Raw genomic sequence first — 285,766 nt, 5'->3', positions numbered from 1 at the left:
TGTCCTAGAGAAGGCTGGAGTTGAGAGGAGAATTCACCTCACGACTTGGCTGCGCTAAAAATCTTAATAGAGAGTTCAGCAATTTGAAGTTTTAGTAAAAAGGGAAGACAGAATTAACCAGTAAGAAGCTGTAAGTGTGAGCCTCCTAAAAGAAACAAAAGTCTACAGTACAAGAAAGGACTACTAGTGAAAAAGGACTACTTCCCTCTGCTATAGGGGAAGAAAGATGAAGCAAGCCTCGAATTCTCATAACTATGAGTGTGAATTGGAGCTGGTGCAGGTAATTAGGTTCTGCCTTGGTTGCCTGGTCAAGGCAGATCCCAGACTGGCAGCATTACTAGGCTCGCTCATTTTCCATACTATCACCTTATAAGTGAAGCTTCATGTTTGAGAGCAGGGAATCCTCTAGAGCCAAGGATCCCCCTGTGCCCACAAGCCCAGGATGAGTTAGGGCGTTGTGAGACTTGTTCATGGAAGGCCGGGGCGTAGCCATGTAGGTGAAAGGCAGATGTAGGGTAAAATGAGTAAAATGACTACTGCTGCTCTGAGGATACTCTTATTGTTGCTTTCTAAGCGCACCAAAAAGTTTTGGAACGACCTGTGGAATTAATGAAAACTGAGCCGAAAATCTCTCAAAACAACTTTGTAAGTCTTGGTCTTCCTCTCAGAGAAGCCGGTGGGAATTTGAATGTTTAGTTCCTCAGCCTCTGGGTATAAAAGGAAAAAGCCCCTAAAATATCTTCATAGGTAGTCCCTATAAAAGCACAAGATTCAAAAGCATTCCTTCAGGAGATCAAGGACGGTCCAGCCTTTGAAGCCTGGAGGATTGGGAAATTTAAAGATCTTTGTGGCAATCATATTGTGCCATTAGAAATCTACCATTTGGAATTGTAAAGTGTTTAAAAGGAATGATTCCAAATTCCACAGCTGTCTGGTGAGTGACAACTTGATGTGGCCTGGGGGGAAGGAAGAAGGTCATTGTTGAGAAAACAGTTAAAATGAACATTTTCTGAACAGATGCTTTAGATAATACTTTGATAAATGAGGTTAAAAACACATAAAATCATGTGGATGACTTCCAGAAAATAACAGATTAGCAAAATAAACAAGACTCAAAATCCAAAGCCAAGGGATAGGTGTAGGGCCAGTACTTAGCAAGTAATAGATGATCGCTCAAAGTAAAATGAACAATAAACAGAGTCTAAACCAACAAGATGAGACAATTCTGCTGGCTATGGAAAGTGATACATTTTTATTATACTGCAATTTTCCAAAGAAGAGAGCTTCCAGAACCTGGGCTATTAGTTTTGTTACACTAAAATATTTGCAAATCTTTTTTTTTTTTTTTAGTACTTTTAAATTCTTTTTTCTTAAACCATTTAAGCAGCTCAGCAGCTGATCAAAATACAAAACCACTGCATATGCCTAGTAAGTAGAGAACGAAAGCAATCCCCTTAATTTACTATCTTTCTCAGCTGAGTATAGCAAGAAGACTAAGCAAGCAGCATCACTGATGACATACTGATTTATGAAATCGTTTATTTTCAGAATATTTGGTGTAATTATGAATAAAGGTCCTGATCCTGTGACTGCTGAGAACCTTGTGGGAAGGGCTGCTGGCTGGATGCCCTCCGTTTTCATCAAAAACGCTTTGCAGATGTGGCCTGATGGCCCTTACTTTTAAGGGAATTTTTTTTTTGTCCTTCCACAGAACTCATACCAAATATCTTCTAATTCTGATTCCTTCTGGCACACCTTCTACGGGTAAAAAAAAAGGGGGGAGGGGGAATTTACCCCCAAATCAGCATAACCTTTCAATTTTATCCTCTTTAATCCTCTGATAATTTTTGTGCTTCTCCTGCAGAAAAGCAATTTTGCTAATCACCTTTGTGCCAATCCCTGCATTCCTGACAATAGTGCGAACAGCTTCCATCAAAGTCTTTGATGTGGGAAAGACACACACGCACGCACACACATAATCTGAAAACAATTCAGCTCCTTGGTTCTCAAGGGCGAGCACTCTGCTTTAATAGAGTGCAAGTTCCGTGGAGGTTTCTAATCCTTTCTGCCAAACAGAGGGGACACAGTCAGGTAGCACACCTTATTCAGAAGTTAAAATAACATGTTACTTGCTCTCAGAGAAAATCAAAACAACTCAAGATCAAAAACAGATTCCGCCAACCCTAACGGGATAGACTTTCTACTCAGATAACTCTTGATCTAAGTGTGTAACAAGTAACCTGCTTTAATCCCTCAAAGCGATGGTGTTACAGATAAGTACTGTAGTAGCAGAGGAGGTGTCTTAAGTTTCAGAAATACACAAAGGCATTGGTTGGAAGGAAAAACAAAACAAAGAGCTGTCCACATGCTTGTGTCTTTAGCTGAAAAGGTGTATTTGAGGGCAGTGTAAAGAATAAAATTCCTTGGAGACAGCAAAAAAAATGACAGGCAGGTATTCAAATGGTATTTCTTCCAAGCTGCATTTCACTAACTTATACTGCTAAAGTATATTAGGAGTGTAAGATCCCATTTTTTAGCTTACAAAAGCTGCAAACTATGATGCTAGAATGGCCTGTGAGTTCGGCACAGAACCCTGCTAGACAGCTTTGACAGCCTCATAGCAGTTGCAGTAGCTGGAACTATACCTAAGAATATATGTATGCAGTTGTGGGTCCATTAGTCTCAAAAATACAGAAAATAAGCAGTGGTGATATCCATGTTTTGGCAGAGATTAACAATTACTATCCCATTGTCAGGCAACTAGCTGCACTAGAAAACAAAGTTTGCATTTTAGAGCAATGGATCTCATTGTTTTCATTATACCACTGTTTGTCCTCCTGCCTGGATCACATCTGGCTCTTTCCACAGTTACTGTGTGCAAACAGATGTTTCATCTGACCAAATCTTTCATCATCCTGTATCATTAGTTCTTGCAATCTGGGACCCAAAGGGCCACTTCCACAGATGTACTTGTCCATGCTTTGGTCTTGGTGGCCCAGTGGGCGATGCTACACCTTACTTTATAGCCAGGCTCCTTTTAGAGTGTGTTAAGGAGTTTCCTTGACGGAGTGGCCCTGGAACAGACTGAAGGATATTGTTGCTGGGATCTTACCTTCAATCATACAGTCACATAAAGATACAGCTGGACTGTATCTCTGAGGAAAAAAAAAAAAAAAAAAAAAAAAAAAGCTGGTATTATTATTTTTTGAATCCAGTAATGGTGAACTTCCACAAACCTTGAAAAGCTGTTCGAACAGGCGATTTTCTTTACTACAAAAATATGCTTTATTCATGAATGTTTCCCATCACCTTCTGTCCAGAGCTCTTATCTCTTTTTTTTTTTTTCTGGTAGATTGAAGAGCCTGGAATTACCAGCTTTTTCTTCCCCTGCTTAAGTGCTCATAAGGTAAGATCAACTCACACCTTAACCTTTTAGAAAGCCAAACAGCCTGAGCGCTCTGGGTCTCGCTATAAAACACTTTTGACAGTCCTGTAATCATTCTTGCTACTACTCTTTGAAATCCCTCTAGTTTTTCAACATCCTTCTTGAAATGTTGGCAGGACAAATTATTTCCAAAGCAGCCACAACACGGTCAAAAACAGAGCTAAAAGAACCTCCCAGCTCTTGTTTGTTTCCTAAGACAGCACTAGCCCTTTGGTCACAGCACTGCAGAAGGAGCTCACGTTCAACTGATTATTCATCTTAATGAAGACTTTACGGAATTGCAGCTTTGCAGGATAGAGTTACATCCTTTCAGTGTGACCTACATTCTTTGTTCCTAGATGTGAGATTTTACATTTGGCTTGATTAAAATATATACAATCTGATTATGCCTAAACGTAACTTGGATTTCTGTGGCCATGAGCATCCTTTGCATGATTTGCTCTTCCCTCAGGCTTTATGTCTTCTCTAGAGCTTTGATAATTAATAATTTTATATTTTAAGTTACCAATAAAAATCTTAAATCATGTAGGGCCGATGAACTGTCTCTGTGGGATCCACTGGGAAAGACCAGCTTTGAACTAACACATTAAGACATACAGGTTAATTGGATTTTAATATATTTATTGTTTCAAACATTACCAGTTGATTACAAAAAAAATTATATTTACTTACATTTGATGTCAATAGAAAGGATACTAAGTTAATTTGCTACAAAACTGCACTCATACCTATTTTCCATAAACTCAGGTTAAGTGATGTTCACTATATTACCTCACTTTCAACTGGCTACTTAAGTCCTGCAGCAGATCTGCTGTTATTTCACCTGAGCAAAAACTTAGGCTGATAAACCTTTTAATTACTTGGGCCATCTGATTCACTTCTTATAAATGCTGATAAAATATTTGCCTTCTGGTCTTCTGGAACTTCCCTGAGCTTCAGGTTGTATTAAAACCCTGTAAATGGACCACTTTCTCAGGCAGCAGCTCTGAACTTCTACAAGACTTCCAGAGCTACTGATTTAGTCCTATGAATACCTGAATGCTTGAGATTATACAGACAAGATGACCTCATTGAGCAGGACTGTCTAAAGGCCTGTCTGCTATGGCAACCTCATTATATGCTGAAATTTATTCTCCTCCTCCACATGCAAGAGGAGATGCAGTCTGTGGCGTGGGATACCTGTAGTAAGCATTCTAGATAGAAGATGAACTTACAGTTTATTTATTTTTTATTTTGGAGGGAGAGATCTCCTCACACATTTCAGCCATCTGTAGATTGGAAAATACTATAGGAATGAATAACTTTCATTTTCTTGCTCTGCTCAGAGCAGCTTTGCCCCTTTGGATGAAGACAGTTGTGCACTGTCAGTTCTCCAGGCTCCTGTGGATGGCAACAAGGACTCAGTTATTATGAATCCTTCCTTCGTGGCAGTGCACGTGTGAAGCAAGGGATTCTCTGCCCTGGATGGGAGGCACTGGCTGCACTGAGAATCTGCATGGAAAGCCAGTTTGGAACATGCTCCAAGCAGGGACCAGTCTTACAGGGTGGGAGACCCTCACTTTCAGAGGGCCCAGGAATCTGGGCAAGCTGAAAACTTCTGTGCAACGTAGCCTGAGCCTTGGTGACTTTCCAGGGGTGAGAGCTGCACCTGTCCCTGCTCAGGGATAACAAATAAGCATTAATTACCTTGCTCTTATCCTAACTTTTTGAGGGGAGGGGGCTGCTCCGGGGGGTGCAGCAAATGCTGCAGCTACTTGGTAGAGTCTCTCTGCTGTCAATTATCTGCGTTATTAATAAATGCAGGCAGAAGGTACTTGTAAAGGGTTATTATCCCCAGCTGTGAAGAGCGGGGCTGGCTGGAGGGGAGGCACTTCCGCCCGGGCAGAGGCCGGGGCAGCCCCGGTGACTCCCGTTAACGCGCGAAGCGGCTCATGAGGGTGGGCTCGGCAGGGCCCGGGCACCCCCCGGCTGCCGCCGCCGCCTCCCCCGGAGGGGGGCAGTGACAGGCGGCGGCTCCTGCCCCATGTGACTGGGGAGCGGCTGCCCCCGTCCATGGCTTGGCCTCCCCCGGGCAGCAGCAGCTCCGGCTCCCGGGGAGGAGGGGCGGGAGCTGCTGCTCCATGGGGAGGAAGGGCAGCCCCCGGTCCCCCCAGGCGCAGGGGGGATCCCGGGCCGCCTCCCCTCCCCCTTCCTCCTCCTCCTCCTCCCCGCTCTGGGCCTTGCCCGAGGAACTGCTGCTCCTCATCTGCTCCTACCTGGACACGCAGGCCTTGGGCCGCCTGGGCCAGGTCTGCCGCCGCCTGCGCTCCTTCACTGGCCGCGATGTCCTCTGGAGGCGCATAGCCCGCGGCTGCCTCAACTCCGGATTCACCCAGCTCGGCACCGACCTGTAAGCGCCGCGGAAGGGCGGGCGGGAGGCGGCGGCGGCGCCTGGGAAAGGCCGCGGCTGCTGCGGCCTAGCTGGTTGCTAAGGGGCGTTCTGCGCAGCTGGCGTAGTCGCTAAGGGGGGCTCCCGCGGTCGGGGCGGAGGGAAGGGGGGGTGGGGAGGGGATTCTCGAAGCCCGGCTGCGCTGCCGTTGGCTTGCGCGGCAGGGGCGGCGAAGGCAGGGCAGGGGCGGCGGGGCCGCCCCCGCGAGGGAGGGACCGCGCGTGGCGGCCGGGGCCGCAGGCCCGGGGTGGCGGGTGGGCGCTCCGCGCCCTCCTCGAGGAGGAGGAGGCCATAGGGCCCATGGGAGCGTGGAGCCGCTCACCGCGGTGGGCGGCCATCAAGCGCTCGTGGCCCTGAGCGGCGCAGGCCGGTGTGGGCCCGCCGAAGCCCTGGAGGTGCCCTGCAAGCCTCCAGACGAGGAGGTGAAGGAGATAGAGCCGCGCCAACCTCTCTGAGGGAAGGGCTGGTGCACGGGCTTAGGTACATGTGATAATCCGTGCGAGAGTCTTCGTGGTGTGGGCCTCAGGGACTTGAGTTTCTTACCTTGATGTTACCGCTGCTACCACAGAGGCAGGGGCTCTAGAACCCCGTGTGACTTCTGGCAGCAAAACTCTCCTTTTCCTTTTTTCTTTAGTGTTTAGCGTGCAGCGCCTTGCTGGCCTTGGGCCTTGTCCCTGGCTGGCGAGAATCTGAACATCATGGTTCTTCTCCCAGACTCGCTAAGGTAGCACTCAGCAGTGGTTATGCCACATGGACTTCCCTTGCTGCTTTATGGAATTCCAAGAGGAAAACTACATTCTTGGGATCTATGGGGCCCTTCCTGCATTTCCTTTTTGCTGCTAGCTCGGAGCTGCCAGTGTCATTTGGTGCTTACGGCCTGCCCCGATGTTGATCGTAGAAGGGATGTCAGCTCTTAGGGCTGCTCTGCTGTCTCACCCCATTGTCTCAGCAATAGTGCACACGCTGGGGGTCCCCTTGCAGCTCCCATAAGCAGGAGGAGAGTTTGGGCCATGGTGAATATCTCTGCATTGGGGTTTCACCCAGCATTTCAGCCACCCTAGGCTGCCGACTAGGGGCATTGCAGCAGTGCCTTTTGAAGTCAGCGGGGGCAAGGGCCGTGCGTTGTGACTCCTGGACTCTGTCTGCTGTGATATATTATTTTGTCTACCGAGGAAATGAAGTTCTGTATTTTTTTCATTAAGGCTAAGGTGATACTGTGCTGCTTGGGTTGCGGGAGGGATCAGGTGTACAGCAGAGCAGGTGCAGCATGCGCAAGGACCATCATTTCCCCCCACAGAGGAATGCGGGTCTATAAACAGCTTCAGAAGAGGTTTGTTAGGTCAGAGGTTTTAAGTGAAAGGAAGGGTACTTGAGTGTCAAACTCAGGGTTTTTTTATGCTGTTAGGTTTGCTATGAACAATTTTTCTAGTAATTCTAGGATGTGCTTTTGTGCTGAGTCGTATTTCCAAGTTTTCCTTAAACATCTCTTGCAGAGTGCTGCTTTTAGAAGTGGTCATGCCTACCTTGGTCCTAGGGAGCTCAAGCATGTGCAGGAGCCTTGAGGAATAGTTGTGGGGGGTGAACCCTTTAGTTATTTTAGCATATTGGACTTGAAATAGATAGTGTGCCAAATCTTTTGGACAATACCTGAAAGTTAAGCACTTGTCTTTTGCTTTGTGCAAGTATCTCAGGACACTTGCTGGAGTTCTGCTCCAGTAGGTAGATGGTTTTAAGAAGAGATAAGTACATGCCCTAACCTCAGGAGGAGGGGACTGTATCTGTCCATCTCCAAAAGAATTGCCGTGGATTGCAATGTTACAGATTTTGTACTTGACTTAACAAGCATTAAATACTCCCTATGGCAGTTTGAGGGTTTACAATGGCCTTGTCTTTTCTGTACCACCAGCCCCTCTTGAATGTCATTCGTATGAGGGCTCTTACTGCAATCGAGGGAGTAAGGCTTGTGGAGAGAGGTTCTGTTTTGTTAGGCCAACATGGGGGGCAGAGAGAAGCTGCTGGTCACACAATCTTTCTTCTTAACTAGGAACCTGGCAAGCTGCTCCCCGAAGGTTAAACAGGAGCTGAGTAGATGTTCAAGCTAAAATATCCCTGGGTGATAACTCCTCTTGCCTAGTGATATAGGGCAATTTTTGAGTCTTTCTAGCTTAGCTTTGAATCAATTGAGAGCTGAGGATTCTGGTGCACATTCTGCAGAGTGTTGTGTTAGGTTAATGCTTTTTTTTTTTTTTTTTTTTTTTTTTAATGTGCAATACTGTCCGCAATTGAGAAAGTGAAAGCCGGAACCATTTATGGTAAATGTGCTTAATGAAGTAATATGCATGTCTCCAACGTTAGATCTTAAACTGATGGTCCCAGCGAGGCTGGCACAAGTTAAAAACTAGTCTAGGGAGTATTTACTGTTGAGAACAAATACCATCTCAGTACTAGTTAGATCATTTCTGCTGTTAAATGGCTTTTGATAAGCCATCTGTTAATGCTTTGTAAACAGTGATAATTTGAGCCTAATATGCACGATAGCTGTAAAACTTACTCTCCCCCACCCTTACCCAGTTTCTTAAAGGGTGATTAACTTGAAAATGACACCATTTCTTTAAAATGTTGTTTCTCTTGGGTATATCTGAAGATTATTGTAACAAGATGACAGAAACAGGCTTTAGTTTGCATGTAGGACAACTGTTTGCATGGTCAACTCGTCTATAACGATCTCTTCCCCTAAAATAGGGAAGAGAGAATTTCTCTAAGAAACTGTTTGGAAAGCCCTAGCTGTTTACTGTATAGAAAGGAAAAAATGCAGTACCTAGACATACATATATATATATATATATTAAAATAAACTGTAGGGTTTTACTTCTTATGGACTGTGCACCTTTAAAAATTGCCTGCCTTGTTTATCTCTGGACATGAATTTAGGCTTGCACAACCTTAAATTGATTTGCTAATGTCAGAAGAAGATACGGGCTTAATCCCAGATACTAGCTGTTATGCTGAAAGGCATATTCATAACACTGGCAGTCTTTTATATTTGCCCTTTCTGGTAAACTTAGCTAATCAGGGCCTGTGTGTGTAAGTAAAGGGTTTAAGGTGTTGATTCAATCATGCACTTAAGGAAGAGACAGAATCTCTTTGAGCAATGTTTCTGAATACTTCATCCTTAGGGAAAAAAAAAATCCTGGGTTACATCCATGTGAATTAACGTGTATTAGGGATTGTAGGGCCTGCTTCAGCGAGGCTCTCAATTCCTTTTTTAGTGTTAAAAATACTCTTCAATCTAGCAATAAGAAAATGCTTAATAAAATATTATTGTGATATTTCGGAAGTATCTAGTGGTTTTAGTTTTATGTGGCTCTTGAGAGGGGTCCTACAAGCCTTTCTGTGTCAGGCTGCCCCTTGTTCTGTACAGGCACATTAGTTTTATGTATAACCCTGTAGAGCAGCAAGACCTTGTAATGAGGATGGTTTAAAAAAAGAATGGGGGCCACACTGAAGAGTTTTGCTGTGCTCAGTGGTAAGAACTGCCTGACCAAGAGTCAGACCCTGTGCTTACGATGGAGCACTTCAGTTCATGGAGCATTTCTGCTCAAAAACTTGACAGGTTAAAAAAAAAAAAAAAACAAAAAAACATCATTGCAGAAAAAAATAGTGGCTTAGTAGCTCCCTCTCTGACTCGACTGGAGCTGAGCAGCAGCACGAAGCCTTTGGGATTTTTGGTGCAAGCAGCAATACAGCCGCGGTGTCTGGTGGCCTCAGTGTTTTGCCAGCTGTTGTGCAGGCCTGGGGAGAGTGATGCCCGCCCTGAAGAGCTGCCTAAATAGACAGGGCAAACAGGGCTGGGAGGGCAGGCAGAGACGTGCAATGAGCTGCCCTCGGTGCAGCAGGTCAGTGTCAGAGCCAGGAATAGAAGATGGTGCCCTCGTCCTAAGCCTTGCTTGCTGGACCACCTTGGTCTGGGGAAATCGGAGAGGCAGGCGGCTCGCTGCAAGGTGGCTCTTTATTTAAAGCATAGAAGAAGGGAATAAAGTTGCAGCTGGGCTAAACTTATTTCCTCTTTGCTACAGAGGAATTTGAGAGGGTAAGTTAGATCTGTGTAGCCTAAATAGCTTGACAGTGTGTTCTTTGTTGTGTATTAATAGTTGTTGTCAAAATATAGAAATGTTCCACAAAGTGTTTTCTCTCTGCCTATCTCCAGTCCTGCTTTGCCCGATAGGCATATGGTGTATTTTCCAGTTCAGAAAAATAGGTTCATTCATGGGTGAATTTATCATCTTTGAGTATTGAAGAGTTTGTCAGAGCATTTCTGGGAGTTAATAAAAGTAGCGTTTTCTCCAGTTCTTGGAGAGGAGAGAGGAAAAAAAAATATATATATATATATATACACACATATACACCTGCAGGAGCAGGAAATGGCCAATCTCTGCAAGTCAAGTCCAAATGCAAACGACAGCAATTACAGGAGACCTCTGCCTTCCCTCCTGGAGGGGGAGGGAGCACGGGTGCCTGGAAAGCTACTTCACTTTCCTTCGTCTTTTAAAGCTTGTTTTGCCAAAGTTTCATTACTTTAAGTCAAAAATGAAATAGGCAGTGAGGCCGTGCAGATGATGCAAAGGAGAATGCCCTGGGGAGGATATTGCAATAACGGCAAAATCCTGGAAGAGGGCACACAGCTCTCGCTTTGTGCTGGAGAAGGCTGCGGTTTTTATAGACTCCTGCTAGACTCCTGGTGCCTCTTCAGCTGTTAATTTGAGGCAGGATAGATCTGTCAGGATGGTTCTGAAAACTTACCAACTGCTGCATATGCTGGGAAAGTGAAATTGTTTGCAAGAGTTTTTACTGGCCTTTAAATTTTTGTGAGTGCAAAGTGAAAGAAAAATTTTATCTAGTTCAGCGCTTGGCAAATGCATACTGTGCCTGTTGCTATTAGTTCTGTAAGCTGCTGAAGTGAAGTAGCTGTATATGGTTTCACTCTATCAAATAGTACCCCAGCAGTCTACTTTTTCAAAACAGAACAGATAAAACTACTGTTTGGCAACTGAAGGTTTGCCCTGGTCTTCCCAGGGCTATTCATTTTTCTGAGGCAGCCCAGGTTTTGTGTCCAAAGAGTCTGTACAACTACCGAAGAGAGACAAAGCCCTGCCAGGAGTTTCTAGCAAATATGCCCATGGCAAGGAGGGGGACCATCCTGTGAAGGAGGGGATGGACTCCTGTGGCTTAGAATCCATGGTGATTTCTTTTGGGGAAACATACGCAGGGGTGCACATCTTTACTGGGTGTGCAGAAACTTGCCTGCAGCTCTTCTGATTTGTCTCTGGCTTCTTCATGCAGGTGGATCACTTCCACAATCTGCCAAGTGGAGCAGTAAACCTGCGCTGCCTGGTAATGTCTCTGAGATGGTGTAGATGCCCCAGAGGAGGTGAGGAGCAGCAAGAGAGAAGTCTGCAGAGCCCTTCTCCATCCCGGTTACTTGAAGCTGTATCAAATAGGAGAGCGGGGAGCGTAGCAGACACGGTGAACCTGGCAGAAGGCTAAATAAGGGGCATGTGCTGAAGGAATTCAGGGGGAATTTTTATACTCAAAGAGCTGTTTTGAAAGCAGGCTGACTTGAGGACAGCAACAGGAGCTTCTGACATAAATAGCTTTTCTCTCTCATCTGTCTGTTGGTGGCCTGCGCTGAGACCCTGCCCCTCAACAGGTGTGTCCTGATTACACAAATAAATGCAGTTGGTCCCTGTGTTGGCCATTGCCGCCACGGGGCCAAGGTTGAAAATGGGTCTTAGCCACTGTGACCTGCATATTCCTCTGGGTGACCCTTCTTGAGGCACGCTAGTGGCAGCACTGAGCAGACAGCAGGTTCTGTCCACGGAAGAGGTTGCATCTCAGCAGGTTTCCGCTGCCTTACATTTCCCCATGAGCTTTTTGGCACTTAAAATGTAGCAAAACGTGAAGGACTTCTGTGGGTTAGGATGATCCATGCAGCTGGGAAAATATACAGTATGACATGTTGGTGTTATCTTCTGTAACATGGTATGTGTTGTTGCAGGCACCACTGTTTTAGCACATGCTGAAATTGTAGACAGGCAGGAGGAATCTCCCTGGGATGCAGTAAAACACAGAAAGATCTTGCTCTAGCAGAAATACTGTTCGTGATGGCAAGGGCCTTTGACTGGGGAGGGGACAGACTACTGGAGGTGAAGCTTTAGGTGGAAATGTGCTTTTTTTTTTTTTGTGGCCGAATGATTCTTTCTTTGCTTTCTTTGGGGGCCCAGACGAGTAACTGCCGTGGTGGCTGAGGTCACCTGGGTCAGTGGCGCTAGTGGGGACGGTCCCAGTCACTCACTTCAGCAGCTGGGAAGTGTGCTCCAGGAGGAATATTGTGTTTCTTCTGGTAACTCTGCCAAGAAAGAGAGGAAATCCATAATTTGAGCAAAATACTTCAACTTTTTCTGTGGGGTGGGGGAGGAAGGGGGAAATGAAAAATCCTTATAGTGGGTTGGTTGAGATGGCTTTTATCCTGAAAAACACTCCCAGGCTATAGGAAATGTTTAGGTGCCCCTTGTTGTACCAAAATCTCTTTAAAGGGATCTTGTGACCTGGGCTAAAACATGCTTCCAGTTGCATGCTCACCTCGTACATGTTGCACAGCATGACTTGTGTTCCTGATAGAGTGCTGTTTTTTGGGTTATTTGGTTAATGAGACAGCCTTGTATCTTCTGACGTATGCAGCTTTATAAGCTGTTGGATTTGAGACTTTCTAGCACAGGTGGTAAAATGCTGGACTCTGATCTGCGTGGGGCCTTTAAAGACATTTTGGCTGAGTATTGATGAATTTTCATGTATCATGTTCACTAGTTCCATCACCCTTTGTTTCTTGCCATTTTTCTTGGATGCTGGGTGGTACAAGAGCGTGTTGCTCTGATTCCCTAGCCAGCGTTCTTCAGCGTTGCACTATTTGGGCCCTGGTGAAACCAGGGCTGTCTTTCCCCTTTGAGTCAACCTCCCGTGGTCGTGAATTGTTGCTGTTGGATGAGGTTTCTTAAAACTTGGGTGCCAAGGTCTTGATTCCACCAAGCTTCTTAAGCATATACTGAATTTTAAGAATGAGATTTAGTGTTTTGCTGGATTCTGTCTTAGAGGGGGTCAGGTTGTTGGCTGGCTGGAGGATCGTAGTCTCTGCTGCAGGTTACATAGCATCAGGCATTGTGAAGGAGGTTAGTCTCCTGGATTTTGGGGTATTCAATCCAGTTGCTGAAGTGGGAGGCATTTGGTTAAATCGGTCTCTTGCTGTGGGTGTGTGACCTCTGCAGTCTGTCTTGGATAACTGTGGAGCAATTTGTAAAGATCTGCACGTGCAGAAAGACTGAAGCAGAAGAGTCCTTGTAAGGGCATAAAAGGATTATTTTTATGAAATGATTGCAATTATACAGTGATGCTCTTTCTCTCATATTGAGACTTGCTGTAGAGCCTTGCTGACTTATCACCTTGATTGATTCCTTTTTGGGAGCTGTTCTGGGGAGGGCTGATGAAAACCAAATCAAATTATATCTCAGCCCTTGATTCCATCAGTAAGTTGGATTTAACTCTCTTGTTGGTCGGAGCTATTTGATCCCCGATAGCATTTGGAAATTGCCACAGTTCAGTCTGAGGGGAGGTGCATGTCAGTGCAGTTCTGCATCCTGTCTCATGCTCTCCTTATGTTCAGTTCCCTCTTGTCTGTGTTTTGTGTAAGTAGAAATGTCTGGAGGATAGAAGGCGGGCATTTCTAAGACACATTTAAATATCTCAGTCCAGAATTGTTGTATAGAGGAAGCAGAGTGGAAAAAAAATCCTATATCTGCTAATAGTGTTGGAGGGTGCGAAGCCAGAACTCCAGCAAACAGCCTCCTCCTCTGGTACCTGCACCAAGGTGACGTGTGACCCTCTCTTCTGAAACTTCTCTTCCAGCAGCAGCAGGGTCAAGGCCTGCCACCCCTCAAATAGGAGAACGACTGGCTATATGAGGTGGAGGCTGCTTTTTTTGCCCTTGAATTCACCTTTTTGAGAGCCTTGGAGATTATATTTAGTCTTAAGGTGTGCCTGTTGAGCTCAGGACATCTGCGTGGGCCTGTACGTGTTGGGGGGTTGGGGCATGAGTGCATTTTCCATCACTGAAAGCTGGTGGCTTAAGTTCTCCCCACATACAGATTTTAGCTGAGGGGTGAGAAGTGTCTTGGAATAATGAATGGAATCGAATGTAGGCGGAGAGCCTGAGCTCTGTCTGTGAGAGTAATAAGCAGTGAGGTGGCTGCTGGACCTGACCTGGCTTTTCAGTGCTGCACATTCCTCATCTCCAACAGTATCTGGCCCCACAGACTCCAGCAAGTGCTCTCTTAAAAGTGGAATTCCTCTTCTTGCAGCCTAGGTTAACTCTAGAGATATAGTTTTTTCTTAAGGGTTATGAGAAATAAACGTGAATTTATGAAGCTCCAAGCTTTGTCTGGCATGACTGTACTGATCATAAACTTATAGTTGCACAGGTTTCTAGGGGACAAAAAGCTTTTCTGTGTGTTCTTGCTGTTTTTGTTTAAAATGGGTCACATGCCCAGGAATGCAGTCAAATTATAATGGTGACTAAGTGCCGGAAAGCATAGAAAAGGGACGGGAAGGGTGAGCGGAGAAAAAGGAGCCTGAGGCTATGAAGGAAAGGCTGGGAAAATGAGAATCTGGCCAGGCCCTAGGGCTAGGTTAGAGATTCCTACACGCATTAACAGCCATAGGAGATGTTTATTTACAGGGAGCTAATCTTTGTTTTAAAAATGATAGAGCACCCAAAAAATGTCACTTTTGGGAAGTGTTTTGGGGGCATTATGGGAATGGGAGGAGGGAACTCATCCTGGTGTGGGCAGCGGTCCCTGATCTTCCTTTCATCCAATGTGGCTGGGAACTATTTGCCATTGAGAAATGCATAGAAAAGGAAAGATTTTGGTGGATTAAGATGTTTCAGAATCCCCAGTTGCAAAAGATAAGTTGAAAACTCCTTGTGTTTGTACTGCTCTGATCCTTTCTACCTGCGGCTCCACTAAGGTCCTGAATACTTAAGCTTAGCATATGAGAAGAGGAGAGGTTGAGGTGTCTTTTCTTTTTCCTCCTTTCTTTGCTCAATCTTGTATCATAGAAGGAAATTAGATATTGAACAGATGCTTGAATTGGGTGACTTAATAAAATAGCCATTTTGGCACTCGAGACATGGGCTGCAGGGGTGGTACCTGCCTGTAGTCGTCTTTGGAGCTGTGTTGATCTTGGCCTGTCTCGCTGCATAGGTCCCTTTGGCAAACCCTGCCTGGCTGCTTTGTGTGCTGTTGGTTTACTCAAGGAGGTAAATGGTGTTTTTGTGTGCTTGAACCAATGGGTCTCCAAATAACTTTTTGTATCTGAGCAGCTGGGTATGAACTGCAGTCAGTCCTTTAGTAACTTTGACTGTAAGTAGAGACATTTCCAGCAGTGCAGTGGAATTCTGTCCTTTGAGTTAAGGTAAGGGATGGTCTGCTCTACTTCTGTGTGAGAGTGTTTGTCTGTGTAGCCCTCCAATACATTTTATTTTTAGTCTGGGTCGATCTTGATTTCTAGTAACTGTATCTGGTTATGTCATTGTCAGGCCAGTGAGGGCCTGGAGAGGTTTCGTTGCTAGTGCTGGCTAGACATTTTCTTCTGACTTCCAGTTCAGCTCTAACTGGCCTTTCTTTAGCCTCTGTTTTAAGGGTCATGCTTTGTTTCTTTCTTTCTTTATTCATTTTTTAATATCTTCTTGCTTTGATTACATTTTGTTTGAACCTGTACTGCACTCAGCATACAAGATTAATTCTTGGTTGAATCTAAAGCTTTTACTACAGCAATCATTGGGGTGGGAATCTAAAGCTTTTACTACAGCAATCATTGGGGTGGGCTTGCTTTGTTGCTGAGTGTTCATCAAGTGTTGTTCATCATCAAGTGTTCATCAATTTAGTGCTCAGTGTTCCCATCTCATCAACTTTTCTAAGTGCCCTTGTGCCCAAGTGCCTCTCCAGAGTGAGAATATACCTGTGAGCAACTTGTTTGTTCTCCACATGATATCAGGCCCCGTTGCTCATCTCATTTCTGTTTCTTTGCAGAGCAGTTGGCGTTCCAGTGAAAGAAAGGGTGAAAGTCTCTCGGAACTGGAGGCACGGACGCTGCCGAAGGGAGATACTGCTGAAATGGAAACACAAGCAAGTGGCTCCTTTCTTTTCTACTTTGCTCTGTGTCAGCTGCTAAGGGACCTTGCGTTTGCATCTGTGTCCTGAAATGAGATGTTGGATTTAGAAATCTCTACTTCTTTCAGACAGAAAGGACAAATTTCTGTCCTGTTCTTGCAGTTAGCATGCCTTGACCCCATATGTTCTTTAGGACTTCTGTTCTTTGCATTTCTGCAAAATGCTTGTTTTCTCACATGCTTTCCTCTGTCACTAGATTCGGACATACAAATCTAACATGTTAGTTGCTATTCTACCTTATGCTCCCTTGCTCTACTCACAAAATGTATGTTTGACGCTAATTAAAGGAGATTGTTGCTGTCAAAATCTTGCTTGCAAAGGTGTACTCACTTTTCAAAGTAAAGGGGCTTAATGTCTGAGAAGTATATCTAAAGCTTCAGCCTCTCCATCATTAGACAGAGGGGAAAATGAGAAGGAATATAGTTTACTTTCTGAAGAACAGAGGCCTCCTACCAAGCTTTTGTGTCTTTTTGCCTTTTGGTGCTGTGTAGATTGAGGTGGTAGCTAATGTGCCGCTGCTTGTCTAAAGCAGAGCTGTTGTGAAGAGAGTGGTTCGTGGTGCAGGTTGTATACTTGCGTGTAGAGTGCTTGAGACCATCTGTGAAGAAGGGCTCAGTAGATGTGGAGGTCATTACTAAACCAGCTTTTCAAGTGAAAATGCAAGGTTGGATCCAAACTGCATGCCCTAATTTAATTTATCCTGCTTTCAAATTTATAACTTCTCCTTATGAAAAAGCTATAGGAGAAGAAAAAAAGATAAAAGCTAAATTGCAGCAGGATAATGTCAGAAACTGGCTATAGTCTAAGGAAGCTGGATATTCACTTGGTTTTAGAGCTCTGTGTGGGAGTGGAGGAAGGAAGAGGAAATCAAAGGCTGCCTTAAGTCAAAGCTGCTGCCGTAAAGATGTCTCTCATTTTTCCATGCATATGACCAAATCCCAAATGAACACTATAACCTGCACTCAACTGTTTAGTCCTTATGACTAAAAACCTGTTGTTAGAGATAGATACAAGCACATATCTAATGTCTAATAAGCTACTTTGTCCTCTTCCTTGCTCCTAGGCCCTTGTTGCGATGCTTTGCGGTATGGCTGTGTGACGGCTCTATTGACACAGAAAATCATGACTTCTGAGATTGAATGAGCTGCAAAAAATGAGAAGGCCCTGTTTTCAAAGCAGCTTGTTTCTTAATAGCCTGCAAGCTGAAAAGTTGTTCTACGGAAAAGCTTTGGTTTTGCTCAATGTTTGCATGGGAGTCAGTGCAGAGTGGAGACTGTTCTGTGCCTGTGTACCCTGTAAACAGGAGCCCAATGTCTCTTCGTGGCTTGTCTTGCCCTATCCAGAAGGTCTAGTTGTTGATTCTCTGGTGGCTACGCAAAGGCAGAGAGGAAGAGCTCACAGCCCAAATTCACATCGTAGTCAGGAGTTCTGTCTTCTATGTTTTGGGTTTATTTCAAGAATAATAATATATATTAAAAAAAGAAAAAGATATTGATGTTGTGCTTAATTATTGCTCAAGTGTTTTCTCTTTTTTTTCCTCCTCATTTTTCCAGGGAGTGTGTGTGTTTTTATTTGTTTATTTAAAAAACAAACAACAACAAAACAAACCTTTTTCACTTATAACTTGTATCTTCAAAGTACTTTGAAACTGCTCTTTAAGAGGGCCATGACGTTTGTGCCTGGCCCGTCCTAGGGAGATTGCTGCTCTCCCACACATAGCAAGGGACAGAAGGATGCACGATCTCCTCTGAAGGATGAGCGATGGAGATGAAGAGATACTGCTCTTCTGCCTCTTTGGGCTCAGAAGTGGAAGGGATGTGACTGTAAGAAAAACCTCATCTATAGGAGGATAACAAAGTTCTTGAAGGCCTTCCAGCCCCTGCTGCTTCTCACCCTACTGCCTCACACGTGAGGGTACAAAGTATGCAGGATTTCTTTCCTCCTGTCTGTAGGAAGATCTGTGCTTGATGTGACCTGCTCCTCTGCTCAGATGTGAAAGAGCAGCAGCTTTATGTTCTCTGCAGGACATCAGCAAATTAAGTGCAGATGAGGACTGTTAGTGTTCACACAAAGCCTCATGTTGAAGGCTCTGTTAGAAATGCTCGGCATAGCTCCCGAATGCCTGATAGTCTAGTTGCTTAAAAAGTGCAGGGCTCATCAAGAGGGGTCAGGGGCCTTAAGTATTTCCTATCTAAACACATTAGACTCTTGGCCATCTTCTCTTTCAGAGATTCCATGCTTGTCTTTTTCTTCAACTCTTAGAAAAATGCCAGCAATGCGATGTGCTCTGGAAAAACTTCATTTCTTAGCCCTGCTGCTATATTAAGCCCTGCTTCTGCATGTGAGCAGCAGTTCCAATTCCACTGCCTTTTTTGAGTAAATGTTTTTGTTGTTGTTGCTATGAATATGTATTTAATTTCTTTTTTTTATTATTCTTAATTTTGTTTTTCCTTTTTTATTTTTTTTCTCTCCCCTGTTTAACCTGCTGTGTGTCTGCAGCCTGATGCCCTGGATGGAGCTGGATGGCGAGTACTTGTACCTTTCTCAAGCTGAGAACATCGAGGCCTACCGGCTCTGTGCGGACACGGCGGGTTTGCAGCGTCACCCTCAGGCCATCTTCTCGGGCCACCAGGAGGACGTGTGTCGCTTTGTTCTTGTCAACTCCCACGTCGTCAGTGGAGGGGGGTAAGTTTGGTGTATGAGAGCCCTGGGAGCAGGGCGATGAAGTTGGGAAGGTTTTGTGCAATTTCAGACCAGATCAGAGGTCAGTCCTGCCGTAGAGCATCGTTGTGCATGATCTGGTTCTGTCTTGAAAAAAGCTTTGTTAAAGTGATGGGGGGGGGCTGACTCTCACGCTGTTGGCAGTATGAACTGCCCTTTTCTTTTTTAAAATTGTGTAGATGGATGCCACACAATCCTGACTGATCTGCAAGGCTCATTTCTTTCCCTCTTGTAGTCAGGGTAGCTAGGCTGTACTCTGATAGTCAGAACTGCTAGTTAACTGGGACTGCAGCTATGCATAAAGCTTTCTGGAGACAAGTGTATCTTTATTAGACCTATGGATATAATTGTGGAAAAGGGGAAAACTGCCAAGCTTTCGAGTGCACAAACACTTTTCCAATTAATTTTGCATTCAACCAGGCTTTTCAATTAAAGGATAAAACATAGCTGTTTATAAAGTTTTAGTTACTATACACAACACTTGAGCACAGAATTGGGAGAAGCATATTTGTCTGCACTGGATGTCTTGACTCTCCCCTGTTTTTTTAAAAAAAAATAAATAAAATAAACACCCAACCACCCTTCTCCGCTGCCAACCCACAGCTGAAATCCAGGTGGCAATGAAGATGTGCATTTAATATTTGCAGTAAATATAATGTACTGATTGAAGAGGAGTCTAAGTTTCTTTGTAATTACTTCAAAACACAATCCTCCACGCAGCTGCTCTAGAATGAATGAAAAGATGAGGTTTAGACATGGTGGGAGCTAGCTGCTTGCTTGTCCACTCACTCCAGCCAACCAGCATCTGGACAGATTCTAGATTTCAGGAATCAAAGCAATAGGAGGAGGAATGGCTGCTCTGCTGCTTTGTGTAGCTTAACCTAAACCCATCTTTCCTAGGTGAAATGGTGGCCAGCAAAAGCTGTTGTGTGTAGCAGATCAGGCTTCTAATGGCCAGAAGTCGGGTTTTAAGTGAACGTGGGGAGTGGAGGGTTAATAATGTTCCTTGAATTTCAGCTCTCCTGAGAGATTAGTCATGGCTTTTTAATGGCCACTATGGCATTCTCAAACGCGAATGGAAGGTGCTTGGCCAGCCAGGGGATTTGAAACAAGTTTCCCACCTCAAGATTTGTTTTTCAGGGATGGAAATATTGTCCTTCACAAGATTCATGGCTCCTACAGTGTCAAGTTTCCTGCGCACGAACAGGAGGTGAACTGTGTGGACTTTCAAGGCGGCCTCATTGTGAGCGGCTCCCGGGACAGAACAGCCAAGGTGAGCAGTGCTGATCCAGCTGCTGCAGGTGCTCCCAGAGGTGACCGTGGAGGTCTCATGCTGTGAATGTTTAAGCGTCAGCAGAACTCTTGGAATCCCCAGCTTGTGTATCTGCAGGAGGAGCACTGCCTATCTTGGTGTAAGCTCATGTCTCTGAAAAGATGGTTGCTGTGTCAGACTTTTAAGAAAGAGGTTTGGCAGTACTTTGAAGTATGAGCTGCTGGTTTGAGCTGGAAACATAGAAGAATGCTTTGCTGCTTTCACTATGCATTCATCTAACAAAAGAGTGGAGATTCATGCCAGTTAGTTAGAAAGTTGTCCTATGTATCTCAAACATGTCCTTGTTTCCAGGACTGAAGGTAGACTGTGGGCACCACCAGCTTCCATTTTTCTCCTTTCTAATTGGTATCACGGAGGTATGATTTTTGGTGGTTACCTTTTGAGGTGGAGCCTTGTTAATATTTTTATTATTACTATTATTCTTCTTCTTACTGTTATCCTTTGGATGTGGTTGACAGCACCATGTTCCTGTGGACCTGGAGAGTTGTTCTGAGCTGGTTCCCAGCTGTGTTTCAGTAGTTTGAGAAACTCTGTGCAGCTGCTCCATGCTCCTCCTGCTTGCATGATGCAGTACCTGTAGTATCTTTACAACTGTTAGTTTCACGCTCTATATTGAAAGCTTTGACTGTTGCTCAGGACAGATTCCTGGTGTACTTTCCATGTCCTGATAGGTGCCACAGAGTTAGTGGAGGCAAAAAGAGAAATTACTATTCCTGGTTACTAGTAAGGGAGGCCAGGGCAGAGAGACTTTAATGCCTCTTCTGAAGTTTTGTAGGAAGGGGGTGGGTAGCCACCTGACAGGCTGCTGAGCAGCAGTGCCCTGCTCCGTCTCTCTGGGTGGGTGTGCTCCTGCGGGAGATATTCCCAAGCAGAGCTATGTTCAGGTGGAAAGAGCACTGCTTGGGATGCTACTTGTCTTCTGGGAGCAAAGTCTGGATGCTGCTTTGGCTGGCACATAAACAAGGCTGCTCTTCTCTGCTCTGCACCGGCTCTTTGGGAGCTTGCCTTCTTGCTGCTTCCCCTGGACCTTTCCTGACCTTGAGAACAAATTCCTTAAGGCCAGAAAAGAATTAAGGCTGTTTTTGCTGCAACTGGTGTGAGATCTTGCCCACCCAATGCTCTGTGCAGCACAGCCTCTAGGGATGTTCACCTTTTATTTTTATCATTGCTTTGTGGGTTGCCTTGTTTGCATGAATGAGGCTCTTGAAGGTGGAAGGGAATCCCTACCAGCCTTTTAAAGGGGCTCTAAGTGTCTAAGCTATTGAGGGCTCTGCTGAGTGTTGATTAGGGCTAAGCCCTGAAGAGCTGCTAATGTACATTCCTGTGTGATAGGCACCAGATAGTGTGCTCTGAGCAATATTTTTAACCTGTAGGAGATAGGGATGCCTTAAAAGAGTTAAGCTTTTCTGCTGCTTTTGCTGACACTAGGTGCTAAATTCCCCGCTGACAAGAATAGCCTGCAATCCTGGGCATTATCAACAAACAAACAAATAGGGCACTCCCAGCTTTGAAGTCTTCAAGTGAAACACTGGGGACAGGTTGCAAAGGAATGGGGTGTCCAGCTCCTATGAGCTGGGGCAATGCTGGATAAGTGAGGGCCCTAAGCAGGGGCCCCAGGGAGAAGCTGGGGGGCTTTATAAAGACCAAGAGTCAAAGGTGATGGGGGGTGAAGCAGTGCAGGGGGATGTGTGCACTGAAGGGGGTTTCTAAGACTGTCAGTGGGCAAGAGGGGCTGCTCTGAAAATAGCCTGTGGCATGTTTAAGAAACCTGGTCTGAAAGGGATGCCTTCACACAAGCAGGACACCAGACAATTAATTTTCAATGTATTATGAGTAAAAATATTTTCAGGGTGGTGCTAAGCCTTCCAGACCTCTTTCAGAACAGCAGAGATTTGATCAAATCTTGCTGCTTGTTCCTTTAACTGCAGAACATGAGAAATCTGTGCTGAGTGTTGCCCCCAGAGACGTGTGGTGTATTGGGGTGCTCTCTCTGTTCCCTTGGTCAAGTGGGATGGAAGGTCATCATGATAAACTGACATGGGCACTTAAAGTTAGGTAAAGGCTTATTTCTGGCTGTAATCAACAGATGGTTCCACTTCTCAAAAATAAATAACGGGAATTTGGTTGGGGATCTCTGGGAGGGGGAGCGTGGCAGTTGTGGCAGCTTGTTAGCTGTGTGTGTCCTGCCTTCTGTGTGACCTGGCATAACATGCATCTCTCTCTCTCCAGGTTTGGTCCCTGTCCGCAGGCAGAGTTGGGCAGTGTCTACACACAGTGCAGACAGAGGATCGAGTGTGGTCCATTGCTATCAGCCCATTATTAAGGTAACTGAGATCTCTTTATTCCCAATTTCCGATAGAGAGAAATAAGAGTTGGATACAAAATAGATCTTCAGATCTCCTTGAGGCATTACTGTGATACCTCAAGCACCTGAGCTAGGTGGAGGCTGACCAAGTGCTTTGGACTACATCAGGAACTTGGGAAAACGGATGTGTTCTCCATTCACAGTAGAGTGAATGGAGTACAGTACAGTAGAGTAGTCCCTTCATAAAAAGGCTGTGCAAATGGCCTCAGCATTCCTGTTACTGCTTCAGGCGGCATCTGCTTGCTTTCCCTTGGATAGTCAATTCTACCCTACTGTATCTTGCTAGTTAGGAGCAGTGAGCCAGATGATCTTGAGGTTTTCTACACTGACAAGATGCCAGTTTATACTGAACTCTGGCAGTAGAGGTACCAAGCAGAAAGATCCGTACTTTTTGCCTGGACCTGTGAGCAATGATGAAAGGTCAGTTTTCTTTGAAGTTGAATAGGGAAGGTGGGAGTGTAGTTCAGGGATATGGTTTTCCAGGCTCTTCTGCCTGTAGCTCTGTGCTGCTGTTACAGTTGTAATGCTACAACTGCAGCTTCAGCATGGAATGCGTGGGTGATGCCTATACTGGTATCTTCCAAGCAGTTTACTAAAGTATCCCAGTTCTTGAGAAAGTGAAAACTTGAGGCATTTAAATTCTTTCTCTTGAAATCTTACACTGGCCAGCAAGATCTCTTTGGTGCAGTTTTTACCTGGTTCTCTGCAAGACAGATCCTCAACATCCTCAAGGGAAAGAAGAAGAAAAGCTGTTGCTGCTGCTCATGTCCTATCTGCAACTAATAAATTTTAGGCTTTTACCGTACCAAAACATTTCCCGTAATTTCATGCTTTTAAGATTTCTGAGCTTGTTTCGAAGTGGCAGAAACTTAGTGGTTTGGAGCTAAGGGCATTATCAGGGGAATGACGCACTGGCTGCTCCTGGTGTTTGAGGCAGATAGTGTTTCTGGAGTAGTGCCATGTGTGTTAATGCTGCTGCAGGAAGTTAGAAGGAAGTTCTTTGCTGCCTTCTATGCTGCAAGGGCCCTTTTCCCACTAGACTAGCCCTGGATCTCATGCCGTGACTGGAAGAGCCCAGCAGCGAGCTGCTTCCTGCTCCTAAGTGATGACCTACTGAGGTGGCCTCTTGTCAGGACAGCGTTCCTGTCCCCGCCGCGCACACGTGTGCACGCTCTCTGTCACAATATTTACCCACTGTCTCTCCCCACCCCTCTTTTCCTCCCTGCAGGGTGATGAATGGGAGGCTATGGACCAGCTACCCCATGAACAAGTGGGCTTAAATCGTGCACTCATTTTCTTTTGAGGCTGCAGACTGTACCAGCCTCTCCCACCAGCCCTACAGCCCCCCACCCTCAATGTTTTTTTGGGGGGTGGAGAATTAGAGCCAATTAGCCACGTCATTAATTCTTCAATTTGACGGCTGATATAGCAGGGCCTGAAACACGCTGCTGACCTCGTATAATGGGAACCCTGCTCCTTAACATATTGACGATGGGAGAAGTTAATTAAAATTCCACAGAGAGAAGGTGTCGGCTAACCTATAAACCTGTCGCTTCTCAGAACAAATCACAGCCATCCTAGAGGAGAGAGAGGATCAGAGCAGGAGGGCATGTGGTGGGGGAGGGCTGGGGCAAGGGGCAGGGGAGATGAATTTTTCACTAATAGGTTTTATTGCTTGCTGTCTAATGAGGGTGGGTATCAAAAAGCTAATATCTGGTTTCTAGCAGGGTCTGCTTTGAGGAGCTCCATGGCTTATGCTTTACTTGCAGGAGTCTGTATTTCACCAGTATATGTTCCCTGTGCACTTGTGCGTGAAGCTTTCCCTGTCTTGCAGCCTCCATCTTTCTAGCCAGAGTTTGGTACATCTGTTCCTCTGGGAGGCTGAATGTAGCCCGTAACCTCCCCTTCCTCCTAAACATTTGATGTGCCCTCCTGATTCTCCTTTCTCTTTTGCTGGTGTAGGGTGAGAGCCCTCCCCTAGGAATGGGTGGTGCTGCTGGTGTAGACTTGGTGCAGAATCAGGTCCCTTAACAAGGCCCTTCTGTAGTTGAAGAGATGCCGTACAGAAGTGCACTCAGAGCTTCATTGTCTTGGGGCTCCCTAGCAGTGTCCTGTCGGGCAGAGAGGATGACAAGGGCCCTGTGACCTTCCTGGGATTTCAGTAGATTTCCTGCATGCTTCTGCTGATCAATGATATCATTTGGGATAGTACAACTTGACATTTTGGGGACTAGAGAAGAGTCTTGAGAGTATCCTTAAAATGGGGTGCCTCTGCTTGCCTTGGCAACTTTTGCTGATCTCCAAAGTTATCCTTCTGCAAAGATTAGGAAAATGCTGTATTTGCAGGATGGCTGCGAACCCTAAACCATGTTTCTTAGCTGTTTGTAATCCCCTTCCCCCCAAGTTCACTTGCCTTTTGAACTCTGCGTCATACAGATGTTAAACTTTCATTTGCTGGTGCTTACTGCAGTGACTTATGTGTGCCCAGGGACCAGGGCAAGTCTGAGTGCAGTGGACCAATTCAAATGTGCAAAGTGAGGCAAACCCAGGCTTTTCTGGTGGAATAGTGGCACCTTCATGCTTTGTGATTCCCTGAGGTGGCAGTAGCCAGGGAAGAAAAGTGACCACTGTACATCGTTTAATTTGAGGGATAGGTTTATGGAGAAAATGGAGTCTAATTACTTGGCATTTATGACTGCAGAAATATAAGGGTTATGATATATGGCGTGCTACTGAAATGCCCCTTTATTTAGGAGAAACTTAGTTGCAATGCATTTATTTTTCTGATCATAGAAAAGCTGGTAAAGTTGAGGGAGGGCGAATAAAAGCAGACTTTGATGTTGAGTTTGTTATTTATCTTGGATTTAGAAATTCTGTGGTGCTGGATCAAAAATGTGTCCAAATTTAAGCTGTGGGTGTGAGCTTGGGAAATACCGGACAACCATAATGTGCCCTATTGTGGCAGAGATGCTTTTGGTGGGAAGGGACATCTTTGGGACTCACACAACTGTGTCACCTGGCTTGCTGGGGTGTGTGGCCTCTGTTCCTGCTTGCAAATGTCACTGAGCTGAAATTCAACTTTGTTCCATAGAGGAGGAAAGTTTGTACCAAGTACTAGTAGTGCTGTGGCAAATGTTTTAGTGGAAAATGAGCAGTGGAATTTCAAAAGCCAAGTTTGTTTCATCTCTTCCTTTTATGCCAGTGTGATGGTTGAGACCCAACTCCTGTCTCTTTAGCTGCTAGTCTGGAGCTCTGTGAACTTAGTTACCACTTCCATGGAAGATTATGGGAGGGTAATATCTGGGAGACCTCTATCTCTGTGCACAACTTCAGGCAAAATGTAAAATATAGGCAAAACATGCTGGGGAGAGGAAGGAAGGAGGAAAGTTATAGACATGTACTGTGACTGTATGGGCTTTTTTTCCCTTTCCTCCCACTGGGAATAATCAAAATGATTAATTTTGAAGATTGCTAGACTGTTTTTAGTGGCTGTTTGTTTCATTTTCACACAAAAAAAAAGGTCTGATGTTGTAGACTGCATTAAGGCAAAGCAACTCATTAGAGTTGGAGCAACTCTGCAGTAATTTTAACTGTACATTTTGGAACCATGACATGCAGCAGTTAAAGATCATGGTAATATTCCCTCCTTGCCCACTCTGCCGACTTGTTGCTGCCCTTTCACCAGCAGACATCCCCTCCTGCACATGAAAATGAGCTCTTGGCTGTGGCAGTGTTCTGTTCTGACCCAGCTTTGTACACTTAACCTCTCCGCGTCTGCTAGGACACGGGAGAAGGAACGGGGTTTTATTCTGGTTTGTGCATTGCCAGCACAATAGCAGGCAGCAATAGCTCTGCCGTCCTTTGGGACCTCTGCGGAGCCTGGTTGGTTTGAGTAATTGAGAGGCGATTCTGACCTGCAGCTGTTCCTGCAGTAGGGGCAGGAAGAGCCCTGCTCGCATGCGAGATCCCAGGGCGGATTTGCGGAGTTAGAGGTGGTGTTAACTGCCACCCCTCACTGCCTTCAGAGAGGCTCTGGATGCCGTTTTGTCCATGTGTGCAATAGTCACGTCCGACTCGCTGCTCTCTGGAGCTAAAATGACACCTGGGTCTTACCCATGTGCCCTGACTGCTCCCTTGATGCTGGGAGGAAAAAAAAAAAAAAAGTTTTGTTGCCTTAATTGCGTGGCAGTGATTCTCCTGTGTCATCTTCCCATGGGCAAACGTGTCTTCTCCCTAGGAACAAGCACACGTGCGAGTGCTGCTGTAGGTTCACAAACTGTGCAGCTCTCCAGTTTCTTCCCTTTGCCCGTCATACTTTGTGACTAATGGAGTGCTCCCTTCTTGTCACTTTGGGGCAAGACTCTAATGTTTATATCTTTTTATAGCTGCATGATATATATACATTCTCTATAGCCCTGTGAATTGGGTTGCTAGTGGTTGTGGGCAGGTGGGCTGAGGATTTGGTAGGCAGTAGCTAACTGAATGAGATCCCAGACATCTGTTTCTAATCTAGTGGAGCCTTGTTGCATATTGAGGGTTTTACTTATCCCCTGCAATTTTTCTCATCTTTCCCCTTGCTTGAGGGAAAGGCTGCCTTGGGAAGCTTGGGGAAAGCATCTTTCTTGTGCTGCTTGGTTTGCACGGAGAAGCTGCATTTGCTTAATCGATGTGGCAGAAGAAACTTAGTCGAGGAGGGGGCTGGCAGCCTCGTGCCTTGAGGTTTCTATTTCCAGTTCATGATCATTTTTTCTTTGCTTTTTAAACTTGCAGGGGGAGAAGGTAACTTCACCAGACCTTGGCTGCTGTTTACCTTTGCTCGGCTGTGCAGCATGCCTTTGTTTTTCCACCTTTGATCAGTGTTCTGCCGACAGATAATTTAGCAATTGCATCCCAGGGTGGAAGTGTGGAGTTAATGTTAAAGTTAGTGTTTTTTTTCTTTCTTTCTTTTTTTTCTCTCTCTAACTTTTCTGGCTGATGGAGCAGAGAAGGGGAGAGGGGAGGTGAAGGGGGTCATAAATTCTAGACCTGGTGATTCTGCTCCTAGCAGAGCAACTAAAGCCTCTGATGTCTCTTCAGCACTTTCATTAACATTTAAATTAAGGGTTTGTTTTTCAGAGTCGCTGCCCTTTCATAGCCTGACACATGGAGGCTGTTCGTGTTCCCTCTCGCTCTTTCTCCAGTTTGGAAGTCTGTGTAATCATCGCTCTATTTTTTTTCTCATCTTCTCTGGGGAGGGCAGCAACCTGACAAGCTGTGCCAGAGGTTCAAAGAGAATCATCTGTCTGCAGAGGTGCATGGACAGAACTATGCCAGGTTTCAACTCCTACAATTAGTGGTGGCTGTTCCCTCCCCTGCTTTTCAAAGGGCTCCTTTTGGAGGCGGGGAGGCACAGAGGGGAATAGACCTTCCTTGCAAGGTGAGAGCCCCAGGTGTGGATGCCTCTAACCAGCCTCCACTTCTGCTGTGAGTTCTCCAAGATGTGCCTGGGGGTGTCGTTCAGAGGATGGAGCTCCTGCCTTGGGGTAGGAAGTGGAGCTGCAGTGTCCTAAGTTAGCAGCCTAGCCTCTAGCCCTAGCCTAGCCCTAGGGAGTGTTGATTCACTCTTAGGACAGCTGGAGGCTCTTCCTTAGCCTGCATTGGCATTTGAAAGGAGGGAGATGATGGAGGATATTGCCTTGAAGGAAGAACGTCATCACCCTTTTCTGTGCTACAGCCCTGAAGTCCTGTCTGCTCAGAGCACTGGATCTTGTGAAGGAGACAGCTGACTGGCAGTGTCAGTTTTGATCTTGGTTTATGATAGCTATAGCAGTATATGGCCTGGTTTAGGCTAAGTAATTTATAGTATAGGAGCTAGTTAGTTTAATGTCTAGGAAAAGGCCTTTTCACCTACTTCAGCAAGGAGACAGGGAACAAGGAGGCTATTAGAGGAACCTTCTAGCTAACTTCTGGGTTAGAATTTATTGGTAATGAGTTATGTAAATACATGTGAAAACGCAGTCTGCCCCAAAGCTCTTCTGGAATCATCTCCTTCCTATTTGCCACAGCTTGTTTTCTGTAGGCCCTCTGGAAGGAGTTGGGGGGCTCTGAATGAAAGTGAATTGTTTTTTTTCCATGAGCTTAAAAACAAACAGAAGTTGGAGGAAAATTCAGGCATGTGAGCAAAGTGTTCAGCATAGTGACACCTGCAGTACTGTTGTCGTGACTTCCTTACTCCTCATGTCTTCCTTCTTCCACTGCCCCTAGCCAGCTTGCCTTTCCCTGATGGCTTGATCTGGATAGTCTTCAAAGGAATCCTGCTGTGTGAGAGCAGCAAGCTGGCACTGGGATTGGGGAGGGTATTTCCCGCATGCTGCTGGATATGCTGCATGAGGGAAGAGCAGCTTCTGCCTGCCTTTCGCTCAAGTGGTCCAGCATGGGTGGTGATGGTTCTGCTTTGCAGTATGTGGCCGTTCTGCAGGATCTCATTCAAAATAATGCACTGGTGGATGCTTCCTATACAGACTGAATGCTTTTTGTTACAGAGTGAGTTTTTGGCCTATTTGTGTGAACTCTTGGTCGGTGAGTGATACACTATGGCTTTTCAGGGGCAGGTGATTCTGTTGTCCATATTCCAAGTGCTCTGGAGCTTAGTAGTGGAACATACTTCTTGGATTTCCATCTGACCCACACTCTATGACTTTGTGGTAATCCGATTACTCTGGCCAGTATCACTGCAGGTGCATCCTAAATCCTCTCTTGAGAGGGCTTTCTTTAGCAAGAGCTGTTGCCATCATTGTCATCTTGGTATCTTCACCATCTATAATGCAAAGGGGTTCAAGATGTCTGTTGCACACCATTAGCATCCATCTTTCTTCCAGGTGCTTCAGCTTTTGGAAAATTGTAGGCTTATGACCAACAAGCTCCTCTTCAGAGCCCAGAGTCACATGGGGCTGAACACCATTTGCAAAACCCAGAGTATGGAAAAACTAAAACTGTGGGGAATGGAAAGAAGCTGCTTAGTGCTTGTCACCCGGGGCTCTTAACACTTCTGGTGTTGCTCAGTCCGTAACTTTTGAGGAAGACTTTTAATCTCAGCTCTGTGGAGCCTGGATGCCTGCATGGAGTCCAGGGCAGATGTGCCTTGGCACTAACTGGGCTAACGCCTCCTAAATTCCCTTTGGAAGCTCTGCTCTATTTATGGGTGGGGAGGCTGGGGGGCTGCCTGCCCTCCCACCTTCCCCCGTGTTGTCTCAAAAGGCCTTGGCGCATCTTTGATTAGGTGCAGGTCAAAAGAATTTCCACATCGTGACCTTAATAACTGGGGTTGATTGGCAGGCGGGCTGTGGAGAGGGAGCAGCCTGGCCCTTTCATCTCCCTTGGTGCCGTGCTGGGACAATGGGCCAGCATATTTTCCTTGTTGTTCCTCATTTGAAAAGGGTCTGGTATCTCTACTAGGTACCTGTGACATGGGGGTCTTGATTGGGGTCTCATAAAGGGCCCTGTCAGTGTGTCCAAAGGCCAGGAATACAAAGGCGAGCAGTGGGTGGGGGTCTCAGCTGACCACTGAAGAAGGGAGGGGAGGGTCTTGGAAGCAGTGGAGGGAGAAGCAACCCCTGATGGGAGACCTTAAAGGGGGGGCGGGGGGGGAGGAGGCGGCCCATTTTTGTCCCGAACTCATCAAGCACATCTGCAGAATTGTCCCAGCCGCTGCCTCCCAGTTTCAAAAGAAAATGATCGTTTGATAAACCGTCCTGATTCACCACTTTCTCACAAGGGAGGGAGACCCACCTTTGACCTCTATGATTTCACATTGGGCCTAGCTTCCCCCCCCAAATCCAATTGCTAGAGAAACTTTGAAATGCATCCCTTGCGCTCCGTCTCCTTCTCCCTCTTTCTCTTTACTCTCTCTTTCTCTCCCTCTTTTTCACCCCCTCCTCCTTCCCCGCCACCCCCACCTTCCTCGCTCTCCCCCTTTGTAGAAAACCACGCGCGCTGCTTTGGAGTTTAGGCAAGTAATTAGTAAAATCTTTTCTGCAGCACAATAAAACCACAGCGCTTGGCCTGCATATTCCCACAATTTACATACTCGCGGGCATTCGAGAAAACAGGTGGCATTCCCAGTGCGTCGTCGCTGCTGAAAATCATTGGGAAGGCAGCAAGGGGAGGGTGCTGGGCTCCTGCGAGCTATAGGAATGTGCATGAATATATTAAAATGTTTTCACACAATGCTTGCATTTTTCCAACGGGAACAGGCATCTTCTGGATGAAAGGCGACTGGCCCAGATGCAGGCCTTCTCTGGACGGTCTTTCTCACTCGGGGTTTGTTCACATGGACCAGAGAGAGAAGGGACCTGGAGGAGGAAAGGGCACGGGTGGCATCTCCAAAAGTAAATCTTTGTGTGCCTCCTACCCGCTCCCTGTCTGTGGTCCCAGAAAGTCCAGTTACAAGGCTGTGGAGGGGACATGAGGGGGAAATCATCAGAACTTGCTGCAGACGCCTTTGGAGGGATTGGAGATATACAGAGGAAATAGCTTGTAAGGGAACACATAGCTCTCTGAGCGAGGGGCTTCAGTGGCTGCTGCAGGAAATGGCTGAGGGAGCTGGCTGTCTTGGGCAGTATTAGCACAGTGCCTGTTAGTAATAGGAAATGTTCTTGGAGTGCTCTTGCAGTTCCATCTTATTGTCCAAGAAGTGACTGATCAGCCCTGAGCCCATGCAGTGTGCTCAGCTGCTCCTCTCCTTTGCCCAGGAGAACAGGTTGTTGCAAATGCTGGGAATGGAGGAGCTCCTCTTCCATCTCAGACTGGGTCTGTTTGACTGCGTTGCCTCTAAGAAGCTCTTTGGCCTGTTCTAGCTTGTAGGTTGTTGACAAGAGATGTGTGGTGAAACCTGTATGTAGAGACTGTAGATCAGGGGCTTCCTTTCCAGCTGCCATGAAGGAGAGATACCTCTGAAGGAGAGAATTGCTGCAGAAGGTGGCAGAGGCTGCACAAAAGCCACATGTGAGCAGCTTGTCCTAGGAGCAGTGTGTGTGTGCATGTGGGGAGACCCTGAGTTCAGCTCCAGAGATGCTATTTTACTCCAGAGTACAGCATCCCATTGCTTCCCAGTTACTGCTGGCTCTAAGTTTTGTTGCAGCTGTAGCCTAACCCTTGAGGCCAGTGAGCAAGGGAGGGGGATCAAGAGGCAGGATGCAAAGAGCCTGTGTTGGAGAAATTGGAGGCAGGATGACAGCTAGGGTTTTTATGTTTTGTTTTGTTTCTTTGTTTTGGTTGAAAATGCCCTTAAGTTGTGTAAGGGGATGTGGTGTGGTACCAGCATGGCGATCTGGATGTCTCAATGTGCTATGGCTATAGCCTTTGCAAAAAGCTCTTTTGCAGGCATGCACTCCAGATTGGTCCTCCCAGGAGGATTCACATGCCTGTCCCCAGCCAGAACCAGGACAGCCCAAAGTTACAGCTACTACAAAGAGCTACCACAGAGCTGGTCCACCCTGTCCAGCTTAAGCCCCTGCTCTCTCAAAGGAGCATACCAAAACACAGGGCATAACCCATCAGAGTGGCATGGAAAGTGCTGTTCTGGGGCTCTCTCCTGGCTGAGCTGGCTTGCTTCTCCTTTACACCAGGGTATCTCTCTAGTGCCTGAGAGAGGATGCAATTCCTTGACCCTGCAAGGAGCATAAACCCAACCAAATCTTAACCTTTTGCAAAAGAGTATTCTTGCATGGCAGCTGTTCCTAAAACAGATCTGCAGTAGCAGTAAAGCTTCCCCCTAGGCACTGCTTGTAACAGTGTTTGTCAAGGTGCAAAGGTCTTTAGCTTTTTGTTGGAAACCTAACCAACAACCCTACTGGCAAGGGGGCTTAGGTTTTGTTTTTAATTATTGTCTTCCCAGTTCCCTGCCCCTCCTCTTCATCTTTCTGCATCTCTTAAAGAGGCAGTGGAGGGAAAAAAAAGCTTCGTTTTTTGTTTGGGAAGGGGGTTAGGAAGGGCTATGTGGCCCCTGCAACCTCTCATAGGGGTGTCTTGTCAGGGCGCGGCATGAAGGGCACAAACAGATCATAACCTTTAAATGAAAATGCGATGGAGGGGAGAGATGAAAGCAGTGAAACAAATTAGATACATCTAGAGGGGGTGCTCAACTGGAGAAAATTAGCATTTCTTCCTAATTGGAGTGCAGGGCATTCCATTACAGGGTTTTATTACAAGGAGGGAAGCACTGGGCCTCTTCAGGGGATTCCCTCCTGCCCCCAGTACTTCTAAAAGTAAAAATTTGTTTAGCAGAGAACTGGAAAGGGACCGAAATTATCGGAGTGGAGGTTTCGGTCTGCTGCAGGGAGAAGAATGATAGCAGAACAGGAGGTGATGACTCTGTATGTAAAGTTGGGTGTTCATCCTGCCTTTTTTTTTTTTTCTGAAGAAAACTGAAAAATCTAGAGGAAACTGGAGCTGTTGACAACTTTTCGGGACTAGTCCTTGCTGAACCAATTTTACAGTCCGTATTCAGTATGCATGGTTTGTGTAAGGTGTAGTGTTAAATATTTTATAACAAAGATCAGTGGAATCAGTTCAAGCCTGCCTTAAGCTGCGTGTCAAGTATGTGATGTGCAGAGCACTTGTTCAAGACATGTCTGTCTGATCCTGCCTCTGATTAGAGCTGTTGTATCCAACAGGAACTTTGTGATGTCCCTGGGAGGGCAATAGCAAAGTCCCAGCAAGAAAAGGTCTTTTGGTTCCACTAGCTCCTTTGTGCTACAGGTAGCTTGTGGCAACTTAGGAAACAGGTGTAAGAAGGTTCTGTACATATGTATGTTTTTATGTGTGGATGGGCAGCAGAAATAACTCATCTGGGTTAGGAGTAAGAGTTAACAGTTTCTGTTCCAAATAGGAATTAAACTATTTTCGGTCAACACTGAAGGAGGGAAAGAAGGAGAAAAAAGGCAGATGTGCTTCAGGTACGGCTTGCGATGTATCCTGTTCCAGATCAGGAAAGCGTCTATGTGAGTAGAGGAATATGGGCCTTAAGAAGCTGCTGAGGGAAGGGAAAGGTCCTTCTGCACAGAAGGTGTTTTCCTGTGGACTGGGAGAAGTGTTTGTAGCAGCCATGATGCTCACCCTGGACAGAGTCTGTGATCTGCATTCACAGGATGAGGTATGAATTTATAGAATTGGTAAATGTAAATCTCTAACTTAACCTTGCCACTGAGTTTTTGGTATTTTCTTAGGTTCCTATTGAGCAATGAATTAATATTTGCCTAGGTGCAAAAGTTTGTAAACCTGTAGACTTTGAGAGATGAGGTCTTGCTTAAATCCATGTAAAACCCTAGCACAGGGTATACTCTGTACTTGTGGAGCAGCCTGTCATTGTAAATAAAAGCTTGTAAGGTTAGACCATTGGTGTTCTAGGGCTTGAAGTCCTGTGGATGTGCACTGTCTGCCCATAGCTCTGAGTACAGAAGTATTTGCTAATTCAGATGTACTGCTTATGACCTCTCAGCTGAAGAACCTGCAGGAGTTGAACCTGAAGCAGACAAGCTGGAAGCAGTTGCATTTGCAAACCAGTTTTCCTCATGTCCACTTTGTGTGCACTCCAGCCACTGGTTTAGCATCCCCTTTGGTGGAGGTATTTAAGCCTACACACGCAAATATGCTCAGGACCAAAACCAAAATGTGCTGGAGTCCAAGCATGAGGGACCTCTGTTCTCTCTGTGCGTGGCATGGAGCAGGGTGTTGTCCCCAGGAATATCTTCAAGCCTGAATCACGAACAGAAGACAAGCAGGCTTCAAGGGAGACTGTTTCCTCTGAAGAATGGGAAAGTCTCCTTTTCAGCATCTGTGAGTCTGCCTGGTGTTCTTTAAAATGTAGCATCCCAGAGAGCCTCCCATCCAAGCCTCAGCATTCCCAGGGTAAGTGGGGTCATGACTATCTGTTGGGAGTCAGGCACTGGAAGTGGATGCAGGTGTATGGCTTGGACCCTTTCTTGGTCCTGTTGCCTCTGGTCTCCTTGCAGAGCTGTGTGAGACTGTTCCAGACTGAAAGGCAGGTTGGGAAGTCCATCTTCTCCAGGCTTCGTTATTGCTGTGTCCTGCACCGTTCCTTATCTAGGATCTTCAAGGCCTCTTCTGCCTTTCCACCCTTACCTGCAGGGAGTGCAACAGTTGCAGGCCCCTGGATACGAAGAGGAGGTGTGGGTTTATGAGGCTGCGTTCACCATCTCTGCACGTGCATGCGTGTGGGATTAAACTGGTACTCATGCTTTGCAAGCATCCTGGCACTTCAGAGAGAGGGCTAATTTTGGGGCAGGTATTAAATCCAGCCTTTAATGTGCATTGCCCTGTCTAATTAGTAAATATTTGCCCTGTCTCCTTTGAGACTGAGGTACATGGTCCTCTCAATCTAGCCGTCCATCAAAGAGGACTTGAAATGAGGCCCTGCTATGGTTGGTAGACACAGGCAGCTAATGAAGAGAGAGAGCCCATTTCCTTTGAGGAGAGAGATCTGTACCGAGGTGATTGATAGTCCCAGAGATTTATGAATGTGGGGGCTGCATAGGGACTTGCAAACTGGAACCCAACAGCTTGTTTCCTTCAGGGAGAAAAAAGTCTAGTGGTCATCTGTGCTTCTCCCCCTTCCTTCCCCCTGCCTCCTACCCCCAAGAAAGAAAGAAAAAAGGAACAGAGATTCAGAAATTAGCTGGTCAGAGGAAGCAATTATAGACCGAGCTGAGCAGAAACTACTACTTTTGCTGTGCTTGGTCTTTCTTTCCTGGTGCAGCTGTCTTGTTTTGCACCTGCGCTTTGCATGGGGACCTGTTTGCACATCCAGGAAGACTGAACAAGGGCTAAGGATGCAGTGATGTAATGGGTTTGCCCTTGCTGTGAGACCCCGATGGTGCTCAGAACTGTGTTGTCTTTCTAGCCCCAGCGCTGAGGCCAGTGATATGGGTCCTGAAGGGACTGACAGCGCTTGCAGCCCCAAAACTTGGCAAGCAACCGATTTGGTGAAACTTGTCCTTGGACCAAAGGAGCGATGAATCAGCAAGGTCGTGTGTGCCTGAAGACAAGGGACAGCAGAGGAATGTGCTTCTGTACCTAACAAATGGCTCTGTAGTTACTTTGTATTTTTGTCATATTTGGTCCCAAATTGAGTATTTTGCAGATCTGATGTGCTGACATTTAATTGCCTCCATTAGGCCATTTGGGTAAAAGCGGCCAGGAAAGAAGTATGGCGAATGTGACAGTGGTGGACAAGCTTGAGTGTGGAGGTGCTATTAACCAAATTCTGCAATATCAGAAGTGAGATTGAGATGTCTGTCAGAAGGGCCTTCTTCCACTTACTTGCCAGTCTGATCCTTTATGTCTTCCATTTTCTGTACTTTTTTTTATAATATATTGGCATGAATCAAAATAATTGTTTCTTCCTGCCTCATCCTTTTCCTATGTCTTCTGCCTGTTTTCCCTAATCCTTTTCCTATCTTCATTTGGCTAATCTCAGTCACCACTTGAATTCCCCAGCTCTTGGGTTGCCTTGCTGCGCAGCCTGTGACTACAGATTTTGATACCGAAGATTATTGATACTTGTGTTGCAAATCTGTGTTTTATCATACAAGGATGGTTCAGGAGCTGTGTGGGAAGTGGTCTTCAATAAACATCATTGTGTCTTGTCCGATCAGCTGTTTAAGGAGATCTTGGCTGTCTTTCCCTGCATATGGGCATGGACCTGTCCTTTCTGGCCTGACAGGCAGGTTTTGTTTCTCACTCTGGTGCCTACTTGCAGCCAAACATGCCCTGCTTCTGCAGATGGAGGGCAGAGGCTTCATTCAGGATCTCGGTTGCTTAGGGACAAATGGCTGATGTGTTTCTAAAGCTCTTAGCTTGAAAACCCCAAAGCAGACCGCTTGGCAGAGAGCAGGGAGCTTGGGAGCAGGAAGCTGCCTTGAGCTTTAAGGGTAAGTGAGCCGAGGCCGTCGCAAGCGTGTCCGTGTCGGGGCTGCGATGATCAGAGCAGGAAGCTCCACAGTCATTTCATGGCTGGCTTGAGCGCAGATGAGGCCTCGCTCGCCTCCTCCACGAGAGCACCTGTGTCTCCGCGCCTCGCTGTGCCGCGGCTCCGCGTGTGGGGCCGGCACACACCGCCCCTTCCACCTCTCCTGCTCTTTGGCTTCCTAAGCCCTTCTGAGCATAACTTTCTCCTCACCCCACTGGATAAGAAAAACTCATTTAGGCTTCATTAGGAAGTTGTTTGAATATAGTAGAGGAGTGGAGGAAAGTTGAGCGCTGTTTTAAGTGATTTGTGTTTCCTCATGGTAAACCCAAACAAGTTAAGTGCCTGTTTTTCCTCCACTGGTTGTGAACTGAAGTTGTGCGTATTGGTTGAAGTTTTAAATTTGGTGTGAATGTATGCGTGAGGAAAAGAATAAGAAAAAGATAAGTCTTGTGGTACCAGAAAAACTGATTCCTACCCACCCTTACTTTTAAGCTGAAACATTCTTGGGTTTTAGCTGTTCTGGCAAACCTGAACGGATTTTCCCCTCCCCCTGACCTCACCGGCATGCAGGGGTTTGCTGTCTTATTGAAAAGTCATTTTCTGTCATATGTTCTAATGGAAAAGTTTAGATAAGATCTCATTATAGATGCGTGGTTTTTTTCATAAAACAATACTTATTACTGGAAACTCTGCCAATCACCATGTCTGAAAATATATTGCAATAATCAGCACTGGCGATCATGAAGCTTTAAGAAAAACAGTTTTAAAAAAATAAGAGAGGTTGTCTTTTATATTATGGTTCTTTATGCATTTGCTACATAGGCATGTGTTCAGACTTTTCTCCAAAATGATAAGAAGTCAAAACCTTACCTGATTTTACATCTCCCCTTGCTCCTACCTCAGGAGTTTTGAGAAGAAAAAAAAAAAAATCTCTTACTGTAGAGTTTGTGCTGTGGAATACAAATAGGCAACATGACTTCCTTTTTTGCACTAGTTTGAGGATAGTTTGCCATACTACTTTTCTTACCCTTGAAATTGGTCTGGTCAGTTAGAGCCTGCTTATATTTATTCTTGGTTTCTGGCTCTCAGATACTAGCATTGATTTCATGTCAAACATATGTTGTTCCAAACTATCAAAAGTTGTTTTTAAGGAAGAAGTCTTGTACAGATGAGCCAAGGGCACACAGTGTCCAGCTGGACTTATTCCTTAAAGCAGCTTGAGTGAGAGCACAAAATACTGGGTTGAAATTCGAAAGTGTTGCTCTCTGAGAATCTTCAGTAAAAGATGAAAGATTTACCTGATCTGACGAGAAATCAGAGGGATGGAATCATGTAACTTTCCCATTTTGCAAACAACCCACCATGACATTGGGTCACAGTTATATATCTTATAGGTAGACCAGAAATCCAGGCTAAAGGGGTTTCTGCTGCCAGTCTCTTGGCTGTGTGTGACCTATGAATCTCCTTTCCTTGCTGGCAGGCGTGTTGTGTCTGCATTATCTCCTGCAGCTTGCTTGGCAGTCTGATGTAACTGGTGCCCTGATGAAAGAAGGTCCTTTTTGGCTTGGAGGCTGCTTACCTTGTGTTCTTCATTGCAGAAAGACTTCACACTGGGACAAGCTTCCTTTTCAGTAGGATGCTTCAGTTATAAGGGACACAAGATGATCTTGAAGACTATTTATTGGGTTCGAGCTTCCTAGAAAAATGGAGATATCCAGTACATTGGAGCTGTGGCTGCCAAATCAGCTGAGCAGATTTAACTTGCCCACAGCCCTGAGCTCCCCAGCTAAAACAGAGCTTCTATCCCGAAAGGAGCTGTACTAATTTAAAGAAAACTTAAACTCTAACAATCCCTGAGTACCAGCAGAGATATTTGCTCACTCCAAGATGCCAGGTTCTGGTTAGTGAGACAAATGATGCTTCAGTCTGGCACAGGAGTGATGAACTGGGAGCCAAGTGGTTTGGCCAGCCCACATGGGGCAAGTGCTGTTCAGCAGGCTCTGCAGAACCTGAAGCTTGCTGTGAAAAGGAGGTGGCATAAGTGAGGCTCTGCTATGAAAAGCTATTTTGCTTTGCTAGCAAGAGATGGCTCAGCAAAGAGAGAACGTGGGGCCTTTGCTGTTCTCTGCCTATCTCTGGACAGATATTGGAGGATGTGAATGACTCTTCCCTGACCTTCTCTACAGTAAGAGTTGTCACTCGGTTCATAGCATGGTTCTTGCTCAGTCTTGGTATAAAGCTGTTGCAGGAGGAATCCTGCTCTGGGAGTGGAGGTTACATCAACCTTTCTGGAATCGGTGCTTGCAGCTCTCCTCTTCAGATGCTCCTACTGTGCGCTCCTGCATCTGTTTTCTCCTTTACCCTTTTCCTTGGCATCCTCCAGTGCCCTGTTCCAAGGCCTAGGGCAAAGACACATGTCATGAGCTGCCCTTCTCGGAGCGTGTCCCGCTGCCGAATGTGCCTGTCCCGCTCCAGCCCCTCTCGCTCGCCTCACATGGGAGCCCTCGAGCTGCCTTTGTCCGCCCGTTGAGAGCAGCCCCCGTCCCGCCGTTCCCACATGGCGCACCCTCCCGGGCAGCCCCCTCCCCATTCAGTGCTTTGGGCTGAAAGAACCTTGGCTAATTACGGCAGGCTGAAAATTACCACTTTGCTGCGTTCTCCTGCTGCTGGGCCCATTTGTGTGGGGCCTGTAGTTAGAGGGAACAAAGTCCCCCCCGTGGAGCCAGGCAGGCCCCAAGTGTGAAGCTACAGGTACAAGCAAGAGGGGAATGAAGGGAATAATTACCAGCTTCTCCAGGTGAAAGCCCTGTTAAAACTTCAATAAGCCAATTAGGGGCCAGGGTGTGTTGGGGGGGAGAATCTCCCCCACCTATAAGTGATTCCCACCAGGCAATTAACAGAAATCATTTTGCAGAGGGGAGGGGAAGGTAAGAAATGGCTCTTAGAAATTGTCTTGGGGTAGGGGGGCCTGAAAGAACACAACTGCTGCAGTGGTCCTCATGTACTCCAAGCTCCTGGCTCACTGTGTGGCCTGCAAGTGTTGGTGGGGACAGGGGGAGAGGGAGGAGGGAGGGAAAATGGCAAAGAAAAAGGAATCGCTGGAGCTTTACACCTGGGCAGGCTTTGAGAAAGCAAAGGCTGGAGTTCAGAGCTGCTTGTAAGGCTGTGTGTGGGCCCAGAGCGCTGAGCTTGAGGGCGCTGCTGCACCTGGGGAAGTAGTTGAGCGTGGGGCTCAGAGTGTCTTCCCCATCCAGGCTAGGGGTCATCATAAAGGTTTTGAGCCCAGCTGGGCAGGGATGGATGCTAGGTGTGAAGGCTAGAGGTGAGTGTGCACATGGGTGAGAGCTGGGTGCCTTTGGAGATCTGCCTGACCTACTTGAAGGCCTGTAGGTGCCCTGCCGTATCCCACAAGCAGCTGGTGTCTGCTGTCTAATACCTTTGTATACACCTCATGCAAGGGACCATGTTCTTGTGCTGCCTAGCCAGCCATTATACCCGATTTGCCTGTTCAGGTGGGAAGAAAGAGCTTGTACATTTGCTCAGGATGAAGATTTTTATGAAGTTGTCCTGCTCTGCACTTCTGCTGTACTGCTGATGGCATGCGCAGCAGCCTGGGGTAGAAGCTCTTGTTCCATGGGCACCCTACCAGGAGTCTCCACCAATCTATAAAGTTTGAATAGCTGCTCTGTAGTAGAGAGCAAGAGGAGGGTGTGTGATAAGTTACTGTAAAGGACTCAGATTGTCCTAAGGATGTTGGAGGGGAAAATGCATAGCAGTGAAAACAGTGCAGATATTGTCTGTGGTTATTTTCCCTGCCCTTTCAAAAGAAGAGGAAACAAAAATACTCAAGCTTATCAGAACACAAATCTTAGTAGCAGCTACTAAGTAGATCATCTTAGTAACCTTAGTAGCATCTTTCATCTTTTTTTTTTTTTTTTTTTTTTTTTTTTTTTTTTTTTTTTTTTTACTCCTTTATGTAGTCCTGTGTTTAGATTCACAAGTGGCTTCTCAGCTGTGTTACATTTCTCTACAATTCTTTCAAGGTGTAACCCCAATGAATGCCTGCAAAGGGAGCTCTATCCACAAAGTCTCTCTGTGGGTCTCTGGAGCAGGACCTGAAGCCAGAGGCCAAGTGGGAGGGTTGGAGAGGTGAAGCTGAACTTTCCTCTACCCTGACGCATGCAGTAAATGAGGTGGGAGACCATGACGTGAGCATTTCTGCTGTCAAGTGCATATGTTTTGCCTCAAATATGAGGTTTTTATTTCAACCCAGTGTCTCTACAGTGCTTTTCAGTTCAAAATGTAAATGCCTCCTTCCTGGGGACCTCTTTCCAGTTGACCACCTGACACTGGAAGCGGCATGTGAGTTATGAGCCTCTGTGCCCCTGTCTCCAGCGCTCCTTGCCAGAGCACGGCATTTCCTTTTGGAGCAGCAGTGGATGTAAATGGTGAGGTGTTCATGCAGTCGTCTTTGTGCATTTTGTGCTCTCTTCTGTGCTGAGTCTCTGATGGAGCGTCTGTGAGGGCTGGGCAGAATTTTTCTGTAGCTTTTCTGTGCGCAGTTTACGATGCATATCAGGAATACGATTGAACCCTGAGCTGACTGATGCTTGGGACATGCTGCAGCATATGCATGAGGCTGAAGAGAGCAACAACGAATGTGCCGATGCTCTGCAGTCTGTTTGTTTCCAGCCAGGTCATTTGTTTCCAGCTACAGGTTCTCTTTTGCAATGTTATTCACTGCTGAACAAAGATGAGGCTGTGCCGTGATCGGTCTCTGCTTGCTCAAATCAACTTAGTCCTGTTATCAAATCTAAATACACACTAATTGTACAGGCAAGCAAGCACTTGGGCCCAGATGTCAGCTTTGCTGCAGGACACTGTGGAAGGGAACCCAAATTCTTTCATGTTGACTCTGGATGAATAATACAGGGACCAGAGAACACCTCAGCACCAGCAAGCTCTTGAAATAAGGCATTAACAAAGTGCAAGTCCATATCCTTGAGCCTAGCTAGAAGAGCAGCAAATGTTGCAAATAGAAAATGCACAGATCAGTTTGATGCACCTTATTATCTCTTCCTTGCACTGAAGATGAAACTGAAGGTTCAGAGCTGAGATGTTGCCTGGCAGGATGTGGGAGAAGTGCATGGGACTGGAAGGACAGGAGAGCCCTGAGGACTCAAGAATATAGAAAAAGCTTAGTCTGGAGCCAAAAGCCAGAGGGTTATTGCAGGGCTGTGGTAATCTGCCCTTCTTGGATTATGGACAGTTACCTCACATGCCATCAGGCTCTGCAGCTTTTTCAATCCTATCTTTTAAACATCCCTCTGTTCAGCACACTCACTGTTCTACAAAATAGTGACTTTTGGGCCCAATAACAGTGTCCAGATTCCTGGTGCAACTGCCTTATGCCAGTGATACTCCTTCTGGCTGGCTTCCAGGTCCTCCTGACCAGAGAGCTGTTGGCTTGGTCTGGATTCTGATGGTACCGTGGAAGTAGGACAAAAAGGTTTTCGTTGGAGAGCTGTCGAAATCTGCTGGGACAAGGGACCTTGCTGGCCTTAGGCTCAGAGAGAGAGAGAGAGGCAAACTGAAGCTGATTTTGGTCACTTTGCTTACTCCATTCCTTTTGATGTGTTTGAGGCTGTGCTGTTGGAAGTGAGAAGAATAAAGGAGTGGTTCCCTAGTGGCAAATTCTTCCTAACTTCAGAGAAGACAAAATGAGACCTCCAGTAACTTCCTTCAGTAACAAAGGAGGAAATACTGTCTTTTCTTGGGGCCGTCACATCTGGCTGACTAATCTGGCAGTCTTCAGGGATTCCTCCTGACTTTGTGTGTTCGTCTCTCCTGCCTTCATTCTTTTAAATATATTTCAACCTGTTTCCTGCTCAAAAAGGAACCCTGAAGAACTAGAAAGTTCCAGTGCGACTGAACTGCCTCACTGCTGGCCCTGTGCAATATTTTAGCCTTTGAGATACTGTATGTTCTGCAGTGATCTAATTCTTTATTTTCTTGCAAATAGTTTCACTTTCCTGTTTAAAAAGAATGTTCACTTGATGAAATGTTGTCTAATCATTATTTTAGATCTTGTAGTTCTGTTTTCTGTCTCCCAACGTGTTTTAGTGTTTCCTATATTGCCTTGGCAATAGCTGTTTAAGAGAGGTCTCTATGGTGTTGGACAGTGGGGGGAAAAGATAGGGAGAAGCTTGGGCAGGTCTTAGCTGTAGAGGAGAAAGCATGATCAGCACCAGGGACTGTTCAGTTTCCGATGGATACTCTTCCCAGCTTGATCCCACAGACTTGCTTTGTCTTCCAGTTTTGTGCCCTGGTTCTGGGTGGTCTGCTGCTCGCTCATAGAGCTCCGTTCCCCTTCAGTTTGGCTGCTATCTGTTAGTGGCTTTGGAGAAGAGGACTGAAGCCTTAAAACAGTAGGGGTGACCTTTGAGGTTTTCAAACACAGATGTTGTCCTCTGAACACACGCCAAGCTGTAGGTGGGTTCTCTACCTGAATGGTGACCCTGCAAAAGCAGAGCTGCCTGAGGTTGCTGTTGCTTATAACAACCCATTAGTCCCCAGTTCATGTGGTTGGTCGCAGCCCTGGTTTTCCTGCAGGATCAAGATTAAATGCTTGCAGCTTGGTTTTCATATGCAGAAGCACATTTCTGTGGATCTGCGTGTAGAGCGTGTATTCCAGCTGCCTGTTCAGTTTGCAGTTAGTGAGTTGGCGCTGCATAGCCCAGCCGCCTTATTTTACCTTCGAGATGCTCAAGGTGCTTGATTTGGTGCTCATCTTAGTCCTCCCACAACCGGGGAGCAAAGTGGGGCTAGAGCTGGTCCAAGCAGCAGTTTTTTTAATGACAGTGATGCCCGCTCCTTTGTGGAGAAGGAAGCGCTGAAGTGATACTTTGTCTTTTTTTTTTTTTTCTCTGTGCCTGCACATTTTCTGCCCTTTCCTTCATGAGTGACTTGCTGCTGAGGAAGGAGCACCTGCTTCCACGCGCTCCCTCTGTCTCTGCCCCTTTGAGAGCATCGCGACCGCTGGAGAGGCTTCGTGCTGGAGGTGCCGAAACTCGCGGCGCTCGGCCCTCTCCCCCTGCTCCGCCGCCCTTCACAATGTTGTTACTGTTGCATCTGCTCCCCAGCCTCCCTTCAGCGGGGGCTCCACCAAGTTTGTGTGACCTTAGCACTGTATTCATGCCGGAGGAGTTGCCTTCCGTAATGATGTCAACTGAGGAGGTTAGCAGGACGGTGGCGGCCGCGATAAGACATGACATGTTCTAATGATTCGCCTTCGCGGGCTGCGTGCGTGTGTTGGGGGGGCACGGAGGGGCTTAGAGAGGGGAGGTGGGGGCCCCACAGGTGCCGACAAAGACTTTGACCTTTGCTGCTATAATATCAGTGTTTCACAGGCAGGGCGGTTCGGTAACCCACTTTCAGCCCATCAAAAATTGATTTAATTGCAATTTTTTCCCCCAATTAGGAGCAGTGGAGCTTAACTAATTGGAGTAATAGAGAGTAATAAGGCTCTGATAAAAAGCCTTCCTCTGCCTCCTTTGTATCTTGTGTCATTGCCTGTCAGAGGTCAGAGAGCTTGCATATTCTATTAGGCAGAGTTGCCTTCATTTGTACAAATTAGTTTACCCAACAGTAATTAAAATGCCAGTGCGGGTCGGGGAGAGCTGAATGCAATTGATGGGCACGTTGGTGAAGGGTTTGACAGCTGCAGTGGCCTGCCTTGCCAAAGCGTGTCAGTGCTGAATCAAAGGCTGCACAAACTCACAGAACCGTGCGCTTAACCCGCGGCACCGTCAGCATCAACTGCCTTCTCTGCTCTTCTCCAAGTTTCCTTTGGGACCTGCTGCTGCTGCTTCTTTTCTTAACAGTGCTTAAGACTTCTTTTTGAAACATACCAAAAAGTTTCCCCTCTTCCCACTATTCTTGCTGTCTGTTGCTCTCATGATGCTACTGCAGTTCCCCTGTCCTGTCTCCCTGGGTATCCCCCTTGTCCCCCCCCGCCTTCCACATTCCCAGCTGCAGGGCTCTGTCAAGTAATAACTTCTTTGTTTCCTGGTCCGATGCGTCTCCCTATATAATAGTCTCCAAAATGGAACAACGATGTCCAATTCCAAGGGGCGGGGGAGCATGCGAAGGAGGAAGGAACAGGCTCTTGCACGTGTCAAGCAGATTCTGGACTCAAAATCCCCGAAGAGCAGAGCAGGACTTGGGAAGCAATCTGTTTGCAGGGGAAGGGTGTGAGCCTGGGGCATGCAGAGAGTGTGGAGAGAAGGGGTTAGAAAGGGCCTGTTTCACCCAGGTCTCCTCAATGACTTTGCAGATCCAGAATCACCAGCTCAGCTCCAAAGCTGAGGTGATGGTGAGGAGAAGTGGTTTTGTGCAGCAGCATTTGCAGCTCTAGAGTTGAGGCCATTTCCAAGCCTCAGGACAAACTGTCCCTTGGGAATGACTGATGTGCAGCTTTCCCTTCCCGACAGCCGTATCTGGCAGTGCTCTGTCCGGGATGGTGTACAGAGGGAGGCTACGGCTGGGGTGAAACTGGAGGAGGGGGGGCTGGCATTTTGAGAGGAAGGGTGGGATCATCCTCCCTGGACTGTAGCCAGCACCCTGCTGCTGTTGCCAGAAATGCCATGGGATCTGTAAGGGCCTCAAGTCAGTCGGATGGAGAGAAGTTCTTGTGTGTGTTCCAGCGTCGCTGCCAAAATATGCACGCTTTCTCATATCCCCTGGCTCAGCTCCTGTTGAAGGGGATATTTCTAACGGGATGCTTTTTCTGTGGCATGGAGAAGGCTTTCCCTCCCCATACCCCAGAGTTTGAAAGGGGAAGAAGAATGTCAGGATCTTGGATGGAAAATTCCTCGCTTTGGGCAATAGAAGCAGGCTGAGCGTGAAGTATGTGCGTCCAAGTGCTCTGCAAAGTCCCAGTGTTCCTGGCACAGCAGAGGTAGAAATGCTGCGTTGGCTTCCTTGTTGCTTTTGCCTCGCAGGGAATCCCCATCGTGATGATATAACTGCCTGTGGTAGCCCTGCTGTGGTGCTTACCTTCCATGCAGAGGAGGCTCTTGAAAGGAGCTCGTAGTCACAGTGCCCAGCAGCTTTCACGGGGCAGGAGAAGGCCTAGTGGGGAAAGAAATGTTGCATCCCCCAGCCCATCCACAGCTTGTATTTAATATAGCAGTTTTTATGTACTGCTTGGATCCGTCCAGTCAGTGTCTGTGTATATTGGTAGTATCACACACAATTCAGAGGTAAGTCATGGCTACACTAACTTATGTGGGGCATCTTGTGCTTTTCTCTTCCCAAAGTAGCCCCTCCTCAGTCTCTTGGACTCTTAAAAATATCAGCAGGCAAAATAAGCAGCATTTGCTAAGCTAGTGAATAAGTGAGTTTTAGCACTGCCCTGCTTATATAGCTCTGGGTGATACTTTTGAAGCAGAACTGCACATGCTTAGGTCCAATGTATGTGTTGTCTCACACCTACCAAAGCTTGAAGTGCAAGGTACCCCATCGCAGCAGGCTTGAGAAGTGAAGCTGTCTGGCTGCAGACCAGACAGGAGGTGAGGGGCCCTGTCTCGTTCCCTGGGAATCCAGCCTCCAAGCTCTGTTCGTTCTCAGGCTTTGGCAGCCTCTCGCAGGCACCGCTTCCTTGTGCCTGCCTTGTGGGCCCTGCTATCTAATCCTCGCAGTGAAGGTGCCCTGCTCTTTGGGGAGAAGTCTTATCTCTGCTTGCTAATGGGCCCCGCCTGGTAAAGATAAGGCCGGCAAACCTGATCCTGCTAAAGTATGAGACAAAATTCCTGTTGTCTGAAGGGAGTCAGCTTTACCCAGAAGAGACTTGTTTGTGGCCCCAAGGCCTGTGCGTGATGCCAGAGAAAGATCTCTTCATTTAACGCTCTGGTTTTTTGGAGGGGTGGGGGATGAGGAGGCAAATCTGAAGTCCAGAACTGACAGCATGAGCAGAGATTAGGCCTTGCTGTTCCTCCCACCTTTCTGTCCCTGTTGGTGTGCCTCCATGCTAATTTAGACCTGTGGCAACCATCAAAGCCTTGCTGCATACCTTCTGCACAAAGGGGCCCGGCTCCCGTAAGGGGGCCTTTGCTGCTGGGACAGAGTCAGCTTGTCCCCCAAAAGAAAAATCCTAAGCACCCAATTGCCTGCTTGAGTGACTCCCTGGCTGCTATTATGTTTCTAACCACAGTAATTGGGTTTAGTAGTTATTAATGGATTATGTTTGGGGAGGGAGGGACAGAACTCAACACCTAGCTTTGTAGCTGAGGGATTCCCTGACCAAAGTGTTGCTTTCCAGGCATGAGGTTTGACCTGGAAAGCTGTTGGAGTGAGTCCCGTCTTCCCTGAGATGGGAGATACTGGCAAATAGGTAGCACTCCCTCTTGTCCTGCACTGTGGTGGAGGGAAGGCAGGGATTGAGCGGAAACCTTGTGTCTAAATGCAAAATGTTGCACACTTCCTATTAGCCTTTGTGGCTGTTGCTTCGGAATGGAAATTGCCTTTTAAAACAATTTTCCCTTGAATTCCCAGATTTTGGTCAGAGATTTCCATGGGGAAGGGTACATGTGTACACTCTGAGATCAGATGTGCAGGGAGCCCCAGATGTTGCACGTGCGCTCTCGGCGAACCCAGGAGTTTGCAGCCTGGCTGGAGGCTGTCTCAAACAGCTCCAGCTTTGTGCTGCAGGCCCAGTCCAGCTCTGCATGGCAGCTAAGGGTCACGGTGCCTGTGCAGTCACCTCCAGGAGTGTGTACTTAGGGAGGAGGGAAATGACCAGGAAAAGGAGCTTTTGATAGCTGTGGTGCTTCCTTGGTTCTCATACCTGTTTGGGATAGTGTGGAGATGGCTGCCTGTTCTGCGTAGTATGCTCGACAGTGCTACTTCAGCCTTAGGATCTGGGGAAAGCTTTTGCTGGGAGCTAGGACTAGAAAGAGTCTGGAGTTCTGCTCCTGCTTCCGCAAGGCTCTTCCATGGCTCTGATGGAGTTGAGTGTATGTTCCCACCTTTGCTGCTGGAGTACTCTGTGACACCAGCAGTCGTACTTGTCACAGGAGTTGAGAAGATTACAAGAACCCATTCCCATGCATTTAAGTCTTGGAGACACCTTCTGAACCTCCAAAGAAGAATGTGTTAAGAGGATCAAAGGCATATTTAAATATTGCTATTTTTGTGGACATTTTTATTTTGCTTTCCTCTCTCAGCTGCCATGCTCTATGCCATGCTGCAGAAGATGTTTAGGCAAAGCATAGAGCCAGCCTGTATTTAAAGTAGTGACCATTTCCTGCATTTGTGCTATCCTTGTTACAATGATTTAAACATAGTTTTGGCATTTTATTTTCAGTAACTGCAATAAATATTGCTTTGTGAGAGGTCATTTATAGCTTACTTAGAAATCTTTGTGTAAACTTGCTTCTCTTGTTTAGTCCAAGGATAGGAAGCTGGCACAAAGCAAGCAGTGTGGTGTGGAGAGCCGCAGCGCCCAATTGCTCCTGCTTAAGCCTGGACCTGCTTTGAGCAGGTTGACTGGAAGCATCTGGAGATTCCTTCTGATTTGCATCATTCTGCAGTTTGTTAGGCCTGAGGTGCTGCAGCCAGTTCAAGATTGTGCTGGGAATTTGCTAACACACAGAAGCACAACATGAAATAACGTTAACAGCAAGTTTTCTGTTGGGTCTAGCAGCAGCTTTTGGTTTCACTGGCAGTGTGTGAGATGTCCTGAGTATTGTGCTAGCTGTTCTCAAAGTGCCATTGGAAGTGCAGCTGTTCCTACCCTAGGCTTTCCCTCCACGCTCACAGATGTATCTTTATTTCCTGCTGAGTCTCAGCAGTCATGGCTTGATTAGAAGTTCAGTGACAGAGAGAGTTTGAAGATTTGTAAGTTGTTTGTCTTGTTTTGTTTACAGCTCCTTTGTGACGGGGACAGCCTGTTGTGGACACACCTCCCCTCTGAGAATCTGGGACTTTGAGAGGTAAGTGAACTTCCAGGTAATGGGGAGTGATTTGATTTGAGAGAAGTGAATAACCAGGGAAATGCAGTGCTGGAAACAAACTACAGGAATGATCCAATACCATGTAGGAAAAAGATGGTTAAGGATGGGAAGAACCCACTTGGTGTGGAAAGGTGTGTGTGTGAGGGGGGAAGATTTTGGTACTGCAGGGAACAGCTACCCTTGAAATGGGCCCTCCAGATTATAAAGCCCAAGAGAGGAAGCAGGAGGGTTGTGTAGAGCAGTAGAAAGGATGATGACGGCGATGACTGGAAGGTGAGGAAATGAGTCTGGGGGGGGAAAAAAATTGGATTTGAGCCTAAACCTAGCTTTCAGACTGGAGTATTTCTGTCTCAGGTAAGCCTGACTCAGCTTGGCACCTTTTGTTGTTACCCAGTGAAGGTGGAAGTGGCTGGTTCTTGTAAGTCAGTTCCTGGCTGGCTGTTACCATGGGTTTTGCTTAGGCTCGCTGAGAGGCATCCAGCTTGGGAATGACCATTCTTGTTTCTGGTTTCACAGCTGTACTCATCTCCATTTGTCAGGAAGCCTCCATGGATGTATACTCTCTTTCTTCAGTGCTGTTTCTTCCCAGTTTTCCTACTTAATGGCATACAACTATCCTTAATGCCTAAAGAAGATACTTGTGTTATATCTGTTTTTTCCTCCTTAGTTATGTTCAATCAGAAAATAACTCATCACACTCTTTTTCCTCTCTTTTACTCCATACTTTAACCAGGGCCTTGAGAGAGCAGAAGGTGACCTGCATCCTCCTATTCTCTCACTGGTCCGTAGTGAGGAGAAGCTGAAGATGAACACAGGCTGTGTAGTCATCTTGTCCTGGCTGGTGCTTCCAGTAGCTCAGAAGTGAGAGGTGGCAAGAGGTTATCTAATGAAATGACTTAGGCATGTTGTCTTCCTCCTGTCTTAATAAGCATCAGAGGTTAATTGTTGTGGCCTCTGATTTGAGGCTGCCAAGTAATTTGTGTTTGGTGAAGGTGGTGACCTTAGCAACTGGGGAAATGTTGGGCTCAAATCCTGACATGAGACTCAACTGCTGACAAATTTGAGACTCTCAGCCTGGGGCCGGTTTGTGTAGTGATGGACAGATAGCAAATACTTGATGGGATTATGGAAGAGCAGCTCAGCTTTCCAAGACTGGTAGGAGTGGCACGGTGCAGTTTATCAAGGGAGTGCTGTCAGGGCTGGGGTGAGCTGGTGAGGGCTGCGGGAATGTGGAGGGGGCAGTGGCAGAAGGGGCTTGAGGGGTATCAGCAGAGCAGTGTTTGAGGAAAGGAGGTAGAAGGACGTTGGAGGGGGTGCAGGGCTGATCTGAGGACATTGTCCTCTACCGTGTAGTTTAGATTGCTCATCTGAGCCCATTGCATCATATACAGTTATAAACTTTGTTTATGTTTCTTTTCTGATGTAATAAGATTTAAAACTTGGCAAAAGATGCATCCTGCAAAGGACGAACTAGAGAGGAAAAGGCAGCCCAGGTGTATTCTGCCATGGTGCATGTTTGCTGGTGACCTGATACTGCCTTTGGAGTATCCCGAAGGATGCAGGCTGTGTTGTGATACCCCTGCCCATCATTCCTCCTGCCCTTTCTTGAATAGAGGCATCCGACAGGAGTGAGGAAGATAGACTGGGGCGGGGGAGAAGAGGGTCACCTCTCTGACAGCCTTTCCCAAGGAAGCCTGAAGAGATAATAAAGCCGTGTAGAAAATAGGATTAAGGTAATGAACAGGCACAACGGAGTTTGATCTTTCAATAACGTCAAAGCCTGAGTGACAGGCAAATAAAAAAGCCAAGGCAATCTAGCCCACTGGGCCTCTGTTTGCAATGACTGGAGTGTCAAACTTATTTTTCCCCCCCTCACCTGTCACAGCTGGAATGCGCTGTGCCACCGGGGCTCTTCCTGTGCGGGACCCGTGCGTGGCCTGCGAGTCTCGTCAGCATGTGCCAGGCAGAAGTGGTGTGGGGAGCGTGCCAGGGACCCGGCACCTGGCCTCTTGGGAAGCTCGATGTGATGTTCATGGTGGGGGAACGCAGAGCTCTCCCTGCAGCTCTTGATTTTCCATAAACTGCTCTTATTCCTAGTCAAAAAGCAAAACTCTGGGCTTGTTTTTAGGACCTTCAGGAAATAGTGAGTTTTTGCTTTGGGATTTGTGCATGTTGTCTTCCTGTTGACACTCCAGAAGTGGGAGTGTGGCAGGGAAATAGAAAATGTTGGAGTTGCACAGAATTGAAAAGCTGCTCCTGTGCCAACTGTGTTCTGACAAAGTCTAGCAGACAGGCTCCACCCAAGCCCTCCAGGTTAGCTGATTTATCCTTTTCTTGTGGCCAAGAAGGACTAGAGTCTGATCTGCAGAGGCTGAACAAGGTAAAGATATGTCTCTAACAGCAGAAACTGAACAATTTCTCCCTCAAAAAATGAGGCAGGGGAGTCTGATGCTTAAGGTGTGTTCTTTACAGGATTCGTTAGTATTGCCTTAAATCTTCAGTGTTTTCCAAGACCTAAAAGTCAGTTTAGTTAGCTGGGTTTTGTGTACATGAGTTGTGGGTAAGTAATAGTGCAGCAGTGCCTGTGGCATTCTCTTCCCTTGGGGTAGGTGGTCTTTTCCCCACAGCTGAGAGCTGGAACATGCTACAAAAGGATTTAAAGCTTAAATAACCTTTTGTGTACTGATCTTCTTAGTTCCAGGCCTGATAAGTCTTTGGCTGATGCTTGTAGCTGTTGGTCATGGCGTGTTTTCGTATTTACAACCTTCGCTGTTCTCTGACCCTGGGGCAGCTGTTCTCATCCCTCAGAGAGGAAAGGGATAATGTCTTCACCTGGAAACATGTTCTGGGCTTTGAAAAAGGATGGTGGGGTTTTGAGGCGAGGAAATTTTTAGTGGGGAAAAGGAAACGCCTCTTGCTGCATCCCACCCCCACAACTGTCTTTCATTTCTGACACCGCTTGGATGATGGTGTCGGATCAAAGCCGAAACAGGCAGCGACAAGCAATTGTCAAAGGGAGTCTAAAGCAGGGGAATGACCGCGTAATGCCAAGACACTGTCTCTGGTGGCTGAAATTCCAGCTGCTGCCACACCTGGCCCTTTCTCCTGTAATGAAGGAGGATTTTTTTCTTTTTGCTTTTGAAGCTGGCTGGCTGCTGCTCTAGAGGACATATCTCACCTCCCAGATGCTACATTGTACCATCAGATTACTTTGCGATCTGAGGATAATGCTTTTTGCTGCTCAGTGCTGAGGATCAAGGTGAGGGCTGTATGAGTAACTCTTAGGTGGCTCTAGATGTGCACAGGAAAGGAGAATGGGTAGCAGTAAAGGCCACTGGATACCAACCTGTGTCCTTGCATCAAGTATCTGGTTTTGATGACTCCTTGGCCTCTTGCATCTCTGTGCCTGTCCTTTCCTGCTGTGCTCTCTGTGCAAATGCACCTGCCTTTGGCCTTTCTTGTCTCAGACCTTCCTGTCTCATTGGCCAGTGTTGGTGTGTGGTTCAGCAAACCAGCTAGAGAGGAAAAGCCTCCTCCCAATCTGCTTTTATTTCTTTTCCCACCTCTTATCTCTTTCAGGACACCAGGGTGACACACCACTGGGAACAGGTCCAAAACATTTGTGCTTTGCCTACAGAGAACTATTGCTGCCTAGTACATCATGGTGGTCTGTATGTCTTTAGGAGACAAACACCCCAAGGATGCTCCTGTTCAGGGTATGACACTGCAGAGGCATCTCTGCAGCAGTTCTCAGAGCTATTCTGCCAAGCTTGATGTTTGGAATGGAGCGATGATCGGTCGGATGTGGCAGTCCCCATGCTGTGAACACTTGGAACGCACAAATCCTGCTTTCTCCTTTCCTGTGACACAAGGCGACAGGCCCAGGGCTCGAGAACCGTGTGTAAATGGAGCCAAAGTTAGCTGTGCCCTGCAAACCACCCCAGCTCCTCTACCTTTTTAAACACCCAGTCTTTGTCCATCTCCTCCCCGCTTTTGAAAGCATTTTTGGCAGAGTGTGGGTTTTCTTTTTCTTTTTTTAAGAACCCTCTAATTTCTCTTTAGGTTTTTCTCCCTCTCCTGAGCCCTTTGAAAGTGGCTTTACGCCGTCACTGACACCAAACTGACACTTTGCGTTTCCCCACTTCTTATCCCTTTATGGCAACAGATGTTGAAATTTTGTATCCCTTTTATCTGTCCCTCTTTGCCCTCTTCCTGTAATTAGGTTTCCCTTGTTAGCAGTACAAAGTGGCCCGGTTTGCTGCCTGGCCTTTTGAGCCATTGTGTCTGAGCACATTTTTTTCTCTTCTTTCGGAAGAGTTCCTTCCCCCTTAAGTAATAGGCAGGGTGTGGGCCAAAGCTATGGCTTTTTCTTGCTGCTTTGTTCTCCATTTATCTCTGCCACCTTTTTCAAAGGGATGGAGAAGAGGGGAAAAAGTGTGAGCGTGGAAGGGGAAGATAGAGAGTTGTGTTTCTTGGCTGTCAGGGCTCTTCAGGTGTTCAAGGCAGGTGTCTTTGATGTCTGCACCTTTTGGGGAGGTGGGATGCAGAGGATGCATGAAAGTGGCCTGGGAGCAGAGAGACTCAGGTGTCCCTGGTGTGTGCAGTGGAGGGGTGGGGAGGAGGTTTGCAGGGTAGATGGGCAGCTGCTGAGCAGGTTCAGTGATCCATGTTTGCCACTAGTGCTGTCACGTTGTGGTCTGTCTTCCTGAGAGCAGCGCAAGTATCACCACCGCAAGCAGAAGGCTTAAATTTAACTTGCTGCTGCTTGATTTCTGCTAGCTGGTCCTATGGGAGCCTCCTAGGAGCTTGCTAGGTTGTGCCTGCCTGTGCAGCAGGGTGGGTAAGAATTAGTCACCAGCTTCCAAATTTCTATGTATCTTGATTTGCACCACCTTGGTGATTCCCTATTCCCGCTGAGCAATGGACATGAGCAATTGTCAGGAAAGAAGGAGGGTTTGGAAACTTCTGCTCCTTGTATCAGTCTTAATCAGCAAATGTAACTGGTCAACTGTGCAAGGTAGAGTTAAACATCCTGGTTGTGTGCTGTAGCATATAGTGCTAGGTTCTACCATGAGCCACTGTTAGAACCTCATCATCACTAATGATACTTTTCTGGTTTAATCCTTTATTTTTTTTGTAGAGGCTTGGAGTTAAATACATGAGCAGATTTCTTAGCCCTGTGCTCTAAAACAAGTTCTGTAGTTGGCCCTTCTCTCTCTAGCTTTGAACTGTAGCGTTTAAACTCATTTGCAACCCTCTTTGATACACTTATGGTAACGGTGTAAGCTGCATGAAGGGAAGCAAATGGGGTTCAGCACTGAAGTTGCTAAATCGAAAGAGAAGATAACCAACTCCAAGAAGGATGGGGAGTCTGTTTCACCTAGGCTTTTGAACACAGAGATGTCAGTGTAATGAGAGAGGAGCAATTGCAAGTATCCTGGCATTATTTTTCACAAAATTTTGTGAACAGAAGAATTGTAATATCATGCAGTAGATCTAGATTCCCCTCTCCTGCTCTGCTTTTCTATGGATTGGTTGTGCCAAATATATTTCTTGTTGGGAAAAAAAAAAACAGTTTTCTGTAGGCCTCATGGAAAAGAGGCCTCACACTCCTTTCAGGTTTGAGTTTCTGCCTCAGCATCTCTGCCTTGGCTGAACAGTCTTTAAATTACAACAACCTTTTCAAAGCTTTTCCAGGAGTGAGTTAAACAGTTTTCAGGGCCCTTCTTGCCTCAGGTCACTATGTAGGAAGCAACTATGTACCTTCTGCTGCCTCTGCTCACTGCAATGAGATGAGCCACTGATATTTCCTCTTTCTCAAATAGCTGCTCACTTTTTTCTCTAGAGGCTCTGCTCCTTGTCCTTTGCTGTGCTGTTTTCACCAGCCATCCCTACACAAATAACTTGGGTTACTGTCTTTGAAGCATCAGTTATGATCCAATTTGTATGACATGGAATATGAGTATCGTGCCATCTCCTCAAAAAAAGGGTAGTGAGGTAACACAGTAAGGTCTATTGGAGGATGAGTTCTACTCTTCAGGCAAAACCTTTCATTGAACTGTTTATATTAAATTGCTTTGACCAAATGACTGCTCTTTGGGTTTCTAATTTTGTATTTAAAATCACTTTATCTTCAGTGACATGGTTAGGATGGAGAGTTCAGGTGTCAATCTAGGCAAGCAGATATTCTTCATGGAGCTACCTATCCCACCTGTGACTTGAGAAGCAAGGCTGGATGTCAGCATGGCTCTAGCCTTCAGGCATGAGTTAATCACTTGACAAGGTAGGAAGGAAATTCCTGCCCCTGTTCTGCAGCTCTTAACTATAGGGTTTGATTGCTTTGATATGAGATCCTGGGCATTGTTGGAAGCAGGACCTGTCTCCTGGGGCCAGTGCTGGAGAATGCTTGTTGGGTCTTGAGCATCTGTCTCTTGGGTGACTGCTCGTCCTAGCAGTTTTGCTGTGTTCTGAGCTTTCCCCCTTTTAGATGCAGTGGATGATTTCAGTCTTAGGTGGACGCACTGTGTATGTCTCATGACCTGCATGCGTTCTCAAACAGTTTGGGGCCATGTGGTTCTTTGATTTTTATTTCTTTATCACCACCTTTCTGAATCCTAAGGGGGACATCTTCTGCCCTCCTTTAGTTGGAGGACTCTGGCGCATATTTCTTTTTTTTTTTTTTTCTTTTTTTTTTTTTTTTTTTTTATCTTTAAGAAAGTACATACAGGTGTTTATCCTAAATCCCTTCCTCCTTACTGCAGCCTTGGCCCTAGCTGGCCACAGATGGGCGCGAGGCCAGCTCCTGCCTTTTGGATGTGTGCGTGTCCAGGGCGCACTGTGGCCTTTGCACTCCTGTTCAGGCGTATTTATGACAACTTTACAAGGCCCTGAACAATTGGAGAGCGTGGGTGGGGGCTGGACACTCCAAGCGCATCAATCAGTTTCATCCCCCCGAGCCAAAGCAAAAGCAATCTTTATTTTTCCCTGGGTTGAGAGAGAATCAACAGAGGCGAGAGAGAAGAATGGGAAGGAGTGAATGAGGAACCCCCTCTGCCACTGGCTGGCGGTAGCTCATTTAAACAGATGGCTTTGTTTTGATTTGGACTCTCCATTTTTTTGTCTCCCCACTAAAGGAGACCTGCGGAGCCCTGTCCAGAAAGGGAGCAATGCAGACGCCTGTTCCCACACAAGTGGGGCGAAAGGCGAGAGGCTCTGAGAATTCCCTGCTTCTTTTCCTCGCCTCCCTCTTTCTCTCTTCCCCCAAGAAATCACAGTTTGAGAGAATTCCCCCCTACTCCTCCCGTTGGAAAGAAAGACAGAGAAGACATTCTTGACATTCTTTGCAGAGAAAAGGGGTTAAATGTCTGAATTTGGGGGTCACCATGTTATACAAATTGCAATCTAATCGTTTTTACAAGAACACACGTGTGCTAAGAAAAGGAGCTATGGGCGAGAAAGAAAAGGGGACAGACAACCTTTTTTGTCCTATTTTTTCCCCCCAAGGTTTTGGACTATTGTCATGTCCTGTCTCTCTCCCCTCCTCACCCCCGAGAGGGAGAACATTGGTGTTATAGTTAAATTGGTTCGTAAAGCAGAAGGGCTTGGTGCCATTTCTGTTTGTTTTCCCAAATAAAAGCCCCAGCAGGGTCTCTTTTGCACCGTTGTGGCTTTATTTGAAGAAACTGGCTTTTTCCCATAGCCCAGTGTGTCAGTTTATCCTCTGAACTTAACCTTACGGGAACCCAAACAACAAAAACTCACAGGGTCCCAGAGCTGGAAAGGTAAAGAAATTGTATCTTTTTATTGGACCATTTAAAGCGTGTGTGGGCCAATTCAGAAAAAGCAGAAGAAAAGAAGGCAAAACTCCTTCTGTCCATCCCCCTCTCCACACACACACAATCTCAAACCATCGTTGGTGTCATTCCCCCCTACTGTCTCGAATCCCTTCAGCTGCACTGGAGAAGCTGAAGGACATTTTTCCTGAAAGCCACTTAATAGAGCATCTTGGAGCCATTTCAGGCAGAGGGTCTTCCCCATACTTTCTAGGTAATTCCACCCTCCCTGCAGGAATTAGCAACTCTGGAGAGCAGAAACCTTGGGGTAGGATAATCCTGAGAAGAATTAATTTATTAAGGAGATATGCTTCTCCCTAAGCATATTTTGTGTTGTCTGACCAAGCCTTTCTTGACCAAGTTAAGAACCAATTGGTTCTTAGCATCCCTTGGACACCTCAGCCTGGGTGTGAAGCACCTCGGAGAGGCAGCAGCTTAGCTCTTCTCTTTGGTTTTGGTACCCTCTCCAAACAGGATGACAGGACTTGTGGATACACTGAACTCTGAATAATTGTCTTGAAGTGGGTTTTGTTTCCTTTCTCCCTTTGACTCTGTTCACTTCAACTGTTTTGAACTGTAAAACTCTCTTTTCAGTAGCTTTTTTGCTTACATGAATAATCTCTCTGCTTTTGAAAGTGGAGATGCTCTCAACTTTGAGAGCAGCGTCCTTGGATTATGTGGAAGCGATCCTTCTGGGCTACCCCATGAAAACTCTTGAAGTCTGCTCATAGTTTGACTTTATTTTGTTGGGGTGAAAAGCTTAAGCTTGTCTTGAGCTTGTTTATAAACAAAAAAGGAAAATCAAAGGAAGAAACCAGCTTGTCTTTGCTGTTTCTCAATAGTTCCTGACTAGTAAGCTTTTGTCTTGTGGAGATATTGGGATAGCAGTGCTGATGACTGGTTTTCTAGCAGGCAAGGAAAGAGTAAAATGTGGAAAATCCAACCAAATAGTTTATTTAAAAAGTAATGGAAAGTGTTTTGTGTTCTGAAGAATGTGGAAATTGACAGAGCGGCATCAAAGGATTCTTTAGAATGCCTGAACAAAATTCCTTTCATATTTGGACTCATCAATTTGATGCATTTCCCAGGCATAGCGACCTTGTTTAAATAACTTGTTCCATCAGCAAGGAGTTGAGAGTAGGGTTCCTGCCTTCCTGTGCCAGGAATGAAAAGAGTTCTGGGATCTTGTCTCTGTTCCCTGTAAGCTGGTGCACATGATTCCATTACAATTTCAGTCTGTTTAGAGAAAGCAGGAGACACCAGGAATACTCGATACACATAGATAGCCTGTGGCTTTCTTGTTTGGCACTTGATGTCTGCCTGTGTCTACAGAGCCTGCATTGGTCCAGATGGTTTGTGGTTTAGGTGCTAGAGCTTGAGAGCTTTGGGCCCTAGGCTGGTATTTCCTGGAAACCTGAACTACCGCATCTGTAGTTCTGCTCCACAGAGCGCTGCTGGCACGGAGTTGTTTCTGTGTGTGCCACCAAGCAGGTGGACTAAGTCCTGGCACGTTCATGGCCCAGGCTGCTCAGAATGGACAGTGCAGCAAAACTTCCCCTAACTGCAGAGCTAACTAGCTCCTGGCTGGAAGAGGGCCTGAAACAATGTGCATTTACTGATGCTGGAGTACAAGGACATAGTGAGTTTGCAAGGACCTTTCTTGCTTGGCCTCTCCAGTCACTTGCTGATGAACCTTCAAAGCACGTGAACAAGGACAGGGCACCCTGGCCTCTGATATGCTGTGGATCAGGCAGCTGGCTTTCAGGAGGAGTTGGGATGCAAAGGGTAAAAGGAAAGGAAAAGGTTGTTCCTTACTGGATTTGGCTGGCACTGGTGATCTCTGCACTGCAGAGAGAAAATTCTTGGTAGCTATCACTTGTCTTTCTGGTTTGTCATCCCTCTTTGAGCTGACCCAGAAAGTTGTTAGACAAAACATTGTTAATGTGCTAGTATATCTGCTGTTCCTTAATGGATTATCTCAGTCATGGATATTGCTCCCTGCAGCTGGGGAAGGGGCTTTAGGGGTCGGGATTAGAGTGGTAAGGACTGGAGAGTTTGGGGGCACTACCTTGAGAGCCTGAGGCTGTGAAACTTGTACCAGCAGTGAGTTTCCTTCGCTGGTAACTGGCCGGCCGTGCTGTGGGGAGCTAGCCTGGCATGTTATCTGCTTCCTGGACCTCCTGGCCCAGAGACACTTTAATTTGCTGAAAAACAGAGGACAAGTTAATCCATTGTGTTCACCGCCGTTACCAGTTTGGCTTCCCCATGCCAGAGCACTCCAGGCTCTTGGGTTGTGTGCCGAGCGTCCGGGTCTGTAGGGCTGTCTTCCCTGGCATCAGATTGGAAGTACTTCACTGTAACAAGTGATGTAATGAGTAGTTTCTGTAAGCTGCCGAGAAATTGTTTTTGTGTGCAGGGGTTGGACCTCCCAGCTGAAACTTTCTCACTTGGCCTATTCTTGGGGCTGGAGATCTTGATTGATTTAACAAACCAGTCAAGCCAGTCTTTGCTGCAGTGACTTCCATGTATTTTTGCTCCTTTGCTGCCTCCTCCAAAAAGTTAATCTTGTTTTTTGTTGTTGGGATTTTTGTTTACTTGCTTGTTTTCCTTCTGTCTTAGCTGCAAAGGGAAGTGGAGGGAGAACAGTTGTGATTCTGATCACTGAGATGCTTGGGTACCACTGCAGTGAAGTGTAAAGGCATAGAGAAATGCTAGGAGCAAGGGACTGGGTGGTGTTCACTGCTGTGTGGGAAATTCTGAAAGCAGGAGTTTAATCTCTGATTTCTTCTGTTCCTTGAGTTTTTGGGCTCTTGATGCTGAAATATTTCACTGTGAGACATCAGTGTGCTGCAAACACCTCCCCTTCCTTGGCAAGCACAAGCAGCAGCACAAGATGCTTGTGAAGGGGCAGCCTTCCAGGCAGGGGCAAAAACACTGAGGATGGTCAAGGGAACTGCCAGAGTATGATGAAAGCTGATGGTATGCACAAGTTGCTGTCCTCTCTTCCACACTGACTGTCCCACAGAGCTGAAAGAGTTTGCACTAGATGGCTTAGTTCAGATGTCCTTGGAGGAAACCAGTGCCTGTTGCCTGTTTCAGCTCAAGCCAAGTGCTGTGGCCGCTCTGGCTGTTGAAGACCCAGTGTGGGAGCTGGTTCTGTCCTGTTGGCTGCTTTTGGAGCTGCAGAGTCTGCCTGCCGGGTCTGTGCAATGGCAGAGTTGCTGGTGCTGTCTCTGCCCCGGCCCCCCTGGGACACCTTGTCTCCTGTGAGCCCTAGCAACTAGCAGAGGACTCTGCTCGCAAGCAGCCCGAGCTTGACTCCTCTGCCAGGTTGTTTTTCTTGTCTCCCGGCAGAAATGGGGAATGGGAATTGGAAAAGTGACCTTGCTGAGTCACCCAGGCAGTCAGTCCCATGCCCAAGTTCTTCCTAGCCCTTGCTTGGGAAAGTGGCCAACCCTCCTCATACTTCTGATGCATATGATACAACATTGGCCATATTTATCACTCATAGGGTCAGGAAGGCTGTGCAGAGGCCTTGAGAAGGGCTGAGTGCATGTCCATCTGTCCTGCTGGCTTTGCAGGATGGCAGATGGAGAGGATCAGCAGAGTGCCAGAGCGCTCTGGTCCTGCCACACTCCATGGTGGAGCTGAGGACCTCTGTGCCCCAGCCAAGTTCTTCAGTTCTCACTGTTGCTATTCAGCCTGCAAATGCTTCAACCTTCTGACCTGCCTACAGGTGCAGAGTTGCTGCTGGGCTGGTTTACAAGTAACCCTCCAAGGGTTAATGTATTGTGAGAAGGTTGCAAAGGGCTGAAGCCTGGAATCCCCTCGATTCCTTGCCTGGAGAAACACAAAGTCCAATAAGCCAGCACCCCTGGATTCGTGTTGGGGGGGATTAATTCATGCACTTGATGTTAAAGCTTGTCCGAGAGGTTTGCGCAGGGGGGGCATTGCTAGGGCTGGTTGGCCTCTCTAAATGGTTGCTAGGGCCCTGGCATCAAGGGCCAATGTAGCTGCCCACAGCCACGGTCACGGAGGGAATTACACAGCCACAAAGAAATTGTTATTCTACATAATCTGCTCTTTGGAGAGTGACTGTGGGGAAACAGGCTGGCCCCAGCATGCCGCCAGCTCTGTGATCATAGAAGCGTGCTGGCTGCAAAGATCGGCCAGGGCTCGCCTTCTGATCTGGGGACACCAGGGCTCGAGGCGCTAATCTGCTTTATCAGCGATTTCTCTCTCCTGACACAAAGGTGTTTACTTGTTTTAACATCTCCCGGGACTCTATTTCTCCTTTTGTGTGGTCTTTATCCCCCGACGAGGGCTTTAGCCCAGATTACAGACAGAATTAAGGCATTTGGCAATGTGCCTCAGAACTGTGTGATGCTGGATCAAGGAGCAGAAAGTAACAAAATAATGGGGGGGGCTGCAGGGAGCGACCCCACTGCGGGGTCCGTGCTGTCGGCTTTCAGGACCACTTCATTGTCCTGAGAACCAAGCGCCTGTCGGAGAGGGCGGCCGTGCGGCTGGGCTTGAAAAGCAGGTGCTTCGAGGGTTATTGTGCCTGGTGGTTTTGATTTAGGGGCGTGTGAGGAGGAAGAAAAGGCAGGATTGCAATAGGTGGTTGCCTCAAGCAGCTGGGCAGGACAGGTGAGATTGATGGGACAGGTGGAGTGAGGCTGGAGATGGGTTGTCCCCTCTGCTTGGTGTGCTTATGGCCTGGGGAAGGGACTGCAACCCCTTCTCCCTCCCAGCCTGCCTGGCCGAGGGGCCCTTTCACAGTGAGCTCAGGCTGGAGTTGTACATCTAGAGAGTATCTGGTTTAGAGCTTTGTGGAGATGATGCTTTTGCCCTTTCTCAGTAGGCCAGGAATGAGAGGAGGAAAAATATCATCTCCAGAGCAGCCCAGGCACGGCTGCTCCTGGCCTGCCATGAGCAGCTGCCAATAGGGTGTTTGCAGCATGCAGGTGAGTGGAGGAGATTGAGGAGAGCAGCCATGGCCTGCAGCAGAAGAGTTTCATCTATCTGTGGACCTAAGTGGCATGACCAAAATGCCAGGGATTGTTCCAGTGGGAGCTATGCTGATGAGCAGAGTCAGATAGGATGGGATTCATCAGATCAATGACTATTGCAGGTTATCTGAAGTATAGTAAGGTTGGGAATTATCTCCTGTGGAAGTGGAGCCCCATCATTCAGTACATCATTGAGGACAGTTCATTTCACCCAAGGAAGGTGATCTCATTCTGCTGGCGCTCACTTAGCCCTTGGCTTTTCTTCTCCTTCCTTTGATTCCTGTCTTGGTCAATCTTCGTGACCATTGGTGGTCTAACAGCAGCAGAGGTTGGGGAAGGGAGGCATACAGGCTTTTGCATTCTGTTAAATCACAGAAAGGAGATCTAGAGGCTCTTGTGACACCATCTCTGCTCTGGCCTGCTGCAGCAGAAGGGCTCTGTGATCTGCATGACTGTCCCTATTGTGTTTTATTGCAGTGGTCAGCTGTTGACCTGCCTAGGGACTGATTTCCACCGTGGAGCTGGTGTCCTTGATGTCTTCTATGAGACACCCTCACTTCTCCTTTCATGTGGGTACGACACCTACATCCGCTACTGGGACATACGGACCAGCACCAGGTGAGCCCGTCCTGCCAGCACAGAGGTTGCAGAGGCTCTGGGGCTGGAGCGATGCTCCTGGGTGCTCCTTGTGCCACAGCTGGCGTTTTGCCTGCTGCTGAGATAGCTCCTTTGGGCACACTGGGCCTCAGTTCCAGTCCAGGCTCTGGGTGGACTCGGTCATATGCTGGTTTGCATTGCTCTTGCAGGAAGTGCGTCCAGGAGTGGGAAGAGCCCCACGACAGCGCCCTGTACTGCATAAGGAGCGATGGGAACCACATGATTGCCAGCGGCTCTTCCTACTATGGCGTGGTGCGCCTCTGGGATAAGCGGCAGACTCGGTGCCTGCAGGTGAGGGCTGCCCGCAGGCTGGGCAGCTGCAGGTTTCTAGGTTGTGCTCTGGCAGCCAAGTGTCCACCTCTTTGGATGAAGAGGCATAAAGGCTGCTGGTGTATCTTTGGGGTGGTTTGCCATAGAGACCCTAATCTATGTGTAGGGAAAAAGCCTGCTTTGCATCTCAGTCTTTGGACTTGTGCAACTCCAAACAGGGTCTCATGGCTGAGTTCCTCCTAGGAGAGGTTAATTCTCTTGTTTTCTTGCAGAGCTTTCACCTGTCTTCACCCACCAGCAGCCCTGTGTACTGCCTCCGCTTCAGTACCACTCACCTGTACGCTGCGCTGGCATCAGCCCTGCACGTCCTCGACTTCACCACCCCATGAGGCACTGTGGCTATTTCTCGTCACCCCTACTCAGTGGAGTTGACACTTGGCTCAGGGAATTGCAGGGCAGGAGAGGTGAGAGGGGCCCCAAGGCGTCTCAAGAGATTCTTTGCCTGCCAGAAAGCTACTTTCAGGAGTGCACAAAGGGCCAGACTTTCTCCACCTCACCTGTCCTTTAGTGGAAATAAAGGCCGGTTGTCCTTTACCCTTTTTATTTTGTACAAGTCAGGGTCTTTTTTTCCCAAGCGTGTTGTTTTATTTTTCTTTCTTTTTTTCATTCTGTGGATAGAGTATTTGAGGAGCAGGTTGAGCTGGCTTTCTCCATCAGCTGTGTGTGCTGATCAGTTCAAGATCAGACAAGCTCTGAGCCATGTGAAGTAAACCTAGGTTGTGTGTGGGGTGCAGTATTTTGGCAGAAGGGGAGGTGCCTGGAGCAGGTTCTACCTTTCACCTGTGCTTGCTCTTCTGACAGCTGCTTGTGTTGTCCTCCAAACCCAAGAGCAAAAGCTGAGCTAAAAGGCAGAGCCAGCCCTGCTTTGAGCATATTCCTCCCCAGCTTGGCCATTGGGTCAGGCTATGCATTTGGCAGGGCTGAACAGTCCCGTTTTGCTAAATAAAACACTGAAGGGAAACAGAAAAGACTGTATGTGTTGTTTCGAATTCCAAAGGGGCTCTGGTGGTGCCAACTGATTGCAGAGGCTTGGATGGGCAGAGGAGGTTGGGGCTGTTTTCAGACACTGCATGTTTCTGCTGGACCTGCGGCTAGACTGTTGCTGTGTTGAAGACAGTTCTTGGGATCTTGGATTTTCACAGATGACCTGAGTGCTTGCTGCCTCAATACTGAAGCAACACACTGTCTATGGCAGATCCCAGGGAACCGATGCAGTTTATTGGGATCCTGTAGGCATATGTGAATGAGCTCTGCTCTGCTCCTTTCTGCATCAGCCTCCAGCATCCAACCAGAGCTGGGTTTCCCAAGGAGCATGGCTCCATGGATTAGTGCAGCAGTGTCTGGGGCCAGTCCTCCTTGGGGCAGGGATGTGTGATCTCTACTGGGCTGTGAGTTTGAGTTTTCTAAATATGGAAAAGAGTCTTTGTATCACAAACGGTGAGTATTTCCAGAGCAAAACTCCCACCATGGTGCTTTGCTAGGACTTTCTAGGCCAGCTGTACTATCAAGAGGTGCCTCTTGCCCTTGTGATCCACACAAATTGGAAGAATATTGGTTGTTTGGAGTTGTTAGCCAGGAGGGAGAAGAACCACCCTCCTGCACGAAGCTCCTCCTCCTGCACGAAGGCAACCCTCAATTCCCAGTGGATGTGAGATAGGGAAATAATTGAAAATTGTGGTTTTGCTGCAGGATCACATCCTTGCAAGGATCTCTTTCCAGCACAGCTCCCTGCCACAGTTCCTGATGTAGCTCTGGCACATCATTCCCCCTCGTCCCCAGCTCTCGTGTAGTTGCTGCAGTGCCACTTATTCTCCTGGAAGGTAAGTGATGGATGTGATGTCTAAGTGCCCAATGCATAGATATCTTGCTGCAAAAAAAGATGCCATTGAGATGATGGCAGAGAGAGAGATTATACAAGTCTGTGGGTAAACTGCTTTTTTTTTCTCCTAGTGTGTTCTAGATCCTCTAATGGAAGCAGGGGAAGAGAGCTGCAGAGACCAGATGTTTTGGGGAGAGTTCTCAGGGAGAGGCTGTGAAGGAAGTGGAATAGATGGTGGTGAGGGAGAAGTTCTTTACTGACAAGCCCCAGGCTAGAATGAGCTGCCATAGGTCAGCCAAGCAGGTGAACGGTGCCACTGGTGTGAGATACTCTTCCTGTGACAGCCCTGCTCGCCAGTCCCCATGGCTCCCATTCCACTCTACGGCCCATATCGGTGGGTCCTGCACTCCTGTAGCTGCTTTTACGTTATCTCTAGCTGAAACCTAGAGCTGAGTTGTAGCCACGTAGGGGTTTCAGCACTGGTGAGTAGAAGGCTGCACCTTCCAGCCTTTAGTGGCACTGGGGTTTGGGAAGCTGCCTGAGCAAGGGGGCTGGGGCACTGGCTGTGCTGAGCTCTGGTAGGGGATGGATGGTGCCCCCATCCTCATACGAGGACTTTACAGAGGGGAGCTGCAGTTACTCAGTCATTCTTCACTGCTGAGTGTAACAGAACATGCCACTCACCTGGTCCCTGAGGAGCTCTTGTTTTTGAAAGCAGACCTCATCAGGTGAGCTGCGCTGGGTACCCATGGCCTACTTGCTCTTAAGGGTGTTTAGGCAGGAGCTTTTCAGGTATGGACCAGGACGAGACAACATGCTTTAATCTGTAGGGATGGCTGGTGTGGGCTGGAGACAGTAGCAGGTTTGAGTGTGGATAAGGCAGTGCTGGGAGGGCATGTTCTCTCCATACTGACTTCACACCAGGTTTGCAATGGGCTGTGCTTGCGCCCAGCTTTGCAAAGGGTGCGTTGCTGCTACTCCTAGGCTGGCTGGAGAGCTCAGTTGCTACCTATTCCCTCTGACGTGCAAATGAGGGGAGCTGTGTTTCAGTTCCAGTACTCTGGGGAGCAGCTCTCTGCTTTGCATGTGGCATTGCAAAGAGCTGGTGGTTAAGGAAACAGCTGGGTGTCTTGTTCACCCTATTTCACAAGCTGTTCCCTGTTGAGGTCAAAGCCCTGATACTGTTTGCAGAGATAGCAGGCTCAACATGGCATCCCCCTAAGTGCACAAACGAGCACCCTGAGCAACAGCTCAGGACAGAGCTGCTTCTAGACACACCCCAAGCAGGTAATGGGTGTCAGGAGGGAGTTTCTCCACTTACTGCCTTCAGTAATGGCGGCAGAGGGAATTCTCATGGGGAACTACATAGCCTTCATGCTGCTTCTGCTCGCTGAGGATGGGAAAAGGGCTTCTGGATGAGACTGTTGTGCACTTCCTTTTCCTGTTGTAGCTTTCCACAACTCAAGGAAGGATCATAAAAGTCTGTGTAAATCAAAAGACCAAAATGAGATTGAGTGCCATTTCCTGTGGCCTGCAAAAACTCGAACTGGCTGTGTTGACAGGACAGGTAAATTTTATTACCAAAAGTAAAATAAATGCCATGAAGCTGTGCCAGAGAGCTGCCCCCCACCCCAGCCTCCTAACAGCCTACTGGGTCTTACACTCGTTGTCATCTTCATTTGCTGCCTTTATCTTCTTCAGCTCCTTCTGTAGCTCCTCTTCGGCAGCCAGGATCTCCTTTGGCTTCCGGTACTGTAGGACAGAGAGATTCCCTCAGCCTTCCTGTTAGTCTCTCATCTAAGCAGCTTAGTTCAGGCAAAGCTGCAATTGACACTATGGTTTTTAGCCTCTTTCACTTTTTTTTTTTTTTTTTTTTTTTAAAAAAAAAAAACACTTCTTTGAGGGCCAAGCTGAAGATCTGCCAGGGGAAGCTTTTCTGTTACCGGCCACCTCCAATGACTGCTTGGAGCAATGGTGCTGTCAAGCTAGGGATGTTTGCCAGGTTTTTACAGAGTTGGTTTTTTTTTTTTTTTTTTTTTTTTCAGAGCAGGCAAAATTTCCCAATTGAATATCAAGTTCTGGTCCCTACCAATGCCTCTGGAATGTCCTGGCAAGCTGTGTTTGCAGATCCCTGGTGTGTTTGATGGTTGTATGCAGACATTTTATGTAAAACATGTATTTTTTTTTTTTTTTAAAAAAAAGGCAGACAGAGAAGTGAGAGTTTCAGTTCCTCTTTTCTCCCCTCAGAGTCCCCTCACTCTGCTGCACCTTAGTGGTGGATGCAGGTGCCTTTTTGCAACGGTTTGTACAGGAGCTTAGAAGGGCTCAAGGTGCTGCTCTTGGCTGGTTTCCTCTACACTCTCAGGTCTTCCCTTGGAGGGATGCTCTCTTGGTAGCTAGCTCCTACATTTGAGAAGACAAGTTGCCACAAAAAGCATCTGCCTGCCTTTGGAATCTCTGTCCGACAGGTAAGTCTTTATTTTGCTGGCCTCTAACTTCTGCCTTGCGCATCCTTGCTGGCACAAAGCAGCAGGGATTTTAACGGTGAGAAGCCTCTCAGTGTAGCAGGCCTTTGGACTCTAACACTCACGCACAGAGCATGAGGGAGCTTTGAGAAAAGAGAGTCTTGCTGCTGCTGAGGGGGGCAGCTTGCACAGGTCTAGGGGCTGGGACACATGGAAACGTTACAGATGCTTTTCCACCTGCGAGTCACTTTGAGCAGCAAGCAGGCACCTCCTGGGGCCTGGGATGGCCTGTCCAGTGTCAGCATGCCCAGTGTAACCTCAACCTTTCAGGCTGTGTGATAGAGAAGGGGGCTCATCAATGACGCTCAGCAGATCTCCCTGCTCTATCTCACTTCTTTGTGTGTAAGAATTTTAAATTCTTTTTGGGTGTGAAGATATGAGCAAAATTCTATTCATCATAGCCAAAATCTCACCGTGATGATCAGGGTATTATTGGCATGGGTGAAGCTCAGCGCAGCTGCATCCAAGGGGAGTTGGTATCTGTCTAGGTCAGGAATGGGGAACCTTTTATAGTACCTGCATATAAGAGAAGAGACAAACAAGAAAGGTGGTGGGGTCCCTTTCTCCTACTAGCAGTCCCGAGCTGCTTTGCAAAATGTAGTCTTGCATTTCTTGCAAGTAGTGTACTAGGGTCCATTAGCTCCTGCCAAAACAGCTGTCAAAGCCCTTGTGCCCTGTGGCTGTTACTTTCCTGAGTGCTGCACGGTTTAGTGTTTCAGTCCTTCCTGAACCCATCCTTTGGCCCCTTGCTTGCTCCTGTTGTGCTTCCTGGATCACCCCTTGCTTTGGTGCCAGCGTGGTGCTTGAGGATGCCCCTGGGCTTTGAGCTCCAGATGTGACTGTCCCCAGTCACCTGAGTCACTGCTTCAGAGCTCTTCCATGCAGCACTCTTGCTGGTTGTCCTGCTGCTCTGTGCTCTCCAGCTAGCTCTCCTGGCTGCTCTTTCCCTGGTCTCTATCCCCATTTCTTGATTGCTTCTCATATCTAGGTAGCGGATAGGGAGATTCCTGCCAGCTGAACCTACCCAACCTGAGTTTCTCCACACTAAACCTTGGGCTTTACTCTCTGTGAAAGGAAGGGCTATGTTTCAGTTACAAGACACCTAGGCAGCTAAGAAGTTTCCTAAGATTTTTGCAACCAAAACCTCCTTCACCTGTTTCTGAGCTTGGCTATGACCCTTCTTTCTTACCATGACTTGACCTGTATCTACTGCCTCTCTCTGGGGCTTCATCAGCTAGACCAGCTGGTGGTCCTGCGCCCACCTAGACGCAAGGCTGGGTTTACAGCCTCTTCCTGCACTCCCAAGGGCAATCCCCTCCACAGAATTAGCCTGCAGTCAGTACTGAGGTGCCCAGAGCTGAACTGGAGCTGGCACTGGCTGCTGTCATGCCAGGAGAGTTTCCTGTCCGTTCAGCTGACTGTGTATGAAGCCCTTCTAGCTACATCTGCCCAAATTGTAGTTTATTTTCCAAGTCACAGTGAAAACAGCTACAAAGGGCAAATGGCTCTCCTGGTGCAGTGGGAGGAATGTACACAGCTTGTTACCGCAGGGCTCAAACCGTTCTGTGTTGTCACTGCTGTCGGTATTTGGAAAAGGTGGCAGACATGGATAATAAGGGAGATGTCAAAGGTTAAACAGCAGAGATTAGATGAACACAAAGACATGTTAAGGAAGTGTTAACTTCTTACCGATTAGACAAAAAAAAAAGGCAGTACACAGGAGAGGGGAGAAAAAAAAAAAAAACACTGTTTCAAAGGGCCTTGGGAGTCATCAATGAAACAGCAGCATTCTGCTGCCGCAGGACTAAGGAGAAGAGGAGAAGAATGGCTTTGGCTGGCCTCAAACTAAAATCTGTGACAAGATCAAAGGAAACCAGATCTGCCTGGCCACCCCCTCCTCCTCCTAACATTACCACTGCCTCTCACTACAATAATTGAATCAGGTTTGGCGTTTGGGGAGGAGGCTTTCTGGGTTTGTTTTTAGAGTTTAGTTTAATGGATTTATTTTACAGCAAGAGGTTTTAAGCAAATCCCACTTGAGCAGCCCTTGCCGTGGCCAGAAGGAATGGGAGTGACTGGTGGAAGTAGAGAGCTCCCGTTTCGGCTGGCGGACCGTTGATGGGTGGTTTTCCCTTCTGGAGACAGGCAGATTCTCTGCCCTCGCCTCTCACCCCATGGCCAAGAGCAGTACTGCACTCCGAGCCTGGCTCCTGGCCTAAGACCCACAGTACATATGTGAACTCACCTTTTTTTTTTTTTTTTCCCCTCCTAGTGGAAACCCACTTTTTATCCTGTAGGGAAAACTGCTACTGCTATGCTGAGAATTTACAACTGAGCTACTCATAATAGCTTAGCAAGCCAAGGCACTGCTTGCGCCTCCAGCTGGCGGGCAGCGCTGCTCCGTGGCTGCCATCCAAGGGCTGGAGAGGCTCTGGAGCTTCCTTTCTCTCCTGTAGTGATGTGCACTCTCTCTACTGCCTCCAAGCCTTTGTTGCTATCTTGGAATTAGCTGCCGAGTGGTGCCTTGCCCTGGCCAAGACCCAAGAGTAATGATCTAAGATACTGTGGAGCCTGCACCAAGTGTTCTGGTGCTGGAGTTTGTCCCTGCTCCTACTGTCAGCAAGATGGCTCTTGTCACACAGAGGGGACTTTACAGCTTTAATTTCAGAAACCCTTAGCCTTCATCTGCAGGCTGTGGGCAGCTCTCAGGTTTTTCACCTATCTCCCATACCAGTCTACAAGTGTGCAGGTTTGTACTGCTTGTTGGGGGTCTCTACTGTGGTCCAGAAAGTGGTACAAAAAGCTTTGCCAGGCAGGGCATGACCTCAGTGGGTAAGTTATACCCTTAGAGCACCTAATCAGGCAGGGCAGTTCTCACATACACCCTACAATGAATAGGACTGGAAGCAGATAAGCCTGTCTGATACAGAGTCGCTTCCTGTTATAGCTTTATGGTACCCATGTGTAGCAGATAAGATTCTCATTAACTCAGCCTGTTTATATAGGTCTCCCTACCAAATGGTCACCCTTCCTCTGTGAATCCTTTTGCACAGATTCAGGCCACCATCTTATTGGTGGAGAGCTGTAACTGCTTGCTGTTCTTGTGGGACAGATGCCTCTTCCTCAGTCTTAAACCTCCTTCTGCTTGTAAGCGTCCAGGTGTGCTCAGGTGCAGAGTTCAAGCATCCCTTTGTCCTTGCTTCTGCTGTGGTGAAACCCAAAGATTTGTGGTTTCTGCCATCTAAGGTGTTAAGTAGCCAAAGTGGAGTGAGTTCTTTGCCAATAGCACCATCTACAGCCAGCTTCGAGGAGTAGCTGAAAGGGCAGCATAAAGCTTGGAAAGTAACCAGTATGGTTTTTATCCATGATTCATTTTTCTGTATTTTACATCCACACTGGGAAAAGGAGGCAAGCAGAGAGCAGCTTGTCCATCTTTGCATATTGTTTTAATACCCCAATTTGTAAATGGCATTTACTTAGTTTCCAGTAAGCTCCCTTGTTCTCCTTCTAGTCCTTGTTCTTCCTTCCCATTACCACAGCTCATGTTTGCCCTATATTTGAGGCTATAAAATCTTTGGGGCACTGTCTCTCATTCCATGGGTAAACAGCTATGCAATGACATTGTAAAAGATGATGTTTAATAGCCATTTTTTGCTCTTATCTCAAATTCCTTCTGTAACATATTGTGGTGCTTTCTTTCAAGATTTTTTTTTTTTTAAATCGCATTTTTTGCCTTATACTACAGGATAGGTTTCTGGGGGGAGGTCTCCATGGCTGCCCACATTCCTGATACTCTACCTGTTGAATTCTGCAGCAATGTGCATTCTGAAAAATGATTACACTAGTGTCATCTGAATGCTCCATCTAGAGCAGGATGCTTCACCTTGACAAGGGTCAGCACAGAGCTGCAGGGCTTTACTAAAACCAAGTCTGGAGTGCCCAGAAGTGGAAGCTGGACAGGAGCAGACACTCAGCTGTACGCGCTGGCTAGGGTTGCTCAGTCCTTGCATACTAGAACCTGTGCAAGCACTAGCCTGGCCTCTGTGCCAGCCCACCCCAGGGGCTATGAGCAGGGGCAGTGCTCTCCTTACTGACTTCTTGTTGGTGGTCCGGACAACACAGCAGCGCTGCTCCTTCTCCACGGAGACACTGTAGACTTCCTTGGGGTAGGGCAGGTTACGGATGCGCCACTGGAAGCTGGTCAGGGTATCCTTCCTCATGAAGACAGGCTGCAGCAAATAAGTACCTTTAGTGAGGCCCCTCCAGCTGGGTCCTCTTTTCCCTAGCCCTTTTTTCTGTGCTATTTTGAGAGATTTCACACAGAGACTGAGCTTTTCATATTTCACATAGTCACCATGAAATGTTGACTGTTTCTCTACTTGAGGAAAATACAAACCTCTTAGAGAACTCCCTCTCTCTCCCCGCCTCCCCCAAAATCCAAAACAACAACACAAAAACACTACATGCCCTCTTTCTGCCCCACTCCCCCCATCAGGGATGGTTTGCAGCAGAGTGCTAGGCTGCCTCAGGCTGTCTCTTGGGACTGTGAGTGGCCTGCACTCTACCAGCTACAGCTGTAAGCACATGGCTGGGTGTTTGTAGGTGGAGTGGTGCCGGCAGCCCCCTTACATTGGAGCTGCTCTCCTTTATGAGCTCTGATTCCAGTGCTCCCATGGGAGGCGAGGTTGGATCTCCCACCTCAATCTGCCACGAGCCGAAGCCCCCCAAGGCATTCTTCTCACGCCATTTTCTACCTGTGGAAAGGAGAAAGGAGGCTTTTATTATTCTATTCTATAAAAAGTACTCCAGTGAGTTGCCCAATGCATTATGATATGCTTTTTCACTAAATTCCAGTCATTTCCCTTGGGTGTAAGTGGATTGGTTAACTGGCCCACTCCTAAAGTCAGGAACCTAGTACACATTGTTTCTCTTCTCTGCTAGTCAGTGCAGAACCCACAGGGAGTTTGCAGTAGGTGCCACATATCAGCTGATGTGGTTTTGGATAACACCCAAACAAACATTTTGCCCATCTGTGGTTGCAGAAGTTGCCAAAAAGCCTATTTCACCCCAGCACGTGCTACAACCTGAGAGGGCCATCCCACTCAGTGCCTTTGAGTCTGCTGCAAGAGAGGGGATAGCTGGGAAAGAGTGCAGCCCAAACAAGGACTTTGGGAGCACCTTAGGCCTGAGCTGGACCTCACCTACCTCCCTACAGCCTTCAGTGGAGCTTCAGCCAGAACTGTCTTCTGGGCCAGTTGGGAGCAGCTTGTCCCTAACCCACAGGTCCTTCTCAAGACCAACCAAGGCTCGCGAGCGCAGCCCCGCTGCCACGCATGCAGGGCAGCCCCCTGCTCCGGGCTCCACCACGGCAAGATGCCCCAGCCAGGGACGAGCAGAGAGCGCCACTTACTCACTAGCTGACCCGTCTTCATGTCGTACTCCTCGGCCATCTCTTTGCCATCCTCAAACAGGTAATGGACCTTCCTCTTCCCTGGAGGTGAGGCAGGCGGTGAGAGCAGGAGGCAGAGAGGGGCCCTGGCTTTATGCCCCAGTCCCTGGGTATGTGGCCCTGTCCCCTTGTCTGGGGCCCTGTCCCCAGTGCATCACTGTCTCCAGCTCTGGGGATCTGTTCCTGGGTGTATGGCCCCTCTCCCTGTGTATGTGGCTTTGTCCCCTGGTCAGGGATCTGGTCCCCCCTAGACTGGTGCCCTGTCCCCGGGTGTGGGGTCCTCTTCCCTCGTCGGGAGCCCTGTCCGGTACGTGCAGCCCTGCCTTCCTCCTACTCCCCTCCCCTACTGGGGCCGTGTCCCCTCACCAGGGGCTGGGTGCGTGGCCCTGTTCCCTTGCCAGGGACCCCGTCCCCCAGGACTGAGGCCCGATCCCGCCTGCGCGGCCCCAGCCCGGGCCCGTTCCGCGCGGGGCCGCCGGCGGGCCCGGCTCGCCGTTGTCGTTGCCGTTACCGTCCTGCACGAGCGCGGCCTTGCGCGCGGCCCGCAGCCTCTCCCGCCAGCCGGGCACCGCCATGGCGGCCGCGCCGTCACCGCGGCAACGCGCCGCCCGCCGCTTCCTCCCGCCGCCCGGAAGCGCCGCCATCGCCGCCCGCCGCTCCCGCCCTCGCTCCTTCCCCCTGGCACCTGCCCGGCGGTTTCGAGGGCCCCGCGGCGGCCGCCTCTGAAGTGGCTTCCTCGGCGGCTCGTGCCTCGGAGCCGCCGGCCTGTGCCCCCCTCCTAGGTGCTTCCCTCGGGAGGGTGACGCTGCCCCCACGGCCGGCCCGGCACTGCTTGGAGCGCCCTCGCTCTTAATATTTATTTATGTATCTCTCTGTTTGTAGCCGGCGTTGGGTGCCGGCAGTGTGAGCCTCCCCCGGGCTCCATGGAGCCGCGTGGGATTGTCAAGGCCTTCCCCAAGAGGAAGAAGGGGAGGGATGAGCCAGGCAAGAGCGTCCCGGCCAAGCTGGCGAAGGAGGAGGCCGCGGGGCTGCCCGAGGGTAAGTCTGCCTGGCCCGCGGGGTCTGCAGTGCTCCTGACCCGGGCGTTAATGCCCTTCTCCCAGGGGCTTTTTCTGGCCCAGGCGCTTTCCCTGCAGAGGCCACAGACGGAGGATTTTCTGTGTCTGGCCTTGGGCCCGTGGCTGCTGGTGTCCCCCCAGATTGCCTGCTCCTGTCGCTCCCAAGAAGTCCTGCATGAAACACGTAGCCCAGCTGGCCTGGGGCACTGTTTGTCCCGCACTGACCTCCTGCCCCCATTTCTTTCTCCAGCAGAGTGGCTGAAACCCGTCACTGCCTACGTGCTGCAAGCTGGCATCGGCCAAGCAAGGGCTGAGATCTTCCGCCAGCAGATCGTGCAGAACGGGGGCCGGGTCTGCAGCCAGCTCTGCTCGGAGGTGACGCACGTCGTGGTGGCCGAAGACATGGACTGTGATCGGGCCTTCCGGCTCCTTAAACAGCCCAAGCTGCCTCCTGGGTTGCAGCTAGTGAAGGCATCCTGGCTAAGCACGTGCATTAGAGACCAGAAGCTGCTGAGTACCAAGGGCTACAGCCTCCTTATCCCCCTCAGGTATGCAAATCCCAGGCCATCGTTCTTCCCTATGGAACCCCTGTTCCAAGCTGAGCTGCGCTGGTGTTTCACCCCTGCTCAAGATCCCTAGGCTGCAGCTTGTTACATATCCTTCGGGCATGGCTTGGAGGCTTTTCTCCCCATACAGTTCATGATTTTTGTGGCTGGTTGCTGGTCTGTTGGGTAGCAGAACTTGGGGTAGAGTCCAGAAGTGCTATCAGGAGTATTGCTGCTTGCTACAGATGCTAAAGGCACTTCTTCCCAATCTATCAGGGTAGGAAGGAAGGCTATTTTAGAAATACTGAGAATTAAATGCTGTTTCTTGATTATTGCAGATAAAAAGTAGAGAGAACTATTAGGCACCCGAGGAAACAAGGAATGGTGCAGCAGGCAGCTGTAGGTTAGGATCAAAATGTATTGGCAGAGCTTTGGAGGAAGAGTCTGAGAAGTGGAAGCTGCAGGTTAGCAAAGTGAATGGAAACTGGGTGTTTGAACCAAGACCACTGTAATGAGTTCTGTGGTCTGAGAAAGGGAAATTCATATTGGTTGTTTGTTCTATCCCAAATAATGCAGATGGATTTCCTAGGCAGACATGTGGGGGCTGAGGAATCTCTTGCTCCTATGCTAAGACATCTGATCTATGGCAGGTACCTGGAGGAGGGAGAGCTGCAGAAACAGCGACAGCAGAAGCTCCTGGCTGGCAAAGAGGTTCAGCCCCAGGCTGGGCAGGAAGCTGTGAAACCAAAGGCTGAAGCACCCGTGACGGATTCCTTACCTCAAACCCTGGACATCCTTGGGCAGCAGGAGCCAGCTGAGGTGAGGCTTCAGTACAGGCCATTCTTATGAATGGTCCTGCATGCTGCTTTCCTTGGCTAAGAGCACCCTGCAGTGCTGCAGCCAGAATACCTCAGCAAAAGCATGTGGATACCTCAGGGGATCAGTACTGGCAGGTTTGGGCTGTGAACGTGGTTACTGCTTCCCTTTGTCCCTTTTAGGTGTTCCTGACTCCATCAAAACGTTTCTAGCAGAAGCAGTCCTGGTGCTTTGCTCAGTCCAAGGCTCATTCTGGTGATCATGTTTTCTCTGCCTCTTTTGGGGAAATATTCCATATCTGAGAATATCTCCCTTTCAGGAAACTGATATTTCATCCTGCGTTCCTGCTTGAGCCTTGCTAACCTGTTCTCCACTCCCTGACAAGCACTCCCTCCAGACACATGTAGCGGATCAGGTTGCCACTCAGATGATTGTGTGTTGTGCTTTAAATATCCATGCTGGGGTATTAGTGGCCTCTGCTGTGAGTCACCCTCTCCAGACCTGATGTTAACTTTGTGTTCTCTTTCTGCATTTCACTTGATTTTGCTGATTTTTGACATTGTTTCATCTAGATCTATCTGTAGCAGAGTTACCTGAGATCTCTGAGGACTGCAGCCCTATCATAGTGCTCTAATGCTGGGTTTGCCAGCACCTTCCAAAATCACAGTTGCTGATAAATAAAACCCTGTTTCATAAACCCTTGCTGACAGTCCACTGAAAGCTCCTTTATTTTGGGCTTTCTTCTTGTCTTGAATTTGTGTGGAGGGGATTCCTTCTCACACTTACTATCCAGCATGTCATAGAATAGGCTGTTGCTTTCTAATCTCTTCATCACCTTTGCTGTTACCCCATCTTTGTCTCTGGTAACTCTGGTTAATTTAGTGGCAATCTGTAGCAAATCTTCCCCTTAAATGAAGGGTTTTTAAACTCCTGTGGGTCTCATGCCAGCTGCCTTGATTTCTGCTCACATTTACTTTAGTGGTTAGAAAGTAGCTAGAGTTTGTGTGAAACCCTATTGCTCTTTTGCTTCAAACATTGATATTTTTTGTGATTAGTCTATGCTTTGAACCATCTGTAGATACTGGAGCAGAACCTCTTGATCCAAGCCTAGGACTAAGTAAGTTTGGGGAGAAGGTAGAAAAACCACTGGATGTACTTTAAAGACATGCCAGCTACTTTTAACATTAAGCTAAAATGATAGTCAGCTGCTGTAGGATCCTGAAGCATCTTAGAAGCTTCACACATGATACAGAGCTAGTCACATTTCTGTAAGGAAATGCTTTGGCTAAGATTTGGGGAGTTTGTACGTTCCAACTTTGGAGACGTGTGTAGTGCTGGATCATATGCCCCGTAGCTGCTCTTAAGGCGCTACCTACTTTGTGGGCCAGAGTGGCCTAAGGGAGTCATGTACAAAGTTTCAAGGTGAATAAAGCTATTTTATCAAATCCTCATTCCAACTCAGCTTGCAGAGTTTATAAAGCAAGATTACAAAAAGTAAAGCAAACAAACATCCTCTCTCTTCTCCATAAAGCCTTAGTCAAGCTGACACGTTTCAGAAACTCGTAACAGGAATTAGTGCCACATGTAACTGCAGGGGTGACTTGAAGTTGCTTTCATACTACAGGAGCTCTTGGCTCTTCTTGAGCTCCGGTGCTTATACATAAGGAGAGAGGGGGACTCCAGTGAGCAAAGTAGTCTGCAAAACCTCTGTTCAGCTTCCCATTTCTATCCTCTCTTGTTTGTTACCTGAAGCCAACGCTGACTGCTTTGTAACTGCACAGAGGCATCCTAATGCTGTGAGGGTATCAGCACATGTGTACATTGGTTCTTCCTTTTGTCACTGAGGAATATGGAGTGAGTCCTTTGTCTCACTCCTTCCTCCCCCTTTTCTATTGCAGATAGCCATGGGAAAAAAATGGGCTGTGGTTATTTACTGTTAAAATTTTCAGTCAGTAACATGAAAACAGAGTAACATGAAAACTGTGATTTGTGTCATTGGGTGGAATATGTAGAGTCTGAACGTGAGAGAGGGATGTGCACGTAACAGAAGGTTTCCTGGTGGGAATAAGGGAGTCAGGAATCCCCAGCCAGAGATTTTGACTTTGTCACACCAGGCTGCTGGCAACTGCTGCTCGTTTAACCAGTGTCTTAACCTCAGTTAGGTCTCAGAGGCTTGGGCCACAGTCTCTGTCTCCTGCGTTTTGTGTGTCAGATGTACATATAGCTTTGAAGAATGCCAAGCCCTGGGGGTTGATTGGTGCCCAGGAGTACCCTGTGCCAAGGGGATGTATGTGAGGCATGCAGTTATTCTCATATGGCTACTTTTCTACTTTTCCTTAAAGAAAGTCTCTGGTGATGAAGACAGCGAAGGAGAAGATGCTGGTGTCACCCAGGGAGATCTAGAAGCACTGATTTCTGGCTGTTACCCTCTAAAATCATCAGAGGAGACCAGTGACAGCTCTTCCACAGTGGCCCAGCCTGTCAGCAAGTGGGTTTGTGCTCATTCTTCCAAGAACAAGAAGGAGAATCATAATCAGTGCATCACAGAGAAGCTGGAAGTGCTGGCAAAGGCCTATTCTGTCCAGGGCGACAAGTGGAGATCTCTGGGCTACTCCAAAGCCATCAATGCGCTCAAGAGCTACCACAAACCAGTCACCTCCTACCAGGTAAAATACCTTCCCAGGATGGTGGAGCAGGGAGGTGGACCTAGCATCCTAGCTCCGTTTTGAGCCAGACTCCTTTCTTTTGGGATAGCTTATTTTCAGGCCCTGGGAATTCCCTGCTGGGAGGGTTTTGATGGGAGCTGTGTAGCCAGTGTGAGTTGGATTCTCACTGACTGCACAGCAGTAGGATTCACACTGGCTACACAGGATTCACATGTGCAGTGTTTTCAGATCACCAAGATTTTTAAGGCCAGGTCTGAGTACCCGTGAAGTAAATGTCCCTGCACATTGGGGCTGGTGAAGATATTTTCCCCTTCCCCTCAAGCACGCATCAGAGACAGTACCTAAGACAAGATAGATCTGACTGCAGTGGTCCCGCCATTAGGTGTGTCGGTGTTTCAGTCCCCTTCTGCCTGCTTGTCTTTCTGCATTTGGCACTGAGTATGTAAGGCTGGTGCAGAGGGGACAGCAGCACACACAGCTAATCCTGCCACTTACCAGTTACTGTTTGGGGGGTAGCCCGTCCCTGAGTGGGTAACAACTGCCCAGCCTGTCTGTGGCCTTCACTTCGCAACTAACTCCTCTGGTTTCTTGTGTAGGAGGCCTGTAAAATTCCTGGGATTGGGAAGCGGATGGCAGAGAAGATTTTGGAGATCTTGGAGAGTGGACATCTGCGGAAGCTGGATCACATCAGCGAGAGCGTGCCTGTGCTGGAGTTGTTCTCCAACATTTGGGGAGCAGGGGCCAAGACAGCCCAGATGTGGTACCAGCAGGTAAGTTTAGTGCCTACACAAATGGTTTCCAGACTACAACTTATCAGACCCCTCCTGACAGCAGGAGAATTGTCGTTGCAAATAGTTTCTGGTCGCCAGTGTTCAGGAGTGGACTCTGTGTCTGGTTTTGCAGGTGAAGGCATAAGACTTGATTATGGTGTGGGGTATTCAGGGGAAAATGGAGCCCATGTAACTGGGGCTGAATTTGGATGAGTAGGGGGATAGAGAATGAAAATGTGCAGTTGAGGTGGTAGCAGCACTGCTTGGAGCTCATCTTGCACTGCTAAAATAGCGTAGCAGTGACACTGCTAAGAGCCAGCCTGGGACGAGGGCATCCTGGCTTTGAAAGCTCATGAGCCAGTTGCTGCTGGTGTGCTGGCCCAGTTGGCTGCTGTAGCTGCTGGTCACATGAGTGACTGGGTGGGCTCCTTTTCTAAAAACAGATTTTCCGAGCAGAGTTAATGAAACCTGGCTTTCTGTAGTGCTTGGTGTCATGCTTGAAATTTTTTGTCTAAAATATAGCTGTGTTCACACTGTCTGCTTTGCCTTACCTGCATTGCCTGTTTTTCATCAAGCTGTAGGAACACCATGCCTTAAGAACAGTACCCTTCTGTCAGGGCTAGCTGAGATTCAAAGCCTTTGTGAGGTGGAGATTAGAAGTGCCTGTGGGTAGTGGGATTGCTTAAATCCCCTCTCCTTAGGAACTAGATCATAAGTGATGGGATCTCTGAAGCTGTGACTAGCCTGGACTCGAGCAAGGTGGAATGTAATCCCCTCAAATCTCGGTTTAAAGCGTTTGAAGAGTAGAGTCTCAGCAGATGTCTGAATATAACGACACGGTCTGCACCAGGGTTTCCGGACGCTGGATGATATCCGCACCAAGGCATCCCTCAGCAGCCAGCAGGCCGTGGGGCTGAAGCACTACGAGGATTTCCTGGAGCGCATGTCTCGAGAGGAAGCCGCGGAAATAGAGCGGACCGTGAGTAGCTCGAGCGCAGCCCCGCGGAGCACAGCGATTGCTGGGCTCTGGTGGGAGGCTGCACGTGGTGGAAGGTGCTTTGCTGTTGGAGCTGAGCTCTCCAGCACCTCTTCTCAGTGGTACCAGGGCTCGGCACACCCTCTCTGGACATGGGCACACAAAGCACTGGCTTAGTAGGAAGGTTCAAGGAGGATGATACTTCCTGGGTGTCAGCTGCACCCCCTGCCCTGCTTTGGGAAGGCTGCTTTGGCATGGTGGGATGAGCAGCTTCCCAGCTCCCTACTCTATCCCTCGTCTCCTCTACAGTACCTGCTTGCAGCCAAGGCCCCTGAGCTGTCTCCGTGGTGCTTTTCCAAGGAAAGCTGTGAGCACCTTACGAGTACCTGTGCTCTGGCCGCCAAGCTTCATATTGGAGCAGTGGTACCCAATGACAAGCAAAGGAGATTTAGGCTACATGTGGGTGCTGCTTGCTCTGGTGGGCCACGATACTCCAGGGTCGTGGGGTGCTAAGACCACATGCCCTAATGTGAACTGCGAGCTAGGGGAGACTGTCATTGCTGCCCCCATGCTCGCTCATCACCATAGAAGCAGCAGCCAGCATGACACTGTCACTCGGCCACAGGCCCTGGCCACGAAGAATACCCTCCTGCCAGGCTCCTGCTGGGGTGTCACTCCTGTGTGCTGGATTAGCCCTTTCAGCGGCGAGCGGCCCTTTTCCCAGGCAGCCTGGGTTGAGAAGGTGGCTCTTGGGGATGGGTCTATTGTTAATTTGAAGGGATTACTGGGCTCTCCTCCATACACACGCACGCACCTCCGATCCAGGCCCAGGAGAGCGAAGAAGGGATTAGTCACTGTCTGTGCTGCCTGTCACAAGGAGATCTGAGGAGCTTTGGGGCTCTGGGCTGAGGCTGGGAGCTTTCTAGAAATCTTCATTTAAAGTCAGAAGGGGGCAAGAGCACCAGAGGAGGAGCTGCTCCGCATGAGAAAGGCCTGTGGCCTTCTTGGAGCACCTCTGGGGCAAAGGTTAATGGGTTTATCTCTTGCTAATGAAGGATGATCCCAAAGACTGACAAGGGGCTGTGGGCATGGACACAGGCTTTCTGAACCCCAGCCCCTGTGATGGGCTCATCAGTGGGCCCCTAATCATTTGTTGCCAGCAGAGTGATTGGCACAGTCATGTGGGGAATACTCTGCTGCTGCCCAAGGACCTTCTCAAGGATTTAATGAATGAAACCATCAGAACTAGCAGTTTGTGCAGAACAGGGGCTTCAGTCCAGCCTAAAAGTGGCTGCATTAAGGAAGGACCTGATTATATATAGCTGGTTGGCATCAGTTCAGTATAAAATGCTGGGTGGTTAGTGGTTTTCCTCAGGAAGCCTAGCTCTGCTTTAAAGGCAGAGACCCAGCAGGATGGGAATCCAGGTGACATTGCAGATTCTTGGGGCCTGCTGAGGAGATTTGCTCTGAACCGCTCTGTGCTTCAGGGATCTGTGACTATCTTGTGTTCAGCTCGTGCTCCTTGTGGCCAGCAGGAGCTCTGCTGTCCTGGCCCACAAGGAGCACTGAAAGCCCTCTGTCCTCCTCCTCTCCTTGAGGGTGAGGGCTCTGGCCCTACCTTGCCAACTCCGTGTTGCTTCGTCTCTCGTTGGTTGCTTCATTGGTCCGGATGACCAGTGGTCAAAGGAGAGGTCTGTTGTGTGGATTTGGGCTGGGTAGAACCTCACAGGAGCTACCCAACCACCTGTGGTTCCTGGTAGCAGGGTGGCCTCTTTCTCCACAGTTTGCTATGCTGTTTACATAGCTGCTCCATCCCCTAGAGACCCTAGAGCTGCAAGGTAGGGTAGAAGGGAGTACAAAAGTGCAAGATACTATTCAAGAGAGCGATACAGAGACCTGTCCTCAAGACTCCTCATCCTTCCCTTTCTATTCTTGAAGGTCAGACAAGCAGCCCTGGCGCTGAACCCCGGGCTGGTGTGCGTGGCCTGTGGCTCGTACCGTCGGGGCAAGCCCACGTGTGGAGACGTGGACGTGCTGGTGACGCACCCCGACGGGCAGTCTCACCGCGGCGTCTTCAACAAACTGCTCGACAGCCTCCACAGGAGCGGTAAGAGGGCCTGGGGACTGGCATGTGGTACCAAAGCAGGAGCTCAGGAGCAGTGAGGTCTGAGCTCCAAACGAGTGGCATGCCTAGAGGGACAGGCGATGGGTTGTAGGATATGTCATAAATCCTTAGAGTGCAGCAGCCTTGGCCACGTTCCAGCGGCAGCTCCCCAGCCGGCATTAAGGAGGGAGCGTTGCTGCAGCTCCACACAGCTCCTCCTGTATGGAGTTGCCAGAGCCGAGGCTGCTTTTGGGGACCCTGCAGCCCCATTTTGGGACATCTCAGTTGCTTTCTGGAAAGCTTTGGCAGGTCAGTCTTTTGTCTCTCAGCCCCTTCCCTGTGTCTGCTCCGTCTCCCCAGGCTTCCTCACGGACGACTTGGTGACCCAGGAGGACAACGGTGATCAGAAGAAGTACTTGGGCGTGTGTCGCCTCCCCGGGCCAGCCCAGCGTCACCGGCGCCTCGACATCATCGTGGTGCCTTACGGCGAGTTCGCCTGTGCCCTGCTCTACTTCACTGGCTCGGCTCACTTCAACCGTTCCATGCGGGCCCTGGCCAAGACCAAGGGCATGAGCCTGTCGGAGCACTCCCTGTGCTCGGCCGTGCCGCGGGGCCCCGGCGGCGTTAAGGTGGGCCCTGGCCATATCCTGCCTACCCCCACCGAAAGGGATGTTTTTATCCAGCTGGGGCTGCCTTACCGGGAGCCCTCCGAGCGGGACTGGTGACACTCCTGTCACCAGCACCCTCTGTCTGCTGCTTTGAAGGACACTGACTGCCCTGGGACTGTGCCGTGATGACCATGGGTTGTACCCCCGCTCCCCGTCCCCGAGAAGGGGCTGCGCAGCCGGGCGGGCAGCCGTGCAGCCGCGCTGCGGGCAGCCGTGCAGCCGGGCGGGCAGCCGTGCAGCCACGTGGGCAGCCGTGCAGCCGTGCTGCGGGCAGCCGTGCAGCCGTGCAGCCACGTGGGCAGCCGTGCAGCCGCGCTGCGGGCACAGCTTGGTGGCTTCACCCAGCAGAGGGTGCGGGCTGGGAGCGCTGCCGCCTCGTGCTGCGCTGCCGGGAGCCGTGAGGTCAGAGCCCTCTCCGTGCATAGCAGTGGAGAAGGCAGGGTGCATCTCTGTGCCTGAATGTAGCCGCCCCGAAATCCGTGTCCTGACCGTGTACAGAGGCAGCAGGGCTGCCCCTTCTCACGCTGCAGTGGGGATCGCAAGGCCCCCGCCTCGTGCCGCTGCCTCGTGCCACTGCCCTCCTCCCTCCGTCCGAGCCACTGGCACCCTTGGTGGGTCCCGCTGCGTGGCCTGGGGCTTGGGGCAGGCACAGGACCGCGCTCTGAGCTCACTGCCCCCCGGCCCCACGGGCGTCTCACTGCAGAAAGCACCCGGGGCCTTGGCTGTTGCCCCTTTCCTCTCCGTGCAGGAGGGGACGGGGGAACCTTGCGGCTCACGGAGCTGTTCTGGGGGGTGTGAATGTAACAGCACTGAATGTACCTGTCCAGACTGTGTGTTTTGTGGGTGCCAGGAAGAGATGAGAGGGTGGTTCTAATTTGGGCTAAATTTACCTTGTTTTGTACCTATGAAGGCTGGGGGTCACCTGTTCTCTGTTGATAGAGACGGGGGTTGAGTGTGTGTGTGTGTGTCTGTACTAACCCCTTTGGTTCCAGGGGAGTTACTTGGATTCCTCAGAAAGCCTCAACTAATTTTATATCCTGGAGATGAATTTCTGGAGACAAGGAGGTACTCTCAGTGCTCCATTTTGTTAGGGGTGTTGCAGGGGTTCCTGGGGGCAGAGGTGCCCTGAGGCATCTGCTGTTGGGGGGACTGCAGGGCTCCTGCTGGCCTTGCCCCCCCAGGGCCTGGTCTGGCCCCCTGCCCCACTGCTCTCCCTGATACCTGATGGAAATGAATGTCTTTGGGCTTGATGAATGTCTTGGTGCTTTGAAAATGGAAGTAAAATAAATTCTTTATTTATTTTATCGCTGTCCTTTGGTTCTCTGCCCCGCTGCTGTTGGGGTCACCACGTCTGTCTGTTCAGCTGGGCCGGCTCCCAGCCAGGGAGCCTCTATGCACAGAGAGAAGCCGCAGGAGCCGTGGGCTCAATAGGAGACAGAGAAGCAGGAGAGGGGCCAGGGGAGCCCCCAGCATGGGCAGAGACCAGGCCAGGAGGTGAGGGGACGAGGTAGGTCAGCCCCACAGCAGCCCAGGGCTCCCAGGTCACACACTGTGGCACTGAGCGGCTGCTGTGGCACCAGCACTCGCCTGGCCCTGCTGCTCCTACTGCTTTTCCTCGAGGGAAGGCGGCTGCGGGGAGCTTGAGCCTGGGCTGCCCTCTGCAAGGGCCATGGCATCACTGGGGATGTGTCCCCTCTGCTGCTGCCACATTGTCCCCAGGCCCCTTTAACAGAGCCATGGGGCTGGGTCGGGCCACATCACGGGGGCCATCACTTGTGCAGGAAGGGCCAAGGCTCCGTGCCCAGAGGGGTGGGAGGCCGGGATGCGCCGGAGGAGGCCGGGGCTGCGGTGGGCGAGGAGGCTGGAGCCGCCTCTCATGGGCTCCCACCCGGCTGCTGCTTCCCAGGAAGGGCTCCGGCTCTTCCCCCTCCCCAGCGCCCTCCTTCCTGCCCTCCCGCCTGTGCGTCTGATCATCCTGAAAATTAGAAATAAACCCAAATGCAGCTGCACCGCGAGAGCCGGGGGCGGGCGGGCAGCGGGGCCGGGCGCCCCAGCGCTGCCCCGTGCCCCTCCGCAGCAGGGGCACATGTGGGGCCTGCGGCAAGACCCCAAGGGCACCGGGGAAAACCACAGCAAAAGCCCAGGCGCGTCCCGGCAGCACTACCCTGTCCTGGTCCCTTGGTGTTGGGGGCATCCCTGCCCATCCCCTGTGCCAGCTCCAGGGTGGGAAAGGGCTTCGGGCTGGGGAAAAGGGCTGCCCAAGGGGCGTTTCGGCTCCCGCCGGTGGCACTTGATATTCATGAGTAAATATTTGCTAATGGCAGCACGGCCGGGCAAATGTAACAGAGCTGCTCCCCCCTGCCGGAGCAGGCAGGGAAATGAATATGAATTTATCATGATTAGGTGAACCCAGCAGGGAGAGCGGGAGAGAGAGGGCTAGGCAGGGAGGGGGCGGGTGAAGATGGATCTGTGCAATAAAATTAAATAAGGACACCAAATAGAGTCACTTCTCATGCGCCCGCCCGCCCTCCCGCCCGCCCTCCCTCGCTCCTCTGCCTTTGCTGATTTCTCTCTTTCCTCAAATTTATGAGGCCAATTATGAAGATGAGGTTGGAAGTTCTCGGAAGTTCACTAAATGCAAAGTGCGGTCCCTGCTGTTCCCATCAAATTAATTAAGGAAGCGCTATTGATGGCCGGGCGACGCTGGCACGGAGCGGAGCACGAGGTAGGGGCTGCTGGGGGGCTGCTGGGGGGTGACAGGCCCTGCAGGGTGTCCCTGGAGCTGGGGCGTGCGGAGCCGCAGGGATCCCTGTGCAGGCTGTGGAAGTGAGGGACGCAGCGTGGGATGCTCCAGTGCTGCTGCTCAGCATCCCGGTCTCCATTCCTGCCAACCGGGGGTCTCCACCTGGAGGCAATGGCAGGGCCACCATAATGTGATCCATAGTGTGGTGGCCCTCAAGCAATCCCTGGCATCAGCACAGCAGCATCTCCGTGGACTCAGCCCAGCTCCCTGTCCCCAGCAGTGCCACAGAGCCAGCTCCTATGGGGCAGTTCCTGGAGAAGCCATGACCAACACAGCCCCAGGGAACAGCTTTTTGGGGGAGACCTGATGTGGTCCTAGTGCCCACCACAGCCCCAAGGTGCTGCGAGAAGCCTCCTCTGCTGCCTTGGCAGCCCTGGCACTGAGCAACCCTACGGGTTTGACTCTGTGGTGCTGGTGTCATGGGAGTGCAGCATGGGACTGGGAAAGGAGCAAGTTCCCAGGCCTTTCAGATTGAGCCATATTCAAATGTCTCACTCTTTGCTTGCCTTTTGGGGGAGAATTCCCTCAAAGCGGCTCATCCATCTCTCACACAAGTGCCTCAGCACTGGCTGTGCCACAGCAGGTGCTTGAGGTTGTAAAAAAGCTGGTCTGGAGCTCCCCCAAAAGGGCCAAGCAACTGTGAGTGCCATGAGGCACCCACCTGGCACCAGAGCCCTGGCACGGGGACCTTTGTGACTGTGACGGGGAGCTCAGATGTGCCCCACGCTGCCCCCCGCGTGCCCTGCGCGGGAGCAGGTCTGGAGAAGACCCAAGCAGGGCCCGGGAGGACGTGCCAGTGCCGGCCGCGCGCGGTGGCCGTGCAGCTCAGCCTGTCCCTTTGCAGGATTTACTCCTGCCCCTGTGATCGATGGGCTCTCGTTGGGCCGGAAAACAGCACAAACAGGAGCATTTACAAACCCGCTGTCTCTCCAACAGGGCCATAACTCACGCTTGTCCGTCACCACGGGCAATGGGAGGCTGCAGCCGGAGCGCCGAGCCTTCCCTCCCGGGGCAAACGTGTTCCGTGGGGATAATTCACCTGCTTATGTCGAGTTTTAAAAAGAAATAGACTGGTGGAGCCTTAGCTCCCGAGAGCTGCAGCGAACGTGTGTGGACACAAGTCTGTGCTCAGAGAGAGGCAAAGAAAGAAATCACCTTATCTAAATGTTGTGGTTTACAAATGCCTATATTTTTTGGAGCTGGAGCCCTAGTGTGGAGTCTCCAGTGTCTAACACAAAGGCTGGGCTCACGCTTCAGAGCTGTGCTTGGAAGTCGTGGAGGAACAAGAGACAGATCCGAACCTGCCATCTCCGGACAAGGGCCTTGCTGGGGCCCCCTGGGTGGCCGCGAAGCCGCTCGGCAGCCCCAGCCCGGCCGTTTCGGCGCAGGCAGCCGCATCCTCGCCGGCGCGATGGCAGCAGAGGGAGCTGCAGGACTGCGGCGGCGGCTGCGAGCAGCGGGTGCCGCAGGGCCTGGGCAGCGCCGCGCAGCCAGGCTGGCCCCGCGCTGCCGCCGCCGGTGCCACCCGCTGGGGCGATGCTTTGTGCACGTGGGCGTCCCGGTGCTGCCAGCAGGATCCTTGCACCCATGCACACGTGCACCCATGCAGCACCCATGCAACCACGCACACGTGCACCCATGCAGCACCCAGGGCGTGTGGGTGGGCAGCCCTGGCCTCCCCGCTGCTGCGGGCTCAGACCTCGTCCCTGCTGCCCTGCAGGGCCCCGTGCGTGGGGAAGGCCCCACGCTGGGTGCGAGGAGGGCAGGGGGCCTCCGTCCCCGCACAGCAGCCGAGCACCGAGCGGGGCCGTCCGGCAGCACCTGGCGGCTCCGGCAGCTCCCGTCCCCCTGGCTCGTTGCCCATTGGGAGCTGATTGATGCCCAGGCCGCCGGCTCTGACCTCCTGCTCTCACTCCGGTGTTATAACTAATGGCAGGTCAGCAGAGCTACGGGGAAAGTGAAGTGCCTGCGGGGGCCTGGGGAGGGCCCTGGGTGCCCTGGCTGTAGTGACACAGCTGCCCGGAGCCGTGAGCACCTGGAGCAGCCCGGCCCCTATCCGGCTCCGCTACTCCAGCCTTTGCCTTCCCAGCGGGATGGGACCGCAGGAGCTGGGCCTCAAGTGCTTCCACTGCGGGGTCCCTGCTGGCAGCTACCTCTGCTCTCCCCAGCTCCATCCCTCCAGCCTTGTTATTCCCAGGGGAAGGACCTGGGGATCCTGCTGGGCGATAACAGCCACTGTGTGGGGGGCATTGGTGGCAGGCTCCGAAAGCCTTTGGGTTTGCCCTTGTTTCAGATCAGTGTTGCCTTTGTGTCCTGGCCGCCCTGGCACGTTGCTTTTCCTACCTGCTGGGGACAGGTGAGGATGCCATGGTCACAAGCCAGGACATCGCCACGGGAAGGGCACGGGAAGGACATTGTCACCTCTTCTTGGTAGTGACTGACCCAGCCCCAGGTGCACGAGCTCAGTGCGTAGCCTGGGGCTCTTGGTGATCTTTTTCCACATCATTTCCGTGGCCTCTGCACCTATTCTGAACACTGGCTTGGAGTTGCGGAGCATCCGTCAGAGGAAGCTACTAGGGACACTGCTTAGTGCCATGCTGGAAAAGCCTGAACATACCTGCAGGGTGTAGAATCTGGTAAGTAAACAGAGAGGTGAGGAGGTCCAGACCCAGAGCTGCAGCTTTTCCTGCAGAAGCAGGATACCCTGATGAGAAATGGTTGCCATTTAGGATCAGTTTTGCTCTAGCGATATTTCAGGTTTGTAAAAGCCCCATTTGAAGGTCCGTGCAGCAGGGAGGGGGACACAGAGAGCTGTGAATATCTGGGAGCTTGAAGAACTCCCTGAACTAGACAGTAAATCATCCCAGGACGCACTCATGGATCCATCCCGAGGAAAACCTCCTTGGCTGTGCGTGGAGAAGCCAAAGCAGCCGCACGCCCAGGAGCCGCGTCCCTGCTCAGCGGGGCAAGAGCAGCTGCTGTGGCCTTGGTGGCCAAACCCTGCAAGCTCCCGTGAACAACCCAGCCGAAACACCTCGACGAGCAGGAGCTCCGCAAAGGGGCCACCTCCTGCGCCTCGTCCCCTGCGGGCTGTTGCTATCGGGTGCGCTGGCCTGGGCAGCCAACGCAGCAGCTCCCTCGGGGAAACTGAGGCACGGGGGGGGTCACAGAGACCAGCAGAGCTCCCGGCTGTGACGGGGTGGGTTGGGGCTCTCCTGACGGGCTCTCCTCCCCGCCAGCCCTGGGCTCAGCCCCCCCGTTCCCGCGCACAGCAGCAGCAGATGGTCGAGGTGACATTGGCCTGCGAACCATGGGGGCCGCTCGTCCCGCGTCCCCCACACCTGGCAGCACCTCGGATGCCCCCAGCAGGGCCAGGCCAGCACGGACCCCCCATCCGCGTTCCCTGCCGGGGGACAGCGCAGGAGCAGGGCTGGGGGGGGTCAGGCCCCGGGACCGCCTGTTCACTCGCCGCTTTCTGCCTTAATTAGAACCCGGCGAGACCGGGCGAAATCGCATTAGCGCCAGGCCCCGGCGCGCGGGGCCATCCATCTTTTTTTATTACAGCGTAATGGGGCCGCTCGCGAGGCGCCGTGCGATTTGTCACAGGCCTCGTTCCCTGATAACGGGCATTTGTCATCACTTTCTGCCCGCGTTAATGTCATCGGCGGCGGGCTGACAGGCAGCGGCGTGCGGGGAGCGCTGGCGACACACCACATCCGTCAACCTAATATTTCCGTGGCTGTGGGGACCAGCCGGGCTGCGAGCGCGCATTAAAGCGCTTATGGAGGGGGGAGAAAAAAGAAAAGGGAAAAAATGCAAAAAAAAAGGGAAAAAAGGCGCCGTTGTCATTAATTAAGGCGTTAGAGGTAGTGTGCGCGTGTCCCCATGCGTGTGCGCGCGAGGCTGCTCCCGATGCCTGTTTTGAAGCTATTTGGAGGTGGGGACGTGTGGGAGAAGTCACCGCTAACAGGGAGGATGCGCCGCCCTGCCCGGCCTCCCTGCGCCAGCTCCACTTGTGTCACAACGTGCACGGCCTCAGCTCCCAGGGAGGCCGCAGCCTCACTGAGCCCCAGCATGGCCAGGGGGGCACTCAGGGCTGCACCCCATAAAAACTGGGCTATTTCCATGGAAACGGGGGTGATGGAGGTGGGGTGCTGCAAACCAGCGGTTCCCTGGGACAAGCCCCCATGTCCCTATGCTCCTGTGTCCCCTTGGAGATGCTGGGCTGGGTAAGGGGTTTTGGGGGGGTAAACAACTCCATCCCCTGGATGCTATCAGGGAAACTGAGGCACGGAGCAGGGCTGCCAAACTCTGTGCAGGCATCAAGGCAACAGGGCTGGGAAGTTTTCTCAGGACGGCCTGCAGGCTCCCAGCCCCGCCACGTGCCCCCCGCTGCACCAGTCCCCCCCCCAGACACCCCGCCACAAATCACTCCCCTCCATTGGCCGCGGACCTTTTTAAAGCGATTTATTAGCGGGGGTTTAAGCGCGGCCGCCGTCCACTTTCATAAATCGGAAGGCAACGGCGCTCATCGCCGCCGCGGAGGGCGGCCGGTGTGGGGACAGGGGGACATCCCTGCGCCCCCCGCTCTGCACTGCGACCCCCTCCGCCCCGCACCGCCGCTGCCGCCCCATCCGGGGAGACCGCGAGCGTGGAAAATCCCCAGACGGGGAGTGTAAATGCTTGTTCTTTGTAAATGAAGAACATAATTAACATTAAATTAAGGTAATACAAATGAAGACAACACAGAGCCTGACAGGATGAGTGTTTGGGGAGGCAGTAGAGAGAAGTGATTCATATTTTTAATTTACTGTACAAATAGACTAGCAGGGCTGGGGGGAAAAGGGCCATCCGAGTGGAGTGGGGATTTTTTTTTTTTCCCACTGTTGTTTTGCTGTGCTTTAAGCACACAATGACTATTAAAGTCAACTGCCCATATAATAGGACATCTCCTACATGACTGCTCTCCGAGAGGCAGCTTGCTGGAGCCATAAATTCTGGGAGTGCCATCTGCCGGCACGCCGCCTCGCCGGGCACCTTCGTCCCGCTGCCCAGACCGGCACCGGGCCGGGGCCGCGAGCGCCGCGGCCGCCCGGGCGCCCTCCTGCCTGCCAGGGCCAAGCAGAGCCTTCCCCCAGGGGGTGCGGAGTCAGGATATTCCTCTAAATTCATCCAGTGATTTTATTTTATTTTATTTTATTTTATTTTATTTTATTTTATTTTATTTTATTTTATTTTATTTTATTTTATTTTATTTTATTTTATTATTACTTTATTTTAATTTTGTTTTTACTTATTTATGTACTTATATTTACAACTATTATTTTTTTTTATATTGGGCTGTGTGGCAGGGGTGGGGGGCTAAGGGGGTGACCTGCTGGCTTGGTGGACATCCCTGGGGCTTCACACCAGGTCTCCTGCACAAACACCACCTGGATGAGCCCGGTAAAAAAGCCCGGGCACTTCGTTTTTTTTGCCCATAAAAGGGCGCTTTCCAAGGACGCACCCAAGGGGCAGGCTCAGGGGGCAGCTTGCTTGGCACGCGGAGGCGTGCGGGGCTGAGCCAGCTCTGCTCCGTGAGCAGGGCCCGGGGGGCTGCCAGCCCCCATGTGCTCCACGTGCTCCCCGGGGTTGGTGGCCAAGGTGGCTGAGTGGCTGTGGCCACCATTTAGTGGCAAGGGGCTTCAGGAGATGGTTTCTGCCGCTCCGTGTGGCTCCCCAGTGGGGCAAGGCTGCATGGGGTAGCGAAGGGGCTGCCGTGGGCAGAGCGGCTCTCCCCGAGGGGGAGCGTCTCTGCGCACACACATAGTTTGGATGGTGCCTTGTGCGAACAGGGTTTGAAGCTGGTGCAAAACATTTTCCACTGGCCGCTGTGGTGGGGCAGGACTCAGGGACCCACCCAACCGCTGGCCCTCTTGGGCAGGTGAGTGTCCCCAGCATCCGTCCCTGCTGGGGCTGCACACACTGGAGCAGGGAGACACCCCCTTGCCTTCCGGGCATGGCCCGGGGACACATCCAGACATCAAGTTACAGCTGGGAACCTTAAACCAGGTTTTCATGGTCTCTTTGAACATAGCCAGAGGACTTGGCCTCCTGAGACAACATGAGCACCTGAGCCACCTCCCGTCCTGCCTATTATGCCTAAGGGGTGGTCCAGGTGGGACTGACAGGCCCACACGGAGGGCCTGGTCCCATATCCTAAAGGGAAACCTGGTGAAAACTTGGTGCCCTGTCACCATGGGGTTTCCTCATGCCCTCTCTGGAGGACAGGGCTGCTCCTGGGGGCCCATTGCACCCCACACAGAGGGCAGGAGACCTCCTGGGCCGCCCTGCATGCTGGGCCAGAAAGATAAATAAATACCGGAATAAATAAATACCAGTGGCAAAGAGGCCTGAAATGATGCTGTCGTTTGCTGGGAATGAGAGACACAAGTGTAATTTAGGTTTTGATATTATGAAAGTCTCGCTGCTCTAAAACAGCAGGGCACTCAGTGCCTCATTAATAAAGGATAAACTTGGAGTCTATTTACAATGCACTTTTTGGGGTTATTTACACTCCATTATACATATGTAATGCTGCACATATTTACCGCTCTGTTCTGCTGCCGAGAGCAGCCGAGTCGGGAGGGAGGCAGAGGGGGAAGCGGCTGATGCTCAGGTCCCTTAAAGCACGTGTGAAGCTGCATGGAGAGATCCCAAACAGGCTGATGGTGATGGAGACACCAGGGCCGGGTCCGAGGGGGGCCAGTTTGGCTGAGCCCCCCGCATCGTCGTGGATGCTTTGCCCTGGCCTGGTCATGGCACCATGTGGGCCACCTTGGCACTCGCTGCAGGCCACATTCCTGCCTCCCATGGGGGCTTTGCGGAAAGGGCTGGCTCCTCGCTGGGGCTGGCGGGCAGCACCAGCCTCCACCACCTATTTCTGGGGACCTGCGAGCCAGCAGCTGGACACCAAACACACAAGTCACAGGCCTGCCACGGCCTCCGGATGGAATTAAAGAGGGCCGGAGCATATACAGAAACTCAGTGAGTCTGTGTCAGAGCAACACGTGGGGATTAGTCCAGGCGCAGAGGAAGGGTCCGTCCCCTGTCACCACTCACCAGGTCTCTCGCATCCCATGCCCGCATCACCAGACACCAGTGCTGGAGACAACGCTCTTTATTAAACACCTCGCACAGCTGATGTCCATGTGCCCAGGCTCCAGGAGATACCCCTGCCCCTTGGTTGTTCAGGAGGTGTCATCCCTGGAAAAGCAGCTTTTCCAGCATGGAGGTGATGCCCAAGGTGCCGGCTGCAGCGTCGTGGCAGGTTGCTTCACCCACGAGAGCTCCTTGCAGTGGCAGCTGCCATGTCCCGGCTGGGAGACCCGTGAGGGTCCAGGTCCACATTGCTCCATGGCCAGGAAGTCTTCCAGATTCTCCGGAAGTCCTCGAAAGGGTCAACCACAAATACAAGTGATATCCAGCTGCTCGGAGCCCATGAATAGCCAGCATAACAGACTGGCCCCTAGGCAGCGGGTTTCCCTGAACTGAACCACTTGGGGCATGAAATGGGAATCCCCTGATGCTAGAGGTCTTTCACAGCACGAGGGACGCTTCTGCAAGAAGCCATGCTGGGCACACAGGCAGAGCTGACCTCTGTTTGCCCTGGCGTGCAACTCGAGACGTTTCACGACGGCCCCCTACATTCACCAATCTGAATGATTAAACACTGATTTATCTGTTTAGCTGGACACGGGCTCTCTGAGCTGTGTTGAAAGGAATAGGCCTGAGGGTAAAGATGGGGAGTAGGACTGAGCGTAAACAGGGGGAGTAAGATCGCAGGTAAAGATGGGGAGTAGGACTGAGTAAAGAGGAGGAGTAGGCCTGAGAGTAAAGGGAGGTTAAAAGGCAGGTTAGGAGTGATAAAATCATCAGCCTCTCATAGATTACTGAAGTCTTAGAGGTTACAAAGAAATGCCCTTTATTTGCTTTACATTTCCCCAAAACTTTTTCATTTTTTTTTGTGAAGTATAATTGAAAGGAGGTAGAATTATTGTGAGTCATGCAGTCGATAGGTAAGCATGGTCCTTGTTCAGGACATCGCCTTTGGTATTTGAGAGCAGTTGCTGCCCCTACTTTGTAGCAATGTCATTTCTGTCCATACCATCCAGATGTCTGTCTTCAGGGTCTGTCTAAACATGGTTTTCCCTTTGTGGTGGTCATTGATGCAAGCGGGACCCCACCCTGGTGCCTTCACCTCCCTGTTTTTTCCCCTTTTCTTCTTCTCTCTCTGCTTTTCAGTGTATTATTTTTCTCAACTCTCTCATTCCATCAGTTTATGGAATGCCATCAGTTTACCTCAGAAAGAAAGCTAAGCGTGCAGGTCCTCTTCAAAGTACTGCTATTTGATTTTTATTGTTTTAATTACGTTTCAATTTTTTTAGGTATTCATGACATTTGTCTTAAGCACTATTTTGATACGTAGAAGGCACACAAAGTCAAACTGTAAGTGATCTTGCCATGTATTCCCCTGAATATCTACTGAGTGTGAGTGGGATGAGGGTAAAGAATGAGTTGGAGATCTTCAAAGCCTGACTGGACGTGACCCTGTGCCACATGTTCTAGGTGTCCCTGCTTGAGCAGGGGGACTTGGACTAGGTGATCGCTAGAGGTACCTTCCAACCTCAGCCATTCTGTGGGAAGGTCTGGAAGGAGCGAGGTGCTGGGATGGGGAGGTGAGGATGCCCTCAGCTGCCTGGAGACCTGTGAGCACATCCCCAGGCTGGAGGAGCAGGCGGTGGCAGCAGGAGGATGAGGCAGAGCCGTGTGACAAGTCCTGCAGACCTAGAGCAATTTGGCACCTGCAGTCCTGAGGTTCCTCCACCACCTCCTGCGCCTGGGCTGGGAGGGTGTGGAGAGACATCAGGACAGCGGGGGAATCCAGGCCTCCAGTCGAGCTGTTCTCCAGGGCTCCGTAGCCCCCGAGTTTCACCATCCCGACGGGGCGGATTGGCATGGAGGGGAAGGAGCAGCGGGTGGTGAAGGTCTGGCTGATCTCCATGAAGGTCTTGTTCTTGGTCTCGGGGACAACGATGTAGATGTAGAGGGCCACGAGTAGGCAGACGCCACAGAAGAAGAGGTAGCAGAAGGGGCCAGCTGACACCTGTGGGGGGCAAGAGCGGGCGCGGGGCGGACGTCCACGCACCCCAAGCCCAGCACAGGGCATCTGCCCTCCCCGTTGTCCCTGCTGGGGTCAGCTCCTGTCAGCATCCCCAGGCCTGGGTGCACCCAGAGCCAACCCTGTTCCAGGGGAGCAACAGGAGCCGCCGTCTCCTTCCCTCCTCCTCCCGCGGCCCTGCGGCGCTGGTACCTGCAGGAAGGGGAAGATGAAGCCCACGGCAAAGTTGGAGAGCCAGTTGAGGGACCCCCCGATGGTGTAGGCAGCCGGGCGGCGCGACTGCGTGAAGAGCTCGGCCGTCATGAGGAAGGGGACGCCGGCTGCGGGGAGGACGGGTTAGTGCCCCCCTCACACCACCCCAGGGCCCTCCCTTTGCAAGTGCCTCCAGTCTGAACGCTGAGGAGGAAACACAGTGCTGGGGTCGCGTTGTCCCCACTTCCCTGGTGCAGCTCGTGGCTGCTTCTCCTGCAAGGATGCAGCCCTTGCTGCCTTGTGCCCTGGACTCCTGGGCCCCAGGACCACGTCCCTTTGCTGGCGGGGGCCAGGGCACGTCCCCAGACACGCAGGGATCTGTGGTTTCAATGTGGGTCCCATTGCCTGGCATGGAGTGGGCAGGGACCTTGTTATAAAGGATGAGTCAACAAAATATGCCTTTTTTTTAAAAAAAAAAAAGGTAATAATTCAGGGAGAAGCAGAGCCCCTGATGGACTCTTACTCACAGCTCACCCAGAATAGAGATTATATATTTTTTGGTTTTAGAAGTCCTATTCATCATTGTTTGTGAACAATGAGCCATTAAAATCCTAATTAAAGATGTAATTACAGCGAAGAAAGTCTGGGCTGAGGATGAATTATAGATCTGCTCCCAGCTCCACTAATACATCAACTGGGTAAACCGGGCCAGGTCTCACTCCTGGCTCTCCGAGCGGCCCTCATGCCCACACTCGCTTAAGGGCACGGAGCCACTTGCACAGAGCCGGGGCTGGATGCCACCTCTGGTGGCACCTTAGGAATCCTGCTAGGGCTTTTCCTGGCTGGGAAAGTGAGGGATTGAGGGTGATTCCCCGCTGGTGCCCACCTGGTCCCAGGCAGAAGCCGGCGATGATGCCCACCACGCAGGTCGCGGCCACGTAGCGCATCCCGGGCAGCGCGGCCTGGGGAGGGACGAGTGGCCGCGAGCGTCGCAGTGCGCTGCGTGCCCCAGCTCCTGGGTACGCGCGGCGGCCACCGGCTCCTACCTGCAGGAGCTGCGAGACCGTGAGGCCGGCCGAGCAGACGCCCATGGAGCAGAAGCCGGCGAGGAGCAGGGGCCGCCGGCCCAGCCTCTCGATGGCGACGCACTGCCCGGGAGCGGAGGCTGGGAGAAGGGCTGGGGGGGTCTCCCCACTGCCCCCCTCTCCCGCCCTGGCTCCTGGCTCACCCCCATGAGCCCCGCCACGATCTCCATGGCTCCGGTGCCCACGGTGACGTAGGGGATCTGGGGCGCCGGGATGCCCGCGGCCTTGAAGATGGTGTTGGTGTAAAACCAGACCTGCCGGGGAAGGGGCAGGATGGAGCTGCCGGCTTTCAGCTCCGTCCTGGCTGAGGACCCTGCAGGGCTTACGGCGTCGATCCCCGAGAGCTGCATGCCGGCGTTCACCACCACCACGGAGAGCGTTTGCCAGCGCACGGAGCGGTCCCGCAGCAGCCGCCACACGGAGACCGCGTCCACGGAGGAGAGCGACCGCTGCTCCTCCCGCATCTTCTCCACCTCGTCCCGCACGTCGGAGGTGCCCAGGAACCAGCGCAGTGCTGCAGGCAGAGCAGGGGGTCACCCACGCGTGGCGGGTTCGGCTCCGTGCCTAGTGTGGCCTCCTTAGGGCACCTGCCCTGACACCACGGTGATGGGCCCCAGGCAGAGCAAGGCGGTGTAAGAGGCCCTGCCAGACCCAGTGTTGCTGCAGCAGCTTTTCCTAAGGGGCTAAAAGCAGTATGTCCAGGCAAGGGGAGTACACGGTGAGGTGCTGTGCTTTGCCCAAGGTTGAAGCTGCTCTCGGGAGACCTTGGCCAGCACTCAGCACCCCCTAGTCACCCTCACCCTCGGTGGCCCTGGGGATGTCGTTCCTCTCGATGAGCAGGTAGCGCGGGCTCTCTGGGAAGCAGCGCAGCAGCAGGAGCTGGAGGGAGGCAGGCACGACCACCATGGACAGGAGCAGGGGCCAGTACCGGTCCTGCGAGGAGTCAAAAGGGGCTGTGACACCATTGATGGGGCCAGCACGAGTAGCCTGGCGGTCATCGCGCTCACCTGGCCCAGCAGCTCCGGCAGCCCCAGGACCTGCGCCGAGAAAACGCCCAGGCAGATGAAGATGCTGGGCACGAGGCCCAGGAGCCCCCGCAGGCTCTTGGGGGCCACTTCTCCCAGGTAGAGGGGCACCACGCTGAGGCAGATGCCTGTGGGGACAGCACAGGGGACGCTGCGTGGAGCAGGAGACACCCAGGCCACCCTGTGGCGGGTGCTGTCAGCGTGGAGCTGGGGGTGTCCCGTGGCCATGGGGCACATGAAGTCTCCTCCAGCACAAAAGCTGTGGGCGACTGAGCCACAGGGCCGTGCACACCCCTGGAGCACCCACCTGAGTGGACGCCCATGATGGAGCGGCCGAAAATCACCATCTCGGGGGAGCCCAGGTGCCGGCTGAGGCCCATGGCGGCGGCGGCCAGGAGCACGAGGAACGCGCTGCGGCCCAGTGCGCCCTTCCTGGGGGGACAGGCAGCAGGGCAGCCCCTCCGCGCCGCCCTGTCCCCGCCGCGGTCCCCAGGCCCCCTCACCTGCCGTATCGCGACACCAGCAGCCCCACGAGCAGGGAGCCCAGCAGCCCGCCCAGGGCGAAGACGGCGACGGTCAGGGCGTATAGGAGGGTGAGGGGCCCAGGCGGCAGCCCCTGCCCGTGCCGCCGGCTCCACGTGGCGTTATAGAAGGCCTTGATGGGCTGTGGGGCACAGGAGGGCGCAGCGGGGCCAGGACAGCCCCGCGGGCAACATGATGGGGTTAGCAGCCCAGGCCTCCATCTCACAAAGTTGGGGCAGGGGTTTTCGAGGATGCCCTTGGGCAAGAGCAGCTTGGAAGGAGCTCCCCCCGCCAGCCTTTCCAGCAGCGACCAGTTTTGGGGGAACCTCAACCCAGGGCCCTCCCATGCCCGTCCTTCTCCATGAGCTGCTCTCCACGGGGGACTGGGCCTAATCCAGCATTTTGGCTTTGTTTTTTGGGTAGCGGAGCCTCCCCCTTCCCCCCAATGCCTCGTACCGCTGCGGGCGCGTTCACCACGGCCAGGCTGTAGCCGTAGAGCATGGAGGAGCCGAAGGACACCAGGAGCGTGACCGAGAGCAGCCGGAAGGTGAGGCGCTGCGAGAGGGGAGAGGGAGGGGACAGGCCCCTCTATCAGGGAGAGCAGGAGCCAAGGGCACACGCGAAACGAGCTGTGTCGGGTCACTGCTCCCTTTGTGGTTGAGGGGATGTCGTGGTCCCAGGGCAAATCCCCGCCTGGGTGCACCCGCATTGGCCATCCCTGGTCCAGGGATATCAGCCCTGGGGAAGAGCCGGGGCTCCCCCCGGCCAAACCAGTCTGTTGTGGCAGGGCGGAACGTGCAGCCCCTCTCCACGAGCACAGTAGCCGGATCCATAGCACCCGGCAGCTCCCGGCTCACGCATGCCAAATCCTCACTAATCCCAGCAGGAATCCCGAGCCGGGCAGGGGGTTAAACCCATGGGCTGCGGAGGGGGGGACGCCCCAAGAGGAACAAGGGGAGCAGGGACAGGGCAGCCCCCCCTCGCCGGGAGCCCCCTGCCCCGCGGTGCTCACCCCAGCGATGGCCCCGCTGGGCTGCCCGCTCCTGTGGCCGTCCGGAGGCGTGAGGCCGCCATCGGAGCAGGGTGGAGGAGGAAGAGGAGGCGGGGAGGAAGGCAGCGCCGCTCCAGCTGCCTGACTCATTTCTCCCAGTTTCACACGAGGAAAGCTTTGAAGGCGGGGGGATCATGGCAGCCTGGGTGCCCGTGGGGCTCATTGGAGGCGCCTGAGCGGCCGGAGCAGGAGGAGGAGTCTGGGGGCCTCGTGGAGGGCAGAGGCCCCGGGCAGCTCCCGGGACACTGGGAGCCCTGTCAGGACACTCGGCCCCTTCCGAGCCCCTTTGCAGCCGTGGGTCGGGGGCTGCTGACCCACATCCCCCGGCCTGGCCTGCACAGTCCCTCGCCCCCGGGCCGGCCCCCAGGGAGCTCAGCGGAATCCAATTCTGCTGCGGCCAGGAGCTGCTTCCCCCCGCTGCTAATGAAGTGCCTTTAATTAGCAGCCTAATGGCAGGCGCTTAATTTGCTGCACTGCCATCGGAAGGATGGGGACCCTGCAAAGCTGCGACTGGCAACATCTCCTAGGGCTTAAAAGTGGTGGGCTGGCCCCACTGTGATGCTCCCCCAGGGGTCCCGGTGGCCCTTGCTCCCAACTCCTTTAGGACAGTTCTTGGGCACCGCTGATCCTGGGTGCCTCTTCCCCTGCAGCCGGGATCCTGCGGGATGCTCCAGCCCCGCTGCCTGTGGCCAGGCAGAGGCAGGGTCCATCCTGCTCGTGGTGTTGGGGAGGAGAGAAGGACCGAGCTCTGCGAGGCTCTTGTACGCCCCGAGCCAGCGGTGAGTAAATCGCAGCCCAAGGATATGCAGGAGAGTCCGTGTCCTTTTCCGAGATGAGATGGAAACCCCTCAGTGAGGACCTGGCCTTCAATGCAGCCCCTTGGGGTTTGCTCAGCATGGGGCAGTGCAGGGCGGAAGCGGGGTCTGTGGGGAAGCGAGGGCCACCTCAGAGGGGCACTCAGAAAGCTGCACCGCGTAGCCCCCGTGGAGCCCATCGGCTGGCCAGGCCGCTCGCACTCTCCTGGAAAAGCAGGAACGTCCCCAGGCCGGGGGCAGCGTGACAGCCACCAGGACGCGGATGACCAGCAGCCTCCCCATCTCGCTGTCGCCTCCAAGGAGCCGTCGTTGCTCTGCCCGTCAGTGTCAGTGCCCGTCCTGGGACACATCGGCCGCATGATGTGAACCCGGGACTCGCGTTTCTGTGAGCAGCAGTAGTGCCCAGAAGAAACCCAGCACCTTCTCTCACAAAAATACGACTTATTGCCCGCTGGAGTCGGCTTGGCAGCGTCTTTGCAGAGCACCCACACATGGCTCTGTTCATACAGGCGGGGAAAACCCCTCCTGCTCTGCCTTCAGGCTGCGGGAGAGCTATTTACCTGGGTAGGTGAGGCCTTTCCAAAGCCAGGCCTCCCCACTCATATTCCTTATCCAGCTGCAGTGGTCCCTGGCAGATTGGGGGATTTACGGCTGCTCCTGCCAGCCAGGTTCAGGCTGCTAACGCGCTTAGGAGACGGGGCGTGGGATGGGACGATAACTCTGGTGAGAAGCTGGAGTATCCCTCGGGACAAGTCAGTCGTGTGTATTAGAGCTCCCTTCAAGCAGCCTCACTCACACACACGCTGCGCGGAGCCTCCTTCAGGGCTCATCCCATCCCTGTGCATCGCACGTCCGTCCCTGCCAGCAAGGACAGGGCAGGACCTCGGACCCCACGAGGGGCTGTGAAGCAACTCGAGCACTTGGAAAAGAGAAACACGAATATTTGCACAGGCCTCGTTTCTGGCTGCCTCCCCCAGGCTCACGATCCCTTCACTCTTCACACAACACGGCAGGCCCAGCACCAGCCGGCTGCTGGATGCACCCTAAGCGTTTCTGGCAGGAATTACATTAATTTGAGTAAGAGGTCTAAAATAGTTAACGTTTCCCTTTGCAAGAGCTTACTATTCTCTTGAAAACTTGTCTTTAAATTATACAAAAACAGAGGATCTTTCTTTTAAAGCTGCAGGCTGGTCGGATGCTGTTAATTTGAAGCTAAGGCAAACATTACTTTCCTCCTTCATTTGAAGTGGAAATAAGGCACACATTTTTAAACAGAAAGGGTAATTAAGCACCGAATCTATTTACGATGGGCTGCCGTGGTGTTTGCGCTTTTCCAGTGGAAATTTACACTGGAAATTGCTTTTCTTCCTCAAAGACACGAGCATGTCAACTCTTGAGGCTCTGGACCTGATGCCAGGGGTGCTGGGAGATGTTTTCCAACCTGTTTCTTGCCATAGAATACTGCTGTGGCCTGAGAAATTTGGAAAAAAATATATTCTGATCCTTTTCTTTAAATATCAGGGGCAAGAAGGAAAGGGAATAGCTAAGAAATGGTAAGAAATAACCCATGGGGAGAGCCTGTTTTGTACAGAACAGGGTGATACTTGTCTGTTTGGGTATATGTATAGGGGAAACCGAAACGGCGGCAGGAGCGCAGGGACTACGAGTGCTAAAGGTAAGTGGCTTCACTCGCGCGCACCGGCAGCCTCGTACTGAAGCTGCCCCCTGCGCTACAGAGCGATCCGACACGATGGATGAAGCCTGTCATTGCAATTCTTCTTCCATATCTATTATCATACGGGACGAAAGAACGGGAAGGGAGCTGCAAAGGTTCAAGTGGCGTAAATACAACCTCCACCTTGCCAAGACGCAAGGCTGCTGGGAGCCGCGTCACGAGGAGAGACGGGGATTGGAAGTGGCAGGAATTCTGCTCCCAGTGCTTGGGAAAAGCAGGAGGCTTCGCAATCTCCAGTCCCCTGCTGGCTCCCAAGAATGGAGCCAGCAGGGAGAGAGCCGGCAGGAGCGCGGCGCTTGTTTGTTTTCTGACCTCCCCAGGAGTCGAGGTTTTTAAAAACTGCGGCAGCTTTTGTTTTAACCGGGGCCGTGAAGGGGAACAGCGACGCTCCCGGGCTGCTATCAAAGGGAGCGTTTTAAGAGAGGTGTTTTGAGGGCAAGGGTGCTGGTGCTGAAACCCCCGGCCAGCAGCGCGCGCGGCAGCGTCTGCGCCGTCGCGGTGCACGTCGGCGCTGAGCTGTGTCAATTACTCACTCATTATTGAGCAGCAGGATTCTGATTAGCTTCTAAAACAGATTTGTGCTTCTCCAACCAGGAGCCCGCAACAGCCTCCAGAAGAGCACGGAGTCCTCACAGCCTCTCCCCCGACACCCGCTCCTAATGGGCAGGACGGTTTGAGCTCTTGCGTGTCAGCCACGTCCGCTCTCCGCCGTACGGGCCGGACTCATTTGCCCCAGCTAGAGGCCATGAGCCATGAATAGAGTTTCTTAATTAAAAAGAATGCTGCAGCTTTAGGAATAAGTGCTCCTCCTGCCTGCCAGCGCGGTGCTTTGTGCCGCATTCCCCAGCGAGGGCCACGCGGCAGCGCGAAGCGGAGCCGACCCGTGTTGTGCCCTGCATCCAGCTGCCCCTACCCAGCACTTGGGCCAAGGCTGCCCGGCTGCAGCGGGTCCAGGTGCTCAACGCTGCACACGCGAGACGACGCGGGGCCACGGGACGGGCAACGCTACAGGACACGCAGGACACACGGGTTTGTAGCTTGACAGGGCCCTTCGCCTCCAAAGGAAAACAGGAGAGATTCACAGCTTAATCTTTATATTTGTATTTAAGTTATTTTCTGAACAGTTAAAAAAAAACAAAACAAAAACAAAAACACACTGTTACCATGATTCTAGCTCAAGTGAACATTAGTACGTTAACTACACATCACCGTAACATAATCACAAAATTCAAAGCACTCATTACTTAAGAATCCAGATAACAAATAGAGCAGTAACAAACAGAAAACTCTGGAGAAACCATGTTCTTTCTCGCTTCCCCCACTTCCACATCCCTCTCAGTCTGAGCAGGTTGGAGTGATGCAGCACAGGCTGGCTTGGTAGGCACAGAGCTCTGAGAAAGGTAGTGGGGTAAAAAGCTTGGGAGAAACCAGATCAGTTCAATTGCAGTGTCCAAAATGCTTTTACGCCACCTCAGAACTGTGGCTAGGGAGGGCCCTGTTACACGAAGGACAAAGTAGCCAAAAGCTGAGTTATACCCCCAAACCAAGAATCCCACACCGGAGTGCCTGGATGTTTTCCCACTCCAAGGCCAATCGCCAGCTCTGCAAGCAGCTTGGGACAACCCTCCCCAGCAGTGGGACCTCGCTCTTACGTAAACCTGCGCTACGCAGACCGACAGATCACCACGTGCTGCTTGTAACGGCTGCGACTTGTGACAGAGGCCGGAGCTGGGCGACAAGGGCTGCTCCTGCACACTCACCTCTCTGGCTACAGCTGCATTTGTTTCCTGCCTGAGCAGAAATCACAGCAACTTCCTGGGCCACAGGCTGCTGAAACAGGGGACCTATTTTAGGAGTTGGTTACAGTATGTTAAGCGATCTTCGCTGGTTGTACATCTATGTACATCAGAATCCCCACAGTTTTGAGAGGATCAGCTTAGCATCACTGAGGATCGATCATGGGTGACAACTTCCATGGAATATCCACTGGGCAAAAGGAGAAAACCAATGGTCTTTGAAAACAAGCAGAAAGTCAAGGGAAACATTTTCTGACAAGACAAAGGATGATTTATTCTGGCACTATGTCAAGGCTTACTCTGGGAGAGAAGCTTTGGGAATTTGCCAGTAGCCAGAAGGCTACACCTCATTAAAAAAAAAAAAGAAAAAAAGACAGGGTGAGGGGCAAAGAAGGGGGAGTCGAGTGCTCAGCCTCGGCAGGCAGCCGTTCTTCTCAACCCGCTGCTGAGGCTGAGGAGAAGGAACGCGCCCGAGAGGCCGGTTGCTTCTGTGACAAGTGATTCTCTGTATTAACAGTGGGGACAGAGTGACTGTGGGCCCCTCATGCCAGTCAAGCCAGCAGGGATGTGCTGGCAGGAGGAAGGAGGGATTTCATATGAAGACCTCCTCTGGGGGACAGCTTGGTCACTTGCTGTTTCCCTCTCCTAGAGCTTATTGCTTCTGGGGGAACAACAGCAGGGCAAGGCTCAGCACGTCAGATGCATCATGCATGCCACTTGGAGACCCTGGCAAAGCTCATTTCTTCTCTTGGCTGCTGTAATTTAGACTGTCCCTGTCTCCTCATGCCCCAGTGCAACCTAAAAGGGGGCATCTGCTGACCACTGCAGCCCTTGGAGGCACAACTCCACTACCTCCTGATGACTTTCAATGTTTCCACAGAATATCCCGATTCTTCTGAGCCAAGTACACAAGCTAGGCTATTTTCAGTATTGTCTCCACTTCCGCAGAGATCTGTCTCCATCCCCACCCTCCTCTCTGAGCTTTCAACCATATGGGTCACCTCCGCCTTTTCAGTTAAGAGCCAGTCTGCAGTAGGAAGACTGGCAGCTCCATCTCATTGGCTTCCCTACCTAGGAAGGGCAGCCTGTACCATGGGGCAACCACAAATGCTGCCGCACAGGCTAGTTTAGGGATCATTAGCCACAAAAAGCAAGTATTAAATGGCATTAAGGGAAACTAACAGAGTTAGGGAAAGAGCTCGACCTGGAGATGAGCGGAATATCAACAACTCCCCGCTGGAGTTGGGATGCCGAGAACCTCAGACCCAAGCCTGGAGTTCTGCTCAGACTGAGAAAGGACCGAGTGGCCGCAGCAGGAAATCTATGCCTGGGAGCAGAGAAATGCCCATGTTACTCTCCAGCTTTTTCACTGTTAAAAAAAAAATAAAAAAAAAAATAAAAGGATCCTTTGGAGCAGGAGGTGGGTAGGCAGAGCACGGTGGTCCAAGCCAGCTTCCAGTTTAGAAACAAGTTTAAAGCATTTCAGCATTTCTGATGATCACAGGCTTTTAAACTTGTCACCCAAATCCTTCTGTTCCAACAGAGAATATGTCTGTCCCTGAAAGTTAAAGGGGAGCAGAGGGAGCTGCTCCGAAAGAGACAGCTGCAGAAATTCTCTCGTTGCAAATTCCTTCATGCCATTTTCTATTTGCATATTTTAAAGCAAGCTGTATTCCTCTGAGGATGAGAAATATTTGCAGCAAAACTGTGCCCCATTGCCAAAGGAGTCACAAGCAGGAGACGGAATGGCCATGATGGATTGTCCTGCTCTTGCAGTCCCACATCTCCAGTACTTTCGATCCCATAGTCCAAGGGGGAAGGCTAGTGTGAGCTTCCTACTTGTGGCAGAAGTGACGATCTCGATGCAGCACAGAGATTCATTCCATTTCATTTCTAAGTGATGTGCAACACTTAAAGCCCACTGACAATTTCACACCTTGTTTTTATCTCTTCCAGTTCTTTTCATCACAAACTCTACAATGACTCCAACCTGGCTGAGGGATTACGCATTCGGTTCGTGCTAACACCTCTCTCTCACATGCACTCTTGTACACTCACACACACGCACACACACACGAGCCACTTTCTTCTGACACTGGGAGATCTACTTACCCGATTACTCCTCCCTGGGTGCACAATGAACACCAACAAATGTCAAGCTGTGGCAGATTCAAGTTTAAGTTAGATCAGATAACTTCAGTTTCCTTCTTAGCTATAAGAAAATGTGTACAACTCAGAAATTGGGCAGAAATTCTCCCCACTTAGCAATTCTGTATTTAAGTACCCAGACACAGCCCTCTCTTGACAATGAGACACAGTTCTTGCCATTTGCCACACACAGATTTCAGTTGTGGCTCACAAACTGTACCTTATCAGCTCTACACAGCAGAGTTCAAACTGTGGTACCACTCAAGTACCCCACAGTGCTTAGAAGTTGCAGAACAGCAGCATGGAGCAGCAGGGCTATGAGAACCAATGACAAACTGCAGTGGTGGTGTCGTGTCTGTGTTTGGCCAACTAGTCTTTTGTTTTTCCCAAATTCTCCCAATTAGGAAAAAAAAAAAAGGCATTCTTTCGGCCCCAAAGATGCAGTTAAAATATTACACATCTTCAGAGGCTGGGAGAATAGATCACTGCTTTCTACAATAATCTAAGGGTAGAAGACAGAAGATGAGACAAACTAAAGATGGAAAATGACTATTAAATCAGCAGCCAGCAGCTAAGGTTGTACACACTGCTTACAGGTGACCAAACTACAGACCTTGCAAAAACGGAACTTAGGATCTAAGACTCGTAACTTGAGTTCAGGGAAGTTTGGGATGTAAACTTTCATTCTCTACACTCTCCAGCCAGTTTTGATTTGGGACTGCAGTATATGTGCTATCTTAACTGCCTGAAATCCCAAACAGCCTTCCTAGACCTGGAAGTAGGGCCATAATTAGCTGTGAAGACCTTGTGATTAAAATCCAGAACTTTAAGAACTCTGCAGCGACAGGTCATACTGTCAATGGTACGTTAAGAGATTTAACATGTTTGACTCTTTCTACAACAGTAGTTCAAAAAACCCTGAAAACTGGAGTGTCACCACATGCTGTGAGCTGCTCTTCAGCACTGATGCAGTTTCTTGCCTCAGTGAAAATACAGGGAGCTGGGTGCTTAACACTGCTGCTCATGCGCTTTTAGAGCTGTACTGGTTACCCTGCAAGCACTGGCCATCCCTTCCTCCCTAACTCCATTGCCTTTTGACCATCTTGGCTGTCACCAAAATGCTTTAAAGCCTCTGGACTGCTCTCTGGGGACGCTTGGCTCAGCTCCTTGCAAAATTTCACTGGTGGAAAAACTGCATCCCAAGCACGTAGAAACGATGCAACTGCTTCCGCAGCAAAGTGAAGTTGATGAGAATGGCTAAATAAAATTTCCCATCTGCCAAGTTCCAATTTAGAAGGTGTTACTAACTCTGTTTAAAACTTCTCTACCCCAGAGACAAAGGGCCCTGCTTTCTGACTGTGGGACTGGAGCAACACCCTACTAAAGCAGCGAGGGTTATTCAAGAGCTACAGTGAAAATGTGGGCTCAGCCCGGAATAATCAGGTCTGACTTAAACAATCGTTTCTGATCCAAATGCAGGCCTGCTGCAATTCTTTTTGGTTCTGTAGAAACAGCTGTTTTCCCCCAGACCTCTTTGTCTAGTTTGGAGACATGCAGAACTGTTCCCCATGTCCCTCCTTTTTGGGGCTACTTTCGCCTTCTCACCCGTGTCAGCTCACAAAAGCCTCAGCTGCAAAGCAAAGACCCAGCCCAGCTGTCAGGAGGGGACTAATTGCCTCATGCCCCTCATCTGCACTGCAGCATGCACGTAGGTTAGGGAACGCAGCAAGAGCTCTCCCTTCTAATGCTTTCTGGAAGGAGCAGCCACAGAAACACTGTAGAACTGTCCTGGAGCTACTGCTGAATTTACTGGCCACACTCATGGCCACATTCAGTTACCCAGTTGCCATCAGCCGGGGCTGGTGTCCCACCACTGGGCATACGAGCAAAATCTTGCTGTCGTGGCCAGAGTACTCGGGTAGTATCCCCACTCCTGATGGGGTGGCTCAGACTCAAGAGCTCCACAAGGTTCTTAGCAGCTCCCGCTTCCAGCACGGGGCTACTGCCTCTTTGAGGGAAAAGCGGGTGGGAAGAAGAGAGTAACGTCCAGCTCTCCTCATCCTAGCCTCAGGCTTCATCCCACCTACAGAACGACTCCTAAGCCACCAGCAACACACTGTCCCCAGGGTCAGTGTCAGGAGGAAGATTGTCCTTGGTACAGACCACCCCGTTCCTAGTGAAATACTGCCCTCAGCCAACGCTCACACTGCGATGGGGACGGGAGCTCAACCCCGGGCCATCATGCTTGGGACTTTGGCAAAAGGGGTTTTAAGCTTTTCATTTTCATTCCCCAGCCAAGCAGATGATAAGGGAGATTACAATACACATCCAGCTTCTAAAGGGTTAGCAGAGCAGGCAGGAGAGAAAAGAGATGGATTTGGCTCATAACAGTCAAATTTCAAGGGTCCTCTCTCCACAAAAAAATAGTTCTGTAGTCAGAACAGCCAAAAGCCGCAGGGAGGAGGACCCCTGGTCTGGCTGTTTTAAGTGTTTCTCTTGCTCTTCAGAGTTGAATGCTTTTATAAAGGCCCAGCAATGGATATTGATTTCAGTCTGAAAGTAGCAGCCTTCTCCCCACCCATCCTCCCACCCCTGAAGTGACTCTCTCAGCAGGGTGCACTGTGGCTATAAGTCTTCTGCTTAACAGCAAAGCAAGACATTCTGGCAACATCTTAAATATATTCATAGGACATCTGTGACTGGGTCTGGAAGGGAACCAAAGAGGGCACAGGGAAGAGGAGTGAAAAGGAAAATGGGGAAGAGGGGGAAAAAGGGAGGGTTTAAAAATGTTAATCGTTCATGTCAGATAAAAGTCATCTTCTGATATAGCAGCACTTTAGCAGTCAGCCGCGCTGAGTAGACCCTGTCTGAGATCAACCGCATGCCAACTTTGTTCCAGAAACAAGTCTGAGAGCACTCTCTTCAGCAAGTATTGGTTACGTGGATAGTTCTTTTGTCCTGGCATTGGCAGATAATTTAAATACTGCAGCTTAAATGAGTCCTGGAAACAAAACAAAACAAAAACAGAACAAAACAAACAAACCCTGTTCGTACTAAACCTTTTACAGATTTAAAAGAACACCTCATTGACCAGAGCGCTTAGGGAAACAAAGACTGCTGGGCTGACAGCTCCAGAGCGTGACCTACACTTATCCATCAAACAGACGGAATACAGGATGGGCCCCATAAGAGCATTTGCATGGCCACTGTCACCTCTTGCAGAATTCAGTCAGCCCTTCTGCCATTTTTCTCAAGCTGGTAACAGGGGTAGTGCCTAACCCACTCTGACCTCATATATCGAATCCACTCTGCATCCGAATCAAGCAAGAAATACTATCTCTTCCCCACACTGTGTTGGCCAATACATAAGGGTAAGGTGATGGACAGACCAGCCAAGCTCTGGCATTAGTAATTTAACACACATGCGGTAGCAGGTAGAGAGAAGGAGGGCCAGGTCTTATAAGTAAATGATTTTGCACATTGACACATCTTGATTTAATCTACCTGGGCTTGTACCTCAGTTCTAGCCAAACTGTTCTCTTGAATTAGCTTGCTGCAGAGCGAGAGGAATGGTCACCACTTCAGGGGGAGGGAAGAAAGCTGACGCTTCTTGGCAAAGTCCTCCTACCTGGTGACAACTGCCCAGGGTCAGGCCATCTGCATCCCCTTGTTAGGCAGCAGCTGCTCTATTCACTCTGCAGAAACCCTCCTTCTTTCTAGACATCAGTGACAGCTGATTTAATTGTTGATGGTGATGGAACAGAGGAAGAGAGGTTCTTCAGGAAAACACAGGCAGCACATGCCACAAATCCTAGGATAAAGCCTCTATTCTAAGGCATCAAAACCATCTCTATCCTCTTACAGGACACTGTAATTACTGCTTATCCAAGATGAGAAATACTGACTGGTCCTGGTAACCATTCAAGCAGCATGCTTGGCATGACATCCAGTGTCACCCTTTGAGTCTCTTTTTATTGATGTATTTATTTTTACCTGTGCAAGTGTGAGGTACAGTGTAGTGTTATTTATCTTGAGATGTAGGTGTATGTTCTGGACGGGGAGCGAGTGGATTCTGCTTGGGCAGCTGGGTCGTTCAGAAAATCCCAGATGAGGATGGTATCATCATGCGAGCTGCTGACGATCTGAAACTCATCAAACTGAAGTCGAAAGACTCTTCCAGAATGCTCCTAAATGCAAGCAGGAGATACAGTATGTTACTTCACACACCTGCTGGCTGCTGGGACAGAACAGGGAAAACAAACCTGGGAATTGGTTTTAGGGTTGAATTAATTTCTCAGCCAATAAACCCCACATGACTCACTGTGCATCACCACCTACGTAGCATAAACTAAGCCCTCTTTCAGCATGCTGAAGAGAGTTTGCCATTTCTGAGTTCTTGGCACGAAGTTATCCCATTACCCCTTCAGTCCCCATACACCCACAGTGAAGAACAAACCAAGTTCCCTGCACAACAGATTCAGGCTGGTGTTTTGTCTTCCTTGCTCTACTGCGTAATTCTTCCCTGAAATCACATCGTTACCATATGCGGCAGGTTAAAGGCGAAGAGAGGAGAATTTTGCATTCAAGACTTGGCACCATCACTACTACTGAAGAGGAAAGAGTTTAATAGCGGAGGACACTAAGGAGACTGTTGTAAAGTCCAGTGACACAGTAATAATTCCTCTTAAGCAGTTCTAAAAATATGAACTAGAAAGGGCATTCTTTATAGGCAGTTTGCATTCTGCTCTGAGGCTGCCTGGAAATGGCATGATGATTTGGCAAGAGTTCAGACTGTAATTAACAGGAGGCAATTGCAAGATCCTGGATATCACAGAGTAAATCTGCTCTGGTTCCCTTTTCTGATGGCCGTGTTTTTCTCAGTGCCTGCTGCTGCAAGAGGAGCAGTGGCCTCCTCCTCAGTCGGAAGGGAACAGAAGCCATGCAAGTTTGGCAAGCCCCATCTCTTCCATTAACAAGTATTTCTCCGCAGTGCCCACATGGTGCAAGTGGTCAGGCACAGAAATGTGGTTAAATACTGAAAATATGTACTTTTGAAATATTCAGATATAACAGAATAGTTAACTAATAGTTAAATGGAATGCCTGTACTTTATGGCATAGGATTCTCAAAACAAAGCTTAGGTTGCAAAGCAAGGAGAGAAAGCAAGAGCTGATTTAATGGGAATCCTTAAGTCCTCAAATTAACTGAAAACACACACACTAAAGGCAGATTCTACTTCCAAGATAAATTTTAAAAACAATCCAATCACTGGAACCTTCCTTATCTTCTAACCAAACAATCCAAATTTATCTTAAAAATACTTTATAGGTTTCTAACACCCCACCTATTCCAAAGGGATCTCTGGTTCCAGTTTCTATGATTTATCAGTGGTGTAAAGAAGGCCTCGCTAAAAAATATCACTACAGCAGCCAGATCCTCTGAGGGCCTGTTCACAGCACTAAGAGAGACGGCATGTCTAAAAACTGTTTTGAAAACCCTTCTTTTTCCCCAGCCACTGCAGGCTAATGAAAGCTGCCCACATCGCACCTGCCCTTTGCTGCCGCCGTGGCGGGGGCAATAAGAAGGCTGCACATCACAAGCGCAGGCTGCAAGGACCTGGGCCCTCTAGCTGATAGGGAAAGCTGTGCTGTGTGCTTATTCTGAGCCTGGAAAGCTGCTGTCAGACTCATGTAGCTGCTCTTTCATCTAACGGAAGACAAAACCAGAAAGGACCTGGCATGCAGGGAGCATTCGTTATCTGCGCGCTTTCCTCCTACTGTTTGAAAATTGAACACGAGCAGCAGGAGACTCACGATGTTCATTGTGCAGCCAGGTTTAATTTTGGAGACCAAGAGTAGAGAGGAAAAAAAAAAAAAAGAAAAAAAATACATGGGCATGCGGGTATAAGGACACCCTGTTGTCACAAACATGAAAAGCCCTAAAAGCACCACAACAGCCTCCTCTGCCCCTCCTCTTTTGTCCCCCTCCACTGTTATCAAACAGGGATTTATGAGTATCCATGTGTTGAGATTCCTATAGTGTTTCCATCCCACTGCTTCTGATTTATAATATAATTAGTTGGGGCACTTGGGCTGTCCACTGCTGGAAAATGCAGAGGAAATCACAGTAGTTAAATTAAGTCTACAGGTTACTAAGCACACATTTGTCTCAGAGCAGAGCACGAACTAATAGCATGCTGAAGTCCTAGACTCTCGTATTCATGGGCACAGAGTTGTGCCACAGTTTGCAAATGAGTGGCCAATGACAAAAGGTTTTCTTGGATTTCAGCCACAAAACTATTTGCAGTTCTATTTGGCTAACAGGAATGTTTTTCAGCATAGTACCTGCAGGCATCCAAGGCACTCACGGACTCTTATTCTGCAGCTTATGGTCCAAATACAGGATTGAAAAAGAGTCAGTCTGGCCTAATGAGCTACTGCCTGTCAGCTGAGTCACTCTAAACCTTCACAGCCTGCACCAAATGGGAAGCAAAATCCATGAGTGTGATGCATAGCAACAGTGGCAATTTGGGTGGCTGATGAGTGCGCAGGTCACCTAGAGAGGCTCAACTGATGAGAGGTAACCACATGTTTAGAGAATCTGGCAGCCTCAGCACACTGTTGGTTTACAGCAAAGGTATCAGTCACACACCATAGCAGGAACAGGTTTAATGCATGCTGACCCCACCACAGCCCAAATATTTATTTTCTAAAAACAAGAACTTCAGTACGTTCTTTCCCATGTGAATTTGATACTGGTCATTTATCCCCAGGGCAAGTATTGTCAGGACAGTAGCAATCCAAATTTAGGCATGAATGGGATACAGAGACACTTATAAGAACTGTCCCATAGCCTTGGTTGCATTGGAGATTTTCTCACAACCTGCCCAGTTCATTCTAAAACCATCGAGAAGCCACTGCTAAGCACGGCTGTGAATGATGTTATCACTCACACACTGACATTTTTGTCACCTTCAGCAGACTTGCACTAAAGAACAACAGACAGCATGAGAGCAATGCCAGTGTAGTCACTGTGTAAGGAGAAGGTAGTTTCACTGTTTGTTTCTTCCAGCCATTAGCCTCTCTTTTCCTTTAGCATCAAAAGACACTAAAAGGCAATTTCAAGGTTGCTTTTGCTCTTGTTCCTCCAAAATTTGGCAGGTACTAGCTTTCTTCAGGAAACTTCACGTTAACAACTCGGAGAACATGGATTACATCATTAGATGCACACATGGGCAAGGGAAAACCTGTTGGCACATGGATTCCAAGAAGGACAAGTCTCATAATGGATTTAGTTATGAACTTTAAAACCAGGCAACAAAACTTCAAAAGTGAAAGAAACCTCCACAGCTTCTAATTTTTAATTACCCTGCAAGTTTTTTTTTTTTAAGTTGGACTCTGAAAGAAGCAAAACCCCCTCTACCCAAAAGAGGAACAAAAAGATTTAACTACTCCCTTTACCCACAGGGAAGCATGTGTGTTATGCCTCATGGTACTAAAAACTAATATCTACTTGAAGATAGTCCTCACCGCTGCACTGATGCAAAGTACTGCAGTGGTGACACGACTGTGCAGAAGAGAATTGACCCTCTGAAGTGACAGTCTGTGACTGCCTATGGAATCTATATTGGACAGGTCTTTCAAGCTCCCTTGTTTTCTAGTAAACCTGCAGTTTTCTCCACCTTGTTTTCTAGATCTCGCAGTCCTGATCAAGAATGCTTTGCTACTCTCTCCACTATCCCTACCAAAAACTCTTACCACAAGGGTTCGCAGGCAGAGGGTCCCTGCTGGAGCTCGGGGGTCCAAAGCAGCCACCAGATCCCACACTTTAATTTTCCTAGTAGTGAAAAAATAGACAAACACCACAGCTCTGTTAAAGAGAGCAAGTGTTTACTGTGAAAAAAATTAACTGTTAGCACAGCTTAGCTAATGCACCAGTTCAGGGAAAACTGCAGAAATCTTTCTTCTCTTGAGACCTGATTCTAGTATTTCCCCTTCATAAAGCTCACAGAGCTTAATAGCAGAAAAAATGTGTAGTTAAAATAACGTAAAACATATAAAAACAGGTGACAATAACACAGAAACATGCAGGAGAGTTAGCACAGACACCTAGTCTGCAAAAAGACGAATGGCCCAAAAGACATAATCACAGTTGAGAAAGAATGTCAGGATTTGTGTAATGAAGGTGCTACATATATATATATATTTTTTTCAGAAAACAGTCCTATGTGTCAACCTCTGCACTTATCTGATTCTCCCAAGAGGAAATCACCTCCCTCTTTGCCATCTCTCTGGAAAAGAAAAAGGCTGATAATAGGTTAAGAACAACTTGTTTCCAGTAGCAATTGCAGGCAGTTTTTATGAAAAATTTCAGACACTTCCTACCCCGAATCAGTAAGTGCTGAACATTTCAGAAGGAAGAATGAGGAATATTCCCTTCTTCCACATATTGCTACCTGCACTGCAAACAAAGTCTCAGGGGTTTGGAATATAGCTAAGAAACTCAGCTACACAGAGCGCTGCTGAGGCCTGCACGGAGATGGACATCAGGCCTTCCTGGAAGTATATTAAGAAAGAAATCAAAGATGGGGGAACTGTAAAGGCAAAACACAAAAGGGCAAGAGAGAGCAAAAATTAGGAAACTGCTGTATGAGACTTGTTAGTAAACCACAAACAGCTTAACCATGACCTGATGTCCAGCTATGGGAAAAAAGCGACACAGGCAAACATGCTCACAGGGCAACTAAGCGCTGTTAAAAAGATGTACTGCATCTGTAAAAAAAGCAGTTTCATTTTTGCTTATGGACAGATTTCTGATCCATCACAAAAAAAAACCCAAAACCACACATTATCAGGGAGAGAACTACAGGTTGTTCTTACCAGTGCTTCAAATGTAAAACAATTCAGATGGAGTCTCAGATATTCTTATTAGCTAAAGAACTGGTCTACACGTATTAAACCATACGGAATTAATTTAAAGGAAGAAAAAAAGTGTACTTTACAGCATGTTTATTTACTGGCCATGAAAAGCTTTCTCAATATGACTGGCAAGGACTCTAATCTTTATAAGGAATGGCTGGCAAAGCAGGATGTGAGAGACAAAAGAGACAGGAGGATTCAAGGCATCCAGAGTGCACTGACAGCCTCACCCATCATAGGCCCCGCTGACTATCCTCTTGTTGTCAAAGCGTATGCATCTCACCAGCTCCTCGTGGCCTTCCAGCACTCGCAAACATGCCCCGCACTCGATATCCCACAGCCTGGAAGAGATCAGGAAGAAGTACTGAAAAGTTTTGAACATCTGATTATTGCAAGGAAAGTTTGGGGCCTTTCTTGTACTTAATGGAAACTTGGAAATAACGTTTATGATGAAGCAACAACAACAACAACAACAACAACAAAGACATTCATCACTCCTTTTCCTGCAGTTAAGCTGGATGCATGGATTTTCAACCTGACCCTTTTATGTTACAGCACCACATGGGAAATGATTCAGAGATCCAAGTATTTTAAAACCAAAGGGGTCTAGTATCTACTGATCTAGTAACACAAGCTACAGGATATCTCTCAGTTATCATTGTAGTGAGCCTCATAACTTTGTTTTACTGAAGTCCATTTTTCATAAAAATATCCTGCCTTGACTAGAAGATAGTAGGAGAGGGAGACTTACCAATCCTCTTGGCATCTTGCTGCAGTAGGTAAATTGCCTTCACAGGGTATACAACAATCTTTGTACCCCTACTCGCCTATTTGTGATTTGGAAGCTAATGTCAGACAAATTTAGACATCAATATCGTGGTGACAGGAACAAGAATTACAAGCCTTTTTTTTATTCACCATTTTTTTCCCACTGAAAGTCTGTTTACTCTGTAATCAAGATACCTTATGCGGAAGCAAAAATGAAGGCATTCTAAATTTACTATTTTGTAATGCATTCTCTTCCTGCTCTCAGATAATTTCTGTGTCTCTCTGATGAACTGTTTCTAATACTCCAACAGCCTTAAAAAATTCTGGCACCAAAAACTGGACATAGCATTCCAGGAAGAGTCCCAACTATGTGTTATTCTCTCAAATGTAAATAACTCAGTTTTGGACTTCATGAAGGATTTTTACCATGGAGAATAAATTAAAATACATCAATTTTTACACTTACACACTACATTGACAAATCTTTAAGAAATGCTTGAAACAGTTATGAAGTAAGTTGATTTGCTTTCCATACTTTTGTCAGTTTCTTGACGTAACTCCCAATTATCATGGATAAAGAGGGATTATTTGCCTCTAAGAACTGAAGGTCTTTGACATGTATCGTCAGTATGCATTTCACCTCTAGATGATATGCACTCTGTTCATGACAAACAGTAATCTTTTAATAGCAGTATCTACTATGACCCTATGACACACAGCTGAAAGAAGAGAGCAGTCACAAAAGCTCTTAAATGTTTATTAAATTAGAGTTCATACTGACACGAAGTTCACAGTAGTGAGGAAGACAAGAGGTTCATGGAATCTCTGGGTGACTCATCTAAAAGCAGCACAGCTGCTGAGGGATCGGGTCACTTTTCCTTGAGAGACAGAGGGAGAAACTGTCCCCATATATTTATCCCTGAGATCCCTCCAGGGAATAATCTGGATCCAATGAATGTGTGTTCAGGGTTAATGGATAATGACTTCTACAGTCCTGCCAAAACAAGCTGCTCTCCCTCTGGACCATGGAGGAATGAACAGGAATCTGTGAAGATCCCAATAGTTTTCACGTTAGTAACAGGACCCCAGTCAAGGTCAGAGCAAAGCAACTCTGTGGCAAAGGTCAGCCAAAGGCACTCCGGCTGGCCAGACAGCAGTAAGTGTCCCAAGGACTGTCAGCAGGATGGATAATGCCAGAAATGAACTGGTGCAGAAAGGTTCAAAGCACAATCATGTGCCAGGAACTTTCATGCCATGTGTTTCCATTTCTTGCCATCAATCCCAAGTGTGCCAGCAGCTTTGGAAGGCGGCGTTCAGGAAGGCTGAAACAGTTCAGGCCTGTATTACCACTTTTGAGTTTCTACCTGAATCCAACTAGGATTAGAAAAGATGATCACATCCCTAGACACGCAAGGAATGGGCCTTCTTGCACAAAAGGGATAATGAAAACTCAAGAGCAGCATATCCCAAATCTTCAGCTCCATGATGCCTAGCAGATTTGAATGCCAAAGGCATCTCCCAGATTTGATAACCTCCCCAATTACTACTTCTTTAAACAATCAAAGAACTAAATAATAAGAGAACTATTCTTGGGCTTAAGAACTATCTAACTATAAAAATCACCACAAAGCACATGCAGGCAAGGATAGTATAGATTCTTCCTTCCTATAGCTTTGGGAAACTACCTGGAAGTAGAGAGAGGTCTGCAATAATCCCACCCTTTCCTTCTCCTGAAGTCCCGTCCGAGTTGGAAGCCGCTCAGAACACGGGCAAGCCTGAACGAAACCACCCAGGGCGAAATCCGGAGCGCGGCATCGGATCCCCCAGACGTGCACACGCTTGAGGATCATTACCCACGCAAACCAACCTCTCATTTGTAAATGAACCCACGATGGATGACGAAGTCTAAGTCTCTTGATTTTCATGTTCTAAATTTCCTTTTTCTTTTTCTTTCTTATAGAGAGCTTGTCTTGTCCTTAGTAATTAAGAATTTTGTCCCTGGAGGCCGGATACTGAAGTGGTTGGATTTAAGTAACTTGATTGAACTACATGGGTCAGTTTTTACTTGATGGAAATCAGCAATATTACAGTGATGTCTATCTATAGATAAATATCCTTTTATGAAGCTTCTCTGAATAAAAATTATTTTAATTTCCTAGCTATGTCTAACACTCCTTGGATTTGCAGGTACAGGACAGGAAATCACATAGTCCCATTTCCTTTCGGAAAAATAATTTCCCTGCAACTGAAGAATCACAAACTTCGAATTCCATATCAGGCTGCAACCTCTATTAAGGCCAAAACACAGCACCTGGTATTTTACAGTAGATTAAAATCAAATATACAGAACACCAAGCCACCCAGGCAGAGGAATTACAATCTGCCCTGTTTTACACACCCTTCCACTGACATGTGCTCTCTGCTAATGGTTGAAAAAAGTAAGAGAGCAGGTAAGCCTTGTGCCTTGCCCACAAGGCTGTGAAATTTGATGTCCATTAAGATTCACTGCCAACATTCCTGAAATTCTAGCACAATTTATCTGTCAACTAGGGATTTTGTCCAGTGTAAGCATAAAAGTAATCACATTCCTCTTTAGTGTTATTACTATATTGACATTTATTTTTATTCATATTACAAGCTATATTTTAAAATCTTCCCAAGGTGCTGCAATATTTAACTATTTATTACTCTAATTCTGGGACCAAATTGCAGAGCAGTATTTTTAGTATTTGAAGTGCACGAGTTCTCATCATAACTTGTGTTATTCTTGTAAAATGCCTGTAACACTTATTCTCCCCATTTAAGAGAGGAAAGTCCCAGCTCTCTTGGACCATCTGTTTTTCTTCCTCAGCCATGATCTCAGACAGCCATACAGTAAAATCTGCTACAATAACCTAGCGATATCTAAAGGACTACAATTTTCTTAGAGAATCCAAAGCAGGGAGAGGCAGCTTGTTGGAAACAAAGAGCACAGGCAAACAGCAGGATGAATAATTTTCACCGAGTAGAAATGATTTTCAACATGGAAAGTAAAGCTTTTCTGCTTAGGCTGTCCAGCTTTCAAGCTTTATCGGAAGGCACAGAGCTCTAAATCAATGGCAAAGGCTAAAAGGGAGGCTGTTCCTCTTCCTACTTGCATGATTCAGCCATTTCCGTAGGTCACTCACATTATTATTTGAGTTTGCCTCTAGCAAAGGTGACAGTGCGACATCTCTGTCAGCAGCTGCAGGTTGTAGGGACAAATCCTGGCTCATATCAGAGGGAGTTAAATCTCAGATTGCAACCAGGGCAGCTGGAGAAGCGCAAAAGGGAGCAAACTGAACTTCATGCTCTAAACCAGCTGTTCCAAACTTTACCAGGTGCCAAGTACCACAAGGAGTTTGGCGAGAGCCCAGGAGGATTTCTGCAGAGGATTAAATGCCTCTTACTGCAAATCTGACCCCTTTAACTAGACACATAGCCCAATTAAAATATCACAAGAGGACATCACATAAAGTGGTACTTGCCAACTCTTTCATACACCAGAATTGTCAGAGCAATGCAGCTTGTTGATTAGTATGAGCCTCTTGAGATACAGAGGATAGAAGACAACACTGTAAAAAAGGCTTCTAATATCTCTACCCAGTAGCTCCCAATGTTCTACACCAAAAGAAGCATATTTCAAAGACGACAAGCGTACAAGCACTGCAGTTTCCCAACCTCGGCATGTCCCAGGGAAGCAGGCACAACGCGCTGGCACAGAACTCAGTGTGTCTCTCACCTGATGGTATTATCCGAAGAGCCGCTCACCACTAGCCTGTCTCTGTACTGCAGACACGCGATGCCCCGTTTGTGCCCATTTAGGGTGCGCACAAACTCGCAGGTACTCGTGTTCCATACCTGTGACAGGAGAGGGGTGGGGGAAAGCAGAGAGCCAAAATGATTAAGAGGAGACTAACAAAAGCTGTTATCTGGGAGATGTACAGGTGCACCCAGAATTTTTGTAATTGGAAATGCTATCATTAAGATTGGGAAAATTACTCTTTCAATAACTTGTGACTACAGCCTGCTGCTGTTGGCAGCCTGCGTCACTGTACATAGAAGGCTTTTGCCGTTCCTTATCATTTAGAGCTTCCAGAATTAGGTTCTAACACTCTCAGACTGTGATTTAATATACATAGGAATGAGATTTTTTTGAGTTTTAATGCTACAGATTAGGATTCCAGCAGTAACATCTAAGTGATTCCTATCTACTCACCTTTGCTTTTGCCCCTCATGCTTCTCTCTGACAACTGTTTGCATGACTGATGCTGAAATAAATTATAGAACTAGTCAGGTTGAAAAAGAACACAGAAAAAACACCAGTCCTTTTTCAACTGCATTGGTACCTGTATCACCGGATGTACCACACAGCTTTTTAAACAAGCTATGGGAGCTCAACAGAGGAGGAATGAGTGGAAATGAGCAGCAGGAAAGACACTACTTTTAAAGAAAGGTCTGCGTAATAACAGCCAAAATCTGTCTTCCCTATCTGGTCATTGTTCTTGGTTATTAAATTCCCAATGCTGTAAATAAAAAACCCTCTGAAACATCTCACCTTTATAGTTCTGTCGCCTGATGCTGATACAATGTACTTGTCATCAAAGTCCACTACGTTGACAGCAGCTCGGTGCCCTACCAGCACCCTCCTCAGAGTGATATCTGTGGGTGAAGCCATGTCCCACACGGCAATGGAGCGGTCCTTGGAACATGTCACCATCATGCCGTTGTTAAAGCGGAGGTGCAGCACCGCTTCGCAGTGGTGAATCAGCGTGTTCAGCATCTCGCCCGCGTTCACATCCCACACCCTGCAGTGTCACGTGTCAAAACCGAGGGGAAAGGGGTTAAAAACTGGACAGTAGACTTTCTGCAGAGAGAGGGGCTCAGGGGAGGTAATCAACGCTCTAGTAATATTAGAGAAGCAAAAAACACAAGTTATATCTAAATCAGCTAAATATTTCATTAGAAGATGTATTAATATAAACCTGTTGATTATGGGTATGTTGAGACAGTGCAGCAGCCAAAAACCCTGCAATGCAGTTAACATCATAAAAACAACTCAGCCAGGAAAAGCACACTTTAATTAAGAGAATTTAGTGCTGAGGAAAGGTATGAGATTGACAGACCTAGAGACTGATAACGAGGGAAGTTCCTCATTATCTAAGCCTAACACACACTCCATTTCCAGCCTCGGAGCACTTAAACATGACCTGGTAAGAGGCAAGTTCAGGAACAGATTTAGACTTTTGACCTCTCTCACAGGTCTATCAACACGGAGGATAATTTATGCAGGGGCAGAAGATAATACTTCTCTGACAAATGTAAGCAACTGTCCGAAGTGAATTCACTCAGCAACACTCCAGGTGTATGACTACATTTTAGGAAGGTACCGAATACCCAAATTAGGAAAGAGGTTTTATGCCAAATTAGTATTATTGGAATGAACTGTTTCAAATGAAAATAACTTAAGAAGAAAAAAAGCTACAGTGGAGCTCAATATAGAACTTCTGCGACCTGAAATGGTGATTTTAAGCCTTAAAGATGTTCTTTTTGGGTGTGTTTGCAAATTTTTTAATCCTCCATAAATAGATTTATTTTGGTGTTATCACAACAGTATTCCACCTACAGTGGGAGCAGAAAAAGCTGTATCACCAGACATAACAGACCTCGTGGAAACCTTCCTCTGCTAGTAAGACAAACAGTGAGAAAAGGCAAGATGTGAAAAAGCTTGCTGAAGTCTTTTTGTCTAATGTGGAGATGTTGAAACTTCTGTTCTTCAAATGAAAGAAAGGTAGGCTGCCAATTATAGAATGGGAAGGAAAAAACGACCACAGACTAATGACTCGAGCTATTAGCATACAAGCAATTTGCAGACAGGGTTGCCAAACTGAACAGAAGATCAAGACCTACTGACTTCCCTGGATAAGTGCATCCCTGAGATCTGGGAAGCATTAAGAACCCATCTGTACTGTCTATTCAATAAAGTCCCTTTTCCTGAAGAGACCCAAGGATAAAAGTGATGCATCCCATGTGTCTTTGGAGTCTGCGCAAACATTTATAGATACAGTAGGAAACAAAGTATTTCTGGGCAAGTGGCCAGTCTGCAATTTCGCCTGCCTGGTCTGGTATGGAAAATGATAGTGCTTGTTACAGAGAGCAGCCGCTCCTTTTGCAATCCGTGTTTAGCACAGTGCAGATCCCACACTGTCTCCACACTAATGTAGGGCTAGATCTCCAGATAGGTGGTGTTGCCTAAATTCTGGATTCCTACTAATTACTGGAATTAGCACCACAAGACTGCACGCATCACATGTAAGGGACTGAATTTAACAGTCACTAGCCTAATAGCAGGCTTTCATACAGGCACAGTGGGAAGCCTGCAGCCACGGGAACACATGCTAAGAGCTTCAGAAGAGGCCAATTGACACAGCCTTTTGTTGTCTCTAACTTCTCTGCATGGGTGTGTTTTGTGCTCTGACAAGAAGAGGATACTTAACAGCATGGGGAAGAAGCATTTGCTCTCTCATCTCCAGGTTCATATTACAACTTACTAATTCAAATGTGGCTGTATATACATTGCAGATGTTAGAATCCCTGGAAGTTCATATGTCTATGAACTTCATATCTGCAAAGTGAAAGCAAGCACCTCGAGTCTTGATTTGAGGTGTCCAATCGTCTACCAGACCCTTAAGGAAAAGCTTAGAAAGATTGAATGGGAAGATAAATCATGCTGAAACTGAGTTTAAACCCACAGGAGATCTCTTCACCCATCCTTGGTTAAAATAAAGAGAAAACAGGTAACTAAATCTTCAAATTTGTTTTCAGAAATTCAACCCATTTTTAAAAACTTATCCTCAGGGAGAATTTAAAAACATTCTTAGGGAGAGTCCAAACATGCAAAACTGGGGTGAAACAAAATGGTCTTCCTAAATCACCTTGAGCTTGACTGATCTTTAACTTCTCATTCTCCTGGACAGTCACTTGTGTGGGTATCTGATAAACAAGAACAGTTGCTCCTCAACAAACGTGCTGATCTACTTCATGGAATTGACTGAACAGTACGTAGGTAAAGCTGATCCTTTCAGCATCTAACAAGGCCGAGCTCGGAGAGGCAAACAGAAAGCTCAGACTGAAGGGCACACACCTGACAGTCGAGTCTGAAGATCCAGTAATGATCACCCGTTCATCATACTGGAGGCACAGGACAGAACCCGTGTGTCCGGTGAGAATTCGCTTGCATTCCAATGTATTCTTATCCCAGATCTAGGATGGCAAACATTCAAAACCAGGTGCTAAGCAAGGTTTTCATTGCATAATAGGTACTTACCGGTCTCGCTGTTTTTTTATTACAATCCACCATCTATATTGCAGTTAGAACTTCTTTAGTGGCATGGGCCAGTCTTTGTAGTCTTCCACAGGCTCTTTAGTGCAATACATTAACAACTTTGATACTTCTGCCTTTATTATGAACATGAGTTTTACCTTTCTCATTAGGGCACAGTAATTACATAGCCTGTAATTACAGATGGACAGAAACTTTGGTAGCACAGCCTGCTTGGTAAGCTCTCTTGCCACACACAACAGGCACATGCGCTGCTCAGGCGTGGGGTGGCTAAGTTACATACATGGAAGAAATCACTCTTGGCATACAGAACCATTTAACCAGAGTCTTGGCAGGTGTCACTGAATTAGGACACTATTATTTAAGGAGTAAGCACTGTATGTTATTGGGTATGGCATTCTGAAAAAATCTCACCTTGATAGTGTTGTCTCGTAGGCCACTTACTATCTTCTGATCATCATATTGTAAACAGTAAACTCCTTTGCTTGTCTCGCTTCGGCAGTGGATTCTCTGTAAACTGTGCCTTCCACATCGCCAGTTTGACTCTATTGTCTTGAGGAGATACAAGATAAAAAAAAAGAGAAATAAAAATAAAGCATGGAACTGTCTTACTCATTATTTTTGTTTGAGAAAGCACCTTTGCCTGAAGGTAAGCTCATTTGGTGACATAATGTTCCAAAAGAAGCAACAAACATGGCAAAATCAATTAAACAGACAAAGGCCTGCAAAACTCTTTTTTTTTTTTTTGCTCAGCTCTTCTGCATTGTCCAGAATGGTGAGGGACAAATGAGCTAAAAAGTTCTTTTTGTCTCCAAGTCTCTGTCATTCCATGATTAAATGACTGAAGAAAGAGTCTCAGGTGAGCTTTAGCCAAACTGAGCCCCTCTTTTGCTATTAGGGAACTACCAGAACACACCATGTTGCTCACTACTCTACAAGGCAACATTGCCCACTTTTTCACCATTTCCCAGAGTCTTGCAGTCTTGCAAAGGATTGCAGTCTTTAGCAATGCACTTTCTCCCTGGCTCAGATCCTGATACCCTGTAGCATCCTACTGGGTCCCAACTGCACTCAGTAAAGCAAAGTTCTGTGGAAGAGAGGACACCAAGATGGGGCGATGCTGCAGTGACCCCCGACATGCCTGTTGTATTGACTGCCCTGCTGAGCTGCGGGTTGCACCAGTGATCTCCAGAGACCCCAGATGACCTGCAGAGATCTCTTCCACCCTCAACTACTCCGTGATTCTGTGACTGCATTTTCAAAGCTGACTGAGCAACCCAACTCATCCTCTGTCTAAAAGAGTGACAGAGCCCTAGGATTTTGTGTAAGTATCCCGGATTTACAAACTCTGGACAAACACAAACATGTCATATTTAATAAAACCAGTTCCAAAATTTCAGCCTCCTGAATAAGTCAGGGAGACTAAAAAAAAAAAAAAAAGCCACAGACGTTTCTTACCTCTATGTCCTGTATAATTTTGGGGTAAAGTGCTCTGTAGAAGGAGTTGGGTGGTGCAGTCCCATCAGGAGGCTTATTTTTAAATAGGTATTGTCCCCTAGAAGACAAAGAACACTCCCATTATCTGTTTCAGTGTTTTGGAGAAAGGACCTCCTGACATTTTACAAATGGATAACAACTGTTGAAAAGCACAGACAGATTCATATTCACACTTAATTCACTTCATAAGACAGGATGGCTCCTTGTTCTGTTTGCCCTGCAACATATCTGCCTTTCATTTGGACTCTGATACATTTTTGAGAAAGCTGTTGCTAATCACTCAGGGAAGGGAAATATATTATCTATTCTGGACATTAGCTCCTTTAACTCAATAGGTTGTGAGAATGGCTCATGTCCACAACACACATACCCTTATCATATGTCACCTTGAAAAGAAAATCAGCAAAGGAGATTAAAGGAGTCAGGGAACGCTCAAAATCAGTACGCAGCCTTGATCTGCACTAGCAGGAGCAGCATCAGCTTCAGTACATGGTCATTTTATGCTACTACTAGATTTTGGTAAGCAGCTCCTCATCTGTGATGCCTTCCTCATTTCAATACTGATTTGGAATACTCATATCCCAAGCTAGATTTTTGCTACAAAAAAAAATCCGCAAACGGCAATCACTACCTGCTGTGTAAAAAACTTTAATTCCTCATCCTGAAGTTAAGAAGCCACCAAACACGGTGTGGAAGCTAGTAAACCCCACCATGGGCGTACTAACTGCTGTTCTGCCTGGCAGCATGCCTCACAAAATGGAGAGAGGCACAAATGCCTCCGAGTGCAATGCTGGCATCAGAGGCACAGAGTTTACGCTGGGCCAGCGCCCCGCTTCTCCCTCCCTTTCTCCATTATGCTATAATTAATTGTTCAATACTTCCTCGTGCATTTCTTTCTTGTCCTTTCCACGCGATATAACTTGAAACTCATTTGAGAGGCTCTGCGTGAGCTGCCCTCCTGTACTCTGTGTAAAATTTGCATTAGAAAAAGCACAACCATGATCCAAAGCTGTTTATAAGGAAGTAAATAATACTGACCAAACAAAACAAATGCTCAAGAAAAGCACTTTGCAACTACTTAAAAAAAAATGAAACTATCTAGGGTACAATTTGAGAGAGAGTTGCTTTCTACTTTGGACAGAGGAATTATCTGTGTTTTCAAATACAGAGATCAGCAGCCACTCACATGTGGACGAAAATATGAGAGGAAGGGGCATATGGATGCAAACAAACCATTCTGTAGATGGACTTTTATTCACTGTCCTCTACTGTGAAGCAGTAGTCTGGAAGTCCATGCAAGAGAATTAAAATTATTGCCCCAGGGAAACTGAAAATATTTTGGAGATATGTGTGTGCAGGGGGGTTGGACTAGATGATCTCTAGAGGTCCTTGCCAACCTTAATGATTCTATGGTTCTATGATTCTATGATATGCAGAATAAGTAGGGCACATTCTGGATGATCTGGGATAGGTCTAGGACACCCTGTATATGACCCTATCTGCCTGAAAACCTGACTATTGTTTCCATCTATGCCAGCTGACCTAAAGGAAGGTCTTGTCTCCACCTACAAGCTGTGCCTTGCTGCATATACAGCTAAGGGACTGCTGGAATTTCCACAGCTCCCCTCTGATAAAAGAAACTATTGTTTGCAGTTTCTGATGACTGGCCAACATAATCTACTATTCAGATGGACATAATAAATCCCGGATTTTGGGCTTCTGTTTTTATTCTTCTCTAAATCTATGTAACCTTTCTGCTCCCTGACTAGCTGTGAGGGAAGGCTACTGTGTTGCAGAACTGGGTGGTTTCTGCTGTAAACCACAAACTGCTAATGCCAAAATCAGGCTGCCCGTGTGCTGAGCTAAGCGAGAAGCTGTAAGCAAATAACACCAGTCATCTATCACTCTGAACTGTCCACCTAGTCACTTCCTTGTGCCATTCATAGAGCTGATTACAAGCTATAAAGCTCTGTATGGCAGAGATGCAATTACACTGTATATTTCTTGTCTGCCTCTCTTATCCACTCTGCCATTCCTGCAGTTATATCTTCTAGAGGTAACCAGAGGGCAATCTGAAAGAGACTGCACAACTTGCTCCACTTGTATCAGAACAACCTCCAGGACGCAGCATAAGCCTGGAGAAGAGGTGCAGTAACAGGTTACAATTGCCCTTTGAGATGAGAAGCAGGATTTTGTAATTGTTTTTTAGAAATAGCATGTGTCTGTAAGACTAGTACGGAGTATTAATATTACTTCTAAAATTTGGAGGGAGCAACCTCAGAACTATCAGAACTATTAGCTATGATCTCGGATGCGCCGCAGAGAACGGATGAAGTTCCAGAGAATAGGGGAAAGACAAATGTAGTTCTTTTAATAAAAGATGAAAAAGAGATACAGACTTGGTGGAAGTGCTCAAGGGTGCCCACACAGAATGGGTTACTAATGGTGCACTGCCAAACAGGAAGGCAGCTGGTTCTTGCAGGGGATCTCTCTGACACCTGCTGTTCCAGAGCATTTTCCTTAATGACAAAGAAAGGAACAGGCGCCACATTTATTACATGGCCAACGATACTAAAACAGGGAGATGCTACAAGCATTTTGGAGGGTTTGATTATACTCTCAATGCTCTTGATAAGGTGAAGAAATATTAAGAAATAAGCATGGAGAAATATTAAGAAATAAACAGAATCCAATTCAATAAGACAAAAGCAAAGTTCAGGACTTAATAATAACATAAACATGCAAGACAATAAGAAATGGCCAGGTACAGCTGCTATAAAAAAGGCTGTTGAAAGGACTATATAACAGTATTATAGTACCACTAAAAAAAGCACATTTTCTACTGCTGAACATAAACAGGAGTGTCCTCCATAAGACATGAAAGGCAATCCCATACCACCAAACTCTGGTGTCCCTCTGGCCATAATAAGTCCAGCTGGGACATCATCCTCCACGAGTGGAATGGGCTAGTGGTGGGTCTGCTGGTTTATCCCAAGCGAATCACGAAGAGGAAGAAAACAAAAAAGCACAGAACTAGGGTTGCTTAGTGCATCCAGTACATAGGAAACATGATTACCACCAAACTTGTGAAAGACTGCTGCAAAAAAGAGAGTAAGAAACTGCCCCCTATGCCTGTGCAGGGCAAATAAAATCAGCTGAACTGCAGTAATAAAGACTGAGTCTAGATTTTAGGAAAGTCTTTCTAACAGTAAAGATGGTGAAGGAATGGAATTGCTTGACCAAGGGAGGCATGGGGAATCTCCATCAGTGAAGGTGTTCAAAAATGAGTTGGACAAACACCTGGGATGATTAGAAGAAGCTTGCACTGCCTTTGGGAAACAGGAGAGTCTACCTAATTTCTCTTTAGACTTACAACAATACAGAGCAAAAGTCCAAGAGAGACCAAAGCACTAAAGGGGATGTAAAAGTTAGTAGGGTCTTGGTTGTGGTTCTTTACTCTTTTTATACATCTTAGGCTCCTGCAAGGAGACCAGCAGAGTACTTATTTTTGAAGGACATCTCATAATTGTAATTTACTTGCCTTCACTTCCTGAGACAAACAGTCTAACAAAATTAACCGTGAAACACAAGTCTTTGTTTGCAACTCTGTAGCTTTTTCTTTTTAATAGCAACCAAAATGCCTGAGCTGTCACTTTTATCTTGTTTATGAAATATTCATACCCAGCTTCCTTTCTGCCAACATCCTAGGGACACCCTTGGAAAAGAAAATTATGTATTAAAGGAAGTACCCCTGAGAGGGAAAGTTCTAATGAAATGTTAACAGAGCAGCTTCAAACTTGAGTGAGACCCACACTCTAGTAAGGCTATTCCAGATGATTATTAACTAATCTATCTGCATTTCTAAAGTCCCCTATTCTCCGTGGTACCTACCCTCAGCTTCCAGTTTGAAAATTAAGCAGATATCTAATAGTGAAAATCTGCTGAGGAAAACAAACAGACCTATCAGGAAACAACAAATTCATAACACACGCTGCCCAACTGCCACCCTTAAAAAAGCTCCTCTGAACTGCTGACAAGTTTAGTGTTCCCTTGGGGCATACACAGCTTCTTAATTTGAACCGAATGACAGCTGGGTGTAAAAATCTCACTCTATATATCTCACTTGTCACAGTGGGTAAGAGCATGATCAGATGAGTAAGGTGAGGAAAAAGCCCCCAGACCGCCTATAGAGCCACACAGAGCCCTTCTCCCCAACCCCAGAATTTTGCTGCAAGCAGCTGTGGAACCAAAAAGAAGTTTTGGGGTGCTAAGTAACCCATTTCAAACACGGTCCGAGGCGCACACACTGGAACCTCACCATCCTCTCCTCTCTGACAACCCCCTCCACAGGGAGTCCGTCCTGACCATCCTCTCGATGAGCTTCTTCCACAACATGCCGTCCGACGTCACCCGGTACCACTCCTTGCACACCAGCTCCGCGGCGCACAGCGACTTCGCGTCCAAGTAGGACAGAATGTTCTCTGCAATGTGGTCCAGTCCCCGAGCTAGGGCAGGGAAAAGAAAGAAGCATTATTTGCTGGGGGGTAAGAAACCCGCTCTTCCCTATGCCTTTCCATCTACTCTTCTACATGCAGAGTTGGATCAAATGCACAGAAGAGCATTTGCGGCTAAGTTCAGGAGTGAACAGCGTTCTCCAACTTCCTTTGGATATAACACAACAAGTCATTAAAAATAATAAAGAATCCAAGAAGTCATTCCAATCTATTTCGATGGGTTTTAGCACTAGGGGGATATTCTATGGATGGCATTTCCAACTCAGCGACGCAGCCCCCAAAATCTCTCTATATTAGGACCATTTCTCATCTCACTGCTACAGCTGTTCTCATGTTCCAACGGCTCAAAAGCTGTTTTTGCTAAAGCAGTAGCTTTTAAACGTAATGAAGAAAAAAATATATATTCCCAATGTGTGCCCTGAAGGGTAGTGGTACCTTTAGACATGGGGGAGGGAAAGATATGCAGATGCACAGGGAAGTGGACGGAAGAAGAGGCAGGCTAAGGAGAAAGCGAAGCAGGTTTGCAAGTATCATTTATTTCAGCGGGTGGAGAAAAATCTGCACAAAGGTGGTAAAATTTGCAAATATTTTCCAAGACTGGCTTTATTTCAACATGGTTGGAGTAAAATATAAGGCAACAGAGTAAGAAACATGGAACCACCACAATTACAGGGCTTTGACTCCATAGCCTAGTTAGCATCTACCAGTCTAGTGTAAGTTGAACACCCAGGGGCCAGGGAAGGTCATGCCATGTTACTTAGACTGGACAGATTTATCCACTAAAAATCTGCTCTTACCCACTCAAATTTTATCACTAGCAAGACTTCAGAGGAATACGATGCCTATTAAATGAGATGTCGCATGAGTGCAATTTCTCTTGGAGGCAGTTTAATTTGCAAGTAAGACACACAGAGTCAGGAGATTATCTCACTTCCCAGGTCAAGTTTCAGAGGCTTTGGGCAAGTTGCAGCACAGACCCCATCCTCCTCCCAGCATAACTTTCGGACCAACCAAAAAGGAAGCATGGCAGATTGGCATTACATGCATCTTCCCTCCTCTGCACATTTGGAACACAGTTAAACGCATCTTTTCTTGCTTTTGAAATGACAGCCCTAGAGACAAGGCTTGGCTTGCCAGTGACCCAGAAGGAAGAAGTGGCCCAGGCATTTTTACAGTCACAGGGCCATACTGCAGCAAACACTGAGATCCATCAGCTGATTTTTATTAGAGTTCACGAGATGATGTGGGCTCCAACCTTTGCCTTCTCATTAACCAACAGAGCTCAAAATGATCTCTCCATGCACAAGAACTCAGCATGTCCCTTCTTTCTTTTTCTAAACATCCTGTATATTTCTACAATTGTTTCCAAATACAGTTACTATACACTTTGAGGCAGCTATCCTGTTTCCCAACATCTTACACTTCCATTCATAGCAAAAGGCATGTGAATGGTATCGCATGCAGTCACAGAGTAGAGAAAGAAGCCTGATATTTCTTTTCTTTACAGATGCAAAATTAGATGTCAACCTGCAATATAAAAGCCTCAGTAGCCTTTATTACACATTTAATTTAAAAAGATATACACACTTACTATATAAAACTCTTTAAAACGCATGTTGGTGATTTTATGGTAATTTATAGAAAGAGAGAGATGATGTTTTGTGAAAAACTGCAACCTGCAGGCCATTCACAACTCAGTCGTGTGGATAACAGGGTGGACAATCATGTCGTGCTTCCTCAACCCTCCTATCTGCCTTCCTGAACTTTCTCCAGTGGGTGGAAATAGCCTATTTGCTTTCTCACTCTGTGTTGCTTCCAAGCAGCCTGGAGACACCCACATACTCACTAAGGCTTTACGAATGCCTTAGTGGCTTTATGTAAGCATTTTGGGAGCAAAAGTGATTGCATTTGGGGAATAGATTAGTGGCATAAAAGCAGGAGGGCTGCACTGCATAAACTATGCAGAATAATCCTCACCCACAGCTCTGCCTCCGATCCACGACGGACTATCAGTAGATGCACTTGAAATCTTGCCACCGAAGGGTGGATTAAATATTTCCATCACTGTCAGTCACTCTTGCCATTGATACCAGACCCCTTGCAGAGAATTAATACTGCTGTTCTGCAGCCCTTCACTCCCCTTACAGTGAATGAGAGGGCAAAGGTACATTGGCCCAGCTACAAATTCAATTTATTACTATGTTTCTTAGGAAGAGCACAGCTCGCTCAGACATGTATATCCCAGAGCATCACTTTCTTAAAAAAAAAAAAAAAAAGAGAAGTTTCCTTTCACAAAAGGTTTTGATAAACTAACGTGAAACATGATTAGCCCTTTAGCCTTTCACGCCGACTTATCCCAGCAGTTTAGGGCTAACTCTTAAAGTAGTCCCATGCAGCTGGAGTCGAATGAATGTTTCAGTTATTTCACACGTGAAAACCTTAAAAATGACTTTCCTCATAAAAAATGTTAACTGCTTGGCAATTCTAAGCCGAGACCCTACTTTTTAGAAACGGAACAAAGTCTGTTAAGTGCATATTTAATCTGTGTTATTCAAACAACCTTAATCCAAAGTCCTGGGAACACAACCTGAACCAATTTTACTCTGAATTAAAAAAGCATGTTCTTGATATAAAACTACCTGAAAACATAGTCATTCTATGGGATAGCATTAGGAGGAGAGAGACAAGGAGAGGATCTTGGAGTAATTTTATTGCTTAATTTACGTGAGGGGGAGACTAAGAAAGAAAATGAAGGTGTAAAAATTAAACTTGTCAAGCATATGAGGTTACAAGAAAGCTACAAAATCCTTAAAGAGTTTAGCTTATTTTATCTTATGCAAGTTAATTCTTAATCCTAGGTTTAAATAAAGGCTTATATTGTCCTTGAGGTCTTCTAATTTTTAAAATGCTTTCTATAATAGCTTGATGACAAGGGTTTCATGGTGCCTACAACCACCATGAGCATAATTCTTTCCTAGCAGTTTCTCACCTTCCCTTTCCACCCATGTTTCCCTATGATATTTTGCAACTCTCTGACTGCACTTTGAGCCAGTGTTAATTCCTGGCAAGGAATTCCTGGCACATTTTCTCTCTTAAAACTATATTCGCTAGGACATCAGCACTTCACAGACATGCAAATCCATTCACATACATCATCTAGGCACACTATTCCCAGAACTCCTCAAATACTCAGGTATTAACTGCCTAATTCCTATCTGCTTTACACTCTGAGGAAGACAAATTTGAAGACAGTTGTACTTGACTACTGTAAAAAACCTACTAACAAACAAAGGCAGAGAAATGCTGGGTGCTTCTGAAACTACTTCTAATGCTTGCCCAAAACTTTCAGGAAAAAGCCTGAAGGATGGGCATAGACAAGGGACAATGAGACATGCTGGCTTGTTTTGATGTAGCACGATGGGAGAAAGAACTGAAAAAATATGGATATAACTATATGTGTACTTCAACTTTAAAAGTGGAGAAACCAGTGCCCTTTCAAAATACTCTCCATTTTTCTGAAATAAAACAGCTTCACAAGTTGTAAAGCTGCTCTAAGTACATGAGATTATTGCCATTGGACTACTAAAAACTCACATAAAGCAGGTACTTAGCATAACTAAGATTTTTTTTTAAACACTAGAATAGCCATTTGATTACTGAGCACAATGAGCTTAAAAATCCAGAGAGTCTACATATTTAACTTCATAGCAACACTCCTGCAGTGCCTTAATTTTTAGCAAGATTCAGAACTTAACAGGCTTTTTCCTCTTCCAACCCTAGAATTTAAATGTCCTGTTGTGAAACCCCGGGCTGAACATGGTGAACACGGTTCCACAAAGGTGTCCATAGAAGAAATTTTGTGCAAGAAACAAGAGGCAAAAACTGCAGCACTTCTTACTCAGGTCCCTCTGAAACAAGGAGCTAAGCTGTTGCAACGCTACAGATTCATCCAATGCCCTATCTGAGAACAGTCAGGAAAATAATCTCAATGGAAAGCACTACCTAGGTGCAAATATATATAACATTTCTGTTCTTCGATCTGTTCTGTGTTTTCCTATGCTGGCAATTCACACACACACACCAAAAAAATCAATTTGGCAGTTTCAAGGAAATATCCTACAAGTAAAATAAACAAAACAAAAAGTGAGGAATCTCTCCTGAGTGACCAAAAATAAGAGAAGTTTTAATTTTTATAATTTTTGTTATTCATGCATTGTTAGGGGCATTAAGAGTACAACCCACTGCCTTGTGTTGTGTTTCCTTTGTGTGCTGCTAAGATCTATCACTTACTTCTAGCCAAACGACGTTGATTTTAGATCACACCTTGAAAGATGACAAGAACACTAAACAAAATATTATTACATTTCATATTGTAAAATGTTATCATCTATTTTGCAAACTGATGGTAAAAGAGAGCTCTTTAGCAGGGCAGGCTGCAGTCACAGAAAGCCAAGCATAAGCATTTTCTGAAACACAAAATGGAGACTCAACCCTCCTCCATTTGCAGCAATACCTGGCAGTGCAGTGATGAAGTCCCTCTGTAACATGGGTTTGAGGTATGAGTTTATATGTCCGTGCTGGTAGTGACACATCTGGGAGATGAGGTGCTCTACAAACTCCACCTGGTCAGACTCGGACCACTGTTCAAAATACTTGACGCAGAGCTCCTTCTCCTTCTCATAGCTTGCAGACAGCTTTCTTTGCTTGGGCACAATCATACTGGAAGTGCCATTGGCAAGTTTGGTCTGTGAAAGGGAAGGAGAGAAAACACAAAACATACATGTAAATAGCAGCTCGGGATGTTTTATAACTTCTTTTTTTTCTAAATAACAGAAGGAAAAAGCTTTCTGATATATAAAGTTGGCTGAGAACATAGACTCCACTGGTGCTGCACACGGATGACTCTGGTTAGATGGGAAATGATGAACGGCAATTCCAGACACACACAACTTTATTTACATCTTGCATCCAGTAAAAAGGCAGATGGATTCCTAATGTACAGTTATCAATTACTTGAATGCAACAACGGAAAAATGCATTTATGCTGTTTTTTCTTATAAAGAACGGACCACTCCTGAATTTAATAGGAAATGCATGAAATGGCTAAAAAAAAATCTAAATAGCACTTTTTTTTAGTGTAAAATTATGTCTTAAGGGTAGAGCCTACTGAAACGCACCCTGATATTTGGCACACGCTTCTTTCACAGAATGAAATATCTTAAAAGTTTCTGAGAACTATTAAATCTGCCATGTCAGAAGGGCTGAACTCGGAGAGAGTTTCTGGAACATAACAAAACGCTCAATTTATTACTTGATAGAAAGATATAATTCTTGCATTTTAAATGATTTACCTGGAAGAAACGCACACTTTTGCATTGCTAGTCTATCATTTGTCAAAGCAGAATTAACTGCTGGGAAATTATTTTTCCCATACTAGTAAAAAAACAGTTTGTATTAAATGGTAAATAAATTACTTTTCTATTGCTTTTCAGATTTAATTATGGCTACAGGCTCCCTTCTTTATAGTGTTAATTTAAAAATACTTACTATGGGCACGCATTTAAAATAAGTTTTAGTTTTAAAGTGTTGCTGCAAAAAGGTATCCATACAGCACTGACCTCAATAATTCTCACTTTGCTACTGTAGATAATTCCCACAGAAAACATTCTTTAGTGCACTGCCATGGTTTAACACCAGACAGCACTGTTAAAGTCAATACTATTAGTTCTTTTTTTTACTTCCAAAATACATTTAGTGGTTCTCTATTAATTACCAAAAAATTAAAAACAAATTACAGAATCAGTATACATAAAATATATATTTAGAGATGTCATATTTCTGTTCCATTTTGAATGTTAATTTTAGGCATTAATCTCATCAGGGGGATTTTATGGACTTTACAGGAAAAATGAGTACTTAAACCTAGATACCTTATTATTTAGTATTAAGGCACGGATTAATTCATGAGTTAAAACAACTAGGGAGTTGTTTACAGACCACAGAAACTGTTTCTCAGAACTGCGATTAGAATGCAGAAATTCCTTGTTTCTCTGGAGTACAGAATTCTTGCACTTCAAGACCTCTGCTACATGAGGAACATTTTAACACTGAAACACAAAGAAAAACTCTCCACAATAACAACTTCAAAATCTAGCCCGCTATTCCTTTATTTTCTATTTTATGTTTGAGCATTTTAGAGAAAATCCATAGAACTTAGATTCTCTTTCCGGAGCTGGAGAGTCTCCTTCTTCCGGGCGCTCCGGGCCTGCGCGCCCGGGCTCCCACCAGGCCTCAGCCTCCCCACCACCTCTGCGGCTTCGGGCCCAGGAAGCCAACAGAAGCTGCAGCATCTGCAGAGGACGAGCAATGACTTACGTGCACACAAACAGATGGCTCGGTGGGGACGAGCCAAGCCATCCTGCCTCCATCGCAGGCGAATGCAGGGCCCCCGGGCGGGAAGGATGGGGAAATTAAGAGCATGTTGTCCAAGGCTCGTAGCAGCCCGCAGTTTATTTAGTGGAGCTGCTCACTGGACGCGTTTATGAAACACTCCATGGGCCACAGGGTGCACAATTAGCGGACAGGGGAAGCCCAGATTTTTTTAGGTCACCGTGTATACTTTGGCCACATTTGGACCACGTCAGCCTGAACCTACATCGTACCGCGGCCTGCCCCAGCTTCCCTCTGCAAGGGGAAAAGAAAAGCAGCCAAGCGGCCACAGCGCGTGGGACAGGTCCTGCGGCCTGTGACCAGGACGAGAGGAGACCCCACGCTCAGCCGCTCTGCAGAGGACACCACACGCCTCATCCAGGGTGTTTGCAGCTACAGTTAAGAGCAACGTGCCAAAACTTCCGTTTGAAGATTCCTGAAAAGCCACCAGGGAGTTCAGTGAAAAAGGCCTGTTATTAAAAAAGGCAACAACAAAGCAACAGCATCGAGCATCTGTATTATTAAAGCATGTCGGGGGTAATGGTTACTAGCAGTCAGACAATCGATTTGGCTTCCCGAGAAACCCTGATGACTCAACCATCCCAATCCTCCCAATCCACCGCCTCAAGTTCATGACAAACTATCTCAGCACAGGAGCAGTAACTATTTGCCGTCGCGTGCCATAGTCTACAACCTCTTCCCTCTCCTCAAACAATAACCAGCTCTAAGCTGGAAACAGGAGAACTGTGCGGTGCAAACAGCTCTTTCAAATATCCAACTGTGTCCACTATATATGCTTTTATATGCACTTCCTATAAGCCTCACTTCCAAAAGTGAAGAACCCTAAGCCTCAGTAGCGTGCCACTCTGGGAGGAAGTCTGGGTGCAATACAGCAAACTACCAACTTGGGAGAGAAAAGGCCCTTGTTGCTTCACATGCACAAAGCCAGGAAGGCAGTTTTGGCCCTGTGAGAGAGGGCTCAGAGCTCTCCCTGATGGCTCCAGGCCAGCCAACTTAGGTGCAAGAACAGCACAGGTGCCCTCCTACGTGGTGTATCTGAGCCACAGGCTGTGCCAGGAAACCCAGGGGACTGAATGCCGTAGGTTGGTACTAGCTCAGGGATCTACGTACTATGCTCCATTGCAGCTCACAATTACAAGACCATTTCTCCAAATGGCTACATTTAACACAAAGCACATTTGTACGCCCAGTGAAGTAGAAGAGGACTAATACATAGAGGACTTTAATCTAAATAATGGCTTGCAACTATAGGAAAGAGCAATATTTCGACGTAGATAAATAAAGCTTGGATAGTACACTGCTCTGCTTAGAAGACAAAACCACCCTGGTATTTCATAGATGTAGCACATATATGACAATGAAGGTTATTTTTGTTTTTGTTCAGTATGGGGGACTAGGCATCCTTCTACAGCACAGAAAAAAACAAGCACCAGGATAATTCTCTGATCTTAATACAGGCATTTCCCCATCCATAATAGAAGTTGCAACTTAAAAAAACAAAACAAAACAGAAGGTCCTCTAATGGTTGCAAAGCACTTCGTTATGAGACTTTTCATAGTGTGGATGAATTCGGTTTATGCACATCCTGATATAAAAATCAAACTCTTTCTCTTAAAAAAGAAGCTGTTTCCTACTAGAAAATCGAGAGTGGCTTCAGCAGACCCAATGAGGTTTGGGACCTTCTGAGCTGTCAAGACAACTTCATCCTGGAGCTCTGGAAAGACTCAGTGCTTAGACCATTGCTTCAAATTTCTCAGTTGAGTTTTTCTTAATGCAAAAAGAACTTCCTTCTGATATCCTGGGACCAATAGGTCACCCTGTGCTTCCTCCCATACTCACTGGGATGACAGGTTCTGCCTCAAGCGTCTTCTGTTGCTTCTTTGCAACTGCAGCGTTTCACCTCTAACTGCCTGCACTGCCAGTCGTGGTTAAGTCACTGATCTAGACAGAGCCACCTTAACAGGAATTTTGGATGGGTCTCAGTGAAGGGGAGGAAAAAAGAGGACATAATGTTTAATTATAAGAAATGATTGAAATAGGCACAGACATACCCCGGGTGCCTCTGCACTGCAGCAAGCTCTAAACTTGTTATCGTTAATGGTTTAAATTTCACTGTGCTAATCATTTCAGGACACAAGCCTTTCTTGATAATCTAATGAATTATTCTAACATCCTTCAGCAAAAAAAATCCTCCATGACAGCACTAATTACAAGACGTTTTCCCAGTGCTTATGTAAAATATGACAGAGCAGCAGCTTAGGGAATTGCAGAAAACTGCTTCTAATTTCCACTGAGAAGCTGACAAACACCTCTCTTTCATCTCTCCCAGCTCTCAAGTAAGATTTAACTTTCTCATTTAGTTAATTACCGAGTGAGGATCATCATTTTCCCGGATCGGAGCGGCACAGAGCCTTTATCGTGTTAACTTGTGAACTTGATCGATGGCTGCTGCTAAAACTTAATAACTTCACCCCCTGGCAAATTGTAAGATAAATATAATAGGAGAAACTCTGACAGTAAAAACCTGCCAGAAATGAGCGCTGTGTTTATGTTTCTTTGCAGGCAGCAAAAAAACAACCGACAGCTTATTACTGGGTGCGTGTTACTTATATTTAAAAGACTCCAGGCAGTTAACTTTCTGCGTACTGTTCAAACTTTACTCAAAAGATAAAAGACATTGGGGAAAAAACAAGTAATGGGATGACAAGGAAAGGTACCAGGAAGGTATATGTGGAGGGTGGAGGAAGAAGAGAGTGCAGCTTCCCAACGAAAGTGAAGCCACACTCGTGTGTACATCCTGAAATACTCCTCAAGATTAATCCCAGGAAGAAAATGCAGACGTGTAAGCAGCTTCAGGAGCGGTGCACAGCGCAGGAATTCTGCGGCATGCTAGAAAGCTGGGTGGAAAAGCGGAGGGATTAAAAAGTACAACCATGGCAGTGAGCTATTTCAGTCTGGTATTTGTAAAGCCGCTATTAGCTAGTGAAGGTTAACGGGGCAAAGCTGCTTGCGTGGCCATGACACCACTTGCTGCTGACCATGGTGAAACACAGCTCCAATGCAGCAAAGTAACAAAAATACTGAGATGGAGCTGAGTATATACCCCAGGCCTTCACATTAAAGGACAGAGCTAGTGTTTGAAGCTTCCATTGCAAGGGGTTTATTTGCGTGGCCCAAAGGCAGCATCGCAGCATAATTAACAGGACACAGGTTCCATTTCTATGGCTGACTTCTTCCTCTTTGGGCCTGTAACTACCAAATGCTGTAGAACTGAATCCCAAACTGCCAAGACTAAGCAGAGAGGGAGGAAATCCTATGTAGTTCCTTACCAGTTAGGAACCAGTTAGGTTTCTTACCTAACTTCTATTAAAGAACTTCTTCACTTTGAGAGTTGGCGAAGCAGAAAGGCGGGAGGTCTCACCACCAAAAGCGGGACCTCGCGAGCCGCAGCACCCACAGGACAAGGGCAGGACAGCCTGTTTCTCATCTTCCTCCACCGCAGACTGAACCTGTAGCATCTGCCTCGACAGAGCTGCAACGTTACAGCGCTGGATCAGTAACCAACTCGCTCCATTTAGCTCTATTTTAAAAGCTCAGTTTCGAAGGCCCCCGTTTCTGCCCGCTTCCGTCTCACACAGCGGCCTCCGAGAGGTTAACCATGGGCTTAGCGCATAGACAGACTTACTCGCTCCGGACTGAATTAGTTTCCACGCTGCAAAGCTCACTGAAACATTCTGCAAGACAGACGTAACCCAGGAGGGGATGATCATCAATCACATCTGAGAGTCAAAACAAAGCACCATGAAAGAAACCGCAGCATCATTACTACTTATTTTCAAGTGCAAATTCAAAACACACGCTTATACTGAAATTAGCTTTGGCCCTCAGCTGCTTGTCCGTGCCTGGCTTCTAATCACCCTGCAGAAAAGCCGTGAAAAGAGAGGCTACATCTAGATGAAAGATCATTGGAATTAAGCTGGACACAGCAGCCTAAGCGGCTGTACTTTCTCAAATCCTGGGGGGCTAATAGTTTTCAGAGGTACCATCTAAATACCTACGATACGGTGTCAGCCTGAAGGGCACCTGGCTAAGGACATCACCTCGGACACAGAAGAAAGGGGAAAGGCTGCTTTATTTTAGGACCCGAGAGGTAACAGGCTGGGGAGGCCGACCGGAGCCGTGGACATCTGCACAGCAGCTATCCCGCGAGCAGCAATAACACCTTGCTGGAGAAGCAGCTCCCTCCCACACTGCTAAACAGTAAACAGCAATGGGGAGAGGAGATTAAAAAACTATTCTTTTAAGCTAATACTTAATGTTTCAGACAGACCCATAAAGTTTAATTGCCTGGAAGCTCGTGGCTCTTACTGAAAACTTTCCGTTGATATAGGTCTTCCATCTAGATTTTAAGTGCTGGTAAAAACTACCAAAATAAAATCTGTCTGGTAGGAATGCATGTGATTCGGGAGTCCCTCTCCTCCTCCCTTAACACCAGGTTGTCTTTGAAAATAGCAAATACTGATGAGAAACTTGCTTATATCAGCACAACACTGACATATGCTCCTTTCCAAAGAGGGATCCCTGAGCAAATGTGTACCTAGATGGGTAGGAGGGGGGGCTGACACCACTGCTCTTGGGAGCGTGTGTCTCACTAGGTGTAAACTGATCATAAACAAATTTCAGAGCAGATCCTAGAGCACTGGTAGATTATTTTAAGTGAAAGTCACCAAAAGAAATGTTTCCTTGCTCAGGATGGTTATCAGAACCCCTGTTGAACTGCTGGGACTATTACATGTTATTGCTGTTAATAGTGGGAAGGAACATGCACATTATCACTTGGAGGACCAGCCTACTAAAGTCATGCAGTAAGAGCCAGGAGCAGCAAAAGGGTCATTTATGGCAGTGAAAGGCATCAGCTATGCTCTAAGCAGCAGTTTCATAGTTTCCTGGAACAGTTGCTTCTGTTTTTAAAAACACCCAAGCATGATCTACTGCCTGAGTGAAGTTGCTCTTTATGGGTGTTACTGTTGATTTTCTTTTGCTCCAAGTACTCCCTTAACTCGCAGAGAAAAGCAGCAAGGAACAGGTAGGTGGACTTGAATGATTTAAAACATAGCTGAGTAGTGAAGATTGTACAGTTGGGAACAGTGGACCGTTGCAGTGGGCAGAGGGAAAGACGTGAAAGACCAAGTGTCTGCATGCAATAAAGCTACTGAGGTTTTCAGAATGCTATGGCTCTACGTAAAGCCTTTATGATAATAAAACAGAAGCCCTCCAAGATAGTCTGCTCCAAAGAACACAGCTCTAAGCAGAATAATACTTTCTAAGTTTCCTTTCTGCAGGGGCATTCTGCTACCAATGAGGGCACAAATACACCAAACAACAGCCGAGTGGGTTAGTGATTCAGAGCAGCAAACCTTGGGTACACAGGGTGGATATCGTGTAGCATTTCCCAGCAATGGGAGCGTGTTTCTGGGGCAAACAGGAGACAGGCACCAAACAGAAATGCAGCAGCAGTCTGAAGAGCTGCAAGATTCACGCGTGTGCTGGTTCCCTCTGCAAATGTACTTAGACCTGCTGGCGGAGTCGGCCGCAGGAGCACTCCCTAACCTACTTCAGTCAAAATAAGCTTGTTAGCAAAGACCTGCTATTTAAACTGTCTAAGCTAAAACACCTCATCTTAACTGAAAGCAGGTTTGCAGTTTTGCTGACAGATCCTGGAGGGCAGCAACCTGCAGCAGCCAGACGGAGGCTGAGCAGCACGCGTTTCCACCAGCACCAGCACGGCTACGTCTAGCAGAGGACATCACCTCACCCGTAGGGATACCATATCCCTGTCGCTAGCAGCAGGCAGCTTTTGGCTGGGTGCTGACAGAGGGAGGGAAGTAAAAGAAAGAGTAATGGGGTAGAGGGAAGAGAGGTTGAGGCGTGTGGGTGGAAGGAAGCATCGCAAAGGAAAAGTCTGTAGTTCTCTTGTACAGCATCAGGTCAAGACTGGTCAGTAGGTTGTGGCCAATACCTTGACAGATTTTGTCCCATAGCCTCCAGTAACCTCTGCAAGATAATCTTATTACTGACACCTACTAATATGCCCTGGCTGCTGGAGACGAGCTGCGCTGCTAACCTTGCAGCCACGTCGCCCTGTCGGCAAAGCGCAGCCCGCACCGTCCTGGACCACCGAGATCGTGAGGGAGCTGCCAAAAACGACACGTGCAGAAAGGCTGACAGAGCCGGCGTGTTCAGCCTGGAGAAGGCTGGGGAGATCCTGCAGCCTTCCCCTACATGAAGGGAGGCAACGGAGGAGACAGACAGAGCCTTTGCAGAGGTGCACAGTGACAGGGTGAGAGGCAACAAGCACAAGGCGTAGCAAGTAGAATTCTGTTTGCATGTAAAGAGGAGCAATCTCTATCTTCGGAGATTTTCAAAATCTGGATGGGCACGGTCTTGAGCAAGCTGATCTAAATGTGAAGTTAGTCTTCCTTTGAGTAAGTGCTTGGACTAGAGACCTCCAGATGCCTGTCCAATTTAAATTTTTCTAAGATTTTATGCTCTAGGATTGTGTTCGCCCATTCTTTCATTAGTACCTGGCAAGATATTCACAGGCTGACGAACACACTCCAAAAATACAAACTAAGGATATTCTCTACTGAATTCTGTATATTCAGAAATTACATTAGACTGAGTTCACACTGTTAATATGTGAAAGTACAAGGTAGAAGAAAAGACAAGAAATGGTCCCAACAACAAGCAAACTGCTCTGACCATAATCCCTCTTTGGCAAGACATTCTCGGTTTCACATCAGAACAGAAGACTTTGTCCCTATCAACTGATATTTGCAGAATCTGCAAGTTCTAGTCACAGACTACTACAGTAGAGACTTCTCCTTTGCTTGATGCCTGTCTGCCAAAAATCTTTCAGAAAGATCTTCACGCTAGAGGCGGGAGGAGCCGTACAGTATTCTTACAGTATTCCATCTCCAGAACAGACTTAATCGAAGTAGAACTGCTTGGCTACAGCAATCTGTAAAAATAACCAGTAGGATGGGGCAGAACTAGTCCCACTAGTCCTTCGTCACCCCATGTACACTCCAACCTTTCACTCAGAGCTATGGTTCCATTATTCCTTTTAATGAGATCAAAAAATAACTTCACCTACTGCATTTTTCTTCGTAGAAGGTGAGTGCAGGGTGAGTTTACTCTTATCTTTCATCCCACTTCTGAGAGTGAGTTACATTCCCGTCATATCAAGGTGGAATTAGTGCCAAATATATCATGTGAGAAATTTCTTCCATCCTCCCGCATTAACGTATCCCACTGTGAATCTAACAACTGTCAACCTCTTTTTTTTTCAACTTCTTCTATAATAATTGTCTGAATGTCTAAAAGAAAACTACATGCTGTGTAAAGTAGCTTTTACTTCTAATAGCTTTAAATATACTCTACTTTAAATAACCTTAGGTCCTCTGTTGTGAGAATTATCCCTCCTTTGTGAAAGCAGGTATATGAGAATATTAGATTTTCATAATAATGTTTTTTGTTAAACACCTCTATGATACAATCACCCCTCACTTCTTTATTTTCAGGCAGTTCATAATAGCCTCTATTAAGTCTAGTACTCATATACTTGAAATGACACCATTTGCATCTCCTCATCTAGGAAGAGCAATTTGGGATCATGCCTGGAAAAAAAAATGCAACTTCCTGATACAAAATAAAGAGTAAGAGATTCCAACGTTTCCTATCACAGAGCAAGCCAGAGATATACACAGTTCCCAGCTTGTTCCTCTGATCAAGAGGTTAGAGCTCCCTCTAGCACCCTCAAACCAGAAAAGCTACCGATACTGAGCTGTGCCTACCTGGTGCCATGCAAAGCATTTGGCTAGTTCTGCCTGTAATTTTTACTTGCTTTACCTTTTACTATCATGCAAACAACTAAAAACCCATCCACTAGTTTAGCTGGAATTCAGGAGGAACAAATGCCAGAATATATATAACTGAGTAGAAACATTCAGATTGCTCTAACTAACCAATCTCTACCTTGAAATGCAATTCAGGACCAGCTGAAGGATTATCCTGTCCACCATGTGTACAAGGCAAAATGAAAAAAGGAAAGGAAATAAAAACTTCCATTTTCATGGCATAAAGAAGTCTCATTCTTCCTTGCAGCCCAAACAACCCCAGCGTAGCTGACAGGTTGCCACAATTGTGGTGAATTACGTGCTTCCAGTTCATCATTAAATATTGAGGAACTCGGCTTAGGTAAAGCTCCGAAGGTGAAGCCCTGCTGAGCTCTGCACCCTCTGCTGAAGACTGAGAAACATCTCCTGACAAAAAGAGTGGCAGGGCTTTTTAATCACAGGTTATTACTTATTAATTCTTGATAAACTGAAAGCTGGCAGAACACTACAAAAATGAGAGACGAAGATGGGAGCCAAGTCTTTCCAAGTTTAATTCCTAATTTCCCATTATCTTCTGGAGCTGCTGTAAGCAAGGCACTCCAACAGTCTATCCGCTAAATCCGTGTATCCTAATACATGCTCCCCAGAGACAGAGCGAGCCTTAATGCTGGGAAAGTCTTCAGAGACCCCTGCATGAAAGGTCCTCAGTGAAGGCCAGTAGCACCAAATGGCACCACACAAAAGGGCAAAGCTTCCCCTTAAGCGCTGGCAAACAGACTTGTCACTTAACTGAAGGAAAGTGAACAGACCTCTTAGAAATGGCCTGGTCAAACTACTGATTTTGTAAAATGTGCTAATTATTTTAGCAGTTAGGCCTACAACATTCATTTAAGCAGCCTTTAAGACCAGGGTCAAAATTCAAATGTGTAAAGAAATTATTTTACCCTGCTGAAGGTTTTTTAAAGTTGAGATACTGCATCATGAATTTAGAATCAATACAGACGTGGAAACAACTAATACACTCCCTGAGCCCAGGGCCCTTGAGCAAGTACACCTCACTTAGGCTCCTTCACTTGTCACAGCAATTTCAGTATTTAACCACCAGGGGACTTCTGAATGCTGCTGCTTTTTAGAAGTTTGCAATTTTAATACTAGTGCATGACAGAAGATAGAAATGCAGTAGAACAAGTTAGGCTAAGCACAGCTACAGCCTTCTCTTCTCTGACAAGCGCAGTAAGAAAGGCTAGCAGTAACTAGACCCGAGGAGATGACAGAAGCACCTGACAGAAACCACGCAAAACCTCCCTGCGCAACCTGCTGATGTCCCTCCGTTTCTGGTGACAGCTGCCCTTGCCATTCCGGTGCTGAACTCTGTCCGCGGCCCCGCTGCTGCACCCCAGCCCTGACACACAGCCCTCCCCGTGCGGGGCACACGGGGCACCCGCGGCTGCCGCTCTTATCCCCTTGAGAGGGCTTGGAGAAGGTCCTGGCAACCACTTCCCTCTTTCTCCACACCTCTCGCATGTGGCAAGTGCTCTGAGCTGTTCAGCAAGAGTCAAAGGACACTGGAAGCAAAAGCAAGACAACCGCAGTTGCAATTCAGTTAAGGATAGTGGCAATACTTCGCTGTGTGCTTCTTCGGATCGATAGAACAGTCCAAGCTCTTTCCCCAACATCTTCAAAATATTGTGGCTCAGTTCTGAATCCGTAACAAGTAAGACTGAGGCTGGGCTGATACGGCTGTAATGAGACATGGCATAAGCAATACTGCCCTGTGCCTGCATGTCGAGTGCTATCACGTCCAGGTATTGCAGCAAATCGCTTCCTAAATGAAGAGAGGAAATGCACTGTAACCTTCGCTTTTGTGCCTTTGCTACTTCCAGATTGCATAATCCATGCAGTCCTTGCTGCTACTTTAGGAAATAAAAGGGATGCACCTAGTGCCAAATGCAGCTCTGCTCTTCTCATGCAAACACATTACACTCCACCTGTTGGCTTAATTTTTGGATGCAATGGGAGACTTGATCTCTTGAGCTTTGAATTGTAAGGCAGAAGTCCTATTTACATAAAATCTGAGAGAAGCCTAATAGTGAAGCTTATCTGCAATTAATTAATTCAATGAATTCTGAATTAAGTGTTGACCGTGCTTTGAGCTGAAGGTCCCTCCAGCCTGAATGATTCCGGGATTCTAATCTCATGTCCCCAGGTACAAGCTTCTTCATTTGCCCCATGCTTTTGGATAGAGAAATTAATTTATTTGGAGAAGAGTTTATGATTTGACTGAAGTCCGGTTACAGTTGTTTGTGGTATTTCACTTAGTATAAGCAAAATTTGAAATGATGTTTGAAAGATGCTTCCACAGAGACCTTTCTTTTTAAAAGGCTCTCCCAACTCTAGGCTTTGGAAACCTTTGCTAATGCATTGTTCATTCCTTGGAGCAAACACTAGATTCTTAAACAGTCATAGAATCATAGAATCATAGAATGCTTAGGGTTGGAAGGGACCTCTAGAGATCATCTAGTCCAACCCCCCTGCATACGCAGGGACACCTAAAGCACGTGGCACAGGACTGCATCCAAGCGGGTTTTGAAGATCTCCAGAGAAGGAGACTCCACAACCTCTCTGGGCAGCCTGTTCCAGTGCTCTGTCACCCTCACTGTTAAGAAATTTTTCCTTAAGTTCCTATGGAATTTTTGATGTTTCAGTTTCCGGCCATTTCCTCTAGTCCTATCAGTGGCCACCACTGAAAAGAGACCATGACCGTCCTCTGCACTCCCTCCCTTGAGGTACTTATAGACACTGATTAGATCCCCTCTCAGCCTTCTCTTCTCCAGGCTGAACAGGCCCAGCTCCCTCAGCCTCTCCTCATAGGGCAGATGTTCCAGGCCCCTGTATCATCCTTGTAGCCCTGCGCTGGACTCTCTCCAGCAGCTCCACATCCCTCTTGTACTGTGGAGCCCAGAACTGGACACAGTACTCCAGATGCGGCCTCACCAGGGCCGAGTAGAGGGGCAGGATCACCTCCCTCGACCTGCTGGAGACGCTCTTCTTAATGCAGCCCAGGATCCCATTGGCCTTCTTGGCCACGAGGGCACACTGCTGCCTCATGGTCAACTTGTCGTCCACCATGACACCCAGGTCTTTCTCCGCAGAGCTGCTCTCCACAAGCTCGGTCCCCAGCCTGTACTGGTGTCTGGGGTTATTCCTCCCCAGGTGCAGGACCTTGCACTTGGCCTTGTTGAACTGCATGAGGTTTTTCACCGCCCAGTTGTCCAGTCTGTCCAGGTCCCTCTGGATGGCAGCACAGCCCTCTGGGGTATCGGCTACTCCTCCCAGTTTGGTATCATCAGCAAACTTGCTGAGGGAGCACTCTGTGCCTTCATCCAGGTCATTGATGAATAAATTGAACAGGACTGGACCAAGGACTGACCCCTGGGGGACTCCACTAGCCACAGTCGTGCAGATTTATTTTTTTGCAAGTCTACAGCATGTAGTATGCAAGGGACCTGCTTGGAAACCCAATGTTGACTGTCAATTCTCTCCCTCCAACTATTTTTTTTCCAAAGGCTGTTGATTTTGTAATATTCATGTACTGTCTCTGCATCATAGCCAGTGCTCTCAACAAACCATTAAATTCCGAACTCATTTGTGACCTAAACCAATTTCAAAATTCAAGTGTCAAACAATAATGAATTGAATGCAATGCTTAATCATGTTCAGATTCTTTTAAAACAAATCTCAGAATATTCATCTTCCTTCACACCTGCTATTATAAATTATGATCCAGAATGGGGCTAATACATCTATTCTAGCATGGCAGGACGATGATCTGTTTCAACACCGCAGATCACACAGTTTTGTAAAATCCAGTGACTTAAAACAACACATGCACATAACTGGCATTATTAACAGTGGAAGTGGGGTCAGAAAAATCAGTGCTGAAATACCATAACATCATGTGTAGTAACTGCGTTCTCAGCATGGGGCCACTGTTTTATGGGCTTCACTTCGTGTTCTGCAGCAACAGGAAGACCTCAGAAACAAAATTAAAGTATGAACCTATGCATACATTCAGGATAGAGAGAGAAATGCGCAAATTCAATGCACACTTCTCATAAAAGTAGTTTGCCTGTTGCAGACAGAACTCAAATCTGGTTGCGTGTAGCATCCTTCCCATTCTCACACACCAAACCGATTCACAACCTGGGCATGCAGGGACTACTTGCCATTCAGATCTACTGTAACAGTGCACCAAATAATTGCAGTTGCTTTAAACCGTGCTTGCAGGTCTGTAAGAGCAATTACCAGGTATGCTCGTTTTCAGGCATTGCTCACCAGTAAGGTTCAGTGATCTAAATAGTGAGGATTGCTGTCTGTCTCTGAAGTGCAGCCTGAACTGAGCCTGTCAGTCACAGGCCACTAGGGACTGCCTGCCTTGTAGAAGTTACCCTGGATATGCATTTCCACACGCTGGCTAATTCAAACCTATTTCTGTAAGTTACAGATTGTGTTAAATATACATGAAGGAAAATATGGAACAGCTTCTTTTCCTGCACAAAATGACTTATTTCCCATTCAGAGTTTCCTCTCAGAACCTCTCAGTTTCCTCTGTTTGTATTTCTGTATTCCTCAGAATTTTAAAATCTGCCAATTAGTGACAGCAGCTACTGGTGAGATCTAATCTAATCAACCTGTTGTATTTGCTAAATTCTGCAAAGGGCAGAACAATGTCCAAGAGAACAAAGGGCCCAGAAGAGCAGATAGCAACAGGGAGAACCCTGCAGTCATTTGCCCACATTTCCTTCTCTTTTCAGAATATCTGGATTGTGTTGTTACCTTAGTAAGACAGCTCAACTACAAACACTGCATTGGCCCAAAGAATTAGGCGTTTGGGCACACGCAAAAGTCAATGTTATTGTCTGCAGTACAGTTAAGGAGAACTGTTAGATGGTGTGCAAGAGTGATCAGAAAAGCAAATGTAAATTAATTCCTTGTGGAAAACAAACTTCCCATCTGTAAATGCTCAAATATCTTCACTGTTTCGTCTTCCTTTCTTCTTCCTCATTTTATAAACTGAGCCTCTCTCCAAAGACCATTCATTCAGCCTAATAAAAAAAGAAGACAAAGAGGATACGGCTGCTCTCTTTAAATACTTTAAATAGAGATACTATTAAAAAAAAAAAAAAGTTAGATGGCAGTATAAGAACCAACGGTACAGCCTGGGCATGAATAAGCTAGGCTAGAAGCCTGGAGAAGATTTCAAATTTATAGCTCAACGAAGTTCTGGAATGATCTTCTGATGGAAACAGCAATGGAAAAAAAATGTCAAACCAGCCTTTAACTAGTTGTAAGATGAAATTCAGTAAGTTCATTAGGTGGATGAAGTAGTGTCTGAAAGAGAAAGGGACTGGAACCAGTGTCCTGTGGAATGACGCACGCCAGGCAGTGCCCTGTTCTCCAAGGGGACATTCACCGCCATAGAGCTCAGAGGATAACCAAGAGGTCACAGATGCAACGTGGCTGACTAGACATTCACCAAACTGACCTTCAGCAAGTGAGAACATACATGAGTGTGGCCTCTACTCTATTAAATACACAAATGTAGGATTTCGTTTCTCTGTCATGGTTGATGGACAACTGTTTCATCTGGGAAAGGAGGTGTTGACTTTCACTCTAACACATGCACAGTCAGTTTGAGGGTGACCTGCTGGGTAGTCAGGTGTAATGACTGTAACTCTATTGTCTCCAGGGACAACGGCCTATTGTCTCTACCATCAACAAAAAGATATCTGGTTGATTCAACATTGCTGTAGTCTTCTGCTCACTTCTACCTTTGACCAGTTGGCTGGGTATGGCTTGCCATGGATACCTTGCATCCCGACACGTACTTCACTTCCACACAGACACACTTACCAGTTGGAGCTTACTATGGTTCTGAATCAATTTTCATGGACATCAGGGCAGCAGAAAAACCATCCTGCCAGTTGACGGTCATCTACTTGGAGAGAGTGATGGAGGCAAGTGTCTGACTTCCAGCCAAATTATCATGTTGAGTCACTTCAGATCCCATATAAGACGAAGAGTTCTTTAATTTAGTATCAGGAAACCCTGGAGACACTTGTGTCTCTATCTGAGATGTGAAGCCTGCAGATCCGGTCTTTCATATGAGAAGGGATCTAATAGCCAGTACTTGATCCAAATAAGTTACTAAACAGTAAAACAGTTACTAAACAGTAAAAGAAGCTATTACAGAACATACGGAAGCTATTAAGAAGAAGAAATGAAAGACATTTACCAGGTTTGTAAATAAACTGAGGGAAATACACCAAGTTCTCCAATAAAATCATGCTCTTTCTCTAATGACCTTCCCTCCACCATCTTTTTGGCAATCTTAAGCACGTGTATTTTATCAGACACGATCTCAAGAAACAGGCCTGCAGACTCAAGAATGCCACTCCTTTTGCCTGCCTGATAACTTATTCATGTAACCTGTAAGTTTTCATCTCTCCAGCCTTACACCTCTGTGAATCTACAAGACAAATTTTGGGAACTAGTGCTTTAACATATATAACATTTCTTTTGTTTTCATTAGTGTAAGTAAAGCTTTGTGATTTCTCTAAAGAAAAATTGCCCTCTTTATAAATAAGTGCCTGGCTACAAAAATCTTAACAGCTAACACACTTATAAGATGATTTTTGAAGTTACCATGTATCACATGTTAACTCATACTGTATATATGAAAAGGGGACAGTTAAAATCATGTAAACAACTTGGTCTCTTCCAAACTTTAAAGTATTTCCTCTATAAAAAGATACTGCTATAACTTTCAATGAGGAAGGGCTTGTGGGAAACAGTAATATTGATTATACAGTTGGAAAAAACATACAAAACCTTTTCTATCTACTTTTTCAAATAGTAAAGAATCTTCTAATTTATACAGAGAATGAAAATGGTCAAATCTATTTTTTGTAAGAAGTTTGAAGCTGTTTTTTGAAGGTGTCTGTGGACAGCAAGCAGAAAGATCACTAGTTGTCACAGGGCAGAGAAAGAAACAGGGATAGTTTAGCTAGATATGAGACTACATACAGATACAGGAATATATATAGATAAATATACTGTTCTAAAACACAGTGAAAATGAGGTTTGGTTTTGGCTTCACACACTGTCCATAAAGACTTTTGATGTGCTGGACAAAAAAATATGACATTCGGGGAAGTGCATGGATATAGGATCCATGGAGACTGATGGGGCCGTTAGTATTCTGCATTTTGTTAATTATGCTGGGTCTAGTGTGTGTTTGGTTGACAGGGTGTTTGTTCCTAGCAGTAAGTTCAGTGAGGCTGGAGGAGCTGTTTGAAAGCTGCAGGGCAAGGGGGGAAGAGAGAGGACATTTGAGAAAATTTCTTCCAGTACAGACTCTAATTACTTAATGATTTTCTTTATAAGATCCAAACTGGGCTAGCATGTCAACTAGGAACACATGATCGATAGACAACTTTTTTCTGCCCTGCAGTAGTTTGTGTAGGGCTTTTGGGTAGCGTATTCAGAGATGAAAGCTAGTTCTCCAGAGAGGTCCTCCCTGAGCAAGGATCTCTTCAGTTTGCTCGAGTCGATACTGCTGCACTCGGAGCACGTACAGCGCTGCCTGAGAACCTGGCTGTACGTGAAGGCCTCTGTGGTGTGCTCGGATGCTCAATAGCTTTACAGAAGTGAGTATCTTGCTCTATGGGCTTCTTTTTTTTATGTTGGTTCTGATGTTCAGAAAGTTACGTTCATATGAGGAGGATCTTAGAGAGTTTGATGAAGAGGTGATGTTATTGAAGCTGTGACAAAACCAGTGGGAGGCCGGAAAGCGAGCGCATACCTCTGTGAAAGGAAAGATAGGAAGGGGCAGTTAAGGCTCAACACTGAACTGTCAGCAGAGCCAGAGAACAACTTTTTCACCGGGTTCTGCTCAGGTTTCTGCCTGATCATGGCTAAGCTGCCCCCACCTCCTTCCTCAGCACCTATGCAACTGCTTCACAGGACACTGCAAGGTTACAGCTAAAGCTCCCGAAGCTGTTTGAGCTTCAGGCAGAAGACAGTAAGCAGCAACAGCCTGTACACAGTTCTTAAAGCAGAGAAAGCTTTTTGTCTGGGGGAAAGGAGAAGCAGGAAACTCCGGAGAATGATATTTTTCTGAGCTCGCTGGGGTTCGAGAGTGTCCTCTGTGCTCAGAGCAGACAGGGACAGAACAGACGGAGTGGGTGCAGGTGGCAAGAGAGAGAAGCAGGAAAGCAGCACTGCGAAAATGCAAACTGGAGAGATTTAAATACGAAGAACGTCAACAATTTTCAAATAAAATTAACAGAATAAAAGGATGTAAGATGAGCCAAGAACATCCAACACCGATAAAATCAGCCAGCTGCAAAATCCAACCGGGAGCTAGAGAAACAAGAGTCTATTAGGTCAAAAAAGAATTAAGATTTGCTGCATGTTCATTTTAACATATATGTAATCACTAACGATCCTTAGGCTGCCTATTAATTCACATGTGGCATACTTACACTTTTTATGATATTATACCCCATGCTGGGACAGCCCATTACAGAGTCACAGTAGCGGCTCCATACTTAAGGTGCCAGGAGTCTGTGAACTGTGCGATACGTTGCCTGCCTCTTCCCTGCTATTCCTTTGCAATAAGGTTACTTTGAGGCCGGAATTTGCCAGTTTCTCTCATCCCACAAGGGAATCTCTTTGGGGACTGACAACCTGATTTAAGCGGCAACAAAACAATTTACTAGGTTTTGAGTTTTATTTTAAAAAAAGAAAAAAAAAAAGAAAGCTTTGCCATCTTTTGCTGTTTTAAGCAACAACAACAAAACCAGCTGGTTTAGAAGAATCCACCTCTTCCCTGGGCATTTTCCCTGCCTCCTGTAAGCACTGCGTTTGATTGCAAATATGACTTCAACTTCCTGGAGTAGCTTGTACCCCAAGATGCAGCTCTAATGCAGCTTCTTTAAAATGCGGACAGACTTGGTGGGAGAGAGGAAGGGGGCTAAGGAATAAAACCCAGGCCAACATTGGTGTGTTTGTAGCAAAAACACTGCTGAAGTACAGAAACACAAACGGATCCCTGGTTGTCTAATGAGGGAACACGGAGCAGCATTAGCCCCTCTCGGAGTCGGAAGAACTGAGATGCAGTGGCAGAATACGACAAAGACAAAATGTCTCAAAATCCGGAGCCGTAATTCCTCGCTAATACGTCTCTGGTGGGGTCTTGCTGCTTACTGTAAACACACTACTGCAGCCCTGCGTTTCAGCTGTAAGAGCAACTTTTGAACCCCTCCGCAAAAAGGGACCTGGAGTCGCCCCTCGCCCCACGAAGCCCTGGCAGGATTAATTAAGGCTTGTGAAGCGCTCCAAGCGCCGGGAAAACCCCAGGAGGAAGTTTGCATTTCCATATTCTGACCAGGGCTTGAAAGGCATGCAATAAATACAGCCCGGGGCACCAAACAAACAACATGAATAGAACAAAATAAAATATTGAACAGCTGTTTCTTAAGTGAATACTGCTCGTCCCACACACCAAACTTTATTCCTGCCTCAGGCTGGAGGAAGGGAATTGCAGCTGAAGACAAAATAAAATTCTACCTCAAAGGGTTAAATAATAGCAAAGTTATAAATAGTTTGTCCTAATGGAAAATAGTAGGTAACCTTCGCAGGCAGAACTGCAAGTCCCATGAACATTTACATCACCAATACAGTTGGCTTAAATAATACGAACAGTTGTGGTTTATCAGGTTGATTTTTGCAGGGATATGTTTTGAGCTATAAAAACTACATGGAAATTAGCAAACTCACTTCCCCACCTCATTTTTGAACAGGATGGCAGCAGGGAGAGAAGACGTAACATTACTGGTACAAAGTAACAAATTTCAAAATATTATCATAACCAGCAACTGTGACATCTGGCTAGAATTTAATAATAATAAAAAATAAATAATAATAAAGCAAGCTTAGCCCCCCCAAACCTTGCCAGCCAGCAAATCTGATTTTGGCTTTTCAGTGGGTAGCCAATTGCCACACAAATGGCTAAAGGTGAGGGCTTGCAGCAGAGCAACATGAAGAGCCCGTACAGTTTGCTGTGGGCAGCACACTAGTTTGGGGCTCTCTGGCATACTCGGAACATCTCCCTTGTTATTTCCATATTGAAAAGTGGGATACCTAGAAGCAAAGGAGTTTGTGTTGTGTCCCAGTTGGAAAAAGGGGGGAAAAAAAAAAAAAGAAGTGTAGACACTGCAAGCAGGAGGACTGAACTTTGCTCTTCAACCATTAGCACTTTGTTAGGAATGACAGGAAGAAGAAAAGTTATGCCCAAAAACCCCATGCATGTGCTGGGGGGGGAAGAACAGGAACTGTGCTAGTAGGGAAGGGGCTCTATTCCTCCACACTGCAGATGTTAGTGCTCCTTCATAACACTGCTTACTCTCCTTCCCAGAAAACACTCCCTAATACCAATATTTTTCCAGCATTACAGTTTCCCTCCCTTACAAAAAATACCTATTTTTTCCAGGACAGATGCTCAGACTTGACTGTCATTAAATACAGTTTTTATTCCTAGGGTGCACTTGAGAAAAGCCACTACTTTATCAAGCCTCTAGGAACAAAAGATCAAGCTAATCTCAGCAAAGACACAGGCCAAATCTTTCAAATTATAATTTCTTGCTGGTAAGTGAAGAAACTGAAAATGCTTCTGCAAAAGAAAACATGGACCAAAAATAATAATAAAAAAAGAACAAAAAAGGCATAGGAGGAAATTGGTGCAGTATCAGATCTCTCCCCTTTTTTGCTGCTTAAAGACACATGGCACGCACAGTATTTTTAACTGCAGCGTCTCGTTTCAAAGATAGGCCAAGGACTCTGATTTCAAACATACACTAAATAAGGAGGGCAGTTATCAAACGGGCAGTCCCTTACTCTAATTTTATCTGCCTCCCTCCTCTGCTTTCCTTGAGGAAGGGAAACGTCACCTCCAGCACCCGACCGGCCTCGCGCTCCCCGCTCCCTTCCTTAAGCGGCGACCCACGTTCTGCGGAACGGCCCTCGGAAGGGCCTGTTCCCGGCTCCGCGTCAGCGAGAGCCACGTTTGCAAGATTAACCCGGACGCGGCCGTTTATTAAGCTCTTTTAAGGGGTCGCCGAGGAAGACACAGTGCGGGCGCGCAGGGAGCGCAGCCCGGGTAATTTAACACCCGTGGGTTTTCCCTTTCCCTCCCCCTCGCCGCAAACATGCGGGGCCTCGTGGCGCAGCTGCAGCCGCCGCCAGCGCCGGCCCTCCCGTCTCCGCTCGCGCTAATTAAAAGGTTGATCACAGAACAATGCTCTTCTCATTAATTTGCCCTTCCTGATTGGGCAGGATTCCCGCTCGCTCCGCCTGATCCTTTCCGCGCTGCCGAAGTTAATGTGACAGGAGGCTGAAGATGGATTACCCGCTGCCATATTGCCCATCACCTCCAATCAGCGGCTCGCCGGGTAAACTGATTGTTCTCATTTGCTCTCATTATTTTTACAATATCAGGAGAAAATAACGCACACAGCTCACTGTCAACGCCGGGAAAATCAGCCATTAGTTAAAGCCCGACGCCGAGCGGCTTTATTAGAGGCGCCGCGGCTTATTGATGCGGCTCTGGGACATGGAGAGAATCCCTGCCCTCGCAACTGGGCCTCTCCCTACATATATATGGGCAAGGAAGATGTTTATGGGGAGGCTCTGGGCCTCATGGTGAAGGTAAAGTACAATGGAGGCTTCCCTATAAAGGCAAAACACAGAACACGCTGGTTTCCCCTCGCTGAAACCTGCCCGCACGTCCCGGTTGCTATTTTATGGATTAAACAACCGCAGCGCATTCCTGAGGCTCGAGGTGAACGCCTCAACACGGCCTCGTGAACAAGTCGGAGCAGACATGTCCTTCCCCACTGAAGCCTCCACGGATTCCCGGATTCCCTGGCTGGGAAATGAATAAAGCACTGTGAGCAGTACGAAGCCAGGCATTTTCCCACTACAGCACTCCTAAGGACTCCCATTAAAAATCCCAGACTGCTGGGATCCCTATATAAACGGCCTGCAATATTTTGGCGGCTGCCTATCTGTGTCTTAGCAGAGGGAAATGCTAAATGGAGGGATTAACAGAAATACGATAGCTTAAATCTTACTACACATAAAGCCTAATCTGGTGTCTACGATGCTGTAACTCGCGCTGTGCTCCAAGAGTGACAGGCAAAGCACAGCGATCTGATTTTACTTTTAAATAATATCTAAATTAGATTAGTTCTTTGTGTAGATCTGCATGAACCGGAGGGGACATTCATCATTGTGCCAAAAAAAGTTAAATTCGCTAGGGTATGCTCAAAGTGAATGGTTCTAGACCTCCGTTTTCTCTCTCAGACACATCATCAAGATGCTGTGCCAATATGCATGAAGCCAGCTAGGAGCTGCAAGAAAGACAACGGGAGAAGAACTGGATACCGGGAAAGGCTTAATTTTTCCCTTTGTAGGTTATGAATTGCTTGGGACCGGATCTGCGGCTTCTCTATCCTGTATAGCATGGAGCATCAACACTTGAGCTCCTTTTTTAATATTTAAAGGGATTAAACATAAGGAAGTGCATTCTTATCCCTCCCCCTCCAAAACAGATGCAATTCTAGTCCCCCTTCCTCCCTCCGCTGTAATTCAAAACACTCTAATTTTCATTACTGCTTTTTAAGTATTTTTAAATCCTCAGCAGCTAGAGCGTTGTGAATTGGGGGTGCTTGTACCTCCCCCCTTGAAAAGCCACCTCCCGGCTTTGTTCGCTCTTCCTTCTGACCCTCGCGGACACTTCTCCTTGGAGGGGCGTGCCAGGCTTTTCTCCTTAAAATTCCTGCACTGCAAGACTGCACCACACCACACTCCACAAAACGTGCTGATGGCACAAATTACAAGCCCCCAGCCGAACGCTCCAGCCCCCACCATTCGGGCAGATTTATGTGGGCTCTTGCCGACGTTATTACAAGTCAGAGTTTATTGGGAAATTGTTACATTATGCGGAGTGTCTAACAAATTGCTTATGCTGCTATAATTGGATTACAACAGCCGCTTGCTCCCACCGGTAAGATTAGGCAAGTAGGACTCCTGCCGATCTCTGAGCGTTAGCAGTAATTTTATTTGCCTTGCCTCTCTCTTTCCTAACAACATGCCTCTTTCCCTGCCAGCTGTCTGCTGAAAAGGCACAGGCTTGTTCCTTGGCCCTAACAATGCAATTACAGCCCTGCAGATCGCACTGTTTGTGCATTAAGTACAGAGCCAAAACGAGGCGAATTGATCGTTTGACTTTTGGAGGAGCCATGTGATCTGTGCGTGCCGGTGAGCGGGCACGCATCGGCGGGCAACGCCGCAGCGCGCGCCGGACGGGGACGCCGCTTCGTCCCGCCTCCCCTCAGCAAAGACCTTGGAGCTGCCCCTGTATTAATCCAGATCGGGCTCGTTCTGATCAGCTCCCTTGCTAGCCTCAACTCAGAACTCGTTTTGCCTTCTGCAATGTGACACTTGGCCACGCCAACAGCATCCCTGCGGTGGGCGACAGTATGCAACGATTAATCCAGCACTTCACGCCAGAAACTCTTAATGCAAAAATTTGTCATATTCCTCAAATAACCTCTCCTTTCAATTCTTGCATCTGAAAAATACTGAAAATGTATTCAGTCAATGCCACAACAATGGCATTTGCCTTCTCTATCATCTCTGGGGGTGCCGCCACTGCAGGCGACCACTTGGGGAGCGACACTTCTTATACATTGAGTACCACTAAGCCCATCAATGATTTATATCACAAACTGTTTTACATTTCCATCGTGACGGATCCCAGAGCACTTCCAAAGTGCAAGCCCAGTTCCATAACTCTTACCCTGCTGAACAGTCCTTAGGAGTTTAATGTGACAGTGCCTTGAATGAAGACCTCCGGCCTGCAATCTTTTCTGGAGACTATCACCAGCACACAGCAAGCACTTGGGGAGGAATTACAGCATGTGACACCACACTGCAACACATGGGCAGGGCAAATTCGATTAAGGCTGCTGGTTCGAGTTCCTGTTCTTAGAAGATTTCCATTATATTTTCATTACTTGCAGACTGACAGGATCGCAAGTAGATTCTGGCTGGAAAGGACTTCAGGAGGTCACTGCAAGCCCAACCTGCTGCTCAAAGCAGGGTCAACTCTGAGGTTAAACCAGGTTGCTCAGGACTTCATTCAGTCTGGTCTTGAAAACTGGTAGGACAGAGAACCACAGAATCTCCTAGACTCTCACCACAGAAAAAGCTTTTCCTGATGTTCAGTCAAACCCGAGGGGGAATATCTCTCTGTGGGAGCCTCTCCAAGACTTACTGAAGTCAGCTTTGCAGGTCATGAAATCTGGTTTCTCAAGATCCCAAAACTGGCTCCAAAAAAGAAAAGCACCTGCATCCAGATGACTAAACTCTGGAATTACGTTTCATATCAAGACTGAGGCATGAAAGGAAAAAGATCTACTCACTTCCCCACATGACCATCCTTATTGCAGAGCTTTAAGAATTCATCTCTAGAATACTCTCAGGGACCCTCAGCTATAAAGCAATTTATGAGAGCAAAGGATTAAATTAATATTTCTTCAATGTTTCTTTTACACTTAAAAAAGCAAGTGTAATTCTTTTTTAATTTGTGGGTTCACTGACACACAGAACAATGCTGAGTGGTAAGAGAAAAAACTACTTCACAGTGTTTGCATAACTGAAGACTAAAGAAGCCTGTTTACATGTAGTTTAACACTCAAAAGAAACTCTGAACAGCTGAAATGCCTTATAAATAGCTCAGACCCAGAGGAAGTGCAAACGTCTGCATTGTGAATTGTAGATCTTAATTACAGACAATGGCTGGTACAGCAAGTAGCACGGAAAAAAAAAAGTGAAACAGTTGCACTGTTCATGGTTGGCAATAATTCTTCAGGAAAATATTTACTATCAATCAGTTATGAGAAAAGGGACTCTGCGCTCATAAAACAGCACGTTGCTTCTCATACCAGGACCATTTTGCTTCAGCATAATCTGAATTTAAACAGCTTGTTTCCTGCGGATATAATTTTGGAAATAAATAAAACAAGTCTATCAAAATCTGGAGAATGTGCATGGTGGGGTGGGGTGGGGGAAGCAGGAATATCACATTTCTTCAGTTATTTGCAAAGAGATTATTAGCGATGGGGGGGGGAGCCAAGGCATAAGAATTGCCTTGCCCTAAATAAATAAAACTGAAATTCACAATTAAGATAAAAAACAGATATACTGCTACGGAAGGAAGATCACTATTAGGTCAAAGCTTTTACATAAAGCTCTGGTTCTGTTTTCTACTTGAGTTGTCTCAATGTTGAGAATTCTGTGCTGCATTCACAGTTCCAAAGCATCCTACGAACATTAACTAACCCTCAGCAATGCCCCTGGAACACAAGCCGTTCGCGCTACCCTCACTGCAGAGGGAATACCTAGGAGAAAAGGGTAAAAGGACATGCTTAAAGCCCTCCTCAGCCAGTGGCTGAGGCGCCATTTATTCAATCAGCAATTCCTTTCCATCCAAATAATGTTCCCAGTGACTGCCGTCCCACAGAAATGAATATCCAATGTACAAAAGGAAACTACCACCGAGACTTTCGGAACTGGAAGGGTGTCAGCTGGTGCCTCCTCTCCATCGTCACACAGACACTCAGTGCTAAAAAGTAAGATATGGAGAAATACACTTTCTAATTAAAACAGCTGAAGGAGTATCAGCAAACAGAATGTAGTTATTCCAATAATATTCCTCTAGGATTAAGTTGCTCTACTTCCAATGTCAAAGCACTGGAGAGACTTGAAAACAGTGGAAAGCTGTGTGTTATTTGAAGATAAACCAACTCAGCAGTGTATCACAGCAAAACTGCGCCGGTTGTGGTGTTCATGCAAAGCAAATGCAGGGACACTCTCACGAAAGAGAAGCCATCAATCTGTGACATAAAAGGACTTGAGAGCACAAGAGGGACACTCTTCAGCTCAATTTGTCCTACTGCCAACTGGAACATTCAGCATGGAACCCTAAATGTTTGCTTTTTAAAGAGTACTTGTGGTTTCTCCTTTGAATTCATATAAAAATCCTGAGCTCAATGTGTGATTACTATGCAAACTATTTTTATTCTAAAAATGCTGAAGGAGTAGTCATGCAGAAAGCACTCACAAAGGAAGGGAGATTTCAATTACCCACAACTTCCACCACTCCCCGCTTTAGTTGAATCATCCCTGAATGTAGAAAGCACAGAGATAGCTAAATAATACCATGCATCCCTGAAAGGAAATTTCTTCTAGCATGCTTGAAGTGCCAAGGCTTGTCATGTGTTTCCAGAACTGAGCAGAGCACAGCTCTGTCCCCTTGGATGCTACAAACAGGATGCTGAGCAGGCAGAATATTCCTGTGTGCTTAAGCAGGACGTTTTATCTGAGGAGCTCTAAAGCATCACACAGGAAATTTTCACAGTATTCCTGCATGGATCGCGTCCTTCAGCTCTCTACAAGAGGGGAGCAAGAACAGTCTAAACTGCACCTCTAGAAATAAAGACTATGAACCCTTCATAGATTCCTAGCTCAAAAGTGTAACCATTACAGTACACAAATTCAAAAATATGATGTGCAGCAAAGAAGATTCCTTGGAAGAGCCAATATACTTAATATAAAGACCCTGAGAACTCCTTCCAAGATAATACGTGATGAAGAAATAAGAAAATAGTGTATGGCTCTGTGAAATAAATTTTACCATCACCAGAGTAAGCTTAGGAGTGCAAACACAGGGCAGTGGGTTTGCTGGGGCATTAAAAAGGAGAACCAGCAATCGTACGTGAGTAGGAAAGAATGGCCTGAAACAGAATCTGATCTCTCAAGGATGTGCTGGGCTCTCTTTTTCTTCCTCCCATTTCCGAGCTGAGGCTCGGCCGCAGCCTGGGCACGCTGCACCCCCTCCAGAACCTGCCTCTGCGGCGCCTTTGGCGGGAGCGCTGCAGGTTGCCTATCCCGGGTGTAAGCAGGCAGGATTTCAAGTGCAAAATGAAACTGAGAGCACTTCTTCATACGGCTGGAAGGGACTGCAAGAGTTACTAAAAATGGAGACTTATCCAATGAACACAGAAAAGGTGCATAGGCTGTAGAAATCAAGATGTCGGCTACACACCAGCCTCTTGTTGGAGAAGAAAAGAGCACTTTGGATTAAGAGGACGTTGCTACAATCCAGGGTAGTGCAAAACCTAATAGATTCCAGCCTAACAGCAAAACTCAACCCTCACGCAACCCTTGCAAGGTGAAAAGATTGAGGCTGCTCTTTGAAACTGGGAATACACATAATCCATTCAAGCAAAGCCTCAGCCAAGGAGGCTGGTGACACTTCGGAGTCTGAAGTGTCACTGAATAGCAGACACGAAGTGTGAAGGTCACCACAGAACTGAAGTGGCCCTGGATGCAGAACAGGGGAGAGACTTGTTTGCACACCAAGGAGCATCACAAGAGTCCTAGTGACACACCAGATGCCAGGGGATTTTTAACTGTGCCCCTCTCTAATTGAGGACGAAGCACACACCAACGCCGTTATCTGGCCTGAAGATACTGGCTTACAAAATATGGAGCAAACAATAGGAACAGATGCTCATTTGGCCAGATTTCAATAAGCCTCATTAAAACCAAACACCCTGTCCTTGGAGCTCAGGTCCATGCTACATTTCTAGCTTATTTAGGCACATAGCACCAATTCCGGAGAAAGCCATCCACTTGTGGTTGCACACAGCAGCATCATGCAAGAAACCCTCTCTCAGGTATTTTGTGGTTTGCAAAGGGACAAGTAGGAGGATTTTATATGTGTGTGTAAAAAATACCTTTTTAAAAACATTATGCTGAACAGGTATCACACTTGTTGAACACTCAAAAGCAATAGGTGGAAAAAATACCAAAATATTGATGGAAAGACTGCTGAGAATTAAAGAGAAACAACACTACTAACCACATATTCTGTGATTTTGTGATATAAGTGACATGCCAAAATATACAATCCCTCTTCTGTCAAAATATAAGCACAATTAAAACAACGGCTATGGCAGCTTATTCAATTCATTGTACCCAAGTACGTCCAGGTTCTATACAAGAGAGCTTCAAAGGACAAATAAATACCAGAAGAGCAGGGCTAAGAACACCATACAGGGTCATTAAAACTAGATATTCTCTGTCAAGTTTTCTGATTTTATTGCTAAATGTCCGAATAAAACTAGATAATCCATAGACTTGCGAAAGCCACAGAGCACCTGGCTGTAGACAGTGAGCACGACATCAAATAAGAGACAGGGCAGGCAGCATTTCCTATCTAACACAGACCTCACCGAGTGGCCAGGAGGCAGCAGTCCTACATCACATTCCCTATTTGAAAATAGGCATAAATTTATTTTAAGCTTCTTCCTTTTTCTTCTGTTTTAGAAAGAATGCTAGTTATTAGGTGGGTAAGTTGCAGCTGAAGGTCGGTACAGCAACACTTATCCACAAGCAAGTTGATGGATGGACAGTGGTTCAGTCTGTAAAAAGATATCTGAGTACTGATATGTGTGGCCTCGAGGGAAACTGCACGTCATTCTTTCAACAAATTTGAGAAACACCTAGCACATGATCAGCAAATTGCATTAATATAGTTGTCACCCTACACAATTTTCCTTCTCGCAAGTAGGTGCAGAATCAGGAATTCTGTTTTCAAAGGAAAAATATTCTCTCTTGCAGACTGACTGACACTTCTGACAAGCTTGTGATAATGCTGACTCCTCAGACGGCACTGCAGAACCAGGAAAGGCAAATTGTGACATACAGACACGCATATATATACACATATGCATGTATCTCCTACAATACTTTCGAAAAAGTGCTGCAGATAAAGAAAGCCACACTTACCCTTTCTAGTATTCATTCTCTTGACAAAACATTTTAATGTTCAAGGCTATAAGACACATCAATCACAGAGGATAAAACTCACCATGCGCCGAAGTCTAAGAGAAGGCCTCTGAACTCCTTAAATCCCACTTAAGCCTTTCACCTAGGGTACATTTAACAGTTGTGCCATTTGCCTATGCCATCACTAAGCCGTCTGCATCTAGCTAACTGGATTTATAAATGCTTCAACATTTTTGGAATTTGAAAGATATAAGCTCCCTTAGAATCTATTTCACTGTTTTGTGACTAGAAAGGCAAAGGAAAGGGACACAGTGGTGACACAAGCTAGTACTAGGGGAAATATATCCCCTACTTATTATCTATATTGCAGGACAATAGACATTTCAAAACATATACTTTTCCAATTCCAAGGGCACAGTTCAAATTCATCCTAAATAACATGAAATTGCTGGACCTGCCTCCACCTCTCCCCACACTTCTTTCACAAGCCCACAGAAACAGGGTTTTAGGAGAGTTTACAACTGGAGACAGCACATTTGAAATTGATGTTACTTCAATGAAAAGAAGCATCTTGTCAATTTGCAACTGTACTTCTTGCACATCCTTGCTCCTTAGTAAAATGGTCGGGTCAAACACGGTGCTGCAGAGCTGGCGGGGTTGAATGCTTTCCTGGAGCTTGTCAGGAGCTGCCTCATGCCATGATAATAATGCTCTGTGCCCAAGCACTTCCCTAAGAGCAGCTCCGGTTCCTTCTTTCAAGAGTTTCACCTACCTGATAAGGGGCCTTAAAGAAGCAATGTGCAAAACCAGCAGTCTGGAGCTGGGAATGTGGGTGCTGGGATTGGCTATCAGCACTCTGCACCAAGCTTGGCAGCTTCTCTCGGAAGCGCCTCTCCCTTAGAAGGTAACTTTGCCTGCTGAGTGCAGCCTGCGAGCACCTGCAAGCACCAGGACAACCTCCTGCGCTGGCCAGTTCCCTGACAAAATGGACCTGATGGGACACCCAGTTTCACCAGCAAAATCATAGCAAATATTTAGCCTGGGAAATTATTGTTAAGGTACCCTAAAGCAGGCCATGAAGGCACAAAGCACATTTAACAACCATTCAAATGTATGGGGGAAAAAAGGGACTTTAAGAAGATCCAAAGAACAAGCAAATGAAAAGAGAACAGGCCAAGCAGTGGTCTGGTTGTGGTGACGGAGAAGCAACAAAATGCCAGCTGGTTTGGGGAACAGCTGGCTGCCTGCACTGAGCTGCCCTTCATGTCCCTTCTAAACTTGCCCCCAGCGGAAACACGAAGCTGAAGCGGGGCCGAACACGTCCTCTGCACCAGCCTTTTTATACATGTCGCATCACAGCTGGAACATTTTCCATTCACAACCAGCCATGCACCTTATTTTACACTAGGTACACTGAGTTTTAAGAGAGCGGTTCGTGGCACCTCAACTCTCTATTCACATTTCTCTTACGGGCTGATATAGCCATTTTATTCCCATTCCAACTGCCCTATCTCCCTCTTCGGCTTGTCCTAAATATAACACTCACTTTATTTTAATTAAAAGGCCTTTCTTTACAACTGCTTCTGCACACCCCCCTTGGTAGCTAAGAAAGGGAACCATGACAGAGTTCTCATGCAATGGTTTTACAATATGTCTGGACATTTACCATTTAAGGCTGCCACAGCTAATTACATGGCAGCAGTAGATCATCCCATTGCAAAAGCCTATTACTTGCATAGCAAATGAACTTCAGTCTCAACAGCTCGAGACTTTAAATAATCATTTCCATAAGAGGAAAACATTAGTTGGCCAGCTCTGAAAACACTGTCATGATTAGAAAAATCTAAAATATTTGCTTTCTGATTGAATATTTTTTGTATGTGTAACTTCAACAAGAGCTTTTCTTTAACAGCATCAGAATGTTAAAACAAAACCAACCAAACATAAACCCTCAAGAACACAGCCATTCTGTTACTTACTTTGGCCACACAATTCTCAGTCTTCATAGCAGTGCTTCCTAGACACACTGTTTCCTGGTTTAAGCACAGTCTGGCACAGCTGTTGTAGGTCTGTAGGAAGATTAAAAAGGTTATGAATAGAAGAACAGAAATTTTATTTTAGGCACCCCATTTTTTGCAACAGGTCCATGAAGTCATTCTACCCCATTTCTGAACCACTTCCTTTTTTCCCAAGGTGTGAAAGTTTTGAGCCCACACAAACTATTCTATATGCAGAACCTGTGCTGCAGGCACACATTTCCTCTGAGTAGCTCTGTGCCTTTTTTTACTTCAGAGACACAAAGATTGAAAAGGCTTATGTCATCTTTTATTTTTTTTTATTAGGTTAATCTTTATATTTATCTTGATATTCAGGGACAAAGGGATTTGATTGTACAAGGGTTACAAGCACATGTGAACGCGTGCATGCCTGATCTCACCTGTTTTAGTTCACTCTCCCACCTTTGGGAAGCTCATCCTTTCCAAGGAGGATGTCTTTTCTTTAATTCAAGAGCACCTGCACTGGAGACCCTCGACCAGGACCACAAACTTCAGGAGCCTCTACAAAATGTGCCCCTCTCAGCACCTCCCTGCTCTGCGGTCAGCATATAAACAATACCTAGTTAAGTGTGCTTGCAACTATGCTTTAGTGCATTTGGCTATTTAAACTAAGATGCACAAAGAACTCAGGAGTTTATAATGGAGTTTTTTCCCCCTTACTTTAAACATTTTGTTAATTATACTTTATTAGGCTCACATTTTACTAGCAGCAGGACAGTAGCACCTAAGAGCTCCAGTATTGGACTAAAATCCCATCGTGCTAGGCCTAGAAGACACTATTCCCTGCCCCAAAGAACTTGCAATCTTCGGGCTGACCAAGAGACAGATGGACAAAGGAGTGCAAGGAAAAAATACCAGTGTGGCAGGCAGTAATCTCTGTGCACCAGCTGCTCACCCAGTCCAACTTCTTGGGAATGCTGCTGTAAAGGACTGGTCTGTGGCTGCTCACAGAAAACTGCTCCCAAGTTACTTCATTCAAAGAATAACAAGTGGAGCACCTAGAAGATGTGAAGTGTGCTAAGAAGTGTGTGAACAAGCTAAGAAGCATGTTGAAGAGAATGAAATTAAATGTTTGGCACAAAGACATTTCCAAGAAAACTAGAGCAAATATATTAACATTCATGATATTGTTAAGATCACTGAAAGTGATGAACATGCACAGATTTGTAGTGAAGTGTTTGTCTGCTCTCTTCCTGTAATATTTGCTGACAGTCTTGCAAGATCCTCCTTTCAGGAGGATACCTTGGATTTCTGATGTTTGCTTCTAGATGAATTAAATCCCAAACTTGCCCTGGGTTACCCAAGTCACAGCAGCGCTGACGTGGTGGGGGCTCCTCCATCCAGCCCTGCTCCCTCAGGGCCAGGCTCCCTCCTGCTCCACGCTGTGCCAAGCACCAGCCAAACAAACAGTCTCTTTTGCTCTCCAAGCAAAAAACTTCACACTGATTGCAAGGGGTCGGCAGTAAAAGACAGGCCCATGTACCCAGTGGTTCCTAACCCAGCCTGCAGGCTCAGGAGGACATAAGCAGCAAGAGAGAGCCACTGGGTGATTAAAGCCAGGGGAAGCATCACTCGCTGTTCACCCGGGCTATTACGATCCTCCTTAAAGACTCATTGCTGCCCACCGTGGAAAACCAGAACACTGCTCCAGGTGGGTCTATCCTGGTCTGATACTGTACAGTCACCCTTGGGGCAGTTCAGGAATTCATGGCCGTTTCCATCTACATTTCTTTCCAAACACTCCTAAACTTCATCATGAAGCAAACAAAGAGGAGCACAAAATCCCTGTTTTCTCCACTACTTTATCACTTTACATTTTACTTTGCAATGAGTGCTCTAACCAGAAAAGAACCAGTGACAGACAGGAATGCGGAATATCCCGGCTCCAGCAGATCTCCTTACAAGGCATAACACCGATATCTGCTGCCACTAGCAACCCACTAGCAATTTCTGACTCTGGATCCAGAAGAAGAAACTGAAAAATTCAAGCACATGAAGCCTTTCAAAGCACCGTGCAGACGCACAGAGTGCATCTTTCAGCAGGGGAGGTTTAGACTCAAACTGGGATTAGCCCACAAGCAAACAGAAGTCTGATGGACTCAACTTAGCCCCTTGCAAATATTTGCCAACACCATAAAACCATCACTCTGGTATGCAGAGCACTTTCTCCTCAGAAGAGAGATCAGAATAGCATAAACTACTATAAATTGTAGCTTAGATGGAGTGGCTCAACTGGTGGACAGAAAGTTGACACCATCTGCTTTGCACTAGCGTTCAGACAACGCCACGTGTTGTATTTTATATAAGCATCACACTAGTCAAATCAAGCCTAGATTCTGGAGATGAAAACCCATGAACAGTCAGTAAGATATTTTATTCACTATTTAGCTTTGTGTATATTTAACCCATCTGGTTTATCATGAATCTGTGATCCTTCATTTGCAATTTCACTCCTAAAATTCCAGTACTAGTATTCCTAAAAAAAACTTACCTACTACACATAGTTTTTTTGAAGAGAGGCCCTGACTCACAGAAAGCTAATACTAACTCCACTTTATGTATGGAAAGCTCAGCCAGCAAAGCTTATTCTGACAGGATCTTATGCACATGGAAGACAGTACATTTTAGTGTGCACAGTAGCAACTGAATTTCCAGCAAAACAAAACAATTTGTGCATCAAATCCCACAATGCAAGAAAGGGAGACACTCGATGAAGCTACAGTTGAGGATAAATTTAAGACGGAAGAAAGAAACCCCGTCTTCACACAGGCAGTCGTGACCTTCTGGAGCCCGCGGCCACACGATGCCATGGAGGGGGCAGCATCAGCCAGCAGAAAAAGGGATGAGGCTACAGGTTTGAGAGCCAACCAAACCAACAGTGATGAGCAGCTCACTAGCCTCTACTGTATTCTTATTTGCACATTTTCTGCACATTTGCACTGAAGGCATCCACTTTGTACAATGAGTAAAATGATGAACGCCAGAGAAGACGCATGTGGATGTTCTACAAAATGTTCAGGAAGGTCTCAAGCAAAAACTTGGAACGCATCCTAGTTCTCCTTAAAAGTCCAGGGTAAAAATGAGGCAATATCAGTGTACATAGAAGGCTTCAATGGAAATGTACTGATAAGGATGCAAAGAGACTGCAGCTGGCTCATGAAGTCACAAACCATGAGAAGCCGAGAGGATCTTTTGTGGAATTATTACTATATGGTTGGCCTGTTCCAACACTTCTCCATAGATAGCACTTCTGGCTACTCTCAGACACAAGATCCTGGCATAGCTGGACATTTGGTTTCATGTGGCACTCTCATAGCTGTGTTCACACACGAGCCGTTATTAGCAAGTAGTATGAACGCTGTTCTATCAAGGAATAACCCAGAGTCCTAAATTTTAGGTGAAACATTTCAAGGTGCCTCGTGTCACCCTGCAGCATGAGAGTATCTCCCTTCACTGCTTCAGATGCCCATGGAATTGCTGACTAGTCTAGAAGAAAAACACAAATGTCAAAACCGGAATCCAGGTCTTGGAAAAGCAAATCTCTCCCTTCACCTTTAAAGCTAACCCTTTTAAAGATCTCATCTAGTTTGCACCAAAACTGTTCAAGTTTTTCCTCACCTTTCATCAAGATAAGAGGTTTCTTTGCCATGGGAAAGCACTCTGAAACGGTAGCCTGGTTCAATGCTGCAGGCAGACAGCTTTGCGTTGGAGTGCTTTAATATGTTTTCATATTGCATATAAAGCATGCAAACATAAACTAGTTTGTTGAAAACTACCTTCTTTGTGAAAGCTGGCTGTAATTCTGAACAAGTTTTCAATTTTCGCATTGCTGCTAGGGTAAAACATTTTAAAGAGTTTAATTTTTACAGTGGCTCAATGACACGAGATTATCTAACAAAGTAATGGTTAATCAATAGAGGGTTTAGTTGTCAGGTGAAACATATAACACACTAAAAGGGATTGATTGCAAGGCTCCTCCTTATTTACTAGGAGGTATATATTTAAAATGACACAAACTTGTTACCAAGCTGCATTCCTTTAACCTTGCAAAAGCCGTTTGAGAATGGTGTTAAGCAGCCCTATAGCAAAACAAGCTCTAATGAAAAAAAAAAATCTACAAATATATGGCAGCACCAAATCATGTCAGAAGCAGGGGAACCACAAAGCTGGATTCATTCTCAGCCGAAGGCTTAAAATGCCACAGAGACGCTAGACTACAGCTCACTAAAGATAGAGCTGTATCTGATCTCATTCCATAAGTGTCTTTGGTTACATTTTTCTAATGCTTCTCTGCCTTGGTCTGATTGACCGACTTTCTTTATTTTTTTAATAAAGCATCATCCCGTTCTTTGACACAACCGTTTCTACTCACGCCACGCAGCTCCGCACAAACACAGAGCGCCAACCTGGAGCCTTGAACCCAAGGCAGAACGGGGTTTGCGCAGCTTTTTTTTTGCCAGCAGAAATCCATTTCTTTGGCCATTTATCCGAAGAATCCCCAGTCCCTGAACAAAACTCCACTTTTTAATAGAAGCTGCAACCCAGGAGTTCAATAAGATCCTCCCCCCACCATAGTTAATAATTACATGATTTATCAGAGAAAGATAACACTAATAAAAACGCAGCAAAGAGACACAACCCATACCCTCCCTTCAAGTCATTTTCAGGGAAAAGATTATTAAACTGTTCTTTTTGAACAAGGGCTTTTGTAGCTAAGCACAAATTGCCAAATGGTTAGAAAAAAAAGAAGTTATTAGACTCAGAAGAATTCAGCAGAAGTGGGAAGTTATATAAACAAATCACTCGAGCAGGTTTGGAAAGATCGCTTTCATCTTACTTAGAGTCTTAGGAGACTTGCATTAATTATCCTTGAAAGGTCTTTCACATGGACTATTTAAAATAAATGCAATTTATTTATTTATTTCAAATGAGGTGCTTCAGAAAGAATTAAGTAATCTCAACAAATTTAAAAACGTTTTTATAAACAAGTAATTAAAAAGAAGACTAGAATTAAGTCAAGCTGGAAGATATTACCCATGATTTGCTCTGAGTATTTTCTTAAGACTCAATTTTTGCTATCCGTAGCCCAGTCTTGGGAAGGGGAGTCTCCATGGAAAGCCATAAGACAAAATAAAGACTAGCCAAACAAAAAACTGGATCATTTACAGGATTTTCCCTAAAGCACAGTTTGTCATATTGCAATTACACCTTGCCTACTGCAAAAGGCAGAGTCCTTAATATTGCCACTAGAGGGAAGAAGCGTCTCAACACATGGCACTGGTGGTTGGGGAGTGGGTTTTCTTGAGCAATTACCATAACAAAGCTCCCTTGGCTGTGTGTACCTTCTAATTACTCAGTACAATTAAAATGACTTACCTAAAACAAACAGCAAAAAAGGCCCTTAAAACAACAGAAAAAAAAAAAACAACCTGGAGACAATGCAAGCAAAAAGCCTTATTCCAATCTGCCTGTTATCTGAAATGACATTAAAGCTCAAGACCTTTTTTTCCCCATCCATCAATGCAAAGGGAAAAGAGTATGTCACAGTGCCCAAAGACCACGGGGCTGTGCAGTGAAGTAAAAGCATTAAAACAAACAAAAACAAAGAGCAGGGAGAACTGGATCTCTTGTTAAGAAAGAAAAAAAAAAAAGGAAAAGAAAAAGGAAATGTCGTGGTATTTAGCCATCTGGTAGCTGCTTGAAAACAAATTGTCCTCAAAAGAGCAGAAATACAGTATGTTGTCTCTCAGTTCACTGGGTTATGAATCAGACTTTTTTTTTCCTTTTTCCTTTTTTTTTTTTTTTTTTTTTTAATACGGCCAGGCTAATGCCAGACTTCCGTGCTGCCTTCCCTTGCCTTTCGCTCCAGTGTGCAGAGCTCACCCTGCTCGTCCTGGCCGGCCAGCATTAGCCCAACTTGGCTCGTTATTTGCCGAATCCACATCTTGTCAGGACCATTGTTCAAAATCCCTCTGGATTCTCTGTTTTTTTTCTCCTCCCTGACAGCTACTCGCTGATTTAAAAACCCTTAAATCTCTCATTTTATAAGGCTCATCATTAAGGGAAGATGGCAGCCGAGTGATTTTTCTTTCCATTGACAATTCGTGACATTTCTCCAGCAGCGCACAAGGTGTTGAAAACCTGGCAGCTGTTACCTCCCGGGATGAAGCTCCTTTTTTATCCTCCCTTGACAGTTTAACTCAATGGGTCAGCACCCTTAAAGACTGCAAAGTATCACTGAAGTGGATGGAGGCTTGAATTACTGCTCCCTCCCTAATCAATGTAAACCCTCACTGCAGGTGAAACTCTTCATCTATAGAGGTGCATGGGGGAGGAAAATGTAATGCCCTGAGCCAGATGGTTTTCATCCTGTTTTTTAAAGAAGAAAGGAACAAGCTAACAAGAGGACAGCTACTTTGTTAGCTTCTTGGCCTCTCTCATGGCTTTGGATCCCCGGGGTTCCAGCCACACAAGGGAAAGAATACAGAAAAACATAAACACCTAAAGAAATATAACTAGGGGGCTGGCAACATGCTGCTTTCAAAGAGTCGAGAGCCCTGTTCAGCACTTTATTTATCACTGCCCACGTTCTTGGGAGGGTAAGTGGACATGGACACAAAGAGCAGGGGGGAGCAGACACCACTTGCAATTTACTCAATTACAGAGGAATGCAGAAATGCAGCGGGGTGACAGATTCCTATTAGCACCGATGCTGAAAGAGCCCAGTGGCCTTTCCGCCACAAGGCCGTATTTCCCTTGCAACTTAAGATTTTGGCAGAACCCCGGTTTGCTCGGATTTTTTAATGTGCATTAAGTGATATGGAGAAACGGAAGTGATTTTTTTTCACCCCTCAGTGCATGACTAGGATGTATTTCTATCAATTCCAGGAGGCTTTTCAACCAACAACTCCTTCCTAGCAAACATTTCTAGTATAACAGAAGATATAAATGGGGTAACCTTGCAAGAAAGGTACTTCCCATCTCATCTGGCTCTCCAAGAGGAGGAAAATTTGAACTACAAAATCCCCCGCAGGAGTGAGGGAGGGAGCTGCAGGATCCCTACAACCTCCCCACTTTATAACCTTCCCCGTAAGTTGCAAAGAGGGAACTAACTTCGCGGAGCAGAAGGGCTTTTGGAGAGCGTTACATTCTACCCGGAACAGAGGTAACCTGCGGAGCAGGTGATGCCACCGACAAGAAGTGAGCAGTGATGCCTACAGCTTTTTGCCTTCCTTAACTGCTTGACTTCAAGCTCTTAGGAGCAAACCACGCCTGTTCTCACTTTGAAACAGCGCCTCGAGCACGGTCTGGGTGCTACATGTAATTTTATAAAACGACCACAAACCCGTGTGACTGAACGCAGGCAGTACTCTGTGCCAAACGCTACCAGGAAAAACTCCTGGAAATACTAAAGGGCCTGTTCGAATGAGGAGCACACAGAGATTTATCTTCCCTGGACTTCCATCCGGAAGCTCTGCAGAACCCTAAGTGCCACTTGCAGGGACGTTACGGCCATCGCGCGGCCGCCGGCGCTGCCCCCCGCACCGGCCCCGGCAGAAGGAACCGCGGCAGCAAAAGGCCCTTCAGTCCCGCTCCACCAAGGAGGAGGCAGGGAGGGTTTCTGAACAAGCCACATTGTGCCCATCTTCTCTGGAAACCAGCGGGGTAATCAAGTTCAGGGCAGCCCTGGACAGCTGCCCTGTGACCTACTCATGCTGACCCCCGCTATTCATCACTCTCCGTAGGACTACGAGGGCAAGCTCCCGCCGAGTGACCACCACAATAGACACATACGAGCCAACTATAATACGGTTCCTGCAAAAAAAAAAAAAAACAAACAGATGGCACCGCAATAAATTTACAAATCTGCATTCATGGCCCTGTTTAAAACACCCAGAAGCTAAAAGGCTGGAGGGGCCCCCAGAGAGCTTCCCCTTCGCCGTTTCTAAAGGCCGCCTCTCTCCCCAAGACTATTGAGCTCATGTTCTTCATAAATGAAGAATGGAGACGTAGCCCTTAAAATAACAAATGCCTGACCTAATCAATCTAGCGTTTGCGTCTAACACTAAATGATAGGCACTGAAAACTAATTATGCTTTTTGGCAAGGAAGTTGAATTAAAATGGAAACACACAGGTTAAAAAGGCACTGAAGCATTTGCGAGTCCCTTTGAAAGGGCGGCACACACACGCACACGCTCACACACAGGGTTTGAAACAGGAACCTGATTCAATAACTCATGCATTTATTTTTAAAATGAATCAGATTAGTCCCATGTGTGACCTGGCGGTCCATCTGCATGAGCCGGACTTAATGGACACTCTTCTCACGCTTACTTCAGTTTGAAGTATGAGAGAGATAAATTTAGTTTAATTTTCAACAGATCAAGCTATCCATTTTCCAAATGGACCATCTGGATCAGCCTATTAAAATTAATTTATAACTTTGCTGTGTGAAAATTCGTTTGTTAGCTTAAATAAAGTTGCCAAAAACTTTTGCCACTTGTCATTGTTTTTTCTCAAGTCTGTTTTCATACTATGATTTTCAGTTTAACCCCTTGAAATTTAATTTGTCAGATCAAGCCATCAGCAAGAACTCTGTATTTGCACCCTTACTTCAAACTCTGTCACAGCTTAGATCGTATCCCATGTCCAGCGTGCCAGGAACACAGCTCCACTTGTTGGGACTTCTGAGGACGCCCTTCTACAAAAGCCATTTCAATCAACAGAAAAATGACACTTCTCCTAGTAGAGGTCCACAGCACTAAGGAATGCAGGTCTTCAGCCTGCTTGCAACCTGGGAAGCTGAAGCAACCACTACAACTTCTCATCACCTCCTGGGATGCCTGCGCCACAGACCTACCTGAGGCAACATTTCTGGCAAGGGCTGCATGCCAGCACAGCAAACGAGGCAAGACAAGAAACTTCTCAGCTAAACTGTGCCTCCCATGCTCCTCCTGAAGCAGTCTGACGTAGCTCATCCGTTTCCTAAAGCTAAACTATCAGAAAAGGACTAAATCTGAGGACATTCTCACTAGAAAGACTAGTTAGGTAAACACACTTCTCCCTCCACTCTTCCATGCTGTTAGGCAGGTCCATGTTTCCCAATATTGAATTTTTAAATCTTGCCAATAAGTACCACTCTACTCATTCACCAAGACAGAGGAAAGCGCATGGCCGCATGTGTCTGAATCCTGAACCTAGAGTTGGAAAACTGACTACTACTTACCAATTGCTAACAACAACAACAAAAGTTCATCTGAGCTTCCAAAAGGATCCAACAGCTTTTATTTATGCCTGTATAAAGAACCAGAACCTCTTTCTGCCAGAGACATAAAATTTGGGGTATAAATGTGCTGGCTTTAAGACTCCAGCTTGAACTTGTCCACAATCATTGTTCTGAACACCAAAGGTGCCACGCAATGATTACAAGCCCCAAAAATTCTGTCCTGCATGTCACGACAAAGACTGGGCATAGGCAAAGATAGTGTGATCTAACACCTTAATAGCTAAACATCTAGCTGTGAATCATGTCCGTATGAATTATTTCCAACATGAAATATTTGGACAGTGCAGTTTTTAAAGGTATATGCTTGATACCAAGGCACTTTAGTTATGGTGAACTGTGGGCCCAAGGGACTAGCAGCTTTCCACAGACACCAAGAATACATTTGCAGGGTGACAGGTGAAAGAAAGAAACCCAGCTCAAGAAACAGCACCTTCTTGATCTTCATGATGCTGCTCACACGAACATTTGTTGCCTCCTTAGCCAACAACCATGAGGAAGGGTTTGGTGGGATGGGAAGGCACGCAAGACAGGTCACATTTTAGTTCCTTTGGACTTATCTCTCACTATGGACCTTTTCTTGGAGAAGAAACACATGCCTTTTTATTTTTGAACCTGAAGCAAATGAATCCTCCATCAGTAAGGTAATGTTAAGATAAATGCACACATATACATTACATAAAGCTCTATGGTGTGTTGGACTCCTACAAACTTGATAACTTTGTCCCTTTCTGCTGACTCTCACTTCTAAGACAGTACATCTTAACGCAAGTTAGCTAGAGGAACAGACTATATCAAACATTCTGTCATGGTTCTGACCCAATTTTGCTTAGAAATAGCAGCAGTGGGGCACTGTTTTCCCTCCCTACTCCTCTGCCTGAGGCTCTCTCTCCTATAGCTGAGGTCCAGCTTCTCAGGTGCTTCAACCTGTGGCCTGGATACTCACTTCTTCACCTTCATCACTGGCTTTACTCTGACACACCAGGCAGCAAACTTGGGCAGCTGAGGAATGGACACGTTTTCTTCTGCTGCCTGAAGGGCGCAGTGAGCAGAAAGAATGGCAAGCTGGTACAGGAAGCACCCTTGGAAATTGGTAGATCCTACCCATATCCACCAGAAATCATAAGCCATCCCTCTGCCAATCATGGGGATTATAAAAGTGATTCTTGATGGATTGGCTAGAAATTTGCTTTACTATGTAAGAAGGACTAAGAGATACATGGGTTAACCCAACTTTTATCCTTCCACCCAGTAATAATTAATACGAATTTAGAAGAAAAAAGATGGTTATTTTTCAGGTTATTAAGTGGGACATGATCTTTTTGAAAATTGACCTTCAACAGAAACGGAAAGCTTAACTGTTGTAGAACCCTTGGAGATTCTTGAATGCATGATCTGAAGCAAGGCAAAATACTGAACAAAGAGGACAGAAACAATTACAGAATAACAGGCTGAAGAGGTCTTGATGCACAGCAAATGGAGAAAGGTCAAAATAGGAAGTCACTGGTGACTGCACCACACAGAACAGTCTGGGTTTCCTTAGCAAGGAGCATCAGACTGCACCTTTGTGAAATCTCAGCCCGTGTGCCTGCTTTCCCCAGGTGCAATGCAACTTGCTCAGGCTTCAAAGGAGGGAAGCAAAGATTTCCATTAGCACAAATCAGACTTCAGCTTCCAAAAGCATTTTAGGATTCAGGTAGCTTAGAAAGTTTTATTGCATTTTTAAAGAGACTGATCACATACCTGTCTAAGTGAATTCTTCTCAGGAATGATCTTCCTAGGGGGCTCGTCATTATTACAGTCTTCCCTCTCAGAAGAATTCTGTGAAAGAAAGTAAGCTTTAATTCAGTTCTTTCCCCTAATATTACTCTGTAAAAAAGAAAAGAAAAAGAATATTTGTAGCTACAGAGGCTACATTATCTTACACACACACACACAGGAAGCTAACTTGTACTTCTAAGACAAATGGCTAATTTTGGCCAAGAAATAATTTCTTCTCCTCAACATATAAATGCTCTACCGTGCAAGTATGTATCATATGAGCATTTGGGGGGATTTATACTGAAACTGCCAGTAGTGGCCTCTCTAGAAAGGCGCAGTATGGCAACACCAAAGCTTCTCAACTCCCCATAAGCCCTACTCCAAACAGTGGAACCTGTTGAAAATTAAAGACTGTTAATGAATGCACTTGTCCTTTATGCCTTTATACTTTAATATGCCTAAATAATCAACTGTAGAGAGTCTGCTAGACTGCCAGAAACACCCAGAAATTTTATTTACCTAAATGCTGGTGAGTGAGAGGGTCAGGAGGGAAGTTTTTTATTATTTTTTTATTTTTCATTTGTTTGCTCATTTTGCTTGTTTAATCTGGGCAGGGAGGTTTGATACCATGGCTGTGTCTTAATCCTGCCCTGTGACTCTGCACACACACACACGTTTCCTTGACCCTTCCAGAAAAACAGACCAGTGGGGAACTTAAGTTACCACCTCCATAAAAAGAGCATCAGAAAGAGATGAGGATGGAGCAGGAAATAGAACTGCAAAGGCCTTTCCAGGATGAATACAGAAAGAGCACCAGGAGACTTTACTCCTGTTAACCTCCCGTTGAAAACCTGTTGTTACTTGCTTCAGAATAGAGATGGGCTACAGCTTGGGACGCACGCAACCTTTAGCAAACTTTTGGCAACAACTTGCTGGGTCTTGCGGGTGAATCCAGCACACAGCGAGCGGCTCTGGAGCACGGCCTTCCCTGGCACCTTCTGTGTTGATGGAGACAGCCAGCTCTGGGGGAATCCCGCAAACACGTCTAAAATCAGTTTGATCACCACGGTATTCCTAGCCCGAGGCCACATTCCCACATGTTCAGCAGTGAGTAACTGAACAGGTTTTAAAGAGAGACAGAGAAACGGCTTAGGGAGAGCTCTGCTACGAAAAGTGGGGCTTCCCATTCCTGGCGTGCAAGCTCAGGAGCAGGTGTCTCGAGGGGCAAGTTTGCACCCTGTGCTCGTCCTCCCTCATCGCCCCAATAACCTCCCCTTCCGCAGGGCGCTGCTCTGCCGCTTCCTCGCTGTGCCCGGACACGGTCACAGCAGCTCCCACGTCTGTAGCCCCCACGAAGGGCAGGAAAAGCTGCAGCCTGGAGGTCAGGCAGGGGCAGGAGCCGCTTGTGAAAAACAGCAAATAAGGGGGAGAAAAAAAGCCACCAAGATGTCATAAATTGGCCCTGAGGAGCCTGTGTAAATCAAGTCTTGCAGGCCAAACATTTTATTTATTTATTTATTTAAAGATATAGAACTCGCAGGGCACCATGGCATCTGGGATGCTGTAACCAGGGTTTTATAATGGAAATCAATCCTAAACAGGCCTGATAAATCGCTGAGAGGCACGCTTTTAAAAGTTTTCATAGGAGGCCTCAGCCAAGGACCAAGTTATTACATTAAATCTGGCTCAGAAAGGAGAGTGATCGTAAAATCATATAAGCTAGACCTACATACCTGCAAAAAGGCAGGTCAAACATAAAAGCTGCTCTGTTCTGCCCATGAAATACAGTTTAGTAAGTGGTTAATTCAAGTAAGGCTTTCAATTTTGTGCTTTGGAAGAAAAAAGATCAAGTGCAAGGAGGAAAAAAGATCAAGTGTAAGAAGCATAAGACTTAGAGGCAAATACAATGCACTGCAGGAAATACATTTTGTTGTCGCGGAGGGGCAGGGGGCTGCTTACTATTTCTGGCTGCATTTTCAGCATTCATCTCCTTCCCTACGACTGCCGAAACGATGCCCCCTTCCAAATAACCCTTTACCTAACAGTGAAACCTTGCCTTTTACCGCCCTTGCAAAGCCTTTAAGGATCCTCCCCCCTTCAAAAATTGTCAAAAGCAGGAAAATCAGCACACTGCTGGCAAGCTGTCAGCCCTTATTTTGAAATTCCTGGTTAAAGCGCCACGTTCTCTCCTTTTTTTCTCTTGAAGCCGAGCATCTAATTTGAAGAGCGAGCGGAGGACCATTTTGCATTCATTAGCTTTATAGGTGGCAAGGCTAAGAGGTTGGCTGAACAAAGACCAGACAAAGACTGCCAAGTGCATATGGTGGTTCACAGCTTGGCGCCTCTCCCTTCTCCAGCACCAAGGCAGCAGCTCCAGCAGCAGCCCATTAAAGAGGAGCGCTGCTCAGGCACTTGTGCCGGCAAGTAAGTTCCGCTCGGTGAAGACGGAATGACTGGAAAGCGCCGCACTTAAGGAAAAGCACAGATGTTGGGAGCTCCCGCTCGGCTCCCAGGCATAGGGAACCCATCGCTGCAGGTGCAGGTTTGAGACCCTGCGTATCCGGGGACGAACGGGAGCCGCACGGTAGCACGTGCCGCCGGACAAGGCCACGTTGAGCCGAGGCCGCAGGAGGAGGAGAACGTAACCGAGTTAAACGGTGTCCCTGTAAATTTCTCCTTGCTGAACGAGGCGGGAGGAGGGATAAAGGCGGGAGGTCAGGGCAAGGTTTGCTCGGGCAGGACGCCGCTCGGCGCCGCTCGCGGCCGCAGGAGGCGCAGACAAAGGCAGGCACCGCTCCGAGCACCCTCTCGTGGCTACTGAAACACATCTCGGGCACAGCGCTAGGAAGCGGCATTTGGTATCCAGACGGTGGGGTGGTGTACGCGCTGGGAATATTAATATCTCCACTGATTGCACTTGATGCATAGTAGAGGAAGGAGGAAATTTGTTAGGATGAGAGCACAGAAAAACAGCGAACCCTAAATGCAGGTGTGGCTGAAAAACCATACAACCCCCCTTTGCTTAGAGCACATTCTAAAACCCTACAGGCACGTGGTAATTCCTGAACGAAAACCGGACAGCAGCGTCTGCACTTGTGTGCAGTGGTCCCTCCTTCCAAACAGCACCGGCCAAGCAAGATGAGACGAGAAGCACCAAAGCCTACAAAGCACCAAGGGGTCAAACCTTGGTGAGATAAAAACCCACCCTCACCCTCTCCATTTTCCAAACACTGGGAATATTTCGAGTATTTTTTTTTCAATTTCTCCAAGGTCACACAATGACATTGGAAACGTGGGAAAGAGAAGCAAGGAAATCCAACCTCACATTTCATGTAACCTTCAAAATTTCTCCCTACCAAGAGGCTCCCATCAAGGGGACTTGCCCTCCATAGCTCATTTTTCCTAAAATGGCTACAGTCTATAATGAGATCCCTTTAAATCTGATTTGCATTTAAAACTTCAGCCTGTAATTAACAGAGTATAATTCCATGGCAGGTTGTCTTAAAGACCACCACCAAATTATTACTATTTAACTCTCCCCATGAAGTCTCCTCCATCACTAAACACAACACGCTACGCTGCATACAAAGTCCCTTGGCTGAAGCGTTTGATGCGAGATGACACGCAGTATTTTGTACACGCAGCCCAGCAAAACACTGCTGGGAATGAGATATAACACAGGGATAAATGCACTCCCAGGGACCCCCAATTGGACGGAGCTACCTTTAGTACCGCCTCGCTCGTGGCGGTGGAAATCAAAGCCCTGCCAACTGGGCCGGCTTTCTTTGGTGCTGATCTGCCCAGCACTAATTATAAAACAGTACAGATGCAGCCCTCCTCCAAGTGCAGGGAAGGGGGGCGGGGAAGTACCGGGTGTCTATGCGAAGAGCACAACTATTTTTTATGCTTTCAAATTCTTAATCCTGTTTGGAGCTGTCAGTGGGGGTTAATGGAAGCCTTGGATAGGAGAATTCCAATCTGGTTGGCAGATGGATAGGTTGGTTATAGCTGCATAACTATGTCTTGCCTGCAGGCACAATTCAGAACACTGTTAAAGCAATATAAAGTCTCTGTCAAGCTGAACCATTTGGATCAGTAGCAAGGAGAAATAATAATAAAAAAAGGAGTTCATTTCTGGGCCTTGTGCGTTTATGCTAGTATGCAGAAACTGATTAATTGTCATCGTATGCTGGTCTGCTATACCTCCGATTTCTACTTCTGGAGTAGATTTTGCATGCTAATATAATCATTCTCCCTCTTGAGACATTAGCAAATAATCAAATGAAAAACAGGATCATAATTTACTGAGATTCGGGCAATTCTCTATGCAAATTTGACTTGTTATTGCTGCTGCCTCGTTAATCTGAATGCCTTTGACAAACTCCTTTGATTTATGAACTCATGACAACTCCAATGTGTATATATTTTGCTAGATTGACATTATCATTAAGAGTGGGTGGACTGAGCTCACATGAATGGCTGATTTTATTCGCTGGTGTCTGCTGCTCAACAGCTGAGCATCTCCTTCTCACAAAGCCCCTGAGCGCCAGGCTCTTCCCATCTACCCATCCATTCATCATCTCGATGTTAATTGGCCCAGGCTTTAAGCAAATTTTCAACACGATTTAAAGGCACGATGACACTGATTACTGACCCTCTGCCATACGGTGCCTATTGATTAACCTGACAGAGATGATGAGCTTGAGGGGAACTAGGTGCATGCGGACCTCAGGGGAAAAAAAAATATATATATATTGTTTATGCAGGCAAAACACTTGTCATTATCCCAAAGGCCAGAATTTGTGCTGCACTGGCCCTTAAAACACACGATTGCTTTCAACACCTGCATCCAATACAGAAAACGCTTGCTTGCTGTGGAAAAATGATTACAAATTTGATGTCATGTGCAGTCTGTATTTTAATCGAGTTCCCTGATAAATAGAGCCCCTCAAGCCAACCCAGGCTCGCTCCAGTCGCCGCGTGCGCACACAGCGGCGCTAGCAGGAGCTGGGGCAGGGGCTGCTTTTAGTGATACCGGCTCATCCAATTGCATGAAGGAAATCTACTTGGGTACTGCAGGTCCCTAAGCAAATAATACAGTGGGAACACAGTGTCCAAATGGTTACAGTAGAGTAAATGGTTCAAGGGCAACCCAGATGCCAGATGTAGCTGTCCTGGTATTTCTACAGCCACATTAAAATAGCTGTTTAAATACAAACCAGTAAATAGCGCATTTCCCCTTTTCCTGTGCAAACTGGTGACACAACCTGATCCTCAAACTCCCAGGTGTGTTGGCTGAACACAACGTTTTAATCAGAGCTCGCCAGTAACTGACCACCTCTTTCATGCTCCTTGAAGGGTCCACAAAGCACTCGCTTTGCCGCGCCAAGGACAGCGGGCAGTCGCCACGGCCGAGAGGGACCCACTGAATAAAGCCGGGGCATCAGCATTCTGCTTGCAGAACAGTGCTACATAAGAGGAAAATAAAGCAGAAGGCCCATTTAACCCCTGGCCAGCCCCAGGTTAAGTTTGTCACTCAATGCACAATGTGCTTTCCAAATGCAAGCCAGCAGCTTGCCAGCAGTCGGGAGGCTTCTTCCATCTAATCTGTTTTTTTTCTTTTTCTTTTTCTTTTTTTTTTTTTTTGGCTTTCTTGTTGCCCCAAGATGCCACAAAGTGAGTTGTCTTCCAGGCTGCATTAACTGACGGCAGGAAATGGGACAAGGAAACGCTGGGTAAAACTGTGGGGAAATTAGCTGCGATTGCCCCATGCCCAGATCAACCAGCCTGGATTGAGAGACAGCGAGACAAGAGTCAGGGAGGGAGAGGAACGCAGACAGCGAGCGTGTCTGTACGTGGAAATAAGCGCCCGTCTAAGACCACAGACGCAAATAAGCTTTACGTTCCCTTTCCAATAACCTTTGCAAGTGATAGATGAGCCCCTGCCTGTTGTTATCGTTAAGGGACTGTCAGCATCCTGATTTTATAAATGCTGTCTGTCAGTTTATAAATATCTCGGCCATTTCAAACGCTGCTAGGATGAATCCTGGCATAGCCAATGTCAGGCTGAAAATGGTGTTATCAGTAAAAAAATAAAAAATATATGGGCCTAAACACCCATTAAATATATTTAATAGTAGTTTCTACTTTCTTTCCTCTCACAACACCTAAAACACTTAAATTCACGCTTATGTGGCCGCTCCACTATTTTAATATAGTCCTCAACACTGGCTAATGCACTGTGAGGAAAAACAAGTACGAAAACGGCAAGTTTGAAGGCAATTCTCTGTCTGCTCAGTAGATAAAACAAAAATGACAGCTGTAACACACAGGGAGATCCACAGCAATGAAAATGCAGAGATAAATATTGGACCCCATTCCTCCTTGGCATTTGCCGCTCCGAACATTCACGGAGATTAGATCCTTTCAGAGAACACCATAAATTGCAACGTGTAGGCACAAGGGGGTGACTTCAGCACGAACCAAGGCACGGACAAGCTCCCAGCTCTTGCAAGTTTAAAGTTAAGCGGTACTTTGCAAGGGGCTGAAGTCCGAGCACTCAAATGAAAGAGAGAGAGGGAAAGACAGCGAGAAACTCCAGCCTGCAGATCAGCAACTCATACCGGAAAAGGAAACAAATTAAACTGGAATAAATTTAAGGGAATAACTTGAACACTTGCTCAGTACCTGCCTTCTAGACTGACATACCCACGTGTACCACGACGATGGAGTTACCTGCATAGAAATCTGTGTCCTCCCCTGCTCCAATCTGTTTAGAAATTTCATGACGGCACCTCTTTCTTTTTGAATACATGCATTTCCAAAAGAAATGCAGCTCACATCCCCACGCCTGAGCAGTTCAGGTGTCGGTGCTCAACTAAATGCTAAAACTGAAGCTATGAGAGCAAACAGAGACATAACACTGTCCCTCTGAGCAGACCCACACCCGCCCTAGTTCGGTTTGCATCTCTGTTAGCACAGGTCACAGCAACACCGGTGCCAACAAATCCCTTTCGCAGTGGAAAAAACCATGATAGGATTCTACTCTTAAACCTATAAGATGAATCCTGCACATTTTTCTGTCTTCTTCACTCAAATAACAACGTGCAGATTAGGAAAAAAAAAAAAGGTATTTTCGAAGTAATGAGGCTAGAAACTGGAAATTCCTGGTATCAAGACAAGTTTCACTTCAAGTTGATTTAATTTTTTAATTATTGGTCTCTAAGAAAGTCTAAGTTAAATGTGTGGGGAGTCTTAGAATTACAGAAGAATAGTGAATTCAGCTTAATTCTTACATTTCAAAAGATGGTACATGGATAAGGTAAATGGGCATATTTTAAAGAGTGGAAACATGATTTATAGTTAGGAAATGAACAAAAATCCAGATGCTGGGAACAAGCCATTCAGGGATATTCTAAACATCGAGATTTGCTTCGTAGTCATTTCTCAAGCACTTCATAGACACTTCTCTCTGAGAGAGAGAGACAGAGAGACAAAATACAGCTAATGAGAACAGTCTTTTCACATTCCCCGGGAAGCAGCCCTGCTTAACATTTCTGTTCTGTGAATTTAAGAGAGTCAGCAGTGGTAAATTTGTTTTTAATATTCAAGCTTTCAAGCCTCGCAAGCTAGCTGGCCAATGGCCCTTCCAATTCCAATGTTTGTTGGTGCCTTATTTACACAAGCATTACATCCGGAGAGCCTTTGAATATAATTTCACGTGGATTAAGGGAAGAACATTTGCTTCTGCTAATCAGGACATCTGGTTATTTTTGTAACTCACAGACATTTGCATTAGGCAGCTCGACTTCCCCATTCTTCATAGCAAGGTTAGAGCATAAGAAGCCTTAAGGACCTCAAGTTGAATTTTATTGCTCGGAATTTTTCACAGCCAGGTCTGTTTCAGAATTTCTTTTCCTAAGTAACACAAATCGATCAGTACCTTCCCAGGTATGCATGTTTTTATAACTAGCACTTTCTATGCATGGTTTTATAGCGTACATCTTGTACTCCAAGCTTTTATAGTACTTCAAAACTAGCTACATCTATTTAAGGAACAGAAAGCCCATATTCCCCAAATGCATAGATGAAAACAACCAATTAACTGTATAATACGCATAATATGGGTATTTATTTCTAAAAAACTCAACAGGACAACTTGCGTAGGGCTGATCTCAGGACTTGTTCTGAATCCTATTGTCACTGCACTTTGGTTTGCTTCATACTAGTGAATTATCCTGCACATCTGCTCCTCACACCGAACAAAAAAGTATTCTTCTTTTTCTGTTCTCTAGGACAACCTTAATGATTTCACCAATCTTTGGAATTCTTGTTCAAATTCCCCATCAAACAATTTCAGCAGAAGTTAATTTGTCTCCCAGACCGCAGGCTTCTGCCACACATACTTCAGGAAGACAGATTTTGCATGGCACAGAAGCCTTTTAAAAGAGGGAATGGAAGAACAGAATCAATCACTGCTTGGCTCTCGCTTCCTTGTTGGGTTAATTTTGCAACATTCCTTACACACAAATTCATTTTCAACACTTGGATCAGTGTTGAATTGCTGGATTTTGAAATTATTCACTTCCATTATCAGTTTGCAGGCTTTCCCCTCTATCCCTACAATGGATCAAGGCTTTTTTATCTTTGCTGATACAGCTTGGAATGAGAAGTCTTCTTAATTTTTCCCCACATATATGGAGGGGAAAAAAAATCCTTTTACATTTTTATGAATATAAAATAACATCCAGAAATGTGGAAACATACTTCTAGCACTAACAGGAGTTAGTGAGAACCAACAAGTCTCAGGGAAGTCTGCTTTTAAAAAAAACTTTATTAAAAATTCTCTAGATATAGATTAACTTTCTTTATACAATATTTATTATAGCTTCAGCTGCAGAGGAACTGCAAACACTCTGATAAATGAGTTGCATGACTGCTTAGCTCTGCTGTAGACTTCAGGTTCTTTCTTGGGGTACTATTTTCTAACTTTTTACAGCTATTTCCCTCAAAAGACAAATACAGTCTCATCAGTCCCACCATAAACCCCTATCCTCAGTCATCTCCACTCATTATTTTAATCTTTCTTCAACATCTTTTATTTGAGCTTTCCTGTCAAGCAGACAGTAACACCTCTGCTAGTGATTCCATCCTTGCTTTAGGACCATCTCCCATCGCCCAAACATTGAATTCAACCAGCCCACAAGAATATGCGAGTCTAAATGCGAACCAACCCTCCATCCAATAAAGCGAACAAATAATATAATCTTCTAATAAAAGAATGTGAAATTATGGATTAGTCACTGGCTGTTATGACATTTGGCTAGCAAGCACCGCAGCCTTGTAACAACAGCTGCCACCCAAGAAACAAACCCCTGGGTCATCGCGATTTGGCTACGCCAAACGCGAACGCGGCACCGCAACAGCCTCTTCTGCAACATTTCAATTTAAAAGCCCACTCTTTGGTTGTGCTATTACAAAATAATTCCAACTCTGAAACCGCATTTTCTTGAACTATAGCAAGGAGTTACAAAAATGTCATTGCAAATCTCATTGCCCTGGGTAAGGATGAAGAGTCGGACCTGCTATGGAGACCATCAAGCGAGGGGGGTAATCAAGCAATCAAAGGATGAAAGATAGGGGTGTACGTGTATGCAGCAGCTCGGCTTCAGATACCTTGGGGCTAGCAAATATTTTGCTCCTATAGGAAATTACAGCGCTCTAGATCAACGGCTATTGAGACCTGCTATTTGCAGCTTTTTGCTAGAACATGAACGGCTTATTAAACCTACAACTGATCTGTTTTAGTTAACTTCGTGGTGGAGAGGGGGCCAGGAAAACAAAATGTACTTAAATGCTGATTTTTTTTTCCAGGCTGAATGCCTTTCATCCAATAAGACATTCAAAGCAGTGACCCAGCAAATGGATTGAAAAAGCAATCTTCCGTCTCAGTGCCACATTATCATTCCTATTCAGTATTCGCGGTGAGATATCTCAATCAGCTGGATGTGTGTGTAAGTGACAGCGCAGCCCATTGCTGGGTTAATTAAACATTTGACTTTAACACCCTCCCCGTCATTAAGCAAATAAAAACAGATAATTCAAACTGCACTTCATCCACGGGGTACACAACATACATGTCAAAATTAAGAGAGTCCAAGGCCCTCAGGGAGTTCTACTCGGGGAGGTAATCAGTTTAAATCTTATCTGGTTTATCAATTATTCTATTGATTAAAGCCGGGTGATTATACAAAACTCCTTCTTGCCACATGGGATACATGTCAGCAGAGCAGGACAACACAGGGAGGTTCAAAAACGATTTAAAGAAGAGACAGACAGATGAATAACAGTCTATTAGTACATGCCAGCAATCCATAGATGGGAAACCTGATTCTTCTTTTTAAGCAAGTGAATTAAAGTCCTTCCAAATCAGGGTGCCAATGCTGTTACTTCATCTCCTTTAAAATCAGATTTATATATTGAAAGGACAACACTTCTTGGTTTTAAACAGCTGGTCTCTTTCCTGGCATTTGAATCATGTTTTATTGATGGTGATCCTGCAGCATGACAAAGACACCACCACCAAACACAAAATATTCCAGACTTTAAAGGCACTACAATTACTCCAAAAACTGGGTGGAAAAGACAGACACACTCAGCACTCTGGATTCTCACACACACCCACAATATAATAATATGAAAATTATTGTATTTTTAATCAGTCACAACAAGTCCCAGGCTAAAAAAATAGAGATGCACGCTTGAGGTTTTGCAGACTTCTGCTTTGCAGCCCTCCCAAGTGAGACATCAGCATCACTCACTGCAAGCTGCCCCAAAGACAGTCTCTCTACTTTCCACAAACCTGCCCATAATCCCACTACAGCATCTTTATTACAACTTCTTTTCCATAGAGGCACGGTACACAGAATAGCTTCAGCTCCAGTTTGTGTTTCCTCAGGAAAGCAACGCATCCCTTCCAGGCTTTGTCTCAACTTCTCCATCTTCCCACAACCCTTTTGCTGCAAGTTTTACTCTGTCATATCCTAACCTGGATTTTATAATGCTCGGTTCAAGCCCTCGCCTTAAACACAGAAGCCAGGGGACTTTTAAAAATAAAGCAGGACCACTGCAGTATAGGAAAACCCAACCACTGAAATCAGCCGTTCCTCAAAGCAAACAATCATCAGCAGAAGAAAGATGGGTCTCAAAGCAGGACTTTTTGCCATAACATCTCCTTCAGTGTTTCACAACAGTCAGGCTGCTAGTGCAAGCTATTTATTAGCAATTCAACCACCTCTGAGTTTTCAGTTTTCCGAGGATAGGAACCTCAGCAGTTAAACAGAGGGCCCCAACTCGCCAATGCTGTGGAAGTTGCAGGGGCAGAAATTTCAAGAACCAAGGCCAGCTATGAGGCAGGCCCCAGGTGTTAGATGCTCTTGCCCTTCACCTTCAGGAAGGGATTCTAAGTCACTCCATACTGACACTGCATGTGCACCCAACCATACCTCAGCCTCTACTCTGCACATCCCTTTTCTTCTTGGGAAGCTGGAAAACCTGCATTAGCATGCTGTATTTTACTCTCACCACTAGAAATACTGAGGGTGCTATTTGTAATTGTATTCTTTTAAGAGGTTTGTTCTCTGCAGCTGTTTTCTGCTTGCAGTGTATTTTGTGTAATCAGCACATCATCATAAATACATTGGCTGTTCCCCCGAGGGAAGCTGTCACTGTTTAATTTACAGAACAACCTGGCCAATGTGAATTCTAACACTACAGCACTATGGCAAGAAGTTACCACACTCGGAAAACAGGTTTCTATGAATTTTTATATCAAGAGCTGGTCCCAGGACAATTTAGGTTCTAGAAATAGATTGTTTTTAAAAGCACTTTATACACTGGATGGAATGGATTCTTTCCCCCTTACTGCTTCTTAAGGCTGCACTGAGCCCACGCCAACATTATTTTAGAGGTGACAACCTCCAGCTCCCCCAACACAATCATCTTCGCTTCTAAGCTCGCCCAGAGGGAGGCAGCGCATGGAGGTGTCTCGTGCGATGCACAATCTTTATGAAGAACAACCCCAAACACCAAGGTGCTGGAGGTCCTCGTTTCAACACGGGAACGCTCTGCGTTGCAAGGTCAAATGTTATTACCTGCATCAGAGGGTTGCTGCAGTGCACGTTGCTCTGAAGATGCCATAACGTGAAAAGCATATTCCTGCAAGACTAAAAATGTATGCAACTTCATCGGCTGAACTAGGGTGGCTACCTTTGTTTCCTTGACACATGGTTGCATTTGAGGGGAATAAATTCCAAACTCTCTTCTAGAGGGCAGGGCAAAAGCTGATGGGTGACGATGCTAGTAGAAATGGATACGCTCATAGGAAATCTCACAATTCCCTCTTCGGAAAAGGAAGCAGGGACACTGAAAACCTGATGATGCCAAAGAAAAGCAACTTCAAATGTGAATAAATCAAAACAGAGATTGGTTTGGGAATCCTCCTTCAAAAGCAATACTAAAGTAAAAACTATCCCATATACACATATATATATATAAACCCTATGTTTCCCATTTTGTAAGGGGGAAGCTTTTTTAATGTAAATGAAACTGAGAATTTGCAGCAGCTCTGCATATAGCAGCACTTTGCTGATTCTTCAAGGTAATTAGAAGTCCTATTTAACATCAGCAGACATAGGGCAAATATATGAACATAATAAAAAGAATCATGCACAGAATATAGTTTATCTATTTTGACAAGCACAGTTTAATTTTAGTTAGTCTACAAAGCATCCTAGCGCATTATTTTTGACTATTTGAAAAGTAACAAATCTCAGGAATGATCATGAAAGCAAAATAAATGCCATCGCGTCTCTGATACAGTTTGTGAGAGATCTACAAAAAGCATCCAAAAAAGCAGAGTGGAAATTACTGAAATTTTAGAGAACTAGGTCTTTTAAACAAGACAGAATTAAGCAAAGAATACCTGACTACTTTTATGCACAAAATACTAGTCAATAGAAATCAAATGAAAAAAAGAAACCAATCCCAAGTACCATAAATGAACCAGCATCTTTTTGAGTGATGAATTTTAAAATTTACTAAGTGTACTCCTACTCTAAGGGGTTTTTCCCCTTCTTCCCATAAAACTTGTATATGCCCAAATATCCAATTTGTAAGCAGATCTCATTTTGTTCTCCTATACACATGTGCATTTAAGGTTACTGGAATCATCTCAGCCTGTTATGCTTTACAACAGTTGCTGAATTCAGACTGACATTGGCTTAAATGATAGAGCACACCATGAATCTCCCAAATTTGTGACAAAAATAAATACTTCATTTTAAGGTTATTATTAATGTGATATTACTGGCTATTTGCCAGTTTAGCAGAAAAATAGATAAAAACTGATCAGTACAGTGAGATACCTCTTAAGAGCAACCCACAGAGTCATTCAAAAATCAAAATGATAACAAAGCCGAGCGCTTTACAACAGCCCATGCTGGTGCTAACCTTAATGGGAACACCCTGAAGCACTTACTGCTCCCTGCGGATTGCAGCAAGTTACACTTAATCATTTCTTTTTTTCATATAATGCAAGAAAGATTACGACGAGGTAAAATATTTTGAGAGTCATGAGAGATTTATCAAAATGTTAGGTTAATTAAAATACACATAAGCGTTTAAAACACATGAGATCATGTCAAGCTGCAGTGTGGTCTCAGATCTTACACCACACTGGGACTACGGGAATTACGAAGGACTTTAGCCTCGGGTGATGCCAGGGTCTGGAAAGCCTCTCTCCTCCCTGGAGACTGTGCAGTACCGCGGAAAGCCATGAGATAGCAGCACAGGCCGCTCCATGGCCGCGTCCCCGCTGCCTCCCGCTCCCCAGGGCCCCGCTTGTGCTTCGCCCGACACACACACATGCGCCGTGGCACACGCGTGCGCACGCACACGGGCTGATGCTAATTCAATTAGTGCAGTCTGCAACTCCAGAAAAGAGTAATTCAATTAGTGCATTGTGGAGCTCTACAATACCTCCAAGCAGATGTTCACAATCCTCAGGAACTGGAGCTAGCTTTTAAAAATACCTGTATCCCTTCGATGTGGCGCCGCATATGCCATTTGTCAAAGCAGGTTTATACACCTCTCTGGCTTCTAACAAGGGAGGAAGGAAAATGCAGGTTTGGGCAACAGATTAGTTTAGTTTCTCTCTCTCTTTTTTTTTAAACTAATGGGCCAAACTAATGCTGGTGTGTGAAGGGCCTTGCCCTCTCCGTACCAGGAAGGGCACATTACACAGTAACAAGATAATTAATGCAGAAGCTGGAGTAAGGGAGGCTTTTTAGCTGCGGTGCAGTTTGATTTAATCACCGTGCTCAGCATGCTGGGGTGGAGCTGGGCAGGGAGGGTAGTTCTCAGTAGCAGGTACTGTCACACTTCTTGATGCTTTTCTCATTTCTTCAACCTACGTGAGACTTCTGACAAGGAGGATACATGGAAAATAAATGCCGATTTTTAAGTAATAGATTGTATAATACTACCCCAAAACAAACAAACAAAAAAAATACAACACACAGAGGATTTGACAGGTTTTGCATCCACCTCAACTGACAGTGCTGGTTATACAGTACTTAAGCAACCAGGCAGACAAAGGTCATTAGATTTAGAGGAGGATAAACCCTAAATATGTTTGTTTACCAAAGCTCTTCTCTAGTCCCTAGGCAGCGGCTTGACTTTCTTTGCACAATGCCAAGCTGGGATAACCCTCTCGGTCCTTCTGCAATTAAGCTCCTGGAAGTCTGACTACATTGAGGGGTTGGAGTCAAGCGCAAAAATTACACAATGAACTTGGCTTCATTCCTGCGACTTCCCTGATTCCCTCCCATGCCCTTAATTGCTCCTGCCAGGTGCTAAGACACAGACAAACAGGGAAAGGGACTCCCAGCACCTCAAACAAGAAACTTTGTTTGGAAAAAAAACAGGTGTCGCATTGTGGCAGTTCAATATTTCATAGCCAATACAAGGAACGTGCAACAACACTGCAACTTTAAATCTCTGCCTCCCGTGTCAGTCTCTCTGCTCTCATTGTAATGCCAAAGGGAACAGCAATCAGAGTGGAGATGTTCAACGTGATAGAGGTCAGGACACCAGTGGATCAACGTACCAGAAACACGACCTTGTTTATTTTTTTCCCCAGTATTATTGTTTACAGGGTGCTTTGCTCGTGTACCTTGTGGTTCTTAGCTAAAAGATGAAATTACAGCCCAGGATGAAGCGCTCAGGCACACATCCAATTTGTGTTTCCATCTCAGAAAACAAAAAGCTTCGGAGGCCCTCGGGCTGCCATTCAAACTTGGAGAGGCTGACATTTTTAACAGCATGAACCAGAGCCTGGCAGAGGGAATGATCTAATGCATTTCTGACTTGTCAATCAAAGACCTCACCTCTGCTGTCTTGTAAACAGTTGGGGGCCACCTAACTACATTCACGACCAGGGGAGCGCCTGCCGCCGGCTGCGGGGGTGCTGGAGCCACATGCTCTGGCTATTAGTCACCAAAATTATGAAGCCATTTCAGAGCCTCCCTGCAAACAGCCCGCGGGAAGGGAATATGGAGCGGGCCAGGCCGAGCGCAGCCGCCGCTCTGGGCTCGGCCATCCCGGCTCGCTCCTGCCTGGCTGCGGAGGGAAAAACCTCCGCTTTGGCTACGGCATGAGGGGCATTTCCAGCATTCCTGGGACACTCCTGTATCCAACTGGATGCTGCTACTGTCAGAATAAGGATCACTAGCCCTCCTCTTTGATTACTACAGCCCATCCAAGAACAACTTGGATTGTGTTGTGTTTCCTTGCCATTTCAGCACTGGCAAAGAAAAGCTGATAAATCTACTCTTAATTTGGCACTCAGGCTCCCGGAAGGAATAAAAGCACAGCTTTTGATCCCAAAATGTTACAATCTGAGATGGACCCAACGCCTGTGAGGGGGGGTCAGGTAAAATGGAAGAACTGGGCGGGTCTCTGCAATTGCCCCGGTGCAACCTTTGGTCACTCCTTAAATCTCCCCATCCATACAGCAGCCCGTGGAAAAGGCAGCAAGGAAACACCATGGTCTTCTGCAAATCTGGAGGGTTTAAACGGTTATTTCTTCAGCACAGTTGTTGGGTGTAATTATAAATCAAATTTTGAAAAGAATGGAGACTATTAAACGCAACATAAACCAAGCCTTCTGAACATGCATGGCAAATATTTTAAAAGGGGGGAAGTAATTATCTTCAGACGAAAAATGTCATGAAAACAGACACCTGTTGGTATGATCTGGAAGCTTCCACAACAGAGATTTTTAGAAAAAATATATTCTGAAAGTTTGTTTTTTAATATTAGAAGAATTTATATTCAAAGTAGATTTTAGCTGCTTTGAAGGGGGTGAGTGCAGTAAAACTTGGCACCCATCACACTGAAGATGAGCCCTTTTCTGGCCCTTTTCTCTTAAAATGTTCTCTTCACCGCCTTCCCATATTGTCTTACAGGATTTCATATTCCCATTTGATGCCATCTTCCCTCATGAGCTACAGGAAATTCAGCTACACAGACACAAGCGCACTCAAGAGTTGCAAAGTGCTATGAGATGGAAGAGGTTTTTTTGCGTGTTTTTTTTTTTTTAAATATGTGTCTACTGCTTTCTAGCAGCTCATTCCCCGTCCCCAAGTTCAGCATTAAACCCCTTCCCCGCATGCAAGGATTGCCAAGTGGAAGTGAGGAACCAAACGAACCCGTTCACACACAAGTGTCTCCAGCAATAAAAGCATACAAAGAAGAAAAATGAAGTTATCTGACATATTAACAGAATCATCTCTAAATCGACTACCTGCCAATGCTTCCCATGAGAAGCCAGCAGGGCTTTAACAGAGCTATTCAAAAAGAGCCTGTTTCCACATTTGTGTCTGAGCATCTGAAGGTAAGCATGTAAATAACTAGATAAATTCAGCAGTGACTAAGTAGCCTTCCAGATGGCACCTTCTCTTTTGCCACAAGCAAAGAACATTGATATGCTTCTGCAGTTGCTTCAAGCTTGCTAGGGAAAAAGAATAAAATAACTTAATACAAGAAAATTTGCTACAAGAAAGCTCTTAATGCTTTCCTGAAGATTCGGTACCAAAGAAAGCATTAAGGAATGATGAACTATTTCAGTATCCCAGCTTGGAGCAGGCTCCTAACCACTCCCATTTAGATCACTGCTCTGGAAAAGGCAGGAGCCGTGCCTCCTAGGGGGAGATTTCTGCAGCCCGTGCGAGTTAATGGGGATCAGAGCCCACTGAAAAAATGCACTGAAATAAGGATGACTCATTGCTGCAGATGCTGGGGTTGGCAATTTAGTCCTCTCTCAATTGGCACTAAACAAGTTCCTCAACATAGGAAACAAGGAGTGCTATGCAGAGTGCTAGCACACCAGTTTAGATGGCAAATGGGGCAGATTTCCCCAACCCCTGTAGTCATTAAATATCCAAGAAAACGTCTCCAAATCTGCAGGTCGTGCTTCCACGAAGGGGATGTGTAATAAATGGTGGTGCAGTTGACTCGACTGCAAACATCATGCACTGTGCTAGCAGTAATGTTGCTGTTCATACCGATCATTAGGAAAGGTATCTTGAGCTAAAATAAGCTAGTTCCCCTCCCCTTTCTAAACACTTTATAAGGTTACACTGAATAATCAAAAGTAATTCAAGCAAAAAGAGAGGAGTCCCAATCTGAGTCTACAAATTGCTTTACATACGCTAAGGTTCTCTAAAACCTGAGCTTAAAGAGGTCTGAGATTTATTCGACAGCAGAAAGCCCAAAAACGAGGCCCATCCGATTTAGTCAAATTATGCAAATCGGGATTAGAAGCAGGATTCTAAATTCTGCTTGGTGTCTCCAGAGTCCTCTTAGACTAATAAAAAGTCTTATATCCCCTCCCCCCCTGGAAAGCTCCGCTCTAGGCTTGCTGTGGTGGAGGAGGCCTGGCAGGGCCCTTCCGAGGCCAGCACTGCTCCTGCCAGCCCGGAAAGGCGCACGGCAAAACGATGCGGGGCACCCAAGTGTCCCGTGAGGCTGAGACAACCCCAGCCCTCTCCTGGTGCCGCGAGCCAGCAACCAAGCTCAACAACTGCCCCTGCAGCTGTTCGGAGGAGGCACAGGTTTCAGGAAGGTTCTAGATGATCTGTTATTCCTCTTTTTTTTTTTCTCCAGATGTTGATAAATAAAACTATTTGGGTTTAAAAAAAGACATGAGTGGGTACTGTGATAAACATTCAGGCTACCACGAGCTCCGACACTCTCTGCAGAAACATCCCCATGGCCCCCAAGTCACCGCGGTTCACCCAGAATCATCTCAGACACAGCAGAGCATCCAACACCAACACAGCATCTCTGCGAGCAAGTCGGGACTGGCCCCCCCCTTTAAAATCTATATTTTGAAATGTCTGCAATGGTCTTGAGAGCCCTCGCCAGGTTTCCAGCCACTTGGCCAACGCTTTCTTTGCTCTTTGCCACAGGAGAGCAGCTAAATTTTGTCAGATCCACCGGTCATCCAAAGCGCCCGAACAAATCCTGCTTGGCACAAAGCCGTCTCACGGTGGAGAAGAGCTCGAATCTAACAAACTCAGAAAGCAAAGAAAAACAAGCTTATTTTATTTGCTGTTTGATTAACAGCTTGCTTGTGTAATAATTTTCTGCAGTCAAAGTGCCCAAACCACCGCTAACAAATTTAATAAAGTAAACAAATGCAGGCATCAATTATCACCATGGCAATGAACCCACCCCCTCAGTCCTCTACACGGCATACAGGAAAATTTAGATAGGAAGGGAATCACACGGTATGAGCAGCCAGATTGGAGCCTGTGTGATGGATATTGCTTGCCAAATATAATTAAGCAGTGTATTTTTGACACAACTGAAAACCAATGGAAAAGCTAATGGTACAGAGCCAATTTAGACAAAATAATTATATTAAAATCAAGATAACGGAAAAGCCCCAGTACTGGGCCACGCTGAATCTGCACAAGACGGCGTTAAATACCGCAGGGGTCCTGCATGACACAGGAGAGGCATCCGGCACGCAGCAGAATAAATGAAGGCAGGCAGGCAAGGAGGAGTAAGGAAGCACACGCACACAGACGGAGAGAAAGGAGGGAGCAGGGAGAGACAGAAAGTACCTGGAAAGCTGGGAGCGCGCCAGTCCCTGGGTTATAGAGGCATCGCAGCGAGGGCATGCTGTCCGCCAGGCTGGAGCAGCCCAGCCACAGAGATCTGGGCATAGAGCACTGCAGAGAAAGGACAACTATGAGATGGGGCTGCATGAGACAGGATGGCACAGATTACAGGTACCGTCAGGCAGCTGAGTGGCACCAACAACTGCCCTTAAAAACTGAGGCGTCTTTAAGAAAACACAAACTGCCGAGGAGCCTTCTCCTTCCCCGAAGATTTACAGATGTCATAGTAGCAAGAAAAGGACAGTACAGATCAAGGAAGTAACTTTTTGATTTTTTTTTCTCTGATTTCAGAGGCCGTGTTTGTCACCAATAAAAAAAGTTGCTTTATAATTAGTCAGGCCTCTTCTCCATGCATAGCCACTGCCCAGGCACAACACGACACAAAGCCAGCAATTCTGCAAGGGAAGCAGAAAAGGAAATGACAACTTTAAACGGACTACCAGCAGGGAAATAAAAGGTTTTGTACGGCTTTTTTATTATTATTATTTGTTTGTTTTTAAATCTCCAAAGGGGATAGAAGGAAAATCCTGCAGTCCAAGGTCAATAGGAACTTGGTGACATTTTATAGGAGTTTCGTGTTTCTGCTTGCCTTGTTATTCATTAAATACAATTATTACAATAAATACTCTGTTCCTCCAAACACACTAAATACAAAAGAAGAGCCACAGCAGCCGAATACAGAAAACTCTGTTTATTTTGATAGAGCTATTACACCCTGGAATATACAGAGTTGCTTGTTCATTTTAAATCCCAGCTATTAGATTTAAGGATGCATTAGGATAAAAATTGCTCTTACAATGGCTGCATTTGTCAAAGTACTGGTAAGGCAGGAAAAAGTATATTTTAAATGGGTAGCTAATTATGAAAACTGCAGGATGTGATATCTTAGAAGCCAGAAATTTCAAGCCATCATATTTGCACCCCCCCGTCACATTAGGGTTTTTTTTAAGGGGGGATGGTAGGAAATCTGAGTGGAAGGGGCAGCTGGAATGGGTATGGAATGACAGCTGCCTTTTGAGCCACTGTTTCTCATTGCTCTTAAGAGGACTAGAAAATCTTGCTCTAAGTGAATATGTAGGAGCTATGCAACCAGTCCTTGAATGAGCAGAAAGCAGCGGGATCACCAACATCCCTGCTTCATTACTGTGCCTCTACACGGCAGAGACACAGAGATTAACCCTGTCTATCACCAGGTTCTTTGGTGCGCCACGTTGCTGTTCACGCTTCTGTTCCAGAAATAGTGCAACAAGATTAGGGGGAATATAACCTGTCTAAAAGTGCTTCTAAGAAGTTTATGATACCTTACAGTAATTCCTCACATTTTCTTTATGGGAAAAAAAATAATAAAAAGCAAGCAAAACCAAGTAATCAATTTCTTCAGTTCCAGTATTTGTATCATATTAAACCTAACAAGGAAACATAGGTGATGACTTTTCTGATGGACAAAGAATTATGGCTGAAGGATCATAACAAGGCAAAATCTGAGCCATATTTCCTTGTTTGCTATCCTGACCTTCAAGAAGACACTCCCTCCCACACCCCAAACCCTTACAAATACCAGGATTTTTTTTTTTTTTTTTTTTTTTTTTTTTTTTACAATGCAACATGTCACTCCAGCTCTTAAGATACTGTGATCATTAGCAACACAAAACTGCAAACAAGCAGACCTTTATATTTAAACATCTCACCAATTTAATAGCACATTAAGTTAAATCAAGTTGTTTCACAGCACCCCATAAGAAAGTCGCAGAATCAAAGGAGCAACAAACCATGAGCCAAATCACTACGCATGCATTCAGCCACTTACGATTCACCCAATCTAGGATTCACAACTCAGTACAAATTCATAATAAGAAATTAAGACTTATTAAAAGTCTTGCCCCAGCCATTCATTCCCTCCTCCCAGGCTTTCTCTTTCCACGAGTTGGCTGAGGTTTTTGTCTGGCAATGGTGAAGTAGGTTGAAGAGCTGGCTGCAGTTCAAGGTAGGTGAGCAGAACAAAAGCTACCACCTTGAACAGGGGTATTAACCAAGGCATGAAAAGACACTGAGGGAAGAAAAGAAGAGGGCCACTTCTGTCAGTGGCAATGCTAGCATATGCTGCCCCAAAGGTTACACAAAATTATGGCTCAAATCAGTCTCTGAGTGACTATAAGCAGCAGATATGGATTCGGGGGAAAGAAGGGACAGACAGGGTATGGTCTGGAAATGTAAATGTACCCCTCTCTGCTAGGCCACTTAAAGTGTAATGTCCTCCTCCAAAATTGTCATGTTAAAGGAAACTCCTGGAGGTCTCTTCTGCAGAACAGTCTGCACCTGAGGATATTTTTTCTCATGTATTTATTCCTGCTGCTTCGTTTTATTCCAGATCTAGGAAGCACACCACAGAAAATAAGCAACACCTTAGATAGCTTCTGAATCTACCCCAGTGTATAACAATTTCTATTACTGGTAAAGTCCCATTACCTCTCTTAAATAAAACATAAATAAATGTGTAAAGCTGCACAGACAAAGAGGAAAAACTGTCGCTCCTGTACTTGCCTTTTACCTATTGAAGAAAGCAGAGCTCTAAATTACTGCTGGTGCCTGAAAGAGGCTTATTCACAAGCCTGAACAAAAGGCCCCAGGTGCTTTGGTGGAAACAGCTTGTGTGTAAATCAAGAGTGACCCAACGGAACAACTTCATTTACAGCCTGATCTCTGCAAACGGGAGCAGCCGCCACGTGAGCGGGCCAAGGGGCCAACACTCACTTTCGTCCCGTTGGTGCCACAAACAGGGGACCGGCCCGGCTTTCACGGCCGCTCAGGTGACTGGCAAAACCCTCTCCCAACCCACAGCGATTCCCACGGCTGCTTCCTCAGCACGGACACAGCAGCACTGGGTTCGGGCCGTGGCCGTCAGAGCGCGGGTGTCACTTGCTAAGGACTGTGCTGGGACACAGCAGGGTTTCACTCGTGCCGCGGTACTAGACAGGGAACCGTTTCACAAAACCTCAATATCCTTCTCTAACTCCTCTCCCTTATTCTCAAAAATAATTCTTCCCATTAGAGGGAACATGGTTTCAAACAAGACCAAAACCTCCTCCTGGCAGAACCTGCAGCCAGCTGCACCACTGGTGGTTAAAGGGGACTTGCTGTATTTTGAACTAAAACCAGGCCAGAAGCACTTGCAGCCCCTGCCCGAGTCGGATGCACAACAGCCGTGAGATGAAGCCACACTTCAACCTATTCAACTATTCTCCTTGCAGCTCTGCCTTAAGAAGATTTTGGACTAGATCAGGTATTTTGCCAGCAATAACCTACCCTCTATTCCAATTATTTAATGTACTAAAGACAAATCTCAGCACACATTCAATGCCTAAATTTTTGCCAGTGTTCAAAATTATTTAATTTTATTATTTGCTATTGCATTACAAGATTATACATTACAATTTCTGACTTTTTTTCCCTTTTTTATCAAATTTGTTCTCTTCTGGTCCTTCAGCAAATACAATATACTAGAGGTAGCTAATACAGTTTTAGGAAATTGTGTTACAGGTCAGAAATATATCACCTTCTGTGTAAAACTGGTCCTACTTTGGGAAAAACAAAAGTTCTTGGACTATTACAATTTACAACTAAGGAGTACACAGAAGGTGTGAAAATATAAAGTATGGGCTCACTGTAAACAAAAAAAAGAATAGAAAAACAGTTTATTTTCTTTAAAAACACCTAGGAGAAATGAATTATGCAGCAGTACAGTATTAATCTTTAATATGTTAATATGTTAAAATGCAGGACAACTGAAGTGCAACCACTGATTATTCATATCTGAAGTCTCTGCTCCACCTTATACAAACCTGTATTTTTACATACATACAGTATAACCTTTATAACCTAAAACAACTTGGATTTATAGACAAGGCAACCTGTACGTTTGCCGCATCTTGTGAAGTCAGTAGCAAAGCCAAAAAGAAAACTGATTTTTGATTACACCATGCCAAGTTCAGCTGCTAAGTACATTAATTACAGCCCTGTCCTCATTCACAATTATTCTTCTTCTCTAGTGCAGTGCCTGGTGCATCGTGTGGCTCAATACTAATGATAAAGCAAAGCAACTTCTGCTTCTCTTTGGAAACAAGCATCCTGCTCATCCAGTATTTACTCAAGAGCTTAAACAGAATATGACACGTGGACAAGAGCTGAAGAATTTAAATACTGAGAGAAAAGGGACTTTTCTGGTTTATCCAGCTGCCTGTAAGCCAGGAAACAGGATAAGGTTGTGTAAAGCGAAACAGAAACAGGACACAAGTTGGAACTATTAAAGAAAGCAGTACAAGGCGGGGAAAATAACAGCTAGAAATTCTGCCACCCAAATTGGAGCAAATAAAGTGTAAGAGATACTCTGAAGGGTAATAAAACTACCTCAGCGAGGCCTAACCTTGGTAGCATGAGACAGATCTTTCCCCATTTTTTGCTGTCATCACTTCAGAAAGAGAAAATGGGATAGCTGGCCTTGGGAGGGGAAAAAAGGAGGGAAAAGAAGTTTGCAGAGTATTGTTTCCTACAGGCTTTCTAAAAATAAGTAGGAAATGTGCCTAAAGAATCTCTGATGCTTTATCAGACATACATGTTGAGGTCCCAGGAGGATTCCTATTCCTCGCAGTCATGTATTTCTTAAAAATCAACCACCACAAAAATTAACAGAGCAAGCCCCAATACTCTTGATTCCCACTCAGTTCCTCTTGTGGTTTTTTTGGCCACATATTTAAGTCAGTGCCAAAAATAAAACACACGTCGCTCTCAGTGTGTCCAGTGTACACTTATTCCTGCCATCACAGAAATCTGCATCTTCTATGAAGCCTAACAGCAATCATTGATCTTGTGAAACTTAACAATAATTGCAGAAATTTACTTATAGCTAAAATGAGACATTTCAATTCCTCTCCTTGGTCCACATTTCATCCTTTTACTCTTAATTTTATTTATATATTTTTACATATATACACACAAAATAAATATTATGTGTATAAATAAAAGTGTGAATATACATATATGAGTATGCATACAAATATATATGGACATGTATATACACACACATTATGTGGTTTTTTTTGTATTTATATAATATATAAATAAATGTATTTAATCTAAGAGAATACCTGGCTGAAAAGTGGGGGAGGAGAGGGCTAAAAGAAATTCCTAGTGCATATTTTGTACTTCCACAATTTAACAAATGCCAAATGCATTGAATTTTTTAGCATGGATAACACTTGACCATATGGGCTTCTCATTTGGGAAAAAGGTATATGATTGAACATTAAAAAAAAAATCTGCAAGAACAGAATGAGCAGCAGGTTTTTTTTTCCCTTTCTCTTTTAGCTTGTATTTTAGTAGTTTTATGTGGGGCTTCTTTCTTTCCTTGTTTTTTTCCACCCCAACAGTGAATACAAGGCATACTAAATACATAATTACATGAGAGAGCCACCCTGCTTCCAGAGGAGCCATTCCAGTGAATTGTGTAAATAATATGCCTTTAAAAACCCTAACATATGAATACAGATTTACCACTTATGGAACAGTTATATACCTGAGAGACAAGAATACCCATCTAAAAAAAAAAAAAAATCCTGCCTAATTATGAACTTACCAAAGAGACCAGCATGGCTCAGAGCAAATTAATACTTTCATAACTTTCTCCAAAAGTTTTTTGCATGTTTTCATTTGAAAATAAGAAAAATGTTAAGAGCTGTAGGTCTTAATTAAGACCAAAAACAACAACCAGAAAATTTACAGTTCAAGCTTATATCTGCTTACAACCCGCACCAGTGTTCCGTAAAGTTATTTGGTGTTTTAAAACAAGATAATTGTGATTTCCTTTGCCACCAACTTCTTGGCAGTTTTTCCATGTTAAGAAGATTAAGTTATAAAATAAAAAGGGAAGTACGAATTCCTATGAGTGTGAGCGAGAAGGGTCTCTCAGGACTCCCCTAGCCCACACACTGTTGGCTTTAGCTGCCACATCCTGCACCAGAATCAAAGAGCAACAGGCTGTGGCTATCAGAAAAACACTTTGCACAATTTTTAGTTGCTGTTACGTTCAGACCCTGTGTTCACATTTCCACAAGCATATGTGGGGACTACTAAAAGTGGTTTTTGTTCCTATTTTGCTATAACAGAAGTCATTGCACGGTACTGTTAAAAGACCTTTAAGCATTGTCAGAAACTGAAAAAAAAACCCACACACCACAACACCCACCCCAAATCTCACTTACAAGAAGGAGAGAACATGCTTCTTGGACATTGTAGGAATTGTCTTTAAATCGGCTTGATGTCACAAATCAGAGGCCACTGCCAGAAGGTTACATTCAAGTACAACATCCATACTCTGAACATTTGAAGTACCAAAAACATTTTACCCTGGTACAGCTCCGGGCATTCAGAGCAGAGGTTTCCCCCCGACCCTATGGCTTGGAGGTTTAATGGGTCCAGCAAACGCCGCTCTGCACGAGCAGCTCAAAGCTCTGTGAATGATTCCTTCAGCCTCCCACTTCCCATGTAATTGCCCAGTCAATTTTCCTGAACATGCACATTATGCAGACATTTCTTTAATCCTCTGGTAACTCCCTAGCTTATAGTAACTTTTAACATGAGATTCAAGCTCCCCGACTACTTTAAATATCAAACATCCAGAAGGGTCCGTTTACATACATTCAGATTATCCAAATCATTTCTTACCTGAGCAGGATCCAGGAGGATCACATCACAGCTTTTAGATAGATGTTTGTGAAGAAACGTTTTCCCCAAAAAGCAGTTGTTCAACCCCTGGGATTCAAGATCAACAAGAGTTACCTGCCCCAGAAAAGGCCAACTTCCCATCTATAATGGGCAGGAGATCCTTAGCTGCCAAGTGCTCGAGGGAGCTTGTGCAGATCGTATCTGAACCAGACAATACTAATGTTTTCATAACTATAGCTCTTTAATCCACGAAGCTGACAGACCCAAACACCAGTGCACCTGCAGAGCTCTAGGATTCAGATGCCATGCCCTTCTTTAGGAACGTGACAAGCAGAGGCCTGTGTTTGTGCTGCTTTAAGAAACACCAAAGATAGCATTAATAAAAACAAGCCTTACTCAAGGTCACTAAGAGTAACCTCACCAAGGTCTAAAGCATGAAATTATTTAAGGGCTTAAAATTGGATTCCTGCAAATAAGAGCAACAGCATTTTACAAGAAAATGCAGTTGCTTCATCATGTTTGAGGCCTCATTTTGCAACAATCCCATTTTTTAATTTAGTAAAGTGCAGTTCTAATGGAGGAATCCTGTTTCACCACGCTCCTGCTTTTTATACTGTATTCCAGATGACTTGACTGTATTGCAGACATTAATATCTCAAATGCCTTTTTCAATTATACTGGCCTATGTTGGCACCAATCTAGTTAAGGTAGCATCAAAAATCTCCAGTATAAAACACATTTACAGGTTTATAACTTGGCTCTAAAAATCCTGCTCCAAGAGACAGTGGGAGGCAGGAAGACTCAGATGAGTGTGTTATATTATATGTCCTATGTGCTACACTTGCTCACAATAGTACATGAAAGGAAGGGATTAGCTTTAACTCTGAATTACCATGTGTCACAAACCACCTAAAAATGACACTTTTAATTTCCCCATTAATATAATCAAAGTAATGTTTTGCAAGTGTTTCAGCTAATTAAGAGCTTAATTTGCAATTTTATACTTTAGTTTAAAAAGGCTTCAGCATAATATAGGAATTGGAGTATGTCATGCCTATTGATCACATTTATACACAAATTAACACACACACACAGCCCTGCCTTAGAAGTCAAGTGCAGCTCTTCTTCAAAAGAGTCAACACATAGGAGACGGGATGTTACAGGCTGCTAGAAACACAATGTGGCCATTCAAAGAAAGGCTTAAATGAAGATCAAGGCTGAATAAACTAACTGCAAGCATTTGGCTTTTTCTAAAGGATAAACTCACAGGAAACAAGCTAGAGTAAAACGAGCTTTACAGCTTACTTAAAAATCCTATTCTTGAAAGCAACTTGTATTCTGGCCATCGGTATTGTGTTTCCTGTAGCCCACGTGCAAACACAATACAACTCTTCCACTGCAGCACAGCAACGTTAAATATAAAAACCTGCCATTAAAGGGCAGGGGGTAATGGCATTAGTGTGGGCGACCCATGCTCAGGTAGTGTTCAACTATTATCTCCAGTTTAAGTAGGCTGAAAATACGCAAATCCAGCCCGCACTGTTTTTAGATAAAATTGTCAGTTTTATGGATATTTATAGTATGTGTCCGCTCTTGCAGAACTCCATCTTCCTCCAGCTCATTTGTAATATAAACTGCTTTTAGCCCACATTAATACAATGTGTTACTGAGATACTTCTCACATTCCGCATAAACCAGGCGGCGGATCAATACTCAGCTACACTGAGGAAAAAAATCATTACTTTAGGTTTCTGTTAAACAGTCACGCAGATCCAAGGAGGGATAAACTCAGTGCACAGACACTATTCCATCTGGATGCATATTCACATTACTGCTTTTATTTAAGAGTCTTTCTTTCCAATATATCATTTGAGGAATTTTACAGGTAAGACCTTTGGATGCCCTTCACCAATCTGACCTCTGGATTTTTTTTTTTTTTTAAAGCCTCTCTACTTCTCACAAGAGCTCTTTCTTCTGAGCAGGTTTCCACTCTCACATATCAACTCCCTTATCCACATACTTCCTGTGGCGAAATCACAGCACTGAAATTAGAATAGCAAAGCTATTTCCATGACAGCATCTGCTGATGAGACAAGCTCAGGTTTATACCCTTACCTTGAATCAAGGAGGAGTAGGGAGATTAAAGATAAAGACTTTAGAACCGATAACAGTAAACTAAAACCAAAAAGAAAACAGACACACAGAAAAATGTACAAATAAAATCTTTCTCCACTTGTTTTGAGTTTGCCTAAAGTGAAAGTCTCTCTGTGAAAGGCAGCGAGAGTTGTTGCTTTTGTCCCCCCTCTGTATTTTTCAGAGGCAAAATGCAAACATCTCACCTGTGTCACAGCACTGGCAGTGCAATGTAATAAGAACAGATGCAGGTCTGTCTGCCTCAGAGGTAAAAGGGAACAGAAAAAACACACAATCCTTTCCCTTTTGTTCTCTCAGCCCACCACATAAGAAAAGGAAACTGGTGCCATGCCCCATATGTCAACAAACTTGAGCTCTGTCAGACATTAATTGTGGAGTCAAGATCCCTCTGAGACACCTTGCCTCCAGCTCAGCAAAGTTTAAATCAAGAAAACATCAGCTTCTACCTCCCAACTGACCTTCACTCGCACAGCCTGCGCGAGGGAGAGAGACGGTCTCTCGGAGAGAAGCTCCAGACCACCCTGAGCCTTTGCAGCCCATCACTCACACACAGCAATGGCTTGCAGATGGAATAGAAGGATCAATCCCCAGCAGCTTACAAGCATTCGATTTCTTCTCTATTTCACAGGAATCAAGGCAAGCTGACAGCAGGAAGCAACTTGCACAAACAAGTTGCCACCTACTACCTGTAGGATATGGAGACAATTCTGGGGAGAATCAAATCCATCCTGTTAGCAACTCCAGTGAAAGGCAGATGTTTTGAGTGGTTTTGCTTTTGTTTTTGGGGGGTTTTTCTGCAGTTGTTTTTAATTCTCTCCCACTCAACCCAGGTGATGTGCATTTTTGTTTCTGTCGGGCTCACAGTACTATATATCCTTTCATGAGCACGTTTCATCATTTTCACAACTCTAGTTGCCACGACAACAGGATGCAGCTTATCCGTGCTGTTTCCAGCTTCCGTTGCCATAACACCACAATCATTCAGGCTTTCCACAAAACCAGCAACTTTAAGCTATACCTTCTCAAGGACGCCGGACTGTCTCACGAAGATACATGTACGATGAAGAGATTTCTATAAGGCAAATTGTAAATTAAGCTTTTTTTTTTTTTCTTTTTTCCTGAAGGGAGGATTTTTCACTCTCTGAAGTGAAAAGCTGACAGCAATTGCTGGAGGCAGGCTGCTGAGACATCTAAAGCCTGGCCTTTAATAACAGCCAGAGCAATATCGCACGAGGCCACTTCCGAGTGGGGAGTCCCCGCAGTGTCAGATCGTGTCAGGCTGCACAATTGCGATGTGATGGGAGCAAGTGTCCGTGCTGGTTTCGCCCAGTCAGATGTGAATTCGACTCTAGATGCAATCCTCGTGTGTTTTAACCCATTGGCCTCCCCGTTATTACCAGCAACAACCACCGCCATGCAGCTTTACGTTTGAAGGCCCATTTTAATTCTGTAATTTGAGGTCTTGTTGCAGATTTCTTTCAGACTCTGACCTTTTTCTCTCTCAGGTGACTGCATTTTGAACTTGTATTTACAGTGAGTGCACATTCATAAGACTTGTGAGAAAATGTTGCACAAACACAGCATGCAGAAACACAAAACAGTGATGGCTATGGAGGGTATCAGCTAACATGGCACCGTAACTTCATTACACCCTCATTTATGTACTTCACTAATGAGACAAGCACAGGTGTCCAACACAGTCCCTCACATGAGATGAATAACAATAATACAGTCCAACCTGCTTTAGCCATGCTTGGTATCCAGAAGATATAAGTTGGAATCCATCTTTTGGCATGTGTATTCGGGGCTAGGAGAGAATAGACATAAAGAGAGACCTCCTTTTACACTGGGACCTAGCTAACCTACGTCTAAAGTTTGGATTATCTTAAACAATTCAGATGTCTTAAGCCATATATGCAGGTTCGGCCCCCAAATAAATTCTTGATTAATTACTGCTCTAATATCAGTTGCTTTAAGAACACTTTGCTCATAAAACCATTTTTACATTTTCCACCATTGTACCTTTCAACTCTGTATACAGATATTTCTTTAAAATTCTCACATAAATGCACGTGCATAAGCACTGCCCCTGTGGCAGACGCAGCAGCACAAACCAAAGGTCATTAATACCTTTGCCAGTATGTAAAGCTAAATGGTGTCAAAGCAGCAGCAGTCAAGCTATGAGAGTGTTTTCACAGGCACTATCCCCAACATGGCTGCACCAGGCACTGGGCAATGTGTAAAGATTAAGGAAAATCCCCGAAGAGGTTCAGCCTCAACATGGGGGTAATCGGAAACGACGCTCATGCACTGTCATAAATTACACCTCAAAGTGATAGACAAATACAATCTCCACCCATTTGTTTCCCTCCCTCAGCAGGTTGAGGAAAAGGCAAGACATTCAATTGTACTGGCATAGCAAGACCTAACTTACAGCTAGGAGGGAAAAAAAAAAAAAAAAGGCAACATTTCATTTCTGCTACCTGTTACATCCATTTGCAGCTCAAAGGTATTTTCACAATCATGTGGATTCAACTGTGCACCTCTTCATCTCCCGCAAAAGGAGAAATTAAAGTCACAAGTAAGAAACAGGACCTGGCAGGACACCCTCAGGCCCAACATCCAGAGTCCTTTCTTAAGGCAGGCAAATATTTTGCAATCCCTTCATTAATTCACAGTATTTCCCTCCCAGGCAGCAGGTGCAGATCCCCACCACTCCCGTTGGAAAGCTGGAAACCTCTAAAATTTCCAGACTAAATATGTTCCAGGTGAGTTTATTCCCATTTGCTCTTGTGTCAACACAATATTTAGTTTGTACAAACTGCGCCTACCCTGGTACTTGGAACATAGCATAAAATCATAGAATCAGTGATAAAGCCTCACTGGGGGCAAGCTGCAGAGCCCACTCAAGAAACTAAGCAGGTTACAGCTGCATCAAGTTCTCTCCATGGTTGGTTACTACACACCTTCCACAAGCCAAAATGCAAGATGTGTTTAGAATACAACTGAACAGAAAATTGTGTCGGCACTGAATGCATAACTTTCACAGCTATGCAGAGGTGCAGAGGTAGTCGAGTCTTATTTTTATTTCAAATTCCAAGCACTACAACATACTAAAGTCTGGCCTCTAAAAAGTACCCCTTCGAGTATTTCATAATAGACTTAGAACATCAGCTATTTTTGCTCTTCTATGGTTTAAACTGAAATCCTCCTAAATCTTTCAAAGCAGATGCAAGATTACGCCCTGGTGTCCTGGCCAGTAATCCCCGTTAAATATGAATTTTAATAATCACCATCGGACTGATAAAGTCAAGTGTATCTGGTTACTGCTTTCACCTGCGGAGCGTGGACTTGCGATGCTTAACACATTAACGAACTATGTTTTAGGGGACTCATTATGCTACTAGAAGTATCACGCTCCAAGACCTAATCCTTAGTTCAGCACTAACTTCATGGGTGGTTAGTCTCTCTACTACTGTAAAACGAGGACAACACTTATTTAAGCCACCTCAAAGGACCACTGAGAGGAATCACAGACATTTCTACACATTTTGAAAATGGAAGAATGCACATGCAGTGCTGCCTATCTAGCAAGAAGTCTGTAGAAACCTGTATTTTACATTTGATTCAAGCATTTCTGTTGCTTTTTTGAAGTCGCACAGCATTGTACAGCCACCAAGAAACAAATGCAAATAAAGTTTTCATAAACAAGCAGAAAAAGTGATCTTCTGGTTAAATCACAGTTTCAGGAGTAAGGAGACCTGAATACCAATCTCAGGTCTGCCCAGGTACGCATGTAACAAATCTATGAAAAATGACTTCCCTCCATTTTGGTCACCTAACTACATATTAAAGGATAACAGAACTCTTAAGACTTGCAGGCTGCTTAATATTTGCAAAGCCCATCAGTTTGGAGCAGTGTAATTGATTTAAGAGACTGATTTAAACCATTTAACTTGAAGACTTTGGTCCTGCAAACATGTAAATATATTAACAGAACTACTGCCATCAGCAGGATTGCTTCCATGCAGAAGTGTCTCCAGTAACAAAGATAAACATGTATTTTATTTAGACAACTCATAACATCTTTGTGACTTCAAAACAAAGCTGTCTGAATATTAGCAATAAAATTAATCAGGACTTTCAGCAGGTTAACAGTTACTGTAAGCCCAATTTAATTTTCATTATTCACAAGTTAAAAATTCAAACAGGACAAACCCAACATCACCACCCATTCCTCAGTACCATGGCTGTAGAGGAGGGGCAACTCACTGAGGGGATTTTATATTTGCTAAACCTATCTATACCTAAGAGGAAAATAAACTACATAGAAGGAAATCTCATCAGCATAAGTTACTATCCTCATACTGCTGCTTAAGACATTGCAGTGGGATCTGTGCTCTTGCCAGCCTTTAGGAGCACAAGCCCCATTGACTTAAATGCAAGAACTGACAGAAAACCAAATCTTAATGAAAACTCCTGAGCTCCAACTCGAGAGCATTTAATTCACATGGATTTGCCCTTGGCTAAACTTGATTTTACAACCAAGCTCCTGAATTTTGGATTTGTGTGATTCTCCCTAAGACTGCCTCCTTCCACCTGCACAATCAGACGAGGGCATCCGGTTAAACCTCTCCAAATTTTGGTGTCTGAATGACAGTAAACACACAACCAAAAAAATGTAAATAATATAATGCCACCCCCAAATACATACAGCTTTTAAAAACCCAGGACATAGACGTTTATCTTGTATGAAAGTAGTACCATTTTGCCAATCAGCACTCAAATCTTTCATGGTTATGATCCATTCAAGGCAATTCTATCACAATACAATTAATTGCTCAGCAAGAGCTACTCTTTTTTTTTTTTTTGTATTTTCATGAACACACACTGTTTAGGCTCATGGTTGCAATATCATCCATAAGAGTAATATTTTCACTGAACATCTGCTTCAGCATTTTACATCATTAGAAGCTAGACTGCTAGGGTAATTTTCCTCCTTTTTTCCCAAATACGCAGCATTGTATTTGCCTTTCTCAAAAAGCAACTTGGAAAGCGCCCTAATTGCCAACTTTTATCATGCCATTTTGTGGATATTTCCCAGTTTAATCTATGCAACTAATTTATAATACTATCTTGAGACTATTCCCTTTTATTATTGAGAACTTCCTTTAAAAAAAAGTTTGACAACACCATAGATGACTTATTTCACAACCAGAGATTTACTTGCAGTTCTGAAATGCAACCTTATCCTGTATGAAATGCCTCTGTAGTATTTCTTTATGTCCACAGAACATACACCACTATCTAAGACTGTAATCATTTATAATCCCATGGAACCAGAATCATTTATCTTGTTTGCATTTTTTTCTCCCCATAAGCCTTAATTGATTTTAAGCAAACTACTCTTCTATTTTTAATTCATTTGATGTGAAGTCCATACCAAGACCTAAAACAATACAATTTCTGAGAACGAGTCAGTCATTTAAAATTGAGTGCTACTCTCGTTCCTTTCTTACAAAAGGCTGATTTTTTAGAGGACATTTAATTACAGGCCTGAGTTCCTATTTTCCAAGCCTAAACACAACCCCTGAAGGCTTACAATATTTGAGTCACAGCTGGAGCTGTGGTTACTATACAGTTTAAATATCAGCCTCTTTACTGTGCAATTTGTTTTGAAAATCAAATCAGACGCCGTGTCATAAACAAGTGCTAATTAAGTACTGAGCGGAAATTGGGCTTTTTTGTGCAAGAAGGGTTCTTAAATATCTGCATCTCCACTTCCACAAGAAAGAATAAATATGTCAGAGCAGGATAATTATAAAGTGAAACCTACTACAGTACTTGCGAGGCAGTACTGCTGCTTCTCTATTTTATCTGCTTTCATGCAAGAAGCGAGAAACTGGGAGGAAAAATTAGATCTCTATGAAATATATATGTACTAAGTATTTCATGAATCTGATCATATAAACCATAATGCTTTCTCTTCCCTTGGAGAGGACGTTCACCCTGGGTTTCCATCACATACCATTCAAACTGGCAAGCAAAAGCCATTTCTCTCCATCACTACAAAGCAACTGTGAAGCTACTTATATTTTCATTTCTTTGAAGTTATAAGCTACATATAAGTATTTATTTGAACACAGCACTGCATTCATTAGATATAACACCTTATCTGATAAATATCACGAATAGGAAAATGCATTTTAATACACTGAAGATTACCTCTGAGTTACAATACTCACAATGCCATTAACTAACAGGCTCACAGTTACAAAGGCAGAATTAGATCTGTCAGTTCCTGACATGAGGAGGCAGAGCCAGCTGCACTGAAGAGCATCCACTTGAGATGGCTCCCATAGCAAAGGCAAACACCCCCCGTGGCCTACAACTTGTTAATGAGTTTGTATGCGTTACAGCAATAAACGGAAATCCTACCACAGAACACACAACTTCAAGACCCAAACAGATACCATGTTCTACTGTCCAAAGCACTCACAATAAGGCAAGGGAAGATCCATGGACTCCAATCCAACAAAATCACACATAGGATTTCAAAATCTTTATTATTAGGAGAAAAAAAAAGTGTTAGCTTTCTGATACTGAAAGCATTAGCTGCCAATATTTAAATGCATTATTTATCAGATTTTGGAGAAGTAAACAACAAATTGGTTAACTGCAAGATCTCACAATTTGATACAAACTTTAAGGGGGCTTAGCACGCCCAAGCAGTAAGCTTTGAACCTGCTTGAAAGGTTAATGAATACACCATGTCAAAATAACAAATTTTGATATTTATGGCAATATAGCTACTCTAGTTCTTTAGCTAGTTAATTTGGAGTATGTTCAACAGAATCTGTTTGAAAACAATTCTCACCAGAAAAATGAGCATTTATATTTCTTGATAGATTTTAAAAAATATATTCTTTAATACCCTGCAAAAGCAGCTATCAGGAAAACTACTTTAGTAACAAGAAACACCTGGATACTTTCTTAGGTACTCACGGTACTTAGCTACAACATTCAAAACCAAATGAGGATCTGTGATGACACTATCAATCTTAGGACAAAGTAAGAGCAAGTGCTGAGGACACGCTTACCATCACAGTGTAAACAGATCCGCTATGTGTCCATGAATCTCAATTTCACAGTCACTTCACTTATGTCTGAAATTCAAGTCTACTTCCTTCAAAACTATAAGATCCATGGCAAAGAAAAACTGCATTTTTCACACTCCTGCCTGAACTTCTGCCAGGTAAGTATCTAACAAGAACAGCATATACAGTGCAAGTCTTATGTGTAAAGTCACAGGTAGAAGTTTGCCAGGATATTAGCAAAATAAAGTTAATAATTTTTAGTATCTTGTCTCACAAATGTCCATAACAAAAGGCAGAAACCTTGTCCTGGATAGTAACTTTCATTGAGACTAAGCACTGTGAATAGAAAATTCTGTGTTTAAGAAAAAAATGAAGCCAAAGTGAACAAAATGAAGATGACTGGCAAGGTCATGATCTCCTTAACTAGCAGAGGACACTACAGTGTTGGCCTTCACTTTCCCATCTCCTGACAAATTCCAGGTAGAAGGAAAAAAGGAATGCAGAAGAGATGGGTTACAGATCTGTCAACTACCTTGGAAGGCAATCTGCAGTTCATGCATCAATACAAACTTGTCCGCAAGAGGAATGTCATGTTTTCTAAGAAAATGGAAATGCTTCCAAAGTCAGACTCCAACTGTCAGCCAAGCCACTTTATCTTAAGCCAGTAAGTTTTCATGCTCTGAATATACAGTACTCAAACCAAAACAATTTCCTCTGCTCAATGAAGTGCCCAAAACGGGAAATGCAAAACAAAAAAAACAAACAAAAAAACAAAAACTTCCTTCTTGCAGGAAGGCCTGTTTATTCCAATTCATCTCCCTCACTACGGCACAAAACTTGTAGTGTGGGAATCTATTCACACAGCGCAAGAAGGCCTGGAATCCACAGGTAATTGCCCTGAGTACTTACCAGGATATATTAAATTTCCTTTCCTGACCTAAATGCCCTATACCAAATTCAGCTCTATGACAGTTCCCCACTCCGCAGATGTAAATGCTCCTTTGCCTGGCTTGACTACAGGAAACTCATCCTTAAAACAAGGAGGATGAAAATAGTTTTACCATCTTGGAGGAAGTATTATAGCATAAGAACAAAGTTGGGGCAACAGAAGTAACTGAAGATACCAAACAGGCAGTCTGAGTGTATGCCCGTGCAGAACATATCCCCACAAGAGGAGGAGCCAAGAGGGAGTCCAAAATTTGGCAGAAGTGACTGGACATCCAAAGAAAACAGCATGTCCTATATATCAGATAATCTACTGAGTCTGAGTACTGATATCTATTGCAAAATGACAGTCACCACAGGAGATCTAAGTAAATCTGCCCCCAATATAGAACAAATTAGAATTAGTGCTAGACTAACCCAATCTTCTTCTTTAAGAAGATCACTGAAGTCCAGACAAATCAGTAGTAGTTAAACATTTGATAGATGACATGTAGGAAGTTACCAGTTAAAATGGAGAGGATTAGGATTAATATTAAAGTTGTAAGGAGGATAAGAAACTAAAAAGAGTAGAGGATCACAGGTTATTCTGAAAAGAGAACCATCGAGCTGTGAAGAGCTTGATCCTTGTTGATAGCCATTATTAATCTTCGACTTAACATTAAAATATTCTCATTAATAGCTACAAAACAAGAGTTACCAATGTGTTAATGAAATTTGTCAAAGAAAGTAAATAGGTATCATTAATACATGGTACTCCAGTAACAGAATCAAAACACTAGGTCCATAAAAGATGAAGTACCATTATTTCTGTTATAAACCAGAAGCTCATAATCTGAGACAGGAACAATGAATGTTATTCACTAGGCTATGATGGTTCCCCAAAAAGAGGCAGCCACGAGGACATCAAACTGTAGTCTAGAATGTGTTGAGTAAAATATTCCCAGTCAAGTGAGATAAGCATTAACGCCTTTGTATAAGGAACTAATAAAACATTATTTGGAATATTCTCTGTAGCTGTTGTCAGCTACATATGGTCAAGGTAGACTAACAAAATTCTCCATCTGTTTAAAAATGTTTTTTTAGTATGATTAAAAGTTATGGGAAATCCCTAATGAGGGGAAAAGAAAAAGGGGGAAAAAAGTCAAACTCTCTTAGTCTCATCAGATTCAGTTGATAGGGGGCTAAGTTTGTTGGCCATAAATATACCCAAGGCGTGAACAGAGAAGAATAAGAGAGTTGTTTAAACTCAGGACAACACTGGCACAAAAACAAAATTTTAGCCATAAATAAAGTTGAACTAGAAATATGAAGAGGACCCTAGCTATCAAAGAAATCAAATCTGGAGCAGGTCTAAAATAGCATAGCAAAAAAAAAAAAAAAAAAAAAAATCCTCACTTCTAAGAGCTGATTTGATTAGCCTGCAAAATAAACTACTGAGTATAGGGGACAAGACGGGTCTGCAATACCCGTTTCAATCCCCTGTGGAGACCCTTCTTCTCACAGAAGGATTCTGAACCATTTTGTCTCTGGATACAGTCTTATTTTCTGGTCAATGTCATATGGATATATCTGAGTATCTTCTTGCCAGTTAAAAACTTTCAAGATATTTATACATTTTATTTTTATAAGCAACGGCTTGGACAGAAGCAACACATTGCACTGAAGCCATCCAAATGAGAAGGTAAAAAAAAGGAAAAGTTTCCAAAAATAATGAAGGGGGAATGTAGATTTTTGTATTTCAAATGAATTAGCAATGGAAAGCACCTTCTGTCATATATGAAGACTGTAAGTCTGGAGTCCTTCGGAAAACTTAAGAGTTTTCCAAGACACGTTTTCTACAACAAGACTGGCCCATGGTTTCTTCAGACTACACCCACATCTCATTGTTGTAATTCGCAGGAGATGAATGATTGCTGGCTGCATTTCCCAATTCTGTAGAGGGTTTTGGCACGTAAGAAGTAAGGGCATTGAGCAGATCCAGTGAACAACCCCTCTGGACAGTCGCCAGCATTCTCCTAGAGAGAAAATTTGAGGCCAGCTATCCATAAACTATGAGTAACTCCCACATAAACACTGTTCCATTCTGCATTACTCTCACAATAAATTACACATTATGTGTGTGAGGAGGGAGGGTGACCATACCAAACAACGGACTTTCCCTCATGCTGGACCATTTTTCTCTGGAACAACTAGAGACTGTTTAGGTTGCTAAATGGGCAAATCCGGAAACTTCAAAAGACTCCAACCTGACTAGAAAGGGAAATCAAGCCCTGCTTTGAATCCTAATAGGAGAGAAGAGATGGTTATCTGAGTATTTAATCCGCCCCTCTGTCTTTAAAAGCCTCCCTAGCTGTAACAATAACCATGTCCTTAGCTGGAGGCATCAGAAGATGGGAATCCTGGAAGCAAACTGAGGGAATCCACATGCGGGCATAAAGCCAACTGACAGGAAAACCACACCAGAGCTCAGGACTGCCTTGTCTCTCTCAAATCCCCTTCCTTTTAAATCTGCTTTCTTTGAGGTGCTCCTGAGAAGATGAGGTGCCTAGACTACAATTAGAAGTGCACTTACTATGTGTATAGTAACATACAATTGCAATTAACAACTTCATTCAAAGTAGGGCCCAGTATCTTTCTCCTTTCTTAACATGGGATGAAGCAAGTGAAACCAAAACAAGGCTCTTTGTTTCTGCTAGTCCAAACTGGTTAAACCAGTGGACTGTGCCAAGAGGTTGCAGGGCTCCTGCTCACACACTACAAACACTTTTGTCTTTCCCTCATGAAGAATGGAAGTAAAGGATCACTCTCCAAGCTCTCCCCTTCCTGCTGTTCTCAAAGACGAACATGCCTGTTCCAGAAGCAGAGGAAAAAAATAAATCAGAAGTTTCTTCAATTCTTAGCGCAGAAGAGGATTAGAAGCAGCTAGGAGAGTGCAAGTTTATGATCAGTCTTTTGTTTCAGAGCAAAATCACTACAGAAAAGTAAAATGATTTAAAACTGAAGAAGTCTTCATTGCAGCTTGCCATACTCTCTGCCATCATGACTTAACAGATTTGGCTAAACAACATACAACTTCAAGCAGCCTGAGTACCCTTGGTTAATGGAAGCATGAATGTTGCCGATGAAAAAAAGAATATTTAATGCAGTTTTTAGAAATACTTGTCATTGTTTCATCATTCCCATTTACTGAAAGGGACCAATTTCTCTCTCAGTAGGGGATGATATTTTAATGATGTAACACTGTACTTCCCAGAAGAAAGACAAGCCTCATGAGGCAGATTAAAACTAAGAATATTCAGATCCCATTAAGAATAGACAGTTTCAAGCTATTTTTAAAATTAATTTTGTTTAATGATAAAGTGTGTTATCTTAACAGGTGGTTAGCCAATTGTAAAATTAACCAAAACATGGTCAAAATAATTTTTATTTATTTATTTATTCTTCTATCATTGGATTATCATAGGAGCCTACACAGATCACTCCATGACGCTAGGCAAATTTCTGAGCTTCAGCTTCCTCTCTGCCAAGCAGGGGCTGTATTTTTCCACCACTAGAGTTTCTCAAAAACCTCAGGTAAAGAGATCACAGGATCACGGAATGGTTGAGGTTGGAAGGGACCTCTAGAGATCATCTAGTCCAACCCCCCTGCTTCAGCAGGGACACCTACAGCACGTGGCACAGGGTGGCATAAAAGAAAGTATTACCAATCAAAAAACAGTACATACTTAATAAAACTCTCAGGTTGTCTAATTTTTAAATATTTGAAGGACAAAAGTTTTTCAGCACTAACTGACATCACATCAAGAGAGCAGCTTCATGTTTAGCTGCTTATTAATTATATTTTAAACACTTATTATTGAGCTGCAGCCACTGAACTCCATTACGCTACGAGTCATTTTCTTTCACATCAGTTTCCTCAGCTAAACAAATACTGCATTCTGTCTTGCATAAGCACTTAAAATATATAAATAATATGCCCTGTTGAGCATCTCCTGAATCGCAGGAAAGAAAAACCAGGGAAGACTGAACAAAATACAAGGCATTAGAAATGTTAGTTAAGCTCACTGCTCAGACTGGGTAAATGTTACACAAATCTCACCAGCCCACATGAGGGCTAGAATGGACACAATGGAAGTGAAGAAGAAAGTGAGGAACAGTAATAGCTTATTCCAGCCATAGATGTTGGACATATCACGGAAAATTTGATACAGGAAAATCAAATTGCTAAGCTTACTGGCTTTATAAGTGGTCGTTTATACTTTAAATATAGTTGGAATAATCACTGAGAAAACAACAATGACATGAAGTGCATCCTTAGGGATGAAAAAGCAAACAAAGAAGTGGAGCCGCTTCACTCATTTCTTAATGGAAGTTCATTCTTGCAAGGTATATATGGCATTCCTTGTAACAGAAAATAAGTACGTGGCATTAATAAGCTTTATGATATAAGCACACTACCAGAAGAGCAGCATCTATGAAAAACAAAACAGTGGCCGACCACATCCAGCTGACAAACACATCCCACCAACATGTGTACCTCAGGAAATACTTTCTGATCCCTGCTTTCTTACAGTATGAAGTGCTTTTTAAAGGAGTCTGGATCACAAAGTTTCTTCTGCCATTTAGTTTCAAGTCTGACTCCTCTTGTCTAGCTCAGTAACTGCTCACACTGTAAGCAAACGATGGGAAAACACTGTAGCTTTATTTTTTGGTTTCATATACTGTTCAGAGATGTGGATTGTTGGACAACGACAACTGCTCCAGAGACCACTCTTTGGGTCTCTCGTTCAGTAGGAACCTCTTAAAGAAGCAATCTCTGAGTCCCTCTCAACTCTCTAGATACCATACAGAGCTGCATAATCATTTTCTTTTCCTTGGAAATCTTTGTTACCTTTGCACATCATTATGGCATACTAAGAACATTGAGGGCACTATGCATATCAATCTTGTAAAACATTATTTGGGAAAAACCTTTGCCTAACCAAATGTTGTGGTTAGAACAGTCTGCTCTTCCTTACTAATGAGAACTATAATTTAGTACCAAATACTCGTGAGGAATTATAGCTCTGCTGACTGGCAAATAATTTGCCAAGGCAGATTAGTTTAGCTGCATAAAATAAATATCCACCTGCACATACTAGCACTAATCAGGGCGTGAAATTAAACTTTTTATTCAGTGGGAAATAACTGCTGCAAGGCGGCGATTTAGTCTGGGAAGCAAATATTAAGGTCAGCCTATTCTCTCTGATGTTTATAGCATATATAATAGTGGGGAGAGCATGGTGCAACAAATTCTGCCTTTTAAGTCTACAAAACTAAATACTTTAGTGATGCGATAAAAAAACTGCCATTTGCTTTTCTAATTGCATACATTTAATGGAGCACAGTGGCTGAAAGGAAACATAACCAAAAAAAGTGAAGTTACTGAAGTAACTGCACCAACTGCAGGAAAAAATAAATAAAAGATCAACAACACAAAGAAAGATATTCAGGAAGAAAACAGATCAACATTTCCCCCCCCCCCAGACATACTAGTTCCACCAAGCCCTCAATCTAAGAGGATTATTTTTTTCAGCGCTATTAGAGAGAACAGTTAGAGAAACTGTTAGAGAAAACTTAATATTCACAAGCAGGATTTGCAAGTCCATATTTAACAGGAAAGTCTATGCTGTTATTCTCATTACTTCCATGCTTCTTGGCTTCAGATACCTTTGCCAAAATGAAGACAACATAAATATGCTCTAAGGAAGATTTTAAGGTTCTCAAACCAGTTTTAAAACAATAGCTAGGAAGTTCTAGATCTTTAAAAGTCAATTCTACCAACACCATTGAATTTATGAGTCCATACCACAGACAGGTCCTGTCTGCACTAAGCTTTTGCTATCTGTCACTTCCCATAAGCAGAAGGGAAGAGTCCTTTGGCCATCATTATTCCTTGCTATATTGCATAACTTCCACATAACTGTCAGGAAAACATGAGAATATCAGCTAAGGAATTTTAGGGTTTCTCTCTTTCTTTTATCTCCCAAGGAAGAAAAAAAAAAGAAGCAGCAAGTGCATCTTAAAGAGTGTTTTGGTTCTCCTGTGAAACTGGAAGGCCATCAGGACCTTTTAGAATCATGCTTCTCTACAAAAAAAGGAAACATTCATTTGAGGGCTAAGTCACTTAGAAGAATTGCTGATGTCAACTTCATCTTATCCACAAGCCAGGGAAGTAAAGGAAGCACTGCCAAGTGGTTCATTCAAAAAAACTTAGAAAGTGAAAGTGAAACTTCAGGATATATCGAGTTATTGTCTTCCCAGCTATCCTACATAGGATTCAAAACAGTTAGGTGCAGATCCCGGCACTGCTAATTTAATACAACAGAAGTTGTCACTAGTCCGTTCAAGAAAACAGATGTTGCTTCATAGAGCTTTGATATTTTTCTTAAATACCTTTCAAAATGAGGAACAAAAAATATGAACTCTTATAAAAAGGGCTTTATTGTATTTTTATAGCATATTACATACCTTGTAACAATCGTTTTGTTAAGTGTGAATGTCAGTTTTATTTTCTGTCCCTTTTTTCTTGGCTATTTACAAGCTTTGTAAGAATCATTCCTTAATTAAGTCTAAACATAGTTTTATATAAATGGATTCCTGGAATTAAAAACGTTCAGACTTAAGAAATGATTGTTACGGAGACTGTAACAGGCCGTAAAAAAAGAATGCCACTTTAAACAAAGATTTCTCATTTTAATTAAAAAGATAATCATCAGAACATTCGTACACTTAACGGAACCATTTGGAGCTACTTCTACTATTCTATGCAGGCATATGTAGTTTAGTTTATATGACATTTAATCAAAGTCTCTGTTGAGTCTATTGCACTCACACTTTAAATACTGTATCTACATTTTTAAATAGTTTATTTAGATATGGAAGTTACTTATTGAGTGTCTCATTCCTGGTACTTTTGTAAATGGTTATGACAACAAAAAATCCATATTCTCGGGAGAATAAAAACAGAGCTCACTCAGGCAAGATTTTTTTTCCAAAACGAATGGGCATGCTTGTTTCTCCTCTTAGCTTATGCATCAAGTCTCTGAAAAAATATGCTTTATGAAGAGTGTAATTTTAACTGCAGTACTTTAGAAACATAAAGAGGGGCCAAGATGAACTTGCATAGATTCCACCCTAGCAAAATCCATGGTATAGTTGCAGAACACTGGAGTATATAATTCACAATACAATTCTCTAAGTCTATCAACTGGCCTTCATTCAAAAACAACTTCACAAGAGGACATATAGCCTACATGATAGAAAACAATCATGCACAGGTAAATAGTCATCACCGGTGAGAAGTTGCTTGGTACTGCACAACACTAAGACACAGCAGATTAATAATAGTAATAAATTTTAGGCCTTCTTGAAACACATAACTTGAATAGGTAAGTATAGATAAATAAATTACTTAAACCTGAGAGTATTAGATTATACATTTTATATCTGAACACAGGTAGCTACTGAAAATGATGGTGAGAATTAGCTAATGAAATACCATTCCACTGGTAGGTAATCCAGCCAAAACTAGCTAGGAAAAGCAAGACTCCTTTTCTCCATCAGAAAGTGGCATATACTTGAGCAAACAGGAAAAGCAAAAAGCAGCTCAATTTCTCTTCCCAAGAGTCAGATACAGTCTGGATTGTGAAATAAGAAATAAAATTGTGATTTCCTTACAAATATCTACCTCATACATAATACTAGCATAGATTGAAATTTCCACGTGACATTTGCTGTTAGTGCTGGACATTAAAAAAAATAAATCAGATCTTTCTCACCAGATATCTTGTGATTTGAGAGAGCAGCTCAAAGTCACTGCCAGAAATTATGCACAGATATTTAAGTGGGAAAAGTATTATTTTTCTAGAAAAGGACAAAAATACTACCACCTACCATGCTTCTTCCAGCATGAAATGAAACTGAGCTGAAATCTATATCACAAACAAAACCATCCAAAGCTGGAAAGATGGCAAGTCTCATCCCTACAAGGGATATTTGAATATTAACTATGATGAAATATCTTGGTACTTGGAAAAAAATGTAAAGAAAAAAAAGAGAGAATCAATAATTAACAGTATAGGCCACTTCACGTATTGTTCTCTTCCTAGATGGGTCACCATTTGAAGTGTATCACACAGTTGGGTGAGCAGGATAATACACTGTGGATGATTCAGCATTAGCTGTGAGAATGCGCTAGCCAGTCTCCGTAGGTGACTGTATCAGTGCTATTACTGCAGTACCTAAAGACTTTTTTAGTGTCAAAATGCAGACACAACAAGGGGGCTTTGCAGCACAGGCAAGCTGATATTTACAGTTAATATATTTTCACCTATGAAAACAACCTACTGTGCCACACCACTACAAACTGCAAATGAAGACTGAAAGACCACAAAACACCCAAAAAAAACTTTACTTTCACAACACGACTAAAGTGAGGGTCATGAACTATAGAAATGTGTGTGAAAGCAAAAGCTTAAAGTGTTAAAAAGCTTTTTTTTTTTTTTTCTCCCTGCTCTCCACTCAAGCTGTAATCAAAACAAAAATGCTAAATGGTTGAGAAGCAGCAAAGGGAGGCTACACATACCACTGTTTTTTAGATGTGTTCTGCATATGGGAGATTTTTATAATAAAACACTAAAGAATTTGGGTTAGCTTTTAGCTCCCAGTGCAGTTTGACCCTTGATCATTCTTCCCTTCATCTTAAGGGACACAGCTCCTGCAGGCTGCTCTCTCATGCTCAGGTCTCTCCCTAGTGCCACGGAGTTTTACTGTGTGAGTGGATCAGAGACAGCTGCAAGATGGATGGGAATTCCCTTAGGTAGCCAGGCCCAAACCTGTGGAGGATTTCAAGTGCATGGGAATCTTTGCACGGGGAGTGGGGAAGAAAAAGCAGCATAAGAGATGTGAGCATAATGTGATTACAGTGTTCTTTGCTGCAAGATGGAACCTTCTCAGCAGAAACTTTTTGGGATATGAAACTCTCTATCATGATGCAGGTTGCAATTACCAAGCTTGACCAAATACAAGTGCACCAGGATCTCGGCCGCTCCTACAGCCAGTCACACAACACAGAGAATAATTTGTTATTAATTGCTAGTTTACCTATCTAGGTATCCATAGAATTTCCCACTTCATTGACCCAAGACTCTATAAATCTGAAAAACTTCAAGAAAACTAGCAAAAGGGTCAAAAAGCCTCAGGAGAAACAGGTTCTACGAGATTAAAAACCAGAAGCCGAGTATGTGCCTTGAAGAGCAATTAAAAGTTAAAACTTGCAACTAGCATGTCTTCAATTTCATTTTGAAAATGTAATAGAATTACTTCTTCTTTATAACCTTAGATTTAATTCTACACCATAGAAAGTCCTAATCCAAAAATCAACTTTTAGCAAGTGTTGCCAGTCAAACAACATCCTTGGGGAGGGGGCAGTTTGGGGCACACAAAATTAACAGCTGACTCAGCTGGCACTGGTTTGTTTTCATTTTCCAGATCCTACTGTTTCTAGCCAAAACATGCAAAAACATCAGTAAAGGATTAAAACAAAGAAAGAAAGAATGAAATAGAAAGAAAGAAAAAAAGACACAGAAAGAACGAAAGGGTGTTTCAAGCGCACCCAGAGCAAGGTGGCCTCGCTCACAGAGCAGCTTGGCTGCAGACACACCAAGGGGGTTTCCCAGTCCCAGGCCCCCTCCAAACCTAGGGGACAGGAGTGCTCCTTGGCAGCGTGCTACTCCAGGCCCAGCACACGCAAGAAAACAGCGGGAACCGCGGGGGCTGCTGTGCACTAGGGAGGGGGACACGCGTGGAAGGAGAAGCCCAGCGGCCCCTGCTCCCCCCGACCCGGCCTAGGCTCCCCCCTCTTCCCTGGACCCCTGAGCTCCTCCCTGACCCCCGCACTTCGCCCCCCGCCGCCGCCACCTCCCCCCAGCGCCAGTGCGGGCCCCCCAGCCCCGCTCCCCTTCGCGCGGCCTCCCCTCCCTCCTGCCGCGCCGCCGCCGCGCAGGTGCCCCCCAGCCGCTGCGGCCCCTCACCATGAACTTGAGGGCCTTCTCCTGCAGCACGGCCTCGGCCGGGTCCATAGTCCTGCGCCGCCACCGCCGGGACGGGGGCCGGGGCCGCGGCCGCCCCTTCCCTCAGCGCCAGGCCGCAGCCAGCGCAGCCACGGACCTGCGCGCCCCCCCGCCACCAACACCACCCTCCACCTCGCCCCGCTGCCGGCGCGGCGCATGCGCCGCCCGCAGGCCCACGGGAAATGGAGTCCCTGGCCGAGCTCATGGCAAGGGCCTGAGCAGTGCGTGTAAACTACAACGCCCAGAAGGCTCTGCGGCCAGGGGCACGCCGGGAGCCGGCTGGTGGAGGCGTCGCAGTGGGCAGCAGGGGCTGATGGGAGTTGTAGTAGGAAGGGGTTGTGGCGGGTGTAACTGGAGGGCAGGGGGCAAGGGGAGAGGAGGCCCCTGTGCCGGAGCCTCGCAGCCGCAAACATCCCCCGGCACAGGGGCCTCGGCTTCCAGCGAGCGTCTTCTGGCCTGTGGCCGATTGCCAGGGTGCCATGAAACCTGGGAGCGCACGTGTGGCTTCTTAGCTGCCATTTATGGCACCGATAAAAGTTTCACTAATTGTTTTGTCTCGCTGTGGCTGTGCTCGATGCCTGGGTGCGCTTGGTTTTAAAGGCAATTACTGTTAGTTTTGATACAGACTCAAATACCGTCTAAAATTAATCCTGGGCAGTGGCATGCATGGGTATAGGGCATAAATCTGTGTAATTGGTACCAAAAGTGGTTGGTATCTTTGGAGGGAAAACTGGGTCGAGTGGGTCCGTGTGCCTTCCTGGCGGAGAAATGTGAAACTGGGAAGTCTGTGGCACTAGAGCCACCCAGCATCAGCCCCCAGAGATCCCTGTCTAAATCCTACTGTAAAGACAGCTCATCCCCTCAACAGCCAACCATGGTGCTTCACTGCCCTTACGTTTTTTTATTTATTTATTCTAACAATGAAGCTAGATCTCTTTCCCTGAAAATTACACCTGTTTCTTCTTGCTGTATAAAGCAGCAAGCAAGAGAAGTAATTTGACAGTAGCCTTCTCACAGCAACTCACATAGGTTGAAAGGTGTCTCTACCACATCCTCCCCATCCCTCTTTCCTCTTTTGGGCATCAGACAAGATCAACTTACTCGCTGTCAGTCAAATCCTCATGTTTCTGTCCATTTTGTCTAACCTCTTGCAGCTTGCCTATGTTTTTTACAGTGCCTGAAAGCCAAAACCACCATACATGGAGTAACAGAGAGCAATTACTTCCTGTATTTTTAATACTAATTAAAACACTCTGATATGTTTTACTTTTCTCTATAATAAGCACAGCACTGTCTCCTACTTTGCTTGTGAGTGTAAAACACTCACGATCTTTCCCTTGCTGCATTTGTACATTTGACTCTGCATCTTAAGTGTGGTGCCTTCAATTTTTTCCCATCTAGAAGCCACAAACCTCAGCATTTGCTTGCCAACATGCAACCTAAACCAGTTCTCTTTGTTGCTGTTTGACATATAAAATAATGCTTCATGTTGCAGGAATGATACCAGCATCTCCTGATAATCAGAGCCAGGACCCATCTACCATCTGTTGCCAGTTCTTATGACAGCAACCCTTCCCATGTCTGGCATTTCCCATAACATTGTAGTGCTGACAAGTATGGGATCGATGTGACAGTGGGGATGGAATTTATTTTACATCAAAAAGGCATTTCTAGCCCTCATGATTGTGGGAAAAAAAAAGAATTTTAAAATGATAGAGTTCATCCATAGTAAACATATAATACTACTCTTTTTTTCAAAGTTTTTTTTAATACGTTTCATTATTCTGATGCATGTACTTCTGAAGAGAGTATTTGTTAAGAATAATATTGTCAGCTTTACCATATATTTTCTCAGAACACCTGAAGTTACATCAGAACATAGGAATTCTAGCTGCTACGGCTTATAGAGGAAAGTGTTAAATGTGACCTGGCATTCGTGCTGTGGTCCAGAAATGTGAAGCAAATAGGGGACTCTCAAAGTCACAATTTAAAAGGAACCTCAGGATTTCAAAGCCAGCTTCACAGATTTTGAGGTCCAACTCATGATTTTTGAGTGTCTGGGACTGGCAGCACCAATCCATTATCACAACCTGTACTGAGGCCAAAAGCCAAGGATGCCCTTCCTGTGTTTGTTATTCCACGGTATGAAATAGGAGGCAGTTCTTGTCAGCAAAGCTCAGCAGCCATATGCTGTGCACCAGCTCTCTTTCTCATCCTCCTGAAACACCCACTCATATAGAATCATAGAATGCTTAAGATTGGAAGGGACCTCTAGAGGTCATCTAGTCCAAACCCCCTGCACACGCAGGGTCACCTAGAGCACGTGGCACAGGACTGCGTCCAAGCGGGTTTGGAAGATCTCCAGAGAAGGAGACTCCACAACCTCTCTGGGCAGCCTGTTCCAGCGCTCTGTCACCCTCACTGTTAAGAAATTTTTCCTTAAGTTCCTGTGGAACTTTTGATGCTTCAGTTTGTGGCCATTACCTCTAGTTCTGTCAGTGGCCACCACTGAAAAGAGACCAGCACCATCCTCCTCACTCCCTCCCTTGAGGTACTTATAGACACTGATTAGATCCCCTCTCAGCCTTCTCTTCTCCAGGCTGAACAGGCCCAGCTCCCTCAGCCTCTCCTCATAGGGCAGATGTTCCAGGCCCCTGATCATCCTTGTGGCCCTGCGCTGGACTCTCTCCAGCAGCTCCACATCCCTCTTGTACTGTGGAGCCCAGAACTGGACACAATACTCCAGATGCGGCCTCACCAGGGCTGAGTAGAGGGGCAGGATCACCTCCCTCGACCTGCTGGAGACGCTCTTCTTAATGCACCCCAGGATCCCATTGGCCTTCTTGGGCACACTGCTGCCTCATGGTCAACTTGTCATCCACCATGACACCCAGGTCTTTCTCCACAGAGCTGCTCTCCAGAAGGTCGGTCCTCAGCCTGTACTGGTGTCTGGGGTTATTCCTCCCCAGGTGCAGAGCCTTCCACTTGGCCTTGTTGAATTGCATGAGGTTTTTCACCACCCAGTTGTCCAGTCTGTCCAGGTCCCTCTGGATGGCAGCACAGCCCTCTGGGGTATCGGCTACTCCTCCCAGTTTGGTATCATCAGCAGACTTGCTGAGGGAGCACTCTGTGCCTTCATCCAGGTCATTGATGAATAAATTGAACAGGACTGGACCAAGGACTGACCCCTGGGGGACACCGCTAGCTACAGGCCTCCAACTAGACTCTGCACCGCTGATCACCACTCTCTGAGCTCTACCATGCAGCCAGTTCCTAATCCACCTCACTGTGTACTCATCTATCCCGTACTTCTGAAGCTTGCCCAGGAATATCCCTATTTCTATAGCGAATAATCAGACAGAAAAAGAGAGAAAAAAAAAACAGAGAATACGCCCAGTACCGAACTGCTTGCAGGGACACGTGCCCTCTCTGACATATCATAACCCAATGGCAGAGGTGTTTCCTCCATCAAATTACCCAGCAAAGGTAACAGGGTAACGTGACCCCATGCAGGGGCCAGGGCTGTATCCTGGCCTTTTCGTATGTGGACTCGATACTAGCAGGAGGCAAGGATAACCTTCTGTCCTCCCTTTAAAGTCTCAGGACATTGAAATCTTCCTAAGGCAGCTTCCAGGTCACGAGGACGCGGGCTGCTATTCCCAGACTGCCCCACCACGTTCTTGATCATCATAGTTTGAGCTAGAAACCCTAGATGAAATGCTTGCCTGTATGTAATAGGCCTGGGCGTCTTCCAGGCTGCTGACAGCACTAAAAACACCACAATTATAGAAATAACAGTAATTACCTTGAGTCCTGTAATTACTAAGGGACAGCTCCTGTAACTGTGCTGGGGGCGGCTGGAGCTTGGGGGCCGGCTCCTCCCTGCAGACCCGATGCCGTTGGCTGGGATGTAAATGGATCCTTTTTGTAGGAGCACGAAGGGCTCAAGGGCTTTGATCGCCTGGTTTATTTGTCAATAACATTTGATGCTAGCTTAATTGTAGGAAAATTGAAATGTGTAATGTTTCAGCACTAGATACCACTGTCCCAAAGCCCTTTAGGCTGATTGATCTATCTGGATTGTAACTTATAGGGGTTAACTTTGCAGGGTCATGAAAAGCACAGACTTGTAGCGGAGCCAAAATGACAGTCAGTGTTTAGGTAGTGGGCTTGACTTTGGTGGAAGGAGAAAAGAACTCAGTTATTCTCGTGTACAACCACCAGAATCACAGAATGGTTGAGGTTGGGAGGGACCTTTGGAGATCTCTAGTCCAGCCCTCCTGCACAAGCAGGGTCACCTAGAGCTCATTGCACAGGACTGCGTGCAAGTGAGTTTTGAATATCTCTAGAGCAGGAAGCTCCACAACCTCTCTGGGCAACCTGCTCCACTGCTCTGTTATTTACTGCTCCCAGTAAATAAGTTTTTCCTCAAATTCAGGATCCCACAGTGCAGGGTGACCTCAGAGGGGCAAGGGGACAGTCTCTGCCACAGCATGTTACATCTGTGTGGGGGTTATGGGGCAGTACACAGTACAAAGAGACTGAGGCAGTAACTGGAGAGGCAGAGTTTGGCCTGACAATGCTCAGCATAGAGCCCAGTGCCTCAGCTCTTGAACCTTGTCTGAATCTGCTGTATTTGCAGCCCAGCTTTGCAGCTGAAGGATGCTCATTGCAGCCAGTCAGCAGGCTCTGTGCTCCACAGCTTATCTTATCTGGTGGGTCCCAGAGTAGGAGAATGGCCACACTGCTGAGCTGTGACACCTACTGAAGGCCAAGACCAAAGATCCCTGCCACAGCCCAGTGCTGTTGAGGCACCCTTGTCACACAGAAGGAGCAGAGGCTCTGGTGAGGTCAACAGCAGGCAAGGCAGAGGGAAGGGACACCTCAAGTTCCACAGATTTTCAGCCAAATGAATAACATTTCATTTTCACTGCAGGAACCAAGAGCCAGATATGTGTGGTGAGTGCTGACCCTCTTATCACCTGGCCAGCTCTCGCTACCCATCATTCAGCTAAGATCATATTCTTCCCTTCCTCCACTCAACACCCTCGCTACAGTGTCTGCTGCATGAAGCAAGCCGTATAGCGCACAGGGAGCTTCCAGATGAAGGATGCTACCTAACAGTAAAGATATTACTGTGATTATTTTTGCAATGGCATATTGCTCTGTGCATTCTAGACTCTGCGGACCACATCCACGCCTGGTGTAACGCCATGTTAATTTGCTGTGGCAATCATTAATTGGGTAAGGAACAGCTGGTGCTTTGCTTTAAGTGAAGCAGATTGGGTCAGTAAGTAAGTGTTTGGTTAAATGATGTACAGCAGGTACAGTCCTGCCTCTTCAGCACTCCAGAGGGGTTTCACTTCTTGTCCCAGTGACCCTTGGAGGAAGTAGCAAGATTTGGCCTTGAAACATTAGGGAGCTTTAATCAGTGCAGTTCCTTTGGGCATTGTTACCTGAATTTTAATATTTTGAATAATAAAGGATTATTTTAAATTAAATTTGTGGGCTCACCATCTGTGTGTGTTTGGCCTTGTTTTCCTCAGCTTTGGCAGTCTCCTGACTTTTTTTTTTCTTTCCAAGTTGCAACTAAAGGAAGCAAAAGGAGAGGAGATGACTGGTGTAGGAGCCTCTTGCTATTCCCTTTGCCCTGCAGGATATTTGCAGCCATGGCAGCCCTTAATGCGGGTGCGTTGTACAACCCTGAACACCCAGACAAAGCCCAGCGGAGTCAGAGCTCCTGAGCGGGAGAAGCTGCCAAGCACGAGACAGGGTTGCAACAGCCAGAGCGTGTCCAAGACCACAGAGCATGAAGTATGTTCACTGTGGGCCTGGATGGGACAGTGCCTATCAGCTGGAACTAACGAGGGGTGTGAGGACACTGACATGGAGGGGTAAGTTAGATGTCCACGCGTGGAGAGCGGTTGCTCTAGGCTGGTTCAGTAGTGCCTGGAAAGAGAGGCTGTGGGTTCACATTAAAAGTCAAATTGAATTCACGCCTCGTGCTGCTGCAAGGGGTCTAAGCCCTCCATCTCCCACCTCTGTCCTCCACCTGCTTTCACCTTGCCCCTTGAACTGGCTCTGATGCTCACCTACCTAAACAGTGAGCGGTTTTAATTCGTTACAGGGGCAGAAAAAAATAACAACTAGGGAACACAGATTAAGCACTTCTTCAGTAGCAAGTCAAATTAGCTTTTCTTGTGATCAGACAAATGCCAGAGATGGGAGGGAGGATGGGGATTGCGCCCAAGGCTGGGGAGGACAGGGCGAGATGGGCCCCTTTCTGTGATGTGGAGCTACCCATTCCACAGATACCAGGTGAACAACCCCATGTCTTTGCCCAGAGGAATAAGGGACTCTCCCTGTTTGCAGGGCACCATCCCCACTATTGGAAATGCTGGATGGAAAGGTCAGGGCACTGTGGGATGCCTTGGGAAATCCAAAACCCTGGGACAGAGGGCTCATGGAGGGAATCCTCAGCCCCAGTGCTGAACCCTGGGCAGTCCTGCCAGGCTGTGCATGTGCAGGGATCCATATAGAAACATGCACGACCCACTCACAAGGTGCCTGGCCCCAGCCCTGGGTCCCCATGCACAGTGCTGAGCGCTGCTTTACCTCCCAGTGCAGCCAGCTGAGGCCTGGCCACCTCCCCACACACTCGCACCGCCGGGACCCCTCCGCGGTTGCAACCCCTTCTGTCAGCCCGTCCTCGAAATGACAGCAACAACGAACTCATCGGGCCTCTGGCACACGTGAGAACCTCGGATGAACATCACCGTGGAGTTTGGTGTTGCTACCTGAAACGGTAGCAAAGAGGGAAGAAAGCTTTCTCTTTATTAAGCCAAAAAAACAAACGGAAACCCACCAAGCCTGACCCACCAAACAGCCCCTCATAGTCAGAAAAGCCTTTTAAAGCCTCATGAATATTTAGCTTGTCCTCATGTAAAATATATGATTTTGTGTAAGGATCAGGCAAAGGAGGTGCATGATTTTTTTCTGATTTATGGACCCAGCAACGGATTATTCATAGCAGAGCAGCTGTGTGGAAAGATTCATCCACTGCAAAATGTGATTGTACATCAGGCAGTGTGAGGGAACAGAGCTATGACTAATGGCTACTTTACATATAAATGAGAAGGTTTGCGCTAGGAACTGTAAAAAAAAAAAAAAAAAAAAAAAAACACACAATCACTCAGCTGACGGCCCGGCCTCTTTATCGCAAGCAAGCGCTGCACAGAGGCTGTGGAGACAGGAACAAGCCTGCCTGAAGGCGCTGCCTTCCCTCTCATCCTCCAACACGCCATAAATAAGGCAGCGGCAGCATCCGAGGACCAAATTTGTTGCTGGTGTCAGACCACAGGCTGCAACGGGGGAAGGTGGAGGGGGCTTCACAGGCTCCCTGCCTCAGCTGCCCTTGGAAATCCCTTCTGGTCCGACCCATGCTGAGCTCCAGCGCACGCAAGGCACCGGCAGGCCGGGCCGCGCAGGCCCTGAGCCTCCCTCCCCTCCGCGCTCGCTCCTCCCTTCGCTCCTGTAGCCGAGACGGGTTGTCTAGACGCTGCAGATGTGGACAGATGTTGGGGCTGTAATTTATAACAATGGCCTCCAGAAGGCAATTCCAATTTGTTTCGCTAAAGCTTTAAGTTACAGGCAGCAAGATCTCCTGTAAATACACTTGACTTACGTAGTAACTACATAAGAGGATTTGCCCAGCAAACGCCCGCTCGCTGCAGCAGTTATCGCACTCCCAGCACCTAGGAGGGCTGCAGAGGCCATTATGGGTTGCAGGTCCAAAAAGCAATCATACTCCAACCAGAACCCAGCACCTGTGAGCAACTGGAGTTACCACAGCCCCTTGGGAGGTCCCTTCTCCAGCACCATTCACCCACTCGGAGGATGGACAGGAGAATCAGCCCCGTGCCACCAGACAGTCCTTGCAGAGGTTGTTCCTAAACTGAGTGGCACAAACTTCTCCCGGCTTCCAAAGGGCACAGGGCACTGAGGGCCTCTGCAGTGATCATACTGGTGCACAGGTACACGTGTATCTAGGGAGCTGTGCGCTGAGCTAAAGCCACTCTAGGAACCTCTCATAAATTTGCAAATGCTGCCACTGATGTGCAGTGGCCAGCCCTACGCTAGAAATTCTCAACCATGCTAGGTGCAGTGGGGACAAAGCAGATTGCTCTGCCCTGGAGAACTAGCAAACTCATGACTGTCTCAGCCTGCATACACTTCTACATATGCTAGATTGTCGGTCCTGTTGACCCCTGCATTAACCTGCAGAAAAGCTCTGTGTGGGCAGGATCACAAGAGAACAGACACTAGGTTATATCGTGTGATATACACAATATACATCAGTTGTGAAGGTCATATCTGGAGCCTGGGGTAAAGCGCACATCTGAAATACCACCTTCGGGAGTCCCAACACAGGGCTCCAACCAATAAAAATGTTTAAAATATATATATAAGCATGTATATATTTCAAAGGGTCCTACAGTCTGCTATACACAAGTAGGACAAAGCTACATAGCATTGCACCTTGGAAATTCCTGCTTTTCATCAGTTTAGAGGTAACAGTTGGAACACAGTCAGTCACCAGGACAATTTCACCCACACAGCGAGGTTGCAGAGACAGAAGACTTTGCAAAGCCTAATAGCCACAAAGTGCTTGCATTCTACTCTGTTCCTGTGAGGTTTGGATTTGGAGATGTCCTCCCTTTGGATTTGCAACTGCAGCCATGTGCCATCCCAGGAGAGCCTGGAGAGAGTAACCCACTGGCCTCCCAGATGGGTGGGAGCAGAAAGCAAATGAGCACTTAGGGATTTTCTGTTGCTTTTGTTCCACGGTTCATAAGTGAAGCAATGGGAAAAGATAGTTTTCAGGATGTGGGCCAAATAAAAGAGCCTTCCTTTCCCAACCCCCAAATGTTTAATTTTAGGTTTAATAAAACATTTAATTTGAAGCAATGTATCTTAATTCGAAGGGAAGCAGTTTTTAAAATTAAAGTAAATAAGGTAATAAATTATTTAGAGTCATTCTTTAATTTGGAAGTTTTGTTTTCAGCTGAGCAATCAGCCAAATTCAAGGTGAAACTCAGAAATGCCTCTGTGAGGCCCCATTTGCCTTGATCAGCAAATAAAATATTTACTACCTGTTTCAGCTCTGTGTTGGGCAGAAGAAGGTCTCACCAGAGCCGGGGGGTCAGCCCAAATCAACGCCCTCTGGGCTCATTTTGCAGCCACAAAGGCGTGTTTCCACATTGCTTTGCACACAAAGACCAGCACTGGAGAGAGCCAAAGATGTTTTGGGGCTTGTTCTGCAGGTAGGAGGACCCAGTCCCCAAGCTGAGGAACATGGGCTGTGTTCATCCACAAAGAATTGGACACAGAAACCACTCAGCACCCTGAAGGATGATGTGGGACTGAGCAAATTTGCTCCCTGGTCCCTTTGGCACAAGAAGCCACTGCAGGCCACTCCGATTTAGCACACTTTTCCTAAATCTCTATCCAAGCTGCAAATCACCTTGCCACACACCACACACTGTGCAGCCCCTGTGGAGCCCTGGGCTGTGATGAGCATGCCAGACCTCAGCTGTCCCTGCCCTGGGATAAAATCCATCAGGTTTTGGTGACACAAATGACTGGGTTGGAGCGGGAGGGACACGATCCACATCTCCCTTGCTCACATAGCTGCATGCACCAAACCAGCTTGTGCTTCCAGAGCAAGCTTTTCTGCAGCCATTTCAGAGCCAAATCCTTTCCAACCTGCCTCTACAGAAGCAGGTGACCTGCAGAGAGGTCCCTTAGTGGGATCCTACCTCGTGCTGATGGACAAAGGGCCGAGAACAAGCTGGATTAATTCCCCTAAGCAAGGGGACACCTGTCAGGCAATAGGGTGGCAGAGCCCCAGGAGCAGCTGGACATCAGCAGGTTGTCCCTACTCCAAGCAGCCGGATACCTGTGGCCCCAGCACATTTGGAGCCAGTGGTGCTGGTTCCGGGGGGTCAGACCGGACGGATCCCATCCCCAGCTTGCTCAAGCAGTTCCAATTAAACCCGGTGGAATTCAATCTCTTACTCTTAATAAACTTCCCTGTTTCCTTGCCAACTCCCCTCCGGACACCGAGACGCTATTACTCCAAACACAACAGGAAAGGGCTATTTTTTCTGCAAACTTTCTGACTGAAGAGGCAAGCATGATCCCCCCTAGCAGGATCCAAGCCATTAGGATCCAGGAAAATTAACTGCAAATAAACATTTGAGGAAGGGAGGCGGGGGAAGACAGGGCTACCGAACCAAAGCAGGAGGGGCATGCACACACACACTTCTCGAAATGAGAAAATGCCCATAGTTGCTGGCCACCGCAGGCCAGCACATGAGGCCTAGCCTGGAGATGGTCACTTGTGTTTTGCTGCAAGCACATGGATCTCCAGGAATGCTGCTCCTTATCCATGCACCACCACAGGTCCTTTCCCTCCTGTTGTTACCCGCCTTCAAAGAGAGGGTTAAAGGGCCTGGAGCCCCGTCCCCACCACTAGCTCTACTCAACCTTGTGGACAGGCTCAAGGATACAAGGGAGCCCTACAGCCCCCCTCATCCAGAGCAGCCTCATCCATCCAGGGCTCCTGATCCCTGCACGCTCTGTCTCCATTGCCAGACCCAGAAGATTTAACACAGACATCTCCCTGCTCCCAAAGCCCTGGCCACAGCTTTGTGAAGCAGGAGCCGCCTCCTCTGCTCTCCTCTCTCTGACAGATGCCTCAGAGCCCGGGGCCGCAGTTAAGGTGACAAGATTCAGCAATTCTTTATGAACATTTCATTCCCGCTCGCTACACGACGTAAATTAGATGGTGTGTTACATTCGGGCAAGAAGCACGATATGTCACTGTGGCGCCGGCCCATTGGATGGAGAGGCTAATCCTGCCGTGAATTTCATTACTGCTTTTATGCCATCGGAATTAGCTTGGTGACAGTGAGCCTGATTGTCTTTCACCAGGGGTTTGCGGGCACAGAAAGGCCTCCTCCCGACGGGAGCACCATGGGGTGACCCCACACTGCGCCTTTGCTCAAGCAGTGTCCGGCTCACGGGGATGCTTATGGTTCCCAGATGATGGGATATATAGGATTCAGTAGCAGTCCAAGCATTTGGTGACTTCAGGCCCTTGGCGGTTTCATGCCCTTGGCCAGGGGAAGAGACAGAACACGGTGCCTGGGCATCACTCCCTGTGCATGTGTGACAGACTCCGTGCGGCCGGGCTGTCTCCCTTGAGATGTCCCCATGGATGGTCTCAGGAGCCCACGTAAGGCAGACCAAGCCTTGACTTTGGGCCAAGTAAAGCTGGATGAGTTGAGCCCGTTCTGTCATGTATGGACAGAGCCAGTTTGGATAACATGGCACATATCTCCTTTATAGAGTCATTGCTGATCAGAAAGCAAAGTCAGGAACAGGCGGAAAGCCCATTCCTCATTATTTCCATTTCTTCTTTCCCCTCTGCCCATCCCTGGTTTTGCACCTTCACCAGGCTCCCCTTGCTCCTTCTTTCCCATGTTCAGGTGCCCTCATCCACTTAACCAGCAAGCACATCCATGCAGGCTTGTGCCTGCTCACGTCTTACTGAAGCACTTGGCTTTTCTCCCGGTACCTCCCAGTACTGCTGCCATTTACAGGGTTTAAAATGTCAGTGTGATGCCCTCCGGGGGTCCAGAGGAGATTAGCTGCAAAACACTTGAAGGTTGCAGATGACGTTGGTGATGGGCTGCCAGGCTGATCCAATCGGTTCTGCGCCCTAGCACAAGTTCAGAGGGGAAAAAAAAAAAAAAAAAAAAAAAAAAAACCACAGAAACAGGGACAGAGCAATTGATCATCACTGCCTACCATCCCACTATGTCCCTCGGGCTCAGGCAACAGGGCTGTTTTCCTGCACTGCTCCAGCCTCCCTCTGCAATGCTGGTTCACCAGGGAAACCGCCAGGCTTGGGAACGGAGCTCAGCATTCTTCAGCGCTGGGTAAAGCCACTGGAAAAATGCACAGACTGCTTTAAAGCCAAAGCATCTGCAGGAAAAAGAAAAAAAATAAAAAATAAAAGTCAAAACACCTTGAGAGGAAGGTCTAGGTATGCAGCTGCTTTGGAAGTGCGCTGTACCACCAGGATAGATTCCTTTGCTCTTTTTGATTGTCCCCATATCTTGTGGTCCCTAAGACAGCCACCATTGCATCATTCAATGCTCAAAGCACCAGTTCACTATTCACTTAAAAATATCACCTAGCCCTGTTTGCCTTGGATACCCTGCACAAGCATTTCAGGAAGAGAAAAAGAATCCTTCCCTGAAGCAGGAGAGCTCCTACATACAACTGACAGGGAACCATTTCCCACCTTTTGAGAGCCAAACCCCAGGTGTAACTAAAGGGCAGGTTAGACTTGAAACCAGTTCCTAAGGGTGCACCTGAAAGGAGTAATGGGCTGACTACATGTCACATACTTTGGAAGCTCTGGCAAGAAACCCAGAATAACACTGAGACCTGCCCTGGGCCTTTTGCTCCCCACCACTCTAGCTCTCAGGACCATAAGGATGAATTGCCTTAACACACATCTATTAGTCAAAGTGCTCTCCCCTTAGGTAAGCACTCTGGGAAGCTTGCCTAGTCCCTCACAGTAATACTCTGTTAGCCCTTCACTCTAAATCTAATTAGGGGGAGGAAGAGTGGGAGAGGATGGGAAAGAGCAGGAGGAAGTTAACAAACCGATTTGGGATGATGAACAACATAAGAGGTCCATCAAAGAGAGAAAGAAATAATAAAAGTAGCCAAATCTCACACATTTGCACGAGAGGTGCCTGAAAAGTACAGAGAAACAAGGCACAGGAGGAAAGAGCTGCCAGGTCTCATCTAGTCTGGGAGGGGAGGGACACACTGCTGGCTATGTGGGCCTGACTGGGGACAGTAGCCCATTGGAGCTCATTCTGGGAGGCAGCTTTGTTGATTGTAATTGAAAAAGAAAGAAAGAAAGGTAAGTCAAAAGTGAGGAGGGAAAGCAAAACCTTATTCATAGCCCCGGTCACTGTTTTCCCCAGTTAGGTAGCCCTCCCCAAGGAAGGTGGAGCAAGTCAGTAGACAAAATGACTGTGCAGTCACCGCAGGGTGACCCTCCTTCCAGCCCAGCTCTATCAGTGCCCCCGAGTGCCCCAGTGATGACAGGAAAAGCAGGAGAGCTGGGCTCCAACCCAGCATCCCCACCCCAGACCCGAGCCAGTCTTGCTGGCTTTAAGAGCATCATTTCTCTCCCTTCTCAAACCTCTCTTTGCCCCACAGGTCCCTTCTCTGGACTTTGCACAGAGCCCATCTCACTGGGATGGCTCTCCTGGAAGCCATGAGCAGTCTCAGCTGCACTCACCCCCAAATGATGGGAAGCCTTGGACAGCTCATTTCATCACACAGTCCAGAGCAGTTAAGACAAGGCCAGGAGCTGTGCAGAGCAAAAATAAAAAAGTCACAGGGACTTCCCATATCATTATATATATATATATATATGTGTGTGTGTATATATATATATATATATATATATATATATATATATATCAGCCAGCTATGGCTCCATCGGGAACAAAGGTATTCAAGCATTGGAAAGAGTGCTTAGCAGTAAAATAGGTCCTGGAAACCCTTGGGCACTATTTACTGGGGAAATGAATCTACCTTGGTGACTGATCGCAGCCTTTTAACCTGGATAAATCAGATGACAGATAAGAGCGTCTCCCAGGTAGCCCTGCCAGCAGGTACCTCCATTACAGACCCATTCATTTCCAATGGCTTTGTCATCCACCTGGGGACATGTCCCCTGCCCTTTGGAGCAAGCCCTGTGGGGGAACCATGTTGGGATCAACTAGCAGAGGTGCCTGCCCTGTTTGGAGAAGATTTCCTCTTCTTCCTGGCAGGGAAGGAAAGGAAGCTATTGCCACCAGCCGCCCAAGGAGAAGACAAGGCAGCTGCAACACTGAAGACTGAACCCAACTGTCTCTAAAACCCCAAAGCACCCAACATTCCAGCACCAGAGCCTTTGATGGGTGGAGTGAGCATGACAGGTTCTTGCCCTTGTGCACACCTGCCCAACAGGCTTTTCTCTCCTCTGCAGAGCATTTTCCAGGCTTTCACAGCATTGACCATTGCAGTCCCAGAATCAGCCCATGTCACCCTGGAAGAGCCATCCCTGAAAACACCCACACTGTAGGGAGGGTCATTAGCTTGATTTGTATGAGGGCACTTACAGGTTGTGAGGGCCTATAGGCAGGAACAAGCAGGCAGTTTGCCCCAGCCTCTCCTTTTGAGCCATGTCCTGTCTGCTACCCCATGGTACTTGATATCTAGGAGGGATTGCAGTGTCAGCTTCTGCTACAGGTGCCTTTGTCACATGTCCATGCTCACCCCGTCGTGGAGAAGGGCCACGGGGACAGAGGCTGCCGTCTCCCTGCCCAGGTACCCAGCCACGGTCTGGGAAGCATTTGGCACTGCTACACTGCAGCTTGTTGAACCCAGTCATGGCTGACCCAATGTTAATCTAGGCAACATCCTGCCCCATTTATGGTCCTAGTTCTGCTTCAGGCACCATTTAGAGAATCCCACTAACTTGACAGTTATTCAGCAACTCTCTTCAGCAGGGAAGCAGTCACATCACACCAAAAGAGATCAGCCTCCATTCCCAATGCCAAAGCACAACATAGAAGACAGCCAGGCTCACCAGCAGTTTCTGGGAAGGACAGACCCCAGATTTCCCAGTTGCCATCCCCAGACATTGCCACCAACCTCAGAGAAGATCCCTCCATCTTCAGAAAGGGGAAAAACTGAGCATGTGTGTCACTGCTCCTTCATCCAAAGCCCAAAATGGAGCAACAACTGATGATCTCTCTGCCTTCCCCACACTTGGTTAAGAACCAGAATGTCAGCTGAAGCCCAGGGCAGAGCTCTACCATAACTGCAGACAGGGCAGGATTGTGATCACAGCCAGCACATTGCCCCACCAAAACCAGCCTGGGTCCTGGTCCTGCACAGAAACCACAAGAACCTCTTTTCCTTTGCTACTTTATGGAGTCTACAGAAGAAAAAAATAACCAAGAGATGAAGGCAGCTGTTCTTGCACCTTATAACCCAGTTGTCTCCTCCCTCCTTCCCAGCACTGCTCCTGCCCAGGACCAGCTGCAGATGTTCAAGGGAATTAATTACCCACCCTGAGATAATAACCCTAACCAAAGCACTGGGTGTAGAGGAGTTAAAGGGGTAGTGTCTTGGTTATGGTATGGAGCCTGAGGTTGGGCACTTCTGCAATACTCCAAGTCATCAGTCTCCCCAAACAAGAAACTTTTAGGGAAAGCTTTGGTGGCAGAAAACCAAGCAGGAAGGATGTGAGTGAGCCCCAGCTTTGGCTTTGCACCTTGGATTCACATATTCTGGAAAGGCCACATTTTTTCCAGTGCTTGTGCCTTACTGTGGCAGTTTGTGGAGTTAAAAATGGGAAAGTCAAACAGCATCTCTTAAGTTCTAGCACACTGGACCCCTCCCCTCTATGCCATCCTCATGCCAGAAGGGTCCCAAAGGGTGAACAGACCAGGCTCAGGGCATCTGCTGGAGCTGGAGGCAGAGCACGGGGTGCGGTGCAGCTCCGATTAACCAGAGCCTGCACAGTGATGCCCCGAGTGCTGCAAATCATGGAAACCAGACAGCTGCCCTTGCTGGCTGCTTTTAGCCTCATCAAGATGCAGTTCTGGAGCTCCAAAACGAGCAGGAACCCTTAGCAGAACTGTTACCTAAAACACTGCAAAAACATTTTGTCCTTTGTGACAACCTTTACCAATACTGGCCGTGTCAGGACCTACAGCAGTATAGGTCTGATCCCACATGATGGTTTTCAGAAGGGTCTCAGCAAATCTGTGAGGGTCCCTCGGAAGCACTGAGACAGTTCGGCTCGGTTCAGGGACTGGAAATGAATCATTCTTCAGTGACAGGGCTGTTTTCAGCTAGATCATTTCCTAGGCCTGGCCTCTGCACATCACTGGGGACCCCAAACCCGTGGGAGGTTAGAGCAGCAGCCTGGCCAAAGCACAGGGGTGAGCTGCTCAAGGCACCTGTAATGGGATGAACACAACTCCCATCCCACAGAGACTCTGAGCAGGGCAAAAGCTGGGCACACGGGGCACTGAGACCCCCCCCTTTACCCAGCCACCTCTGTCCTTGCCCCACTCCGGGAAGAGGTTGCCAGCAGGACCAAAAACCAGTGTCTGCCTTCCCATCCAGATGGAATTCATCTATCCCGGAGGGCTAAAGGGAGCTGAAGGCCCTGTGAAAACCCCAGTAAGTCCAGGGATGCAGCCGGAGCCCGGCCCTCCCTGCGCCAGAGATGCTGCCCGGGGAGCCGTACGGAGCCATCATTAGTATGCAGAGACTGTGATCTGGGAGAGGGGGAGAGAGGAAGAGGGAGCGAGGGAGGGGGAAACAGAGGGAAGGGAGAGACAGAGAGAGAGGGAAAGCCAGTTGTTTTATTCATGGCTGGTGATATTATAGACTGAGTGAAAATCACATTATCGTAATGGGAAAGTTAGAGTTGCCGTGATGATGCCCTGAAGCTTGTGTGCTGATTGGGGTGTGATTGCTATCTGTATTTATATGTAGAAAGCAAAGTTCACTGCCAGTTCAAGATGGTGGAGCCGGTTTCTTCATGCTACATAATTCTTCACTAGGGAGAAGCGAGGAGCAGCCAGGGCAGCTCTGCAGGCACGGGGGATCCCCGGAATGCTGGCAGGCTTGGTGCAGGGTGCCTGGCCTCGGGCTCTGCCTACCAGCCTCCCCTGGGGTCAGAGGTGCAAAGGGAAGCGACGAGCGGAGGAGAGTGGTGCCTGTGTCCCTGCACCACTTGCTGCTCCTGGTGCCTTGCACGGTGCTTTGAAGGGGCACATTGATGATACCTCCCTTCCTGACAGAGTCAGCACAACAACCTGTGCACCCCACGCTTTCCACCTGTCACCTGGCTTTTTCTGTATAGCTCCTAAAGTCTTTGTGAGGTGGGGAAGAACCGTGTATCTTCCCACTCCAAAGCAGGGTCTCTGCTGCTGCACCTGGAAGGGCGCTAGGTTTCTGAGCAGCAGTGGGTAGTGGGGATACAGGCAAGTCTTCATTGCACAGATGCAGCTGCAGAGATGGATGGAGCCCAAGGTGACGCAGCCCAGCAGGGACAAAGAGGTGCTGACTTTTCAAGCACCTTCTCCTCTGCCAAACCTGGCTCTTGATCTGACTCCTGAATCCTGTCACACATCCTGTCCCCAGAGACCGGGAGAGCCGGCAGAATGTGGGCAACTCCAGTGCAGGCAGGGAGGGAGCCCTGAGCTGGCTTCTCTCCTCCTGCCTTGTCCTGCAGGATGAGAACCGGCTGCAGCCATCAGTTCCCTCCAGTGCTCGCATGGAGCAGATCCGGCACGGGAAGTTCCTGCCCTGCCAAGAGCCAGAGCAAGTGTCCTGGCACTGCAGCACAAGGAGATTGCTCTTCACCAGCCTGCGTTTTAAGATCCCAAAGTGACACACGTTTAAAAGGCAGACTGTTAACTGTGCATCTGTCAGCAATAACTGCTGAGGTGACACCAGCATCCAGGCAGCCGTGCCACCTCCCTGCCAGGTCCTGAGCACGCACCCGCCAGCACAGCCTCCTGGCTATGCAGAGGCATCTCGAGGAAGGCATTAGCCTCCTGTTTCTGGGGTCTGTTTGGGAGAAAAACAAAAATCCAAGCTTGTAAAAACAGACATCTATTTATTAAATCACAGAATAGAACAACAAAAATAACCAGCATTGCAGAAGGGAAGTAAGGCAGATCATTGGAGAAGTGGGGAAGAGCAGAGGAATACACTAAATCCTCTGCTTTCTTTGCTGACTTTCAGTAGGGTTTATAGTAAGCCATTAAACTGTGCTTTTATGTGTTGTTACGACTGCTCACTACCAAAGTGCTCATACAGGGCGTACACAAAGCAGGCTCCTTTGGGACTAAGCCAGGCTCTGCTCGCTAGAGAGCTTTCTCCATAGTCAGCATGGCCAAGTGCCTCTCATCTCACTGCTACAGTTCCCTTTCGACCACCCAAAAGGAAGGCAGCGGTGACACAGCAGCAGGTAGGGGACACCTCGGCTCATGTGGGAGGTTTGCGGCAGAGCTGAGAACTGAGCTGAAGCCACAGAGCTGCCTGTGCAGAGGGCTGCTGCATGGCACTGCCTGTCCCAGGTGCCAGGGCTCTGCTTGCACGGCGGGTGAGGCTGCTAGGAGCCCTTGCAGGGCTGTGGAAGGAATTGGCTTTGCGTCTCCTGGTACAGCCTCTTTGCCTTTTGGTGTGACATACAGTCATTTGCAAAAATGCCTTGGGGGCACAAAGCCATCTTCCAAGCTCAATATGTCACGTCTGACTTTGCACTGGTGCCAGTATAGCACAAGGTGCCGGGATTGGAGCATCCCTGGTGACAGCATCCCACATATCTGCTGCCACAGTCAGGACAAAATAGGATTTGGAAAAAGAGACTGAGAGAGCCCAGACTGTTCCCTGCCTGTGCGGAGAGCTGCAGTGGAGCAGAGGGACCTCAGGATGCTGCACGATCCAGGGATGCTGTGTGCACCAGGGATGCTGTATGATCCAGAGTTGCTGTGTGCTCTGGGGATGCTGCATGATCCAGGGTTGCTGCATGATCAAGGGATACTGTCTGCATGTGGGATGCTACATGATCCAAGGATGCTGCTTGCTCTGTGGGGACTGCTCAACCCCAAGGTCAGAGTGAAGGACAAAGTTTCCCTTTGCAGGCAAAGCTCAGCTTTGGCTTTTCCAAGGGCGCCTGACGGCTGAGCCAGCTCCTGGGTGCCAAGCCCCCCATGCCCTCAGCACACCAGATGGATGCTCATGTTCCCAAAAGAACAGTCATTACTTCACCCGCCTCCCTCCCACGGAGGGAGTCAAATGCGACTCCAAACACTGCCATGCTGCAGAGCAGGGACTGTCTCTGGCCCCGCCTGTCCCATTCACCACCCGGTGCAGCGCAGCTGCGAGCCAGGACCCGCCATGTGTCGGGCACCGATCGAAGGACAATGAGCTGGGGTTGGGAGAGGCAGAAAGGGGGTGCCAGGACACACTTGGAAACTGGAGCATGTGAAGGCTGTGGGCTGGAGTGGGATGCAGGGCCTGGGACAGAGCCCCGCTGAGAAGGGTGTAGCCCAGCCTGGTGCAGGGAGCACAGGAATGTTGCTAGAAATCTAGTGCTGGCGTTAAGAAGAAGGAGTCTGGCCAAGGTTTGGGAGCTTGCTCAGCGCCAAAATAACTGGCCACAGGCAGGGCTGGTCGAAGAGCATCTGAGTGGAAGAAAACCTTGCTTCAGTTTGGTCCCCACCCCACCAAGGAAGAGAAGCGTCCCCTGCAGCCTTGGGTCAAGACTGGGCCAGCAGGAAAGGTCAGGTAGCACAGGCAGCCCTGAGAACCAGGGGAATTTGTGACCAGCCATGGTGACAGCTAGCAGGAACTGTCTAACTAGCTGCTTGTGAGCTGCTGCAGGGATGTTCCCCAAGCCTGTGCATCCTGGTCCCGCCATCCCCAGGAGCCAGTCATGTCTGGATCCCAGCTCTGCGCTGCCCCTCTCTTCCCAGAGATAGCAGCTTGAGCAAGGTGGCTGGAAAGAGGCTGCTCTGAACACTTCTATGCCATTCGTGCTCCACCACGGCCAGCAATCCGGCCACGCCAACGTGCTGCGACCGTGGCTCATGCCAGGCACCTTCCCCAGGAGCCTGCAGGCAGGACACGCATATGCTGCCCACACACAGGTGCCTGTCAGCAGGGGTGAATACACGTGCATGCAAGCAGAAGGAGCTCAAGCTCCAAAAACCTCATTTCCCAGCCTGACTGCCCCTGGGGCTTCTGCCATGGCATCCCTGTCCATGCCCCTTGCTGGTGCATGCAAACCGTTAAAGCAAACGCCCTGCAGACGCAGACCTCAGCAAACACCTACCCGAAGCTCGAGGTTTCCTCCCACCAAACACACGCACAGGACTCTCTCACATGCAGAAATCTGCTGTTGTCCCCACACCTCGATGCAGGGTCCGCACGCTGAGAGCTGACTGCCGCACAGACCTCGCAGCCCAAACCCACGTGGGATTTGCGCTGGGTCTGCAGACATCACCTGTGTGTCCTGCACTGCAGACACAACCACAGAGCAAGTACCCTGCACATGGAGACTGCAACGTGCTCGGCACCAGCTGCAACCCTGCGGTGAGCTCAGTGTGAAGATCTGGACATATCTACTCACATAAACACATGTGTGCATATGCACAGGATGCCTGGGGCTCCCGTTTTCCCATGACACTGCCTCCCTCCCTTCTCTGCATCCTCCGTTTTTCACAGTTTAACCAGAATCAGCAACTTCTGTCACCTGCTGCTACCTGGCGCATCCCTTCCCCATGCTGGCTAAATCTGTTTGAACCCACAGATGTGTGATTAAACACGGCGCGTGTTAGCGGCGAAGCACCGCTGAGCGCTCCCCGTATGGCTGATGAGCGTGCAGCTGGAACAGAGCTCCCTGGGGTCCCCGGCTGCTCGGCACAACACGCGGCAGGTTGGCGGGGGAAGGTGTCGACATGGCAGGGAGGGCATTTAAGCATTAAGCCATTTCTTTTCCCTACAAGGATCCTAAAGGAATCGCAGCTTCTCCTGCCTGGGAGTGCCTGATCCGACAAAGAGCCTGGAAAACCTTTCCCCTATAGGAGAAACTGAGCAGACAGGGAAGGGATGGATGCAGCGGCAGAGGAGGGAGCCAAGCGCAAGGTTGCAGAAGGGATCTACAGTGTCTTCTCCTGGCCTTGCAATCTCAGATCCAAGAGGCTTCCAGAGCAATAGAGCAGCAGAGTACACAGGGAAGATAAAAGGCGCTTGATCCTGTGCAACTTCTTGTCTTACCATGTGGCAGTAACATCCCTGCTTACAGCTCCCCAAAGGGAACAGAAAGGGAGAAAGACAGAGGCAAAGGGGAATGTGCCTTGACCCAAATCGTTAGAAAAGGTCTATTACTGACTTGCCCAAACAGAGCAAATCATAAGCTCAGAGCAGAGCAGGGCACCTGGCTGCCTTCTCCAAACTTAACAGGGTGAAGTATTTTGGGTCAGACCCACGAGTCATAGGTGGCTCACAAATGGCACCTGGGAACAGGTTCCAGCAAAGCGACAGAGATCTTTTACCTCAGCCTCAACCAAATACCAGCTCTGAGCTTTCTTGTGAGGCTGGTCCAAGGCCCAGGGACACACGGGAGCAATACAGCAAAACCTTTTTGCTGCAGCAAAGGAGTAATTTCTTGTCTCCTCTCAGGTCCCTGCCCCCTGGTCCCTCTCCATCTTCTCACCCCTCTCCCAAACTGGACATGGCACCTGAGGCAGCCTCCCCGGTGTTGTGCAGAGGGGACAACCACCCTGACACACAGGCCCAGGATGCTGCTCACTGCCTCCTGATGGGAGCCGCTGCTGGCTGGTGTTTAGCCTGAGGTCCTCCGTTGCCCACAGTGGTTACGGTAGTGCCACGGGGGATTAGTACTGACACACCACTTTGGAGCGTGCTCTTTTCTGTTTTCCTGCTGAAACCCTGGGGTTTGCTCTGGAGAGGAGAGACAGCTGGAAAAACGCTGACAGGGCTGAGGAGCAGCGTGAGATGGAGCAGCCTGCCAGGCCCAGAAGCCAACAGTGCCACTCACCTCTGAGGGACACGGAGACCGCGTTTTGCTGCCTCTCCTATTACACCTCCTGGCTCTCCTCCGGTCTCTGGAGGACCCCGTCAAGACACCCGAGCACAGTATGAGCCCATCTGCTCCCAGCACAGCAGCTGCCAACTCCTCGTTCCCTTCATGGGGGAAAAAAAGGCCTATTTCTCTTTCCCTGACTGCTCCCCACCAGATACCTCCTATCAGCCTGTGTGGAGTAAAACTAACCCTATATCTCTGCTCCCACTCTGCTGTTTTTGGTCCAGGTCCTGGTGGCCTCACCACTCCAGTTCCTGCTTCTGAAGCCTGGTTGCATGGGGAGGGAACCAGGCACGATGGTCCCCATTCCTCCTCTGAGTGAGTACCACATTGCAGAACCACTCTGCTGCTACATGAAAATGGTTAATGGAGAAAGAAGTGTGACTAGAAGCCTACAAGACCACGAAGTATCATTCCTGGGGAATTAATACCGACACAAATTGACATTGTGCTCTGCAGCTGGTTTCCTCTGTGCAATGCCTTGTGCCAACAATTACTGGAGGCAGGAAGAGGAAGATAAACGCATGAATGGGTGGTTCACGGAAGATCCATGGATGGAGGGATGGATGAAGGGAAGCGCAGATGGATGGTGGATCCAGTCAAGGTTCCGGTATAAATTCCCAAATTCCTCATATTATTTTACTTTCCCATCTGCTGTGATGAAACCAAACACCCCCAACTTTTCTTTATTCCACAGTTTTCCCACTTTCTGACAACAACCTGATGCCATTCTGTTGGCATCTCACTTGCTGATCTTGATTTCATAGTGCAAAGCTCGGTAAAGAAGTGGCTAAGATTAACAATGAGGACAGGTTTGTGTGACACCCCCTCAAGTGCACTGGTCCCTTGGGGCCAAATACATGAGACTCTGGAGTCTGTATGATCTACTCTCGTTGATGCCTCCACAGCAGCCTGATCACCCTTACCCTGATCTTCTGTGTCCTGAAACAGGCACGAATGTACAAAGACTGGAGGGAACGGAGAGGGGAGTCAGTCCCCATCTCCCCCCTCAACCATGCTAATGCTAATACAACGATTTGCTCACCATCCAAAAAAGGCTGTAGAGCACCATGATGTGAAGCTGACTTGGCTTCAGCTTGCTTTCCAGGCCTGCAGTGTGTCTGGAATTACACCCATACATGGGCCATGGGGACAAGGCAGGAGCCATCCCACAATTTATCGGATATCAGCCTCTCTGCCTTCCGTGTATTGCCTCTGCTGTTGGAGTGAAGCCTGCTCAGAGGGCACATGGAGAGCCTGGAAGGGCTGCGCTTTGCATGCCACCAGTGGCTTTGGTACAAGCAGCAAGGTATTATTTGGACAGAGTCAGGGGAGTCATGGCCTTATTTTCCTCATGAGGTCAGAGATGACAGAGGCAGTGACGCTGGTGACTTAGTAGGAAAGGGCAAAGGAGGACCCTGTGCACGTGCTCTGTGCAGGGAGGCAGGGTGCTTCAAACTGTGTCTGCAGCAGATCCTCATGACAATGTTGTCATTTTGGAAAAAAACGGTTCTTAAAGCTAACTGAGCCCTTCTGCAGAAACTTTTCTCTCTGGTGGAAATCCTGTTGTTTATTTATAATTCTGAAAAGCCTGCATGTCCAATTCGTTTTTCAGCAAGGCAAAATAAACAAAAAACAACAATGCAGGGGATTTGTTCTGATGTTTGGCAATCCTGGCACATTAATGAAATCTGGCTTTGAAAGCTGATTTGGGGGACGGAGAGAGGATAGGTTGCTTCTAGCCACTCATCCTTAAGGGAAAAAGAGAAAAAAAAATGAAGCCATTGGCAGTTGTACATGGATTGGAGAAGGAAAATGCCAATGCCACGTCCCAGCTCTAGCTGGTACAAGACACAGATCTTAGAGTTGTGATAGGACTGTGTGGGATCATGTACCCCCTGATCCATAAATTATGGGTCAGTTGAAGGCAGCAGAGCAGGGCTGGGCTGGTCAGCATTTTTGTGGAGGAGGTTCCAGCCAGTTGCTATTTCATCCAAAGCGGGTCATGTGTCCCGGCTCCTGTTCCCTCTTGTTTTCGACCTCGGCTTCCCTTGGCCTCAGAGCATCGCGCGTCTCGCCACGCGGCTTCTGCTCAGAACCACTTTCCATCACACCCTGTCTCCTCACGAGCCACTGGTTCCCAGGCACAGCCGGGGGGACGGAGCAGGGCCCCTCTCTTGGTGTCACCCCGCACCGCTGTGGTCCCAGCAGCCAAGCGCGCTGGCACGATGCGGCCGGGCAGCCCATCCCGCGGGCTGTAAATCATGCCCGTGCATTCCTCCAGCGGCATCCCGCTCGGGACACGTTCCCCCTTCGCAGCACAAAAAAGAGCAGCAAGTGAACCCCCCCGTGACACCTCCCCCGGGCAAGTGCTCAGATGTCCCCGGCCCAGGGGACCGACACTCAGCCCCATCTTGTAATTTTTGAGCATGAAGAAGCATTATACAGTAATCCACCTCCTTGGCACTCTGTCTCCTTCCCTCCTTCTTCTCCATCCCTATTCTCCTCATCCTTCTGGGCCCATAAATTTTAATCCTGTCTGTGACTTGGGTTTTCTTTTTCTCTCTTTTTTTATCCTCTCATTTTTTTTTTTTTTTACAATGTTAATTAATCATGTTTAGGCCTGGTCCCAGCTGTTACCATGAGAGTCCCCTGCCAGCCCCCTCTCCCCACTCCCAGCCCAGAAGCACGTCCGTCACTTTGGGATAAATCCAACCAGTTGGAGAAATTCTTTGAGTGTCCAGCGGTAGAGACACCAGCTAGTTCATTATGGTCCCCCGGCCACCTCTCCCAGCAGCTGCTGGCAGCTCTGCTCATGCAGCCTGTCCCCAGCTCCCAGAAATCACTGTCCTGGTGGAGCTGAGAGTGGAGCTGCTGGGAATGGAGAAGTCTGTCTGTCCAGAAGGATGCTGAAGGCCTTGTGCAAGGGGGATCTGCCATCCTTGCATCATGCGGATGGAGCAGGATGCAATCCAGGGCTCTGTCTCCCTCATTGCTGCCGGGAAGGATGCAGGGGAGGGAGCCGGATACCTCTGTTGGGAAGCCGAGTCCTGAAAATCTTTGGCTGAGCTTCTGGGGGGGTGTCTGCATGTCCGGCCCCATGTTCAGCCTTCACCCCACTGTCCAATGGCCTCCCTGCTCTGCTCCAAGCCGCAGTCAGCTCCATCCTCGCTTGGCACGGCTGCCCGTCAGCGGGAGCAGTGTTCGCATCAGCTGACGTGGCTGGCACGTCTCCGTGTCACGTGGGCTCCCCATCGCCGGAGGTGACCTTGTCTCTGCCATGGCCAGGAGAAATGGGGACGGGCAGGGGAGGCAGGAGGGCGCAGGGGCAGAGGGTGCTCGCGCTCCCCAGAGCTCGCTGCCAGGGGGTATTTGGTATCACAGAAAATGGAAAGATCCCCACGTATGTGAGTTAGGATGGTCGGGAGTCTTTGTTTTGAAGAGACAACGGACTGGAATAACAGAGCTGGGAAAGGCCAGTCCGGCCGTAGTGGGAATGGTGTGCAGATGTGCAGATCTCTGGGCAGGGCTGAGACTCTGGCAGGGTGCAGGAGAGCACAGGGGTTGCCCAAGCCTGCCCGGCACTGGCAGAGCCGTGGGGCCAGGAAACCCTAGACATGCAGCAGGAGTCATGAAGGGCACCAGCAAAGGCTGCAGATCAAAGGGCTGGGCTGTGCACCGGGCCTGAGGTGAGACTGCAACTAGGGCATGGGCTGCACAGCTCCCAGACGTGCCCGGCCTGGCTCTAGCCCCACCACTTCCACGAACGCTCCCTTCTGGAGCTTCAGGTGTTACTGCTCCCCAGCCTGTCACGTTGGGAATCACACGGGCCAGCAATGCAAAAAACCCAGGAGCTCATGCCTCTCTCACACATCACACCAGGTGCGTCAGCAACACACATCTCAGGCCCTCGTTCAGTCTATTTTGGGGTCATGGGCTGTGTCCTACCATTTCCTAGATGAACACATCACATTTCCAAATGCTCCTGGTTCACTGCAAGCTTTCCTGAATCTCCTTTTCCACTTTGTTTCCCTTCCCTGCCTCCTTTCCCTCTAAATTATACCCTTTCATCCCCTGAGGCTGAGTACTAGTGCTAATACCCCTCAGATATTTGCAAGCTATCATCGTGTCCTCATTGAGTCATCATTGGTGCTGGGTGCAGTTAGCTCCTTTAATCTTTCCTTGTAAATCTTTCCCTTTGCACCTCTGCCTGTTTTCATAGCTTTTCCTGAATGTCTTCCAACCATGCCAGTGGCTTTCAGGTCATAGGCCTGGAAAGGATCCTTGTGACTCTACTTGGACCATCAGCAGAACCACTCAGGGTGTTTCTAAACTGGCACTTCATTCTCCCTGTCCCAAATTATATGGGAGTCTTTCCCATGGCAGTCTCCTTTATCCTGCCTACCTATGGCTGTACCCAAGGGTGCGGTTCCCCTACTCCATCCTTCCCACCAGCGCTGGGGATTTTACATTATTAGAGTGGGATGAAACATGTATGATAAGATTTTGCTCTATTTTACCTTGGAAAATAATTATTTTTTCCTTTAAGTTCACAAGGGAAAAGGGGGCAACTCACATGAAAAGTGAAGCAAGTGAAAACGGATCAGAATTCTTTCCTCCATGAACAGCCAGGCTGCTGCTGGGTATTTTGGGTTGGAATGAAGCTGATGGGGCCCATCTGTTATTTTCACTTTTGCAGATCAGCTGCGTTTTCCCAAGCTGACCTTCATCTGCTATTTCAAACCCCAGGTCAGTGTTCCCATGGGCTCCATCCAGCTCCCACTGGGAATGAATCCGGGTGCTAAATATCTTGGTGTCATTTCACTATCTGTTCCTGCCTGTACTACCACCTACAGGCTTCAGGAACGAAGCGATTGCTTCCCAGATCATTAACAGCGAGCTTAATTAAGACCTGTCATAACACCAGGCACCATTGCTGGAAAATGGTTGCCCACTTTGCAGCCGGGTAACAGGCTCACACTTTTCATTTCCCTGCTGAGAACTTACTTTCTTTATTGCTGACTCCAGGATTCACGACTCCAGCTCTTTTTTTTTAACAACTTGCCCCTCCTGCAACCCTTTCTTGCCCTTGTTAAAATTCTGGCCAATCTTCTAAATAGAAAATGCTATTCTGAAATGAAAAGTCCAGAAATGGTGAAGCAAATTGTTTGGGGCCGTTTCAGCCACATCCCTGTCGCCTCTGGAGAATTCACCATGGTGAGGCATTGTGGGCTTGGTAAGGTGTACTGCTTTAATAGGCCCTCTAAAGGGTTTGGAGAAGGACTGAAGGGATTTATCAGTTTAAACTTGAATGGAGTCTGTTTTTTGCTGGCCAGGAAGGCAGCCAGGTAGCTCTAGGGTTGCTGTCACCTCAGGATAAAGCTGTGTCCCAGACTCTGCCCCACACTGGCATAAAGAGGGGAGTCTCCAGTCAGATTTCTCTTAATGCTACCCAATTCTCTGCAACCCCTAAGTGCGTAAAAGCCTTCACGGGGATCAGTTTCTGCCTTGCCCCTTGCTATTTTCACAGCTAAGGCCCACAGGGACCCCAATTCGCACAAATATTGAAGCGCACACTCGACCCACGAGCACATGAGCTCTGACACTGCTCCCCAAGGACTTCAAAGGGTCGGGCCCACGTGCTTAAAACTGAACAGGTGTTAAATAAGCTGCCGGATCAGGGTATCAGTCATCCGCAAGGCAGGGGGCACTGGATATATCTTGTGATAATAGACCACTTTGCTACATTTGCACAGGCCTTTGCAACAGCCAATAAATCAGGCAAAACAGCTGCTGCTGAACTATGCGGAGTTTTCGCTCTTCACCGTGAATTTTCTGAAAAGATCGGCTGCGAGCCACACTCGGGGAATTTGAGGCCAGGCTCCTGCAGACCCTGGGAGTGCAGCGTGTGCTAGAGCCCAGCACTGTCCTGGGGATGGTCGGGCATCGGGCGGGTTTTGGGCAGGATGGCCCACTTCAAAACGCAGATGTACAGGCTGCAGAACAGCTGGCTGGCAGGGCACGCTATGCCCCTTGCAGGATGCAGAGCTCCATCCAACCTTAGCTTTAGGAAGAGAAGAGGGGCCCAAAAAGCAAAGCACCTTCTTGTGTTTGGGACACAAGACAATCCCTGTCTCTGCCTTTAGGGTCCTTCAGTCTGCCCCACTCTGACAAGTGATATCATCACCACACTTGGCTCTAAAACATCTTGAGGGCTGATGAGGGCAGAGGCAAGTCTGCAGGAACTCAGAAGGTGAAGTCTCAGTTCCTCAGCAGCTCTGTGATTCAATGTAGTCACTTTCCTGCTTTCTAAAATGATCTTCCTCCAGCTTAGCCAGCAATTTATCATGCCTGGTCCTGCAGGCTGTAGAGAGGCACCAATAAATAGCTGCAGCAGGAGGTAGCAAGCGGGGAATAAGGAAGAGCAAAGAAAGCCTGAGTATGGCTTGAACACAAAAGAGATAAGAGGAGAGAGATCCCATTTGTGAGGAAACCTCAAATGGTCAAGACTACCAGCTCCCTAGAGCATGCTATGGGCTAAGGTTGCTCTCTGTCAGCATTTTGCTCCTGATCCCAGAGGCTAATTTCTGCTAGCAGAGATCCATTCACGTTGGCTGGGATCCCCAAGGTGACGCAAGCTCCCGTCTAGCTCCTATATGCCCCAGCAAGCACGCCAGCGTGGAATCCATATGTTGTCACCAGAGGAACTGGGGGGACTGACACAGCACAGCTGCTGACGGAGCAAATCCCGTGGTGCTAGCTGGCCAACTTTCCCAGAAAACTTGCACTAGGTATTACAGGGACTGCCACTGCTCCTGCACAGCCAAAATACATGTTAGGAACATGAATGAGGAAAGGGCAGGACAGGAAGTATCGCTTCCCTGCAGGACCCCACAGAGGGCTCACAGGGTCGTCAGATTTGATGTCCATTCTTTCCTCTGTAAAAGACCCAGCAACCAGCATGTAAGCTAAAGCCTCCAGCAGAGAGAGAACGTGCTGCACTATATCAACCTGTCACAGTTTTCACTGTCCTGGACTCACTGCTTTTGACCTGGGCGGATATATCCAAGGGGAGAGGCCAGCTGCAAGAAGCTCATTTGTGCGTCTTGCGATCTCTAGACTGGGGGCAAAATGAATCCTGGAAAGCGCCTCTGGAAAACTCTTTTGGACCTCAGTCTTGCTCTGCTGCTGTCCATCCGCTCATCCTTTTGGGAGGAGAGGCAGTCACAAGAATAGCAGGAGGCAGGATATAAGCAAAATGTCCATCTCTTCTCTAAACTTTTCTTCTTAGCCTCTTGTTGAACCCTGCAATCCTAGCTAAAACAAATGTGCTGTAATACAACAGACTTTGATTAAGGACTTCCATGTGTCTTGCAGGTGATGTACTCAATAGCTCATTGTAAAGATGGCTGCATTTTATAACCAGTGAGTTGTGTGGAGTTTAGGGGCTTTTTTTTTTTACCCCTATCTCCTCCCTCTTCCCGTTTCCTTGCTCTCCAGTTCAGACCGAACTGGGTTTAACTAGGCCTGAATAATTTAATAGAGTCATTATGCTCCTGTGTTTTTCCCTTACTGTCAACTGTAAAATCCATACAGTAGCTTCGGGAAATGGGGCTAATTTGAATTGATAATAGGAGACTCTGGAAAAAGTCATCTATTGCTGTGCAATGGTGGAGCAGATGCATGCTAAATCTTGTATAATGAAAGAATATGCTGGTGTCAATTATGTAAGAAAACGACTTTACAGTGGTTTGAGGCAATGGGTTAGCATTCTGCTTGATATTATCACATAAAGAAACACCCATCAAAACTTCTCATAAATATGGAACGGCAAGTAAGATTACATTATAAATTTGAATGTTATGAATGTGTATGAGAGAGACAGATCGAAGCAGGAAACCCACCTCTCATAACTGGAAGTAAAAAAAAGCCATATTTCAACATTTATATAACACCCTCACCAGGAGAGTAGACCAGGGGAGTGGGCCATGGCCATGTACCACCTTCGCATGCCCCATAGCCACTGTGCCAGTGTTGGCCTATGAGTGCACCAGTGCCTGGCACCAGTCTCTGTGCACCTTTCCTTAGCACTTGGGAGTCTGCATGACGTGGTGCTTCGTCGCTGGACAAGATGGCCAAGACGGTGGAGATGCTGCTGTAGGCGCATGGGAGCTCTCACCTCGCGGGACGTTTGCATCAGGGTCTAACCTTCACGGCAGGCCCTGCGCTCAGGAGAGAGCCCTGCTCTCATGTCTCAGGGCTTGCTGGCACAGGGGTACCTCCTGTGTGGAGAGGGGTGTTCCGGGCAGAGAATAACAGTTCTGGATGCTACCAGCTAACACAGGTATCCGCAGTCACCGAGCAAAGGGCAGTGCATTGCTGCACATGTATTTGATTGGAAAGGACCCCAGTAGCTCCTGTGGAGCCAGTCTGTGGGGAAGGGTCTCTTCGCCCAATGGAGAGTGTTGCCTGTTCAGAGCATTGCCAGATGGAAGGAGACAGAAAGGGTTACCAGAGCACTGCAAGGAAGCTCTAAAGGAGTTTCCCAGCACGTGCTGGTGGGAGGGTGCACCTGAGGCTGGACACAGGTTCAGTGAGGCATGTCCCTAACTTCGCTTCCACATAGAACACAAAGGCACTGGGTGTGGAGGAGACAAGGAATGGACAGCCCAAGTAGGTAGCAGGGATCAGATAAGCTGGGTGGGCAGCTGTACAACTCATGTCCAACCTGGGGCCAAAAAGGTGACCTAGTGCCAGTCTGTTGAGCTAGCACTGCCCACTCCAAATCCCCATGGGACCCAAGTACGGCTGGCTCGCAGCCTGTCCAGGGCCTCCTGCAGAACTGTGGGTTTGTCCAGCACCAACACTGGACAGAAACTGGAGCAGATCCAGGTCCCTTGTGCCCAGCTGATGGCTGAAACTTGTCAGTTTGCTCTAGCCATGCTCCAGCTGGCTGGCTGCAGCCTGGACCCGTCAGGCTCTGTCAGCATGGTGCACTGGAGCTCCCCGTGCAAATGGGAGGCATGTGTGATACATCAATTTGCAGCCATTCCCGTGTGTGCTCCCAGATGTTACTGTCCTCTGTAGCTGGGACAGCTGAATACATCATGAATTCAGCCCTGAGCCACTCCTCACCCACCACCAGCAAGGTACCTGCGCTGCAGCAGCTCTTAGGCCATGCAAAAAAACTTCATGATGCCCTTGGAAGCTGCACACAAGGCCAAGGCTGGATGTGAAGTCATTTTTAAAACACGGGTAGGTATGGCCGGTGGTTGCGTTCAATCCAGGAGCATGGAAAACCCTTAGAGCTTTGCACTGGGGCCAAATGTGGGACTGAGGTTGTGCCCTCAGGCAATTGTTAGCATCATTGCCACAGACTGTAAGGCCTCAAGAGGTCAGGGCTGAGCAGAGGGGCTCAAGGGGTGGGCACATATCACCATAGTGGAAACAACCAGGTTCTGGAGGCTCAGGCGGCCCCAAATATTGGTGCCAGCATGCCCCTGTTAACACAGAGTATGGGGTTCCTCTTAACACAGAGTACCCAAGTCATGTCTTTCATGAGTTGGATACCATGTGAAAAGCTGGAAATTCAGCAGTCTTGTGGGGTCTAAGAGCCGCAGCACATGTCAGCAGAGAAGCTGGTCCACCTGGCTGCAGGGAGGACACAATCCCTCTGTTAAGAGAGAAATACAAGCGTCTTCCCAGCAATCCCTGACTTCCATGGAAGACACAACTGGGACCTGTTACTTTGAATACATTCAGTATAGCAGCCCCTTTGTGGACAAAGCAGGCCATGTCTTACACAAGCATCCCCTTTGGCCCCAGCTACCCTGGTGGGATGGCTATTCCACACTCTCCTTGCTCGGATGGTTACAAATCTGCTGCTAATTTCCAGCCTACATTTCTTCCCTCTGCTTTAGCCTTGTTTGCTCTAGTGCCAACGTCTTCTTTTAGCTTCAGTGGCTCCTCCCTGCTGTTAACCCTGTTGACGTATTTATAGACAGCAATCAGATCCCCTCTCAGCGGGTGTCATGCTGGGCTAAACAAGCCGAGCTCTTTCAGCCTCCCTTCTCCAGGAGCGGTAAGGACATCCTGCACCGAGGCAGTGCAGCTGCTTGGCTTCTGTGGCCAGGCGGGAGCGCATCTGGGACGGATCCATACTGCTCCTGTCACAGTACTGCGCTTGCTGCCATGGCCTTAGTAGGAATGGGTAGGTGGCTGTATCTCACCCAGCCCATCCAGGACAAGAGATGTGCCTATAAGAGTCACACTAACCTAAAGACACTTTCAGGAGCTTCTCTGGTGACTTCCTATAGCCTTACTTCTTCCTAGAGGAGCTTGGCAAGGAAATAGGGACCATCCACACAAGGTAATATCTGTTCTTCCAAAAGTAAAGGTGTCACCTGAATATTACTTTGAGAACGTCCCTTCTCTGGCTTTGTAGAGGGGCTGTGACCTCTCCTGAGTGGCTCTGTGTTCCCTTTCAGACCTTTCCTGTTCCCCTAAGAGACCCAGGCAACATCTCATCTGGGAGATGAGAAGAGCAGCGCTTGCAAGGAAAACATCATCTGAAGATAAGGCAAGAGGGGGACGTGTTCCCAAACCTCCCTGCAGGAAGGCTGGAGTCACCAGCCTGTGCCACCTGATGGAGCAGAACAATGTTGGCAGGAGAGGAAGAGCATCCCCTCTCCAGTTGTTTCACCCACAGATCCCCTCTTATATAACAAAGATGTTGGCTTTTAAGTGTAGCTAACTTAGAGAGTGATGGCTTATCTGTCAAACTAACATACAGCCCTCTGTGCTGGTTTTTGCCAGCAGCACTATGCTAGATAATTTAATATTCTAATAGGATTCAAACGGTCCTTTAAACTAGCAGGGTAACAACTCTATTAACTGGTATACAGGAAAGGAAAATGAGGGGATGGAAAAGCAGAGGATGTATCAAACTTAGACTTTGATGGAGGGGTTCACATCACCCTGACATTCGCTTTGTTCCCCAGTGCCTGAAATTTATTGCGTAGAGAGAGAAAGCAGGTTTGTAGCATGAGCTATAGGCTGTGAAAAAGATGCTAAGGAAAGAGGCACAGCGATCCAGCCACCGGCGCTTGCTTTCTAGCACAGACAAAGCCATCAGGACCTTCAGAGATGCTCCAAGTCTGGTTGGTCTGATCCACAGCTAGTGCCACCTTGTTAGGTCCCTACTGGCTGCACCTCCTGAGCCAGGCCGTTGTGTTCAGAGGAGTAACCTGGAGTTTAGATGCAAAGGGGTCAGGATCTGGCCCGTTGAATCTGACATGTGGATAATCTTCCTGTGGATAATAAAGAATAAGTGAATGGGGGTCTAGTTAAGTTCTGTAGAACAGACTGGTAAATCGCATCTAGATCCCAAATCAGCTGCTAAGTCTGACTCCAAGGAAAATCCAATTCCACCTGCTGATAGCAGTCATTCAGTGACTCATCCTCTGGACTCACAAGTCTCTGTCCATGATATAAAGAAGATCCTAGTCTTCTAGGGTCTCGGATGTCCCCACACCATCCTGTCCAGAGACCACACAGCCTGTTCCACTATCAGCCTATGGGAACACTTCATGTTTCGACATGATTGTCTGCTTGAACATTAAAAAAGTGTGATACTTTTAAACATTGACATTAAAATATTAATTAATCTGATCCAAAACAATATTTCCTCAGAAATTTTCCTTTGCAGAGAGTTTTGAAATCAGTGGGAGGAGAGGAGATGGACATTTCTAGCTTAGAGTGTTACAGGTCTGGAAAACTGAGCCTTCCTTCTGCCTTTCAAACTTTGCAAACTACTGTTCTTTGCAGAGATCTGACCAGCCTATTATTTGGCTTAGTGCAATATAAACATTAAAAAAAATGGTAGTCTCCATGTCAGTGCAAATTCCCATTCTTATGTAGCCAAATGTCATTGATTTATAAGCAGAGATTTTCTCCTAGAAAGCTGTTTCATGCTCTATCTCCATGCAGTTTCCATTGCACTTTTGTCTGTTATCCCTGGTCTCCTCTAAACACTTCTTTGCTCTTATCCTTTGCACAAGCCACAAATTATTTGACTGTAAAACTTAAACTTAAAACAAAGACTCTGCCTTTCTAAGCCCAATAATGATTTATTAATTTTACTTCTTGATTTGCTGTAGTAAACTATTCAAGGGCTGGTTTAGACATGCTTCCTACCTTATAAGAAAGTGTAAACATTCAGAAACAATTAAAATGCTCTAAAATGAAAAGGTAGGTATTTTCTCCTTAAAATATGCATTTTTTATTTTCAAAAGATAGAGTAGTTTGATGAAAGAATGAAAATGGAAACCAGATGCTTCACAGTGTCACCTACAAAAATGTTGATCCACGTTTCTGGTCGCATAATTTTGAGGAGGGGACATGGGGCAGCTGTGATTTTTTGGAGTAGCCTCACTTGAGCTGGGACACTTTCTAACCTTAATCCCAACCACATTTCAAGACCTCAGACTATACTACTCTTTAAGATATAGATCTTCATGCAAGCTTTGTCCCTGCCCCAAGCCTAAAATCTTGTAGTGAGACTGCCCGGCCAGCTGGCTCCTTTGCACTGTTTTTTTCCCTCCTTTGCCTTGTTTTTTAAGCTAACACAGGCATGAACACCCTCTTGGCGGGGCTGCCAGCATGCTGCTCTCACGCGGGTATTTATTTATAGGCACCGCCGCTGATGGCTGGAATCCGGCAGGGCCGGTGCCGGGGGGATAACAAGTTTCTCTTTAGGAGGAATGTTCCACCCGGCCACAGGAGCAGAGAACAGTAACGGATGATTTATTTGCTCCCCGCTGCCTCGGCCCTGGGTGCTGGTCTTGCTTCCCTCAGCTGCCGGGTGCCGTTTGCGGACACAGGGTCTCGCTGGGCTCGTGGGGACCATGGCCCTGCACCCCGGTGCACTGCCCGGACAGAGCTCACATCGTTTTAGCCAGAGACGGGTGGGAAGAGGAGGAGGAGCAGGAGGGAAGGCTTATAAGACCATCTCCCTGGGCCTGCAGGCACTTTCTATTTACATTCTTTGGAGTAAATTACTGAGCCTTAGAAATTTACAGAGAAATCGTTTTGATTCTTAAACTATATGAATGAAGCTGCAGATGGAGAGAGTAATGGCTTAAATTTATTAGTGTGCATAAAATTGTTGATGCTAATTTTCAGCTGTACACTAAGCAAACAGTCGCTGGGATTAAACTGGATCCCTTATTTAAACAAACTCGCAAAATGTAATTTACATCTAGTTATTGTTTCCTACTCGTCCCAGACCCCTTCCCAAAGCTCCCTCTAATGTTGCCAGGTCTGTATTGCATCTGCTCCCTCTTCTCCTCAATCACCTCTGGCAGGGCAGCCATAAGACGGCTGCAGGACCTTGATTGATAAATATATATATATTTAGAAAGACCAGGGCTTTCTGAGCTATCTTCCTTGGATAAACTGATTTTTTGCACTAGAAAAGCAAGGTTTGAGACACTCATCCCCACCTCACTGTGGGATTTGGGTTAAATCTTCACTGAAGGCCTGACCATAGCAGGGTCCGAAGGTGCTGCAATAATGAGAACTAATTAGGTGCCCATGCTCAGCCCTGACCAGCCACATGAACCTCTCTGAAGCCAGTATCCTCAGGGAAAGGGCCAGCAACAGAGGACAGGTTTCTTGTATCCACATCCACAGGCTTGTTCCCTGCACTCTGGAGCCTTCCTATGAGAGGAGGCTGAGTTATGGAAAGTCTGGATGTCGTTGCGGGGTGGGAAGGCTGCAGAGGAATAACGGGGCTGGCAGAACGAGCGGAAAGACAGGATGACATGGGAGCAGCTAGTGCTATTCCCCCTGGTGAGGACACGGCTGTTAGGGCTGTGACAGCAAAAGCAGCACTGCCGTCCTGTGTCTGGCAGCAGTGACACAGGGTACAAGAGCCAGGCGAGTGCAGAGCACAGGGGACACCAGCAATGCCAATGGGGCTGCCCGGGAGCAGGAGGGAGGACGGGGCAGTGCGACCAGAGGGAGGGTGGCGGGGGGATGCTGGAGCTACCCGTGCTTACAGAACAAGCTCAGATGGGGGTAGGTCCCATCCTGTTCCTCTTGTAGGGGAAGATGAGCAGGTAGAACTGGCCCAAGAAAGCGGGGGGCAAGCGGAAATGGTGATGACCACATCCTCACAATGGGGCTGCTCTTAGATATTTCCCTTCCTGGTGAGCAGGTCTGGGCTATCTTTGGGCCCTGTGAAGGTTTTTTCCCCTGCTTTGGGGTGTGTAATGGTTAAGCTGCTTGTGTGAACTCAGGTGGTGTGATGAGTTTGGCCCTGGGGTGTCCTGGCAGCAGGGCAGACACAGGACTGAAAGCAGGAGCAGGCTATTCTGTTGCAGATCATTCTCCTCCTTCTGAGCCATGCTGAAGCCTTGCCACAGGCTTCAAGGACAGAAGGGCGGTGGCGACATGCAAAGGGATTTCAGCCCTCTCCCACTAAAAGGACAATTCTGTGCTTGAATGGCATCTGCTTGTTCCCATAAACCCTCACACCTCCAGCTCCTGGGGAAACCAACTGGGTTTGGGACACCCTGGAGAGACAAATCCTGCCCTTCTGGAGGGGAAAGACACAGAGCAAGGCCTGAGAGGTAAGTAGCAGGGATAGGAGTTGCCGTTCCTCCAGCTCCATTGAGGACAGGCTGCTGGCCTTGCGGAGTGGATGCCGAAGAGCAGAGATGAAAAGCCACTTCAGCCTCTCCCCTCCCACCGCACCACTGAGAGCTGATCAACCTCGGGTCACCTTACAAGCCACTTAATCCCTTCTGTCATGCTTCTCAAGGAAGGGGGTGCGCAGGCCAAAATTTCGTTACCGCCAGCTGCCCCAAAGTCATATGCCAAGTGGCTGCAGGAGCATGTGCCGGGGGACGTGACTGACACCCACGGCGGTCCCCGCACCTGGGAATTGCCCATCCCCGCTTCCCCAAACCCAGCTGGCCCTTTGATCTCTGCAGGGGCTGAAGCCTGTTCCCCTTGGCTCCAGCTTTGGAGAGGATCATTCTGATTTTGTCTGGACATCTCACATCCTGGCAGGTGTCAGTCTTGACTTCCAGGAACCGTCAGAGGGGGAGGAAGGAGTATCACAAAAATAAACTAAGTGGTAAAAACCCACCTCCTTGCCCACTATCCTTCTCAGTCCCTGTGTTGGTGCCTGTATGGACTTGTTCAGTCTTTGGAATGGCCCTCTCCTCTCTACTGAGGCTGCCAGCCTGCCTCAGAGCAGCTACACATCTTCTCCTGCAAGAAACGCCCAGCCAGCTTGTACTTGCACCGGCTCAGCTGTGTGGTGCTTTAGTCCACACTAACCCCTGTAAGGAGATGCTGATGCAGGAAACAATTTACAAACCAGGACCCTCTAAAGCTTTGAGTGTTCTTCACACCCAGCAGGCATTCTTCAATTCAGACTGTGAGGCTCTTTGCCAGGACAGGGTCTCTTGCTCTTGAATATCCATGGCCAGACTTGGTAGCAATGAGAAGGGATGTGAGTTATCCCTCAAAGTTAGATCCTTTCTGTCTGTTCAAGCTAAATTAAGACAGAAAAACCACCACTACCTAGAGGTCCAAACTAGTTCCAATGGACCAAGGCAGCACTTTACTTTGAACCTCATCCCTCCAGGATCTTTGACCTTTGCTCCAAACTGTAAGTTGATCTCATGCCTGTCTGAGATGGGCTGTGTGAAATCTTACTGCAAATCGCCTTAGGTCCAGGATCAGAGATATGAACAAAGTTGTAGCCACACATGACATAAGGCAGGTCACATTCCCACCACACTAGTGTCCCATCTGAGTTCATCATGTGCTCCCAGGTGAGCAGGAGAACATCCAATAAAGTCACATCTAAGGTCCAAGTAGCCCTGTGCCATATCTGAGAAGATATCTAAAGTCATGTGCAAGAGCTTCACTATGTGATGTTTCTCCAGACTAGTTCGCTAGACTTCCATAATCTTTGATTGAGGATATCTTCAGCCAAAGACTATGTCTTTGCATTTAATAGCTCTTTGGGATTTTTTTCAACGTATTTTTGAACCCCTTTAAATTGCCTTCACATATCCTAAGGAAAGGAGTTCTATACATAGTGCAAATAATTTCTCTTATTTGTTCTCTTGCTGCTTTTATCTGGAGGCCCCAGTTCTTGCATTGAAAGAAAGAGCGAACAGTCATTCCTTCTTCACCTTTTCAATAATATTCACTATTTTTTAGACCTTTCGCCTCCACCATCCAGGACCCCTCTACTCTGTCACTGTCTTGATACAGAAGCCATATCCTCCCTTTGAACATCCTTGTAGCCCTTCTGTTTCTTATTAAGACCTGCTAGATCTCCTTTGAGGGAAGAGATGGGAAGTGCATTCAAACACTGACTATTCTGCTTTGCACACAGTAGGTGAAACATCCAGAGGGCTGTGTGCTATTCTTGGCATCACACTGGAACAAAAATAAGAGCTTTGGAAAACCTGACCTTAGAAAGAAAATTGAAAGAACTGGTTTTGTTTTGTCTGAAGAAAAAGGACCAGAACACAGCAAGTAAAAATATTTCAGTGCATAGAAGGTTTGTATAAGAGGATACTAATGGATTGCTCTTCATAGGCACTGTGGGGACAGGATGAGGGAGAGGGGCTCCTTTTGCAACAGAGATGTTTTAGGTTAGATGTTAGGAAACCCAGTCAATTCCAGGCACACGAAAACCATGGAACAAGCTATTGGGAAGGGACTGAGACTCTTTCACTGGCAGTATTTACAAACAGGCTGGACATCCATCTGCTCGGAAAGCTTGGGGAGAGCTGTCTTGCAAGACTATCTACCAGGGTCCCTCCAGCCTCACATTTCTCCCTGACATTCCCTCTGTTGAAACATTCGGCTAGGACAGATCGCACCATCCGGGGGCTGGGGACACTTTGCCAAAGGACCTGAGGGAATGAACAGCAGTAGGAAGAAATCTGTACGAGTCTATTTGTGCTCTCTGCTGAAGGTAGGAGGGTCTGAGTGTCAGATACATCCCCAGGAAGCATCCTTGACACTTCCCCCTGCTCCCCCAAAATGTCACTGCTCTAATTACAGAGGAAATCACAGAGGAAACCTCACCAGTGGGTGTGTACATTTGGTGACTTACAGTCTGTGACACTAGGTTGGCTTTTTTTTTTTTTCCCCCTTTTTTTTTTTCCTCACTTCTCAGGACTTTCTGGGGAACTTGAAGAACACAGACTGAACGCTGCTAGTGACAGTTACACGTCATGGGCTCATCTCCCTTCAGGAGCCACAGAGGCTGGATTCAAGCTGCAGGCCTCCATCCTTCTCATCTGCATGGACCCACAGGTGCCTGCTCCCAGCTCTGTACCAGGCCACATGAAAATGCTTCCAGCTTTGTTGCTTCTCCTGCCATCGGAGCTGTTAACACAGTGCCTCAGCTCCTGAAGAAGAATGCAACAAACCTCTAGCTGCCCAGCAAACCTTACTGGAGAGCATATGCAAGATATGGGGCACATGTTTAAGAGTTTACACCAAAGGAGGTTGTTCATAGTTGCTTCTTTCTCTATGGGAGTGGGATGAGACTCCTACACATATGCTGCAGAGGGAGGATGCTGGAGAGGTGGATTAGCCAGGCCATGTGTGTGTGGCACCCAGAAGCATGGGGTCCCAGATGGTCCTTCCACACTCTGTCCCTGAGGCCAGTCCTACCCTGGCTGGAGACACAGCTCCACTGCTCTGTCCAAGCTACCCTCATAACAGGATCCTTTATAACTGCCTGAGCTTAATTAATGCGCCCTCCATGGGCTGTCAGAGCCTGTGTTAACTGCAGAGGGTCATAAATATTGCAGTTCTGATCCAGAGCTAGTGCTGGGCTCCACTGGTGCGTGCCAGGGCCCAGGTAGCTCTAGACTTGTCCTCTGGCAGATGATGCACTGTTGTAGTCTCATGCGCTGCCTTTTCTCTCTCCAAGCTCATGCAATGCATGGTCACAAAGCAACCCATCTTTTTGCACTTGTAAACGCATTTTACAGAGTTGTAAATGTTCCTATTGATTCCTCAGCCTTATTATCCTCACTGCACAGTCAAGAATTAACTTCCATTTGAGGATAAATTATTAATCAGCCTTCTACAGGTCTATTTCATAATCATTTCTACCATCCTGGCTGTCACATAAGAAGGATTTGCATATTTATTCTGCCACTTTTCCTCAGAACAGTATGTAGGAGCCCGTGTTTACCTGCAGTCTCTTAAATCAATGCCCCGCTGCTGGAAGTAGTGGCTTTAGACAGAGCGGGCCCTGCACAGTGCAGTCCAACTACTCCTGACTCATTTACTTTGTGGTATATTTTTTCAGGCAAATACTTTTCCTTTTCACTTCTCTGCTTATTCATTGCTTATTTATGATACCCTGTAGGGTAAAACTGTGCAGTTTGTTCAACAACCCATAACCAAAATACACAGGCTTCCATCCTTGCACTGACTGTCTTTGGTTCCCAGCCCAGCTTGCACATGGAAGCATGGTGAGCTGATATTTTGGCTTTTGGCACAATTTTCTCCTGCCAGTCAGTGATGAGCAGCCATGCTGATCTATTCAAGACATGGTCACATTTCTGCCATAGGTGAAATGCTGCTTAGTTGCAAGGCATGTGGGACCCGTAGGGAAGAATGATGTGGGGAGCATCCACACATGTGGGAAGCATTGCTTCTCTCTAGGAAGAATTAATGTTTCCTAGATGGAGGGGACAGAGGAGCACCGGCAATTCGTGTTTTAAGCAGTGAGAGGGCAACTGAGGCACAGGTAAAATCAATGCCCTATCCAAGGCTGTGAAGGAGGACAGTGTTGAGCCAAGGAAGATCCCGGGAATCCTAGCTCCAACACTACACACACAAGACCACAAACTACGGAGAGAAAACCCAAGCATCCTAGCCCTCTTCAACGCAAAGAATGGGAAGCAAACGGGCAGGTCAGTCCCAACACTGCCACTATGGCACCTGCCACTGGTCCTTGCACCATCAGCTGAGGCCTGGCAGTGCCATTAAATTCTCTCTCCTAACAGAATTTCCATCATGCTGACAAACACGCAGGGCTGATTCCTTCCAGCAGATGGTAGCAGGAGTATGCAAGGGGACTGCACCACACCGAGACCCTTGACTGGACACCACTGCTGCTGCATCACTGCCTTCCAGCAAGGCCAACATCTGCCCAGGGGGATGAAAGGTGACGTGGACAGCACCAGATCAGGGAGAAGGGCAGCTGAGCAAGCGGCATCTGGATAGAGGCACCTGGCCACGCTATGGGCCTTTCTTATTGTCCAGGCCACAGATGGCATGAGTTTACTAAAGAACCCAATGCTTGCAAGAAAAATGTGGGTGTTAAACAGCCCTTGTGCTCATAGATACGGCAACCCATGGACCAGCTGCAGTCTGTCAGGCAAGACAGCCACCATGGCAGCAGACAGCAACTCCTTTACTTAAAGTTGGGCTGTTGTCCTCTGGTTCCATCTGCAGATTGGGTGCCTCCTTTCAGACCTTGCATTGCCCAGGCAGCAATGCCTATTTTCTCCTCACTTCATTAGTTGGTATAACAACAGATATTGTCCCTACCTACAAGTCCTCCAACTGATGTGACTTGTCATGTCACCTGCATTGCTGAAGGCAAGCATATCTAGCACTTACTCCCATTTCTCCCTCACTTTCCCTCTTTTGTTCTCCCTCCTCTCCTTTTTATATCACCATCTCTCTTCTGATTTATCGCCAGCTGTGTTTTTATGCATTTCTTCAGTCCCTAATTCTTGGCACCAAAATACTGCAGGGAAATTTCAATACCCTCCCCCCCCCCCTTTTTTTTTTTCTCCTCTCTAGAAGCAAAGATTTAGCTCTTGTGATTGCAGAGAAAGCTTGAAAAATGTGATACAAGTACAATGGAAAGACTGGAAGCCAAAAGGAAATCAATAGAAATCAAGAGGCACTGTTAAAACAAGCAGCTGAGGAGAAAGACCCGTATGGTTGAGCGCAGCACACAAGTCAGGTTTACAAACAGAAACAAATATATATATATATATATATATATCTTTCAATAAGCTGAGCAAGGCCTTTTTTTTGTTGTTTTTTTAAAGGATTTCTCCCTACCCAGGGCACTCAGCACCCTTTGCTGTGTTTGTCCCAGTATCGCGCACACAGACCCGGATGATGGGGATGCTCCTCTCACCGAGGTGCAGGTATTCACATGCGTCCAGCTCTGGAGGACAGGAAGATCTGCGCACAGTGCTGCAAAGAAGGGGAGCCCCAGGCCAGCAGTTACAGAGGGAACCATGGGGCACATGTCACCATGTGTGACATTTGACAGCTCTGCGACATATGCTGCGTCCCACTGCAGGACCAGGCTGCCCTCCGAATCAGCTGCCAGCCTATCTCAACATGAGGTTAAACCCTCGCTCAGGAGCCGGAAAGGAGAGAAGCAGCAGATGGAACCAATCAATTTGCCAGCCGAAAACCGATCAATTTGTGGGCACCCCTCCCCACCCAAAAGCAGGCTGGGAACAGGCCCCGGCCACTGCCTGCGCACACAAAGATCAGTGGGCAGCCCATAATAAACCCTGAATGTATTTCCAGCCATAAAATGCTTGACGTGCCTTCAGAGAGGCTGCTGAAATCCCTGATTTGCAGCTGGCACTCATTTTCCATTGCAGGTAGTAAAAAGACTCAGCCAGAGCACTGGGATATTTCTTAGCCAGGCTCTGCTCCCACCCCCATGCCAGATTACACCAGGACTCTCACATCTCCTCCCTCTTCCTTTCCGCAGCTCCTCTTTCCCTTCAGACCAGGCTCTGGAGCCAGTGTAGATGACGGGATGGCAAGATAACAAGCAGGAGTGACAATTTCAGGAAGTAGTTTGGCCTTGTAAATCCTCCTGGGGGCTTCCTCTGTGAGAGGAGCCATCCGGGGAGCGGGACATGCGCGGGCTCAAGTCATGCCTGTTAGGGAGGTATTTGTTCTTTTGGCCCCCACGGCCGAGCTGGGTTGTCGTAACATCCCTCGAGCAGGGATCTGGTTGCAGCAATAAAGTTGGGCAGGTCGGGTTCCTCACTGGGCAGGAAAGAGTTATTGATCAATGACACAAATGCTTCCCACCTTCCTCCCGCCCCCGGGGTGGATGTAACAGATACCAGGAGAAAGGTGGGAAGGGAAGCACAGGAGATGCCCTCAGCAGGAGTAGAGTGTGCCATGGTTGGAGAGAAGACATGAAGGAAGGCTAAAAACAAACTGAGAAGAGCACAGATCTTTAGATATCTTAAAATGAGGATGGGAGGTGGATGCAACTTCTTTTGTGGCTGAGCAAATGTATCTGCACACACAAGAGGGGACAGGATTAGCATTCCTCCCATTTGCTCAGACAACAGCCAAGGATCCTGGTCTCTCTCTTCCCCACCTGCCGGCCAGAGCTTTACAAGCTACACTGTTTTTTTTATGAACCCCAGATATCAGTGCAGATGAGGATGGTTGCTGGGGGGACGCTCAACCATTCCCTTTCTGCAGGACAGGTGCCCCCAAACTCAACAGTACTTTGTTTACAAGCAAATTCCAGCTGGAAGCTCAGCTGGGAGCAATTCAGATGCTGATCTTCATGCTCTGTGACTGTGGAGACAGCCTGATCCAGGGCAGAAGCCCCGCCACAGTAGGACAATACAAATGAAAATAACTCTGAAGGAACAGCATAGTCATTTCTAACATTGTACAGGAATTCCAGGACCTATTTTCTATCCTTCGAGTGGCTGAAATCATTGGTGAACTATCCCTCATGCCTGCTGGAGAAAGTTTTGGAGTGTAGACTGAGACCTTAAAGCCTCACTCTAAAGGGCCAGCTAGTCAAGCTTCATTGTTGATCCTGGACAGATATTATGATTGAGATTCATGTTAGTAATACCACTAGCAGTCATGGTAATGTTAATATAATACTGTACTCTTCCATCCAAGGAACTCAAAGCTTTTAAAGTACATTAAGTCTCATAGCATCCATCCCACTTTAAGGAAGTTATTTAGATGGCAGTAAAGTCTCCTCCTCTGAAGCCTCCCCACCTTCTTGAGTGCATCCTCCAAGGAGGAGGAGCACAACAGCTATTTGCAAGCATGCAATAACGGTCTACAACAATCTCGGCCAAGCAATGAAAGCAAATACAATATTAAAGGCAATTAGAGGGAGTATAGAAGAGACAATGTACCAGGACACTTGGCTTAGCTGCTCATCTTTTAGGAAATATATTAGGGTACTTTCCATTATGTTCATCACCAAAGGTTCCTGGCTCTGGCAGGAGAGTGGTCTCTCATCCCACCCTGGGCACCCATCCCCTCCTAATTGGGAAAGCAGAGTCCTCCCTTACCATCTCCCCTGTGTCATTCAGCACATCCCAACTCCCACTCTGGTACTCTGCAGACAAGATTTCTCCCAGCACCAAACTGAGGGTGTGTGCAGAGACCAGCAACTTGGAGCTGGAAAGTTTCGTGGCTGTTGAAAATAAGAGTTCCCCTTCCAGGGCACTTAACCAACACAGACCTGCCAGGAGCAAGCAGCTCCCAGGAATAAACTGCAAGAGCAGGTTGGTGATGACTGGAGTCTCTGCAAGCCGCTACCTTTGCTTCTGTGGCCTTGTGGAAGTCAAGGCAGTTGTCAGCCACCCAACCCAGCCTGAGCACCACCATAAGAAGCTGCTCCAGGGCTTAGACCCACAAGGTGCTTGCTCAAACAAGCCAAAATATTTCTGCTTATCAGTACAGGGTCTGGTCTCCGCTCCTGCCGTCTCTGATGAACACAGAACTAGTTAGCAGCATTGGTGTGAGGGGGTTCAAAAGGTCATATTGAAAAATGGCACTTTGTCAAAAATGTCATTTCAGCAGCATTTCATTGCCATTTTCTTTAAATGAAAAATTTCAGAAGGAAGGGAAGTCAACATTTTATTCCACTGTGATTTGAAATTTTGGCTGCTGTTTTAAAGCAGCTCTTCCCCATGCCTAGACTCCTCACCTTCTTCCAGCACATCTTTTCATTCAAAATAAAAGGTTTTAGCCATTCTTCAGAGAATGTTGCTTTTGAGTACTATCATAAAAGCTCACTTGAGGATGTGCAAAGGCAAAGTGAAAAATCTAAACTTTGCAGCTTTGATTCAGCGGGAAAAAGTACAGAAATCCAATACACTAACATTATATGGGAGAAAGGGAAGACAAAGACTGAAAATGAAGTGGGGGAAACAGTCCAAAAATACTAAATAAAAAAAAATCTAGGGGAAAAAAAAAAAAAAAGATGTTTCCTTTCAAACTGAATTTGAAGATTTCAAATTCCCTTTCTTGTGATTATTTCTCTCCTCCACCTGTGCTATAGTCTCAATAAGTACAAGTACTTATGCATTGTCACAACATTGAGATAAACTGGGTTTTTCTGACCTCTGAGATGGTGTTTCAGGAAGACTCCACAGATTGGGTACTCTCAGGTACAGCTTCCAAACTTCTTCCTCAGAGCTTCCCATGCATGGAGGGTGAAGCTCTGCACAGGCTCCTTTAAGATGCCCTGAAAGGACAAGCTGCTCCTGCAGCTGGAGGGTCCCCAGAGCCTCTCTGAGCTCTACCAGGACCAAGGGTGCCTGGGGAAAGGCCCAAATTGCCTGATCAAAGCCTGAAGTCCTACTGAAAAAAAAGGGAAAAGGGCTCTAATTAGACCTATTTAAGGTATCTCAAGTGATAACAGCTGATTACAAGGCCATTGTCACACAGGTGGGGTTAATCGGGCAGCTCTTGCTCAGTAAGTGATCCTTCAGAGATTAAAAAGAAGAAGAAAAAAAAAAAACACTTTGCAGCTCCTTGAGATCCTTGCCTCATGCAGAGCAGCAGAGGCCTGATATATGAGCATGGAGAGTCCTGCCTGATCACTGGGGTGGATCTTGCACAAACATTGGCATCTTCTTTGCACCCCATGGCAGCATGACACCAGGTTTCTGCCCACCACTGCAAAGACATGTAATAGCATTTCTGCTTTGGTGCTATGAGCATGAGGAAAGGACAGCCGGTTGTACAGACTCTCCTGAGCTGGATGGCTTGGGTGGGTGTAGCCGTCTGAGCACGTTCCCCAGCATGGAGCTGGGCAGATGTGCTGGTACCAGCGTGACATTCCCCAGTTCCCCTCTCCTCCCATTCGCTGCCCACAGCCTGGCCTCTCCGTGACTCCCGTCCACGCCTGGAGTTTGGCCACTGTTTTTCACTGAACCCAGATGGAGTCCCTGGGTGGGCCAGGCTCTTTTACGGCCACCAGTGGAAGCCCAGAGATGAACACAGAACCAGAACAAAGAGCAATCCTGCTTGCCCTGGCCCCACTCCCCCACTCCATCCTGGCCATGTGCTGCATATGCTGGGGAACTTTAGCTGACGTTCAGCGACATTGTCTCTGGCTTCCCAGAAAAGATCCCTCGCAGATTCAGGGATCTCCAGAAACATAACAGCTGCCCCTGTCTTAGGTATGAGCTCCAGCAGCACATATTCTCTTGTGCTTAAAAAAAAGTGGCCTTCAGTGCATGTTTGAGGCTGTCTGGCTTCACCTCCCAACCCTGCACTAACCCCCAGAGCAGGCAAAAGCCCTTGGCCTTCAGCATCATGAGGAGAACAGCTCTGAGAGGCAGGGGCAGCCTGTCCTAGCCGCACGGGCAGCCCTCCCCCATCTCTGCCTTCTTGCTGTGTGGGGAAGCGAGAGCAGGATCTCACCTAGGGCTCTGGAGACAGCCGTGCGGTGAGGAAGCAGCGCCTGCTGCGCACGTCAGGAATGATTTGATCAGCAAGAGAGATGAGCACCTCTAGCACTGACATCAGGGGACAGGCAGAGGAGAGTGCGAAAAAAGCTCCTGATGGACAGCAGGGCTGCAGCGCATGGCGGCTGTGGAGACCTAGGGCTGCGGGAAGCAGCCCCCAGCCTGGGCACGGGTCTCTGCTGGACACGGCGGAGCTCGAAGGAGCCTTGCTGGCTGAAGAGACCCTCCAATGCTGTGCCCGGTTGGCTTTCCCTCAAAAGCAGCCCCACAGCTCCCATCTGGCATAACAATTCAAGAGCTGTTACTGCAAAACTGAGTACTGGGAGAGAGCCCTGTGGTGGACAGTGCTCACTTGAGCTCCTGAGCAGCTCTGAGCGAGGTTGACCACCACACAGAAGTCTGCCCAGACCCTTCTTGACAGGACCTACCATTGCTTGTCTTCCTCAGGGCTGTGGCCTTTTCCAATCTCAAAAATGTCTTTTAAAAGTGAATTTAGTATTGGTGCAGGGTCCTGGATTGACAGCCATGGACAGCGATGTATCTTATTTGCCCCTGGAGCAGAAGAAGCAAAGACAGTCGCAATGCAAGCTCATCCCCAACGCACGTGAGGTCTCTGAGTGTGTCGGGCCCGCTCACACTCAGACCACACAGCGCATGCTGAGACCCCCCACACATGTGTGCTCCAAACCCGGTGGTGATCTGCCCGCTCCTGGCACAGAGTCACCACCACCCTCAAGGTCCTTCCCTGGCCTCTTCTGCTCAGCAGTCCCCAGGGATGAGGATACCAGCTGCAAAACGGTTGGATTCCAAAGGAGCACAGCCCAAACCCTGGTGTTACAGCACGTCCTAAAGGACCATGGACAAATTCTTTCCTCCTATCCGACCAGCCCCTTCAAGGCCTATTCTAACTCAAGGACTCTCATGGGAGACAGACCTTTGGGCAATACCCCCTCTGCCAGGGTGGTTCCCCTCCCTTAGGAGCCAGAGAGTTTCTGGTACTCTCAATACATCCTACTCTCCTCTGCTCACTCATCTTCAGAGCACTTTGCCATCTGTTTGTCTTTATTTCCTTTGGGAACAACTCTTTATTTTTAGATTCCAGGGGCAAAATGTAGTCAGGTGGTTGTGAGTGGAAGCGAGCCTCGTTTATCCTTTGCCTTAAAAAACAAATCCCAAACCATGAAAAAAAATCAGCAGCAACCTCAAACCAAGCAGATCAAGACCAAAGAATCTGCAGAGGGCCACAGCGTGGTATGACCCCCACACCTACAGCCAAGACCCTCCATCGAAACCCCACTTTTCCCCGCCGCATATGAGTCTCAGCCATCCACTCTGCTGGTGTCTCCTTGCCTCTATTTATACTAAAGCCCTTGCAGAATAAAACATCCATGTAAAATCCAATTTCCTCTGAATCTCTCTCGGAGACGAGGCCCCGAGATTGAGTAGATAACCTCTGCAGTAATTGCCTGAACCACTCCTGTTTGCTGGAAAGGTGAGATCCATTTTTCAATTATCTATCTGCAGTGACAGCAGTGAGCAACGGAGCTAAGAGGAAGGAGGGGGAGAGCGAGAGAGAGAGGAAATCCAGCCAACAAGAGCCGTCTGTGTCAATCCTGGCAAACGGGAGGTACGATAGATGTGGTCACAGTTCCTGCCATCAATATCCTCTAATATAAATGTCAGCGATGCCATTTTACCCACAGTCATTTCCCACAATGCTGATTACATTATCGTATAATAGAGGGGCGCCAGCCGCACCGCTTTCTCTCCTAACCCTCCTTGCGGTAATGTGTCAATAGCCTGCCTCCATGAAACAAGTCAATTTTCTGCAGGCTTGGCAGCGGAATAAATCTGCCGACTATCTAGAGAGCTGGAGATATTTATACACACTGCGTCCTCTCGCGCACACTCGCTCGCCCGCTTTCTCCAGCCCTCCCCCCTTCCCTCCCTGCGTGTGCAAGCATAGATGTGTGTCCTCAGCAGAATTGAGTGATTTTCAGCCCAGACTCAATAAGAAGAGAATTTAGGGCAGTCCTACAGCTTGGCTTCCAGTAACAGCCCTACACGTTTATTTTCTTTAGCTTAACAGGAAAGAGAGAATTATGTTTAGATTTATATGACAAGGGCAGTTCTACCAAAACGCTCACACTAAGCGCGGTGCAAGAGGGAGGCAGGTGTGTGCATGGGTGGCGAAAGCCCAGCCGGCTGCTGGCAAGGAGGAATCACAGCACCCTGGGGGTGACAAGAGGGGGTCCCTTGGGAGCTGGAAAAGCAGCTTTTATTTTACCCGACAGCTTCTTTCCTTCTCCAGGCCCAAATCAAATTGCAGTGGGAGTGGGAGGAAGGAGGCCGAGGACTCCTGCATCCCTGACAATGGATGAGAGTGGAGGCATCTGGCTCCTCTCTCTTGACTCGTGCAGTGGAAGAGCTCACGTGGGACATGATGTCTCAGGGCTGAAGGGATACTCCTTCTCATGGGACACTCACAGGACACCTGCAGTCCAGTGCCACATGCACCCACACTCTGCTTCCTGCTTCCCACCAGCACAGAGGGAGCTCAGCCTCTCCAGGAGCCCCAGTGGCTCCCTCTGCCAGTCAGTGGCTGCCACTTCCAGGCTTCATCTTGCTCTCCAGACGGGCGAAAATGGTGGATTCTGCTCACACTGACCAAAGCAGGGATTCCAGCCACTTAAGGAGACTAGGAGGCAGTTTGGAAGTGCTCTACTACCTCAGGACTGAGAGTCCATCACCTCCCACAAGGTGATGGAGAAAGCCCCATCAAGATACCAAATATATCCCACAAGATACCAAAAATGCACCATTTGCCCCAGGAGGTCACACTGCCAGCTCTGTGCTACTGCTTTTGGCAGTTTTCAAAAATGAACTCTTAAAAAGGGCAGCAGCCTCTTCAGAGCATCCCAAAGACCAGGTTCACTCCCTGGTCCTGCTTCTGTACCATAGCCTTAGTGAACATCATGTACCTCCTTGCCCTGCTTTGCTGTGACTTTGCTAAAGGTTGTCTGCATGTCCCACCTACGCGTTGTACTCATTTTGAACACACAGCAAGGTGACCCCATCCATGCAGGAGCAGGACCAGAGGGTGCAGAGCATCCCCAGCATGACAGGGTGACTTGGCACTAAGGGAATAATAGGCAGCGGGTGCCTGGCAGGATTATCCTGCGTGGGAGATCTGTGGTTCTTTCCCACCAAGACATCCAGCTTCCCACCAGTCCTGTACTTCGAGATGGGCTTTTACAAAGATGTCGGCTGTTTTCTTTCTGCCCTGGCAGCTGTGTCAGAGATTGACAACAGCATTACAAAATGGGAGCGAAGTGAGGCTTTATTTAGAAATCAATGGAACTCACAGCTTCATCACACAAGCTCCAGCCCTCTTACCCCTCTCAGCCCTGTGCACCTGGGCTGCCAGTCGCCAGCACCTGTCAAGAAAGAGCAGCCTATGCTAGAGGTACCTAAGCAAAAACAGGCACCACATAGTCTTGACAACCGAGGAACCTTACATTCCTCCCGTGCTATCTAGAAAAGACATCTGGCCTGTTTGAGAAGGTTTGCTTCAGGGCTGTGTTTGGAAAGACTCTACCTGTATGTGATACGAAGAAATCTGTCTGCAATGGAAAAGGACCAAAGTTACTGGGGCTGCCTGGTCCAAGGGCTGTCAGAGCCAACGGGAGCCTTGTCTTTGACAACATCAGCCTTCAGATAAGTCTCAGATTTGGGCATGCCCTGGATCACAGCCCTTTTAATGTGAGAAGCCTGGGTTGTTCTATTGGCAAGGCCGAGAACAAGGAGGGATACGCATTAAGATATTTTTCTCCAAAGTGAGGAAGCGAGGCCCAACTCCAGGCTTCTGATTCAAATCCTTGTCTGCATATGTGGTATGTCATTAAGGGAGAAAAGCTGGCAGTGGGTTTCAGTCGCTTACTACTGCAGTGGCAGGGAAGACAAATTCAGAGCTTAAGATAAATGAGGCACTTCCAAGTGCGAGAAAGTCAATACTATAGAGACCTTCAGACTGGAGTCTGGGGAACAGCTCACAATTCAGCTTGCTGGTACAGGTAAGGAGGCACCTCTGTATACTGAGAATTTATGCATCCTTCAGACTGGTGCATCTCAGTGGGATCCACATCCACATGGGCCTGGGCTTGAGCACAACTCCTTGCAGAGATCTGACAGGAGGGGTTGCCCACGAACCATGAATATTATGGGTCTCTTGAAGGAAATCAGAATAGTTGTGCATAGCGCTGTACCACTAAAGAGACACTCAGTCCACATGCAGGACAGTCTCCAGTGTGAACAGGTAAGGAGCAAGAGGGATCAAAAAAAGGACTTGCCCAAAATTTTATTGGATTGTTTCCCCTCCTCTGTTGTGCTACTTGGAGCAAAAGCACCATCCACGTGGCCCTGCAAGAAGCACTGGCCCTGCTGTGCCCATCACGTGCCATCACGTGCCGTCGTGTGCCATCGCAGTGTGGCTCTGTGCAAGGCTGGATCAAATCTGGCTCTGTGTCGCACACATGCTCCATCCAGCAGCTGAACAAAATGCAAACCGATCCACCCCGGCAAAGCGAGGAGATGCTGCCCTTCTTTTTTCAATTATATCCAGGTCCAAGGTCAGCGACCTCTTCCCTCCTGCACTGCAGTATCTTGTCACACAAAACCCAGAGAGAAAGGGAATGTGATAAAGATGAAAGTGATGTGGCAGGCTCGTATGTGAAAACAATCACCCTTCAATTAAGTGTGATTGATTCCCCAAATCAGAGATGCATTCAGCTTCCAGCAGATAGGTATCAAGGAAGGCCAGATGCTGGGGAATTCAGCACACGTGCCTGAGCTAGGGCATCACAAGGAAACAAAGTGGAGAAGCTACCAAACACCATAGATGAGTACTATGAGGTGAGTTGGAGAGGGGCACAAAGCTGAGCCAGGAAAATTTCCCCCTCCTCCATGCAAAAGCAGCAGCCAGGCAGGTGAGCTGAGAAACAAGAGCTTTGTGCAGAGGACTAGTGTATCCTCAAGCCACGCAGCTCTGCAGGGCAACAGAGGGGCACCCTATTCTGCTGCTCCTGGTTGCTGCAGGTTGAGGAAGGACATGGGGCTGTCCTGCCCTGCAGCATTGTCCCACTGCGGTCTTCCTTGGAGCTGCTGGCATTCAGCTGTGGCACATGCATGCCCAGGAGATGGTCCAGGAAGAGGCAGCTTTGCTGCAAAAGGGAGGCCTGACCCCGCTGCCTGGTCCCCTCCTACCCAGGGAATTTGCCAGTTCATGGAGGCACTCCAACTTTCATCAGCAAAACTTTCTGGAGGAGGCCAAGCCTTAATCTTTCTTTCTGCTCCATTTCTCCTGCCTCCGAATCGGGAGTTGCTGTGTTTCTTTCCACTGCACTGTGCATCCATCTTGTCTGCTTAGATCCTGACCTGGCTGGTGCCCTGGAGATGCAGAGCGGCTCCAGCAGCGGGGCCGAGCCTCCCGGGGGCTCCAGACACTGCTGCAATCACAGCAAACTCATGAAGAATAAGAATTAGTCACGATACCACACGGATGGGCCACAAGGACCCTCAGGGGCACAGCTGGAGTGAATGGAAAGAGCAAGCATGTAGGCACTTAGGCACTAGCGGCACGGTGATAAGAAGCCTCTTTTCTCTTCAGGTCAGCTCAGGTCTGGGAAAGGAGCCTGTGCCATGTGCAAGTCTTCAGGCTAGCTAGAAAAAGGAAAGAAAACCTGCACTTGCCAGAAATCTTAGGACTACCGAGAACATCTCTGTGGGGAATCAGAATCGAAGGTTGAAATGTCAGAAAGCAAAAGAAAGCAGTCGCCAAATGGCAAATTGCAGCTCAACAGCAGACGTGCAAATTGAAAACAGCAGAAAGCGTAACTCAGAAGTGGGATGTTCTGGCCACATTTTAAATGAAAAGCACTGCTTTGCTTAGGAATATTGATCTGGAACGATTTGTATTGTAATCAGGAGAATCAAAGCAACAATAATTAAAAACTGGTATCAAAGTAAATATTTCCATTAGAAAAATCTTGTTTTTGGAGTAATCATATTTTCCACCATAAGAAATTCTTATCAAGACAGGCTATTTTCATCTGCCTGGGCATATCCACGCACTGCTGTATCTATGTATCCTTCCCCTTTTTCTGCTTGTGCTTCCCATATGGAACCCCAGTGCAGACTCAGGGTCATCCAGGCAGCAGGACTTGCAGGCTGTTGGACAGAGCACAGTGCAAGGGCACATGGAATAAAACTCCTCCAGCTTTGGAAGCCTGTGCTTTTCCTTTAATATCCCAAAGCAGTGAGCAGCCCCAACACGCAGTAGCTCCACTCAGAGACGAGATTCAAAGGTGTCTTGCACAAATCCTGCAGGCACAGCTGATTAACCCCACAATCCCAAACGTGTTTGTGAAACTCCCTTGCTGGCACCTTCCCTGTAGCATTCCTGTGCCGTACCGCTGGGAGCAAGCTCCTGCCACATCCCTCCTGCCTTCACAGGGCTGCAGGGATGGAGACTGATGTGAGGGCTTAATTAATCAGTTAATTAAGCCCACACATTTTAACCCTCCAAATCCCCACTGTGCTCTAGTTTGGCAGTTTTTTCATTAGCACAAGTTTTGTTGGAGTTTGAACTTGGATGATTTGAATTTTCCCCCAGGACCGAAGCAAAATATGTTGTCATTAGTGTGTGTGTGTGTGTGTGTGGCCTGTGTGAGGAACCAGCTCTGCTCAGACCTGATTGCTTGTACTGTCTCCCACCTTCCTTGGATCATCCTTTACATTGGGCTGGTAAAACTCTCTTTTCGTCTCTCTTCCCAGGAGCAGAAGCTACCCCAAATGTAACCCCAAAGGAGTCAGCTCATGCTGACTCAGGCCACTGAGACATGCGATAGCAGGCAGCAAGGGGAGGGTGAGAGGAGCAAAGGTCTCAGACCTTTGGGTCTTCCTTGGGAAAGGATCTTGTGGCTCCCACTCCTTGTCTCTTGCTCTACCTGCAGCCTCCCACCTTGAGACGGGGCCAGCAGCTGGGCTCAGGTGCCCAAGCTTCAGCCAGGACCATCTGGGAGAAGAACCTCTGGGCAAGCGGGAGGATTCATGGCTCCAGATCCTGAGCACCGCGTCGGGGCTGTGACTCTGCTGATGCACAATGTTCTTCACTGGGTTTTTACAGCGCATCTTTGTGCCACTTGGCTACAGTAATGAGGCCCCACCTAATTGCTACTCGATAAACTCCAGTTAAATTAACAGCTCCATCCGATGAGCTCCAACATCTGCTGTTCATCAAGCAGCCTCCTCTCCCCTCCTCCTCCTCACATGTCTTTGAATCCCCATGCTCCCATCCAGCCCATTGGGTCCCCACTGAACGGGCTGTGAAGGCTGCACTAAGAGCCTTCCTGCAGCGGGAAGGTTTTGTGCTGCGCAGAGGGATCCGTGGGGGTGAGGGCAAGGGGGCTGGCTGTGTGTGTGCGAAGGGTGTGCGGGCTCTGCGACTGAAGTGCCGTCCGACTGTAGCTGCAATCTGACTACAACTGCATGCAGAGGAGCTAGGGAAGAGGGGACATGACTCATGCTGTTGGCACAGACAGGGACACCAACCTTGCATGGGCTCTGCGCTCCCTTGGCTTGCAGTTTCTGTGGGCTCAGTGTGACATTGCCCCAACTATAGCTGAAAACAAGACCCAAACCTGGGTTTTGCAGGCAGGTTCATTCCATGTCTATGCACAGATGTGCACACACATGTATGAAAGCCTGGTGTACATTGCCGCCTCCAACATCTCCAGAGAGGGCAGGTCACCTCTCCAATCCTGAGGTTAACAGGGTCATGCTTCACTTGTGGAAAAAAAAACCTCTTGCCTAAAATTAAACCTCAGTCTTGCAGAAAGGCAGGCCAGACAAACCATTAAAAAAGGTCAAAGATATTATCAGCTCCTAATCCAATTAGATACTGATTATCTGGAAATTCAGCACAGCCGCACTGTTAGAGCTATGTTCAGGAAAATGAACATCTCCCCAAACCAGCTGGATATCAAGAGGGCTCCGAGAGCTGAAGCAGCCTTATGAGAGATTATGCCACTGCCTGGGGAGTGCTGGCTGCGGGAAGAGCGCCGCGTTTGTGTCACTGTCACTCCTTTCACAGGGCAGAGTGTACCTGATGGGTGACATTGCCTTGCTCGCGAAGGAGGCAGACAAATCTCTAACCATCTCTTCTTTTAAATAGAAGCTGAAGAAGAAGAGGAGGAAACAAGAATTTCTGTATGAGACTGAAATTAGTGATGCAGCAGCTTAACTTGTGGGAAATTTTCCAGCAAAACATTTTTAATGGAAAATATCATTCTGGCAAAACCAGAGTTTCCACAGGGAAATAACATTTTTGCAGTTTACTTTTTTTTTTTTTTTTTTTTTTCTGGCAGGGGGGAAAGGAATCCATCCAGCAAAAAGCAGCAAATTTTAAGGAGGTTTTCTACTAGTGATGCCTTGGAAGAAAAAGCTTTCAGCAGGGTAGAAATCTAGATGGTTTTAGTATGGAAGTTGATTGCTTTATTAAGGGGATTATACTATACAGTCCTGAGATACCAGGGGAATGGATTTGCTCCCCTAGCAGGTGGTCTGACTTTGAGAAAAAAGATCTTGTATGTTGAATCCTGCCTGAAAAAGATATGGAAATTACCTCCTGGGCCTTCATGCCCCTTGTCTCTGGACAAAAAGGTCTTTGAATTTTTTGACAATAATAGGACTGAGACACAGCCTGTTTGTTTTCCTAAGATACGCACTCTGCATATCTTGCTGTAGCAGACCCTGATTTCATATAGGTGTGAATACTTCAGGGTGCTTTTTTTACCTGGAAAAGGGAGAGATGACTAGTCAAGCCAGGTGCTGAGTGTGTGCAAATCCCAACGTACTAGGACTGGGTTACTTCATAGGTGTTGGCTAAGGGTACGTGAGGGAAATGCTCCCCCTGCCTTTTGCAGCCCTCCCTTCCTGAAGCGAGCATTAGCTTGGTTGCTTACAAAAGGCGACGGATTTAAACCTCTTTCCCTGTGTCTTACAATTTCCCATGCCTTGCTGCACAGAGCTGGACTGCTTTGCAATAACAAGCCGAGCAGCTCTATGGATTTCCAGTGTTGCTCTTTGGCTGCAACGACGTTCCGGTTGTAGCTGCTGCCTTAGGAGAGCAAACACATCCATGCAGGGCCATGCAGAGCCCCCTCGGGCGGGGGGTGTGGGTGATACCAGGGTGGAGGTCCCAAGCCCTGGCTGAACGCACTGGAGGCAAAGGTAGAACAAGAGGGCAAAGCTGCTGCTGGAGCTGGGACCTAGATAACCTTCAGGAAAACCCTCCTCATCCTAGGCCGGATCAGCTGTTTGCCAAGGATGTCCAGCACTGCAGGAGTCGAGCGGTCTGGACACCGAGTGCCCACAGCGGTTCCTGTTCCTGACACGTGTTTGCTGCCAGGCCTTGGGAGGGCAAAGCTGCCCTTTCCCCTCAACGTTTTAGCTCTGAGAGCAGCTCTTTGGCCAGGCAGTAGCATTCGGGGTCTGTGCTTGGAGTTTACACCAGCTGAACATCTGGGCTAAAGGGTTTAGCCACGTAGGAATAGTCACCCGTGTGCACTTGTAAAGGGCATCTATTACAGCGCATTAACCCCACGCGGACATGTGTGCTCAGGATTAAGAGGCTGTAATCGCATTCAGCTTGGTGGGCTTTTGAAAGAGAAATCAAATGAAGGCTGTGAACAAGGGTGTCCCCATGGGGGCTTAACGTGATTTGGCTAATCCACTTGGAGTGTAAACGGTTTGTTCAACTTCATCTTGCCTGCAAGGGGGTATGGACAGGCTGGCAGTGAGAGCACGAGCGTCTGAGGCTTCAGCAAACTGAGTGAGGGCTGGTGGTGGGGCTGCTGCTAGGGTCTTGGTCCCTTGAAGTCCATCCCTCCCCATTCTCCTTGCAGCAGGATCCTCCTCTGGAGGATAAATGGGGGGAAGCACTGCGGCCACAGTCATGGTAGGAAGCACTTACCTTGCTTAAGTGAAAGAAAGAGGAGGAGATGTTGGTAAATAGGCTACTATTAACACCTGGTGTCACTCCATTAATTTCACAGAATAAATCTCTCCTCTTTTCTTCCTCCCATCTCCCATGGCCCAAGCTGGTGGCTGTTTGCTGGGCTTAAAGGGAGAACCTAGCATGAGGTGGGGGCTTAGCACCTCTGGAAAGCTCAGATGGCACTGTTGCTCTCCCTTCGCTCTGCAGAGATCACCAGCAGTGGCTCTTCCATGCCAAAAAAGGACTAATTTAGTGGTATTTGCTACCCACTCCCCTCCCTTAGAAAAAGACACAAATGCCTTTCAGACAGCATCTATATGGCTGTGCCCGCTCCAGGAGCGAGTACCCAGCTCTCCCTCCACATCTGTATCTTCACAGCAAGGACAAAGCCCACAGAAACGACAGAAAGAGCTGCCGGCCCTGTCCCCAGGAAGGCACAGGGCTGGCAGGGCCACGGCTGTGTCTCCCAGACCAAGCCACCTCAGTATCTGCTGATAGAGAGCTGAGATTCAGGCAGGAGCACAAAGACCCAGGGGCTGAGCTGAGAAGCAAGGCCCTTGCCAGAGGAAAGGCTGCAATTCCCTCCCTGCAAGGTGCCCACATACATTTCCTGAGGACTTTGGCAGAGCAGGGGAAAAACTTTGAAATAGCAGTAAATGGCACCTGAAACAGGCCTATTTGTGATTGGCATTTCACAGGCAAGCAGTGCAATCAAAGCAAAGGGAGTGAGTGCAGGGCTGAAGAGAGAGCAGAGGCAAGAGATGGAGCTCACCCAGGGAGCACAAACCCCCTCCAGAAGTGGCCGGGCTCAGAGACATGGAGCATTTCCCTCCCACAAAAGTGGCAAAAGCTCCGTCCCTCTCTCTAGCTCATTGACCTGCCTTCAGGAAGATGAGGTGACTTTACCGATGCTGTAAAGAGGGAGCTCACAATCTCTAACCAGTCTCACTACCCAAAGTTCACAGCAATTCTCTAATGTAACAAGAGTTATGCAGCCTTAAAGCATGGGATTTATGATTGCTTTTTAAAACACAGACTGTGATAAATATAAGGATCTTTCTCCAGTGCTTGGTAAATGCGGCTAGCACAGGCTCTGTATGCTCAATGGCATCAATGTCTTTGCATATCATGAGGAAGATTCTTGACGATGCTTGATGTGGAGAGTTTATTATATGTGTCCTTTCTACTCCCCAGGCTTCCTAGGCTGTAGTCACTTCCCTCTTTCTCGATATTTTGCAAATTCTTAGAGTGTATGAGTGTTTCCTTAGGGCAGCTAGCACAGTCATGCTGAGGAACAAATAGGAAGGGTGGCGTGACTGAGCTGGCAATAACAGGGTCACCCCACGCCTAGGCTAAGGGCACAAGCATCTTTTGTAGCTCAGGTTCCCTCACATATCTCCCAGTCACAGCCCCACAGCCAGTCCTGGTGGCAGAGCAGGTGATGGAAAACATGCCCTAAGGCCCATCCAACCAAGGGAGCTCTTGGGACCATCATCATTTAACCCAAGAAAGGCACGTCTAGAGGTGGCAAAGTGAGATGGAGGATGAGAGGCAACAGTAGGCGCTTCAGTTTCAGCTGCGCCTGGTCCCGTGGGAAGCCAGGGAGAAGGTGAGAAGAGACCATGCTCTGGCATGTGTCCCTCACACCCCCCTTTCCTCCGACTCTTGGGCAGCTGCAAAATTCACCACTTTCCCAGCACTCACCCAGGAGGGAATAACGATAATAAAAACAAAATTAGAACAACTCCCTTCCCCGGACTGGGGGGTGTGGGAAGGGAACGAGCTCTTGGGAACGGCTTGGATTTCACAGTCTCTCCTGGCAAACGTGACTTTTCAGAGAGAAAGTCACCGCCACCGGCTTCTCCTTTGTGTCTGCAGAAATGGGGTCCTCTCTCAGCCTTTCGCTTGTCATTGGATCTTTGTCTGAGTGGCTGCAGTCCTACCAGTTCCTCCATTTAATAGAGGCAGATTTGCCGGCCCTGGTGTCGGCTCCACTTTCCCAGACTCTCTGCAGCTCCTTGCTTCATTTAAAGAAAACATAGCATAACCCCCCCGCTCCCCACCAATAACCCAAAGCTTGAAACCTTTTCTTTCCACTCGGTACTTCATTACTGTGATTGCTCTTTATTGATTGACAGAGCTGCTTTTGCAAGGCCCCAAGACCCTTGGAGAATTGCAAGCGGCCAGCCCGTGCTGCCCGTGCACACACGCACGTGCCCTCTTGCACACCAGCCGGCATCTCCGGCACAAGGCCATGGCTGAGAGTATTATAAATTATGGCGAAAAATGTTTTTCTCTGCACACCAAGGGCAGGCTGTGATTATCAGGAGTTGCTGAACGTGGAGTACAGTGCTGCATTAGTGACACCAAGGCCTTAGCATGATCTCTGATTTCCTTCTCCTCTTGGAAACATCTTTGCTTCCTCCAGACATGAGGATGGTTCCTCTCTGACCTTACATAAAGGGTGATCATAGTTTTCCAGAGATGTTCACAGGGGATCACTCACCTGAGCCCTAAGAAACCTGATTCTGAGCCCAGCATTCAAACCTGTCCATGCCCCGCAAGCAGGTCCAGGACAACCTGTGCTCCCCAAGCGCCCCGAGTCCTCCTTGTGGAGACGCAAGTGTTTGTGAGCGGACCAGATTTCAGCTCTTTCCTCTTCTGGGAACTCCAGAATTGATTCCACAGCAGCAAGGACTCCAGAGATTTAAAACTCTACCCAGACTCCAGGGATTTAAAGCCCTGCCACTCTGAGGCAGGAGCAGCAAGCTGGGGAGCCCCCGAGAGCAAATCCTGTTTCCCACTCTGAAATTCTCACTGTGAACACACACAAACCCAATTAAGCACAGTGCAATGGTCAGGCTTGTTAATAGTAGGGTTTGGCTGGTTCCATTCCTGGCTGCCAGGAGGCAGGAGTAGGGTGGAGGACCCAGCAAGGCACTGAAACCACACAGCATAACAACACTCTGGCAATCTTCCTGCTTGCTCTTGATAGGATTTAGGAGGACAACTATTCCCAGCAGCCAGATCTCCCGAGGTGGTCCGAAGGATGTGTCTGCCTGCCCTGCATCTTCAATCAAACCCGAGGATACTTTCGTCTCCTGACTTTCTGAGGGCGCATTGCTCGGAAAGTCGGAGATAAAATGCAACTGTCAGTATACAGATCTCTTCTGTGATGTATGGGGCAGCAAGATGGGCTGTTGCTTGTTATCCTGTGTCCTGCCTTGGCAGCAGACACGGGGACGGAGCAGTAAGCCGCTTCCAGCCGGCAGGCAGATCACAGGGAGCCAAGCCATAAGGAAAAATGGCCTGAAAGGATCACTTGTAAAGGTGAGGAGAGCACTAGCTATTAACCTGCTGCAGACACTGATTAAAGAGCTACTATCCTATAGATTACATTCAAGGTTTTCTAGTCACACTAGGAATAGCAATAATTCGTAACCTGGGGCTTCCAGTGCAATTTCCAAGTGTTCTGAATTTTAAAGGAAACCTTTTCTCTGCTTCCCGTAGGACAGAAGGCTCTCAGTCTGCCCCAGCAGTGCTAACCCAGCCCTCGCTTGTGTCAGACCAGCACTTCGGCACCGCTCAGCCAAGTGACTTAGCACAGGCATAGGCTGGAGTTGTCTTGCCCTGGCTCTCCAAGGTTCTTAACTAAAGCAGCAGCCTAAAAGCAGGGGACAAGCTGAGTGTGTTAGCAGGCAGGTGGCACGTCCCTCACCTGCACCACCGTGTCAGTGCTGCTTTTCCTTCCCGACAGCTCCATTGCACTTGGCAGTGGTCTGGGTTCCTTCCCTAGCTCCAGGGCACCAGGCCCAGGGAAAATCTCTTCCTTGGCAGAAGCATTTTTTAGCTGCTCCTGACACCGATGTTCTTGGGCCTCAGCTCCCCTTTCCCACCCCATCCTCTCAGCAGCAATTTCCATCTTGGGGCTGTAGAGTCATCCCAATCTCCTTTACAGGCAATTAAAAGCAAAGCGGACCCAGGTGGCTCTCTTTCAGTCTGTGGAGTTGTGTGTCTTGGCTGGGAATTTGGAGGGATCAGTAAATTGGAAAATGTGATGTTCAGTGGAGAAGAGGAAGGAGGAGCCCTTGGCCCCTTCTGCTTCTTAATAGTGGCACTTTGGGATTGGGGCTGTCCTCATGCCTGCCTGGGACCCAGAAGGAGAAGAATCTAGAGCAAGCAGAGTGACAGCCAGTAGCACACGCTCCTCGAAAGAGGCCTTTGGTCTCTCTGGCCACTTTATCCATAAGATGCCTCTACCTGCATGAGCATGAGCGCTGCTACAGCACCTGATGCAAGATAAAGTCTGTTTTCCCCCATGTCCTTGGCAGGGGACAGAAGGTCAGTGTGTCATGGCCTTCCCCACATGTGATACCTGGACACAGAAGTGAGTCCTCTGACTATCCCTGCGTGCCAGCGTGGAGGAGAGGCAGCCCATGGAGGAAGCACCACTCTCCCTGCCTCCCCCTGGCCACTTACCCGGATCTCCAGCTTAGAGCTTCCCGGACAACTAATCTGGGCTATTTCCATCTCAGACCAGATTACTGAGAGCCAAGTCAACTCCATCCACGGGGTCATGGTGCCTGTAAGAGCCACCCCTGAACCCGTCAGCCCTGGGGGAGCACGGGAGCAAACACATAGCATGTTCCCTTGCAAAGGCGGTTTGATGACTGCTCTGAGTCCCCGAGACCGCCAAAAACGCCTGACCTGAGGCCATGCTCCCACCCCTCATGGTGCTTCTGCACAGGACATGTTTTTGACAGCATTTGAGGGCAGAGCTGGCCTGGATCCCTTCTGCACACACACTGCATATGCTCCTGGAGCGAGCGCATGTCCTCAGCTGGCCAAACCTGGAAGTGTCACCTGCCAGAGATACTGCCTGAGAAAAATCTTGCCCCAGTGTGGCAGCGGGAGATGATCCATGTCCAAATGCACTCCTGATCCCCAAATCCCTGCCCGAGTCACACTGGTATCTCCCAGCAGAGGGAAGCCCCGGCCCAGGACACAGCCAGGTTAGGGCAGTAGCTGTGCGATGCTATGGATGCTCTGGATGCCCGTTAGCTCCTGCTTCCGTGCCAGGGTCCAGCAGCAGCCCTGAGGTCCCATCTGGGTGCACAGGGGCCAGGAGAGGAACCGCCAGCTCAGGGTGCTGCACAAGGGGCAGAGCTGTCAGGCCTCCATGTCTGGTCACCCAGGGGCTCTGTGTCTGAGAAGCTCTTCCCCACAGAAGGGCCATCCTTGTGCTGGGCCCTGGCTTGCGGGAAAAGCTCTTTCCCTTTGTCTCCTTTTTATTTTTCCATCTCTAACTTAAAGCAATCATCAGGATGACTCGCAGTGAGCAAAGATCCCATGACTGTTTCCCCAAGAGCCAGGATATTAGTCCTTGTATCCTGGCCATATTCCAGATTGGGAAATTACCTTCTGCCTCCCTAAATGCCCCCTGCGGTTTCAATTGGATACAGGCTTCTTCGCTCTCTCAACAAAACTGCCGTGCAGAGTTGCTGTTTGCGGTTAAGCAGCTGCTATCAGGGGTGGGTGACGGGATTTATCCCTGGGGTGCTGGGGTCAGATCCCAGAGAGCAGGAAGCGCTGCCTGCCCAACCTCTGGCAGGGCATTCTCATCCAGGGGCTGCCTCCCCTCCCTAAACAGGGCTCCTCTGCCCCTCTCTGTTTTTTCGCTAGCCTCAGACCCCTGCACTGTCCCATGAATGGTGGAGAGCCCAAAACTGAACCCCCTTTCCAAGCTCCCATGCTGGAAAAGGCATCGCCCAGCACCGGCCATGCAGAGTGAATCCCGGGAGCCGGCAGCCCTGGGATGGAAACCCTGGAGCTCTCCAGACTGAAGTTGTTCAACCTCGAGTTAAAAATGCAACGCTGTCAAGCAGCCAGATTTTTTTTGTTGTTGCCATTGTCAGAATCTATACAAGCAAATTACTCTGCTGTCAGGGATACAACTGGAGAGAGAGAGAGAGGGAGAAATCACCTGCCCAGGCTGATTGGAGGCATACCTGGAATTGTCTGAGTGGCACGGCCAGCTCACTGACACCCCCTGATGTCTGGGGAATAATAATAGATAAATAAACAAATACCATCAGAAAATCCCTGAAGTTATTTAGTTTGTGGATAAAATATAACATGCAGTGAAAGGCGGGGACAAGAACGGCCTTTAGGGAGGCATCATGGAGGAAACCCTGCATCTATCTGTATGTGTGTCAAAGGGAAGTATATGCATACATTTACACATGCTTATATACATATATACACACGCGCAGACATATATGAAGATATATACAATATCTGCGTACACACACACAGCTTAATCCATAAAACATTCTGCCTATGTGTTGCATGTGTGCATATATAAAAATATACGTACGTGTGTGTGCCTGTGTCGTGAACAGGAGACATGCCAAGAGCAGTGGCACTCCGGTCCCCGCGCAGAAAGCGGCTGGGCCCAGGGACAGGCAGCCGGCCTCGGCTCTATCTTCTCTCCATGAATCATAGCGAATGGACGAGGATCAGTGCGGATGTCAACTCCGGTGCCAGCTCTTCTTCGCTGGCTCCTCCGGTTTGGATTGCCTCCCCTCCCCGCCCCCCTCTCCGCTGCCCCCCTTTCCCCTCCCAGCAGGATGACATTCATCCATCATCGGCATTTTAAGTGCTGGCATATCATCGAGGCTGTCAGCCGGCCCCTTTGCTCAGCGCGAGGCGCTCCGCTCGGCGGCTTGGGGCGGCCGTTTCCACTTGGAGCCTGTAATCCTCCTATTCGGGTTAGTTCCACTCGGCTTCACGGAGTGCAAAACCCGGGGAGCCCGGTGGGACCACAGTAAATTATAGCAAATAATAAAGAGAGGGCTTGCTCTAATAACTCCAACTGTGGGCAGGCGCACGCAGTTTGGATGCGCTCCCAGGGGTGAATGCTGCAACTTGCCAGAGGTACATCTCCCTCATGCCTTTCCCCCCTCAACACCAAACCTGGCAAGACAGGTTCCATCTTGGAGACACCAGGTGTAAATCTGGAATTAACTCCCCTGACTTCAGTGGAATTACTCCAGATTTATGGCTGTGAAACTGAGCTCAGGATCTGGCCCAAGCTCAAATCCAATGGGTGTAAACTGAGCTCCAGTAACCTGGCCCCATGGCCTTCCTCGGCTGAAAAATATTTCGCCATAAGGAGAAGGGGATTGGAGACAGGGTTACTTAGGAAAATCAGTGCGAGGTGCCAGGGAAAAGTCATGTTACTACCTCACTATCCCTTTACCACAGGGCTGGCATTCCTCGGAGGTCTGCCTGTATTTCATCCCGTCAAATGACCACGTCCTGATGTCAGACGTGCTCTTCAGAGCGCACGGGCTGTACAGCTGCGGGTACCACTGAAGGCAGGGCCGCCTCCTTGCCCCACCACCTCTCTCCTCTTCGATCCATGGGCAGCGGAGCCCCCCGGACCTCCTCGGATGCTGGAGGAGCTGCACAACTTGCCCATGCTGGCGCTGCAGACGCCCGCGATGCAGTGAGCGCTCCGGGTGCCATCGCGGCTAATGGAGGCCGGTGAGATGTCCCAGCTGCCTTCCCAAGCCCGATATGTCATGCACGGCTACTCAGGTTTAAACGGGGAGTTAGAGGAGAGGCTTATTTTAGAAGCAAGTTGTTTTTGCAGCATTGCTTAGGCAAAGTGAAGGCGGGAGAGAGGCAGGGAGATTATCTAATGGGAAACCCCCGGAGCCCAGACCCAAGCATAGGGCTAATTTTAGAGGCCGGAATGCCCTGGAGTGGAGACAAGCACCTATGTGTAGACACTGTTTCCAGGTGAGGAAGGATCCCATCCCAGAGGCTGCCAAAGGCAGGAAGAAAAGGGTGATTTATTCCACTCCCTTAGGAAAGATGCAAGGAATAAACATTCAGTATAGCCAGTGCTGCCCCGCTGGGTCCACAGAGCCACCAGTCCGGCTGACCGGCTCACCCCGCTTTTCTTGCAGGGCATCAGTAGAGCAGCGCTCGCCAGGGCTACGCGTGCCTGCCTGCGCCTTCCCTGCAACCTGCCAGCCTGCTGATCTATAAGCTAATCCTACCCCAAGCTGATCTATAACTAATTCACTTACAACACAATTGCAATATCGATTCCCAAACTGCTTTGCAGACAGTGCTAAAATGCGTATGTGCGTGCAGCAGGGGACAAGGGAGCTGGTTGACAAAAAGCCACCACACAAGAAGGGCGCAGGTCAGGGTTGACTCTTCATGGGGGAGACTTGAGCAGGCTACAGAGGCCGTTTTGTGCACTGCCTTTTGGGGAAAGGAAGTAGGTGCCTCCTTTTGTCTCCTTTGCTGCAAAGATCCGAGCTGGCCATCGCACCAGTGCACCCACCACCCTTGCACCAGCAGAGCAAGGCCTGAACAGGATGCTTTTTGTCTGTTCCCAGCATCCCAGGAAAGCATCCCCAGCACCACGCTCACTTACTGCCATAGAAATTATGGTAGCGCAAAGCCGTGGGCACAGCAGGCCTGGAGATGAAGCACAGGAGCAAGCGACTTCTTCAAGGTCATGCCTGCCAAAGGAGGAGGCAAGGAAAAGGCTGTATTTCCAGCCTTCCTCAGCCCCAAGAGAGCGTGGGCTGGAGTAAGAGCCGTCCTGCTACGTGACCCGCAACACGCAGTGACTGTCCCCATCCTGGCATGTCACGAGCCCCTGCCCATGTGAACTGGCTGGGCTTCGGTGCCACAGATGGGTCAACCTGAGCCTTGGCCCTTGGCAGCGGATGTTCCTCGCACCTAGCTGGTTTGGGGGCACTTTGAAGCTACAAAACCAGCAAAGCCTGGGAGCTGTGAAGCTGGTACCTTCCTAGCCCTCAGGACAAGCACAGGCTCTCTGTGCACTACTGCCAGCAACACGGCTCTACAGGGAACAGGGAGAGGCCTTGAGGGGCAGCACTAAGTGTGAGAGGCACCAGGCTTCCATGCTTCCTCACAAAGTTTCCCCCATTTATACCAGCAAAGCTTGAGAAAGCTGGAGCTGATAGAAAAAAAGCCCCCCGCTTCGGTCAGTGGTCTCCGAGAGCTACTCTTCATCCTGGGAGCCACGTTTGAAAGGTTGATTTATGCGGCACAAAGTAAAGAAGACATATTTAATGACAAATGGAAATGTCATATTGATCCTATGGACAAGCTGTGAAATACTGTTGTACACGGGCTGTTGCAGACCTCACCGAGCGGGTGGAGGAGTTGCAAGGGGGGCAGTCGATATGGGAAGCACAGTGCCCCTGGGTGTTTGCACA

General features: G+C 47.1%; 5 protein-coding genes and 2 long non-coding RNA genes across 13 annotated transcripts; 2 read left to right on the top strand and 5 right to left on the bottom strand.

The window, feature by feature from the left end:
* The first annotated feature begins 5,425 nt into the window (after positions 1-5,425).
* Positions 5,426-62,936, top strand: FBXW4 (F-box and WD repeat domain containing 4). Its single transcript, XM_088528683.1, is given in 10 exon segments — positions 5,426-5,621; positions 5,624-5,834; positions 16,013-16,108; positions 18,653-18,838; positions 20,015-20,147; positions 22,437-22,531; positions 48,466-48,531; positions 61,874-62,014; positions 62,203-62,344; positions 62,596-62,936. Coding segments are annotated over 10 exon segments (1,311 nt in total). The 5' UTR covers positions 5,426-5,497; the 3' UTR covers positions 62,713-62,936.
* Positions 62,937-65,757: 2,821 nt separating this feature from the next.
* Positions 65,758-72,783, bottom strand: DPCD (deleted in primary ciliary dyskinesia homolog (mouse)). 3 transcript variants are annotated; one of them, XM_088528680.1, is made up of 6 exons: positions 72,688-72,783; positions 72,138-72,218; positions 71,357-71,481; positions 70,823-70,956; positions 67,141-67,243; positions 65,758-65,954 (listed from the first exon to the last, which is right to left on the bottom strand). In XM_088528680.1, the coding sequence occupies exons 1-6, from the start codon at positions 72,749-72,751 to the stop codon at positions 65,850-65,852; spliced, it is 612 nt and encodes a 203-aa protein (XP_088384806.1). In that variant the 5' UTR covers positions 72,752-72,783; the 3' UTR covers positions 65,758-65,849. The 3 variants fall into 3 exon arrangements, with proteins under 3 accessions (XP_088384806.1, XP_088384808.1, XP_088384807.1); XM_088528681.1 differs by having other exon boundaries at positions 65,866-66,023; XM_088528682.1 differs by lacking the exon at positions 71,357-71,481 and having other exon boundaries at positions 72,142-72,218.
* POLL (DNA polymerase lambda) lies at positions 66,565-81,867 on the top strand. 2 transcript variants are annotated; one of them, XM_088528678.1, is made up of 9 exons: positions 66,565-66,670; positions 73,059-73,214; positions 73,485-73,782; positions 74,430-74,598; positions 76,938-77,261; positions 77,858-78,031; positions 78,882-79,010; positions 80,946-81,114; positions 81,472-81,867. In XM_088528678.1, the coding sequence occupies exons 2-9, from the start codon at positions 73,100-73,102 to the stop codon at positions 81,834-81,836; spliced, it is 1,743 nt and encodes a 580-aa protein (XP_088384804.1). In that variant the 5' UTR covers positions 66,565-66,670; positions 73,059-73,099; the 3' UTR covers positions 81,837-81,867. The 2 variants fall into 2 exon arrangements, with proteins under 2 accessions (XP_088384804.1, XP_088384805.1); XM_088528679.1 differs by lacking the exon at positions 66,565-66,670 and having other exon boundaries at positions 73,054-73,214.
* A 6,351-nt stretch (positions 81,868-88,218) lies between these two features.
* LOC148593972 (solute carrier family 2, facilitated glucose transporter member 9-like) lies at positions 88,219-98,714 on the bottom strand. Its single transcript, XM_088528829.1, has 14 exons — positions 98,575-98,714; positions 97,579-97,732; positions 97,023-97,121; positions 96,548-96,708; positions 96,352-96,476; positions 96,027-96,172; positions 95,820-95,952; positions 95,346-95,533; positions 95,163-95,273; positions 94,981-95,082; positions 94,821-94,896; positions 93,935-94,062; positions 93,426-93,727; positions 88,219-88,339 (listed from the first exon to the last, which is right to left on the bottom strand). Exons 1-14 carry the CDS (start codon positions 98,712-98,714, stop codon positions 88,219-88,221), a joined length of 1,986 nt encoding a protein of 661 aa, XP_088384955.1.
* Positions 98,715-103,748: 5,034 nt separating this feature from the next.
* LOC148593971 (uncharacterized) lies at positions 103,749-104,670 on the bottom strand. The gene is made up of 2 exons (XR_015913593.1): positions 103,954-104,670; positions 103,749-103,899 (listed from the first exon to the last, which is right to left on the bottom strand). It is a non-coding gene; the product is annotated as an uncharacterized LOC148593971 (long non-coding RNA).
* Positions 104,671-106,770: 2,100 nt separating this feature from the next.
* BTRC (beta-transducin repeat containing E3 ubiquitin protein ligase) lies at positions 106,771-219,983 on the bottom strand. Of its 4 annotated transcripts, XM_088528674.1 has the most exons (16): positions 219,833-219,983; positions 203,456-203,524; positions 192,790-192,897; positions 173,582-173,659; positions 162,477-162,566; positions 131,682-131,913; positions 126,973-127,159; positions 122,616-122,712; positions 121,572-121,709; positions 120,960-121,078; positions 118,374-118,623; positions 117,558-117,676; positions 113,260-113,370; positions 111,869-111,947; positions 108,105-108,298; positions 106,771-107,112 (listed from the first exon to the last, which is right to left on the bottom strand). In XM_088528674.1, exons 1-15 carry the CDS (start codon positions 219,878-219,880, stop codon positions 108,137-108,139), a joined length of 1,887 nt encoding a protein of 628 aa, XP_088384800.1. In that variant the 5' UTR covers positions 219,881-219,983; the 3' UTR covers positions 106,771-107,112; positions 108,105-108,136. The 4 variants fall into 4 exon arrangements, with proteins under 4 accessions (XP_088384800.1, XP_088384802.1, XP_088384801.1 ...); XM_088528676.1 differs by lacking the exon at positions 192,790-192,897; XM_088528675.1 differs by lacking the exon at positions 203,456-203,524.
* An 11,603-nt stretch (positions 219,984-231,586) lies between these two features.
* Positions 231,587-233,334, bottom strand: LOC148593970 (uncharacterized). Its single transcript, XR_015913606.1, has 2 exons — positions 233,262-233,334; positions 231,587-231,656 (listed from the first exon to the last, which is right to left on the bottom strand). It is a non-coding gene; the product is annotated as an uncharacterized LOC148593970 (long non-coding RNA).
* Between the last annotated feature and the right edge of the window lie 52,432 nt (positions 233,335-285,766).

The sequence above is a fragment of the Tinamus guttatus genome, unplaced genomic scaffold (genome assembly GCF_059628265.1).
Source record: "Tinamus guttatus ecotype Peru unplaced genomic scaffold, ASM5962826v1 Tinamus_guttatus_pri_ptg000314l, whole genome shotgun sequence".
NCBI classification, from domain to species: domain Eukaryota; kingdom Metazoa; phylum Chordata; class Aves; order Tinamiformes; family Tinamidae; genus Tinamus; species Tinamus guttatus.
This window is presented reverse-complemented; position numbering and strand designations above follow the sequence as displayed.

Coding starts and splice junctions, on each gene's coding strand:
- DPCD (XM_088528680.1), bottom strand. CDS start 72,751: ATGGCGGTGCCCGGCTGGCGGGAGAGGCTGCGGGCCGCGCGCAAGGCC. Junction 70,957..71,356: donor TAAAGGAGAGCAGCTCCAAT/GTAAGGGGGCTG, acceptor TATTTGCTGCAG/CCTGTCTTCATGAGGAAGGA. Junction 65,955..67,140: donor ATAATACCCTGATCATCACG/GTGAGATTTTGG, acceptor TCTGTCCTACAG/TACCGGAAGCCAAAGGAGAT.
- POLL (XM_088528678.1), top strand. CDS start 73,100: ATGGAGCCGCGTGGGATTGTCAAGGCCTTCCCCAAGAGGAAGAAGGGG. Junction 77,262..77,857: donor AACCAGTCACCTCCTACCAG/GTAAAATACCTT, acceptor TTTCTTGTGTAG/GAGGCCTGTAAAATTCCTGG. Junction 79,011..80,945: donor CCGCGGAAATAGAGCGGACC/GTGAGTAGCTCG, acceptor CTATTCTTGAAG/GTCAGACAAGCAGCCCTGGC.
- LOC148593972 (XM_088528829.1), bottom strand. CDS start 98,714: ATGGGGAGGCTGCTGGTCATCCGCGTCCTGGTGGCTGTCACGCTGCCC. Junction 97,122..97,578: donor CCAGCGGGGCCATCGCTGGG/GTGAGCACCGCG, acceptor CCCCTCTCGCAG/CGCCTCACCTTCCGGCTGCT. Junction 94,063..94,820: donor CGGCTTCTGCCTGGGACCAG/GTGGGCACCAGC, acceptor TCCTCCCCGCAG/CCGGCGTCCCCTTCCTCATG.
- BTRC (XM_088528674.1), bottom strand. CDS start 219,880: ATGGACCCGGCCGAGGCCGTGCTGCAGGAGAAGGCCCTCAAGTTCATG. Junction 192,898..203,455: donor ACCAAGCATGGCTAAAGCAG/GTTGGACTGTAT, acceptor CTTTCTCTGCAG/TGCTCTATGCCCAGATCTCT. Junction 122,713..126,972: donor TTGTCAGAGAGGAGAGGATG/GTGAGGTTCCAG, acceptor TTTGTCTTCTAG/GGGACAATACCTATTTAAAA.